Raw genomic sequence first — 272,171 nt, 5'->3', positions numbered from 1 at the left:
GGTTTTTAGTCAATCAACACAGACCGTCTTTAAAACTTGATTGTTGTATAATGAATGAAAAAGATGTGCTCCGTCTGAAATTCAATGGGCCTAGTATCACGGAGGTCTCTTAGTTAATGATAAAAAAAATGTTTAAGATTGTCACGTGTCGCTGTCCGAATATCATGTCTCTTCAAAATCATGCCCTTTTGTATCTTTATATTCTTTTGCTATCGTCTTTTTTCACTAAATTACAAAAATACCCCTGAAGCCGGAAGTCTATTTACCAGGATTTTTGGACTAAAAACATAAACTCTAACCCGTGTAGCAATTATCATAAGTTACAAATAATGCACTTGCTCTGAAAATAAAGCATTTTGACCCGATTTCATGGTTGGGATCGAAAAATGCAATCACATGCAACATGAAGCATGACATTCCTTTTTAGCGGAACCTAAAACCATGAGCATAGGTTCTAGTTTTTGTTTCTCGGGATGTGTACTTCTTTCATACCAAAAAAACCCACCATGCTCATATCAAGTTTGTAATCCTCGAGCCTTGTCGTGACCACGTTCACGTGTAACTGATATCACTTTCGTCCACCTCGACCCTATACTAAATGCTTTAATGCAAGCAAGGACCACAAAAGAGTTACATAAAAAAGGGACAATGAATATCATACACGATCATTCTATACCTTTCATTTCATACATATATATGAATCATACACATACATGAAAGTCTTACGAGAATAAAACATTAGTTTACATCGTTAATATTCCTTCCATAAACATTCTCAGACTGTTCAGAATTTGGTCGGTTAATTCAATCTATAAAATTTTCATTTATTAACTCAGAATTGGGGTGGGGTGAAGCTGATTCTGTGTTTGGAAATAGCGAGTGGTGTGTTATCCGCCCGGACAACAAGTCAAGGTAAGCTTCCCTCCCTCCTACCCGCTGATTGGCCACGTTACTGAGAACCTAGGAACAGCTGATTTTAAGCCACAACTATTTATTATAGTTGGCAAGGCTTCTTCGGGGACTAGCCCGCTTCCCATTACTCAACGAAGGCTTTCCATTGTCCAGTTCTTTCTGGAATGTGGGATCGTTTTAGATCGTACTCGAGCAGTCCACTCCCAACCTTCACTCGGTTAATTCAATTGATCGAGTTTTTTTAATTATTTTCTTTTTGTCCCTTTACTTTATGGTGAGCGTGCAATTATTAATTGTGGGGTATCCACTAAATTATTGAAGTGAAAACCTATAATACAATAAGTTGTAGAAACATCACATCACAACTTCAAAGCCCAAAAGAAAAAAAAAAAAGAAAAAAAAGTAAAACTATGTGTAGTGCTTTATGATGTTCTAATGACTAAAGCATTTTTTTGTTTTGTTTTTTTTTTTCTATGAAAAGAATATAAAATTAAAAGTTTGGACCGAAATTGCAACTTACCTGATCGGGAATCATGAGTGCTGTAGAGCTTTTCATAACAATACAAAAACGTATAGTCCGTTTTCTACCGTCTGACTTGGACCTTTGGGTAAGTTTTACAGAATAGTAAAATTCTCTGGTACGGTTTTTGTTGAGTATTGTTGGGAGGGAGTCCGATCATGCGTTTATAAGTGAGGAATACATCTTCATTGGTATAAGACATTTTGGGGAAGCCCAAAGTAAAGTCACGAGGTCACGAGGGCTTAACACCTATTTACCGAGTTAACTTTGTCTGCGTCTTTCGGTATGTATTCCGAACACTTTCATTTGTAGCAAGGAATAGAGATTCAGGTGAAAGAGAAAGAACCAAGCCGTTTAGAGTCATGGGCTAGGCTAGAAGAGTTGCCACCAATTCACACTCCTTTCAATACGCATTCCGAACACTTTCATTTTTAACTAATAACAAAATAGAACGGAAGAGAATAGAAGTTGAAGAAAGAGAAAGAATCAAGCCTTTTAGAGCAGTGGGCTAAGCTAGGAGAGTTGTCGCCTCTTCACTCTCCCTAAGCCGCAGCGGGGCCTTCAAGCATCCGAAATATGCCGAGACGTGATTGCTTGGGATTATGTTGAAGTTAGCCATGAGTGTTGAACCTTTAGAAGTTCTTCAAAACCATATTTACATAAAAATTTAACACTGCAGACTTATATATTGGATATTTGAATATAGAACACAAGTATTACTGAAACACATACAATAAACTCACAGAACTATAAGCAAAACTCCATACAAATTCAGGTCCTAAGCTCCTACGAGATCAGGAAAGCCAACTTTTGGTGGTGAAAATATGGTATGTTTGCTACAAAAACAGAGCTAAACCACCACATGTTCACTGCAGCTGCTAGAAAGAAAGACAGAAAGAAAGGAGGAACAAAATACCAGCCAAATTCAAGTCCTGTGTAAAGCTTGTTTCTTTAAAGAATCAGTATACTGGCAATTTCTTTTCTTTACATTCCTCAGTAATAGAATCGGCTAGTAATCAAACTGTATGAAGTTCGAGTTCGAGTTCGAGCCAAATTCTACAATGGAGAACAGTTCAAAATGTATCAAATGATTCTGTCCTGAAGATCTGTAATTAATGTGGATGCCAAAGAGCTAAGCTTCTTCCCTGTTTCTCCTGCGATGTTCTTGAGAGAAGAAAGATCCTGCTGCGCCTGCCAAAGTAAATGGATGGTGGTATGTAAAATGAAGTGCTAAGAGAGTTGAGAAAGTGAAACACTAACTTAATAAATAAGGATGATGTAGAACCTGAATGGAAATCCGGTTAATAAACTCGGTTGCAGAAACATCGACAGAAGGATTATCTCGCTGGTGACCGAATAGATCGGCGCTAGAGATGGAAGCCGAACCCTGCGAATAGAAGGATGGAGAGTAAGAGGAATACAAGCACTATAAAGCCATTTCACAAAATGTATAGATTCAGAGATCTACTCTGTACGACAAAACGACTTCGATCGAATCCGTGGAATGCATCAACTTCTAAAAGAAGTAGGTCATGACACAGGTGTTTTTCCTTCTTTTTTTTCTTTTTTCAACTATATTTAGTGTGTTTTAAGGAGCTTTCAGCTACCTTTGTTTTCCCGTGGGTTCGTGCCTTAGTGGCATCTTTATCTAGAGAATGATTTTTCTTTCATAAACATGTACCAAATGTGAGGAAATTACGAGACCCGTTGGTTACGTGTCAAGTGCGTATCAAACGCCAAAATTTTATCAGAAATAGAGTATCCTTGCTTCCCAGAATGAGTTTATATCATAACCATATGTTCACTGATTATAATCCTTACTTCATTCTAAACTAGAACTTAACTGATATACATACACACTAACCTAGTCAGTAAACGAAAGAAACAGAATATAGAGAACATACAGACGCAATTCTTGCCCCATCATGAAGGATTGAAGGGTCAAAACGGTAAGAGTTTCTATATAAATACGTACGACATGAAAAAATGCGGACAACAAATTCCACGACATTAACGATAAAGATACATACTGAGAACTTTTGCAGGGAGTTCTGAGCTTCAGCATCAGCTCTGTTCTGATCACCAAAATATTGGGCTGACGAAATAGATTTCGCATTGGAGAATTTCTTCCTAGCTTCATCACTTTCTTCAATCTAACATCATCATAATGTGAGAATGGAGAACAAATGAAGAGACATATCGTGGACCAATGCGCTCAACCAGCATGATACTTATTATGATGTCACTACTGAGGATTTTATTTTTCATAGGAATCTCAATGGGTACCGTTTTACTAGCAATAGATCGCTTCTTATCCATACATGAACACGGTCTTGTATATAAAGAGAATAACATGTAGAAAATGCTCCAAAGAAGTATAGAACTATCGGTACAGAAATACACCATTGGTCCACTGCTATGCCTAATTGTAAAGGGATGTTCACAATACTTATCCAAAAAATAGTTCTCCAGGAAACCCATTTCAATCACTACAACAAGTAACGGACATTGTTAAGAAAATTTCATCACATGGAATTAAGAAAAAGATGTATGCATGTTCAGAATAACTCATTTTCTGAATAAAACTCCAATAAAGAGCACCTCGTTCTCAGACATCAAAAAAGCCTAATTGCATTTAACTAGAAACACAAGATACAGAAAGCTAGTTACTGATGCTGATGTATATGCAAGACTAAGAACAAACATGATTCATGAATAATGAAGGATGACAAAAGAAAAATGTTTCTAGATTTATGGCCTACATTAGACAATTCCTCGTTTTTTTTTTTTATTGCTGATTTAGTGAAGCATGCCAAATTCATTATAAACTCGGGAAAACAATGCCTAACCTGCACTTTTGAGGAACTGGAACTAGCTTTCTGTGAAAAACCACCATCCATTCCGAACTCAGCAAAGAAGCCCGTTGCCTTTGGAGGAGCTACATGGCCAACCACATGAGAGCCACTAGAATTCACATCAGATGATTGGACAATTTCTACATATTCAAAGCGAGAAGCAAAAGATGAACCAGCTGCAGGACTTTTGGCTGTCGTTGGAGATGAAACTGGAATCGTGGGTTCTTCAGGTTTCTGGTCATATAAATTTTCACTTGGCTGCACGAAATACAAATCATACAGTCAAGCAAAATGCATTTAAAAATCAATATAGAGACTTTATTTAAAAGACCAATAAAAGCTCTATTCATGGAGGTAGATGCACTATTTTTATTACCTTTGTAGTAAGTTTTCGGGCACCAAGTCCCCCTGTCTTCCCAGGCTTCTTCCCGCCGATGGGCTTCTTCACAGTGCTTGAGAATACTGTCTGAGAAGCTTTCGGTGAAGCAGAAATTTCTGGTGCCTCTTGCTTTCTTGAGACATTGTCTTTCATAATTTCATTAGTCTTGACAACAGGAGGTCCATTTGTTGCTTGTGCTGACTGAGAAGCAACTGGGGAAGATGGCCGCCCTGTCTCTTCTACCATACTCTTAGCAACCTCTTTTGTAAGTAATTGCCTATACAATTCAGCAGCTCTTGACGTATATTTGGCCTCAATTTTGCCTCCATCACTCCATCCATGCTGCTTAAAGAAAACCTGAGCTCGATTATTCCCTCCAAAGCTCATTGCTTTAAGCTGCTCTTGAGTCCAAGAATCTAAATTTGTTGACCTAAATAAATTGAAGAAGTTAATTTACATAAAAATATCATAAGCGGACAAAATGCTTGTACCCTCAGACACAATAATCATAAGTCATAACCTTGGATACTTCATTCCATTTCAAATCCTGAGTAGCAAGTTATGCAAGTCAGGTGTATTTAATACCAACATAGGCATCAGAGACGTACAGTTTCTGTTGGCTCAGTACATGTAGTGTTTCCTTTGAGGCCACTAATGTTATCTTATTGGTGCTTATAGACTCGAATTTATAACAGTGCAGAATTCCACCAGACTGAAAAAATTTAAGATCCAAAATGACAAGCAAGAAGCTTAGGGCCTTTTTGGTAGGCAATCTGAAAACAGAATTTTAAAAACAATGGATTCGATGAAAATCAGAGTGGTATTTCATTTTTTTAGACGTGTTTAGCAGCAGATTTAGAAATTGGATCCAATTGTTCAAAATGTGTTCTATAATTTATAATAGACCATGAAACTAGTTGTAGTTGCAAAACTAAATACTAGGTTGAATATAAACCATTATTAATAAATTTAAGAACCTATTTTATGTTATAAATTTTGTATAATTATTATTTTATAATATAATATATTATAAACATTTGATATAAAAGCCCAAGCCCACCGCTAGCAGATATTGTTCTCTTTGAGCTTTCCCTTTCGGGCTTCTCCTCGAGATTTTTAAAACGCATATGCTAGGGAGAGGTTTCCACACCCTTATAAAGAATGCTTCGTTTCCCTCTCCAACCGATGTGAGATCTCACAATCCACCACCCTTCAAAGCTCAGCGTCCTCGCGGGTACTCGTTCCACTCTCCAATTGATGTAAAATCTCACAATCCACCCCCCCCACCCCCTTCGGGGCTAGCATCCTCACTAGCACTCGTTCCTCTCTTCAATCAATGTGGAATCTCACATTTTAATTGCAGGAAAGGGTCAATCTTAAACACTTTCCTTTAGGTTTAGTCAGAAGGAATGGGGTACCTTCTCACAAGTAATTTCCTAAATTTTGGTACATTGTACTTCTTTCTCAACTAATATATCAGTATTGATATAACCTACTTTAAGGTTTACAGGAAAGACTCAAACCCACATAAAAACAAACTCCCAGCAAAACTCTAATCTAAAGGTTTGAGTTTCATGAAACGATCTTTCTTGTGTATTTGTCTATGGCCATCAATTGAGATACAAGGTTAAATGAATTTACATGGTCCCATCTCAAAGAACATTCTGAACAAGACACTAAAACATAAATGCAGGGCGATTAAGTAGGAGGACAGAGTTTAACGTAGAAGAGGCATCAGAATAAGACACAAGTAATGCACTTCTAATACCTACACATAATCTATGAGCAAAACAAGCACATAGAAACGGTTCAAGGAAGGTCAATTCAAAGCCAATAATCAAAGCAGTGGACGTTGCAATCAAAACCCAAACAGAAAAATCACCTGACAAAGCTAACATGGACGCCAAGGCTACGATGAACGGCGGAGCAATCAATACAAAGGAAGATCCCATAGGTAACAGAAGCCCAAGTCGGATTCTTAGCATTGCAATCAAAACAAATCTGAAAAAAGAAAAAAAAAACACACACACACACACACGAAATTTCGTTTCAACGCAGAATCAGAGATCTCGATATGAAACATACAGATCGGAAGGAGGAAATTCAATACGCAAACGAAAGAGAAAGGAATTCAAATAAGCAATGGAAATAAGTCGTGAATAAAGAAATACCTTGTTTTCAGACTTGGCTTTGAGTTTTCTGAATACAACGTTCTTGTCGGAGAAGCCATCGGACGCCATTGAAGAGGAACACGCAGAGCAAGATTCCCAAGGGGGTGTGCTTGAACGAACACCTCCTTCGGGAAATTGAAGAAGATGAGGAAGAAGAAGAAGAAGAAGAAGAAGAAGAAGACGATCGGACTGAAAGTCTGAAACTGCAGAAATCGCTTTCTCTGTTTTTCTTTTTTCTAATTCTGAAGGAAACTCTGAACGGAATTACCAAAATAGCCTTTGGAGAGTGCACCTTGAGGGGCTAAAAGAAGAGTCCAAGTTTGCACGATATAAGGGTATCTTCGTCATTTCACAATTAAATTTTATAATTTTAAAAGTTTTTTTGAGATTAAATAAATACAAACCTAAAAGTTGAAATATTTAAATTATATAAAATTAATTAATACTTTATTATTATTATAGGAAGTCTCGTAATTAGTATTTTATTATTTCATTATTTTTTAATTACAATTTATATATTATATATTATTCAATCTATGAAAAATTAAGATTATTAGTATAATATTGAATAGTATATAGTTGACGGATTTTGTATATGGATAAGGTTTGGTGTCTTATTCGAATAACATTATTGATATAACTTACTTTATAATAGCTACATTTGATTTTATTCGAATTATTTATATGAAAAAATGTGAATCGGAATATCATAATACTGTAAAAAAAAAATTAATTAGAGGATCAATGGTACTAAAAAAGTATAAGATATAATTACAGAGGTAAACGAACTTTAATTCTAACTATAATTACGAACACCTCATAAAGAATCAACTTGCATTTAGCGATTCTATTCATATTTCAATATCTGCTAGCGGTGGATCTGGGCCGTCATAAATGGTATCAGAGCCAAACACTGGACAATGTGTCAGCCTTCTCGCTGTTCCCTAAAGGGGTAGACACGAGCCGGTGTGCCAATAGATTGGAGAAAGAAACGAGTGCCAACGAGGACGTTGGGCCCTGAAGAGGGGTGGATTGTGATGTCTCACATTGGTTGGGGAGGAGAACAAACCACCCTTTATAAGGGCCTGATGCATTTTAAAGCCTTGAGGGAAAGTCCGAAAGGGTAAGCCCAAAGAGGACAATATCTGTTAGCGGTAGATCTGGACCGTTGTCTTATAGTGTCCAAGAGTGCATCTTAGAAATCTCCCTACTAGACATGTTTTAAAATCGTGAGGTTGATAGCGATATATAAAATGTCAAAGCAGACAATATCTACTAGCAGTGAGATTGAGCTATTACAAATGGTATCAGAGCTAGACACGAGGCAGTGTGTCAATGAGGATGTTATAGGAGTCAATGGGAACCCTAGGCTCCCAAAAGAGGTGGATTGTGAGATCCTTGTCGGTTCGAGATGAGAACGGATAATTTCTTATAGGGGTGTGGGAATAAACAGAACATTTGGGTTGAGCCAAAGACATACACAAACCTCTAGCGCTACAAAACTATGATCAAGCAATCAGTGATAACTATTGATCTCCGGTAACCTTTACTGACTACCACTACAATGATCAATGACAACCCGTAACAATTAGCGAGAACTATTAGCAGCCATCTTTGACTCAGATTCATTCAAGTCAAAGTCGTGACTAAAACGTTTTTACATCAAATTCACCTTTAACTTAATGTAAATAAAAAAATTTAAAAAAAAAAAAAGAAAGAGATTTTGTAGGGTTTAGGGTTTGATCTTGGGCTTCTGAATCAAATTGGGCTTGGGCTTTGTCTAATTTTAGTTTCTATATTATTTTTTTAATAAATCTTAAATAGAATTAGTTTTTATAGTTTAAATTTTTTTTATTCAAACTAATAAAATATTAATAATAATTTCAATTCATTTATATATTATATATATAATTTTAAAGATGTTTAATGATGCATTTATTTATATTTCAATTTCATCCCTCTAAATTGTGAGGCTGAGATTTATCTAAAATTAATAAAAAGTGGTCCACCTTATTATATAATTTAATTTTAATATTATTAATTCATTTTATTTGATAATTAAAAAAATGACATTTATAACAAAAAAATAATAATTAAAATTTGTGACCACTAGCAATATTATCTAGTAATTAATTTGAAGCTTTAATCAAATTTAATTTTATTAAATATAATGACTTTATAGATATTTTTATATTTTTATTTATTATTTGGTTAAAATTTCAATCATTTATACAATGAAAAATTTCCTGAATAAAGTAAAACACAGACAAAATCAGAGAAGAACAAAAAAAAAAGACGTGGAAAAGTGAGAAATATTCATAAAATAAAAAATAAATTATTATTATTAATTATTTAAAAAAAAAAAAAAAAAAAAAGTCCTTTTCAAGTCACGTTTTCACAAAAAAACGTGCGGGAATTATGTAATTAACCAACTCGAAATCTCAGCCGTTGGTTTCTCTATCAAACTTCTGGTCCCCACTCTGCCTTAAATCAACGGCTACCGTTCACTCTCTCCACTAAACTTGGATTTTTGTTATTTTTTTAATGTTTTGTTTGATTTTAGAGCATCAGAAGCCGTGTGGTTATTATAATGGGGTCCACGTGGCAGCCCACGTTGGAGACGATTTTTTGGCTGCCGAGTTCTGCTTTTTTTTTTTTTTTTTTTCTTAATATATATTTTTTATTTATAGTTTTAAATGTTTAATTTATCATTATTTCAAATTTTAAATAATATAATTAAAAAAAAAAATTAGTCAAGCCGTCCAAATATTTAACTTTAGTTAATATATTTTTAATAAAATAAATAAATCCGTCATGAATATTATTTTGAAATTATGAGACGAGACTCATTATTCCACTGGTCATAAATAAAATTGGACTCATTATTTTATTACTTTATTTTGTTTCAATAACGAGATTAAGTTTATATGAAGAATTTGCTACCTTTCGAAAAAAGTAGTCGTTCTTATCGTCTTTTTTTTTTACGATAAAATATTCAAACTTCTTATAATTGCTCGGTTTTTATAATTATAATTGTGTAATATTTAAATCCAAAATTTAATTAAAAAATAATAAATAAAAAAAAGATAGGAATTATTTGTCCTTTTTAGAAAAAGGAAATTAAAGATCAAAATTATATTCTAAGTCAAAATATTTGTAATATTTGCTTTAGAAACTTTTTATTTATATAATTTTTAAAAAAATATTCTCTATTAATCTTCAAATTTTAAAAAGTTTATTTATTAAATATATTTTAATTAGTCAGACACGTGTCGAATTATAATATGCCAAATGGCAGACGACGTGGCAACAAAGGGATCGGTCAAAAGTCTGAGAAAACGGTTACCCCCCAAAGCTCTCAAACCAAACGCCACGATCCTGATTCCACCCAATCACTTCTCACGTGGCACTCACGTGCTAATAAAACCAAACCGAACCGGACCGAACTGAACCCGTGGCAGCTACTCAAGTTATTGTATAGTACTAAGCGACGAGTTGAATAAAGATGCCGAGTTTTTGAACGATTAAATCGGCGATCCAAAAAAGAAGCCTCCTCCTCCCTTCTTGTTGTTGTTCTTCTTCTTCCTCCCTTTCCTTTTTGCTACTCGTCGCGAATAAATCCCAATCCAATCGCTACAAATCGGAGACCCAAATTTTTAAAATCAAAATCAAAATCAAAATCCAAATAATTCCGGTTTCAATTTCAGTTTCCGATCATAATCTCGCATGACGGATTACCGGTTTTCCACCATGAATCTCTGGACCGACGAGAACGCGTCGGCCATGGATGCTTTCACGAACTCCGATCTGTCCTCTTACTGGGCTCCGTCGGCGGCGTCGTCTCAATCTCTCCACCACCCACCTCCGACGCAATCCTCCGCCTCCACCACTACTCCACCGTCCGTCCCTTCCAAGTCTATCGCTGTCTTGAACCAGGAGACTCTGCAGCAGCGTCTCCAGGCGCTCATCGACGGTGCTAGAGAGAGTTGGACGTACGCGATTTTCTGGCAGTCGTCGTATGATTATTCCGGCGGGTCGGTTTTGGGGTGGGGAGATGGGTATTATAAAGGCGAGGAGAATAAAGGGAGAGGAAAAACGAAAATGGTTTCCTCTGCGGCGGAGCAGGCTCACCGGAAGAAGGTGCTCCGGGAGCTTAACTCGTTGATTTCCGGCTCCGCTACCGGACTGGACGATGTGGTGGATGAAGAGGTTACCGACACCGAATGGTTCTTTTTGGTTTCGATGACTCAGTCGTTTGTTAATGGAGTTGGGTTACCGAGTCAGGCGCTTTTAAGCTCCCGGCCGATTTGGATATCCGGCGCCGACCGACTGTCGGCGTCGGCATGTGATCGCGCTAGACAGGGGAGGATCTTCGGGTTGCAGACGATGGTGTGTATTCCATTACCAAACGGCGTCGTCGAAATGGGTTCGACGGAAGCGATTTACATAACGACGGATTTGATGAACAAGGTCAAGACTCTGTTTAATTTCAACAATCTGGAAACGGGTTCTTGGCAATCGGGAACCACCGGCGTCACCGTCGCCGACGAAGGGGAAAACGACCCATCGTCGTTATGGATCAGTGAGCCGTCGAGCACCATTGAAATGAAGGATTCGATTACCACCACCGTACTTTCCGGCGGCGCGTCGGCGAAGCCAATCCATTCAGAAAATCCCAGTTCGAGCAGCTTAACGGAAAATGCCAGCAGGAAACAGACCCCAAGCTTGAATTTCCCCGATTACGCCGCCGCGGCCGCCACCACGAACCCATCATTCAAGTCGGAATCCGGTGGGATGTTGAGCTTCGGCAACAAAAGCCTCTTCTCCGGTAACTCACAGAATGAGAAAAAGAAATCTCCGAGTAGTCGGAGAACCACCGACGAAGGGATCCTCTGTTTCACCTCCGACGCGATCTTACCCTTTTTCGGGAAGGTAAAATCCGGCGACTCCGACCACTCAGATCCAGAAGCTTCAGCGATTCCAGAAGTGGATAGTTGTATAAAACCATCAGAACCCGAAAAACGACCGAGAAAACGCGGCAGAAAACCGGCGAACGGAAGAGAAGAGCCATTGAATCACGTGGAAGCAGAGAGACAACGCCGGGAAAAACTTAACCAGAAATTCTACGCTCTCCGGGCAGTAGTACCAAACGTATCAAAAATGGACAAAGCCTCATTGCTCGGCGACGCCGTCTCCTACATTAATGAACTGAAATTGAAGCTAGAAATGGCGGAATCAAAGAAGACGGAGATCGAAAAACAGCTAGAATTCATGAAAAAAGACGGCGGAACAGGACGGAAAGACATCGGAAACTACACGAATACAGTAAATGAAGATCTGAAAATGGAGATTCAGGTGAAAATCATGGGATCGGACGCGATGATCCGAGTTGAATGCAGTAAAAAGAATCATCCGGCGGCGAGATTGATGGCGGCGTTGAAGGATTTGGATTTGGAAATGATTCACGCGAGTGTTTCTGTAGTGAATGATTTGATGATTCAACAGGCGGCGGTGAAGATGGAGAGCAGAGTATATACGACGGAGCAGCTGAAAATGGTGCTGATGGCGGAAGTTCGACGGTGCCGGCGTTGAATGTTGTAGAGAAGAGAAGGGGGTGTGTAATTACAACATTTTTTAGGGTCCCAAATAGAGATTTAGAGAAGAGGTTTAGGGGATTGTGACAAGTGAGATAGATATCTATTAGGTGGTTGTATGTTGCAACTATCCTCCTTTCGTATATGGTTTTTAGGTATTGTTATAACAATAATGTATTCCGATCATCATCGTTTACGTGTTTATGCTCGATTCTCGATTCGATATCCTTATAAAATTTGTTGCACGTTTTTGGGATGTTACAAGGGGGTGGGCTTGAGCTGTTGCAAATGGCATCAAAGCTACACACCGGGTGATGTTGTAGAGGTCACACATGTTGTGATGGGCCAGTGAGACGCTTGGAGGTGGGCTCCAAAGGAGTGGGTTGTGACACATCAGCCTTAAAGGGGTGGACAGTGAGATCCCACGTTGATTGGAGAGGCGGCCTCCAAAGAGGGGGAGGGACTCTCAGAGCCTCAAAGGGGTGGATAGTGAGATCCCACGTTGATTGGAAAGGCGGCCTCCAAAGGGGCCAAAGGGGTGGAGGGACTCTCAGAGCCTCAAATGGATGGATAGTGAGATCCCACATTGTTTGGAGAGGCGGCCTCCAAAGGGGTGGACGGAGTCTGAGATCCCACATCTGGGGTAGATGGACTGTGACTGTGAGATCCCACGTCTGGGGTGGATGGACTGTGAGATCCCACATCTGGGGTAGATGGACTGTGACTGTGAGATCCCACGTCTGGGGTGGATGGACTGTGAGATCCCACATTTGGGTGAACGGATTGTGAGATCCTACGTCGATTGGAATTGAGAATGAAACATTTCTGGGTGTAGGATAACATGCAACGGGGCGAAGCGGACAATATCTGCTAATGACGGGTTATTATAAATTCGGTCACCTTAAGTGGTGGGTTATAAATTCGTGTCACCTTTGGACGAACATATACCCGTATCTATTTGATGCATTTGAAATCTATGGGGGTGAGAGACATTATTTTACCAAAAATGTGAATACCAAATCTATGCCAAAATTATTCATGTATCTTATTTAGCCGACAGTTTTATAGGGTCGGCATTCAATTCAGCTAGATTTTTATTTTGGCCATTTATTTATTAATTATTTTTATTTTAAAAGCAATTAAATACATTAATATTTATATACTTGTAGGTTAAAGTACTATTTTGTATTATTTTGTTTATTTAAATTATTATTTTTAAATTATTGAAATTAGATTATAAAAGTTTGGTTTTATTTTTTTCTATGTCCCATTAATTTCATGTGAAATTATTATTATTATTATTTTTGTTAAAAATATTTAATAATTTAATTTTAAAACGAGTTACGAAAAGTTAAACTTTTATTTTTGTTAGGAGCATACATCGAATTTGGTTCGTGTTGGGCTGTTGAATTTTTTTATTATTATTATTTTAAAAATCATACTTATCCATAACGAAGATCTTATAAAATTAAGATATGAAATATTCACAAGTCAGAATGTATCACTAAATTTTATGGTTTGGATTAGATAATCAAGATTGGTAGGGTTATCAGTGTTGGATGATGAAAGTCCCACCTCGGTTAATTTATGGAATCATCGTGGATTTATAAACAAAAAATATTCTCCCTATTGGTGTGAGGTCTTTCGGGGAGGCCCAAAGCAAACCCATGAGAGCTTATGCTCAAAGTGGACAATATCATACTATTGTGGAGAGTCGTTCATTTAACATGGTATCAGAGTCATGCCCTAAACTTAGTCGTGCCAATAGATGAGTAAATCCTCAAATGTCGAACAAAGGACTCCAAAAGAAAAGGAAAAAATGACTAAGACTCCAAACGAGTCGAGCCTCGATTAAGGGGAGGCGTACTTTAGTACGAGGGAAGGTGTTGTATGATGAAAGTCTCACATTGGCTAATTTAGTGAATGATCATGAAGTTTATAATCAAGTAATACTATTTCCATTGGTCTGAGGCTTTTTGGACAAGCCCAAAGTAAAACCACGAGAGCTTATGCTCAAAGTGGACAATATCATATATTGTGGAGAGTCGTGTTCATCTAACATGGTATCAAAACCATGCTCGGGGGTCGAAGAGAGGACTCGAAGAAGGCAGTTTAATTTTTGTATTTAATAAGTTACCAAAATTTAAAAATATTTAATACCCAAAATCTATAATCTTTCAAAATTAGAATCGTGAGCCTCATCCATTTAAAAACCCTAAAATTGGGAGGAATAAGGCTAAAATTAGAGGCTGGTTAAGCTGTAATTACGGATTTCGTGAAATTCCCAATTTAAAACCCTAAATTCGGCTCTTTCAATCGAATCCCCAATTCCAAAACCCTCTCCTCTCCGTCGTCTTGTTCTTCCTCTGAATCTGTAATCATGAGTCTGAATTGCCTCTCGTGTCAACTCTTCTTGCAGAGATCGGACTCCGACAAAGACCTCGAGCAGCATGAATACTTCACCGATCAGGCCAAGTCGCCGGACAGAAGCTGGTCGGGAAACCTCTCGTTTCGCCCTCCCACTCGCCAAAACAGCGACGGGTTTCGGGTCCGGACGGAGAATAAGGTGGCGCCGACGGGCCACCGCCGTCTTCACAGCACTGGCGCCGTCGCTTTCGGCGGCCCTGGTAAGGAGCCGAGGCTGATTAGAAGCGCGGGGATGAGGAGGGATTGGAGCTTTGAGGATCTTCGAGCCATCCGAGAGGAAAAGGAATCATCTCCCAATTCCTAAACCCTAAAATTATTCTCTCTCTCTCGCTTTTTAAATATATATATATATTTTTTAATTTGAAATTTGTTTAGGAATGGGATGATTTGAACTTATGATGAAAATATTATTTATTTATTTATTTACATTTTATCACTTGATTTTATTTGAATTTTAACTCATAACTATAAATGTATCACTTAAATTATAAATAATTTTATTTGGATCAAAATTAAAAAAAAAAAAAAAAAACTATTTTAAAATACAAACTAGATAGTATTAGATCTTTCTCGCCTTCCCTTAAATATTCACCTACACGTTCAACACTATTTAGACACAATTCCTCTTCTTTGAAGTATCACAATCTTCACCACGGTTCGGTTGGAGCGGTTGAGGCGCGGGTTCGGTTGGAGCGGCCGAGGCGCGGGTTCGGTTGGAGCGGCCGAGGCGCGGGTTCGGTTGGAGCGGCCGAGGCGCGGGTTCGGTTGGAGCCGTCGAGGCGCGGGTTCGGTTGGAGCCGTCGAGGCGCGGGTTCGGTTGGAGCGGCCGAGGCGCGGGTTCTGTCGACATGCTCTTGGATGTAAGAAGTCCATAATCAAGCAATACTATCTTCATTGGTATGATGCCTTTAAGTTCGGTTGGAGCGGCCAAGGCGCGGGTTTTGTCGACATGCTCTTGGATGTAAGAAGTCCATAATCAAGCAATACTATCTTAATTGGTATGATGCCTTTAAGAGTCTAAAACAAAGTCATCAACAATATCATATCACTATGGTTGGACAACATCAGACAGAGCTTATGAGCTTATAAGCTCAAAATGGACAACATCAGACAGAGCTTATGAGCTTATAAGCTCAAAATGGACAACATCAGACAGAGCTTATGAGCTTATAAGCTCAAAATGGACAACATCAGACAGAGCTTATGAGCTTATAAGCTCAAAATGGACAACATCAGACAGAGCTTATGAGCTTATAAGCTCAAAATGGACAACATCAGACAGAGCTTATGAGCTTATAAGCTCAAAATGGACAACATCAGACAGAGCTTATGAGCTTATAAGCTCAAAATGGACAACATCAGACAGAGCTTATGAGCTTATAAGCTCAAAATGGACAACATCAGACAGAGCTTATGAGCTTATAAGCTCAAAATGGACAACATCAGACAGAGCTTATGAGCTTATAAGCTCAAAATGGACAACATCAGACAGAGCTTATGAGCTTATAAGCTCAAAATGGACAACATCAGACAGAGCTTATGAGCTTATAAGCTCAAAATGGACAACATCAGACAGAGCTTATGAGCTTATAAGCTCAAAATGGACAACATCATCAGCTCAGAATGGACAACATCATCGGCCAGGGCTTATGACCTTATGCTCAGAATGGACAACATCATCGGCCAGGGCTTATGACCTTATGCTCAGAATGGACAACATCATCGGCCAGGGCTTATGAGCTTATGCTCAGAATGGACAACATCACATCATCAGCCCGGGCTTATGAGCTTATGCTCAGAATGGACAACATCACATCATCAGCCCGGGCTTATGAGCTTATGCTCAGAATGGACAACATCACATCATCAGCCCGGGCTTATGAGCTTATGCTCAGAATGGACAACATCACATCATCAGCCAGGGCTTATGAGCTTGACAGGGCTTATGAGCTTATGCTCAAAATGGACAACATCAAACCATTGTGGACATTAGGGATTGGTTGGATTGGTAGCATTTCTATATATTTTTTATTGATAAAATATCTAGAGAAATATTTAAGTGAGTGATTAAAGATCCAAACCTCTATTTTCAATGTCAATAAATATCATGCATTATTTTATTCCTAACTACTTTTATAGAGATATAGAGAAATCAATGGGGTTAAAGAAAAAAAAAAATCTAAATATTATTTAAAAAATGTAAATATAATAAATTAACAACCTATTTAATTTAATATTTATTAAAATTTACTAATTAGTTTATTATTAATATTAGACTCTTCTAAAATTGAACTAATTTGTAGAATATAAAATTTAGGTATGATTTGTTAATTTTGATTAATAAAAAAAAAAAAAAAAAAAAAAAATCCAAATTATGAGTTGTGGAATATTGGAATTAATGTCGTATAATTTGATCGAGGGTCTCTCAAAAGCCCAAAATACTTCCAAGTTGGGGCTCGTTCTTCGTTTCCAGCCATCCATCGCCGACTGATTTCAGGGAACAAATTTCTGACCACCGCATTCAAAATCATTCCATTTCTTCAATTTTCCCGTTGACTTTCAAATCAATTGTTCCTTTGTTTTTTGATCCCATCCTTACCTTTTTCTTCGCACCTTTGATCTCTTCCTTCTTAGGGTTTGGACCTCTTCTCCGTCGTCTCAGATCCTCAATTTCACCGCCTGTTCTTCTTATTTTTAAGACCTCACACACAATCTTTGTTCGTTGGAGCCCTGTTTAATTCAGTTCGCGACAGCGCTTCGTTTGCTGTACTTCAGACTATTTCGTCCTTTTTTTGGTTTCTGAGATGTTTGAACTGCGGAGGATCGGAAGGACGGTATGATTCTGTTCTTGTTTTCGATTTCTTCGGTTTTGTGGTTGAATTTATCTTCCTGTTCATTCGACTGTTCTTGCTGTTCGTTCTGGCCGGAATCTTCAAATTTCTGCTGTGATTGGATTTAGAAGAAGAAGAATCTTCAAATTTCTGCTGTTCATTCGACTGTTCTTGCTGTTCGTTCTGGCTGGAATTTTCAAATTTCTGCTGAGATTGTATTTAGAAGAATAAGAATCTTCAAATTTCTGCTGAGATTGGATTTAGAAGAAGAAGAATCTTCAAATTTCTGCTGTTCATTCGACTGTTCTTGCTGTTCTTGTGGATTTGTTTGTGGTGGAGATGGATAGGAACAGGCAGAATGAGAATTTGGGAGTGAATAAAATGGGGAAGAACATTAGGAAGAGTCCAATACATCAGCCTAGTTTTGGTAATACTGCTGCTAGGCCTCAACCCCAGCCACAAATTTACAATATAAGTAAGAATGATTTTCGGAATATTGTGCAGCAGCTTACAGGCTCACCATCTCAGGAACCTCCTCCTCCTTCTCCTCCTCCTAGAGCTCCACAAAATCCTCCAAGACCCCAAAGTATGCGTTTGCAGAGAATTAGACCTCCTCCGTTAACGCCGATGAATCGACCGAACATGCCTGCTCCTCCTGTTCCTGGCTATGTTCCTGTGCCTCCACCGCAGGGTTTAGTCAATAACAATATGCATAGGCCTGCTGCACAGTTTGCTCAGCCACCACCTCCATTGGCACCGGGAGGAAACTCGCATTGGCCGAACCCGGCTGCCGAGTCTCCTATTTCGGCATACATGCGGTACCTTCAAAATTCTATGATGAATCCATCTCCAGTAGCACAGCCACAGATTCCTGGTCAAATGCATCCTCAAGCACCTCCATCTGGTTTATTGCCTAATCCTAATCCTAATCCTAATCCGCCTGTTCCTGCTCTTCCATCCCCAAGATTCAATGGTCCTCCTCCACCCCCTATGCCGAACTTGCCTTCACCGCACTGGAACGGTCCTGCCCTTTTACCGTCCCCGACTTCGCAGTTTCTATTGCCTTCTCCAACTGGTTACTACAATTTGTTGTCCCCTAAATCACCCTATCCATTACTCTCACCAGGGATACAGTTTTCTCCGCCATTGACTCCTAATTTTGCATTTCCAGCCATGCCTCAATCCGGGATCTTAGGTCCAGGGCCTCATCCACCACCTTCCCCGGGTGTTATGTTTCCATTGTCTCCTTCAGGGTTTTTTCCTATCATGAGTCCAAGATGGAGAGATCAGTAAGGCACGCACGCACCCTCGTCGTCGTGTTAATAGCTCCATGTCTGCTGACATTTTCAAGATGGATACCAAACTCATGGTGTCAGCTAAGTAGCTCTACCCTTTTGCTGTTTCATATCTTTCTATTAGTTCAATTTTTTAACACTTTAAATTGTAAAATCCTTTTGCTTCTCATTTTCGGTTTCCAAAAATCTAATTCTGTAACTTCTGTAATGTTTTCTTTTTTCCTTTTAGGCAAATTTGTATTACTATATATAACAGGAAGAACAGAGCTGTAGCATTAGACATAGGATCATAGATGTCAAGTCGATAGCTTGGTCGGTTGGGTCGGTCTAGTTGAATAATTGTCCAATTCTCTGTAAGATGATGGAATCAACATTATTTGGTATCTGAGTTATTTTTTTAGCTGGTTTATAGAAGGAAATGTGGTAATACATTTTTATTGTTCTTTCCAAATTAAGAACACCATTTCGTGGCTTCATATTTCGTTTTATGGAGATCTGTTCTTTTGTTGCCATTGTTTCATTTATAGCTGCCTGCTTTTGTTATGCTGCGTTCATTTCAACTGTGGAACCTTTATCCATCTAACGCTCATGAAGTCATAGTAAACTTTGTGTGTTTTTTTCTTCGGGTTGAGAAAGTAAGCTCTAGATTTTGTCTGTATAGGGAAAATAAAGCTTTATAGAGTTGTATGCTATAGTTGTTGTGGGATTTAATTTCAATTTATATCATATTTTGCAGAATTTTTAGCTCATTTTACGTCAAATTTTCTGTTAAGTGTAAGCTAAATATATGATTTAGTCTCTATGGTCGGTTGGTGTTGGTGTGTTGTAACGGCTCAAGCCCACCGCTAGTAGATATTGTCTTCTTTGAGCTTTTCCTTCCGGGTTTTCCCTCAAGGTTTTTAAAACGCCTCTCCTAAAGAGAGGTTTCCACACCCTTATAAAGATTGTTTTGTTCTCCTCTCCAACCGATGTGGGATCTCTCAATCCACCCCCTTCGGGGTCCAGGGTTGTTGCTGACATTTTGCCTCGTGTCCACCCCGAGGGCTCAGCCTCCTCGTTGGTAAATCGCCCAATGTCTGGCTCTAATACCATTTGTAATAGCCCAAACTCACCGCTAGTAGATACTATTATCCTCTTTGGACTTTCTCGGTTGGGCTTTCTCTCAAGATTTTTAAAATATGTATACTATGGGAGAGATTTTCACACCCTTACAAAGAATGTTTCATTCACCTTTCTAACCGATGTGAGATCTCACATGTGTGTTCTTTTTTCCGTCTTGGTCCCTATTGTTTTAAAAGTTTCAGTTTAAAATAGCGTGGTAGGTACTTAGTAAGTTGGAAGAAATGTTGAGAAGAAATTAGGTCTCTAAAAGTGGAAATTTCCTTATCTATCTCCCCCAAACTACTAAGAATGTATCAAAAGTTTTGACCTTTAGTCTTTTTGGTCCAGGAAGCTCAATTCCTCTAAATGCCTATGATCTGAGATATTTTGGTATTCTCAAGAAATTGAAGAGACTAAAAGATATAAAGAAAAAAAAAATGTTTATTTCAGAATTATTAAATTGATTATGTGATATCAGGTTTGCATTTCTGGGTTCCAGAAATATGTGTATGAAAATTAAGGAAAAAAAGAATCAAATGTGGCTCCTACTCTCATATTAAATTTCTCGCTCACCCCATCTATGTGATCTAAAACATATGAATAGATCGATATCACATATGAAGAGATGAATCGAGCAATCATAAGCAATCATAAGAATATGATAATTAATAAATGCTTAAAGAAATTGATAGTTATTATTTGCACTATCGAAGTGTTAAAAACAGTAAAAATGGACCTCCTATGATTTTTTTTTGGGCAAAACATGCTAAAAGAATTCGTATTCGTTAGTAGAAAGCTACGTGGTCATGTCATATGGGATCTTGACAACGATATTTTACACTAATTAGAAAAGATAATTTCGTTTATGATTTTTTTATGAGTAATTCCATATAAAATCAAATTCTCATCCAATACGTTAAAGAAGAGAGGGAGTGTTGAACTAAAACGACACCGTTTCAGCAGTTCTGTACACTGGCATTACTGAAATGCACTCCACATCCTACGCCATTATTGATTTTGATCACTTGCCTTGTCTCTGTCTGTTGAAATCGAGCAAACCAAAAGAAAACAGTAAGATCCGATGAATTTATCCAAGAAAAAGATCAACAATCAAAAATCAAAGCAGATGAAAATGAAAAGAAACAAAATCTCATCAAGAAAAATTCATTTCCAATCACAAATTTCAATTTCATTTTCAAATTTCACTTATTCTTGCTTCGATTCTCAATCGAAGAGATAGATGTTCGTGATGATTTAGATCGCTGGAAGAAGATCATCGATTACCTCCTCGATTCATCTCTTCAGTGACGGACGCTAATTTCTGCAGATTCAGTTTCACAACCGTATCGGCGAACAGACGAGTATCCTCCTCCGTATTCCCCGGCGGAACATCCACTGCGTACGATTCCAGAACCACGCTCCATACCTGACCATCCCGTTCCAATTGATGCACCGAAGTCACCGATCGGTAATTTCTGAGGCGGTGTTCGCCGCCGATGATGCTGAATCCGATGACTCGACGCTCTTCGTCATGAATATCAAGCCTCTCCGTGCTCGTATCCGCCGGTAGGCCTGAGATTACATTCACCTCTCTTGTGCAACCTATCTCCAATGTGAATCCTTCGCTCACCGTACAGCTCTTGATGAAGTGCTTGTAACTCTGCGGCTTGTCGAATTGCCGTACAACAGACCATACGACCTCCGGCGGTGCCTGTATCCGCTGCCCTAGCAAGGAGGAGCAGCGACCGCTGTTGAGTTTGTAGATGTGGAACTCCGGTACGAAGTCCTTCAACTCGTCAAACTCATCCTCAGTCAGGCCGGACGGCGGAGCAGCGAGGTGGTGAGTGGTGAGGTAAGTTTCATCAGAGTTTGGTTCCTGCTGCTCCGCTGCTAACGAACCGTCGCGATCGCCGCCCTCGCCTTTCTCCATTTTCTCCCGATTTCTTTTTCTATCTTCTCTGTGGGAATTTAATGACGAAGGTGAGGAAATAAAAAAAAAACAGAAGCGTGGGGCCCACACTCTCTGCTTTTGTTTCATTATTTGTCCGTTTGTGATTTGCTAAGTGAAGAGTAAACTCCCATTAGGATAGTACTGGTCTAGTATTCTATGGCTCGGGAGGCTCCTTTCGTGCAAAAAGAGTTGACTCGTGAACTAGAACCATCGTCTCCCGACTCGAGAGTGTAAACATTAATCTTAAAGGTGGTCGTAGATCACGGACCATAACTTGAGATCATCTCTCAAACCAATAGCTTCATACTAAATCTACCAAGAACTTCTGTTCATGTTATCTAAACATCAGTCAAATTGTTTCGTTCTTTCTTCTCATAAACTTAGTAAAACGGCTTTGTTCGTACGCCAGGTCTCAAATTTTGATAAAATCTATGCTTCTTTTACAGTCAAAATTTGAAATTCCGACCTTAAATAAAAATTATATATAGTCATAAAAGTTATTTGATGAGCATAAAAGTAAATTTCTATGTTTGAAATATTTAGATTTATGATTGAATTTGAGTTAAAATTAATTCTCTTGTATTTAATTTTATGATAATAGACTTTATCTATATTTCTATAATGATAATTTAATATTTTACGTAATATGATTGGACATGTTATCTTTTGTTACGGATATTATCTAAAATATTTTATATTTCGTGTTGGTGTATCTTTTCTCTAATAATGAACTAATGGTTCTCCCTTCAAATAAGCATCTGTACACTCACGCTACATCGTATAAAGAGTTATCATCATGTTGTAGGTGAAGCAACCTAAATCATTTTGGATAGGAGTAGAATGAATGACTTAAGCAGGGTCAAGAGTCGTTCTCATGAATTAGATAGCCGTGTGTAAGGTCGCACGATAGGTTCCTGTGGATCTTCTCGCATATCAGCATGTCCACCTGGTTGGACTCGACCTTAGAGAAAGGTTAAATAAATAGATCCCTGTCTGTCTTGTCTCGAGAACAAGGGGGCGGACACTACTAACCAAGCCAAGTCCAGTTCTCGCTGATAGGCACTGGTAGCTTACCTCCAAGCCTTGCCAACTATGACTTATAAGAATTGTACGAGAGTTGTTCTCGGAGATATTCCCCGAATGATCATACTAAACTGGGAGCAACTAGTTTGAAGCTGGTGCGAGGAATAAGCTCCTAATTCATGGATCTCTCGGTTTGAGAAATCAAAGTAAGATGATCAAACTATTTCTTCTAAACTTTTTCCAAATTTGTGTTTTGCTTTCCTAACTCAAACACGACACTTATACTACTTAAGATAACAAAGCGCTCTCTACATATCATCATATACGGTACGATGTTGCCTATTTTGATCTTGAAAGAAACTTTGATATCGAAGAAGGAACGAAACTTAGTATCAGATGGTTTACATCGTTTACCCTGTCTTATTGGTGCCTCTAACCTAAGACATAGCTTCTATGAGTTTAAATGAAAAGATATAACTCAAGAAGGATGCTTAATCATCCCAAGCTTGATCTGGTTACCTCATAAGCCAGGAAACAAGCTGCATTTGCAGGAACACTCCTGGCCATGGCAGGACCAAAACCTTTGTATAGCCCTTTAACTCCTTCCGTGGCTAAGAGCTTTCTAAATGCATTGAGCGACCCCGAGTACTTCGGGTTTTTGTAATCATCGACTTGAATTACACTCTTGACGACGTCGGTTGGGTAGACGGAGAGCCAGAATGAAGCTCCAGCCAATCCTCCAGCCACAATCAGTGAGCCTCTTCCGAGGTTTGAAGTGTCCGGACCACCTGCAAAGCGTTGCTTCAGCAACTCATACGTACCAAACATGGCTGCATTTCCGGGTACTTCACGGGCTAGAGTAGGAACCAGTCCCTTGAAGAGACCCCTTACACCGCCTTCTGACTTGAGGACATGGCGAGCGACATCCATTGGCCCTCCGTACTTCACTGTTAGGCCAGCTGAACTGGATTGTGCCAATGCACTTTGGGCTTGCAATCTGAAATTTGATGGTTACAATCAATTCCTCCAACGAATAACAAAGCTATACATATAGTATTTAGAATCAATGTTTTGACATCAGTACTATCTGATTATCTTTGTGAATCCTCAAGGATATGGAAGATGGGGTGGTAAGACGATTGGAATAGGTTCGAAAAAATGAACCTGCACTTGATTAATTCGGTGGGGCAAGCGAGAAACGACACAGCAACTCCGGCCCCAGCTCCACAAACCACCTGCTGATTGACAGATAAGGGTACACCGGGTTGAGACCTTACCAGCGCTTCCATTTGCCCTCTTACTGAAAAGAGGAGGGCATTGAACGCTGCCACAGTTGCGAGAGGAGCACCCATACCCTTGTACAACCCGGCAGCGCCTTCAGCTGCTATAGTTTGCTTGACAGCATCGATGGCGCCCGAGAATTTGGGAGACTGGCCAGGAAGTGGAATGGCCTGGCTTTGTAACTTGACCTTTATGGTATCAAACGGGTGTCCACATATCAATTGTGATGCCCCTCCGACCGTCCCGGCAGTGAGGTCCTTAGCCACGCCTCCCATCTTCAGATTCAATGTAAGAAATGTGAACTTTTGGGAAAACAAAAGTATATAATACACCGGTATGCTTGAAGAAGGACGAGTCTTTTAAGTCTTCCGAATCGGAGAATCTGAAACGTAAGGTATGTGGGAGGTCCAAGGAAATGAGCAATATGAGAAAAAGATACTTCATCAACAGATGGACCCACATGGCATCCTTTCACCAATACAGGCTTAAATCACACAGCAACCGGACCCAAATACAACAAAGACAGACTAACTACCTCAAACGTGTGTTATGTGCCCGTTCAAAGTTTTTCACTCCCTGTTGGTTGGTTTTCATTTATAATACTCGCGACTTAATCGCATTAATTCTTCTAAACCATAGGGTAGATCAATATCCTGAATGTTGTGCCAAAAAGATGAAAGAACAAGAAAACACACCGAGTGACAGAAAGTTCTGAGTATAGGTCAACTAGAACACATTCTTTGGGCATCTATAAAGCAAACTGACCGAACATATTCCTGCAGGCTGTAGATGCCCAATTTGGTCAACACTCAGCATCTTGGCTGGTAAACTAAGATCACTAATAGTCTAATATAAGCAGTGTTCATACAGCTTGTCACTACAGTAGTACAGTGCATCATTAAGATGAAATTTCATTTTTAAGCTTGACTTTATGATGAATCTTCTTTTAAGTCGATCTTCAAGTGCATGGATCATCCACAAGTAAGAAAAAGGTTAATCCAAAGATAAAGTGAAACCAGATGAATCTCCAAAAGGTGTTTATCATATCAACTGAAAGAGATCTTAAAATGGGAACAACTACAGGTCAATATGAAGCAGTGGTATTGGAGCAAGACCAAAGAAAAGTGTTTAAGGTTAGTATAGACCAGAATATGCTTTGGAAAACGCTATCTGTTGCAAATTATGCCGGCTACTTCCTCTACGGTCTCGAGGTAATTCAATTTATCAAGAATTCCAGGAAAATTTTCAACAGAATATAAATCGATATGGATATTGACTGAAAATGTAGAAAAGTTTCTTCAATTACAGATGTAAGTTTATGAACAATCGTTGAGAAAATGTCAGAGTATTGTATATTTGTAGATAAAAGTGTAAACAAGACAGAGTAGCAAGTACAAGAACAATGCAGCAAACATATGGTAAGAAGGAAAAGAAAGAAAAAGTATAATCCTAGAAAGTTGATGCATATCCTTGATCATTATTCTATCAATTTCCAAAAACGAAGAGATTAGTTCATTACACAACAGAAGTAACCTTACTTAACAAGTCATCCAAGAAGGATTGCTATTGGAAAGAATGATATAGGAAAAGGAGCAATAGGAACCTTTAAAACAGTACAATAGGAATGATATGTTTGACTATTTGTGGGAGAGAGTCCCACCTTGTAATTAAGGGGATGATCATAGGTTTATAAGTAAGAAATACATCTCCATTGGTATGAGGCATTTTGGAGAAACCAAAACAAAGCCGTGAGAGCTTATGCTCAAAGTGGACAATATCATACCCTTGTGGAGGGTCGTGGTTCCTAACATGGTATCAGAGTCATGCCCTTAACTTAGCCATGTCAATAGAATCCTCAAGTGTCGAACAAAGAAGTTGTGAGTCTCAAGTGTGTAATCAAAAGTGACTCAAGTGTCGAATAAAGAGTATACTTTGTTCGAGGGCTCCAAAGGAGTCGAGCCTCAATTAAGGGGAGACTATTCGAGAGCTCCATAAGTCTCAGGGGAGACTCTATGGTGTACTTTGCTCAATGGGAGGATTGTTGGGAGAAAGTCCCACATCGACTAATTAAGGAGATGATCATGAGTTTATAAGTACGGAATACATCTCCATTAGTATGAGGCATTTTCGTTTAACAAAAAACAAAGCCGTGAGAGCTTACGCTCAAAGTGAACAATATCATACCATTGTGGAGATCGTGATACCTAATACGATACAGTGAAAGCACTATTTTGTAAAGAACCACACAATTATGTTCTCGGAAGTAAGTTAGCTTCATTAACTGCTATTCCTTTAAAACAGGACAACCAGAAAATGTTGCCTTTGAAGCTTTGTCTGCTTACTGAGTTTAAAAGATCCAAGGAACTTGGTCTTATAATTACATTTATAACTAGTAACTCGCAAACGAAAATGAGATAACCATTGGTTCATACTGGGCCATGGAATTATGAAAAAAGACATTGGTACAGAATCTCAATAAACACACCAGACAAGCAAGAACAGAGAAGATACTAAATCAGCCAACAAAATTCCCTGTTTTACACATTCTATAAACGTTTAATCTGAATGGTTTTATCATTTGAATCATTCAAATTAAAGATATCAGACAACCAGTCAAAGCTAATCAAATGTGATTAGGAAGGATCAATCAAATCACAGACGAAGGAGGGAAATCTCACCAGAACCAAATTTCATCAACACCAGAAATGGAGCTTGAAATAGAAATCAAAAAGATGCAAGCAGAACGTTGGCTTCTGCAGATTATCCAATCTGATAAACAAACAAACAAACAGCAATTAGGCCCAGAAAAACGGATCAAAAGATAAATATCAGGCAACATAAGAAGAGAATTGGATTACCTTTTTAGCTCAGCCTTTGATTCTTCTCATCCTCCAGCCGATTTGAATCCAACGCATGCATATGGAGGCAGAGACCGAGAAATGTAAGAATTTAATTCGCCATTCTCAACGCTGTATACTGCATTTGTTTTGATGAAGAAAACAATATTTCTTCATGTTCTTTTCCCTCGATTTAAGGGCGTGTTTATGTCAATCGTAATTAATCAATGCTAATTTGTGGGCACATGTATTGATTTAGGGTTAGGGTTTGTTTCATAAATGTCTATAAATTATTAGTAATTAATAATTAAATGCTAAATTTAGATTCTGAATCCTAATTCAAATCCTCGACATCCGACTTTAAAAAAATGTTGGATATTAACGACATCTCATAGGAGAAAATTCATAAAATCCTTCTCTAGAGCATTGTTCTAGCTTCGTGTTTGGCTCCCGGTTCACGCAATTGAGTCGTTTGACACATCTTGTTTGTAACATTAATTGATCTACCCTTTCTGTGCGTCTACACGTTTGTTCGATTTACACTCGTCACATGTTTGTGTTCCTCGACCGTGGTTCTTCTACTTCAGTGACATCACTGTCGTAGGTATGTAACTCTTTGTGTGACTTCATGCTTTTTATTTATTGTGATTCGTGATCATTTTAAATTTGCGAGTGACAAGTGAACCCACGTGAGACAATCCAAACCCACCGTTAACAAATATTGTCCGCTTTGACCCTGGTATGTATCTTCATTAGCCTCACAGTTTTAAAACATGTCTTTTGGGAGAGGTTTCTCCACCTTTATAAGGAATGCTTTGTTCCCCCTCCAATCGATGTGAGATATCACAATCCACCCCTCCTACGGTCTAACATCCGTATTGATACACCGCCTCATGTCTAACTCTAATACCATTTGTAACAGACATGTTTTAAAACCTTGAGAAGAAGCCCAAAGAATACAGTATCGACGTGATTGTTACATGAAGATGTTTAAATATACGAGGAAATATGGGCGAAACATTTAAAAGAAAATTAAAGTACTCAAATAGACGTTTTTATTAATATATATATATATATATATATATATATATATAAAATCAAGTTTGGAGTATATTTTGAATTTAATTTTTATTTGGTCTTCAAATTTCAAAATATTACATTTTTACCCTTGAGTTTTGAATTTATCGGTCAGTCTCTATTTTTATCGATTTTACACATTACTTCCAAAATTTTCATGAACAGTCACATTCGATCATTTATATTAATGTCTATTAATTAATTTAAATAAATTATAAGTAAATTAATTAAATATCACTATTAAAATTAATTAAGAAAAATCCACGTCATAATTTCGTGATAAAAATATAAAATCATAAAATTTTAAGACTAAAAATACTAAATTCAAAACTCCAATATATATATATATATATTATATATATATATATATATATAATATTTCAAAACCTAAAAATTAAATTTAAACACAAAAATTCTATTAAATATATATTTTTTTCTTTTTGATCAGTTGAATTATCTTCGAGTTAGCCATTTAAATACCGACATTAAACTTATATCAATTAGTTTTAACATCATTAACCGAAAAATGGTATATCAAAAATATATACATATATATATATATATATATATATATGTACGTGTGTATATATATATATATATATATATATATATATATATATATATATATATATATATATAAAATAAAAACATACTAAATTAAAATGGTTTAAATAATGAAAAAAAAAGGCTAAAAATGGTATTATTAAAAAAAAAAAAATATAACCAAAAAAAATAGAAAAAATAAATTTAAACCTTTATAAAGGAGAATTTAGGTGAACTACAAAAACAGAAAAAGGAAAAAAAAAAAAAAAAAAAAAAACTAAAACCCTAAAAATCAAAACCCATTTCGCGGTTCTGTTCTCTCTCTTCCATTCTCGCGTCTGTTCACTCGTCACTCACAACTCATCATCACTGATCGAACAAAGCAATTACGCAAATTAGCAACGCGAATCACTGAAACCAACCATTTCCATTTTCTTGTTTCTTGCGAAGAAATCGAAACGAAATACGAAGAAGAAGAAGAGGAAGAAGAAGAAGAAGAAGAAGAAAGCATCATCTTTTCTCGTTTCTACGTTTCTCTCTCACATTCTCCCCCTTTTCTGATCTTGCGCCATGGATTCACGGGAGAGGTCGATGCCTTCTGTTCATCAACCTCAGCCACAATCTACTCCACCCAATAGAATGATGGGAAATGCTTCTTATTCCACCAATTTTCCCAACAACAACAACAATGCTTCCCCATTGATCAACCCCAATTCCACCGCTGCTCAGATGATGTCATCCGCATCGCGATTTCCCTTCAACTCCATGATGGGTTCTGCTTCTAAGCCTTCGGACTCGCCTAATGCCGGTTCTTATGACGGATCGCAGTCCGAATTGCGTGGTGGTGGCTTCAACATTGATTCTGGGAAGAAGAAGAGAGGCCGTCCGAGGAAGTATTCGCCTGATGGCAACATCGCTTTGGGTTTATCGCCAACCCCCGTCACTTCTTCCGCCGCTCCCGGTGATTCTGCTGGCATGCACTCGGCGGATCCTCGCCCGAAGAAGAACAGGGGACGGCCGCCGGGTACTGGGAAGAAGCAGATGGATGCTTTGGGTAGTCTTCTTTATGCCTTTCCTACTTCTTGTTTGTTTTTGTTTAGCTTTAGTGATTGTTTGGTTGCGGTGGACAGGAACTGGCGGTGTTGGCTTTACCCCTCATGTCATTCTGGTGAAGCCCGGTGAGGTAAAGCCACTTGTTTTCCTTTTGTATATATTTTATTACCGTTGAATTTAATTTGATGCTATTCTTCTTTCTTTTTTAATTTTTATTCTCTATTCAGTGACATTCAATTCTAGTTATTTCCTTCGTCGGTTTCTTGGGCTTCCTTTGGGAAAATAATATCAGTTCATTAAATGGAATGTTAATTCTATTGTTGACAAAATCATGGTTAGTAGAAATTAAGATTCTACAAAATCATGGTACTTCTATTGTTAGCTGCTGCACCATAACTCTTTCCCTAGGAATGTGGATGTGTAAATGTGTGTCAGTGTACATATATTCTGTTCTTGGATGTGTAAATGTGTGTAAGTGTACATATATTCTGTTCTTGGATGTTCCTTGGTGCTGTAGGAAATATAATAAAGAAAAAGATGCATTACAACACAGAGTTATGCACCTGTTTTGTGGAAAAACAGATAAGGGAGTTTCCTTGATTTTCTCTCCCCGTGTGTCTTTATTTTTGTGGATAACTTGACAATGGCATGAGACAGGTTTCTTGAATTTTTTGCTGGTTTATATTTTCTCTTACATTCAAGAGTTCAAAGCTTCCCAGATTGTGAGGCCTAAGAATGCTTCAATTTTATGTTTGGATGTAAGGTAAGATAAAATGGGGGAATATGCGGGTCTGATCAGAAATTTTTTTCAGGGTTCTTATGCTTGAAATTGCGCATTAAAATATGTTGCAAGTTCTTTAAACTCTTTTTTGGGTTTTCCTTTTGTATTTTACGTATTTTCTGTGGATGTTTCTTGGTTCTTATAAAAAAATCTAAACTGGAGACCCATTCTAGTTGACAAGTCATATTATTTTATGTATGAGTGGAGAGTTATATGAAAGCGGTCTAACATTTGAATGTCTTCTCCATCCAAAAAAAAAAAAAGTAATAAAAAATTGTGCTAGCAAGTTTCAATGCTAATTGATTCAAATAAATAGCGAACTGTTCTGTGGTTTCTGCAACTGCCCATACTTGCACAGTTGAGAATCTTAAGTATTGCACCTTCTTCTGTGATCATATGGAACTATATAAATAGCTTTGTGCTAACAGACTTGATTCAGAAAACAGAAATGAAAACCAATTGTTCTCACTTCTGAATTCGGGACATCAAATTCCTATCTGGATCTAGCTTTTTCTACATTAACAGTAGTTTTTCTCGAAAAGGAATCCCAATGGAATGAACGGAAGATAGGTGGAAACAGTTTTTTTTTTTTTTACCACTCATTTAAAAGCATAGTTCATGTTCGCCTTTTGGTTCTGTATTGAATTGGATCCAGGATTTGGAAAGTTCAATATTGTAATTTCTTGTCATTTTAAAGCTATAATGTTAATATTTGATTGTCGAAGGTCCAAACAGTTTCCTAAGCCTTGATATTGAGAGCCTGTTGCTTTGATTCCAACTTTTAAATGTTGATGGGAGGTCTGTCTCAATTGAAATTAGGCTCGAGTGATATAGAAGCTGCTTTTGGGAAGACTCTTCATAACTCAACAGCCTCGTAAAGTGGTGTTTACAAGGTTTTTCAACATTGTAGAACTAGAAGTGTAGAATTGTGTGGTGCGAGGGGGGAGACTGGTCTATTAGTTGGAGGAGAGTTGTAACTAGTCTGGAAATAGAAGGATGACTTCTTTGAAGGAGATTTTGAGGAGCTGTATAGTTCAGTCTGATTTGAGTTCTATTTCTTGGTCTTTGGCTAAATCCGGTTTTTCACCCCCGAATTGTTTTTTTTTAACATTTACCGATAGAGATTCCATTCCTTGATATATCAACTAGGATATTTGGCAACCAAAATACCACAAGAAAAAGGAAGTCTTTGTATGGTCTTTGACTCTTCATGGGTTAATCACTATGGATAAAACTCTGAAGTAATCTTTCGCTCGTGTTGTCCTAATTGGTTTGTTTTTGTGGTAGGATGCATTTGAGAATGCTAACCATTTGGTTTTCGTTTTTGTTTTAAATTTTTTATGGAAGAAAAAGTCGAAATGTAGGGAAAAGATTCATATTTCTTTTTAGTTTGATTTGATTGCAAACTCGCCCCTGGTATTATCCTTCAAATTTTTTTATGGTATCCCTTTGAAACAGAAAACTAAAACATTGTGTTTCTATGCGATTAAACCTTTTTTTTGGGCAAAAAGATAAAAGAAAAAAGACTCTTCTTTAGGAGGTTTCGTTGGGCATTTCAAGATAGCAGTGAAAAATGGAAGGATATCTGACTAGAAATTAAAATTTTGAGTTCCTTCTGGTGTACTTCTGCTTTAGATTGTAATCACCTCATTTATTCTTCCAATATTTTAAATCTTTGAGTTCCTTAAAAATCATATTTAGTAGGATCTGGTGGTTGTTCTGTGTGAGTTCTTTCTTCTTTAAACCTGTATAAACCTCGATCTGTTTAGGATAGCAAGAAAGTTAAGCCCTTGAATCCTGTTTTTGTTGAGCAGCTTTATAATTTTTATGATTTTATATATGAAACTTGTTGTGCATGAAGATCCATCTTGTAAAATGTGTTTATTTATTTTTATTATTTTTTCTGTATCTCTATTTGTGTCAGGCTCGCTTGTGTGCACCTTGATGTTGTTTCTGATGTGAAAATTGGAGATCTTGGCTGATATCTTATTCCCCTCATCTTCTTCTTGTTGGAATGAATTTAAAGGTTTCCTCTTTAAAAGAACTCTATAATACCATCAAATAGCCACCAGTTCATTGGAATAAGATGGTGTTTTGCTTCTAAGACTGATAGGATCATCAATAAATAGAGCATTGTCATTGAAGTCTTATATTGAGTTGGTTTTTGAATTCAGTGATTGAACACATTTATTATAATCATCTCTTTGACATGTTTTGCTCTTGACCTTTCTTTTGATGAACAAAATTATATGATTTTAGAGTAGTTTTTCATGGTACAAACTTTTGCTTTATTGAATACGTTTCCTTAGTTTACTTTTTCTCCTTCATGATTATGGATGCATTAATTTGAAGGTTAGTTGATACTTGTTCAAATAAGACATTTTGTCTACGGAATGTACTTTAAGATGGCTTTTCATTGATTTGCAGGACATTGCTTCGAAAGTTGTGGCATTTTCACAGCAGGGTCCTCGGACTGTTTGTGTTCTCTCTGCCCATGGTGCTGTCTGCAATGTTACCCTTCACCAACCCACAATGGCAGCTGGCAGTGTGACATATGAGGCAAGTTTTTAATTTTCCTCAAATGACTTTTGGTCAATTGTAGCCATCAAATTATGTCAGACTTAACATTGATTAACGTACATGCTGACACATCAACTTCCAAAATGTAGAAAGATCCATGCGTGAGTTTTGCATAAGCCTATGAACGCACATGTCATATTCTTGTTTATTGATGCTGAACACCCCTCTACTCTTGATTTTGGTTTTTCTATGAAGCGTGACTCACTTTACATGAAACGCCTGCAGATGGTAATATCACTCAGGCTAGCTATCCTATATTCCTATTTGTACTCTACCTCTTTTAACCTTTTCATTTTACCATCTTTTTCCTTCAGATAGTTGAGGACTTCTTTTAAAAGCTTGTTTTTTTTTCTATGCCTTTGTAAACTCTTTCATTTTTCTCCATGGAAGCTTGGTTTCTTACCAAAAAAAAAAAAAACTCATTTTTCTTCATTTTTTTAAATTTGTTAAAAATCATGTTTGCTTTTACTTTTCAATTTAATTGGTCACCTGTTACACTGTACTCTGGTGATAAAAAGTAAATATCTGACCATTTACAAACATTGCTATTTCCATTGAACTTTATAGAGGAGGTGTATTCCTTCTATCAGTTCTCATCCTGAATTTTTGAATGAGTTAATTCTTTTCAAGTAACGAATGGATCAATGATACTTTAGTTCATCAGTGCCAACCTTGACGCAGCTTGTTCTAGTATATAGTGAATGCACGGTGTTGGTGACTCCTGACTAGCAGTTCACGCTTAGCTACATGTAGGCTATGGTAATTGCCTCTGTTTTTAAATCTGTTGTACTTAGAAGGAAAAGATAGCATTGATTATTGAGGATTTTAACCTTGCGGCGTAAAAAATTAAGCTTCCTTTATTTTCAGCCTGAGGTATTAAGTTTATAGTCGTACAAAGACTGAGCAAAGACTTCTATCTTCTAAGGATTTTAGTACCTAACTGACACTGTCAACTTTATTGGGAGACGGATTGCTCTTGGTGAGAAAATGAAGCTGCAAGAGAAGAGAACAGCATTTCCAAGATTTGCCGATCTAGAATCTGCAGCCTGACTTTGGAAAAAATTACCGACCCTTACAGATACATCAACTCAGAATATCTTTTAATTTATACATCCAAAAGGGGGAGGAGAAAGTCTGCCTCAACAAGGGCTGAGGAAATTATGGAAAAGTTTAGATCACTTGGGTCCAAGTCCTGATATTATCATAGTCGACTTTTATGATCAATCTGGATTCGGGACCTTTTTAGCACCTCATTGTTAAACCATTGAAAGGAGATATCTTGTCTCCTTGCCTTTGCTTTATCTTCTTTGATCTTTTGGAATGAAATTAGTGTGTTTCTTATCCAGGGAAAAGAAAAAAAAAAAGCCCAAAGAGTAGGCAACTCGTACCGAGATAAAGCCACCATATATTCTTCCACGGACCGGAGAATACTATCTTCTACAATGAAAAGCTTCTAGACGAACATCTTGACTTCTTAGGATAAGGATCATTTGAAATCCACTTGCAAAAGTGAAGGACTTGAAATTAACTATTTACCTTGATGCAAGTTAAGGCAAGGGTCAGTAATGAAATCCATGAGGGAGGTCCAGTCTGCAATTTCTCGGTCATTCAAGTTTCTTCTTTGGAGATTTATTTCTTTTATCTATCAAATCTTTAGACAGAAACAGAAATTGAGCGTTACAAAAATGCTCCTTAATTAAAAAAATTACAACAATAAATATTACTCAACTCCATTTTGACATTTTCCGAAGAGAGGTTACAACATTTTTGTTTTGTTTATAAAAACCAATTTTAGTGTTCTTTTGATTAGAAGAAAATCTTCATCCCTTTCAGATCTCCCAGAAAGTTGTCACCATTGGATTCATCCAAATAATCAGATTTAATAGATAATATACCTGACTATTACATGTCAAAGTGATTGCAGAAAATTGGTAATGCAACCATTTAACCGCAGAGATGCTCTTGGTTACCCTTGGGCTGATTCCATCCCCTGAATGAACTTGAGTTCGACGAAATAAGTTATGGTTGGAGCATTCGAGGAATTATGATTACTGCTCTGTTTTACCATTCTCCTTGACTTAAGAAAAATGATGCTTGCATATCTCTCTGAAATTAAGGTCATATTCCATTAGCAGCAGCAAAGAATGCAATGTACAACTAGTGCTCGGTTATTATTTTAAGAGGAAAACTTAGGTGCTTTGGTTGAATGGTAATAGTGTTATGCTTTAGAATATTTGAATATTCTAAATACAAGAAGCAGAGGAATGTTCCGAGTGATTGATATGCCTAGGGATGAGCTTTGAGACTTCATATTCTTGTAGCCTCTTCTGGGTATATTTTCTTTAAACTCTTTTGTAATTATTTTATTTATTTGTTTAATAATTAAATGTGCTTCAAGAGAAAAGGGAGCAGGTGCACCCGATGAACAACCCAACTACTTATCCCTGCAGTTCAATTTTTTTTTTTAATGAACATAAGCATTTGTTTTGGTCAAAGATGCCTGATAATCTACATTTGTTGTGCATCACCAAAAACCTTAAAAAAGGCCTCTTTATTCCTGGAAAAATGGGTGAAAAGAATCCATTCTAGCTGTAGTTTACCCCAAGTATAAAAATATCTCTATTGGTGGTCTTCACTTTTGACTCATTAATCCTGAAAAATAATGGAAAAGAAAAAACCTTTTCTGGCTTTATTATTTCCTTTGAACACAAGGTGTCACCAGTTCTATTGCTTTTTAATCTAATGCAGGGCCGATATGAAATCATCTCTCTATCAGGCAACTTCTTGATTTCTGACAGTAATGGCAATCGAAATCGAACTGGTCGCTTAAGCGTGTCTCTAGCAAGTGCAGATGGACAAGTCCTTGGTGGAATTACGGACATGTTAACAGCAGCATCTACAGTTCAGGTACTAGCCTTCGCCTACTGTCTGCATAAAAGTTATGTGGGCTAGCTTGATGTAGTGTTCATGTTTTCTTTTATGGATGGATTGAATGTTCTTTCCTTGGTTGCATAACTTATCTGCTAATTTAATAAGTTGGTTTTTGTGCCTTAAACCATGTCTTGTTGCAAAATCAGGTTATAGTGGGTAGCTTTCTTGTGGATGGGAAAAAGCTGGACTCAAGTACACAGAAATCTGGGCCATCTTCTACATCACCCAATATGTTAAACTTCAGTGCACCTGCGGCGGCAACAGGCTGCCCCTCTGAAGGTGCATCAAATAATTCATCAGATGACAATGATGGTAGCCCTTTAAGCCGGGCGCCTGGAATCTACACCAATGCCAACCAACCAATTCATAATATGCAGATGTATCAATTGTGGGGTAGTCGAAATCAATAATGAAGCTGCATACCCAACTTAACAGTGTAGTGCATTGGGTGTTGTTGAAGTGGGTTAGTGTTTTGCATCCCGATGTATAGAGGTTAGTCCTGTATTCTGTCCCTAACATGCATTGTTGAAACCGTATCATAACTTTTCTAGAGTAGATTCACTATTCATCTTCTTTTAGCTGCTGGTTGGCTTTATTTCTAGTCAGTTCTAAGTGTTTACTTTAACATTTCTCCATGGATGTAGAACTTCTTCTGAAGATTATGGTAAATCATACCCCATTGGGATGTCATTACGACATTTAATGTAGAGGGTAAATCTTCAACTCCCTTTTTCTCAGGGTAAAAGTCGATCTAATCATGAATTGGATCCGAAGATGCATTGTCGAATCCGTAGTCTGTAGCACTAATATTTCAAGTTTTTTTTACCTCGTGGCTTTTTTTTTATCGTTCTTTCCTGGAAAAGCCACGAAGTTGAGTCGATCTGAGGATTCATGGAACTATATGATATTCAATTAGGTTCATATTAAGATTGGTACGACTTATTATAGTACTTGGCGAGTGATGCCTCCTATTTTCCTCCATCCATCTTAGGCCAAATTTCAGGGTTTTGGGAAATAGACGAGTATTCAAACCTCTGATGTTTTGAACGTGACTTGATCCGTTAGTATTTAAACCTCTAACCTTTAGAACGTGACTTGATCCGTGCTTAGAATATCAGTGAAGTTTTAGCTATATATCAAAGCTTTCTGCCTTGAAAAATAGATTTATTTTAGAAGTTAAATAAAGTATTGAGTTTGACATGGGATATGAACAATGCAGGTAGAGCTCTTGAGGCCACAACTTCATCTGACTATGGTCATCCATTAGATATAATGTGTTGTTTCGTCGTCATCATCATCATTATTTGGTACTGACCCTATTATACTTGTAAAAACTGTATTTGAACTCATTACCATAACAATTTCAGTAGATGGATTCATGATCGTATCCCGAACACAGATGCAACAATTATATGTCAAACGTAAACAATATAGTGACTATATTATACCATATCATTTCTACTATATCTCCATAGTTAAGATATTAAAACATTCGAGGTTCAAGCGTTATGAATTCATGAACTTTGTGCTATTATATTTCCAATGTGAATAATCTCACTTGTAATAGGTAACGATTTTGTCTTATATAGTGTAAAATCGTGTTACATTTTAATAGGATTCACTATCTAGATTGTTAAATTGCTTAAGTAATTATAGTTAGATAATAAGCATGGAACAATACATTGCACGTGTTTTTCTACCATTTTCAAAGTAGATGATTCAAACTTCTGACTTATCGGTCAAGGTAGTAGAAGGTTCAAACTTTTGACTTGTTGTTCTAGGTATAAACTAATTACCGAACTATATGGTAAAAACCATTATTCTTGTTAGACCCGTGAAGAGAACGAAACACCATTATTCTTGTGAGATCTCACATCGAACCACTCACAGGTGAAGCTTGAGTCCCCTTGAAAAAGGGCTTGAGGGGACACACCGAGGGGACACACTATTCTTGTGAGATTTGACATCGATTGGAACCACTCATCGGGAAAGCTTGAAAAAGGGCTTTAGGGGACTTTGGCTGTTACGGTTCTTTTTTCTTTTTTTTTCTAGGGAAAAAATTAGTTTTAATATATAATTAATTTATGTTAATTTTAGATACAAATTTTTTTAAGAAAAAACTTCTCTCAAACATATCCTTTTAGCTTTTAAGAATATTTTTAAAAAACATAGATTATTAAACAAACAAATTGTTCATAAACAATCTTATTTTTTGGAAATATAAAACAAAACACAACCCTTATCCAAAAGAATCCCTAGATTTAGCCATACTATTAAAAAATTAAATAAAGAAATGCCTACTTTATATCTTAACCTAATCGTTAGAACATCGAACCAACCAAACTCATATGGTTTAGAACATATATTATGAAAATATATTTAAGAAAGAAAAATATTATTTTGAGTATATTAAGGTCGTTAATTTAATGTGATGTTAAATTTCTACCAACTTAAAATTACTATCATCTCCGTAACATTATCTCTTATGAGAAAATAAATATTTAAAACATTATTATAAAACATTGTCATGAACTTACATGTTTTAAAAGTATTTAAACCAATATAACAAAATATTAAATAAAACAAAGTAAATATTAAAATTGAAAAAACGCCATATACTAACCTACAATAGGCCGTGCTAATTCAAAACCAGACCATGTAACCTAGGAGTTAGAAAAAGGCAATACAATCCCTTGTCAGTCTTACACTCAAATTCCAAAGCACAAATAAGGACTACCAGCTTGATTCTACAAAAATCCTGGAATCTCCATTTTAATTTCGTAAAGGAGTAAATACTCGACGATGAGTAAGTGAAGGATCGATCCTTGGTACAAGTTGCCCATCACTTACTCGCTTCCTTTTTCTGACCCTTTCTATTCCCGTTCTAGTATGGTTCTTTTGTAACCACACTGAAACGTCCAACACAGAACAATTTGAGACTGGACAATTAGACAACTCCTAGTGCCACATTCGATGTTCTTTAAAAAAAAAACACATTAACTCAATCGAAACTTGCCGAGAAAAACCCTTACGAATACGAAATTACCTACTTTTACAAACACCCATGAGATTATTTCTTCAATAAATTACATTGAGATCCCAAACCCCATAAGAGAAGAAGAAGAAAGAACACTGAATTTAAAGATCCTACAGAGAGAAAGAGAAAATTCAATGGTTGACCTTTGACACCCGTTAGTCAACCCAATCGCCGTAATTTTTTTTTTTTTTTTTTTTTTTTTTTTTTTTTTTTTTTTTTTTTTGATGGGTTGTTCTTGATTTGTTGTTTCAAACACTCAAATTTGTCAGAAAGGTGGAAGCTGAATATTTTGCATATGAAGTGGATAATTCAAAAATGGAACTCCTGAATTTGATGCGTCTTGAAATGGGTTGTCGCCGCCGCCAACTCCGCCGCCTACGACGGGGACTTGCTGCTGCTGATCTTCCTCCTCCACTGGTAATCTCTCATACGCCACATTACTAAACGAAGCTGCAATCAAAATCACTGGTCCTGCCGCTGTTAATTCTCCAGCCACCGTCCCGCCGACCACCTGTCCCTGCCCTCCGGCCAAAAATATAGTCAAACTAGTGGCGCTAGCCGGAGCAGGCGGCGGAAGAAACGATCCAGATAGCGACAAAATCTCGAATCTCCCATGAAGAGTCAGTACGGCTCCGGCCGCTGCTGGTTGGCGGATTCCGACGTTACTGACGTTGCCACTACCGCTCAAAATACAGATCCCACGCTGTCGCCGACGCGCGTAGGCGGCGATGCAATCAAATATGTCACAGCCGCTGTTGACCTCTAAGATGTGGACACGTAGCGTGTTGGCGCTCTCGCGGGTGATGATAACCGGCGGCTTCGGCTTGTTTTTTGAACCTGCTGGTCGGCCGCGAGGGCGGCGGCCAAGGACATCGTCAGCGCCGCCGTGGGATTGGTGGGGATCGTCGTCATCGTGGTGGTCGGCGGCGGAGAAATATCGAGTTCCTAAGTCCAATTCCGCCATCAAAACATCAAAAAAATTGTATTTTTTAAAAAACCCACAAAAAATAAGATCATTTCTCTCACTGCCAAAAGTCTTATGAATATTTATATGAAAAAAAAACAATTAATTGGTCCAAATTTCTATTTAAAACAAGACCACTCTCAGCTCTTGCGCGTGGGCAACACGCGATCATGCTTCAAACTAAATCTCAAATTAGGGTTTAATTTTAAGTCAATGGGAAAAAAAGTTGTGAAAAATTTCTGTCTATCAGGTGTTCATTTAACCCGTGAGATCGGGATCTTGTACGAATCATTCCAGTTTAAATGGGAAATGGAGAGGAAGTAGGGAGAGATTTCTCTCGATTAGCTAAACGGGACCAGAGATGACTAGAGATGACCAAAGATGAGACATTTTCCGACCCTGACCCGAACCCAGTTCCCACCTTGCTTCGTCCATAAATAAATATAAGTATATCTACTCGTGGACATTTCCAACGAGTAGACTTGTTATATATATATATATATATATATATATATATATATATATTTTAATGTTTTTGCTACGAGTACAGTAGTCAATAATTGAGGAGTTTCTTCATTAATTATTAACGTAATGAATTTTTTTCTCTCCTCACGTTATTTTTTTAAAAAATATTTTTCACGCAATTTGTTATTCTTAACTTGTTCGTACTAACAAAGTTAATATTAATTGATTTGTGACTTCTTGTTAATGTCTCGTGACTACCTACTTCAATAGTGTTCGAGCCTTAGGAATAGGCACAATTTCTTTAATTTTCTTGTTTAATGGAATGAAATTTTCACTTTGTTCATCATATTTAATGCAATAAACACATGCATAAGTAAATGAAAGACACACCAAACCATGAGGCAACAACTTAAAGAAGATGATTCGATAAGCATCATTTTTTGACTTGATGTCTTTGTAGGGACAAAGATGGTAATGAAATGAAAGATGTTGTTCTTGTGGGTTGGTTTTTGGTACCGTGAGCAATTAAAAGGCTAAACCCATTGTGAGATTCTATATCGGTTCGAGAGAGGAACGAAACATTCTTTAGAAGTGTGTGGATGTGTTTTAAAACTGTGAGGTTGAAGGCGATACGTAATGGGTCAATGCGGATAATATTTGCTTGCGATGGGTTTTGGCTGTTTATAAATGGTATCAAAGCTAGACATTGGACAGTGTGTCAGTGAGGACGTTGGCCCCTAAGGAGGGTGGATTGTGAGATCCCACATCGGTTGGAGAGGGAAACGAATCATTCCGTATAAGGGTGTGGGAATCTCTCATTAACAGACGTGAAGCTAACAGCGACACGTAACAAACTAAAGTAGATAATATCTGCTAGCAGTGGGCTTGGACTGTTATAAATGGTATAGAGCTAGACACTGGGCGGTATGCTAGCGAGGATGTTGGTTCCCAAAGGGGATGGATTGTGAGATCCCACATCGTTTGGAGAAAGAAACAAAACATTTCTTATAAGGGTGTGGAAACCTCTCCCTAACAGACACGTTTTAAAATCGTGATGTTGACGATAATACGTAACGGGCTAAAACGGAGAATATTTACTAGCGGAAAGCATGGACAGTTACAAATGGTATAGAGTCAGACACTGGAAGGTATGCCAGCGAGGACGTTAGTTTCTAAAGGAAGTGGATTGTGAGATCCCACATCGTTTGGAGAAGGAAACGAAGCATTTCTTATAAGAGTCTGAAAATCTCTCCCTAGTAGACACATTTTAAAATTATGAGGCTAACAATGATACATAATGAGCTGAAACAGACAATATTTACTAGCAGTGAGCTTAAACCGTTGCACCCATTATTTAAAAAAACAAGTTTGACCAAAAACATGACGAAGCGGGTTTTGTTTTTCTTTTAAGAATAAAAAAAACCAAACAAGGGACAGAGATAAAGAAGCAAGTGGGGTTTCTTTTGTCTTGTCTCATCCAATGGTCGTCTAATGGTTCCTTTGGCTATTATTATTATTATTTGCTTAACTAATCTTGTCTTTTAATGATTAATTTTCACCTAACTTCGAAGTGGGTAAGAAAAACATACCGAATATAAAGAGATCGAGCCTACATTCAGAATACGTTTCACCCTACAAACTATATGAACTGAGAGCTATCGTGACGCCCGAGTAAAAAAGACATATTTTACCGAGCGTGATGATCTTGAAGATATGATAATTGAGAGATATTTAAAAAAAATTTATAGTTCGTATCTATACCAACAAAAATCACCTCTTGAAGCAATTATACGTCGGGTTACCTTCTATGAGTTTTTCTAGGAAGCGTGCGAGCGACGATAAACCATACTAAAAAAAACTCGTGTTAGTTTATGAAAATAGTTTTTATTCTTAAAATTATTTTTAATTTTAGCTTTAGAAAAAAAAAATATAAATCATTGCATATTTTGAACTTATATTTATAATTTTATGTAAGCATAGTGTGACATAAATACTATATAATAAAAACTTTCATACACCCAATGAATAAATATATGAAGCAAAACTAGGGAAAATGATTGAAAAATACTATTTAATATAAATGTATACTTAAATAACTTTAATTTAGTACTATAAAGTATATGTCCGTACCATATTGATTTATTTTATTTTATTATGCTTTGGAATAATATTAATAGAAAAAATATATATTATATTCTTTTTTTTAACTTATAATAATGCTTTAAAATATATTTATGTCTTGAGAGCTTATAATATTATTAAATTAAAAAAGCGGGTTTTGTTTTATTTTGATACGTTAAAATTTTAAAATATTTTATGGGTTAAAATATAATTTTTTTCGGTTATTTTAGGATGATTTGTCATCGCTCAGAGGCGCTATATCGAGTAAAGCTCAGCTCTACTGCATCAATTGGAGTAAAATTTTAGAATTGATACTGTTTAAGAGAATGAGTCATCTACCATATATAATCATTTTCTACGTCATTGTAAAGCAATGCATGAAGCTCTGGAAGGGAGAGAGAGTCACGTGCGGGGTAAAATGGAGAACATATACAACGTGTTGCCTATGGCTGCATGACAGATGTTTCGATTATGCTTGTCTCAAATGGGACCCAATACTCGAGCATACGCCAACGTTGTTCACAAAGTCTCAATATAATGTTGTCTCTCTCTTCAAATCTTACCTAATTCGATATATATGTGTTAGTGTCGGAGCCTGGCGCATCTTTTTAACTTTGTGGTACCCATACCCTTAACGATTGATAGATAGATTGATAGATGGGTGAGCCATTAGTTCGATGATGTCCTAAAAGACAAGGCCACGAGGGAACCCTAAAGGGTAGCTTTTTGGTGGAGTTGGTGAGTTAAGAGTGGCTGAAGCTGCCATTGTAAGCTCACCAACTTTCATGTCTACATCACTTGTCAACTCCCCTATTGACATTTTGAGTAATCAATCATTACGTAGGTTTGTTTGTTTTAGGGTTATGAATCGTTGATTTCCTCGATTATACGTATTCGTGCTCAAATTTTCATTCTGGGTATGCGTCGATATAGACTCAATCGAACGTACTTCTGTCGACCAAATCCGTGACAACTCGACAACAAAGACTGAGGCTGGAGATCGATTGAAAAGGCAGTCCAGCTACCACACTAGATTGAGTTCTTTTAAATAATCGTTGTAGTTGAACAACAAAATCGAGTTTAGTGGGGTTGAAAGAGTTAGAATTTCGTAAGTGCAATAACCCGTTAGCTTAAATGTGAGATCCCACGAAGCATTTCTTGTAAGGGTGTGGAAACTTATCTCTAGTAGACGCGTTTTAAAATCGTGAGGTTGATAATGATACGTAACGGGTCAAAACGGACAATATCTACTAGCGGTGGATTTAGACTGTTACATTAAAGATATGCAAAAGGTTCATTTTCGCTCGAGAATTATGTTTAGTTAAAAACAAGAGAGGTACAGAAGCGATCGAGATTGAAATCATTTTTGTATGCATTAATAAAATAATTGGTATTTTTTAATCTCAATATGACCTAATTGTATAGCATAAGAACTAATATAATATTTGGTATCTTGAATAGACTGCAACTTTGTTTTCCAAGTGGACCTACGTAATACAACTTGTAAAGATTATGGCTAATAAATTTAATAAAAAAATATTATTTTCTGAATAAAATACAGACTTACGTGACACCCGAGTAAAAGAGGGATATTGTGAGATCCCACGTCAATTGGAGAGAGGAACGAAGCATTTCTTATAAGAGTGAAAATCTCTCTCTAGTAGACGCGTTTTAAAACTGTGAGACTGTGACGATGATATGTAAGGGTCAAAGCAGACAATATTTGTTAGTGGTGGGTTGGACTGTTACAAATGGTATCAGAGCCAGTCATCGGGAGGTATGCCAGTGAGAACGCTTGGCTTCCAAGGGGGTGGATTGTGAGGTCGCACATCGGTTGGAGAGGAGAACAAAACATTATTTATAAGGGTGTGACAACCTCTCCCTAGTAGATACATTTTAAAACCGTGAGGCTGATGGTGATATATAATGGACCAAAACGGTTAATATTTACTAGAAGTGAGCTTGAGCTATTACAGGTACGTGAATGAACCAAGACCATAATTGAATGAACGAAAGCGACCCTGAAAATAGAATGACTAAGAAAAACTTATAATAATTGAAATGTCTACTTCGTTTTCAATATTTAAATGAAAAAAACTTCTAGAAACTTCTAGAAACGACAATTTGGTCTTGTCCCTTACTAATTTTTAAAATTTTTAAAATTGTAAAATAAAAACGACCAAATAATCTTAATTACCCTAATTAATTATTTTTTGAAGAAAAAAAAATTATATTTGACTTATTGAAGTGCCAAATATTTATTATTTCCATATATTGATAATGATAATTAATTTAAAAAATTATCATATCACTACTGTGATTTTCTTTTTAAATTTTAAATCTTTTATTAAATATATCAATTTATTTTATATGTTTAAAAAATTGATTTAAATATAAGGAAAAGACATTAAATTATTTAAATTATTTAAATTATTTTATAATATGATTGAATTGAGAGGAATAAATAGATTATTATAAAATATTTAATATATGGTCAAATATATATTTAATTTGTGCCATATAATAAATCATAGAAGTCATTATATTATAATTTTGATTCATATTGTTAAATAATATGGTTGGCCTTAAGATATTCTTTTATATTAAACTAGACTATAGACTATAATTTAAATGTAAAAAGGTACCCATTAATTAATTAATATTTGAAAATTAAACCGAAATTTGATAACTAGTCACATCTCCCTGTAATACATTTTGAAACAATTTTTTTAATGGGTGTAGACATCGAAAGTAATGAGGAGTCGAGAACGGTGCTCTAATTCTCTGAATCAGGTACCAATGAGTATCATTCCTTCTAGAACAACGTTCTCTTTCAGACCTCTCAACCAATTGATACGATGTCGGAGGACGGTTTTTGCTAAAACTCGAACAGTTTCTTGAAAACTTGCTTCCGATATGAAACTTTGAGTATTTAGATACGGTTTTGTTATTCCCAATAATACGACTCGGTAACAGATCGCTTCTTCTAAAATACGCCCTGTTCGTTCTGCTCGCAACAATCCAATGAGTTCTCCAGGTAAAAAAAAAAAACATTAGACATTCCATTTTCTGAAACCAACACTTTTGATGTTATTTGACATACAATAATTTCGATATGTCTATTATGGATCTCCACCCCGATCAGTAGTGAGGAGTCACAAATGTCGTCTTGTGGTAGCAGAACAGCAATTATGTGACACTTGTCCTAACCCAGAGAACAAGTGAGTCATATAAAAATCGTAAGTCGATAACAATTTAGATGAATGATCGAAGTTCAATCACGTTTGAAGTGTTTTAAAAACGTGAGCGAGAAAATGAGTTGAAAATAAGCAACAACCACAGCTTTGATAGCGTATAACCCGAGTAGGAATAATTGACGATTAGTCACGTCCTAGTATAGTACATTTTGGAACGTTTTAGCCTTGTTAGGTGCAATGATGACTCGGGTAGACAAGTTTTGTGTCGTCGTTATTATTATTATTATTATTATTTTGAATGTGTTGATTGACGTGGAAGAGTGGTGGTTGACTTTAAATTAAATTATTTGGAAAATAAATCCACTTGTAAACTTGAAGCAGCCAAAATTGTCTCATTTTTCAAATTTCAAAGCCATTTTAAATTCTAAATTACAAAATGATCATTTTAAAATGCTATTTTCTCATATTTGGCCTCCATTTTCAACAAATTTGAAAACATGCCCTTTTTAGAAATTATATTTGGAAATTAATATATTTTAGTTGATTGCTTATTAATCCATATTTTTTCAAATTTTCAAATTTAATAAATATTAATTAAAAATATATATTATTCTCGTACAAATTGAATCAATTCTAGCCATAAATTTATTTTATCAAATTAAAATTAAAATGAACTAATTACTCAGAACAGTTTGTAAATAGTATCATATTTAAATGAAAGTAACTATGTTATCCTATGATTGGTTGGAGAGAGGAACGAAACATTTCTTATAAAGATATGGAAACATCTTGTCAGTAGACACGTTTTAAAACCATGAGACTGATAGTAATATGTATTAGACCAAAATAGACAATATTTGTTAGTAGTGAGCTTGGACTGTTACAAATGATATCAGACACAGTCACCGGACAGTCTGCCAGCGAGAGCGTTTTTTTCAAATTTTTGACCATTCAAATTAGAATTATTCAAACAAGCAAGTAGGAGATAACATTTATTTTACGTTAAGTGTGTGTTATTAAGTTGACATAAAGTTTCAACTTTCATCATTAAATTAAATTATGAGCGTATATAAACCTCTCATTAGTGTACCTGTTTTAAAATCGTGAGACTGACGGCGGTATATAACGAGTCAAAATAGATAATATCTGCTAGCAATGGGCTTGGGCTGTTACACTATAGAGTTAAGTAGAGTTTACATTTATGACGTTTTTTTTTTTCGTCCTAATAAGTTTGTTAACGACGCACATTACATAAATTTAAACTTACCAAACTTACATAACACTCACGGGTCTGAAAAACTTGATCAACCTAATCTAATTTGTACGATTTAGGTTGGATTATGCTTATTTTGATTAGACTGAGTTCAAATAAATTGAATTGGTTCATGAATTCCTCGAAAAAACTAGGTTGAATTGAATCGAACCAACTTAAATTTATTATTAATTTTATAATTTTTAACTATTTTTTATACTGTTAATATACATTCTTTTCTCGGTTTTGAAATAAAATTTTAAAATATATATTAAAATGGAACATGGTATTTTTAGTAACTTAAATAATTAAACCGAGTTTAAAAAATGTCTCAACTCGACCTGCCTCGTATAAATACTCTGTGTTTTAATTTACATTATACACTAATCATTATAAATTATGACTATATATTATATAATCTCTCGAGTACTTCAAGTCTAAGCTTAACCGATTAAGGTCTATATTTAATTATATAATCGAGAAATTTGAGTGTTTAAAATCTTAATTAATAAAAAATTATTATTTTATTATTATTAAGTAACCCACGTGGCAGATAACCATCGACTTGTCGTTTTTATCCATCACGTGTAACAGCCTGTAATTTTTTTTTTTTCACCATGTTCGCCATCTCTAATAATTATTATTAAACTTATGTCGGTAAAATATTTTGAAAATCTATTTGTTTAACTTGTGATTCAGGTAAAAATAACGAAGATTTTTGTGTATAATTGAAAGCAAAATATATATATTTTTTTTTCGGGGTAAAAAAGTTGTCAAACATAAAATAGGGTTCGTGCAAATCAATCTCGAGAATATAGCATGCGACACGGGATCTTATGAGACTTTTTCAAGGTAAAAAAGTTACTTCTTCAAGGTAAAAATGTTAAACTACACGAGATTTTATGACACTTTTTCAGGATAAAAAAGTTAAACGACACGAGATCTTGTGAGATTTCTTCAGGGTATAAAAGTTAGACGGCACGAGATCTTGTGTTACTTTTTCAGGGTAACAAAGTTAGACTACGCAAGATCTTGTGACTTTTTTTTTTTTTCTTCAAATTATAGCATTTATTTTAAAATGCTATATCAAAAAGCTATAAAAAGCCCTATTTGTTGTAGTATTGTACGAGATCTTTTAACGTTTCGTCTCGGTAAAAAAAAAAAAATTGCTCGTTGCAATGAGGTTTTTAAAAGAAAGGAATATATTCGATGAGTTAAGAAAGTTAGATATAAAACAACATTAATGTATTCGAGGAGTTGAGAGTCTTATCTTCCTTGTACTGTTTTGTACGTAAAACCCGAGAATTTTAGGTTAGAAGATAAATGAAAGAATTAATGTAAAAAAAAAAAAAAAAAAAAAATTAGTTTTCAATTTTTTAAAACAATAGATAATAAAATAAGTAGTAGGATAAATGAAAATAGTATTTATAGGGATAATTTTTATAAATAAAAATTCAAATGATCAAATGATTATAGTAAGAACTTAAATTTTTAAATTTTAAATTTAAAAATATTAATTATGAAATTTAATTTTTTTTTAAATTGTGTGTAAATTAAAATGATATATATATATGTTTTTTTTAAGCAATAAAACAAGACGGAAACAATTATGGAATTCCCCTTCGACGGATTAATGGTTATTGGACCGTTTTAGGTGAAATGTCTATTTTGTCCTTGTCTCTCATCTGATATTCCCAAAAATTTGGAGTTGGATTGGCCCGACCCCAATGTACGAACAATCTTGAGAACCCAGCCAACTCAGATTATACCATTTGAATTAGGTTTCTTTTGCATTTGAGTTCGGTTGAATTTTTCGAAAATCGAAAATTCAAGTCGGTCAGTTCACGAGTTGACGTGTTTTTTGGTCGGATCAATCCAACAAACTCGAAAATAGAGTTATAACCTATCACAACTCTATCTTATTGTTAAGATTATTACTAATATTATGACCTTAGTGATACATATTACATTAATAACTGAAATATAATTTTAAAAATAACAACTCGACAACCCAATCCAACTCAAATTGGGTTGGATCGTGAATCCATTTGGGTTCAACCAATTTGAAATTTCGGGTTGGTTTAAAAAAATTTCTCCAACCCGAGTCGTATATATCATTAATTTTAAATTTCAATAACTGAATTAAATTATTGAATTATTTTACAATTAGATTTAATTAATTTTATTATTTTTCCATTCCGAAAAAAAAAAAAAAAAGTGTAGGGGCATTTTCGTCATTTTAATTCAGCAATTCAAATTGTTTTCAGTTTATAACGGTCAGTTCATAATCATTTGCTTTCTTCTTCTTCAAAGTTCTTCGCTTCCATTTCAAAATTTGAACTCTGTTTCTTTTCCCTCCCCTTCTCTCTCTCTCTCGCAGTATTTGATCAATCTCACTCTCTTTTGAAGCTTCAATTTGTTCAGAATCAGAAACAATGAAGTCAAATGCAGCAGCAGAATCAATGGAGACTGGTTTCTTGGGAAGTATATCCGCTTCTTCCTTCCGCAACCTCCTTCCTCGATCCATGTCTTCTAAGAAAAAACACAATTCCTCCCTTACCATGAAAATCCCCAAATCAAGCTCTGAAAATACGCCTCCTTCTCACCCAAACATTCCGCCCAAGGACAACGAAATCTCCACTTCCGTTTCCAAGTCCGAATTCCGAGATTCCCACAACCATGCCTCCGCTCTAGATTCCAATCTCGATCAATCTGCATCTCAGCCGCTTAATTTCAAGGTACGCCTAATTTTCTTCTCTAAATCTCACTTCAATTGAAATATCTCCACTGATTTTTTTTTTTTTTCATGATGAACTCTTAGGATGAAATCGTTCAATCGGACAGCCAGCATGAAATGCACGCTACTCTTGATCCACCGATTAAGGTATAATGAAGTTTACAATCAATTCACTCTGTAGATTTATGATTTTTTTTTTTTCTTGTTTTTGAATATGTGGTGAATTTCTTGTTCTTCTTCTTTGGCGGCGGCGGTGGATTTTGAAATAGGTTGTGGTAAGAATTAGACCTAACGATATAGAAGAGGAAGTGGACAGGACGGTGAAGAGGATCTCTTCAAATGAATTGGCATATGGAGACCGTAAACTGTCTTTCGATTCGGTTTTCGATTCAGATTCGAAACAGGTACGGCGGCGCTTGATCATTTCTCTTTATGAATCCGAACAAAGTTAGTTTGCTGTCTTGGTAATTATTAATTTAGGATTTAAGGCAGTCTGTTTGGAAGAACGAATTAAATCTTAGCTTGTTCTACTTGAAGTAAAGATGTGATTTGTAGCAGCTTTGATTCTCAAGGCATTGTTGGTCTTGTTGTAGGAAGATATCTTTCAGAAGATCGGAATTCCACTGGTCAAGGATGCGTTGGCTGGTTATAACACTTCCATCATGTCATATGGTCAGGTAATTGTCGAGGATTGTTGGGAGTGAGTCCCACATTGGCTAATGGAATGTTCATGAGTTTCTAAGTAAAAAATACTATTTCTATTGGTATGAATTCTTTGGAAAAACCAAAAGCAAAGCCACTAGAGTATATGCTTAAAGTAGACAATATCATACCATTGTGGAGGGTCGTGATTCGTAACTATAACAATCGAATCTATGTCTTACACAAATTCTTCCATATCGATATTTACCAGCTACTTGTATTGAATCTTAAACAGACGGGAAGTGGCAAGACATTCACAATATGGGGTCCTCCAAGTGCTATGGTTGAGGATCCTTCACCTTCTAGTAACCAAGGCCTCGCTCCTCGCATCTTCCATCTGCTGTTTTCCGAGATTCAAAAAGTAGGTATCCATTTCCTTTTTATTTAGTCAATTAGATTAGATAACTCTGTTTTTGTTGTGGGTTGTGTTAAGGATTATTTGGAATGAGTCTTTCGCTAATTAAGGAGTTGATCATGGATTTATAAGTAATGAATATATCTTCATTGGTACGAGGCTTTTAGGGAAACCAAAAGTAAAACCATGAGAGCTTATGCTCAAAGTAGACAATATCATACTATTCTGGAGGTCGTGCTTCCTAAGATGTTGTTTATGAATCTTATTATCTGGTTATCCAAATCAGGAACAAGAGAACTCTGAAGGAAAACTGATAAATTATCAGTGTCGCTGTTCTTTTATAGAGGTACTCATTATTTTCTTAACAATGATTGTGTTATTTGTTTTTTTCTAATCTATGTATCTGTCACCTATAAGATCTCAAGACCCTCTTTTGCATTGATTTCCATTCCAGATATTTAATGAACAAATTGGGGATTTGCTTGATCCATCCCAGAGAAACCTTAAGGTTAGTTTCTTCAACATTACTTTGTCATTGGTAATTTATACATCTTCTGAGCAATGATAAATTTGGGGCAATATTTCACCAGATAAGGGATGATGCAAAGAATGGACTGTATGTGGAGAATGTCACAGAGGAATACGTGACAAGCTATGATGATGTAACTCAGATTCTCATCAAGGTTGATAATCGAAACTAAGTTCATATTTTTTGAAGTGTGCTGTTTTATTTTCTACGTTTCTTCCTTTGTTCTTGACCATTTGCTTACTATTTTATCTATGTACAGGGCCTTTCGAGTAGGAAAGTCGGAGCAACCACTATAAATTCTAAGAGCTCTAGGTCTCATATTGTGTTCAGTTTCATCATCGAGTCGTGGTGCAAGGTACCTTGATTCTAGAGTTCAATTATTAGTTATGGAAAAAAGGTGTAATTAATTAGTGTTTTGGTTAGTTCTTCTGTTTCGGTACTCCTATCATTTCATGTGATTTAGCTGGTTGTTGAGACATTCAAATTAGTATCTGCAACATATAATATATAATCATCGGATGCAGGAAACTTCATCCAAGTATTTTGGTAGTTCAAAGACAAGCAGAATCAGCCTTGTTGATCTTGCTGGATTGGATAGAAATGTTAACGATGCCATGGGTAGACCCACAAGAGAAGGAAAGAATTTGAAGAAGTCGATGTCCCGTCTCGGGTATGAGAAATAATGACTGATGGAGTTTCTAGAGTTCATTCTGTACTATTGACAATGGAAACGGCTAATTTCCCTGATTATTATTCCCTGTTGCTTTCATAACGTTGGTGCAGGCACTTGATCGATATGCTAACTAAAGAAAACGAATTAAGAACATCTGATGATCGTTTGTACAGAGGTTCGTGCTTGACCCATTTATTAAGAGAGTCATTGGGGGGCAATGCCAAGCTCACAGTTATTTGTGCCATCTCTCTTCATAGTAGGTACTACACATTTTATAAGTTGCTCTTTTCAGAGAACCATTAAACTTTTAGCATATCTACAAAAAAAAAAAAAAAAAAAAAAAAAAAAAAAAAAAAAAAAAAAATTGTACTCCTACGTTTTCACCAAGACATATCATCAGCAAGTTTACTCTTCTGAATGAAAAGCCTGAGTGGATATTGATTATGTAACATCCCACATCGATTGGAGAGGGAAATGAAACATCCGTTACGAGAATGTGTAAACCTCTCTCTAGCAGATGCGTTTTAAAAATATTGAGGGGAAGCTTAAAAAGGGAAAGCCAAAAAAAAAAGACAATATTTACTAACCGTGAGCTTGGACTGTTACAAATGGTATCAGAGCCAGACACCAGACGGTGTGCCACCGAGGAGACTAGCCCTGAAGGGGGTGGACACTAGACGGTGTGCCAACGAGGACGCTGGGCTCCGAAGGGGGTGGATTTTGGGGGGTCCCACATCAATTAAAGAGGGGAATGAGTGCCAGCGAGGACACTGGTTCTTGAAGGAGTGGATTGTGAGATTCCATATCGATTGGAGAGGAGAACGAAACATTCTTTATAAAGGTGGACTTGACTTGAGCGGTTACAAATTACCTAGATTCACGTAATATAATATGTTTTTTCCTTTGCTCTCACTCAGATAGTGTTCAATATTGTAATAGCTTACATGGAAAATAGGTATCATCTTGAAATATGTACATGAATATTAAAGTAGCTTCAATTATTTAAATGCAGCTATTCAGGTGAAACATTAAGGACGTTAAGATTTGGACAACGTTTGAAGTCCATTAAGAATCAACCTATCATAAATGAAATCAAAGAAGACGAGGTTAATGATCTGAGCGATCAAATTCGTCAACTAAAGGTATTAAGTTCTACATGTACTAGTTCATCCATTCTTGGAATTGACTTGTGAGTTTGAAGTAGTTTGCTAATTCAAACCAAACTCTATGTTTTGGCTGATTGCAGGAAGAACTTATAAGAGCAAATGCCAACTCAGGCGCGTCAGTTCAAAACAGTGGTTGCTTTCAAGGGCCTAATGTACGAGATAGCCTAAATCATTTAAGACTTAGTATCAACCGCTCTCTGATTTTGCCATGCATTGATAATGATACAGACGAAGAGGTTAATTGTGATGAGGAAGATATGAGGGAATTACATCAGGAACTTGATAAGTTCCAGAGATTTTCTGAAGAGAACTCGAATAAAAGAGATTCACTAAAGTTTTCCTCTGTTGGAGAAAGTTTTGATTCATATTCAACGAGTGATGATGAAGTAAGTTCTCCCCAAACAATTGAAGAAATAAACCAAGAGGAGGAACACCAGGATGAAGATTTTCATGAGGACAAGATTATTTTACCAGAAATGGTTCTTGATCCTGTGAATCGAAGGAGTATTACTCTCAGCTCATTCTGTCACCTTCCTAATCTTGAAGATCCACCATTATCTGAGTCGCCAAAAATTAGAAATTCTCAGAGGAAAAGTTTGGCTGTTGCACCGAGTTTTAAAGAAGTACTGAGGCAGTCACTGAATCAGAGTAAGAACTTAAGATCCTCACTGCGATCCAGCAATAAATTTGAGGATCACACTGAGTCCTTAGCAGCTAGTCTTCAAAGAGGTCTGAAGATAATTGATTATCACCAGCAGCAAAGCTCACCATTAAACAAATCTACAGTATCCTTCTCGTTTGAACACTTGGCGCGAAAATCATGTCAACATATTGACAAGCCTATATCTTCTCCCCATCTGCTTTGTGCATCTTGCCAAAGAAAAATTACAGAGAATGACATCAATGAATTCCCGAGTAGCTCGAGTGAAGTTGTAGCAGTAAACCAATCTAGGCTTCTCAATGCTGTTGTAGGATTCAACGACGGAGATGATCTTGAAAAGGTACACACTTCATTAAGCAGATACATGTTGTTACTTACTTTCACCCGCTCCACTAGATTTTCTCTAACAGTTAAAGAGATTCTACAGTTTTTGTAATATAACGCGAACAAAATTATACACAGGAACTCAAATGAAATGTGCATATGGTATACTACAGTAGTTTAGAGGGGAAAAAATCATACACAAACTTATGGTACCATATTGTTGGAGGTGCTATATTTATGGAATAGTGTAGATTATCTGAAGCTTGTTTGGAATTACGAATCTCCACAATTGTATGATATTGTCTCCTTTGAGTATAAGCTCTTATGACTTTGCTTTGAGCTTTCTCAAAGGGCCTCATACCAATAGAGGTGTATTCCTTACTTATAAACCCATGATCATTCCCTAAATTAGCCAATGTGGGACTCCCTCCCAACAATCATCAACAATCCTCCCCTTCAACAAAGTACACTATAGGGCCTCTAAACCCATGATCATTCCCTAAATTAGCCAATGTGGGACTCCCTCCCAACAATCATCAACAATCCTCCCCTTCAACAAAGTACACTATAGGGCCTCCCTGAGGGCTATGTAGCCCTCAAACAGCCTCCCCTTAATTGAGACTCGATTCCTTTCTCTGGAGCTCTCGAACAAAGTACACCATTTGTTCGACATTTGAGTCACTTTTGACTACACCTTTTTGAGGCTCACAACTTCTTTGTTCGACATTTGAGAATTTTATTGACATGACTAAGTTAAGAGCATGACTCTGATACCATGTTAGGAATCACGACTCCCCACAATGGTATAATATTGTCTAGTTTGAGCATAAACTCTCGTGACTTTACTTTGGATTTTCTCATAAGGTCTTATACCCAATAGAGATGTATTCCTTACTTATAACCCATGATCATTCCCTAAATTAGCGAATATGGGACTCCCTTCCAACAATCCTCACTGACATTCAATATTGTGTGGAACTTTGCAGGAGACTGTACAAGAGAAATTTGGAATAAAGGAAGTGCAGGAGGTTCAAGACAAAGGAAATGGTTTCACGGATGTGTCAGAGAAGGAAGAACTTCTTAAAGAAATCCATGCTTTAAAGAGCAAGCTACAGACCTTTGCTGATGTTTCTGGAAGCAAGTCAACTGACAAGCTGAGATCCTCGTTATTGTTATCATCACGCTCCATCCAACTCAGAAAAAGCGGTCAAAGTATCAACGGGGAGGAACTTGAAAAAGAAAGGGAAAGATGGACAGAAATGGAGAGTGAATGGATTTCATTAACTGATGAACTGAGAGTTGATTTGGAATCGATTCGACAGCGCGCGGAGAAGGTCGAGCAGGAACTGAAAATGGAGAAGAACTGCAATGAGGAGTTGGAGGATGACCTTCATAGATCTGTTCTAGGACATGCTAGATTCGTCGAGCATTATGCAGAATTGCAAGAGAAATACAATGAGTTGGCTAGCAAGTACCGTGCCATCATGGGAGGGATAGCCGAGGTGAAAAGGGCAGCACAAAAGGCCGGTTCCAAAGGCCATAGTTCTTCTCGCCTTTATAAATCTCTTGCTGCAGAGCTTTCAGCTCTGAGATTTGAGAGGGACAGAGAGAGAGAATTCTTGAAAAAGGAAAACAAAAGCCTCAAGCTTCAACTTAGAGACATGGCCGAAGCTGTTCATGCTGCTGGGGAGCTTCTTGTTAGGCTTAAAGAAGCAGAACATTCAGCATCAGCTGCAGAGGTAACTGTTCTTATTAATATTTCGTTCATATATGAATCCATGCTTGTTTCTTTTAGAGGTATACATGATGATATTGTGTTTATAAAACATAGGAAAACTTTAGAACAATTAAGGAAGAAAATGAGAAGTTGAAGAAACAAATGGAGAAGCTCAAAAGAAAACACAAGATGGAGATGATCACAATGAAGCAGTATCTTGTAGAGAGTAAGTTGCCTGCTGCTGCTCTCGAACCGCTGTATCACGATCACTCCGACGTCGTAACCGACAAGGGAGCGTCATGTATGGAGGATGATCAAGCCTGGAGATCAGAATTTGGAGCTATATATCAAGAACAGCACTACTAGCTATCTAGTTTGAACCAAATGCTATCAACTTTGGTTTGAAGAAGAGAGAGACCCTACTTGGGTCATGTGAGATTGGTTTTTTATTGTAATGTATGGATGATTCTTTAAGATTGATTAGTGCCATTATTTATCCAAAGTTCCAATTATGTGTGGGCAGTGTTTGCTTGTTTTTTTTGTTAAATAAGGAAAGTCTCGTCGGTCAAAATCGCGCTCTTGTGGTAACGGGAAAGCGATTGTGCGGCATTGTTCTAACTTAACAAACAAGTCAACGGTGAGAAATTTAGACGTCATTGTTAGAATCGATACCAGTTGTTAGCTCTGATATCAATTGTTAAGATCGTCAGTTATTAGCTCTGATACCAATTGTTAAGATCGCTCAACAACGCACACACTTGATCAAAATAAATACAAAGAACAGGAGAGAGAAATACGAGGAGAAATATTGGCCAAACGTTTTATTATTGATGACTTCAGTTTGTACAACAAGAGAGAATAAGAATACTGAGAATGAAGAGAAGTACATCTTGAGAGCACTTAATGGTATATATACTGATGGTGTTAATATAACACATGCGGAAGCAATTTGGATCTTAGGCACTCTTAGAACATCAATTATTGTAAATGACTAGCATGTTCATAAGTATTAAAACTTAATGAGTTTAAATACTAACCTTTTGTAGTTCAAACTCCTTTTGCCTCACGAACCGGTTTCGAACCACCACTAGTGTCTTCTCCACTATTCTCCGGCCTTAGAACGGGATTGTGGAATCCGGTGAGTGACTAAACTTGGGAGGGATTTTTTATACGTGAAAGAGAGTGTTTGTGAGAGGTTTTTCATCAAGATGAAGAATCCCTTCCAAGTATCATGATCACTCTATTTAAAGAGTCAAGTTTGCATGTTTATGCAAACTTGAGATCACCAAATTTTGACACTTAAAATTCCACTGAAATGTTTGGGATTATGTGGCAAGCATGCATGTTTGAGTTAACCAAATTTTGACACTCAAAATTCCACTCAACTTGTGGGGTTTGTTTGGCAAACATGCAAGTTTGGTTAAACCAAATTTTGACACCTCAAAATTCCACTATCATGGATTTTTCCATTAGATGAAAGTCAACATTTTGACTTTCTTCATTTTAATTCAACGATTAATTTGAATAATGAATTTCAAATTAAAATAACATTAAATGATTAATTAAACTATTTAATTAATATTTAATATTAATTCAAATGCCAATCCTAATCAATTCCGACACATAATTGATTAAGATATTTAAATCTTATTTAAATATTTCAGATTCTCTCTTTTCGTTTAATTCGTAAATAAAACAAAATTGCGGTTAAATATATCGTATATATGTAACGCATATTCCCTAATTTGAATTCGAACTCACTCGTCACACTATTCTATGGTTTAGTCCGATATGAGCTAGCAGAGGGACCTAATGGACCTATAGATCATGGGCTCCAACGATTCAAGATTAACCGATTAAACTCATTAACCTGGTTAACCAACATTCGTTAACTACTAGGACACTCTACTATAGCCTAGTAGTTGCACTCCCCTCACTATAGATATATTTCTGTCCATCTGATATAACTATGATTAGTAAGTCGATCCTTCACAGGTTGTTCGTAACTAGAGCTGGGTTAATTTACCGTTTTACCCCTGAAGTTACTTCTTGTTCCTTATGTCTCACTGATCCTCTAATAAACAATTGGTTTGTGGTCCAACCAGTAAACCGAATCCCTCGCAGGCCAATGAGAGGGTGGGGCCCCTTGTTCTAGACTTGGAGTCAGTGCTTAAGGGAACTACCTTTCTTCTATCCCTAAAAGTGGGTAGGAGTGAATTCCGTCTTGCACCCCACGTCCCCAGTCATTCACCCAGTCTTACCCCTGAAATGGGAGGCCTGTTGAGTCGGCGAACTAGAGCCACTCTCACCCATGCAAATCTAAGGATAATTCCGAATAAACAGGAGTTCATGGTTAGCTCAGGATTAAAACCGAGTTACCTAGGTTATCGAATGAAAAGAAAATCAGTCTCAACAGTAAACGACTTTATAAAGTGAGAGTGGTTTTCTTCATGGTCAGATCTTATGCAATACTCATTGCATAGGACGCCCCCACTCACATGTCTCCACATGCACAATTTAGTGATCACATTGTTTATATCATATACAAAAGTGGGCCGCATCCATAGTGTCCCCAGAATAAGGTACTCAGCCTTATCCTTATACTATAGATCATTTTGACTATATACTTGAACTTGATCCACTCTCATGTCTCTACATATAGTTCAAGTAATCATACTATAACCAGAGTGTTCTTAGTTTATTGGATTTAGATTAATGATCGTAAAGTTCACCTTATTCAATAACAATTTTTACTGAATAAACATCAATTTACTAAATATAACTTCCAAGATTTAAACTACCAGATATAATCTAACAAATATATGTCTATAAAATATTTACCAAATATCTACCATATATGTCTATCATATATTTACTAAATATCTTATCTCTACCAGATTTAGGCATTAGGCTCCATATCCTTTGGGTCTCAGATTATGTGTGAGAGAAATGTTTTAGAACACTTGAGCAAGGGGATACATTTGAAAACGTTTTGAAAGAATTGAAAAAAGCAACGTTATACGACTATAAGCAAAAAATGAACGTCACGGCTTAAATAGTTTATAACTAAGGTTACGAAAAAGTGACAACTAGTCATATGCCATATTTTGGGGGAATTTTAGCCCCCGACAAGTGTAGACATGATTTTGGTGAACAGTCATACACTCTATACTGGCCCAACAAGAAATAGTAAAGATCTATCTAAGATGAAAACATGTAAAAAAGGGTTGGAATGAGCATGCGGCCGTGGACAACATGTCCTGGACAAGCATGATCGGATTCCGACATTTTAACAAAAATAAATAAAAAAATTGATAAAAATGAGTATTATCTTAAACAAAATGATACTAAATCACATCAATGAGGAACGATGTCGTATTGAGATTGGGATGTGTTAGTTGTAGCCAATCGGTTAACCGGGAAAGTGATGCACAAACGACAGGTGTGAAAAAAGGCTAAATAATCGCTATCCGTTCGTCAAAGAAGAACAGAGAAAGCTTCGAATTCTGCACTCGGAAGATTGAGATTGAAGAAGGTGTTTAGCAGAGCAGAGTGAGGAAGATAGTGAATCGCGGCCATGGCGGATTCTTCAAAGGACGAGTCATCTGACGCTGAGTTCGAAACTAATCCTTCAGACAGCCCTAATTCCTCCGACGCCATAGTTCCCTCCTCTTTTGGTGGTCCTGCTCTTTGTCTTTTCCGGTTTGCCGGCGACTCCGCTGCCGGAGCCTTCATGGGCTCCATTTTCGGCTACGGTCTCTTTCTTTCTCTTTGTGTTAAGAATGTCTCCTTTGTTTTTCGTTTTACATGTTTGATTGCTGGTTTAGTTTTTGAAATTGGGATTAGCTATGAAAATAAGCGAGTTAGTAACCATTGATAGCTAATGCGGTTTAGTAATCTGCTTTAACAGACTAATTATAGCAATAGATGGAGAACAAACGCCACTAATTTGCTTAACATAGGAAGCCAAGCTGAAGCAGTAAGGGTTTAGTACTCATATTAGCAAGTTGAAACTGGCTCCAAACTGGAAGAAACTTAAGAAAATCATTCAAAGTAAGAGCACTAAAACAGGACGAGATCAAGGTAAGTTAAGATCACCTAGTATTATCAGTATGTGTACGATTGGACTTCCAATCATTGGATTGCAAGACTAGAGCCAATCAACATCCACAAAAGCTTTTATGAACAACCATTAGATGAGTTGTGAGTGGACGAGCAGTAATACAATGAACAGGGGAAGATATATTTGCCACAAATGTGTGCATATGGTTGTTGATTAGAGAATAATGAATTGAAGAATCATCAACACTTAGGATCATCGTTGGGTACATCGAACTTCAAATTTTTATTACTAGGTATAAAAATTGGGTTAGAGTTGCTGGACGAAGCATAACTCAATTGGTTAAGGCATACATTGTTTGCTAACAGGTCATAGGTTTGAAGCGTTGAGACACAAGGAAAAACAAAAGGGAAAAAGATTGACTTAAGTTGAAGAAGCCAATATTCTCCAATAGTTGCAAACAGTAGTTTCCTCAAAGAAAGGAAGACGTGACGAGTCTTAAACAACTCCGAGCTGAGAAAATAACCAAAAAAACCGATATCTTTAAGCTGAAACTAACTATGGAGCAAAAGTTTAACCATATAATAGTATCTTGACGAGGACCGCTTATGGTAATATCATCAATGTACACCGACAATGCTACATAGGAGCAAACTGAACCATGAGTAAGCTAGGACTAATTGGCCGTGGACTAATAAGAAACAAGGGAAAGGAGTACATGAGAAAGAGGCGTATATACCTCCTCAAACATGAATAACTTGGAGTTGTCCAGGTTTCTTCAACGAAATTGATTGGAAAACGTGTTCAGGAAGAAGAACTAACCATATCTTCATTATTGAAGGAACATAATGATAGATGAGTCTGAAACGGGTGAGTTCCAGTTTATCGAATAGGAAATATGAGCAAATCGGGGAAGATTTGCCAGCTTCCTTCTCTCCCGAGACTCACCCTAGTCCAATACTACCAAAAAAAAATGTACTAATGGTGTTTCCTACTCCTAATATGTCAGCTATCTAACTAACTCACATTCCATGGGACTCACACTACATTATGCATAATACTAGTCAGTAGGGTCACCCCTCACTTCATTACTGAAAAACATTTTCAGCACTGGGGTCTATCAGAAACATGCTTATTAGCTGATTATCTTGAATAAGAGTAAGACTACAAAAAAACTGAAGCTCTGGATTCTTTTCAGGAGCCATCCCGATCACATGATTAGCGTAAACCCTTTTAAGTATTTAGTAGATTAGGTGAATAAGAGTTTTGTTTATGGTTATCACCTGATAGATAACTGTGAATCTTGTTACAATGGTCTACTTGAAAACCTTTGATCCCATAATTTGTACATTTCAGTCTTCTTTCTTAGGTGGTTTATCAAAATTAGAAGGTTGCTGTTTCTTAATAATCTAAAAATTAAGAAAGCAAGGGGCTCTAAATTGATCGTTTAACGAATAACTTGTTGTTGCTTCTCTTGTGTAACCAGCAAAAAAGCCTTAGTTGTTGGCAGTCCGATTGTTAGCATAGGTATTATCGAATCATAAGAAAAATTATGATACCAATTTTTATTTTCAGTTTTTCTAGTTAGCCATGTACTAATAAAATTTAATGCATTCTGAGTATCCTTTAGGTTCGGGATTGATTAAGAAGAAGGGCTTCAAAGGATCATTTGCAGAGGCTGGATCTTGTGCCAAGGTGTGATTATTGAAAAAGAATACTGCAGTGTTTCACGATGAATAAATTTAATTACTGGTTACTGCTCTTTGAGGCTTTTTAAGGACTAATTTTGTTCGCTAATCTTTTGTTAATTTCAATTTATGAATCAGACATTTGCAGTTTTGTCTGGGGTGCACAGTTTGGTTGTTTGCATGTTAAAGAGATTGAGAGGAAAGGATGATGGTGTGGTAACTTCGCTTCGGAAATATTCGTATTTGGCTGTTTCGATCCCCTTTCTAATGATGTTAACTCATTTTTGTAGTTATTAATGCTGGGGTAGCCGGATGCTGCACTGGTTTAGCTCTAAGTTTTCCAGGTAGTAACCTTTTCAACTGGCATCTCACTTCATTCTGTGATTACGTTTTTGGTGGCATCTGTCCTCTTTGATGTTTTAATTCCATTCGAACACCTAAAGAAGTAGATAACACCTTATATGCCTCAGTTTCCACCATGGTAGCTCGTTGGCTCGTGCAACTCTTCAATTAATTCATTACGACTTGATTGACATTGCGTTACTCTGAATATTGCTTTGAGTTAAAGAAGTTGAGTGTGAGTTCCCATATTGGTTGAAGAGGGGACGAAACATTCCTTATAATGACGTGGAAACCTCTTCCTAGTGGACGCATTTTAAAACCTTGAGAGGAAGTCCAGAAGGGAAAATCTAAAGAGGACAGTATTTGCTAGCGGTGGACTTGGGCTGTTACATTGAGACATACTATCACTCCTCCTTTGAACTTCTGTATGTAAATAGAGGCTTTTGTTTCACAGGCGCTCCACAGGCTCTTCTTCAGAGTTGCATCACTTTTGGAGCGTTTTCGTTTATACTCGAGGGCCTTAACAAGCAGCAGCCAGCATTAGCTCATCCCGCTTTCTCGAGAAAGAGAAGTAATATGGAGAGAAATCGTCCTCCCTTAGTTTTGCCGCTTCAATTTGCGCTTCCAGTTGAACTTAAAGGTGCATTTTCTGCATTCTGCAAGTCCTTGGAGAAGAGCAGGAGGAGCAGCTGGTAAGACCTCATCCAGCTTTCTTTTAACATCTTTTGCACAAGACAGTCGTATTAATGCAAATTTGTAGCTAATGTTTGAAAGAGTTCGTTGCAATTTGAATGTAATTGTGCACTTTTGGATGGCTTATTTGAAGCAATGTTTTGCTATCTTCTTGTTCGTCAATGCGGTCTAGTTTCTGGCTAAGTTACAGATACTTGTTATGCGTTCATACTTTTATATATATATATATATATTGTGTGTATACACATATATGTTTGGATGTATGTTATGTTATGTATGATGTATAATATGTACATACATGAATAGACATTTTGGCGACTTCGTGCATATGTTACAAACAAAGCTAGTTCGACTGGAGTTTCGATTACTTTTGGATATGTTTCAAACATTGTTGTTAATATTAATTGTCTATGTGAGTTTCCGGGAAAGGAGAACAAAACACTTTTTCTAAAGGGGTGGAAACCTCTCCCTACCAAACGTGCTTTAAAAATATTGAGGAGAAGCCTGGAAGGAAAAGCCCAAAGAGGATAATATCGGCTAGCGGTGGGCTTGGGACGTACAAATGGTATTAGAGTCAGACACTGGGCGATGTGCCAGCGAAGAAGCTGAGCCTCGAAGGGGAGTGGACACGAGGCGGTGTTCTAATAAGGACGCTGGGCTTTTAAGAGATTTAACTAGGAGGTCCCACATCGAGCCAGACACTAGGTATCAAAACCAGACACTAGATGATGTCCCATATTTTGGTCGTACAAATGGTATCAGAGCCAGACACCAGGCGATGTGCCAGCTAAGAAGCTAAGCCTCAAAAGGGGTGGACACGAGGCGGTGTGCCAGTAAGGACGCTGGAATTTTAAGGGGGTAAACTAGGAGGTCCTACATCGATTGGAGAAGGGAACGAATGCTAGCGAGGACATTAAGCCTTGAAAGAGGGTAGATTATGAGATCTCAGGATGGGAAAAAGTATCTACAAACGGCAGACAATTAATTTTGGTGCCGTAAAATTTTAACAATTATTTATTTATTTATTAGAATCCAAAATTTAAGGAAAAAACTTTTAATAATAGGCTATGATTATATCTCAATCACTTTATAGGATTTGTCTTTATCAATTAGGCCATCAAGCATTTAGCAAAAAAAAAAAAAAAAAAAAAAAAAAAAAAAAATCGTTATATACTTTGTGGATAACTATTTTTTAAAATTTTTCTTAAAAAAAAAAAACAATTAAATTTATAGTCAAATGCAAAAAATAAAAATAAAAATTTAATATTATTGCCTTACTTTTTAAAAAAATTAATTATTAGAATATATATGTTATTGTTTTAATTATTTAGGAAAAAATAAATTCATCTTAAAAAAATGAAAAAACTAAATATTTATTGGAGCACAAAAAAAAAAAAAAAAAAAGAAATTTAAAAAAAAAAAAAGAAAAAAAGAAAAAGAGGAAAGGCTCATCAAAGTCTGTAACAGTCACAGTCTTCCACTTTCTCTCTCTTTTTCTCTGTGTTTTCTGCTTCTCTCTCTCTCTCTGTTGCAGAACTGTTCGCCCTAAATGCTCTGAATCCAAAATTCCAGAGCTTCAATTCACACCCCAACTCTGCCGGAGCTCCGACAAATGACCTTTCTGCACTCATCTTCTTCCTCCCTCCTCCTCCATCTCTTTTGACTTTCTTTCTTCTTTCTTCTCTCCGCTCATGGACCCCACTGATGCCGACCTCGCCGATCCTTCTCATGTCCGCCTTTCCGTTTCCTCTGAACCTTCCTCCGCCTCCGCTGCTGGCGCCAAGTACAAGCTACTGTCTCCGGCTAAGCTCCCGATCTCCAGGTCCCCTTGCATTACCATCCCTCCCGGTCTCAGTCCCACTTCCTTTCTCGAGTCTCCCGTTTTGCTCACCAACTTAAAGGTAGGTCTGCTTCCTTTTCTTTCTCTTTGATTGTGTTCATTTCGTTTCCAATTTCTGGGATTTGGGGTGTTAGAACAAGGGTTATGGAATTTGGGAAACGAGGGTTTCGATCGGATTTTGTTACTTTTTGTTCATTATTTAGTAACAGTGTGAGCGATACTTTAGGGTAAACGAGGTTTTGAAACTTGGTGGAGTCTCTGTGTTTCTTTTGATTTCCTAGGCGTTGATGGGTTTGTGAAGATAACCGCAAACATGCTTGAAATTATGTTCTCTTTGAAATAGCTTTCAATTTTCAACGGTCTTCTCTTCGTTCCCTTCTTCAAATTTCTCTCAACTTGTATAGAATTGCTTTGCTTTGTGTTGTTGTTTGTGGTAACGATTGACGAATTCCAGATGAACAATTGATAATTTATGATTTCCTATCACTGCTCCGTCCCCTTCTGGTTGAACAGAGGGTAGCTAGGGGTTGTTTGACGTCATATAGCTCTTATTTGAGCATTTGGTTCGTGGTATATGCTCAATTAGGGAATTTTAAAGAACATGACTGATGTGATTTAACACTATTGTTTAGTTGTCCAAACCAAAATTCCTCTAACTATCTTTGTTGGTGCGCTTGTAGCTGTTATACTTGCGAGCTCATGGCCATTAGATATTTTATTTGGGTGCTTGAGTGTCTGGGACCTGTTGATTCTGATTCCTGCTCTTAGAGCAGTCCACTGCATTGGGTGGTTCCTTTATGCCCGTGTGGGTTATTCCATAAAATTGCTTTAGGGAATAATGCTGTTGTAAGTTTGAGGGAATAATTGTGTTCTCTTTCTAACTCTCAACCCTTATACTCTCATTTGCGTCAGTGTGGGTTTCTCACAAAATGAATCCACCTTTTCAGTGTTGCTTCAGCTTTTTATTCATCTTTGTTTCTCTTGTCACGATTCATGTACGAACCCGAACTTTTTCTATTTGTCTATATATATGGAATGAGTAAATGAATCTGGTTAGAGAAGCGTGTTGCTTTTGTGTAATATGCTTCCATGGCATATAAAAGAGACTGACATGGTGAAGAATACAGATGGGCATAGACAGAGACACTTAGTTGACAGATAATATCTTTGATCACTTGGAGCTTATGGGTCTCTTTTATGCCGTTGTCTTTACGAGTCCACTTTGCTATGTATTTGCTCTGTTGAGATCGAAGAATGTCCTGCCTCCACCCTAGTGTTATATTCGATTAACATATGCGGTTAAGTTAGAGATCATCATTTTTGTTATGTTAGATGGTTGAGTTATATTGAAATAATTTTATGTCGAACAGTTTTCATAATAAAGAATCTATATTAGAATTGTCACCACTGCTGCAAGTTTAATGGCTTTTGTATTTTCAATGATACGAGGAAAGAAACTTTTATGTTTCTTTTGGTTATGAATAATATTATCACTTCATGTTTTTTTGCTTAACTTGCTTGCATAAATTAGCCATCGTTAACAAGGCTTTTTGAAATAATGGTCATGTGCAGGTAGAGCCTTCTCCGACTACCGGGTCCTTTACTAAGCTTCCAATGGCACACGACTCTTCTAGCTCAGCTATTTATTCAATGACCACCATGGCTTTCTCAAATACGCATGCCTCAGACGAAGGAAGATCCAGCTATTTCGAGTTCAAACCTTATGCTGGACCGAATATGGTACTTCCATACTAAATTTTCAGTTTGTTAATTATTAGGGTAAATATATCAATGGTCACTAGGTAACTCTCAATATAGTTATTAATCTTTTTAATTTCACCCTCAATCTGCTCAAATTTCTCAATTAGGTCCTGTAGAGAAAGAAATTGTTAAAATTTGTTAACCATCAGCTTATGTATCCCTAAATTATGGTTTTAACTTGTCTAGACGCATGAACATGCCACTCAGATCTTACTTGACACATGAACCCAACTCACTCATTAGCTAAATCAAAATTTTCAAGTGGTGTAGCTAAATGTCATGCTCATGAGTGCAAATATGTTAACAAAACAATAATTTAATGACATTCAACTTTCTATATGAAAATATTTTTTTTGCTAACGTATTTAGCGTAATTATTATTACATTAGTCGAGAGGGATCGATATGTCTAGGTTATGGAAAAAATGTCAGAAAAGTTGAAGTTTTGTCATGTCAGCTTTCACATGTACTTGGTAGAGCCTGGAATTATAGTTTAACCTAGTAATAAATTAGTGGTATTCTATCAATTTAGATGCTTTTTTCCTAATATTTTCATTTACTTTAAGGTTCCTGCAGATTTGAGTCATCGGAAAGGCGAACAATCCAGAGAAGTTCAAGTTCAGGGCCAACCTCAACCATTTACTGCTCCGCCCATGACTAAAAGTGAGATCAACGTCAATTCTAATGATTTGAGTCGGTCGATTCAGATGGATACAGTTGCCTCGAGGGCTAGTGTTCCTGAAGTTGATGGAGACGATTTCAACCATAGTTTGAACACAAATACCAGGGTTCAGCCCCAACAATCTGATCCAAAAGCCAGTGGCATTCAAGTAGTTTCTGATAGGTTATCTGATGATGGATATAACTGGCGTAAGTATGGACAGAAGCATGTTAAAGGGAGTGAATTTCCGCGTAGCTATTATAAATGTACCCATCCTAACTGTGAAGTGAAAAAACTCTTCGAACGCTCTCACGATGGACAGATAGTCGATATTATCTATAAGGGTACCCATGATCATCCTAAACCTCAGCCAAGTCGGCGATATTCTGCCAGTGCTTCGATGAATGTTCAAGAAGATGGGCCTGATAAGCCTTCACCTTTAACTGGTCAAGATGGTAGGGAACCAAACTTGTTTACTTAGTTTCAGTTTTTAGTATTCAAAAAGTCTAATCCTTCTACAGAGTAAGTATGGTTGTTTTATCTATTATATTCTCATTTCAGACAGGTCCTGCGTAATATATGCTCGGGCGGTGCGTACCATTGAGCCAAATGGAACTCCAGAACCATCCCATGCTGCTAACGATAGCATGGCCGAAGGCGTAGGAACAACTCTGCCACCCAGGAGTCATGATGAGGTTGACGATGATGACATATTCTCGAAGCGGAGGTATACTCATTTACAAGTTGAAATGTTCTCAAGTATTGTACAAAATCGAAAATAGAACGTAGTGTTTTGTAGTACTGTTTATGAGTTAACTGTTAAAAATTCATCAGGAAAATGGAACTTGGAGGTTTTGATGTCTGCCCAATGGTTAAGCCGATCAGGGAACCACGTGTTGTGGTTCAAACTCTAAGCGAGGTTGATATACTGGATGATGGGTATCGCTGGCGTAAATACGGCCAGAAGGTAGTGAGAGGAAACCCGAACCCAAGGTATGTTTACTATCACACTCGTTATAGTAATATAGATTCAAGTCATAACGTTGTCATATATATCGCTCTGATGATATTATTTGATAAAATCCATTAGAGCTTGCATGCATAAAGATGTTCGAAAAAAATGATATGTTAGTACGTAGCTCAATTCTTTTGCATTTGTATCTAAATTTTAGCTACAATAATACCATATAAATCAGTTAAAAACTATCAAGAAGTCGCACGAGGTGGAGTTTCCCAAGTTTCGTAGAAAATCGTTGTTATTAGTCATCCCTTATCTGTTGCGCCCTTCTAACTTGGAGGTTCTGTGTTCTGAATCTCTGATATGCAGGAGTTATTACAAGTGCACAAATGTTGGATGCCCTGTTAGAAAACATGTTGAAAGAGCATCCCATGACCCAAAAGCTGTTATAACTACATACGAGGGGAAACATAATCACGACGTTCCCACAGCAAAAACGAGTAGCCATGAGGTCCAAGGCTCATTGACAATTGCACCATCAAGGTACAGACTTGAAGAGAGTGACACCATAAGCCTTGATCTTGGCGTTGGCATTGGCGCCGGTGGTGAGAATAGATCGAACGAATACAGGCAGGCATTTCATTCTCAACTTGCTGAAAACCAAAATCCAAATGGCAATTTCAACTTCGAAATAGTTCAAGAAAACTCACCCCCAGCCTATTTCGGTGTTCTCGATCGGGGTATAAGCCAGCACGGATCAAGAGAGAGTTTAAGCGAAAGCCGCACCATGTCGCTAAACCATTCGTCTCACCCATATCCTCCTAGCATTGAGAGAATACTAACAGGGCCATAAGTTTCAAGCTGTGAAAACAAAGATGCTGCTGTTTTTTTATCTCCTATATTGCTTTCTTTTCATGTGGATGATCTAGGACAGGACAAAAAGTGAATATGTGGAATATTAGAGTTCTCTTATGTTGGGGCTAAGCCTTAGTTCTCAGTCAATACATGTAAAAATATGATATGAACCACCTGGTTTTATTTGTTTACACAGAAGATGTATCTTTACAATGTAATTCTAATACTGAAAATTCAAGTATTAGCCAAGAACCCTTCTTGTTTTGCGTTATGATAGTATGCATATCAGTAACTATAGCAATCAGATTCTATAAACTCATAGAAAAGATCATCAATATTGCATATTTTCATAGGTTGAAGTGGAAACTTACATTTTACAACTAAGAAGGTGTCATATCCAAGCACTAGAGGTAACCAGGTTTTGATTCAACCAGCCAAGATATAGGGCCCCATCCCTTTCTTCTAGCGTGTACTTGTCACAGTAGTTCTTTAGCAGTGCTTCAATTGTAGAGTTGACAAAAGGGCTTAAAGGGTGTGGCTCAAACCCTGCCATGAGGAACCGTGATCTCCACTTTCCAAGAAGTTCATGACGTTCGACTCTTTCGGCTCCCTCACATGCTACTATATTAACGATGTCCCGAGCTAAACAGTGCTGTTCGACATTGATCCGTTCCTTGTGCTCTCTTGGAAGAGTCATATCTATGGACTCGAAAATGGCAGTATAATAGTTCAATGTTTGGAGAAAACGGGGAAAAAAGGGAGCTGTATTGTTGTTCGACTCTTGCTCGACAACGGTCACAACTTTTGGAGACAGGCTCTTGACGAGTCGCAGGATTCGATCTCGATGATTCGGACTGCCAACACTTTCATCTGTCATATGGTGTAGCACCAAGGCAAAATTCACAGCAATGGCCTCACCTGGTTGAACTTTTAGATCTTCTAGTTGAATTTCGGAAGCAGAGCCTGCAATTCCATGGAACTCAAAGGGTACCATCAATGACTCTGCCAAATTCGACAACCTTTTCGCTACAATCTCGACGCCCCCTCCTCGAGAAAATGCTGAAGTAGAATCATCTATCCCTGTGATAGTAATCTTTGGGGGCCCTCCAGGCCGATTCGCAAGAGCTTGCATCAATGTCATCCACTGATTTCCCTGACCTATCTGGAAATCAATTATGTGAACTCTATTTTCACCTTTTATGGCTTCAGCAATTGCCCCATTTGCTGATAGGTACCCGAACTTGAAATAAGGGCAAACTTCATAGAGAATGTTCATGTATGAGAGCAATTCAGAGCCTATAGGCTCTTTACATCTTAGTGCTTTATAGATAGTACTACCTGAAGAGGCTGTCCTTGCAACAAGTGCCTCTAACAAGTAAGCTCCTAAACGTTGGATTGGCTCACCCGAAACCGAGACCATTCCACGTAACTCAGATATCAACCATTCTCCAGCCAACATATCATTTTCTCCTATTGCTCGAGCACAAGCACAAAGCATCTCTTTCAAATCCCTTCTAGAGATTATCTCAGCCACATCTTTCCACCCTGCTTCTTGCTCAGATAACACAGGATTGACTGGATTAGAGACAGAATAGATATCAAACATCTCTGAATCAGGTCCAAGGATTGCAATCTCCAATTCCCTGATCTTGTGCCTCAAGTCATCATCAGCATCATCTGTTAAGCAAGATCTACTGACAGGCGAGCCACGGTTGTGGTCGGGAGAATAATACGGTTCTAACGGGTATGAATGGCACTCTTGGTGTGAAGGGCTTCCATTAGATGTGAAGCTAACAGTAGAAGAAGAATTTTGAGGTGGGTAACTGCTAGTTCCCAAGGACGACTCAAGGTTGCAATATGGGTTGAAAGCCTCAGATGGTAAGTGATTTTGGTTGATAGGAGGCCAGTAATAGGATCCAGGTTCTTGCTGTGGCTGTTCATAGAACCTGTGAGATTGATCTGAAACCTTCTTTCTTGAAGCTTCTTGCATTGAAGGTTATATTTCTAGCACAAGATTCACCCCAGAGCAATAACAGGACACTTTCGTGAAAAGAAAAATGATCTAAAACTTATTACAGGCTCTCTTCTTTTGTCACCAAAATGTCTCTGTTACTTCAATACTCCAAGAACAATAGTTCCGTTTCAAAATTCTGAAGAAATGTGGCCTAAGACGCCCTATGTAACCTAACCAGAAAATAGAGAATGAAGGTAAGATATCATGGAAGAAGAACGTATAAGATTGAATTTCTGTGCTACCACAAAAGATTCTGAAGCATTGAAGATCCTTAAGCTATGTATTGTGATCAGATGTTAAAAGACATAACAGATATTGAAGATATTCCTTATTAAGCTCACCGCAGATTCAAACAAGCAACCTCTAGGCGATTATGACGCCGGAGTCTTAGCCAACAAGGCAGCCCTTAGGAGAAAGAAAAACTCGTTCTGTCTCCCATTGATACACAAAATTTTGAACCCATCGACTTCATTCGAAGTAGAAAATGCATGGAAATGAGGGAAAATCTAGGTCTAACCAGCCAAAATCATGAAATGGCGTAAAAGCAGTCGAAAGCAAGACAAGATCTGAATATTTTCAAGCAAAAGCAACTAAAAAAAGAAGGAAAATATCGAAAAGTGAATACCAATTGAATCAAAAAGGGGAAATCAGCAATCTGAGCTCAAAAATTCAATCCACAACTAAGATTTCAGTTGAGAAACAAGAGAAAGACAAAAAGTTGAGAGAAGGAAGTAAAGAAGAAATACAATACCCAGAATCCATGGCCGGAGAGAAAGGTAATTGAGTTCATGAACTGGGACGAACCTTCACTTATCAACAATGGCGATCGAACCTATTTATTCTTTTTTTAAAAAATAATAAACCATTGTTCACATTTATTCATTTATTTATTTTGCTCTATAAAATTTTAAATATTTATATGTTATATATATATATATATATATATTATTAAATAATTTATTAAAATAGATAATAATGTTAAAAGTAACTTTTTATATTACAAAAATAGTGAAAAGGTTTAGACATTTAACTTAAATAACAATAATAATAAAATATCTAATTAATACCATTATAAATTTTTAAATAATATTAAAATTATTTATTATTATTGTTATATTACAAATACAAAAAATTGGGTAAATTAAAATGTCTTAAACATTGTGAATATTTATTAAGTAAATAATAATAATAATAATAATCTCACCCATTAAAATTTTAAAACTATTTTTATATTTTTATTAAATCCAAATTTTGGATTTTAAGTTTTAAAAAAATTATATTAAAATATTTTAAATTATAGTCATAATAATTATACAAAACTTATAATAAAATATGTTGATAAATTAATTGAAAATAATTTATTCTTAATTTTTTGTTGATTTATAAATATATGATAAAGTATTATTAGAATTGAAAATAATAATTGTAGATTTAATACAAAATTGAAAAATGGATTAATATATTGTTTTAATTAAAAATTTAATGCAAAAAAAAAAAAAAAGCGTTCCCACGTGGGAAGTTGGTCCACACGTTTATTTTGTCTTTGCAGCAATAAAATTAATAGCGTACCAATCTTTTTTTATTTTCTCTATCTTCAACTTGTTATATTTTATCGTATTATTTTATTTTGAAAGATGTTTGGACTATTCTCGTGAAATTTCTTATTTATTTTTGTAGGATCGGGACATAAATTTCCGGTAAAGAAGTTATGGGGATCGAGTTTATCACGGATAATACGATCTTTCGTTTAAGCAGGACGAGGACAGTGTAAAGCGGGAAATTGGGTAGGGACGGAAAATATAATCTCGTCTCCGACCCCATTTATTTAACGAAAAAAAATATTCTTTACTCCCTCCCCATTTCTCATTTAAACGGGGAATCTTCTCCCTACTCGGGGCAGGTCCCCATAGGATCTTGCCCCTCTCCCGAATAATATGGACAGCTTTAATTTGGTCATCTATTTGTCTCCCTCGAGCTTTTTTTTTTCTTTTTTTCGTTCGTTCGTTCGTTCGTTCTCGCTTAAAAGTGTTATAAAGTAGATGAATTATTGAAGGTAAATAAGTGACTTATTAGTTAGTGGTCGTAGCTACAGCAAAAAAATCATTAACTATGTCTCTTGTTGTACTATGTTGTCCCAACGACGTGTTCTTTCCTAGGACGGGAATATCATACTTATATGTTAACCTACTTAATTATTTGAGACTATAGCGGAATGGAAGTACATAAAATTAAATTCACGCTTTAAGGCCAGTACATGTGTTGTCTCAATAATCGAGACGTTGTGAACTCATTTTTTGTGTATGAACAATAAAAACGTTAACGTGTGTTATTTGTATGCCTTATTTAATGTTAGCTTTGCTAGTTTTACTGGTTTGTTCGTCTATTTTTGTAGGCATCGAGCAATTTGGAGCTATCTTAAATAGAAGAATTAAGAAAATTAAAGGAGTTATTTGGATACAAATCGAGCAATTGTTTTAAGAGGAGAAATAGCTAAATAAAAAAAAAACGAGATGATAGCGTTAGGATGTTGTTGTAGTCAACCATAAAGTCCTTGTTGTTTCAAATAACGAGTCTTCTTTAGTGGAGATGCGTCGACCTACTGCTTCGCTTTCTAGACCTTAGCGATTTCAAGGTCATTCTCATCCTTCAAAGATTGTATTGATCTCTGATACACGAGAATAATATAGACCAATCAATGGGCACAAGTGAGTAGAGGCAAATCTCGTATCGATCAATAGAAGTTGCGCAATAGGTGGCACACGAAGTCAAATCTTGTAAGGGAATATGTGGCCACATACTAACCGCCTAAGAAGAGGGTTCTCGATCGATTCCTACGGTTCGATAGTCATAGCTCAATGGATAGGAGAATGCAATAACTCATTCTCAACTCAACTAAGCCACCTACCACAACCAGGATGACTCGACCATACCTAGTGACTTCTTCAAAACGTCAATACTACCAAGTTAGAATTGGTCAGGAATCGACCGTGACATATTGAGAGATGGACTAAGAAAAACAATACAAGAACGGAAAATACTCTCAAACATTTGACCACATAACTCTATAATCAATGAAACTGTACCCGATACTTAAAGAGTCGTGACAATTGGATCTAAGGGTCACCTCCCACCCTCCATCGGACTATCAACCAAGGTGCGAAGGGCAAGCGACAATCCATACAACGAGAAGTGGCTACATCATGATAACGATGACATCACCATCGCTGCACCAATTAACAAACATATCACCCTAACAAATGCACATATCAATTCATTGACAGGGTCAATCATGGGCTAACCCAAGACTCGTCCAATAGTCTTAGACCCACCTAATGTTATCAAACACTTAAGCTTTGAACAATCCAGCCCTATGCCAAGCAGCATACACGAAATACATTGACCGTTCACTCATTGAGCTTTAATGACAACCGAAGACTACACACAGTTGGTACCAGTTCCATAACAAGGATACAATACGATACCCAAACCTTGTAAAAGAGTTATAAATATCGGAAGTCCACCTTCACGAAAAGGTATGAAAGACCTTACCGCTGATCACCTATTGACAAATCTAACCACATCAGAATATGTTGCACATAACACGAGGTCAATGCTCGAATTATCCTCTTGCACGTTTACAGGTTAGTTCCAAACCAACTACTTTTCTTTCATTTATTAACACGATATTATTTGGAAGAGCTAATACCGACCATTGGTGACATAACCATTACGTCTCGAAGAGGAACTAATTTTGTTAATTTATATCAATCATTACCATAAACATTTTGGTCCATTATTCAAAAACCTACTTCTTTTGACTTTAATTATTCCAATATTTAATTTATTTTGACCAAATTTCCACGTGTTTTCAATGCTATTTTTCTTTTTTCTTTTGTCTCATAAAATATTCAACCATGTCTCATCTAACTAATATGCTTTAATTAAAATAATAATAATAATAAAGTTTCAAACTTTTCCATTTTAATATTTTAATCTCTAAAACCAATTATATAATTAAAAATATAGTTTTTATATTTATCATTTAAAATTATTGAAAAATCTACAATTGCTATAAATTAGGAATAAGTTATGATTTTTTTTTCTTTGATTAACCAAATTAAACAAGTATATAAATTGAAGGATGAAAATATAATTCAAACGTAAATTTATTATTATTATTTTTTATCTTTTGTGATTATCCACGTGTGAAGCTATTTTCAGAATCTACGTGGTAGAATTAAGCCAGTAATATGTTTCCACGTGGCATTAGTTCTTTTGGTTGGAAGAATGGCTGAAAATGGTCAAAGTCAAACATTGTAATCACATTTGTCGTTGCTCTGTTACAAATTCACATTGCTTCTAAGAGTCGGTGGATTAATGACGTAAGCAGATATGTCATGCTGTTGTAATTAATTTTTTTTTTTTGTCTCAATTCTTGTTCGGGTTGAGCTTTTAAATATTTAAAAATTTAAATATTAGCTCATTTGATCGAAAATTTTCTTTGAAAAAAAATTACGATATTTTCATAACGAACGAAGTCGATAAAAAGAAAAAAGCAATATAGATGGAGAGTATCATTTCAATTACCCTTTTATTTTTCAAGCCAACAGACCTCTTTAATTGAGGATGACGAGAAGGGTATCAATATTCAACTCCATTTGACTTAAATAGCCCAAACACTCGTACAAATCTCGATTGGTCTTAAAGTTCACACAATTCTCAATAGAATCCTCAAATATCGAACAAATGGTGTACTTTGTTCGATGGCTCCAGAGAAAGGAGTCGAGCCTCAACAATCCTCCCTTCGAACAAAGTACATTATAAGCCTCCCTGGAGGGTTATGGAGCTCTCGAACAACCTAGCCTCTTGGGGAAACCCAAAACAAAGCCATGAGAGCTTAGTGCATGTACTTTCATTTGTGGAGAAAATAAAAAATTTAGTTCGTTTATTTTGATTTAAAATAGTTTAGTATTTATAACAATTTAGAATTAAACTTTAATATGTAACCACTCCTGATATTTTCCAAATTTATTTTTAGGACGACATTTACAATAACAACATCTAAATTCAAACTTAATATTTTCATATTGTGTAATGCTAGGAGGTTCTCTAGCCCACCTACCCATGTATATGGATGATGAGACTATCAGCTACATGTACATGTGAGATACCATTTAGTTGGAGAGGGGGACAAAACATTCATTTCTAAGGGGTGGAAACCTCTCCCTAGCGTTTAAAACTGTGAGGCAAATGATATTTAATGAGCCAAAACAGACAAGACAATATCTATTCTGTATATGAATCAGCTCATTGCTAGATAAAAATCCAAGTGTTAGATGAACACGACTCTCCACAATAGTATGATATTGTCCACTTTGAGCATAAAGCTCTCCTGACTTTGCTTTGGGCTTTCCCAAAAACCCTAATGAAGATAGTATTCATTGATTATAAACTCATGATCATTCTCTAAATTAGCATACGTCAAACTTTCATCATCCAACACCAAGAACAACAAAAACATTTAGAAAAATCCAACACGAGCAAGAGGAGAAATGCATAATTGTCTAGAACTTCCTAACCAAGACTCCATTAGTTCTATACAAGTGCGTAAATACCAAAATAGATGTGTAATCATTGAATCAAGTAGGAAAACCTAATTCATTAATTCAAATAATTTCACAAAAACTATGTGATCGCTAAAATAGAATCATACATTTGTGAATGCTTTATCATACATAATGCTAATGGAAATCAGTCAGAGATTACAAATTCTGTTTCCCAACATCCCCCTTAATCCTAATCAAACATGCTTCAGTCTGCATATCTCATGTGACAAAGAGCAAAAGGGCCTAATATAAAGAGATTTTACAGCTTTCTTGTAAAAATAGGCTGATGGTAAAATTTAATCCTGAAACTTATGCACTTGGATTCAACATTAATAAGCATGCAAGTAATAATTAAGAAACTTGGTGAACTTGTAAATAGCTTTTTATACCACAAATACATACAATTACCGAACGGATTGCTTCTTTTGTTCCTCGCCTCGCCATCAACGATGAAGATCCTGAACCTCTTTCTTTGAAATCTGTAGAATTACAGGGTTTTAAAAGAGACATAATAATGACTGTCTTCTTTAGCCCGAAAAGAATCGCCTCCACGACTGCCATGGCAAAAAACCACCTGCCAAACCTATAAATGTCAAGAGGGGAGAAGAAGAAGTTTACTGACATACTACTCTGTTAGGAACCACGACTCTCTACAATGGTATGATATTGTCCACTTTGAGAATAAACTCTCTTGGCTTTACTTTTGGTTTTCTCAATATGCCTCATACCAATGAAGATGATATTCCTTTACTTACAAACCCATAATCAATCCCTTAATTAGTCGGGGTGGGACTCCTCTCCTAACAATCCTCAACATACTCTACTTGTTAAAGACCTACGCCCCAACCTAGAGTAGCTAGGTGGGGAAGTAAAATTAATCCTTGTTCATACATGGGCTTCTCACGTATGAAATGAACCACTTCGAATAGGTTCATTGCTCCAGCCCAGAATACGATTAATCCGGCATGGCCTACATGAGCCCCAGTAGTTTACCGGCATTCTAGCTTAAAATTTGGTTGTTATTGTTTATTTCCCCATAAAATTTAGTCTATTTGTGTTTTTTTCCCCCATAAATTTGGTTGTTCTTGTTTAAACATTTTCAATCTAGTTTAAAATTGGTTCATGATAAGCTTGCTATATTCCATTAGGCCAATAAATAAGATAAGAAAAACCAAAATTTCTGCCAAAAGTTTAGGGGAATTTTGATAAAACCGAGCCAAATTTGTTCGAGGTGGCTTACTATCAAACAATATTAACATTCTCTCAAGCAAATGATAGAGTTAAAAGATATTAAAGTCTAAGAGACTAAATTCAGCAACAGAATTATCACTATATCCTGAAAATGTTCATAGAAACACTTCAAAAACATCGAACAAAAATACTCAGATATGGAAGAACAAATACCGCATTCAGGGCAACGGAAGTAGTCTTTGTCCATCAAAACAAGCCCCGAACCACCACATTCTTTACATCTCTTCTGAGCCACCTGCCATTTTCATTCCCAAAGCTAAGAAAAAGAACCAAAAAAACAAGACAAAACACAAGTAATTCCAAATCCCTAAACTCACAATCCTCTTGCTGAACTCGATTCCGGCCACGACGAACGGGGTCACTCCAGCTACAACCAAAATCGCCATCCATCAACCAGATTTAGATAAAAACAATCAAACATGAAAATCATTGATTCATATTACCAATCGCTCCCACGACAATCTGCCAAGTGATTTCAACCTGAGTGGGATCGGCTGCTGCTGCTGCAAGCGAAGCGCCATCAATGGCCGCAAACGTGGGCGTTCGTCTCCGCTTATTGAGCGAATTTGAACGCAGATTGAGGGGGAAAGGAGAAACAGGACGAGGGCTGGTATTGGCTGTGGGAGGGAATCGGAAGGGAGAGGTAGAAATTGGGAGCAAGGCTTCCATGGTTCGGTTGGAGAAAGGAGGGAAAATTAAGGGAATAAAAGAGGAAATAGTTTGTTGATTTGTTTGGGACACGTTGCATTTACCAGACAACCACCAACTTCACCTGTGGTGTCAAGCCCGCCCTCCTATTACCCGACACTTATCAAAAATTATTTATTCACGAAGGGGTTTGCTACCTCATCCATTCACAAAGGGGTTCGTCATCGATCTCCGCAACATATTGCGAGATTATGAGATCAAGCACGGGCAGCAATCACAGGCTACTCGACTTCTGCGTTCAACATAGACTTCACAAAAGGGTTCGACATTAATCATCACAACATATTTCCAGATCATGAGAAAGAATATTATTGTCTATTTCCAACCTCTTTCACAACAAAACAATGGGATGTAAACACGGGCAACAACTACAGGCTGCACGACTTCTAGAGGTTTAGGGTCCTGATCTACCTCATCCATTCACCAAAGGGTTCGACATCGATCTTTTCAACATATTTCCAGATTATGAGAAAGAATATTAGTCTATTTCCGACCTTTATCACAAGGAAACAATGGGAGCAATGGGATGCAAACATAGGCAGCAATTACCTCATCCATTCACAAGGGGTCCGAAATCCATTTCCACAACATATTTTCAGATCATAAGAAAGAATATCCATTTCCACACATTTTGAACGCAGTTCCATTCAACAAATAAGATTAGAAACAATAAATATTAACTCATCGACTTATTCATTGCATGAAGATTCCAATAACATTTCACAATCTTTTCAAAAGACGTGGTTTCTTACACCTACCAAAAAAAAAAAAAAAAAAAAAACACTTCAAAATCCTATCTTTCTATCCCTAAGCACCAAAATTGGTTCTTTTGTAACCTGAAATTATTCTGAGAAATAAGAAACCTTAGAATCTTCATGCGTGATAACTATGTTCATACATAAGCTGTCATGATTGAACTGGTAGCGAAGAAGATTACTGTCGTGAATGAATGAAACGAATGAATGAAACGAATGAATGAATGAATGAAATGAAATGAATGAGAAACAGCAGTTCTTTTTATGCTTCCTTCCTTCCTTCCTTCTGTAAGTAAAGCTGGTTTGATAATCCTACGTGAGTGTGTGAATGTGTCACTTCCATCCTACATGCTACTTCCTGTTGGAGATTCAAATGGGCTCTCTGGTAGATTATATCCTTCACTGCCATCATCAACAACAACAAACAAACCTCAAGATTCTTAGCCACTTCCCATGAAAATCTATGCTTTTTTTGTTCTTTTTTTGTACCTTTCAAGGTCGATGACAAGGTGATTCCAGTCGGCCTCGGCTGGCTTATTATTATGACCACTAGAGCCGGCACCGGCACCAGCACTGGCACTGGCACTGGCAACAGCACCAGCACCGGCACTGCCGGCGCCAGTTTTCAGAGCATCCAACAGATTGTCTAACCTTTCTGCAATTGGGAAACTGAAATGATCTGCACATGTGAAACTGAAATGTTAACGAGAGGAATTCGAAGGAGTTGGTTTCAAACAGAAAGCTAACCAACCTTCTGGAACATCGAGTTGCTTCATCTGATAGCTGAAGTATGGCTGATTCATTACAGATTTAACCATTAAATTCATCTCTGAAAGCCTCCTTTCAACTTCGTATGCCTGCTGTTGCTGTTGTTGTTGCTGCTGCTGCTGTTGTTGCTGCTGTTGTTCGATCCTGAGGCTGAACATTCTGGAGTCCTCATAGCCTGAATCATTGAATATAAACCAGACATCCAACAAATAGGAAATGAGAACGTGGGTATCCGATTCGGTTCTGAACACTTACTTGAGTGAAGCTGCTCAGTTTCGAGACTGTTGTTATAGTGTGAAGCATAATATAGCTTTTGCTGTTCTATTTTCTCTTGGTTCCTCCTGAATCAAAATAAGAATCAAAACAAGTAGTTCAAGCCAATCTGGTCGGACTAAACAAACAAAGTATTAACCTGTCCAGCTTCGACTTTTCTCTGTAAGGCTTCACGAGAACCCGAGCCCCGCAAATTAAATGCTCATTGTCCTGTGACAAGATTAGATTCACAGTTTCGATATTGTAAAAGGTCACAAACCCAAACATCCTTTTTTGTTGGCATGGGATCCTTACATCTTCAACCAATCCATACTGGTCACTACACACAAGATATGTGCAACAGTTAGAAGCCAAGAGAATGCCAATAAATTGTATCAAGGGAAGGTCTAAACCAGGCATTTACCTGAAGTAATCAGAAACATCATCTTCAGTGAAGTTGCTGTCAGCTGGAAATGTCAGATATATCTGTCGTGCGCTGCTAACGATTGGACCATGTGGACCATGGTCATTCTTCTCAGCTCGATGATCTATGAATCTTGGAGCATCTTCTGCCAAAATGACTGCATGCTGCCCATGAGGCCTGAATGACATTCAAACCAAAGTTCAGCATATAGATACCTCACTAAAATCAGAAGCTTGATTTGGTATCTTAAAACTAAAACTGATACCGACCTGTCGATCACCTGAATGCTTTTCAATCGAGTGAGAAGCTTCGTCAAGCTAAAGCCTGATTTACCATGCCTCTGACTCTCAGTCAGGTATCCTTCTGCTTGAAGAACTTTTCCATAATTTTCATAGTAAATCATTGGCAGTGAAGCAATTGAAATAGGATTACCCCTCCTTGATTTAAGAAGCTCAACGATTTCAAACTCCAACTTCTCAAGTGAACCAGGCCGAAAAACATGATCTTCATTGACAGAATTTCCATTATACACCTGAGAAACGCTCTCGAATATGGGGTTAGTATGGAGATACCTACAACCATATCCATGCTTGCAATATCCTTTGTTGTAGTAGTGGCATATCTTCGGATGATACTCAGGCATAGTCGAGTAATGGCGGGCAGTAGTCCTAGTACTCAAGTTGTTGACAAGTCCAGCATGATCAACATAGCTACAATCATAGCCAGAGAGGCCAGAGTTTGGTGGTTCAACATGATCATCTAAACTATAGAACTGAGCTGGATTTTGGAGTTCATACATAGAATCAGTGTAGCTCAATGTTATGAAATCGGGAGTAGGTTTGTCAGTCAGCTGTTGGGGAGTTGAAGGGGAAGATGGAAAGAGCCTGTTTCGGGACAAGGCAAAAGGAACGAAACCCCCCGTGGGAAGGGACGTGGACTGGGGCGGGGATGGGGGCGGGGGCGAGGGCAAGGCCAGGGGCGTCTCTGCAGTCAACATAGAGAGTGGCATCGATCTAAGAGCTATTAAATGCAGCTCAGTCTTGACTAAGTGAACAACTTGAAGCATATAGTGGTCAGGCCCTAACGCCAAACGAGCCATTTCTTGATCACCATGATCATGAAGAAGTAAAAAACCAATGATCTTCCTAACATTCTCAGGATCTATTCTACTGATCCGATTGTGTACGATTCTCGTGCACTCGGAAAACTCCGAAAATTCCATATGCATTTGGACACTATAATCAAACATAACAATGCAAGTGAATTCATCATACTTCAACCAAACATAACAACATGAAGGAATCCAAGAACCCTAACTTATCAAAATCAAGAAAAAAGAACAACCATTACAAATTCAGAGAAAAAACAAATTCCACTTGTTCTTCTTCTTCATCTTCATCAATGCACTATTCTCTCAACAAAACCTTCAGTTTTTGAAGAAAAAAAAAACGAAAAATAGAAAGAATTTTAAGAAATCCATTTCAAGAAACACGTAGATTACGAATTTAAGCAAAAATGAACTCAGGTTTAGATGAAGAAATCTTCAAAGATGATCATATTTCTTTCAGACTAACAAATTTTCTAGAATCAAGGCAAGAAAAAACAGAAGAAAATCCACGAAACAAACCAAACCAATCAATAAATTCATGAAAAAGAACAGAAATCAAATGATCGAAATCCACTTACAGCTTTTTTTGCATTTTCTTTCGAATGAAGCCAGCTTGAATCTGGAAATTTCATCGTGCTTTGCTTTCGTTTTATACTCGGAACTACAGCCAGGTCTTCCAAATTCAGTGAATTCAGCCAACAACTTTTGCTTGAATGTCGAACTGCAGAGTAACTGAAATGAGATTTTTTCTTTTTTTACAAAGAAGACTCAATTACAGATATACCCTTTAAACAAAAATCTGAAATCAATAATTTAAAAAATAAATAAATTCGGAAAAATTAAGAAACTCCAACAAAACCACACATTATTGTTCGTGGTCTCATGTTTTTTCTTTTTTTAAATAAAAAAATTAAGTTTAAATTAGAGGGGTAAAATGGGGATAATGAAAATGTTGAAGTTAGAGGGAGAGAAAGAGTAGGAAGGTGGGCTATTCAAAAGGCTTGAAGGGAGGGAATTTTGAAGTCTAAAATCTTTTAGAAATAAAATATCTTTTTTATTTATTTATTTATGAATAATTATTAAATTTTTTTTTTTTTTTCTTTTACTAGCCATGGCTTGACCAAACTTTTGACTCTAATACCGAGCCGTCAAGTCCGGGACCCACAAATCAAATCTCATATTTCATTAAGACAATCATTTATATAATCTTAATTGACAAACTAATGAGTGAATTGGCCCTAATAACTTTAGAGTCCGAGAATTTATGTGTATTTGAATTATAGGGGCTAGTAACCGATGATATGGTCGTATTAGTAATCAAGAAAGTTGTTCCAAAGGCATCTCTAGAAAGATTAGAAGTGATCACTGAATCGAGAGAATGGTGTGATGGGTCGAAACATCAAAGGCCCAAACATAAAAGAAAAATAAAACAAAATTCGACCTTTGGAATGGGAGGAAATATATCCGTTGGGGGATCACAAAGATCACTCATCAGTCATCAACAAACCATTTAAATCTCACTCCAAGAACATCCCTTCAAACGCTCTAACAAAATCCTAATCTCGACTTCTCCGATCGTCACTGATGGCCGAAGCCAAAGATTCGGGTGCCTACGTAGTCGAAATCCTAGACGAACAAGATAACCAAAATCGGAATCAAAACCTTATGATCTCTGTAATCCAAGAGCATCCATTGAGCCAAATTTCAGAAAGCTCAGGCCATCTATTGCTCTTAAAACTCTGGCAGCGAGACGAGCATTTGTTCGGCCTCCGAATCGGTCAACGAGAGACCAAATTGGAGTGTCTCAAGCAACAAATCTTCCAACTTTGCTGCTACTTCTTCCTCTTCAATGTCCTGTCTCTGACCCTGATGTTCACTTCCTATAATCCCAATGTGTGTCACAAATGGTGGGGTCCGGCGGTGTCGGTGGCGGCGACGTCGGTCGTGTTTGTGATGGCGGTGCAGGTGAAATTGTGGGGGTATTGGAAGGCAGCAGGGGAGTTGCAGAGGGAGAGGATGAAAGGGTGTTGTTTTAATTTGTGTAAAGAGCCTCAGAGTGTGGGGAAGAGGATGAAGAGCTCGAGTGTGGAGATTAAATGGCGGCCTCTTACTTGCCTCTCAAGGAATTTCATTACTATTTCTCTTCTTTGCTTTTCAGGCCTTGTTTTTGCTGCTTCCAAGTTCATTCTTTGTGGCTTTTAGTAAGGGAAACGCTCCGTTTTTGCATAATAATCGTTGCTCGTCGTATGTACGGCTTGGAGGGAGATCTTTCATGGGGTATTTCTGTTTAGGTGCAGGTCGTCCGCATCTTCTCACAGACATGTCTATTTCACCCGGCCACTCTCTAAGATAGTGCCCAGATCGTTACACCTTTCGTGCGGATTGAAACTTAGATGACAAGAAGTTTCGATACCTTAGAACCGTTAATTACAAATTATGAGTCTGAAGAGTGTGTTGTAAATTAACACTTGATCGTTGGAATTGCCCATATGCAACTTTGTTGCTAATGATGTTTTTTTTCTCAAATTTACACCGTTTATTTTACCATAAAAAGTCAACATTGAGCGTTAAGCACGTACTCTCGATAAAGATTGAATTCCTAGCTTTATAAAGTAGAAAAAAAAACACATTAATGGCAAACATTATTGAACTTGGATAAGATAGATGTTCCTAGGAGGCTTTCTTTTATGTAGTTTAGATAGAGTCAAAACTCACCGCTAGTAAATGTTGTCTTCTTCGGGCTTTTCTTTTCGAGTTTCACTCAAGGTTTTTAAAACGCACACTAGGAAGTGTTTTCCACACTATTCTTATAAACAATGTTTTGTTTCATTCTCCAACCAATGTGAGGTCTTACAATTCACTCCCTTCAGAACATAGTGTTCTCGCTAGCACTCATTCCCCTCTCCAGTCGATGTGGGATCTCACAATCCACCCCCCTACGAGCCCCAGCATCCTTGCGGTGTCCACCCAAGGCTCAGCATCCTTGTTGGCACACCACCTAGTGTCCACCCAAGGCTCAGCATCTTTGCTGGCACACCGCCTGATGTCTGGCTCTGATACCATTTGTAACAACTCAAACCCACCACTAGCAATTGTCCTCTTTGAGCTTTCCCTTTCAAACGTTTATAAAACGTGTCTATTAGGTAAAGGTTTCCACATCCTTCTAAAGAATGTTTCGTTCCCCTCTCCAACCGACGTGGGATCTCATCTAGAGTCAATCTCCAATCAATAATAATAAGGTAGATAAAAGACCCCAATGCAAGTAAGCATCATTTTCAGATCACAAAAGTACTTTGAACCTTTCATCGCTAGCTCAAATGATTGTTTTTCAGATCACAAAAACAAAAGTACTTTGAACCTTCCAAGCGAAAAGAAGGAAAATCCTGAGTAACATAGCATACAAATGGAATTCAATACTAATACTAACCAGAAAAGAAGGAAATAAAGATAAGTTGATCCATGGTAGAATTCTATGGAGAATCTTAGTCGATCCATTTCTCATGCACTTTCAAACCCAAAGATCCTAAAAATACCTGCAATAACAAAATAAAGATAACACTTGTGAAGTCTTGAAACTAAAACCTAGGAGGAATGCATTGAATTAAAAAGATCAGTGGGGTATATCGACGCATAGATAACTTGCCTTCATCAGCCTGGTACTTATTCTTGTCATCCCCAGCATATGCAAGCAAATTGTGCTTTGGATTCCACTCCACACTATTCATAGCAGCCCGACAAGGAATCTGATGAACCGTTCGTCCCGATTGAACACTCGACTGTACGCAAAAGAAAAACACCGTTTCATGAACCAGTTTTGCCACTAATCCTCAAGGAAGGGGGGATTCTACGCCTTCATAGAACGGATATTTAAAGAAAGGAGAGGCGCTAGAATGCTTACTATATCAATGAACAAGTCCTCACTAGCAGAAGCAATGTATTCTCCTGTGTGGTTGAAACTTATAGTTCGGACAGGCCATCTAAGGAAGTAAAAGAAGTGACATGAAAATACATTCTTCAGTGTTCAAAAAAGTCGCTACATAATGCAGTGTCGTAACCCAAGCCACAAAGCTCCCGATGTGTTTCGATTGACAGGATAGAAATGGATTGAGACAAGAAGAAAACAAAATCATTGTATAAACCAAACAAAAAACTTACTCGAGTTTTGTAAATGTTCGCACGCAGAGCATCTGAGAGATATCCCATAGGCTAACTAATGAATCAGCACTTCCAACTGCAAAATACCTATGATGCAACAAGGAATTAATTTATCTTTCCCCATGGCTAATTGCAGAAGCAATTTTCTAAACGATCGAAACAAGCAATTGAAAGAATGAAACCGACGATCTTTCTAATAGAAGAAATCATGACTGCATATTGCATGTGAAAGTTGTACACAGTTCTTTTATCGTGGAAGATACGCTTAAGGTCAACTTTGAATCTCACCCTCCAACCGGGTCAATTGCGATGCAGTAACAACCAGCTGTGTGAGCCATAAGAGTTTCAATAGGTCGAAGTGACGGGTATGCTAGTACTTCAACGGTACCTGAGCACAAGAAGTAGACATGAAAATTTATTCAATAGAGTGAAATTAACAAAATCTCCTCAGTCGTGGCATGAAAAGAAAGGGTCATAGCTGCAGATCATCACCATTTCCAGTTGTCAGGAAAAACATTTCCCCAGTCATGTTCCAAGCAATTTCGTTCACCTGGAAAAGATAATAGAAAATTATGTCAATATAGATAATCAAAGTAAAACAAACATGTCTGCCAATAGCAAAAGAGAAGGAAAAAAAAAACGAACTGAAACTGGAAAGAAAGGCGGTAGATACGAAAGGGTTGATATAATTAGAATCTACTACATTTCAAGAGTATTGAGAAAGCTTAAGGGTTATTTAGAAAGCTCCCTATACGCACTAGGATATCAAACTCAAGCTAGGCACGTCTTCTCCCTTCACATAAGACTTGGCATATACTACTATAAATTCCCACCTGTACTAGTTACTAATTAACCCGACAAATGGTCCATATTACATCACACTATTACAAGAACAGAGCAAAAACAGCCTCTAATACAATTGGACTTACAATTTTAAAGGTAAGAAGACGATCATCAACATGTCAAAGCAGTCATATGCATGCTATTATGTCCTGTTGTGATTTGTTCAATTTCTTAATACACAATCCTCTTTTTAAGTTGTCATAAATGACCAATGCTCGAGTCATTGTTGTTGATTGTAACATAAACGTTACCTCGTAATTGAACTTGCGCTTGTGAACTGGCTTAAACTTCCTAACATCCAGTATAGTGAGTTCATCATCCTGCAAAATGACAAATCTAAATTAGTCAAGTAGTTGCACAGGGATATAAACACCTTGCAGTGTACATTAAAGCAATAACAAATCTAAATTGGTTTTATGATGCACAAATTTCACTCTAGAACATACCCTATTCCCAACAGCTATGTGCGTCCCATCAGGCTTGTAGGTGATGTTTATATTCTCCCCACTCAGCTCAGCTTGCTGTGAGCATTTCCCATCTATGGAACAGAATCAGAAATTATGAGCCATATTCTAAACATCAATTACATCAGTTACTTCACAAATCTCAGTTTCAAACACTTACTACGAGCATCCCATAGTCGAACAGTCTTGTCACCAGAGGCGGTTGCTATAAGATCAGAATGTTTAGGATCCCAACATAGCTGATCTACACTATCAGTATGCCCTTTCAACTCGACATCCTTAACCTTACCCTGAAGCAAACATCATCTGACATGATTGAAATGATTTGTTCAGGGTTGAAAGTAAATAGATACAAACAAGACAACACTAAACCCTGTGGTGGAACAGCACCATAGCAAAATCATAGAATTCATTCAAAACAGGTCTTGGGAGGTAGCAAACGCAACACACTCTCACGAGTATACACGACGAGAGAACTAAGCAAATTGCACTCCGCTTTTTCCAGAACTTAAAAATAAGGAAAATGAAAGAGCTTATGAAACACTAATTAGTCTACTAATACAATTACTATCGAAGCTTTCCCAAACTTAACTAGTCTACTAATACAATTCGGAGCCAAGAAGGATCATTCTCTCTCCTTTTTATAGAACTCAAGGATACGGTCGAACAACATATAGAACATATCCCGTTCCACGAAGATCATTAGCTTATTCTATTTCCTTAATAACTAAATATCTTGTTATCCCTCGAAATTGGCCTTGTAGTGGGCAAAACCTCGAAGGTAGGCCATGAGCATGGAGCTCACATACCCAGTTTATGTGCATATATCTATATACACACAAATATATACAAATATTAATGTTCTTTCCATAACTTCATTCACACAATCAACTATAGGAAATGCAGCTAAACTTTATCAGCCTAGAAAAGTTGAGCAAGAGATAGGAAATGTTAGCATTCGTGCTAGGTAGTAGAAACTCCAAAACATTACCTGGGAAACAGATAAATGTGTATATGTTCATCATATCAGGCGTAGGAAAAGAAAACCCATAAGGAGAACAGAATAGAAGAATTCAATATAACACTTAAGCTCGAAACAACTCGAATCAACTACTTACAGTACCCAAAACAAAAAAAGGAAGGGGAAAAAAACCCTATCCAATCAATTTGAGAACAAGATTCAAGATTCCACAACAGAAACAATGAATTGGGAAGACCCTAGAACAAAAAAAAAAAAAACAAGTGTGATAGAAGGCATACATGTCCATGAGGCTCAATATGCCAAACTCGAGCAGTTTGATCGACAGAACCGGAAGCAAGCTTCATACCAGTGCAATTCCATGCCACAGAATGTACCTTTCGCAGTTACAAGAAAAGATGAATTTAAGATCAAAACGAAAAATGAAATCGCCACAGAGAAGAACAGCACGAAGGAAGAGATTTGATAAAAAAAAAAACCTTCTTCTTGTGACCTTGATACTCTCGGCTGTAAAGATTCTTAAAAGCCGGCGTCGATTCCTCCATGTCCGCCTGGAATTCAACGAGTTCCAATCCGGCGATTATAGGGATTTTTGTTCCATGCGAACATCCACTTTTTATGTGGGGGATTAATTCAAGAATTCAATACTCAATTTTAATATTAAAAAAATAATAATTAGAACTCTTAAGAAATCATAAATAATTATATCAATTAAAAAAAATTTATCCGATCATTTCTTCTATAAATTTCAATCGAAAGTTATAGACGTGTAATGCTCGTAACATAAAAAATAGACGTTAGTAATTGCGTTTGATCAGTAAAGAACGAAATGAAATAATTGATTTGGAAGTTGAGTAAATTAGGTTAGCACGTGCTGACGTTGAGCACGAGTATACACCAAAAACAAGCCAAGTAGTATTTTTTAGTGCTCCAAGGTACATTGACGGGATTTTTTTTTTTCAAAAAACCGTGAAAAAACATGTTCATATATTAAAAGTTGAAGGAATAATCAAATGAAATAATATAACAAGACAAATTCAAGAGCGTTCAAATGAAACACTGTGAAAAGTGTATACAAATGTAAAGATAAAGCTGCATAGGAATGCAATAGCGGTATTATAAACTACGGCGTCAATTTGTCGTTCGTTAAAGGAAGAAGACAAGGTTATTAGGCTCGACCCCCTTCTAAAAAAACCCGATATTTTTACTACGGTGAGGTTCTTCTAGTTACGACTGTTATGCTTGATGAATTATGAGCGGTGTTCTTGGGAATTGTCAGATAGCTCAAATCACATCAATTTATCTCTTTTTATGCAACCAAATATAAAATATATACTAAAATAAATAAATAAATAAATAAACATTTTAAAACAAATGACAATTTTTAAAATTAAATTAAAATTTTGGTTCTCAAATATTAAGTTGGAGTAAAAAAAAATTATGAATTTTAAAAATAAGTTTTTAAACTTTTAATTATAATTTTTAAATTAAAAAAAAAAAAAAAAAAATCTTGAATACACGTGGATCATGTCGCACATTGTTCCGATTTTCTCCCAAAGATTGGGAATATAATATACAATAATCTCCGAAAGGCCATTTTATCTGTCAAGGTTTCTCATCTGGTGGCGTTCACTTCTCACGTGTCAACCGACGCCTCCGCCACCGCCACCGCCACCGCCACCGCCCACATCCGAAGTCATCTCTGGCCGATTGAGCTAAGTATCAATCCCATCCAAATACCCGAAACCCCCAAATCATTTCCCCCATTTATGCAATGGAATATCATAATTTGACGAATTTGGCTCTCAACCCTCTTCACTGCCTTTAGCATAGACTCCAAATTTGTTCTTATTTTTCAATTTGCCGATGGCTACGTTGCTGAAGAAAGTATGGGAATCGGTGTCCACCCGCTCCGTATTGAGCTTGGAGATGTCGTCTAGTGATCATCGGGGATTTGATGAGTCGTCGTTGGGTGAATTCGATCGGATTCCGATGGATATTCTGATGAACATACTTAAATTAAGTGGCCCCAAAAGCGCGGCAAAGATGGGTATGCTTTGTAAGTCTTGGAGATCTCTTGTTTCTGATAATGGGCTTTGGGTTTTTTTCCTTCAAAACCAGTTGGTGGAGCCTTGGGATTCTATTTTGTTTGGAGAAACTAAGTTGGCTTTGGGGTACCCTCTTGAGTAAGTTTGGATATCTCTTCTCCCCTTGTGTCTTGTGGTTGTTCTTGGTGTAATTACCTTGTTTTTGATGATTATGAGTATGATTCTACTGGGAAAATGAATGTAATGTTGGTTGTTGTGGTATGTTATTAGAAGGTGTCACCATGTGTTTGTGTTTGCAGATCATTCTCTAGTCAGATGATGCCATTGTCATTAATGGAAGTATATAGCAAACGGGTTGCGGTACCGGGCTCTGTTATAATCGATGGTGAGTTTTCTGTTCTTGACAAGGTATTCTATCTTCAGATGGGTTTATTATAGTGCACCGTAATTGATTCGTTTTCTTAAGAAAGTTCGGTTTATTTTCATGATATTGTGAGATCTCATATTGATTGGAGGGGGAATGAGTGTCAGTCAGGACGTTGGGCCCTAAAGGGGGTGGATTATGAGATCCCACGTTCGTTGGAGAGGGGAACGAGGGCCAGTGAAGATGTTGGGCCCTGAAGGGGGTGAATTGTGAGATCCCACATCGATTGGAGAGGGGAACGAGTGCCAACGAGGATGCTGAGCCCTGAATGGGGTGGATTGTGAGGTCCCACATCGATTGGAGAGGGAAACGAGTGCCAGCGAGGATGCTAGTCCTGAAGGGGGTGGATTGTGAGATCAATGTATCCCACCTCGATTGGAGAAAGGAATGAGTTCCAGCGATGACACTGGGCCCTGAAGGGGGTGGATTGTGAGATCCCACATCGATTGGAGAGAGGAACGAGTGCTAGTGAGGACGCTGGGCCCTGAAGGGGGTGAATTGTGAGATCCCACATCGATTGGAGAGGGGAACGAGTGCCAGCGAGGATGCTGGGCCCTGAAGGGGGTGGGTTATGAGATCCCACATCGGTTGGAGAGGGGAACAAGTGCCAGCGAGGATTCTGGGCCTTAAAGGGGGTGGATTGTGAGATCCCATATCGGTTGGAGAGGGGAATGAAGCATTCTTTATAAGGCTCTGGAAACCTCTTCCTGACGTGTTTTAAAAACCTTGAGGAAAAGCCCGAAAGGGAAAGCCCAAACATGACAATATCTGTTAGCAAAAAAAAAGAAAAACGTGATTTCTATGGATATGTTGCCTTCCACATAGCCTTAATCAAAGATTTCTCCAACATACTATTACTGTAAGATAAACATACGAACATACACTAATTGTTCGTAAAGGTTGACGTCTTCTTGATGTCCTCTTCAAATTTTGAAGTTGTAGAATTGGATGTTAAGCCACTCTTACTATCTCGTGTTTGTTCTTGAGAAGGTGGCTCTGGCTATTGCAAGTTCGGTTGGAGCAAATACGATTGTCCCTCGGGGCGTTCTGCAACATTTTTGGTATGTCGTCGGTCTTGTTTATTTCAAAGCCCGACCATTTCGAATATCGCCCATAGCTGCTAAACATGTTTAATTGCTAGCCTTCTATTAAGTCCAATAATCATTGGAATCTTTTGTTTTGTCTACAGGAATTTGGGAACATCGAATCTCCCTTGTATTCTCGACTTCGACACTTTTTTGCTACTATTTACGGCAGGCCTGTCCTTCTCTTTTTCTTTTCTTTAGCTAATAATTTACACACTCCCTCTCACTGACACGCCCGTTGCATCTAATCTTAGGATGCGAGTTAAAACGTCTCTCCATCCAGTCGTAGTGTCGGTGCCTCTCTGCCATTATGACGGTCAGCTTCTTATTCTAACTAAGCAATTGTTATGGTGCTTTTCGAGATACACGTCCATGATTCTTTTCTTCTTCAGATACCGAATCTGCCAAAGCTTCAAGACAGCAGCTCAAAGAGGCCATCCATTCAGTGTTATTTGACATGAACGTCCCTTATGTTTGTGCCGTTAATCAGGTTTTTTGCTTCGGATATATCCTTTTCTTTACTCTTTTCCTTCTCGCCTTTTCGCTTTTTTAACGACTGTTATGAGTACAAGTCAATATAAAAAGTCCTTCATATCTATTTATATGTACTTTTCTTTCGTTCTCCACTCCGTCTCCCTAGTGGATTGCTTAGGTTTGAAGGAAAGAGATCGAGAACTTTCGTAACTGTCATTTTTTATAATTACATGCACTTTCTACTTTTTCATGTGTAGGCAACACTAGCTTTGTATGCTGCAAGAAGAACTTCGGGAATTGTTGTTAATATCGGGTTCCAGGTTACTTCAATCGTCCCAAGTAAGCTAACGTATTTTTTATGATCTTTCAACTTTAAGCTAACGTGTATTAATCAAGCGGTTTGAAGAAGCTAATCTTAATGGCTCACATATATTCGAACCCCTCTTTGTAGGCTTAGGGACTTCTCGTCACTAAGGCCTCGAGGCTATTCCTTCCTTTTTTGATGAATATATTGACTAAGTTTCTTGTAGAAAGAAAAACGTCATATCATTATGACGTCCCTAAATTAATAAGGAACTAAAAAGACCGAGTGTGCGAAAACCAGCTCTTGAATCTACCCAACTAAAACCGCTGCCACCATTGGGATGTTGTTGGCTTGTAGATTAGGCCATGCTATTGCAAGGAACGAAACCGCTTGTGCCGTTGCTTTGTTCAAAAAAGCGCTGGCGTATAGGCTTGTTTGTATGTTGACTGGAAGGTGGAACGGCTAAAGGAAATGTTGGGATCACACACATGGGTCGTTAAAACAGAGAGGAAATTGTGTGGACTGGAGCCTGTCGGAGACGAAGGAGACATCGTGGAAGCTTGTCGGCGACAGGGTAAGCCATTGGCGACGTGAAAACGAAGAACGAGGATGATGGTGTTGTGGGTGTGTGGGCAGCGAGGTTAACGGACAGAGAGGAAAAGAGTGAGGTTGAAGAGCACCAATAGGCAGCTGAAGCACATTATTGTTGTCTGAATCGGGAAACGCCTTATGATACTAACTGGACCGAGCCTCAAGAAACGAACGGAAAACTAGTTTTAGGAATTTTTACTTTCTGATAAATTATGCAACTAATCGACCTGCTGCATCGAAACAAAATTTTCATGTTTTCTTATTCTTTTCGTAAACTTTTGTAGTTTTACATGGAAAAGTAATGCGGAAAGTTGGGGTCGAAGTCGTGGGACTTGGAGCTTTAAAGCTTACAGGCCACCTTCGAGAGCTGATGCAACAGAATAATATACGTTTCGAATCAATGTACACCGTTCGAGCATTGAAAGAGGTACGTTAAAGCTTTCGTTTCTGAGATTTATGTCGATTAACCATTTCAATTTTCACGAAATAGATGTACAAAAAACATCTCCAATGGGACATGAGAGTAGTTAAAATAGGATTTTAAGCTAGAAAACGTATCCCGATGGGAACATTGTTCGTGTCTACGAAATATATCCTTTCTAAGTGTTCGATTATACGTTGCATCACATCATTCTTTTAAAGAAAAAATATGGGAATATGGAGTGAGAGATCACGGGCAAAGGCACGAGGATGGTATCTAATGTTCGTTAATTTTTAACGCAGAATCTGTGTTATGTTGCTCAAGACTACGAAGCCGAGTTCTCTAAAGATACTCGAGCATCCTATGAAGCTAATGGGGAAGGTTGGTTTACTCTTTCCAAAGAGCGGTTTCAAACCGGAGAGCTCTTATTTCGACCGAGTATGGCAGGAGTGTAAGTCCGACCTCAGCCTTTTAGACAACATTCTTTGTTAAATGTTGTGTTTTTTTACTTTTGTACCTATCCGTTTGCGACTTTTTTACTTGAAAAGTCCACAATCGTTCAACGGCATTGGACGCCATTTTCTTTAAAAAGATTACACATTTAAACGCTCGAATTTAGTTAACGAAATTTTAGCAGATCTTTAACCCAAAACATTTTCGTTCGAAACACTGATATGTTATTCGTTCGTGTCAGGCGAGCAATGGGGCTGCACGAGGCTGTGGCACTTTGTGTGGACCATTGCCATGCTGCAGAACTAACATGTGATGATTCATGGTTCAAGACTGTGGTTTTGTCGGGCGGCAGTGCTTGTCTTCCAGGACTCGCAGGTTCGAATGGGCCGACTCTATTAGCTACGTGTCTTATTTTTCATCATCGTCTCCGAACTTTTAAAAGTGTCTCTGAACTAACTCTCCTACATGTCATACAACTGTTCTGGTTCAGAAAGGTTGCAGAAGGACCTGTATGGGCTTCTTCCTTCATCCATATCCAATGGTCTCAGAGTCATTCCTCCACCATATGGTGCAGACACAGCTTGGTTTGGAGCGAGGCTTATTAGCAATGTAAGTTTATCGGTCTCGTTTTTTCATTACGAAGAATCTTTAAGGTCGTTTCCCGTTTTTCTTTCCGAAGACTGCTTGTTTATGTCTCTGAAAACGTTTCGATCGTTTTCTACTTCAAATCACTATTCACGAATCTATGCCAACTTCACAAACCACGGTAGTTTGATAATCAAATGTAGTATGGTCAAATGGTTGTTCGATAAGCATAATCGAGATGGGATACAAGCTTTGGTCATTATAGAAGTGTAGGACACTCATTCAACCAAACTAGAGGGAATTGGAGAAAACCTCTTAAAATAGTAATGAAACATTGTCCGTCGTGGCCATCGACTTCACGATAATCCTCTCCCCGGTAAGGAATACTTCATTTCCCTCTCCAACTGATGTGGAATCTCCGGGTCCAACATCCTCGTGGGCGGTAGTGTCTAGCTCTGATACCATTGTAATAGCTCAAGCCCATTACTAGCAAATATTATCCTCTTTGGCCCTCGGCCTCACGGTTTTAAAATGCGTCTTACTAGGAGAGGTTTCCATACCCTTATAAGGAATACTCCATTCCACTCTCGAACTGATGTGAGATCTCACAATCCACCCTCTTAGGGTTCAATGTCCTTGTTGGCACACCACCTAGTGTCTAGCTCTGATACCGTTTGTAACAGCCCAAGTCCACCGTTAGCAGATATTGTCCGCTTTAGCCTTCGACTTCACGATTTTTATACGTGTCTACTAGGGAGAGGTTTTCACATCTGAATTTCACACACATTTCACTGTGTGCTGTATTTTGCTCATGATGATGAACAAAATATATTGTAAAAAGAGAATTATAAGGACGAAGAGCTTAACAAAAATGATGTTTTAACCCTGTTTTTATAAGATTCTTTAACGGTTCATGTTGTTACACAGCTAAGTACCTTCCCCGATCATTGGTGCATTACCAAGAAGCAATTCCGAAGGTCCAAACTCAACCTCATCTGGTGATTACTCTTCATCTCGGCTTGGTTGTTCGATACTGAACGTAGATGCCATCAATCGAGTCTTGAGCTTACTCGAGATATCTCAAAAATAAAAAGGTAGCATCCTTGAATATAAATTACTTCGTCAATACCTAAAATATATTATGCTAATAAATTAAATACGAACTAGGAGTATAGTAAAATATCGCTTAGTTTACGTGACGTTACCATATTATCGGGTTACAAAGGATAGCTTCAAAATAAACATTATATAGACATTCTTCATCACTTGTATCATTCATTTTCTTTTTATCCATATATTCTCTCTTGTACTTTAAAATAATAGTGAAAAAGAAAAATTTACATTTTTTTTTAATCATGAATGATTCAAATACACAAACTAACGTTCGTGATTGAACTTATTACGCGTAAGTTTGGACTTATCTCGGGTTACTCTCCTCAAACCAAGATCAACCACGATCAATCGACCGTCGAGGATCACTCTAAACTTAACGACGAGGTTTGGTAAGTGGGTTTAGGTGAGAATATTTTTCCTCGAGTAGGAAAGAAAAAACTTTTAGTAAGATTGAATGCATAGTACTTCTCTACCTACGGTTTGCACATAGGCATGCATGAAACAACTAGGTGTGAGCTTGTTAATGTACCCGTAGGTGCATGAAACAACTAGGTGTGAGCTTGTTAACGTACCCGTAGGTGCATGAAACCACTAGGTGTGAGCTTGTTAACGTACTCGTGCGCGTGCATGAAACAACTAGGTGTGAGCTTGTTAACGGACTTGTGGGCGCGCATGAAACTACTAGGTGTGATCTTGTTAACATACTCCTAAGCTTGACTATAAGAGCTAGTGCACACTCATGCAGGAATGCGAACCGTATTCAAGGAATCCATGATTATATGACGTATAACATGCATGAAATTCGACATTAAAATACTTATCATGATATAAATCCCTTACGATAGATACTTACATATTCATGGTATTTCGTTAATGTTCATCACACATACTACATCATGACGTCTTACTGGGGATAAACATAGTCATAATCAAACGTAAATGAAAGTTCAAATCGTAATTAAAGCCATATAGTACGTGTTATTCATACATACATCAAATAATTTCATTCGACTTGACTCATTTAGGTCTAATTCAGTGCTTCGTGATTGAATTTCATCTACGAGCCAACTTACGGAAAGTAATAGATATGTAGATCTTTTCTAGCCTTCAATACATTGAGAACGGATTCGAAGCTAAAGAACAATAATCTGTGTGGAAGGGGCGAACGTTTCCGTTCAGTATTAAATACAAATATAAATAATTTATTTATAGTAATCAAAATGAAATCTAATAATATAATTAAAATATTAATTGGATCTAATCAACTATTTTAATAAATAAATGTAATTTGATTAACATAATCTTACACTAACGTGTCATTAGATATTTTATCTTCCACGATATTAAATAATTATTTATAAAGTAATAGATAAAATTTTGTCATTATATATATATATATATATATATATATAATGTTTATACGTGGATGTATGTAGGCCACGATCAAAGCAAAAATGGACAAATGGCGCGGATGAAGATGAAGGGGAGTGATGTTCATGTAATATTATAGAGAAAGTCAAATCCGAAGCTTGGGGTTTAGAAATCAAGGTAAGATTTGTTGTTTTGTTCATTGAATTATTTGATTTTCCTTTTGTTCCTATTTTTTTGGGGGAAATCGTGGAATTTTGAGCCAATTCTGAAACATGGTGGGTCAGCCACAGAAATCGGTATGAGAATCCAATGAAGCAGCAAAGAATCCTCCATTTTCATCCCACCAACAGCTAATCTCTTCCAATTTTGTTTCCTTTTTCTTCATTCATCGACAATAGTGTCCGAAGAATGAAGGCAAAAATCTCTGAACGCCTTTCGATTTCTCTTTCTCGTCGTTGTTGATCCTTCGAGATTCGTGAAGAAGGAGAAGAAGAACAGCGACAAACAAGAGAAGCTTAGTTTCCGTTTCTTCGGATTTCCTTTCCAAAAGTGATTTTCGAGCCGTCCACTGCCTTGATCACGAAGAGGTTCTCATTTTTTTTGAATTTTTTTTGGTCTCGACGATTAGGGTTTATCTAATGGTTCGTAAGTTTTTGATTTCTTGATTTGTTCTTCCAAGTTTTGAAATGACAACTAATGCTAAAATATGGCCTCGATTAACAGTGTAACAATCTTCTTTTTGCTTGTTGATTCATGTTTAGAGAGATCCTTTTCTTGTTTTGAATCATCTGTTGTTCTGATTAAACTTGCTTAGGTATTTCTGTCAATAATCTGCAAACATTATCCATGCTGAACACGCAAGGAAGAAAAAACTCTCTGTTAGGTTTCATAAGAACAGGGCAATCTTCTTTTTATACAAAATTTAAAAGTTGAGATACTAGAACAGGATAGGCCTTTTTCTTTTTGCTTTTGCTTTATGGATTGATCCTTTATCCCCTGTTTTTTGCGGTGTTGACTGATTATTTGTTTCATGGCCATGAACAGAGGCATTGTTAAGTAGTTGGTTGATTCCAAAGCATCATTGCTCTTGTGTTGTAAATTGGCAATGGGGAGTGTGGTGGGAAAGTTGGAATCTCACAGCGAGTGTGTACCAGAAACAAAACTTGAAGCCAAGATGGTTGAGGCAATGAGACAAAGGGCATCTAAAGGAAGCATCATTAGGTCTTTTGATTGCATAATCTTGAAATTCCCCAAAATTGATGGTAGCCTCAGGAAATGCAAAACTATTTTTGAAAAGTTTGGTGAGTACTCTATTTGGGTTCTTTAAATGGCCACTTTTAAGTCACTCGTCATCAAATCCTACATTGGTTGGAGAGGAAAACGAAGCATTCTTTATATGAGTGTGGAAACCTCTCCCTAGCAGATGCGTTCTAAAACCTTGAGGGGAAGCTTGGAAAGGAAATCCCGGAGAGGACAGTGGTTGCTCACGGTGAGCTTGGGCGGTTACAAATGGTATTAGAGCTAGACACCGGACGGTGTGCCAGCCAGGACACTTGAACCCCCAAGGGGGTGGATTGTGAGATCCTACGTGGGTTGGAGAGGAGAACGAAACATTCTTTATATGAGTGTGGAAACCTCTCCCAGCATATACGTTCTAAAACCATGAGGGAAAGCCTGAAAAGGAAAGCCCGTAGAGGACAATATCTACTAGCGGTGGGCTTGGGTGGTTACGAATGGTATTAGAGCCAGATACCAGACGCTGGGCCCCAAGGAGGGTGGGTTGTGAGATCCCACATTGGTTGGAGAGGAGAAAGAAGCATTCTTTATGAGTGTGGAAACCTCTCCCTAGCAAACGTGTTTTAAAACCTCAAGGGGAATCTTGGAAAGGAAAGTCCGAAGAGGACAATATCTGCTAGCGGTAGCCTTGGACGGTTACATTTGAACCTCTGCTTAAAGGTCATTGAAAAATTATTCAATCAGGATGTATGGCGGATTGTTATGAATTGTTGATGGTAATACTTTGAAGTTGTCCTATTTGTAGATGAGGATTCGAACGGGATAATAGATCGTCGGGAGCTTAAGGAATGCTTCGATGGGCTGGAAATTTCGCTCACCCAGGAGGAAATCGACGATCTCTTTGATGCTTGTGATATGAGTACAGCTATGGGAATAAAGTTCAATGAGTTCATTGTACTTCTCTGCCTTGTGTATCTTCTCAAGGATGATCCTAATCACGTATTTACCCTATCCGAAAGCTTTGTTTTATACATTCCCTTTAGTTCATAAAGCTTCTTGCATTAATTCTTGTTTCTTTATGCTCGTCTTCTATATTCCCTGACTTCAACAGAAATCTCAATTCGGAATGCCTAAACTAGAGGAGACATTTGAATCTTTGGTCGATGCATTTGTGTTCTTGGACGCGAACAAGGACGGATATGTAAGCAAGAGCGAGATGATATCTGCTATAAACGAGACCACATCAGGCGAACGTTCTTCGGGACGAATCGGGATGAGGAGATTTGGTAATGCTCATCAATCCTTTGGTCTTTAGATTTGTATATTGATTGCTGCATCAACGAATGAATTAATGGATGAACTGGGATAAAAATGCAGAGGAGATGGATTGGGATAAAAATGGAATGGTAAACTTCAAGGAGTTTCTTTTCGCGTTCACCCGTTGGGTCGGTATCGATGAGAACGAGGATGGAGAGGAGGAGGAGGAATGAAGCGCAGGATCCCGAACATAATTCTTCTTTTTTCCAGCTGTTCTTCGTTCGATGATGGCGAATCGGTACACACATTCTCACCTCTGATCTGCTGGCAATCTCAAACAAAATTCAACTGGAAGATCACAATGGTTTAAACGCTTTGGTTGTGAATATTCATGTGTACTGTGAAGAGGAGCCATATAGTTTAAAACGATGTTGTAAAAGCCAAGCCTGAGCCCTTCTACATATGAGAATTGTCTTTGTTTATTGTTCTTCTCCATAACACCTTTGATTGAACTTCATTGAATGTCTGGGAAAAAGCTGAAATTTCTTCACTTGCACTTGACACAATCTTTTTTGTTGCCTTTAAATTATAAATGTTGTATTTGATTTTCATCGATGAATTGCGAACCGCTAAATCTTTTTTTTGAATTCTTACGCTTCTTAAAATGAAAGTATATATCGGTTCTTAAATTTGTAGATTGACGTGCTAAAATGATGGGTGTTACGCTGGTAGATTTTAGGACGATAGTTGAGGCCTCAAGAGAGATTGAGAGATAGCCGTTTGTAAAATGAGGATGTACTAAAATTAAGAATCAAAACGAGCTCACAGATCAACCAATAGAGAAGAAATTAGCGATCACTTTCTTGTCTAGTCTTATATACGTTCATTTTATATGATACCCGCTAACGTGATCTTAAATGAACGGTTTGGATCAAATCATTTATAATAATTATAAAATAAGTTGTACAAACTTATTGTATATGATTCTCGCACCGAGAGAGATTAAATAATTTGAATATAATCATTTGTGACAATTATAAAGTAAGTCGTTTTAATAAAGTTACTAGGATAATGACATCCAACCTTATCCATATATTATAGACATTTTACCGTATTTCATGTTAAGGATTTTTTTGTATATAAACCACACATTGTTTAAGATTACACAAGTAAGTCAAGTCTTAAGGCTCAACCTTGTCACTGCTCTAGGTCAAGGTCCTTCAAACACAACGTTGCATTTTATTTCATCATTTCGATTCTCGGAACACGACCTCCATGGTTCTCAATTTTTAGACTCCATCAAAATGAGTTAGAACCTTGAATCAAACCCGGCTTCTAACATTTTCTAAAGCTCACTGGGTGATTTGAGCACTTAATACAACAACAAGAGCAGTATCGTGCTAATTAGAAACTATCGAGTCCCTCGAGTACTTCATGATGCCACCACAAACATTGAAATGTTATATATCTTCGTAGCTTGTTTGGACACATTTATCAAGAACTAACTCCATCCATCTAGGCACTATTGAGACATGAATTCTTCCCAGCAAAGACTTTGATGCACTATTATTATTACCAAACTTAAAGCCCTAAGCCACTTTCTACTATCTTAGGTCAACACAAAAACTCGACGACCTACCATGAACATAGTTTACGCTTACTTTTGTATCAACGTCGTTTTCAAAACTTATTTCAAATACAAAATTAAATTTTTTTACGGTTAAAAACAATATAATAATGGGAAGAAATTAAAAAATAAGAACACAAAAGGTACAAATAATTTTCTCTACTTTTGGAGATCTTGAAGAGATTTTTCGTTGTCCCATTAAATTATTGGACCGAATTGAGTTCAGAAATAAGAAATGAATGGTAACTGATGGAGTTGATGGATTAATGGAAACGCTCACCCACGTGGATTTCGGCCCCCTGTAATGGTCGCTGCTGAGGAAAATATGGGGAGAAATTTACAGGTATAAATACGATCCGGTCTTCAATTTTTCCTTCTCTTTTCTTTTATCTCTCCATTTCTCTCGACCCCATCTCATATTATCCTAATTTGGACTATTTTTTTTAATCAAATTCAACAAATTGATTGTTTTCCCCATCTGGGTCTCTCTCTTTTCCTCCATATTCATCTGTTTCTGTCTTGGATTTCACAGATCGTCTTGGATCGTTGCAGCTTTCTTTGTTTTTTCCCACCTCCAAGGTACAAACCTTGTGATTCTTCTTCTTTTTTCATTTTCGGTTTCGTGTTGCATTTTTGGGCTTTGTTTATATGTTGATCGTTCACCTAATAGTTGTTAATTTGGTTTTTTTTGCTATCTCTTTGGTGATTAGTTGAGTTCTATATGGTCTGTGGGATCGGAGGTTTGAGTTTCTTAGATTAATTTGAGATTCTTACCTTGTTGGAAGATTTTAGTTGCGCTACGAACAGATTTAGGGCTTTTTTTTAACCCTAATGACCGATTTTCTGCTTTGTTTGGGGCGGGTTTAGTTGAGGAAGGTATTGGAACTATGAATTATCTTATGTGTTCTTCAATTTCAATGGGGGTGTTCATGTTTTCTTTGTATGCAGCTTCGGTAAACTGGAAGGTTCTCATGAACTCTGCTTTTGATTGATTGTTTTGGGGGTAGGGATAGTGCTGAAGTGTTTGGATTTTGTAAGGAATCTTGACCATGTTCATACAGATTTGTTTTCTAGAACTGTTGCTTAATCTTACAGAGAATCGAGTAATTTGTGTCGTGGAACGTGGAGGTGTTCGCACGTTGGATGAATATCGAATGCTTTGTGATTGATTTCTTTTCTTAGAGATAGTTTTTGAGATCTTTGATTATAATAAGTAAAGATGATTGGATGTTCTTTCTAATGCTTCGTGTTGTATGCGAATTTATGTGGAAGTAATTACTTGAACTTTTGTAGGTAGAGGTGTAAATTTCTGTTCGTAATATGTCCCATTACCACGGGGACGATACTGATTACATGGCTGATGAATACGAAATGGAGGACATTGATGATGATATGGATGACGAGTATCACGGTAGAGAAATGGAAGGCTCGGATTCTGATGCTGATGAATTCAACTCGGTTTGATCTCTTTATAATCTCGAAATTTTTGCGTTCATTTATAATTTCTTGTACGTTATGTCTTCTATATCGGCTTATTGAAGATTTGATTTCGAAATGGCATTATATACAGAGTAGCAAAATAGTTGATACCACTGCTGCTCAGGCAAGAAGAGGAGTAGATATTCAAGGTATTCCTTGGGAGAGACTTAGTATTACTAGAGAGAAGTACCGGAAAACTAGACTCGAGCAGTACAAGAACTATGAAAACATTCCTAATTCAGGAGAGGGGTCGGAGAAGGTAAATGATCCCTCCAAACCCATGTTCATCCACCCCCGAGTCGTGAGCTATGTTTTTTTATTGTTTATTCTAATGTTTTGTTTATGGTTTTTTAATGTGATATGAACAGGATTGTAAAGCTACTGAGAAAGGATGTTCATACTATGAATTTTGTCGAAATTCAAGATCTGTAAAATCAACCATTCTTCATTTTCAGGTTTGCTTAATTGGCTTCTGTGAAATTACCTGATTTTTGTTTACTTCGAAGTGGATTTCATTTTTTATTTGTGTAACGGCCCAAGCCCACTACTAGCCGATATTGTCCTCTTTGGGCTTTCCCTTTCGGGCTTCTCCTCAAGGTTTTTGAAACACGTCTGCTAGGGAGAGGTTTCCACACCCTTATAAAGGATGCTTTGTTCTCCTTCCCAACCGATGTGGGATCTCACAATCCACCTCCCTTCGAGGTCCAGCGTCCTCGCTGGCACTCATTTCCTTCTCCAATCGATGTGGGACCCCCTAATCCACCCTCTTTCGGAGCCTAGCGTCCTTGCTGTTACACCGCCTCATGTCTACCCCCCTTCGGGGCTCAGCCTCCTCGCTGGCACATCGACCAATATCTGACTCTAATACCATTTGTAACAACCCTAGCTCACCGCTAGCAGATATTGTCCTCTTTGAGCTTCCCCTTTCGAGCTTCCCCTCAAGGTTTTTAAGATGTGTCTGCTAGGGAGAGGTTTCCACACCCTTATAAAGGATGCTTTGTTCTCCTTCCCAACCGATGTGGGATCTCACCATCCACCTCCCTTCGACGTCCAGCGTCCTCGCTGACACTCATTCCCTTCTCCAATCGATGTGGGACTCCCTAATCCACCCTCCTTCGGGGCCCAGCGTCCTTGCTGGCACCACCTCATGTCCACTCCCATTCGGGGCTCAGCCTCCTCGCTGGCACATCGGTTGGTGTCTAACTCTGATACCATTTGTAATGACCCTAGCTCACCGCTAGCAGATATTGTTCTCTTTGAGCTTTTCCTTTCGGACTTCTCCTCAAGGTTTTTAAGACGCGTCTACTAGGGAGAGGTTTCCACACCCTTATAAAGGATGCTTTGTTCTCCTCCCCAACCGACGTAGGTTCTCACATTTTGTTTGCATAGTATGACCGTTGAAACCAACATTTCTTGTGTTTGACAATGTTTGCAGTGTTTACTTCAATATTTATGGAATAATCCATTGGTGTAAGCCATGGCATAATCTTCTTCATTTCTATGCTGTACATTTTAATGTTTATTTGAATTTGATACTTATGGCTGAGTCGAACTTTTTGTTGTTCGATAATAGTTGAGGAACTTAGTATGGGCGACATCGAAGCATGATGCCTACCTTTTATCACATTTTTCTGTAATTCATTGGTCATCACTATCGTGCACCAAGTCTGAAGTTCTCAATGTTTCGGGACATGTGGCACCTACAGAGGTTAGTGTCTTGACTACACGACAAGCTCGCCATATTATTAATATTTACTCGTGTTGCTTTAAAGTTTAAAATTACGAGTCTGATGTAATTCAGAAGCACCCTGGGAGCTTATTGGAGGGATTTACACAGACACAAGTCAGTACACTTGCAGTAAAAGATAAGCTGCTTGTTGCTGGAGGATTTCAGGGAGAGCTTATTTGCAAGGTAAAGTTGTTTATCAATTTTTATTTTCACTATCTGCATAGTCATAAGATTTTTCCCTAAATCTTTCTTAATAACAACCCCGACTCGTCAACAATTTGCTTGATCGTGATAAAAACACCTTGAGACTCCGGAACAACATTTGAGGGCACTTGCTGAAGTCTATTGTAACAGCCCAAGCCCACCGCTAGTAGACATTGTCCTCTTTGGGATTTCCCTTTTGGGCTTCCTCTCAAGATTTTTAAAATGCGTCTACTAGAGAGAGGTTTCCACACCCTTATGAAGAATGCTCGTTCTCCTCAAATGTGAGATCTCACAATCCACCCCCCTTCGGGGCCCAGCGTCCTCACTAGCACTCGTTCCCTTCTCCAATCGATGTGGGACGTCACAATCCACCTCCCTTTCGGGTCCAGCGTCCTCGCTGTCCCTCGATCCTCTCTCCAATTGATGTGGGATCTCACATCTATTAACCTCATGCTTTAAAAAACTAAAGACCGTTCTTTTCGAGCTTGGATGAATTAGAGTTATTATTGTCATTACTTGTATCAATTATCATATTGTTTTTACCTTGCTTTATTGCAGCATCTAGACCGCCCGGGTGTTAGTTTTTGTTCCAGAACAACTTACGATGATAATGCTATAACTAATGCTGTGGAGATATATACCAGCGCTAGGTACATTTTTCTTCTCTCTTGGTTAAGCAGGTACTTATACATTTCTTTCCTTCTGTGGAAGTTATTGAACGTATTCCAAAATTTTCAGTGGTGCAGTTCATTTCACTGCTTCTAATAATGATTCTGGGGTCAGAGATTTTGATATGGAGAAATTTCAGCTTTCTAGGCACTTCCGCTTTCCTTGGCCAGTTAATGTGAGTCCTCTGAATTCTACTTTTCTGTTTTATAAGCAAGTAAATGGAACACATCGGTTGGTTGGAGAGGGAAACTGCTTGGCTCAAGCCTACCGCTAGCAGATATTGTTCTCTTTGAGCTTTCTCTTTCGGACTTCCTCTCAATGTTTTTAAAACGCATTTGCTAGGGAGAGGTTTCCACACCCCTATGAAGAATGTTTCGTTATCTTCCCCAACTGATGTGGGATCTCACAATCCACCTCCTTCGGGGCCCAGCGTCCTCACTGGCACTCGTTCCCTTCTCCAATCAATGTGGGACCCCCCAATCCACCCCCACTTGGGACCCAACGTCCTTGCTGGCACACCGCCTGGTGTCCACCCCCCTTCGGGGCTCAGCCTCATTGCTAACACATCGCCCGGTGTCTAAATACCTCAAGCTCACCCCTAGTAGATGTTGTCCTCTTTGGGCTTTCCCTTTCGGGCTTCCCCTCAAAGTTTTTAAAACGCATCTGGTAGGGAGAGGTTTTCACACCCCTATAAAACATGTTTTATTCTTCTCTCCAATTGATGTGGAATCTCACCGGAACAAAACATTTCTTATAATGGTATGAAACTTTTTCCCTATTAGATGCGTTTTAAAACCTTGAGGGAAAATCCTTTGAAGGGATAGCCTAAAGAGGACAATATCTGTTAGTGGTGGGCTTGGGTTGTTACATTTGTGTTTAAAGAACCTAATGGGAATGTGGTGGAATCATAGACTGTTAATGTTTTTTTTTGGTGGTGCTGAAAGCCACACACAGTTTAGTGAGTAGAAAAATAATGTGCTGTGGTTGCTTGTATGACCCATCAAGATCCTCAGTTACCATTTTAGATTGTTTGTCTCTGTGCGTATGTTTGTACGCTATCGTACTTGAGTCACGTATTCGGATCTAATGGGTCGTATAAATATTTCAGCATGGCGCCTTGAACCCAGACGGTAAACTTCTCGTGATAGTTGGTGACAATCCTGACGGTTTATTGGTGGACTCACAAACTGGAAAGGTACTCGTAATAGCAACAGCATGATGATTGTCTTCGTAAATCATTTATCGACTTATTAAGTACATGATCTTTGCAGACAGTTGCATCTCTACGTGGGCACTTGGATTTTTCATTTGCATCAGCATGGCATCCCGATGGCATTACCTTTGCCACTGGGAACCAAGACAAAACTTGCAGGATTTGGGATGTAAGAAATTTGTCTAAGTCAGTTGCTGCTCTAAAAGGCAACCTCGGAGCCATTAGGTCCATCCGTTATTCCTCTGATGGTCAGTACATGGCAATGGCTGAACCAGCCGACTTCCTGCACGTGTTCGACGTGAAAACCGGATACGAGAAGGAGCAAGAAATCGACTTCTTTGGAGAGATCTCTGGTGTTTCGTTCAGTCCAGACACAGAATCACTTTTCATCGGAGTTTGGGATCGAACTTACGGTAGCCTTCTCGAGTACCACAGACGCAGAAATTATAGTTACCTCGATTCGCTGTTCTGAGTTTGAAAGTTTGTTTTTGGAGAAAAAAAAAAAAAAACACAAAAACAAACCTGAGAATAAGTAGCAGCATGCAGTGGGTATGTTGTAAGTGTATATTTAGTATTTTGTGAAACAAGTAGTGTTGTGTTTTCTGGTTTGATGACACTTTGGTTTTGAAGAGACAGTTTGAGTGTATGCAGAAGGGAGTGTAAAGAAAGGCTTGTGGGGATAATATAATGAATAGATGGCCAGGGTGTCACCTCTTTGCTAATCAGTCCTCATAAATTTCTGTTATTGCAATTGTTGCCCTTTTATTTTGTGCCGCCTCAACATTCCCGTGCATCCCTCACAACACGTTTCCAAGAGTGAAAACTATCTCCACGTTCCGCTCTAGAGTTCTTATGATTGAGCTACTGAAAAAGGATGTGCACCTTGTTTGTATAGATAGTAACTTTCAATTCTTTTAAGTCTTTCTTAGTCATCATATTCTTATGATCGTTATGTGGTCTCAGTTCATTGATATAGCCCGGAGTACTCGAGAATTGGATAGAAAAATCTTTAAACTAAAAAAAGTAGCCAATCAAACGCTTCCATGTCACCTCCAAAAATCCTCTTCCTTCCATCTCATCCTCACAAGCTATATCTCTCATCTCAACCACCTCTATTACTTCAAATATATGATCCTCATCCTCCCTCAATTATCCACTCCTAATCTCAACACAACAGCTAATCTCAACACAACAGCAATGGCAGCCGCCGCCTCGTCCTCCTCTGTTTTCGCCGCCTCGTCCTTCTCCGCCGCTGTCGGGAGGCAGCAGCCGAACCCCTCCACCATATCATACCAAGGCCTCCGCCCACTCCCGGGGATCAAATCCAGCCGTAGCCTTGCAGGCGTCAAGAGCCCAAGATCCGTGGTGGTGAAGGCAGAGCTGAACCCATCAGTGGTGATAAGCCTGAGCACAGGGCTGTCCCTGTTCCTGGGGAGGTTCGTGTTCTTCAACTTCCAAAGGGAGAATGTGAGCAAGCAAGTGCCGGAGCAAAATGGGGTGACCCATTTCGAGGCAGGCGATGTGAGGGCGAAGGAGTATGTTAGCTTGTTGAAATCTAATGATCCTGTTGGGTTTAATATTGTTGATGTTCTTGCTTGGGGCTCTATTGGCCATATCGTTGCTTATTACATCTTGGCCACTTCTAGCAATGGCTATGATCCCAAGTTCTTCTAATTGTGGTTTGTATAGCTATATGTATATCATCAAATCAATCTCTAATGGGGTTTTGTGGGATGATTGGGGAAAAAGAAGGTGGGGTATGTGACTTGTTTGAGTATCATTATGGCAATGATTTCTTTCGATAAGCATCTCGAGTAGATATCATTCTCATTTCGGGTGTTATTATCTTATTATTACATGGATTTCTTTTGATTATTATTGCACAAACGACATGTACAAGTGACACGAGACAAATGAATGGATAGGTAAATGTACGTTTGAGAAGGCATTAGAGATAGTTTAAGGGCTAGAGAGCATCCGTGCAGGGTATATTCTCGTAGGGTTGGATATTAGGTATTACTATACTAGATGAAAGTTGATTGTGATTTCTATGATGCAAATAAAATAGTGGCGACAAACAATTGTTGCAATCGAGCCATGTTAAGGGTCGAGGGAGAAGTGTCATGATATAAAAAGAGGATGAATCATGTAACGACCCAAACCCACCACTAGTATATTGTAACGACCCATGCCCACCGCCAGTAGATATTATATTATTTGGGCTTTCCCTTTCACGTTTCCATTCAAGATTTTAAATACGCGTCTTCTAGGAAGAAGTTTCTATACTTTATAAAGAATGTTTCGTTCTCCTTTCTAACCGACGTGTGATCTCACACAAATATTGTTCTCTTTGGGCTTTTCTTTTTTAGCTTCCCCTAAAAATTTTTAAAACGTGTCTATTAGGTGGAGATTCCACTACTTACAAAAAAAAATGTTTCGTTCTTTCTCCAATCGATGTGAGATCTTATAATCTACCTCCTTCGCGACTTAGCATCCTCGCTGATACTCGTTCCTCGCTCCAATCATGTGGAGTCTCACGAAATGTTTTTGTGTCCTTGAAATTCGAAAATGTATAATTATATTAAAAAAAGCGTTTAATAAATATATGAACTAAATTTATTTTTGATATTTAAATATAAAAAAACAATAAATTTATAAATAAAAATTCAATTTTTAAATCGATTATTTCTTCTCTTTCAAAGCCATCGATCCTCTGCCTTCCACATTCTTGCACCCATCGACAAGAATTACAGAGGGGATCTCTGAGGTAAATCAAGTTCTATCCCTTTTCATTTTCCAGATTCAAACACTTTCAAGTTTTCTTTCTTGTTAATTCGATTCGATTCAATTCGATTTAGGTTTATCGAGCTAGGGTTTTCTCTGGTTTGTGTGACTGCTTTTTCGTTCTTGTTTTACGAATCTAAAGAACCGTTTTCCATTTTCTTTGCGTTTGAAGGGCCGAGGAGACGAGGAAAAAGTCTAGAGATGACTACTGCAGCTCGACCCACATGGGCACCGGCTAAAGGTGGAAATGAACAAGGTGGAACTCGAATTTTTGGCCCATCACAGAAATATTCCTCCAGAGATATCGCTTCTCATACGACCTTGAAGCCCAGGTGCGTGTATTTAAGAAATGTAATTGTTAGTTGTATGTGGCTGAGGGTGCACTTACTATAGTTTGTTGATTGCGTTTGTTCATTAAATTTTCGTAATGTTGTGTTCTTTGTACAAAGTCTGTCGTTCTTGGTTTTGTTTAATCGTCTATGTGTTGCGACTTCTGAGGGATAATGATTGTACATCCATAATGAACTCGTTGGGGTCTTTGTTTATGATGTGCACTGAGTTTTCTAGTGAGTGTAATGTTCTTAAACTGGAATTCTGAGAACTAAATTGGTTTAATGTGGATGTGATTTGTTGGACAGAATCTTCATTCATTTTACTTGATCTTTGCGAAGGTGAACTTTTTTTGGATTGTTGGATATTGATGTTTCCACTTCTTGGATTATGTTAATGGCCCGTACCCACCAATTCTCAAGGAACTTTGCTTACTCTTAGGTTTAACTCCTGGAGACAACAAGGGTTTTTGTACATTAAAGTTTCGCCTTATGGTTGAACTAAACTTTTGGGAGAGTCTCTCTAACGTCCCGAGTCCTTACCTCTAGGATCACCGTGGGTGTTAAGCCAAGGTGAAACTTAGAATGATTTTAATTAATTGGCTTTCATTGCTGGTTATCCCCATTTATTTTTCTTCACTAAGCAGGGTAATGACCAATTTAATACATAGTATAATTCCTCTAACTCTGTAGATGAATTTCTATTGGTATGAACGAAATTATAGAAGGGGATTTAAGGGAGTTACAAAAAAATAAAACGTTTTCATTGGTGTGTATGGAAGTTAAAGGAAAGAATTGAAGGTAAGATTTGACTTAGTATTCCATGAGGTGTTTGAAGGGACAATTGAATCCAAGATTTGAGAAATGGTTCTTTTTTTTGAAGTTATAGATTCTTCTTTTACATTCCAACCATATATGTCATAGACTTCCAGGATAAATGTCAGCATTCAGTCATAGAATTTCTCTTTAGTGATCATATAGAAAATTGATGAACATTTAATGAATCAAGTGAGAAAAGGGAAAATTGAATTGGAAAAGGTTGAAGATGAAGCCCCCAAAGCTTGACCATGTATTCCACCACTATTCTTGCAAAAACAGCTATAGCTGGAGCTGCTGGAATTGAAATTGGCAGAGTCATTGGAGTGTCTCTTTTGGGATCTTGTTATTTTGGCTTAAACCTCCAAGCCGAAGGCGCTGTTTACCGTCCAGGAAGGAAGGACTTCCATAACATTATACTAAAGGCAAGGAGGAGCTCTGGTTTGCCCTCAGTGAGATGATCGAAGAAAGATTTAATTTTTTCCCTCCACAAACTTTGCAATAAGTTACATTCTTGCCTATCCCTTCTATCTAACCATTCAATGAATCCTTCACAAACGTCATGAGCAGCTTTAAAGTCTCTGTATTGGAGAAGAGACTGCCATCAAAAAGCTCACACAATCATAGTTAATCTGTTACTTTAACCTATTATTACAAATGAGACATATCAGCCATGTCTCAAAATGAGAATTGACTAATCGATTTATTATCGGCTAATGGCTATTCTTTGTTTTATGTTTCCTTGGATATGGTGTTGTTACTTTTCTTCCATGATTTTAAGTCTCTAATCACTTGTCATTAATGATGCATGTAGGAAGGAAGGACAAGATACCCATGATGAGTTGCAAAGGAGGAATCTCAGGGACGAGTTAGAAGATCGTGAAAGGAGGCATTTCTCATCAAAGAATAAATCATATGGTAAAGACATCCATTCTTTAGAAAAATATAGAATAATTTTTTTTGTTTGTTTTCGTATCATTTCTTATGGTTTTGTTCAAATATCCTTTTTCCATACTGTTGTATGACATGTTTGCAACGAGTTGATCATGTTTCACTTGCATAATTTGCAGATGATAGAGATCATAGAAAAGGAAGCCAACTTCTGTTAGAAGGTTAATTCATCAGTTTCTGTATGCTTACATTTAATAACACATTCACTAATTGTTTACTTAACCAGTTGTTATATATGTTTATTAGGCGGAAAGAGAGATATTGAAGATCGTATTATTCCACGAAGTTTAGATGCTGACGATTCTGATGTGGACGTCAAAAGTGACAACGAGAGGTTGGCTGGTTTGCTGGTTGGCTGGCTTTCCATTTTATTAATATACTAATAAAACTATTTTCCTAGCCTTTTTTCTCTATACTTATTAGAGATAGCTTTAATTGCTTCGGCTTTTTATAATATGAATCCTTGGTCCAAGATCTGGTAGTCTAGTTTGTTTTGGGGTTGAGTATTGAAGTATCTCTAATGTTGAATAGCAGTGATGATGATGAGGATGACGACGACGAGGATGATACTGAAGCTCTTTTGGCTGAGCTGGAACAAATAAAGAAGGAAAGAGCGGAGGAGAAGCTTCGGAAGGTGAGCCTTTTGTCTATCTAGATAGTGTCATGATCTGAAGTTGTGCTTGTAGAACCTTTATTTTTCTCCAAGATTTAAAAAGAATGCACCATGAGTCGAGTGATTAGTAACTGGTATCACTTCGAGTGGTCGAATCTTTTAAGACTAACGAGCTCGGAAATGCAGAGTTTAAATTTGGCTTCATCAGTTGCTTAAATCTTCGTTACGATGTATAGGAAAGACAAGAGCGGGAGGAAGAGCTTAAAGTCAAGGAAGCGGAGTTACTCCGAGGAAATCCACTGCTTAACGAGCAACCCGCCTCTTTTAGTGTCAAAAGAAGGTCAGTTGGTCTAATTTAACCATTTTTTCACAACTACTATGAACATCTATTCTGATGATGCAACTTCCTGTTGGCTTTTGGGTTAGATGGGACGACGATGTTGTGTTCAAGAATCAGGCCCGTGGCGAAACAAAGACTCCTAAGCGCTTTATAAACGATACCATCAGGAACGACTTCCACCGAAAATTCTTGCACAAGTACATGAAGTAACATGGTTATCAAAATCTACTGGCGCTAAAGGATTCAAGTAAGTTCGTGTGGACACTAAAACTGTATATTTGTTTTATCCGCATTACATAATTCGTAGTGTGACCTTCAGGTACCAGCCTCTATGAAATATGCATTGAATATTTTCAGTTTGCCTTCTGAATTAGATGAACTATAAGGATCCAAAACTATGTCAAACGAATGATTATTAAAATGCTTTCATGAGTGTCTTAGCTCATACTTTAATAGCAATAATGATGATTGGTCTCCCAAATATTGGATTGGCTAGGACCCTGTACTTCAAATACTGTAGCCGAGGACCCTGGCTAGGAGAATCCAGACTTCTTGTAAGCCACAGTTCTTTCACCAAATAGAGCTTTTCGAGTTGAAACATGTATACCGCTCTAAAGATCGATGAAAATGTTCAAAATATGTGAATATAGAAGAGTAACCCGATTCGAATAGAAGTCGAGAGATGTTTGCTTAAACTTTTAGGTTTAGTGGAACTTCACCAAATGATTTCAACGATGTAAAATACCGAAACAAAGACCTGGTCTCAGGTTCGGTATCGATTTTGGACTTCGACCAAAGAAATCTCGACCATACTGCAACTTCAACTGCTTGAAATAGCCTTAGCTTGTTAAAGTACTTTGAAGCAATACTCAATTGTATTCACCAGTGTTTTGTCCAATCCTTCCCAACTTGGACAACTAGTTGTAGATGTTCTGGTGACTTTCCAGCTTGGTTCGAGAGAGTCGAAATGGCGATGGATCTTCGGGAAGACTTGTGTTGCGACAGCTTAATGACTCCATTGGGGAATTTAGAGAGTCAAAACACTTGAAATTTTACGAGCTAAATTTTCTTATGAATTTCAAACCGGTAGATGCTTGTAAAGAACGAGTTAGCTTACTAAAACTCTCTTACTCGGTTGCCCACAATGTGTTATTCATCTTTTTACTAAATTATGAACTTAAAATTACCACGTTTGTTCTTTAGAAAATTATTATAAGGATGGCTGAGAATGCTCGATATATATTTTTTTCTACCTAAAGAAATATTTTAAAATGATATATTATTTCATTATAATTTGAGTTTTTATAACATTTTTATATTAAATTATTTAATCTTAAATTTATAGGTTATTTTATAAAATGAGTTAGTTTATATTGATAAAAAAAATTAGATTGAAATATTATTTTTCATTTTAACTTGAAATACTAGGGTTAATAATTAAATTATTCCAATAATAAATTTTATAATTAATAGCGTTGTTTAGTGAATTATATATACATTATCAAAATAGAGAAAATATTAATTTAAAAAATTGAATTTAATAGACCAAATTGATAAATTAATTTTAAATAAAATTTACCGAAGATAATATTAATCTTCTTTTATACTTTTAAATTCTCAACTAAATACCATTTTCGAATTTTAAAATTGAATTAAATATAAAAAATAAAAAGATTTGTTCTTATTTTCTACAAAATTCTTTGTTTTTAAAAACAAAATTTTGAAACATTAATTGGAGTATTTGGTGTAATTTGTTAATTTTTTAAAAATTATATTAAAAATATTATAATAATATATTTTATTCACAGTTTAAACCCTAGCCAATTCCACTTCAGATACCTCGTGCCGCTTAAACCTTCCCTCTCCCGCCTAAACCCTCCTCAGCCGTGCCGTTCACAGCCGCCGCCGTCGTCGTCATTCTCGATTTTGCTTCTCCGCCGTGCTGCGTCATCTTCGTCGATCTTCGTCGATCTTCTTCCTTCTCTTGGTCTCAGGTATTCTATCTGTTCCCTTCTTTTCCCTACAAACTCTCTCTTTCGGGTATCTACGAGTTTCTTAAGCCCTAAATAAAACCTTCTCTATCTGATTTTTTTCACGTAACCTTGTTTAAAGTTACAGCCGAGCCCGACGACCAGATAACTGTGTGCAAATTGAGTCGAAGGTTTATAATGTCCGGTAAAGATAAGAACTTGCATAATATGTCGGAGTCGGATTCCGAACATGAAGATGTTGGCAAAGAAGGCATTGAATGGATAATGAACCTTCCAGATGTGCCCATGAAGCTCCCACCACATGTAGAATTGCAGAGGACTCGCGTCGAATGCAAAGCCGATGCTCCCATTCATGTACCCTTCTCTTCCTTCTCCCATGTTTTGTTTGTTTTATCATCTTACTCTTTTTTTATTCGAATTCTAAGAATGATGTTCAATTCAATGGAGTATATGTTTTGTTTTTGTTTTAGTCTTTTTGTTTTCTTTTTGATGCGGAAGCTATGTAGAATCTTGTTCAAGTCTTTGCTCCTAAGCTTGAGGAAATATTCTTTTTAAGACGTTTAATTTAGTTATGTAGTAGGTTGAAATGCATGAATAATATCAACCTATTAAATTAAGTTTCATGTTTTTGGAGAGAAGCGAATTTAATGGTTATGACTTTGTATGTCTATATTGTTTTTCCATCTCTGTGCTTGATTTTTATTCATGGAACGTGTCTGGCTATGTTTGATACTGTAATAGGGTTGTTTAAATTTTCTTCTCATGGTCCTTGTGGAAAATGTTGTCTTTTGTAGACGGATACGATACAGTATTCTGGAGCATATGCTTCGTTGGGTATTGATAACAGCTTACGACTGGATTCTTTTCGCAAGAACTTTAAAATTGAAGTGATTGATCTCAAAGAGGATGACATGGAATTCGACATGATCGGCATTGACCCATCCCTTGCTAATGCATTTAGGAGAATCCTGATAGCTGAGGTAGGTAATCAAGCTCATTGAATTAAAAGTAAACTACTTGTTCTTTTTAGATAAGATTTTTTCTGGACTTTTGGTGTATGCCTCCTTGTCACCAATTCTGGTGCGCTACTGTGATTAATATATCAAAAAGCTCTTGAGATTTAGCTTGAAGGCCCGATTTAAATTTTTATTCCCATGATTGCACATTTTCTTTATCTGAAGCCTGTGTTTTGTATGGAAGAGACATATGCTCATATGATAATGTATGGAAGTTTGGAGTCTCCGTGCCTTCTGTAATGGTTAGAAGAATAACTTTGGAATATCGTCTATTCTTCAAAATAAGAAAGTTTGTTCATGCTATTGAAATTGAACTTCAGAATTTTCATTTAAAGAAGTGAGACTTTTTGTTTTATAATAAAATAGTAACTATCATAACACAGTTTTGCCTTTTTTCTTCCCTCAATATTTTTTGATTAAATTAAGGCTTATGCTTTGTCTCTCCTGTTGAAAAGCCTTTAGGAATGCTTTTAGATCCTGTTTGGGATTAATTTTACAGGCATTTAAAGTGACTATGGTGAAATTTTAACCCTTTTATTCTCTGGTAAATCTGCTTATTAAATTAAATAACCTAAAGAAAACCACTTCTAAAATTACCTTGATCTGTGTAAGATCTGTTTTCTGTAGCTTTTAGGATTGACTTCCCAAAAAATATGATAGCTCTTCTTACTAACTTTCCATAATTTCCATTTTATCCCATATTAGTCTAGTATTTCACATTTAAGTTTGAAATTTATCCAACGCTTATTTACTAAATATTACAACTAATTTTTCTGAAAGCACAGTTGACAATTATTTTAAAAGTTGTAGCTATGCCAAACTAGCCTTAGTCTGTTAGAACGTTCCGTATTAGGGATGTTTATTAATGAATGGAATGTATGTATTTTTTTCTGTTTGCATTTTTCATATGCAATTTCCTTCTATTTAAACAATTACAATATTTACATTCTTGCTATGCTGATATGGGTTTGATCTACCTTTTTATGCAGGTTCCCACTATGGCTATTGAAAAAGTATTGGTTGCTAACAATACATCAATAGTCCAAGATGAAGTGCTTGCCCATAGGTTAGGTCTCATCCCGATTCGTGTTGATCCAAGGCTTTTTGAGTACTCAGGTATTTGTGTGTATGTATCTGTACATCTAATGTGCTTATGTGTGCTGATAATGGAAACTTTTATATGCATGTTAAGAAATAATTTCTATTTGGCTGACCCTAATACTTTCTGAAGACGCTTAACTAATAACTTCTGTTCAAAATTAGATAAAGACACGCCAAATGAGAAGAATACAATTGTTTTTAGACTCCATGTTCGCTGTGAACGTGGAAAACCTCGTCTTACCGGTATTTTTTCTGTTTCCTTTATAATATAGGCTAAAATTTCATAATTATAAACTTTTTTCAATATTTTCTTGTTTCACTACTAATGCTGAATGTATGATGGGTGATTCAGCGACGTCAAAAGCATTGACATGGCTACCAAATGGTAGTGAATTTCCTTTGGTATCTGATAAATCAGTTTCAAACACAAAGCCCAAAACATATACTTCTTTTAGTTGCAGCCAAGACACGCTGCCAGAATTTGCCAACAATCCAATTGGTCCAAAGGACGGTGATATTATACTTGCTAGACTCAGCTCGGGTCAGGTAACTGACCCGAAAACTTTATCTATTTTCTGTTGAAATATTGGGAAGAAGTGGTGTGCATGGGTAGGTGATCAAAGCTGATGAGTTATGCTGTAATGTAACATGTCTTAAATTTAAATTGTGTTTTGTTTGCAAATAATCGTGGAGCTCTGTAGGTATTTTAGGTTAATTGAAGAAGCAAATTTGGTACAATGTGTATAAAAATCATTACATATGAATATGAATTGGCATATATAATTTATAACTGGAGTTTATATCACTTCGTGTATGTGGTGCTTGTGCTACCAGACTAATTATTTATACTGCAAGTACCTTTACTTCCAATTGAAATCCATTTTGATAGTTCCAGTTCCGGTATTTTTAATTTCTTTGTACCTTAATATATTGTAGTTTTCATATTAGCAAGAAAATATTATAATGGAATTACTCTCGAAGCAATTGGATGTTTGTAATGCTATGATTTTGGGTACATTTCAGTGCTTCATGTGTCTGAGTGGTTAGCAGGTGTAAGTTTCTTAATTTTTGTTTCAATATTTATAGGAAATTGAACTTGAAGCTCATGCTGTTAAAGGTATGGGTAAAACACATGCTAAGTGGTCTCCAGTGGCCACTGCTTGGTACAGAATGCTTCCTGAGGTAAGAAAATATGTTAATTTGTTACTCAAAGATACATAGATGTTTTGAAGCCCTAACGAAAGTTGTGATATTAGGTTGTACTTCTGGAAGAGATAGAGGATGAGTTGGCAGAAGAACTCAAAAACAAATGTCCTGTTAATGTCTTTGACATTGAAGATATAGCTAATGGTTAGTTTGCTTCATACATATTCTATTAATTTATGTTTATACTCGGAACATTACGGTGGTAATGTTTCGGTGATGGGAAGGATTCTTTAAGATTGAAGTTCTTGTTATGTATGGGCCTCTTTGATGATGTTCCCATTGCTTGTTTCCTGTTCCCATTTCTCATATTTTAAGAAACAAGTTTGTTTTTGATAATCATTCTCATTTCTTGTTTCTAAAATTTAAAAAATGTATCTAAAGTTGGTGCCAAATTTCAGAAGCTACAAGAAGTAGTTTCGATGTGTTCCGTTTCTTTCCTCCCATCTTCTATTCCTTTTCCTCAGTTTTCTAGGGCTCTTTCTTCAAGCTTTCTCCTCTCTCAAGCATAGGCACATACACCTGAGGAGTAAAATTTTTGCTCGATATCTATTTGATTTCTCGTCTTCTGTTTCCTCTTTGATTTCTGCTCTGTTTTCCGCTTTCTTCTTGTTCATTTAATTCTTTGAAAGAGTATTTTGAAATTTCCTCGAGTGTTTGATTCTCCAGCATTCTCTTTAATTTTGTGCTCTCATTAATTAAATTTCTGCTGATGTTGTGCTGGGTTTTAGTATGCGTTTTGTGAGTTTGATGTGTTTTGTATATTTTATGGTATTCTGTGGCCGACTATGGAAAAATATGTTTTTCTGTGTATTTTTTGTTCTGGTGTATGCCCTTCTTTTATTTTCTCCTGGATTTTTCATGCTTCTATACTGTCCTGGTATGAATCACTAGTGGACCTTGTTTTTCTTCATTTGGTTGGTTCCAATCATTCTTGTCGCTTGGATCCCCATTGTTGTGCTGGTTTACTTCTTTGGGAAGTCTAACAGGGAGTCTAACAGGGAGGGGAGGAAGATTAATGGAGACTTTTGGAGTTGTAGCTAAGATTTGTTCAAGGAAGTGAATTTGGTGGCTGTTGTTTTTGCTGTTTTGGGATGCTTCGCTTTGTGTAGGAAGACTAAGGAGTGTTAGAGTTGCTTAATCCAGGCTGACTTTTGGATTCTGATGGCTAATTTGGGTGGGGTAGAGGAAGGATTTGAGGTTTTGGATCAAAAGGATATTTGGGATTTCTGATGAGGGTTAGATTTGGTAATTGTTTTTGTTCCTCTATGTTGGTTTTCTGACATCTGTGGGTGCGATGGTTCCTCTGATTTGAGGCATTAATGGGTTATTTAAGCTTTATTGAAAAGAAGAAACAAGAAAAAGTTACCCAAGCTTTTGTTTCTTGTTTTTTCGTTTTCAAGAAAGAAGAAACATAAATAGTTTTGAAACATATTCTCGTTTCAAGTTCTAAAAAAAACAGGAAACAAGAATCAATAATGTTATCAACTGGGGCTTATATAACTAATTTCCCTACTTCTTGGGAGTCTTATTTATATCCTCTTGGAGTTTTAGCCTTGAAACTTTTCAAATACTGATAGAAAGTTGTCTTTCAATGAAAAACCAAAAGAGAGTCGAGTTTTTATCCTCTCCCTCGGAATGCTATATCTCCTGCATCCCTTTCATTTCTGATGAAAAGATGATGAGTTATTTGGTTCTTTCTTATACTGCAAAGATGGATTTCAAATGGTCGCATGTTATTGGTCTATTTTTTCCTAATTCAAATTGATTCCTTTTTCTCCCACACTTAATTATTGTCAATGATTTGTAGGTAAGAAAAGGGCAACTGTTGCACGTCCACGAGCTTGCACATTGTGCAGAGAATGCATAAGAGGAGAAGCATGGGAGAAACGTGTCTCATTGCGTCGAGTGAAGGATCATTTCATTTGTAAGTTATGGATTTTTATGCACAACTTAGATGGTAGAACTAGACAGTTCAGCACCATTATTTATCAAGTGACTTTTTTCAAAATCACTTTTAACTGGGTAAAAACATACTCCCAAATAAACACCCATAGTTATCTTTTGTTAATGGTTCCAAGAAACTTATTCCTCATTGATTAAGTTCATTTTCGTCTTTCCTTTCTTCTGCAGTTAAGATTGAATCAACAGGAGCTTTACCTCCAGAGGTGCTGTTCACTGAAGCTGTAAAGATTTTGGAAGATAAGTGTGAACGTTTAATTGCTGAGCTCTCTTGATTCTTCCTGTCCAAAAGAGATGAACGTGTATATTATTTCATTTTATTCAGCAGCCATCAATTTTTGTAATATAGGAGGTTTCATTTTCTATTTTTCTTTTTAATTGACAGTAGAATAGTAAGTTTTGCTGATCTCTCTTGATTCCTCCTAGATCTTATGAATGCCAACTTGGAGGTGATCGAATAAGAGAATAGACAAAGATAATGTTATTTCTTCAATGGAATTCAAGTCTGTTTACTTACTAAGGAATTCAAGTATCTAAGATCTTTGGGTACTTCAATTTATAGAAATGTAAGCTTGTTATACTTTCTGTTATGTAGCTTATTAAGATATGCTGGAATGTTTAGATGTTCATGTTTACTTGATGAGATTTGTTGATGACAGTCTCTATTATAATAGATGATGTTGTAAAGAGCAACAATTATTTGAAGCAAATGGCTCCATTTTGGTCTCCCTTTTCTTTTCCTTTTTAGGAAAGGCGGTTCCATGATTGAGTTGGAGAGTTGAATGAAACATTTTTCATTGGAAACCTCATTCTTTGTAAGGGTTTGGAAACTTCTCTTTAGCAGACGCGTTTAAGAAAATCTTGAGAAGAAGCTTAAAAAGGATGAGGTTAAGTTCTAAAGGGGGTGGATATGAGGCAATGTGCTATCAAGGACACGGAGGTGGATTTGGGGGTCCCACGTAGATTGGAGAAGAGAACGAGTGCTAGCGATGACGTTGGAGTGGGTTGTGAAATCCCACATTGGACATTTATTATAAGAGTGTAGAATCCTCTTCTAGCAGGTGTGTTGAGGAGAAGTCTGAAAGGAAAAACTCAAATAGGACAATATTGGGTTTAGATTGTCACACCTTCGCTCTATTTTCCTTTTTTTTATGCTACAATATAGTCTCGAGTTGTTGATCCTTGAGTGCTCGATCCTTGAATTAGCTGTTAGCTGCACAGATTTCTCCAACTTTCCACGTTTTGCTCTTTGTTTCACTTAAATCCATGAGTATTTTGCTCTTTGTATTTATATCTTTTCCAGTTCTTAACTCATTGTATATAGAGCGTTCTGATTGCTGTAAATTGCATTATTTGATCCTTAAAAGGTATATCATCTGTTCATGTGCCATTCCCATCTGACTTAATTTTGTGCATGCCTTTCAATTTTGGAGCATAGCATTCATTTTTATTCACGAACTAGCTTGGGTCAATCCAATCTTGAAAAACACGGGGATCTCGGGAAGAGTAGAAGATGTCGAGTTTGAGCTGGCAAATCGAAGTTACTTTCAAAACCATACGTTCCTATTATTTACACGTGTACAGTGGAACACCACTCAGTTGCTTGCAATTTAGAAGAGAACAGAAGGGAATACCTATTAGCAACAATGATTTTGTATATCATCTATTGTTATTTCACCAACGTTCATCTAATTCCTGAAAAATGTTAATCATTTATATAATTCTTGAAATATATAATAATTTACCTAGGTCAATATTTCTCCATTTTTAGTACATAAGCATATAAGATTCTTAAATTAAAAATTAAAATATAATCGATAATTCAATATTTAAGAACCAAATCATTCAACCCGCTCATATAACTTGAAAACTTAAGAACCGAACCACTTAAATTTGACATATAAGTTAGGAATCTAAATCGTGCGAGAATGGTAGAATATAAAAGCTTTCTTGAATTGATAACGACTGACCACAAAAGATAAAGTTTCTATTCTTCGATTTTTTTTTTATTTTAATTTCTTCCAATAATTATTATTATTTAAAAAATAATAATTCATATTCCTCCTAGATACCCATTGACAAATTGGAATGCATTTGATGATGGCATCACATTTGATTCTTTACCAACATTATTAGAATCTTTTATGAGTTGAGTCTTACCGAATCCGATGTCGATTGGGTAGGGACGTAGATGACTTTTCCATGTCTATTCCCGCTACCTAATTTAATCATTTTAATCAACAACTAGTATAATTTCTAAAAATTTAAATTTCAATATTACAATATTACAATATAGCTAATAATAATAATAATAATAATAATAAATCTATCAATCAATAATTGAGGTGAAAGAAGGAAAAGACGTTGGACGGGAGAATATAATTTTGTCTTCATCCTCGTCTAATCTCCCAATATTAATATATTTTTTAAACAAATTAAAAAGTTCAAAGATGTTAAAAATTCATTAGAGTTTGAGATTTAAATATCAAATCTTTCGTATAAATATTTTAATAAAATACTCAAAACTTATTAATATATAATTGTAACTAATAACGACCTAAAAAAATCATTTTAAATATATATATATATATATATATATATCTTTATTCGATCATTTATGTGAAAACGTAACGAACGAATATTAAAACATAAAAATGAAAAAGAAAAAAAAAAGGAAATATTCTACAAACTAAATAGTGAAGGGCTTCCCATGTCTTTATAATTCAAAAGAGAATATTATTATTATTATTATTTATTTATTTATTTTATTAGGAATGTATTCTCCATTCACACCGCCCCATCTCCAAAATTGGTCATTTTTTTTTAATTTTATATTAATAAATTATTAAACTTTAATTAATAAATAAAAATACGAGTGTATTATAAACTTTAAAAAGTTTCATTAATACGTTATAATTTTTTAAGAAATTTAAAAATACTTATATTTAAAAAAATACCTATGAAATTTTAAAAATAGGAGCGGAGACCTTTTACTTTATAAATATTTCATAATAATTATTATTGAACGGTCTATTAACACCTTATAGATTATCTCTAAACTTTTTATTATTAATTTTTTAAAGTTTATGAGTATTTTTTAAACTTGGTGCTGCTGATGGTAAGAATAATTTTGCACGTTTTAAAAAAAAAAATTTAAGGTGTTTTAAGGTTTTAAAAATGTTTAAACTTTAACCGAAGTTTATAAAAAAGTTTAAGGGTATTAATGAAACTGTTGAAAACGTACGAGTATTTTTTACACACTTTTGAAAGCTAAAAGTTAAAAGGATATGTTAGGGTGTACTTTGTTCGAGGGATCTAGAGAAATGAGTTAAGTCTCGATTAAGGGGAAGCTGCTCGAGAGCTCCATAAGCCTCAGGGGAGGCTTATAATGGACTTTGTTCGAGGGGAGGATTATTATTGGGAGTGAGTCCCACATTGACTAATTTAGTGGAAGATCATGGGTTTTATAAGTCAAGAATACTATCTTCATTGGTAAGTCACGAGAGTTTATACTCAAAGTGGACAATATTATACCATTGTGGAGATCAACCCTTTATAAGGTTCAGTATTTATGAGATAAAGTATAAAATTCCCGACATCATCGTCTTGTGTTGCCCACCTAAGTATAAATACTCGTCGACAACACTATAATCTCACGAGACTCTTTAAAACCAGACTGAAGAGCAACTGATACCTTATCAAATTCGACATCACCGTCTTGTCTTGCCCACCTAAGTATAAATACGGGTGGAAAACACTATAATCTCACGAGACTCTTAGAACCAGATTGAAGGGCAACCGATACCGAGTTGAACGATAAAAAAAGGACGAAGTTAAGTGGACGTTGAACGTGAAAGGGCATGATAGTGTCCTTGGCCCTATTGAAATATAATATGTGATGGTTATTGTTAGTATTGCATGTGGGGATTAGATTAGAGCATTATAAACCCACTTCACATGCCTAAAAATAATTTCCCAATATAATTCCAAATAATCATCTATTTCACAATCATTTTCATTTTTCTTCAAATTTTTAAATATTAAAGTTTTATTGTAAATCTAAATTAAAAAATAAATTTTAATTTTAATCTTCTTAATTAACAAATTTATTAAAAAAAATTTAAATATTTTGTCGTGTCTTATTCAAACTTATTGTATAGGATAACCTCACATACATTCACCACATAATATGAACCCTTTCGGTGTAGCACTTGAACCCGAACGAGAAATTTAAAACTTGATTTTTTCCTTTAAAGTTGAACTTGTGGGACTTTATTGAAAGTGTTAGACACTGAATTTCAAGATGATTTAGAAGAGAATAATCCCGAAATTTATGAAGAATATAAAAATAAATAGTGAAAAATTAAAAAAATTGTTCAGGGATAAATTGGTCATTTTGACACTCAATTTCTAATTAGGAGTTTGAATTAGCCCTAATTAAATAATTAATTAATCAGGGTGGTGTAGCGAAAGCGTTGTGGGCCCATAAACCACAGGTCCCAAGATCAAAACTTGGCTCTAATATAGAGATGACTTTTTGTTCTCTAGAATCTAATTTTTTAAAGATTGACCCAAGTTCCGTGATCGGTCTCATATGGGGCAAGGACCTAGTGTTTCCCGGGTGATTCTGGTTAAGCCCAATCCAAACTTATTTTGACCTAACCCACCTTGAAGAAAGCATACTCTTCCTAATCCTAATCTCTAAAATTCTCGTTACTCCTAGCTTACGTACACATCATAGCATGTACAGTAATCACTTTTTTTCTCCACAAACAAATGAAACGTTGTTATCACGTGAAGATCAGATCAGATCAGGACCCAGTTGAAAATATAGAAATGAATTTAATTATAAGAAAATAAAAGCATAATGAATATGGATATGGAGATTGGAATATTAATGGACTTCACATTTCCATTAAGGTCATTCTTTCTTGGATTCCAATTGCAATATCAAATCAACATATCAAATAATTCCACAAAAAATACATTCCAACAATTTGGTAAAAGAATAAACCCATTCTTATAAACAATATTTAATATATAAATATAATTTTAAATTTTCAAAATAAAAACTAATTTTAATATTTAAATTAATATATTTTAAAAATTGAAAAAAATGAAAAAAAAAAAAACAAAAAAAGATTTTATTTATTTATTTTTTCTAAATTTTTTAAAATTTAAAAATTATTTCCTCAAAAAATGGAAAATAATAAACCTTGAAACAAATGCATATATTTCCCAAAAATAAGAATTAAAAAAAATCCAGAATTAAATAATTGATTAATTAACTTTGTTTTTATTTCTTTTCCTTTTTTTTTTTTAAAAATCAAATTACAATTATTAATATATATATATATATATATTTGTTTTAGAATCTAATGAATTATTAACTTTGTGTTTTTTTTTGGTAAAATTAAAAATAAAATCACTTATTATTATTATTATTAGTTTATCATGTTCTTCCATTATTATTTATAGAATTTAAATTACAAATTTGATATTTAAAATTATAAAATAATAAATTTTAACATTTTATAGAATTTTAAATTCTTTTATCTTAATTTTGAAAAAAAAAGGGGAATTAAAAAGTTTTATTTTTTTTAATGAAAAAATTATATTTAAAATGTTGTTTTCTTGTAGCTGTTCTTTTCAGCAAATAGTATTTGATTGACAGAGGATTTTGCTCTTCAATTTAGATTTGAAATCGCGTTTCTTCAGATTTCAATTTTTGTAAAGCGATTTCCCTCTCGTTTTCACTCTCTTCTTCAAATCAAAATGTTGTTTTCACTCTGATTCTCCCTCCCATCACATGTCCAGATTCGGGTGAACTGTGAATCATTACTAATTTTTCACTTGGAGTTCAAATCCGAGGGAGAGAGAGAGAGGATCATCTTTGAATTTGAAGCTAACCATTTCTTTTTTGTTTTCATATCTTTGAGATTCCTTCTCACTTTCTGTCCAAGTTTCTGGAAAAGGAAGGTGAAGGAAGAAATGGGTATCGCTAATCAGGATGCTATGAAGCAGTTTCAACTGCTAATCAATGAAGGTGATCTCTAGAAACTTAGTTTCGTCTTGTTCTGTGATGTGTATTTGCTAACATTTTCTTTTCTTCATCGCCTAACAGTCGATGGATCACTGAAGAACTCGTTTGAGGTTTGTTCTTTGATTTTTTATCTTTATCTACTGCGATCTGTTTTTCGATTAGATTATGGGAATAAAACAAAATGTAATGCGACATTGGAGGTTTTCGATCTTAAACTACTGTTTAGTGTTAATTTCTCGATAGCAGCTTGAGTTGTTCATTCGTAAAATTCTGTGTGACTTAGATCTGTTTCTGTGATGGCACTGCGTTTATTAATAAGAACGACATTCATTCTTGGTACGAAATGGCGCTGCCTTGTAGTTGAAGCTAGAACAAATTTAACCAGTCCAGAGAAATCAATTGATTCTTGTTTATTTTCTATTGTTTTAATCAAGATCATGATTTAGTTGATCTGGGATGTTCACTTACTTGCTTTTACACAAAAAATGTTCCATCTCAGATCAAATTTTATGAGTTCTATGAGAAGAAGATCAAATTGTTGTTTGACTGAACCAGTGGTGATTGGTTGGTTTCTGGGTGAAGTAATTGAAGTTTTGGATTGGTGAAAGTGTTGGAAGGGTTAGATTTCTGGGTGTAAAACGAATGCAGCTTCCTTCTTGAAAAGAATTTGAGCTTGAATTTTAATAACAGTAATAATGAGAAAGAAACTTGTGTGGGATAATTATAGACTACTTCCTCACGTATGAACTGGGACTGTCTTATTATCTCCAGAATATGCATCAAGGACATCCAGAAGAAACTTTGGAACGCTTTCTCAAGGCAAGGGACTGGAATGTAGCCAAAGCCCACAAAATGGTTAGATAAGTCAGTCAGCTTAGGAGTTAAGTATTTTGTTTGTTCCTCACTCACTTTTGGTTTGTTTTTTTTCTCCCTCTTTTGCCTCCAAATCTTCAGTTAATAGATTGTCTACATTGGAGGATACAAAATGAGATTGACAACATATTGTCAGTGAGTTCTTTTTCTTCTGTTATTGTTAAATAAGTGTGTGATATTTGCTATAATTATAATACCTTTTATTCCCCCAACTGATGCATATTGTTATACATTTTTATTTCATCAGTAGCAGAAGATTAAAAGAATATAAATGTAGAAACAGCCACTACTACCACCAGCAATGGCTGGAACGTGAGAAGTCTAAGCATCTTGTTTGTGGTTCAATGCCTCATTTGAAGTCTTCAGTAATGAAAAAATGGCAAACGTAGCAATTGCCATAATATTATGTCTTCGTTATTTCTACAGTTACCATGCTAGAATCTAAATTTCAATTGATATTTTGAAAATTTTGATGCCCTAGGCTTTTAGTATAGCTATATCTCTCTGTGAATCTTTTTTGTAATGAGAATCTCTCTGTAGTTGGTTTTTGGGCTCCATCTTGCTATCTTTGTTTTTGGTGGGCTGTCTTTTTTATATGCCCTTGTTTTTCTTTCATTTTTCTCACTGGAAACCCAGTTTCTTACCCAAACATAATAACTATATTGACAATAGCAAGCAGAGATGGTACCATACGTCTCATTATTATTATGTGTTGAAGTCTAAGGTTCCTTTTGGCTTTACATACTTGTACAACATTTAGTTTATACCTCGTGTTATTACAGAAACCAATCATTCCCCCTGAGCTATACAGAGCAGTACGAGACTCTCAGTTGGTAGGATTATCTGGATACTCAAAAGAGGTACATAAATAGAATCATGTTGTTCTTCAATATTTGATCTTTAACACATTTTCTAGATACCCACACGCAACATGAATTATATTTTGCTACTAGAAATTAAATCGACTTTTCTTCCCTCATTAAAGCTGTGACCTTGTTCCTCATTTATTTGCTCCTCTTTTCCTCTATGCATTATGTTTTCAGGGTCTTCCTGTCATAGCTGTTGGTGTTGGTCAAAGCACATTTGACAAGGCATCTGTAAGGATTTGCTTTCCTCTATGTTACCATGTCTGGGTAGCCTTTTCTGTAAGCTGAGAGACTAGAAAACTAATTTTGAACTTTTGAGACATGATCAAATAATATGCTCAGATAAAATACATCACATTAACTAAATATCTGACAAAATTCATTACATTGGGTATATAATATTCTCAGATAAGGGTAATTTACATGGGTTCTTTCTTCTAGGTTCATTATTATGTGCAGTCACACATCCAAATGAATGAATATAGGGATCGCGTTGTGTTGGTAAGTATTTAAGATCATTCAATCACCTTTCTGGCTTGTAATTGTTATTTAATATAAAATGCTCGGTTTGTTGTAGCCTGCTGCGACAAAGAAGCAGGGACGACATATAAGCACCTGCCTCAAGGTGTTGGATATGACTGGTTTAAAGCTTTCAGCATTGAATCAAATAAAGGTACTTCTTAATTCTTTCTACGTCACAACTACAACATTTCCTTACCTTCAGCTCTATTTTTGAATCAAATATGCACAAGTTTGAGAAAGCCAAAATTAGTCAAACTTTAGTTGATAGAATGAATTTTCCACTTTTCCATTGATGGGAAGCCCAAAACATGGTTGCTTGTTTACTCTTTGATCGTTTTCTCCTTCCGCGTATGCAGCTGTTGCTTCCTTCTACATACAGATTTCGTATTGTTAATGCTCTTTTCATTTTTGGTTAATGCAGCTTCTGACTGTCATATCTACCATTGACGACTTGAACTATCCCGAGAAGACTGATACTTACTACATCGTAAATGTTCCATATGTATTTTCTGCTTGCTGGAAGGTTTGTGGCTATATTAATTCATATTGGAGAAATGTTCTCAATATACCTGAATATACCAGAAAGAAAAAAGAAAAAAGAAAAAAATACTGGGACTGTGGGTCATCTTTAAGGGAATATGCACATGATTTATTGTGTCCTTGCTGACAGGTCGTAAAACCTCTTTTGCAAGAGAGGACAAGGAGAAAAATCCAAGTGCTACAAAACTGTGGGCGAGATGAACTGCTAAAGGCAAGCTTGCCTCTCTCTCTCTCCCCCCTCCCCCCTCCCCCCTCCCCCCTCCTTCTAGAGAAGTAAAGGTCTCTCATATTAGTGGAAAAGATATAACACCACTTTTCATTGAAAGTTGTTCCACTAGGGTGGCACTGACAGGTGGTACACTGCATCACATATCATATCCTTCTATCCCAGAAGATATGGAAGATATTGCATCACATATCATATCTGGAAGATATTGTCTTTCTTTTGAGTTTTTTCTTTCGGACTTTTCCTTAAAATTTCTACACTCTTATAAACAATGTTTTGTTCTCCCCTCCAACCAATGTGAGATCTCACCGTTGTCATTGTATTTCTTCCTGATATATTGTATTTCTTCCTGATATATGCTAATGCTTGTGAAGAATCCAAACCATCAATTGCAGATAGCTGCTTTTTTAGCAGCTCTACTGCGGAATCCAGTTTGATATCCATGTGGTTCTATACCATGTTGATTAGGTTCATCCTTTAATTTCTGAACTACATAAAGTTGCAGGGCTTAAGTGATTCACCGCTTTAAAGTTCTAGTTTCAGCTGAATGTAGTATATTTTTTCTGATCAGATTTGACCTGTAGCTTGTTCATTCCTCTGATGCTTTAACAGCTTTATATCCAGCCATGGTAGAGAATTGAAAGAACAATGTGGCATCATATGCACAAATTTCATCTTCAACATGATGTTTTATTGTTTCTGATGTCTGGAACTCATCTGTAGGTAATGGATTATGCATCACTACCACATTTTTGTCGGAAAGAAAGATCAGGATCATCTCGGCACTCTGAGAATGGAACTACAGAAAACTGTTTCTCCTACGACAGTGCATTCCATCAACAGCTCTACAATTACATTCATCAGCAAGGTGCAGTCAGAGAGCCCATTGTTCCAATCAAACAGGGATCATTTCATGTAGACTTCCCAGAACCAGATCCAAGAGACGTCGAAATCGCCAAAACAATCGAAACAGAGTTCCATAAGATGGAAAACCACAACAATGCTCTCAGCTATTCCATGAATGGCCTTAAAGTCAATGGAGACTGATGAATGAAGAACACTAATCATGTCTAGTAAGCTACACGCCTAGTGTGTTATTACTACATAGAAAGCTTATATACAGTATCTACTACTGCCATTGGTTCCAGGACAAAGCAATTTTTGTATACATTGGCTTCTCTAAACTATGCTTTAAGCTAGTCTCGTTCGAGATGCCATCAAAAGAAATGGTTCGATCCTCTTATTTTGAATTCTCAAACAAAACTAAAAGATCAATAGGAACAAGAAGTTTTAAGAACCCTTCTCAGTTCAGAGATCAAATCAAGCTTTGATAAGCAAACAAATCTCAATACAAAATGTTTCAATCAATAATCTAACAAGCCATCGCATATACAAAATCACTCATCCAGATGTTGCTTACAATTTCTGGTTACCTGAACACAAATTTACAGGCAACAAATGTACATACAATGATTATATATATCTCACCTGAATATTTCGAGTAACACGAACGTCGAGCAAAAGAATGTCACATAGACTTCTCACCAGGCAGGTAGGAGGGAGATCCACCCTCGACCTTGTTCTTTTTCCTAATAAATAACCCGCTAAGGTTCGGAAAAAGTACCTTCTTAAAGGTTTTATCTTTCTCCAACTTTTTCGAATCGACTCGTTTCACTGTCGTGTTCAGCTTTTGAAACATGTTGTGGCTCGTCTCGACTGTTTTCACTGTCGTGTTCTGCTTTTGAAGCCTATGGTGGCTTGAAGATGATTCCAAAGACAACAACTCTGTTTCAGCCAAAATTCTCGATGCAGCTTCTTCCGCTTTCTTCTGCTCTCGTTCACGCCATCTTCTGAGTTCGCCTTCCACGGCCTTCTTAGCTGCTTCTGCCATCTCGGCTCTCTTTAAAGCTTCCCCAGTTGCAGTCTTCATATCCTCAATTTCCTTCTGGGATGCTTCTAACTTCTTTATAATTTCATTTTCACTAGCCTTCACAGCTTCAACCTGAGCCAATGCAGCAGCCACTTTCATTTCTGCTAATGTGTCCGACTCCTCGACTTTCCGGCTTAACGACTCGAATTCTTCCTTAGAGATAGTGATGTTAGCCCCAAAATCAGAAGTCGAAGCTCGTGCCGCATCGGTTCTCTCAGACAGTTCCTTAATCTGATTAAGGGCTCTTGCTTCAGCTGCTTTTGCTTCTTCAGCTTCCTCCACTGCAATTCTCAGCTGCTTCTCAGCTGCTTCCATTGCAATTTTGGTGGCTTCTGCTTCCTTCCTCAATTCTTCTGCTTTCTTTTTCATCTCTTCTTCTCCTCGTCTAGCGTTCTGAGTTTCCGACGACAGCTGGTTGAGAGTCGATAGCATATATTCACAAGCACCTCTTGCTTTAGATTCTTCTGCGAGGTATGCTTCGAGTTCAGATTTGCTCTTCCGAAGCTGGACGTGCAAATTACCAGCAAGAGATTCCGCTTCGGCTTCTCTCTCCTTGAGCTCTGAATGTTCTTTCCTCACATTCTCAAGTTCCAACTTCAGAGCTTCAACCAGGCTATGGAGGGATCTTTCTTCTTCAGCTACTTTTTGTAGGGACCCTTTTGCATCATCGAGCTCCGAGGTGACATTCTTCACGGAACCTAAATCCGAAGCTTTTTTATCTTCCATTTGTTTCTGCAGTTCCCCGATTTCATTCATCGTCTCGCTCAGCTGCGATTCAAGATTCCTACTGATATCAGGATCAATTTCCTTCTGCAAAGAAAACAGTTTTTTCGCCGACTCTTCAAGAGCCGCTTTATACGACCGTCTCTGAATGTCCTTCTCCGCATATATCTTCTTTTGCTCTTGCTGTGCTTGCAGGGATGCCAGCTTGAGCTTTTCAATAGATTCTTGGGCAGCCAAAATTTCCTTAGAAAGCTCATTTTCTTTCACCTTGTGTGTTTTGAACGATTCCCCAGCAGCCGTCACCTGTTTCAACGCAGCAATTTTCGCTTCCAAAGATGCATCGGAATGTTGACGATTTTTTCTCAATTCGTGCTTTGCAGCATCTAGCTCTCTAATCGCTATCATGTACTGAGCTCGAGTTGTTTCCAAGTCTTGTTTCCAACCCGGATCATTTCCAGAATGATTGCTTCCATTTGCCTCCTCAAGCTGCTTAGCTCGAGCCTTGGCAACTTCCGAATCCTTCATGGCAGATTCTTTCGATTCCCTCAGCAACTGCAGCTTCTTGTTCAGCTCATCAACAGCTCGTTTATTGTTTTCTAGTTCAACAAGCGCTTCGGATTTCGTAATTTCAGCATTCTTAAGCTGATCCTTTAATTTTTTCAGCTCTTTTTCTGTCAAGTGGAGTTGAGTCTCCTTTGCAAACACTCTCTGTCGACACGAGAACCAAAAACATCAGCAACATCATAAACCGTTTTCTTTTACGTTTTTTAAAGAACCTAAAACAACAAATAAAGAGCTTCCATAAGAACCTCTGCAGAACGAGGTTGCTTCGTCTTCCTCACAACCGGTTGTTCACCTGAGAAAGCACCCTCACCAAACAAGTTGACAGCGTCTTTGACAGACTGGAACGGTGAACTAGTGTCGATCTCGCCTACTACTTTGGCATTCGGCGAGTGAGTTGCGATTTGATGATCCTTCACACCCATTTTACTTTTCATTTCCTACGTATTACGCAAATTCTACCTGTTCGAACAAACCGACATCAGGCGAAAGGAGTATACACAAACAACTTACAGCTACAAGAACATCAAATCTAATATAATCCTCAGATTTCTTCCTAAACTGTATCATCAATGAGAACATAGATGGTTGTACATGTTCAAAAGACCATTATTCATTTCGACAAAGCTCAGACGCTCAACATTCGATATCGATCAATATAAGTTCAAAGGATCACGAAACTAAAATCCAGATTTCACAGGGCAGTAACAGAGGAACATAAATTGCATAGGACGCAAGACGAGAAAGCAGAGCTGTCGTATAAACGGTAGCTTCCCCTAACCTAAGGTCAATGATCCACAACAATTCTTACAATTCTTCATGAAAATATTAAGAACAAGAACAAGTATCAACAAAAGTTTCCTATCCCATCAGACAAGTAACAATCAATCAGAGATGATTCTCGAGTCAAACAAACCCATAACAGCCCAACATTTCATAGCAAAGTGTGAAAGCTTCCATGGCAGCCATTTCAAGCACCAAATGACTAAAAACTTACAGCGAAACTAAATTAATTGAGAGATATTCAATGAGCAATCATGAACACAAAGAAAACCCAGAAGAACAGATGAGAAATGAAACCTGAAAATGACTCCACCAAAGCCAAGAAAACGACAAACCCTAGAAACGATCAAAAAGCGGGAAATGAAGAAGAATCACTTCATCATCATAAAATCAAACAACAACCCGAATCGTCGGCCTTGTCCACGAAGAAGCTCCATCGAACCCACAAGCCGAAATCCAAACCCCAGAAGAACAAACTCAAAAGATCGAGAAAAAAAGGAAAGAAGCCCAGAAAAAAAGAACAAAAAACCAGTACCCAAGGATCGTATGTGTCTAGAAAGCGCAAAAGGGTATTTCTCAAAACGATATAATACGCTAAGACGCAGTATCGAATTGAGAGATGGTTTTTGTTGTTCAAAAGAGTTGGGAATTGAAATGGGTGTTTGAGACAAAGTTGGAATCAGAGAGAAAGGAAGGAGAAGAAGAGGCAACATCCTCTGCAATGTTCCTCCATGCTGGCGCCTGATCCGTCCAATTTTTCCGCAATATAATGGAGAATCACGACCCACATCATTGACCCATCGCACCATTCTCAACATTCACACAGGAAAGGCTCACAAACAATGGGCTGGACTCGCTTCCACACGATCTTGCCTCCCCCAATTTTTTCAAACCTGGAGCCTCTCACTTCACTTTATACGTCGATGCAACAAACTTCCCTTTTGGAACATCGTTACTTTTTATTTGTTTCTTTCCGATATAATAATATTTGGAGGATATATTAGTGATCGTATATATTCTAGATATCATATCTTAATATTATATTCTGTTATATATATATTTAAATTTTGATTTATCTCTTTTAAACTAATAATTACATAAAATTAAACTTTTCTAAGATTTTTTTAACCATAAAACCAACCATTTAACTAATTTGTTGTTATTTGAAAAACAATTTTCATTTATTTATAGTTATATACTGATCGCAAAATCCCTAATAATTTTGAAAAAAAAAAATCTCAAATTTTTCGGGGATAAAAAAAAATAGCATAAATTATTATTATTTTTTATTTTTTTATTTATTTTTTTTTTTGTATAAACAACCCATTCCTTGAATTCATTCGATTCTGTTTATTTGTGAAGTTTAAGAAAAAAAAAAATGGAGATGGGAAGTGGGAAGTCAAAATACAGGTTTTTTATTTTCATGGCGGCTTTGTTCATATCATCACACCCAGTTTTGGGGATTAGATTTGTGATTGACAAAGAAGAATGCTTCTCTCACAACGTTGAATTCATTAGAGATACCATTTATCTCTCTTTTGTCGTCGTTAGCGTTCATACCTGGCGACATCATGCTCACAATGGCGTTGATCTTTTGGTGACCACTTTTATCAATTACTCTTCTTTCTTTTTCTCTCTTAGATTCGTCTAGATTGTTTGTATTCATTTGCATGTTTATGAGATGTTTGGCTCGTGAATTAGGGTTAAGACATTGAATCTGATTGTATATACGTGTTGCTGTTGCATACGTTATAGAGATTAAGGACTGAGCCTTTTGTTTTGCACGTATGTATGGGTGAATGAGATTCAAATTAGAGTTCTATGCATTAGGGTTCAAAAATAAGTTTTTTCAATATGTTTGTATTCATTTTTGAATAGACAGTTCTATAAAACTGGCATTTTAGTAACATTTACAGATCATAGATCTGTGATGTGATCTGTTCATCACAGTGACACAAACCTAAATATAATACAAATCAGGCTTTCCCAACTCCAATTTTATAAATTCGAGCATCGTTTTAAGACTCTCAATGTCGAAACTAAGTCATCCGTTCATGTTTTAGTCTTGTTATGATTAAATGTGATTTGCAAAGTACAGGTGAAAGGGCCTTTAGGGGAGAGAATTGAAGAAATTAGAGGGAAAACAAGTGAGAAATTTGAGTTTATTTCTCTTAGAAAAGGGCGATATCACTTCTGCTTCATCAACAACTCACCTCACCAAGAGACCATAGAATTTGATATCCATATCAATCATTACTATGAGTTCTATGATGATGATGAACAGCATGTAAAAGATGGTATTAATTCCTTTGATGAACCCTAAAGTTTTTACTTTGAAATTCATACTCCCCATTACTTTTCTGCTCATCTCATTTGGGTTTGAAATGAAATTTACAGAGCATTTGAGCCCTTTATTGGCTCAAATAAAGAAGTTGGGAGAAACCTTAGGCGTTATTGAGTTTGAACAGCAATGGTTAGAGGCACAGACAGAGCGACAAGCCAAAGGTATTGTTCATCTATTAACCCATTTGATATACAATCTATTCCTTTGTATTAATTGAAATATCAGATCTAACCAACAACTTCTAGCATTTAGTAAGTGAAGTACCTTTTTCGCAGTGAATGACGCAATGAGCACAATGGCGATTCTGAAGGCTGTTCTCGAATCAGCAGCGCTCATCGGTGCAAGCAGTCTTCAAGTTTTCCTTCTACGTCGCCTGTTCGAGAAAAAAGTTGGAAGCCTGTATTCGAGCACCTACAGAATATAATCTCATATCCATGGCAGATTCAAACTCCAGCAGACATACAACAACAAGCATGGCAGAACAAGTGCTGGAAAGGTTGAGTTTTTTTTTGTTTCTCTGTTTTTAATGAAACTAAAAGAAATCATCAAATTTGGTTTAGAGCTAAAACTATTCATCCTTATAAGATTATCAGCTTCAGATGGTTGAATAATTACTTTCTCAACGTCTAATACGCCATTATGAATCGTTGTAACGAGTATCTATGTTCGTATTATTCTTTCTTCTAATGTTTGCCAACATTTTCAACATAAATATTATGCTCCATGCTTAGAAAGCAAGAGAATATTATGCTCCATGAGGCATGGACTTTCTCTAAAGGGTTGTTTCCGAGTAATCGAAAATCTTCTACAGGGGAAAATGAAAATGGAAAGAGACAAAGAAACCATTTAACAAACAATATTAGAGATTCAATATCAGATCTAAGCAGCAACATGCGTTCTTAAAAAAACCACAAAAAAGAAGTAAAAACAAATTAGATAGCACAGGTCAGCTTATACCAACACTTCACAGCACCACAAACGAAGCACGTAAAATTCTTCACAACTTTTTTCCTCCATGAATGAAGACTAAGAAGCGAATAGTATAGCAGGCTGACTGCAATCGAAAACCAGTGGAGACGATCACAGAGCAACACGGTTACGGGCTCTGAATGCAGCAGAACCATTTCTTCTGGAACAGCAGAAAAATCATCAACGTGAGGGGAAGGTGTAACAGCTCATAAAGAAATGGTACCAATGAGATATCGCCAAATAAATCCATATCTTCCCATTTTTAAGTCATTGTTAGTTGATTAGGATAAATAAATATATAGGACTTGAGCTTCATTCCATAGTCCAAAATCTATTGCATTTCAATGAAAAATGAACACATTTAGATCATTATTGCATTTTGAAGACTAAACAAGCACAAAACTCTAGTTAATTGGAGATATCAATTATAAGATAATTCTTAGAACAGAAGTATGTATTTTAATGGAAAGCAAAGCAAACTGAAATGACAATGAAATATAAAAGGTAGGAAACTACAAAAAACGACTGTAACAACTCAAGCCCACCGCTAGTAGATATTGTCCGCTTTGGCCCGTTACGTATCGCCGTCAACCTCACGTTTTAAAACGCATCTATTAGGGAGAGGTTTGTACATCATTAGAAGGAATGTTTTGTCCCCTCTCCAACCGATGTGGGATCTCACCATGACTCCCCAAGTGTCAGTGATACTAAGAACCTCCTCTCATGAGCAATCTCACTCAAGTCTAAACCAACTACACAGTGCCTCCATCTCTTCCCATTATCTCTACTCATATCTAATTCTTAGCTAGTGACCATTATATCTTTGTCATTCTAATAATATATATTACCATAATGGCACATTGAAGTGCATGAACAAGCGGTAAATCGCGCAACAAACAATTATACATAAAGATGCGTTCAAAACATCTTACAGCTTGAGATTTGGCAGGATCTGCTGCAGGTTTTGCCTTGGGCGCGTTTCCAGGTGATTCAGGTTGGCCACCGGATTTCTTCTCATCTCTTGCCTTATTAAAGATCACAGTGAAGCCCTCTGCTGAAGCAGGATTATTAACATCCCATTCACCAAACTTAGGTAGTGGCTGACCCTTCTCCTGTTAAAATAAGCATACATGTGTCTATAACCCATCATTAATAGCAACAATCAAAAGTTAGGGTTCAAAACATTGATTATCAATCAGAACAGAGTCGAGTAATATACATAGTCGATCAAGTTCCATCAATCAATTGATAAGAAAAAACCCGATGAACATGATAATATAGAGTCCACCAGATGATAAGATCAGGCAAGAGAAACAAATTCAATTCAAAGAAAAAACATGATGGGGAAGAAAAGGTAGGCATGAGAAGCATCGCGAAATCTCCAAGAATAAAAAATGGGAAAAATCAAGAAGGCAATCCAAGACAGATAAGTAAATTGAAGAAGGGGAAGTAAATCGGATGGAATAAAATGGAATCGTGATCAATGGAGAAGGGAAAGAGGAATGATCGTACCGACATGAATTCAAGAAAGTGGGGAAAAGGAGAAGACCAAAAGATCGGACGTTTTAGGAAAGGTAGTAAGCTCTTTATATGTTCAGAGTTATGATTGTATTGATATTTATTTATTTATTTTTATTGGGATAATAAAATACTTTTTTTTTAATTCTTTTGCCTTTTAATTTATAAATTTAAAATAGTCCTTATATTGGTTTATAATTAACTTTTTTGTTAGAAGAATGGTCTCAACTATTTTTTCATAAATTAAAATTATTATTATTATTATTATTATTATTATTATTATGATTACCAATAATCCATAAACCTCTTCTAACAAAATTACTATGCACTCTTAAATCTAATAAACTTAGAACAAAATTACTATGCACTCTTAAATCTAATAAATCTTTTTTACAAAAGCAATCCATCGACAGACAAAGTAGCAACATGCAACTATCTAGCCAAATGAAGCCAAATGAAGGACGATACATCAACCAACACATCAAAAAGTATGCATTAAAGCCAAGTTGAAGCATAACGAAGATTGGGGGCAAGAGGTTGTTATGAGTGCCAGGGACACTTGAAAAGGATAGACCATAATCTCAAAAGTCGGGGTTTTGCATGAGTTTCAATATCGACTTTGGAGTTAGTTCTATCTATATGAAAGATAAAAACTTGTCAAATTTCGGTCGATCAAACAATTGACAGATGCTCCAAAAGGCCGTATGATTACTCGCCAAAATCATGTCTACTTCAACCAAACTCAAAATGTACCGAAAGGATAATAGGAGAACCTAAAATGTACCAAATGGATAATAGGAGTTATGCGGAGCGAAAGGATTTTTCATGAGATGAGAAATTAAAACTATTAGTCTCACACGTGTTTTGTGAATAAGTGATTGTCTAGCATTGAAGGATGAGCATCTTGGGAATCTTCCTTTGGAAATGGAATTCCGAGAACAATGTCTGATAACATTGGTGCGCCGTCATTGCACGCTTGCCCTTGAACCAATGGTTAGTATATGAGGCTGTTCTCCTACACGATATCTAGAAATGACTGGGCATGAGCAAAAGAAAGTTCATGCTTCGATAGTACCTAAATAGATGGATGTCTGAATGTCCTAACAATAAAGTTGACTCATGAATCAATTCTCGAACCGAGCAAACAACAAATGTCAATGGCATCCTAAGACTTGAAATGTTAGTTGAAATTAAAACATGGAGATGCAAGATTACATTTAAAAGACATTGGCCTAAGTAGAGACAAGTCAAATAAAGTTGTAAGCAAGTGAACATGCACACAACACAAGCAACATATATTGAGTTATGTTCGACAAACAAAGAAAAATCTTGCCTATAGTCCAACAAAGCTGCAAATTTGGACAAGAAATAGTAATGGAACTTAAATTCTCCTCAAGACTTGTTATGATCGTGTTCAAACCACGACCCATCAAACATAACCTATATGGTTGTTTCAACCTCACCTTCACAGTTTGATTGGAATTAAGAAACTCACTGTCCAGAATCAGACGCAAGATTCGAGTACCAAATTACTCAAACAATGCCACCCAACAAATAGAGGAAAATACGCTTGAAATATTAAATAATCATAAGAATAAGAATAATAAGAATAAAACCAGAATATGAAAAATCCATTCAGTGTTTTATTACCAACCTCAAAGTTAATTACAGAAACATAAAACACAGACTCCTTAAACGCAGATTGTTGGCTGCAAAAGGAGTGAGTGAACTGAATTGAACTACCAAGGCCAACGAAAAGACTCATTATAGACAATGGAATTTGGCTCATTTTTGTGTCAACTTCTTCTGTATTCATTCTCTAACCCATAGAACTCCTTTCAATGCTCTGAGCATTCTAACCAAAAGAATTACCTTTTTTCTCAAACCAATTGGTTACCTTTGAAGGAGCACATCACAGTCTTCAAAAACACAGTAATCTGCTCCCTCAAAGGTCATCGTCTTAATAAAAAGTAGCTTCATTTTTCATTTTTATTTTTCAGTACCCACTCCTCGTCCCCACCCTTCTTCGATCTTGTATTTGCAGCTTCTGTCTTCATCTGGTGGAGTCAAATACCAAACGTCAGTAGTATTACAACAGATAAAACCAGACATATAACGAAAACAAACCTTTGAGAGTGGGGATTTAGAACTAACATGTACATGGAAATTTCAGAGCATTTCTTGATTTGCAAATCAAAATCTGGCTCAACCAAAGCCGAATCCTTCACTGGCTTCATGAATGGCAAGCAGCAAGCGTTCTTGAAGCTGCTCCTTTGATGAGTACTCAGGAAGATCTAGTTGATTAAAGCTGAAAGAAAAGATGTGAGAATCATATTCGTTCAAGCTGGAAGAAAGGAATAGTTCCCAGAAGGTTATATACCCAGAAAGAAAAAAAAAATAGTTATACTTGATTCTAGGCTTTCTGCTCATAACAATAATGTAAGATAAAAATTAAGATAGAACGGCATTTAGATTCCCAACCATGTATGTGCTGATGGCAGCCTGTCAGGAGCTCCATACGCCTTGTGAATCTGAAACCTCTGAGGTCCAGAGATACCTTGCAAAGCTTTAAAACCCTCCAGTGGGACCTGAAAATCACAAATGAATGGTGACTCGAAGAAAACCGTAGAGACTTCGTATTCCTACTTCAGGATTACACAAAATTCCTTGGATCAGCGTGTTGCGGAAATATTTGTGTCTGTGCATGTGCCAACCCACCACGTGAATTAAGTTAAAAACACAAAAATATATCTAGTCTTGTCAATCATTTCAAACATCCAAGGAAAGGGTAATATCTCAAGCATACATTCGACGGGAGCAAGAACACGAAGGACTCACTAAAAATGTTGATGACATCATATAAACGATAAATAATAGATGCAAACAGGCGTATGCAACATTCTATTTTCTTACTACCTTTGATGTTCCAGTCACAAACTGCAGCAATCTTGCCATGTCCTCCTTACTAAAAGATTTAACCACCTCCCAAAACCACTGCACAACACTTGATGCAGCTGTGTATCCAGTATACTCGGTGTTCACCTTCAAATCATCCACTGGAAAGACAATAAGAAGTTAAAACCTCAGAAAATAACCCAAAGCACCAGATACCACGATTATTTTGCGTGAGAGAACTCACAATCAATTTCTGGAAGTCCACTGATGAGTAGCTCAAGCTCTTTGTCGTTAAAAATAGAAATAAGCTCTCGAGGCACCAGTTCGTTGAAACCATCTAGAAATGAGTTAATTTGGGGGCGGATAGCATTGGTTAAAATATGATCAGCAACCAGGTCTACATATTCATGCTTAGTTTCTTCAGTAACCCTTATATTTCTTCCCCCAGGCTTAAGCTCAAAATCAGTGACCTGTAAAATGGAAAGAAGATCATGAAGACTACAAAAATAGCAGAAGAGTTCATTCGCAAAAGCTTTTACTACACACAAAAACAGGCTTGACAGATGCCCAAATTTTGGATAATGACCTCATTTTTCTCATAAAGAATGTGCTTCTCCTCATCTGCATCCATGCTAAATGAAAGATCAGGAATGTCACTCACATCGTTCTGACAGAGAGATCCAAAAGTTAGGATATAAAATTTGAAATATAAAATTAATTTAATCATATTAAATACAGAAAATCACTAACCTCCAACATCCACTTCAAGTTTTTATAATAATCAGGATCGACAGCTTCTATATCATGGTAAGTCACCTTAACCCCAAGTATGTGCTTGTAAAACGATCTTGTGAAATAAACATCCAAAAGTTGTCCATCATACAGAGCCTTGGCAACCTATATAGAATTCAAAATATAATAAATCAGATTGAAACATCTAGCGAATCCTTAGCAATGATCAGAACACCAGTTTTAGTTAATTACCACGCGGCCAACAAACTTAAAGTAGGAAAGGTGTTCTGTTTGGTAGACAGAATTTGGATTTGGCTGAAAAGTTGCATTATTTCCAACTGTGGTGAATAGCAAGGCTCCCTTGTCAAATATGACCCTCGAGAGTAACTGATACCATTCTCTTGTCAGGCCACCAGCATCAATACCTTCTTCACCTTGAAACTGCACATTCAATCGTCCTCTCAAGTCTTGAGTTGGCCGCATACGCAATTGATTGTATGAATCCTCCAAAACATAGGCCCGACGAACACTAATCCGCAATTGACCAGAAATATGTTGCTCATTCTGTTGCCTGATTCTTGAACGGAAATAAGCTCTCTTATTATCAAAATCAATAAGCCTAGGAGCTTTCAACAATATTGAAAGTGATTTCTCCAATAACCCAGGGTTTTGTCTGATGAAAGCATTCAAAAGACGGCGATGCCTCTCAGCAAACCTTGTAAACATAACAACGCCATCAGACTTTTTCTGATAATCAGTACCCTTGGTGCTTAATGTGTCTGAACTGCCAGCAGACTCTTTGACCTCTCTAGCAGTAATACTGGCATGATCTTGTTGCAAAATAGACAGATTTTCCTGAAGCTTTTCGGACAAAACAAAGAATGCCTCAATAAATGGCAGGAGTCTCTGACCTCCAGGAGGTAGAGGAGAGGAAGAGATGGTGCCCTGAAGTTGCTCCCCAACATTAATTGGTGCACTGGAAGAGGAGCTCTGCGATAGTTGAGTCTCAGTCACACTTATACAATCACTTAGTGCTTGCCACAATGGCTCTAGTGCCACATTCAAGCTCCACATGATAGCTTGCTCCTCTAATTCACTATTGCACTCTGAACTTTTGGCTTCCCCCGCACTAGGGGAAATTAGTGAACTAAGAGCCTGCAAAACACGTACAATTGCTGCCCCAGCCATTGAGCTAGCACTTAAACCTAACATGTTAGTATTCTTCAAGGTAACAAGCTCGCTGATAGCAGAGCTACTCAATCCATTAGCTAATTCTGAGAGGTTTGACATGAAGAATTTTCGATGGGGTGCTGCAACCGAGGACAACTTCTTCAGTACCTCACCAGCTAGCGCATATACTTTATCAGAGAGCCTAAACACCAGTTAATGAACAATTTTAGTTTCTTCAAGTGAAAGAAAAAGTATATATGTAGGAGAAGAAAAAGAGCCTTTAAATAGGTTAAGGGTGAGTTTGACATGACTTTTGGGGGAGTGAAAAGTGCTTCTTGATGATTAAAACCATTTTCAAATTTGTATGGAGTTAAAGTTGCATAAATAATTACTTTTCAAAATACTAAACACACTTAAAATGATTTTAAAAATCACTTATTTAGTGCTTCTTTCTAACGTTCTTGTAGAAGAACTATTTCAATTAAAAACACTTTCTCAAAAGTTATTCCAACCTGAAGTCACTGCATAAGGCAAAAAGGAACCAACAACTAATTTGCTATCATCATAAAGCCAATAGGATAAAGCAGACAACTTAAAAGACGTCAAATTAGAAGAAGAATACCCCTCACAGCCAAGAAGTGCGCATAAATTGCACAAAACAGACTCTGGCAGTTGCAAGAAGATATTACGTATGTCATGACTCCTTTTTCCACCTGATGTTGACCCAGCAGCATCACTATTTTCTTGTTTTGAGTCTGCCTCAGGCAAAGCAGGATCCTTTGAAACACCACCACTACCTTCATTAACAGGCAAAATGAGGGGATTTCCTGTTCCCTGTTCAGAACGGGACTGATGCTCCAGTTTTGATGATGCAGTATATACAACTACTTGAAGAAGGCTCATGACCTGTAACATACAGATTTTTTTATTAAAAAATGGGGAAAATGAAAAGGATAAATGTTAACCATAATAATACCCAAAATCTGCAGAGACACATGCACCATTACACTAAGAAAAATATTGAGTTCAAGCGATTGCCACCACGGCTGTTCTCTTTTCAAACAGCTATATATACCTGTTCAAGATGCACAACACTACGCAAAAAGAGTGGCCGATTCAAAAGCTTCAAAAACAGAACTAAAGGAACATTTCCGGCCTGACAGTTTTTCATGTTGCTTGATGGAAGCCCTTCCACAACTTTCTCCTTGCCCTTCTTATTTTCCATGCATGTAGAACTCAAATCCTCAGGGACATTCTCCAAGTCGAAGTAGAACAACATATTGGCAACAGCAGAATGATTTGTGGCCAAATAAGTTAGAATCTCAAGAATACGATGCAACACCAGAGGAGGAAGACCTGTTAAGATACATAAAAAGAGTAAATATGGTAATGACAAAATGAGACAAAACTTGAGTGAAGAAAGTACTACCATCCAGCAACTGCGATCTTCCGTAAACAACATTTGACTGACAACCATAGAGCCTATGAGAATTGATTGTTGCAACTCCACCCGCGGAACCTTCAGCCTCCGACTTGATCATATCTAGTAAGAGATAAACTAGAATAGCCCTTGTAACACTATGTGCACAAAGGTTAAACAAAAGCCTCTGCAATAGACCTTTTCCAAGGGGCTGGACAGCATAGAAAAGAAGAAATACCACATTAGGTGGAGAACATAAGCAGAAAACTTTAATTTCACTTCTCCGCATACTTGAAGGTACAATTTTAAACATGGCTACCTCATTGAAAGGTAAAGATCCCCTTCCTTCAAGTGAGAGGTCTTATCCAATAGGAAACATAACCAAATATTTTTTTAATGGAAAATCATTTAAATTTATCATATAAAAAGAACCCAATGGTAAGAGAAAATTTCTAATTAATTAATCATATAAAAGGAAACTGAAACTACTTACATAATTTTATAACAATACAACATCAATTTGTATTTTTCTCTCAGTTCATTAAAAAAGAACCGATGAAATATTTAAATCCAAGGATCAGCCTCTTGTATACACTAAAATTATATTTGCAGATATCAGATTGGGCTCAGATAAGAGAACACTCATAACTGCATATATCTGCCAGTAACTATAAAATGTAATTCCAGTTCTCAAATCATCCAATGGGTAAAAATCACTCAATTCATCATAACATATGTATTGAATTACCTGAGCTAATCTTAGGAGTCTTATTAAAGCTTTTAATGATTTTCCATCCAGGAGTGGTTCGCCTTCAATTTCTTTAATCTTCAGGCTATCTGCAATGGCAGAAGCTGCTCTACGACCAATTGTAACTCCAACACCCCTATCCATCACTGTCTGCCTATCAAAACCCAGGCCATTCCTTCGATTGCCCAGTCTATGGCTGTTACCAAAGAGACTACGAGCCTGATAGTGACTCATTGCTCGATCTCTAAGCATTTGAGCTTCAGCTAGCAATGAAGAAGGGAGTGCCGACAAAACTGCCTCTGAGGAAGTCAACAGAACCTGAACACGAGAAAAAAAGGTCAAACTTCAAAACAGAAACAGATTGAGAAATGAACACCGAGATAAAGTTCGAGATGCAAACTTCTTCACGCAAATCAGCAGGAAATGTAGCAATGATCGAAGCATTATCCATATCAACTGGTTGCCCTTCTGCCTGCAGAGCAACCCTCTGTGCTCTCTGCTGGGCCAAAACTTCTGCTTGGATATCAGGAGGAAGTGCAGCTAAGAATTCAGGATCAATATCATCTGCTGAGGGTGGTGCATATGTAGGAGGTTGGATGGGCTGAGCTTGCTGTGAGGCAAGAACTTCTGCACGTAAATCCTCAGGCAGTGCCTCCAAAAATGTAGGATCTATAGCATTAGCACCAGAGGCTTCATTACTCATACTACTTTGATCAGCCTGATTAACATCAGGAGCAACCAGGACATTTTGCTCTGAAGTTAACCCACCTCTACCATCCTCAGATGTCAGAATAGGTTGCTCAGTTAGAATTTCTTCAGCGTCATTATCATTCATCTCAACATCAACACTTGCACCAGCAGAAGAGACCTGGCAATCACCAAGATTGGGCGTTTCTAATCCAAAATTGGACACTGCATGATTCCCAGCCTCAGCATCCATTTCAGAAGATCCAGGACAGTTTACAGCTTGAGATGGCATTTCATCTGCAGGCACTTCAGAAGTTCCATCACAATGCAGGTTGTCAAACTGAGGTAATGTCTCAATCTGCCCACCAGGAGCACCATTTTGTTCTCCCATATCCATCCTATCATGTTCAGTCAATGTAATATCCAGTGCATGAGGTTGAATAGACATAGGTTCATGCTCCTGCACGTTTTCCACAGCTTCTTCAGTAACAGATACTGAATTGACTTGTTGAGAGATGGCACTATCAATAGTTACATTAGTTTCATGGTGGGAGGCTTCAACAGAGTTATCTTGATTCTGGTTTTCGTTCTGTTGACTGCTAGCATTACCAGATTCCGCTACCACTTGATTGTCATTGGATGCAAGGGTATCCAGTGGTTTATCCTGCACTCCCGAATCTTGATGTGGTACTTCAGCAGGTTGAAGGCCATGCATATGAGATATAAACAGTTCCTCTACAGCCTGAGCAACTGCAGAAGCCTGTGTACCTCCTTGAGGTTGACCATCATCAGTCCAACGACCATCACCTGGCCCTCTTCTTCCAGCTAACGGTAATGAGTCTATACCAATAGGATAGTCAGCCAAGGGAGGTGGAGCTGTACCACCAAATCGGTCACCAAATAAATTATTTGCCATATGGTCGTATGGAAAAACAGGAGCATCAAACACATAAAAGTTGGCTGTATCATAGCTCCCAGCTGATAAAGTATCCAAATCCCGAGATGAATTACCAGTAGATGACCATATTGAGACCATATCTCCTGACTGGGATGGCCTAAGAAGAAGGGGATGCTGAAAACCATTTACTTCAACAACAGAACGCTCAAAGGAGGACCTACCAGTCTGACGGCGGCGCTCAAAGCCTAAAGGTCTCCGAAGGCCGAAAAGGTCATCAACATTAACACCTTCAAAAGGTTCAGCAGCAACATCAACAAGCCCACTCGCACCTCCTGGCTGCCCAAGTACCTGCAGATGATCCAATCCATCAAGAGCCTCTCTCCATCTGACCTCAATGACTCTATTCTCATGAAAATCATCATCCTCTTCATCTACCATTTCATCATTGTAGTCATCTCCCAATCCAGTATCATCATGGTCTTCCACATCAGTATCTGCGAGGGACATCATTCCACCACCATCATCAGCTATATCCTCATCCTCATCCTCCCCATCATCGTCATCGTCATCATCGTCTTCTGCATCATCGCCCACATCATCATCTTCATCGCCCATCTCCTCATCTGCTCTATTCTCTACACGGAAGGTCATCTCAATTTGGTCAGAATTGTGCAAGACACCAGCTTCTTCCATCTCCTCACGCATAAACTCCATCCCTAGCTCCATATGTGGGTTTGCAGCCATTGTCCCTTCCACTTCTAATCTCATTTCCTGCTCAATGGATTGATTTGGTTGCGTGTGAACATTGCTATCATTTTGAGTAGTAGTAAATTCTTGCTGATTATTGCCAGCTGCCTCTCTGACTAACTGTTGACTGCCAGCATTCTGATTTTGCCCAACAGTCTCATCTGTTGAGACTGCATTTGTCTGATCATCTAGCCTTTCATTTAACCCTGAAGATTTCTTTTTCACCAACCCATCAGACTTCATTACTTGCTCACTAACATTGGCAGCCCTCGTCAGGCTTTCTAGAGCCTTCAATATGAGGTTAACAATTTTAGGAGCATCAGGGTGGTCCAGATCAATCACTTGTAAAATATTAGTCAGACATTGAACCAGTCCACCATCTATCATGCTTTTTGCAATGTCGGGTGAGCAGCCTGAACCTGGCAAGTTACTCGAAGACGAATTTTTGGATAGTATAGAATATGCCAAATTTGAAAAAGCAAAAATCCTCTTATCCGGCAAGATAGAGTTCTTATTTGAGTTGCTCTCTGAATTGAAAAACAAAGACAATGCTTTCACAAGCTCATTAATTACTCGTCTACGCCCTTCACTAGAACGGCCACAAAGAACCACCAGAAAATAAGAAGCTTTTTCAGAAAACTTGTCTCTCCATTCATCAGGCCCGGCAGATTTATCAATTGAAAGAGGAAGCAATCGTTGCAAAATATGATAAACAATCCCACCTTGCCCAACACTATCTAAATGATTACAGCCTCGAGGTTGACTCATTTCAGAATCACGTCTAAGAATGACCCCTACAGCATGTACATACATCAGAAGGATGTCACTCAATAATTTGAGAACAAAAGTCACTTTAGCCAGTCCAGTAGATTTTTCAGATTCATCCTCTATATTTTTTTTATCCACAACTTTTGATTTACCCTTTACCTTGGTATTAGGCTCATCTACCTCCATGGAACAAAAATTACTAACAGAATCCACTTTATTTTGCGTCAATGGGTACTTGAGAACAATTTCAATAAGTTGGTCAATCACTTGAGTAAGATTTGTCGGAATCTTCTTGTGATTTTTGGAGCATTTCCCAGATCCATCATGTATCTTATTTTCCGATATCTTTACACTTTCATTTGAAGGCAATCCAACTTCCATTCCAGATACTTTGGATCTCTCCTTCTCCTTTTCTTTCTCCTTTTCCTTTGATAACACAACAAAAGTACGGCCACCTGAGGTATCCAACTGACAAACTGCAGCTGAGGCTTTCATGAAAACCACAGGATCTCTAGAAATAACAGCTGCCATTGAAGTTAAGAAATTGCGAGCAGATGTACGCCCACCATGTCGGCTTCCACTCAATGTTTGTCGTATTTCCAATTCCATTGCTGTCTGAAGAGTCTGTGGGTCTTCAAGAAGATGTCGGACAATAGCAGAAGCCACAGTGTCATAACCAGGAAAGAAACAACATCTCGGAAGATTAAAGAGTTCAACCAAACCACCATTTTCAAGAAACTGCAAAGCAAGAGCGTGAATTTTTGTCAAGCGTGCACATAACTGTAGGACAGCCTGCATGATCACTCCGGGAACACGCTGTTTTATCAAGTCGCACACAAGTAACATTGCCTCATTACATTCCTCGGCAGTTAAATAACCTGTAGGCTTTCCCAATACATTGTCAAATGCTGATCCAGATTCTTTTTTGTCAACATTTAAAGAAGTTTTATCATCTTCTCCGATGGACATAGGTGCTGACACAGGTGCTTGCCCACCTGATGCGTCAGGTGGAGACCCCACTGGAGAACCATCAGTATTTTCAGAAAGAAATTTGGGTCTGCACTGTAACATGCTGTCCAAGATTAGCAATAAAGCACTTACACATTTTGGCAACAAAACCTCAGCTGCAGTGGCATCTCTAGACTTGAAATTTGTCAGGATATCTATAACAGCACAAACGATACCATCTTGTGCAGCAATTTTACGAGCATTTCCATCCTCAAAAAGAAGCAATGCAATAATATGCGACAACATGCCTAAAGCTCCATTATCCTTTGTAAAATCCAAGGGGCAACACTTTAACTGCTGAATAAGATAAGACAACACTCTAGGGCGATCTTCACCCTTGTTCCGGTTGCAGAGAGTCACAAGCAAATCTGTCAATGTGAATGCCATTGTGTCACTACTCTGAAATAATCTCATTGATGCAGTCAGAATATCATCAACAGGAGGTGCCTTTGCATGCCCCTCATCTGATAATACATCCATAGACTTGTCACCATTATCCACTTTAGATGATTCTGATGAATTCCCCAGTGATAGTGCAAGTGCACGAGCAAGTTCATCATCCTCCTGGACAGGATCCTCAGCATGACTAAATAGCCACTCCATTGCCATCTCAACGCTATTTGTTTCCACCCTTCTCAATGCCTCCTCTGCTCTTGCCCTTGTAAAACCCATCTCAACAATAGTAGCAATAGTAGCTTCATCAGGTGGTGGGGGAACGAATCGTGGATTAGTTGTCCTAGCATTTACATTGCGATTTCGTTTAACATCTCCAACACCAGAATATATGTGTGTAACAAGAGAAACAATGGAAGCAACAAATGACGGATGACACTTCGGAAAATTGGGATGATTCCATACAGGAAGTAAAACATCAAGAACTTGGGCCTGCAGCATTCGAACAAAAACTTCAGGGTCCCTTGGCACAGGAAACAATCCAATCGACAGACCAACAGCCACTGGTTGAATGAGCTGTTGCACTTGGGATGCAGAATTTGGAGATAGAAGCAGCGTAGAATTAACAAAATACTCAAGCTCACGACAGTAACTCTGTATTGTATCAAATAGCCATGGACTATGAGACAAGTTGCTTTCTTCATTTGTCTTCTCATGATCAACTGCCGAATTTTGAACAGAATATGGTAGTGACCATAACAATTGACTCGTAGCCTCAAATGTTGTAATTAGCTCCTTGAAGGTACCATGTACATAGAAGTTATTGACCATAGCTGAATAACAAGTCCGCTTTCTGCCATCAAATGTAAGTGCTGCCATATCATCCACAACCTTTCCTAGATATCGGCACTTCACCGGCAAGGAAACATCAAGCCCTAATGAAGTAGAATGCCCAGAGAAACTAAGAGCATCAAGAAATATTTTGGATAGAGCAGTTCCAAGAGATTTTGAAGCAGAACTCAATGATCCAGAGTCAACTCTACGACGGTTGGATGATGTAAATCCCTTGACAAGCGCTGTGAAGAAAGCACGCATGGTAGGAGCAAGCTTGTTCAAAATTTCAGAGACGAGAACCTCGGGGCTTTTCTTTTTCAACTCTGGAGCAGAGGATGTCTCAGAAATTCCAGCAGAAGCTTCTGAATCAATATTAAAAGGCTCTAGGTGTCGTCCAGTTCTTCCACCTCGTAATCGCGTCAATCCATGTCGACTACGGCGGTGGAGACTTTCACTAGAGCGAACAACAGAGAGAAACTCACGCTCCCCACCCCACAAAGACTGAGAACCATTTCTAAGGGAAACTGGATTCATGTATCTCACCACTGGCATGTTTGCATCATCATCACTCTCTCTTCCAGCAGTATTTGAAGGAGTTGCATCCGAACTTTCTGGCTCTTGATCAGCACTTTTTTTATCATCTGTCTTCAAATGATTATCCAAAGAAATTTGCCAAATTATTTCCCTGTAAGTGCGTCCAAGATCTTTCAATATATCAGCATCTGCAGTTCCCAGTTCAGAAACCAAAGTTGTAGTCCCCTTCAACAAAAAGTTGCACAAACACAGAATACTTTCAAGACAGGAAAGATGTTTCAAACCCCTAGTTTGTTTCGAAGATTCTACAAGAGTAAACTGAGATCCTTCAACAGAAACCAAGAACTCATTTGTTGATTTCAGGTGCTCTCTCAAAAATGCACATACTGCACGAGCAAGTGAAGCAGAGTGCTGAGGAGAGAAGTTTTTGAAGGCAACAGAGATGCTCTGACCAACTGACACAGATGGGGGCATCAAAGGCAAAGTAAATAACTGCAATACAGCTTCAATGCCCTTCTTCTCAACAAATATGCGACATGTGTCAGCATTTTGGAGAACTGTTTCAAGAAGACGAGCAGCATTGCTCACATAATCTGGAAGAAATGACTCTGGATTTGTCATAGATTGATCTAGAGATGGCTCAACACCACTCTGCTCCAAGTTTCCTACCTTGGCAATTCCCTTGTCATCTGAAAGGACAGATTTTCCTTCTTCGACATCAGTCTCCATGGGAACTGCAGTAGAAGAGCTTGACGGGTCAGTTGTTATACAGGAAGCATCAATGGAGGATCCAATTTTTACAATAGAATTCAAGATTTCTATCAGCATATCCACTCCAGGACTACGCAGAGATGAAGCATGACGCATAAGTTCATCAAGCCCACTAGATAACGATCCTGAAGCATCACTTGTAAGGGCACGCAAGTAAGTCCTCGAAGTAAATATTTTCACAAAGCACCTTAAAGCATTGCGATCTCTGACAGCTTGAAGGCCATTGTTATTTAGGCATAAAGCATCAAGACACTGAGGAATGCATGTTATCGCTTCTGCAGAGCAGACAACGCCATCCATTACAGCATCAAGGAAGGCAGCAGGAAGACCAGTAGCATCTAAGACAGAAAAACAAGTAGGATCTTTGTGGATTAAATCACTCATAACAGTGGCTGCAAGTGAAAACACCCCTCCACCAAAATCTTTGGCCCTTCTAAATATTATGCACAAACAATGAGGCAACAAGTTCTCCTCAGAACCATAAAAGCGGGAAATGTTTCCAGGGGCATAAGTTCCAAGGGATATAGCACGAAGTAAAGCTTTCATCAGCAATCGTCGATGGTATGATAGCAAAGCTTCTGAATAGAAAGGCTGCAAGTCATCTAAGTCTGAGGAAGCAGCAATGGCAACTTGCCAATTCCTCCCACCATATTCAGAATAATCCCCCTGTTGCTTAGAACCATTCTCAACATGTGATACCTCAACCTTAAGGCGAGAAATAGTATCATCCAATCCCCCCAAGTCTCTAAATAATGCAGCAGCTGGATTGCTATAGTCCATAAAAACTTCTAAGATGTGCACAGCAGTGCTGACTAAATGCAAATGTTGAGGATTTGTATCTTTAAGGAGAGGTAGAAGAGTAGGAATAAATCCAGCTTCACGCATAGCTGAGCAACTTGATGATGATGAGACCAAAACAGTAACAAGTGACAACAGGGCCTCAGCAAAAAGTATTGACCACTTCGTAGTATCTGTAATCACTGAATCAACAGCCTTCTGCATGAGGCTGGACAGGATGCCACGATGCCCACCGGAAGTCACTGCAGACAACACAGTTGGTTGGCGTGACCGGTCTTGACATAGTGCAACTAATGATAATAGACAAAGGATTCGTATTTTCACAGGAACCTCATCCTCATAGCTCAATAAGGCCACTAACTCATTTACAAACTCAGGCTCAGAGTTAAAAAAGGTAACTAAATCATCAGCATCACCACTTGCTTGAACAAGAACGATGAAGGCATACAAACGAATGCAGGTATACTGCTGCCGAGCAGATAGAGAATGAAATGCTCTTGCAAATCGCATCCTTGTCAGAAGAGAAAATCTCAAACTACTTGGCACATTGAACTCTGCAATTAGCTTACTTAGAAGTTCTAAATCAGTTTCTAGGCAGGAGCTCACATTTGGTAAATGAATGATTTGCAGACCTTTGGGGGACTTTTCCGTGATTTCACTTTCAGATTCATTTAAAGCATAGAACTCAAAATGAAGAGTGCAACCCAACTCATGGGTAACCTGGCTGCAACCATTCTGTAAAGCGCATGCAATCAGTCCAAGACCTTCTTCCTTTCCTCCCCATCCTTGTGCAAGAGCAAATAACTTTGAGTTCAATGAAGCATCCCTAATGGAGTACTTCCCAACAGATTTCTTCAAAAAAGCAGCCAAAGTCTGGAGGCAGGCCTCAACTATATCAGCATCAATTGACGCTAGAAGACATGACAAATGCTGCTGCAATTAAAATGAACCAAAAACATTAATTTGTGAAATGCTAATAGAAAATAATGCTAACGTGAAGCTAATTGTAGACTATAAATCACTAGTTTTGCAGATGAACATGACGTGCCACACCTGAAGAATGAAATTATAAAAGTAAATTCAAAATACTAAGCAACTACCATCAATGGCCTATGAGTACCAGGGGGTGTGAATATGGGAAAATACTACTGCAATAAAAACAAACCTCATAGGAGCTATAGAAATGCTTATTAGTGCAATTCTCTAGAATTATTCTTATGACACGCAGAATCTGAAGAACAGCTTCTCTTGGAAATGGAGGATCGGAGCCCAAAAAGTTATCTTCAACCTGCAAATCCTTCCTTGACTTGATGTGCTTCTCAAAAAATGAATCAAAATGGTTAAAGAGGTCAACCCAATGATGGAAATCTCCCTGCATATAAAAAAAACTCATATATATAACTCTGTCTGGAATGATCAAAGCAAAATGATGATTCAGTTTCAGAGGCACCTTATCAAATTCCCAAACGAAACCTTTTAGAGGTTCTTCGATATTCTCAAGCGGAACACATGTGACATTATTGATGAACGATCTAATTTTTGGAGGCTGACAGACAAAAAAATAAATAATAAGAAAAAAGAATATGTATGAGTTGCAATTCTCTTCCAAAGTTGAGAAACTAAATTTTGATTAAGAAAACAATTAAACAGTATATAATAAAAAAAAATGTTCAAAAGAAATCAAAACAAGTAAGAAATACATAAAAGAAAATTAAAATTTGGACCAATGGTAAACACCCAAACAATACCTAAAACTTACATTAGCAAGCAACTAATACAGCATAAGCTGACTTCATTCATGGTCCCCAAATCAATACTAGGACAAGGGTTATAAATCAGTCGGAAAATTTTGACAAACAATGCCATGAATAATGAGCTTATTATATTCATATAATCTATTAGAAACCTAGAGCTTTAATATAATAGCTGTCACAGGGCTCTTCAGAACCTCAGATATCCACTGATAACTAAACTTACAAGGATTGGATTAATAGCTTTTCACAATAAATCCCATGCAAATATTTTTTAACTAAATTTTTTTTTTTTCTCTCTTCATAAGAAACTTCACAAAAATCATTGAAAAGGGAAAAGAACATCCTAAGGGCCCCAACCAGGAAACTACTTAACAAGCACCTTCAATCTTTGATCATCAAGGTCGTAGTTACAAAAGAATTTAGAATGTAAGGTCCACCAAGAAGCCGTATTATGTAGAAACAGAAATTTGATGACTTGTTCTACCATTTTTAAAAAATGATAATACTACATGGATTCGAAAACGAAACCAACAGATAGTTCATTCTGAAATTTCAAAGTCATAGATAGCAACTGTCGAGCCAATAACTCCACTAATCTTTGCCACAAAGTTCTAGACAATAATGGCCATCCCATCTCCTATAGACACGCTAATAAAATTTCATCTGTTGTTTCATGTCATACTCCATAGCCATTCATGATATCTAGAAATTTTCCTTTTTTTTTCCTTTTATCCCTTCATTCCTGGGGCCTCGGAAATAAAACAATAAAAAATGAGAAATGAATCCATTAAGAATCATATTCCCGTGTAAACTCTTATTCAGCATGAAAAGACAAAAATTAACATGAGATAGACATCAAAGTTAACCTGCATGTGATATCCTTATATAATCGAAGACACCCATGATTATGAGAGCTTTTTCTTCCATATGTACTAAAAAACTCGATCATTTTTACATCTTGTCTATATTTTTTTTCCCCTATTTTCCTTCTCTTCTTGACTCAATGTGCTTGAGAAGGTACTTCAAATAAAAATAAAAACGCATGCACACGCTCAGACATACAGGTATTAAAAAGGAGCGGAATATCCATTAGGAACCATGACCAGAAGCAAGCAAAACTGATATGCAGTGTGACGTCCCGAATAATAACACGAGACAGGCATATGTGATACCCTTAATCCATCCTAAATCAGGACGACGGTAGCTAACAAAAAGTGGCAACAGAGTTCCCAAAAACCGTAGGAGCAAAGAAGAGATTTACAAATTCAGTAGACTTGTGTACAAGAAAAACTGAAAAAGCCAATCCGGAAATCAGCTACTATAAGAGCAATTAAAAAACAAGCCATTCGAATTATGATAATGACCAAAAAGACACTCAACAAATTCAATCCAAATCATGTCTCTTCTTAGCACTCCAACCTAGCGAAAGTCGTATTACCAACTTAAAAGAAGCATGAAATCATTCACCAAAAGACAATCAAAACAAACACAATAAAGAAAATTTAATAAAAATAACGAAAACCCTAGACCGATAAGTCTCATATTCGTGGAAAAGAAAAGAGTATATAACAAAGCCATATGCGCGAGGATTCAATATTTCTATATACCACTTCCAGCGCCCTCCTCCTCTTCATCTTCATGTTGGCACTGAGAGCATTGCAGAAATTAAAAACCGCCTAAGATGACCGATCACTTCCCAGTAACCGAGAACTGATCGAACAACAAAAATCGAAATTAGAGTTTTGAAGGGAAAAATTGAGATAATCGAAGTGAATAGAATAAAATACTGAAGTAAAACGAGGAGTTTGAATCTAATTTCGCAATGATCAGATCGTAAAAACAATCAATTTGTGAAATAGAGAAGAATATATAAGGAATCTCCACCGGCAGAGTGAACAAATTCCAATCGCCTGCGACCACGATCAAGACCGACGGAGATCGGAGATAGAAAAAGGAGATAAAAAAGAGAGGAGGATGAGACGAAGAAGAAGAAGAAGAAGAAGAATGAGAAATTCCAACTCAGAGGAAACTTGAGGAGTGTTGATATATTAACAAGTAAGAGGTAGAGAAGAATTTTGCATCAAAAAAAGGGTAAAAAAATCAATTTTATTTATTTCTTTTTTTTTATTTTTATTTCTCTTAAATTAGATTTTCCTTTCTTTTCTTTTCTTTTTTTTTCGGTTTGGGTTAATTAATTTTTAGAAAAAACCAAAATTCGGTTCGGTTCGGTTCGGTTCGTGAGTTGATTTTTTTTTTTTTTTTTTTTTGCAAGGTCAATTCGATAAACACTAAAATAGAGTTTCATCCCAACTTTATCCTATACTATTTTTAATTATTACGAAGATTAAAAATATTTTACGTTTTTAACTAATATTAGTGATATGTTGTGACTTGTGAATATTTGATATTTCAATTATTAACGTACGGTAAATAAGTATAAATTTTTAAACTATCAGATAATCACTCAACCTAACCTGAAAATAAAGGGTTTGTATTAAATTACATTGTCGTGAACTCTATTCAATTGGTCTAGTCACTAACCCAACCATTGTCACAGTTCAGTCTGTGTACATCTCTAATAAAACTCTCCAAGATTTCATTATAGAGGAAAAATTGTCGTGTTTTTTAATTGTTTTTTGGAATTTCTTTTTATTTAAAATCAAATAAAATGAGCAAAATCGTGATCGAAACTATAAGTTGTTGCAATGACACTCTTGAACGTCCAAAATTGATCGATCTCATATAGGTTATGAATTTCACAACCACTCGTTAAGTTATGGTTTTTATAATTATTCATTTAAAAATAACCATATAGATAGTTTGTAATGTATAATAGATGAAAAACGTCAGTACTCACTCGAATTTGACGTATGATATAGGTTTAATAGCTAGGCACTCAAAACTAGCACACGTTCCTCGAATTCTTGGCTCTTTGACAATATTGCAATGCTTCTACTCATAACGTTGTGCACCAAAATCTAAAATGTCAACATGAACAAATGCATCATTAAAATCGAGCGTAATACTCGTCGTCTCGAGCAAATTTCTTCACCAGTTATGTCATTGGCAAGAACAACTCGATCACCACATACATTAGTTTAATTCGATATGTCGAAGCCTAAGTTCACACCCTCACCCTCAGTAAAAGGGTCGAGGGTGAGGTCGACCTCTCAAGGGGGCACGTCATGCGCATCTTGACTCGTGGTCTTCAAAAAAAAAAAAAAAAAACTTGTTAAATACAACAATGTGTGATATACATTGAATATATTTTTTAAAAAAATAAATATATTTTAATTTGAAGGTATAATATAAATTGATTTTTTTTAATAAAAAAACAATTACTTGGAAATCGGGAGTACAGTAATTGGTCCACGTGGATAAAACGGCAGCGTTAAAGATCGCAAAGTCCGGGTATTGGAGGTTAAAGAAATGTGAACCGCCCAAAAAAAGTGCAACTTTCCGGTTTTTTTTTTTTTTTTTTTTTTTTTTTATATAATTTATAATTTTTTTAAATTCGGAATTTAAAGTTTATCCTGTGTGAAGGTTTTTGGGGGTTTCTTAATGGTGAAGTTTACAGGGAAGAATATAATTATAAATATTAATAAAATTTAAAAAAAAAATTAAAAAATATGAATTATACGGAATTAAAAAGAAAAAATTAAAAAATATGAATTATACGGAATTAAAAAGAAGTATGTAAGCAATATGAAAAAATAATGAGGCTTTATATAAATAAATAAATAAATAAAATTCAAGAAAATCATGACTTATGTGCTTTTTTTTTTTTTTTTTCGATTTTGTTAATGAAAATTAAAAATAATTTTAAGAGTATTGTTCGAAGAAGCAACCTTATAGTTCAAGCAAACCAAATAGAAGAAGCAACCACCCAACATAACGAGACAAGACACAAAAACAAATATTAGCTGCATTCATAGTGTAATAGCTTAAACTCACTGCTAATGGATATTGTCTTATTTGAGCCTTCTCCACTCGACGTGGGCCCCCCACTCCACTTCCCTTCACGGTTTAGTGTCTCCACTGGTATTCGTTCTTCTCCAATTGATGTGGAATCTCACAATACTCTCTCCTTCGAAACCCAGCGTTCTCGCTGACACTCGTTTCTCTCTCTAATCAATGTGGGATCTCACAATTCACCCCCTTTCGAGACCCAACATCCTCATGTTGGCACTTGTTCCTTTCTTCAATCGATGTGGTATCTCACAATCCACTCTCTTTCGAGGCTAGCGTCCTCGATGCATACTGTTGAGGAAATGATATGAAACTTTTTTAATGTATTGATTAGCTGTGTAGCTCGAGAGATGCTATGGAACTTTGAACAAATAATAATTATTTATACCATTTAAAAATCAATTTAAATTAGAGATTAAATTAATAAAAATATATTCCAATATTACTTTTTATCTCAAACATATTTTTTTCAATAATACCTTAAGATTAGTTTTAAATTTTTTAAAAATATTTAAAAAAAAATCTACATAGAAAGGTTTGAAGGAAATTAAATCAACAACATATGTTGTACACTTTATTTCCCCGAAATAAATGACCAAAAGCCACCTAAGCTCGCCTACTCGCCTAGTCACATGTCTCTAATATAAACAATTCTTAATTATTGGATTTACAGACAAAAAGATTAAATAGTATAAATTAGTATATGATACCTTACTACCTCACTTCCATGTCTCTACATGAACGATTGAGATCAAATCATATTTATAAGAAACCATTGGGATCAAATCATTTATAACAATTACAAGATGGATCATAGTTACTTAGACACGAATCTAAAAATTTAGTTTAAACTTTTTAAAAATCAAGAACAAAATTAAAAATAAAATAAAATAAGACATTACACAATTATTTACGATAATTTTAATGAGATTAGTTTAATTTTTTTAACACTTTTAATCTTAAACTATCTATTCACCCCTTTTTATAACCACAAACTATTTGCCTTTAGGTACTTTTTATATTTTAAAAATTATTTAAGGCAACCAAAAAGTGTTTTTTTTTTTTAATTTTTAATTTTTAATTTTAAACTTTTAATAACAGTAAAACAAGAAGAAGAAGAACAAAAAAAAAAAAAAAAAAAAAAAAACTTCTTTTTCCCCACATTTCTTCACAAGAAAGTTATTTTTTTCTCAATAATAATAATAAAATGAGGAAAAAAAAAGTGAAAATAAAGTCGATTATTCCTTTCTTCGTATTTAATTCATACTTGATCTAATTTTTAAAACAAAATGAAAAAAAAAAAAAAATCTTTTTTGTCTCTCAAATGGATATCTACCTTTAAGTATGTTTTCAATTCTGATAGTTTAGTTGAATGAGAATAAAATACTTGTTCGGGAGCAGGTCCTATCTTATATTTAAACATTCTCCATCTTGTTCGGGAGCAGGTTCTCATGAACCTTAGCGTCATGAATTAAGCGGTAGCTCCATGAATTAAGTGGACATCTATACTTTTGAATCCGCTCGGTACGACTTTTTCATTGAAAACATTTGAATGTAGGTATCAAGAGTGGGGTGGTAGAACCATTCTCTCAATCAATGCAAAATATTCAACAGTTGAGTCATGTTTTTATACTTGCACAATTTACAAAGTCATAACCAAATTGATTCCTACTCTATTAGCTCTATTCTCAACGTAAAAATATAACAACTTTTGACTCTATGTGGGACTTTTACATCATGTAGTATTAATTAGGGTTAAAACTAACGCGTAATCTAAAACTCGAGCAAATAGTATTAATCATCTTGCAAGATGTTGTCCTATTTGAGCTTTTCGTTTCGGGCTTTCTCTCAAGATTTTAAAACGCGTTTGCTAGAGAGAGGTTTCCACACCCTTATAAAGGGTGTTTCGTTCTCCTCCCCAACCGATGTGGAATCTCACAATCCACCTCCCTTCGGGGTCTAGCGTCCTACTGAGTCTCGTTCCTTTCTCTAATCGATGTGGGACCTCCACCAAATCCACCCCCTTCGAGGTCCAGAGTCTTTGTTGGCACATCGACTCATGTCCACCCCCTTCGAGGCTCAGCCTCCTCGCTGGCACATCGTCCGATGTCTAGCTCTGAAATCATTTGTAACAGCTCAAGCCCATCGCTAGCAGATATTGTCCTCTTTGGACTTTCCCTTTCGGGGTTTCCCTCGATGTTTTTAAAACGTGTCGTTGAATCAAAAACAGAAATCAATTTGAACCATGTTCGTTATCAAAGTCGAGAGAGAAGTTTTTTATTCACGACGCAACCAAACCACCATATAAAAGAGAATTATTGCGGTCGTAGCCTAATAAGTGTGACTTAAGTTTAAAATTTGGATCATATTCAAAACTTATATATGTATAAAATGATAAATTAAAAAAGAAAGTAAGGGAGGGAAGTCGGGGCCAAATATGGGAGGTTGGCCAATAACGTAACTTTGTGTTATAAAGTGATTTAGATTTTTGTTAATAAATTCTTCACTCTCCTTCCTTTTATAATTTCATCGGTTAATAAAAATTTAAAATTTACTTTTAAGTAATAATAGTTTGATTATAGTAATTATTTATCCACGGTGAAAAATTACAAACATGGAGTTTAGAGTCGGAGCAAGATGGATATAAAATGAGGAAGGTTCAGTTTACAATGATTCTGGTTTTCTATATTCAAAGATGCATCAACTACTTAACTTACAGAGATAATAGAAAGTATTGTCCTAGCTCTAATCTTATTAAGAGTTTGAATTGCTCTGTAGTCTCGTAGGGCAAGTGAATTACATTAGCGCGATTTGGCTAGCTAAATCCCCTAAGAACAAATCGTTTCCTTGCTATCTTCAAAAAGAAAAGAGAAAACTCGCACGATTCGTCAAGCCTTTGAGCACTTTTGCCAGGCACATTATTTTCTTTATCGACTTACGATAGGTTCTGACTATTTATACATCCACGTGTTCTGTTAACCGTATATGGTGCGCATATGCATGTCGTTCTTGTAAGACCAAATACTACTAGAGATCGATTAGTAACCCGTTAGGAGAACCCAACATTTCATAGCGAGAAAAAAAATGAGAGTAAAGTAATATGATTAGTTGAAAATAAATAGTACAAATAGAAAAAATTCAGGGAATCAAAGCTATGTGATATTGTGCATGCAAAGAAAAATAAGAAATTAATAAATAATATAATTAGAGAGAAAAGACCAATTAAATTGGTGTTGTGATTACCAATGTCCTTCCCCTAAAAAATTTATAGGCAAACAAAATGGCAGGGATTTGACTGGACAGCCGCTCAATGTGGATCAACTTAAAAATGCCTATAAATCTCTCTCATGCTTCCTATCGACTCCTCTCAACTTCACCCTACCTAGTCTTAGAGCGAGAAACAAAGAGGGGCAATTATGGAATGTGGTGGTTCAGCTGCATAGGAGGTGGAGATGGCTTCCATAGCTACAGGAGGCAACAACTTAAGCCAACCTCTCGTATTTTCATCTCCAAAATTCCCCTTTTACCCTTCGCATACGCCTTCTCTCTCTAAATATATTATGTTTTGGTTCCTATTTGTTGCATGCATCAAGATCTCTTCATCTCCATCATCTTTGCTTAGTCTCTATTGATTTAGATTTGCATGTATGAAAAAGCTTCGATCTGCCTTTTCTTTCCAATATCTTAATATTTTCGTACAAAACTCAAGCTCGGACTAGAATTTCAATGAAAGGATCAGAACTAAAACCCTAATTTGGAAACATTGGTTCTGGTTGATTGGTTAAACGTTTGAAAAAAAACTGAGTCACGGTCGATAATTTTTAGACCATAGTAGAGGGTTACATGTCATGGCTCCGTGGAGCCAAATTTTTTTTGTAAATAAATTTAAATTTATAGTGTTTTTTTTTTTTTTTTTTTTTTTTTTTTACACATCATTGATATATTTTCTTGGTCAGATGTGTGAGTTGGCAGTGCTGGTGACGTGGCTAATTAACAAATAGACTAAAACATTAAGAATTGAATTAAAACTTTGTAATTATTGAGATTATCTTGAAATAAATAAAAATTTGTCTAAATCTTTTTTTTTTATTTGTTGTATAAATAAATTATTTAATTATTTTAATTTACGACCTCCATCAATTAAAATTTTAAACTATTGTTAAACGAAATTGATTTATTATTTGTTTGATGAATCTAACGCATTTGGTTTCAGTTTTGAATGTATTGTTAACTACAAACAAGTCATCCTATGCCAACAACAACTACCAGCAATCAAATGGTAGAAACGTTGCGGCTAACTCCCCCGTGACTGGCTCTACCCCTGCCTCAATCGCTGCCACCAACAATGAGCAGAGTCAACAATGTATTGTGCGGGAGCAGGACCAATACATGCCAATCACTAATGTGATACGCATCATGTGACGAATCTTACCCTCTCATGCAAAGATATCTGATGATGCAAAGGAAACCATCCAAGAATGCGTCTGAGTATATCAGCTTCATTACTGGCGAGGTCAACGAGCGATGCCAAAGGGAGCAGCGTAAGACAGTGATAGCAGAGGATGTCCTTTGGGTCATGGGGAAGCTAGGGTTTGACGATTACATTGAGCCATTAATTATCTTTGATGGATCATCTCTACTCGAGTGAAATCAGTCTAGGAGAAGCTCGGAAGGAATTTATTGAATTTGCATTTCCAAATCTCAACTCAGTGATGGATAAGCTTAATCGTCGAGAGGAAAAAAAGCTCAACCAAATTGAGTCATGACCCGTGCATAGAAATTTCATCTTCGCATACCTCGTTTCATTATTTCAAATCACAAAATTTTTCCACGCTACTTTTTCAATCAATCAAATTCTTGGGATGCATCGGCCACAAAATTTAGAACGATAAACACTTTATAAAAAATCGCAAAACTCTTCTCTCTCTATTGAAATTTTTCTTTTTTTCAATTCCATAAAACTGACCTCATATGACAAATGAAATCAAATTATTTCTTTGATTTAACTGTTGTGTTTGATGAATGGATCTTGAAATGAAATTAAAATTAATTTTATTTATTAAGAGAATAATCTAATTAGAATAATTTGAGAAGAAAAAACAAATGTTAACATGAAAATGCATCATGTCCTCATGTCCTGTTCCAAAACCAAGTGAGTGATATGGAAACATATTGTTTTTTTGTACGGAAGGATATGTATTGTCTAAGAAAAAATAGTAATGCTGCATTTACGTATTTACCATTTGATCATTGTTTGTGCTGCGTAAATAAGACAGTTAATTATAGACAAAGGTAACAAAAAGAATCATTTTAGACATCTGTACTAATAAAAATATAGTTAATTATATAGACAATTGTCACACAAAAAATCTTATTTTAGACCGAATACAGTTAATTATATACAAATGTCACCAAAAAAATCTCATTTTAGACATCTGTACTAATAAGAATACAGATAATTATAGACAATTGTCATAAAAAGAATATTATTTTTAACATATGAACTAATAAGAATATAGTTAATTATATACAAAGGTAACAAAAGAAAAAATCTTATTTTAGACATATGTACTAATAAGAATACAGTTAATTATACCATTGTCACAAAAAGAATCCTATTTTAGACATGTGTACTAATAAGAATACAGTTAATTATAGACCATTGTCACAAAAAGAATCCTATTTTAGACATGTGTACTAATAAGAATACAGACAATTGTCACAAAAAAGAATCCTATTTTAAACATCTGTACTGATAAGAATACAGTTAATTATAGACTATTGTCACACTAATAATTTTATTTTAGACATCTGTACTAATAAGAATACAGTTAATTACAGACAAATGTTACAAGAAAAAATCTTATTTTAGACATCTGTAAGTGTGAAGACGCTTCTATATTTTCTTTCTAATTTAAAGAAGAGAAAATAGAGGAGAGTGATATATTGATTAGAACGAGTGAAAAAATAGATTTTATTATGATATTTTTCTTCATTTATCATTTCAAATAAATTAATAATTAAAGAAATAAAACAATAATAATTAAATTTACTTATTTACTACCTATTATTTTACGTCTACCATTTTAATGTGATTATTATTTGATCCTATTTATTATTTCACGTAAAAATATTAATTTCATTACATTACATAATTGTAAATTTTTTTTCTTCCAATATTTGTACATAGTTACTTAAAATCTATTTTAAACTTCTTAAAAATCATAAACAAAATTTTAAAAATAAATAAATAAAATAAAACATAGGACAATTATTTAAAATAATTTTAATTAAGTTAATTTAATTTTTTTTAACATTAAAATACGGTTTATTCTTAGAACTACAGTGGAGTTACCTTAATACTAAGAAACCTCTTTTTCCACTATATTTCTTGGCAACAAAGTTTTTTTTATTTTTATTTTTTAATAATAATAATAAAATGAGGAAAAAAGGTATTTAATTCATACACCAATTCATACTTCAACCGTTACCATCCAATTGAAAAAAAAAATTGTTTTTTTTTCTCTAAAATGAATATCTACCTCTGAGGTATTTTTAATTGAAAATTTTATTAAAAATGCATGAGAATAAAATACTTGTTCGGGAGCAAGTTCATATCGTCGGTTGATCTATGCCTTTGTGGCTCCCTTTTGGTATGAGTTTTTCATTGAAAACATTTAAATGTAGATATCAAGATGTGGTGATAGAACCATTCTCTCGATCAATGCAAAATATTCAACGATTAAGTATGTTTTTATAGTTACCCAATTTACAATATCATAACCAAACTGATTCCTTCTCAATGTAAAAAAATAACAACTTTTGACTCCATTTTGTACTTTTACATCATGTAGTCTTAATTAGGTTAAAAAAACTTCAGCAAATAGTATTAATCATCTTGTAAGATGTTGTCGTATTTGGGTTTTTCCTTTCGGGATTCCTCTTAAGACTTCAAAATGGGTTTGATAGAGAGAGGTTTCCACACCCTTACCTTATAAAGGGTGTTTCGTCCTCCTCCCCAACCAATGTGGAATCTCACAATCCACCCACCCTTCAGGGTCTAGTTTCCTGCTGAGTATCGTTCCTTTCTCCAATCGACGTGGGACCTCCACCAAATCCACTCCCTTCGGGGTCCAGAGTCTTTGTTGGCACATCAACTCATGTCCACCCCCTTTGAGGCTCAGCCTCATCGCTGGCACATCGTCCGATGTCTAGCTCTGAAACCATTTGTAATAGCTCAAGCCCATCGCTAGCAGATACTGTCCTCTTTGGACTTTTCCTTTCTGGCTTTCCCTCAATGTTTTTAAAACGTGTCGTTGAATCAAAAACAAAAATCAATTTAAACCATGTTCGTTATCAAAGTCGAGAGAGAAATTTTTTATTCGCAACGCAACCAAACCACCATATAAAAGGGAATTATTGCGATCGTAAACTAATAAGTGACTTAATTTTAAAATTTGGATCATATTCAAAACTTATATACGTATAAATGATAAATTAAAAAAGAAAATAAGGGAGGAAAGTCGGGGCCAAATATGGGAGGTTGGCCAATTTGTTAATAAATCCTTCACTCTCCTTCCTTTTATAATTTCATCCATTAATAAAAATTCAAAATCTAATTTTCATATTATAAAATTTCACATTTTTTCTTTATTTTATTATTTCAAAAATTTTAAAATATCTATTTTAATTTCCATTGTTCTAACAATAATAATTTAATTTAATTATTGTAATTATTTCTTTCATTAATTATCTACGCAATTCAACGATTATTATAATTAAACCTTTAAGTGATTTGACATGTCTTTGAAAGTAGACGCTTCAACTATCTGATTCAGAGAGAATAGAAAAATAATACCCTATCTCTAATCTTACTTAGAGTTTGAATTACTCTGTAGTCTTATGGGACAATTGAATTACATTAGTGCGATTTAGCTAGCCAAATCCGCCAACAAACAAATCGCTTCTTTTCTATCTTCAACAAGAAAAGAGCAAACGCGTACGATTCGACAAGCCTTTGAGCACTCTAGCCAAGCACTTTATGTTCTTTATCGACTTACGATAGGTCCTGACTATTTATACATCAACGTGTTCCATTAATCGTATATGGTGTCTATATGCATGTCGTTCTCGTAAGACGAAATACTACTAGAGATCGGTTAGTAACCCGTTACAAGAATCCAACATTTCATAGGGAGAAAAAAAAAAGAGAATGAAGTGATATGATTGGTTGAAAATAAGTAGAACAAATAGGAGAAATATAGGGAATCAAAGCTATGTGCTGTTATGCATGCAAAGAAAATAAGAAATTAATAAATAATATAATTAGAGGGAAAGACCAATTAAATTGGTGTCGTGATTACCAATGCCCTTTCCCTCAAAAGTTTATAGGCAAACAAAATGGCAGGGATTTGACCGTACACCTGCTCAATTTTAAGCTTAAAAGTGCCTATAAATCCCTCTCTTGCATCTCATCCACTACTCTCAACCTCACCCTACCCTGTTTTAGAGAGAGAAACAAAGAGGGGCAATTATGGAATGTGGTGGTTCTGCAACCGGAGGTGGAGATGGCTTCCATAGCTACATAAGGCAACAACCTAAGCCAACCTCGGGTATTTTCATCTCCAAAATTTCCCTTTTACCCTTCGCTTGTACCTTCTATCTCTACATATATTACGTTTTGGTTTTCATTTGTTGCATGCATATCAAGATCTCTTCATATTCATCATTTTGGCTTAGTTTCTGTTTATTTAAATTTGCATGTATCAAAAAGCTTCAATTTACCTTCTCTTTCTAATATCTTAATATTTTCATACAAAGCTCAACTCGGACTTGAATTTCAATGAAAGAGAGTCATTAGCACGGTACGTACAGGACCAGAACTGAAACCCTAATTTGAAAACACCGGTTGGTTGATTGAACATTTGAAAAAAAACTGAGTTATGGTGGATAATTTTTAGACCATAGTGGAGGATTACATGCCATGGCTCCGTGGAGCCATAAATTTTTCGTAAATAAATTTAAATTTATAGTTTTTTTTGGTACACGTCATTAATATATTTTCTTGTCAGATGTGTGAGTTGGCCGTGTTGGTGACATGGCTAATTAACAAATACAAAGAAGAAAAAGATAATAATAAATAAATGTTAATATCTGTTGTCTTTTTGTCCATACAAACAGTCCAAAACCTCTTGCCCTAATTCAGCCTTTTGTATTCTTCACAAGAGAACTAACTAACCTACTTCTGTTTCTTACTCCACTGGTGACTAATGAATGACACTTAAATTATATATTTTAATATTTATTAAAGGAAAATGAAACAATTATAAAGAATTAAATTAAAACTTTGTAAATATTGAGATTATGTTGAAATAAATCGAAATTTGTGTAAATCTTTTTTTTTTTTTTTTTTTTGTAGAAATAAATTATTTAATTGTTTTAATTTATGGCGTCTGTCTATTTAATCGAAATTGATTTACTTATGAAAATTTAAGATTTTTAATTCATAAAGTTCGGTTTGATATTTTTTTTTCATTATTTGTTTGATGAATCTAAATGAAGCATTTGATTACAGCTTTGAATGTATTGTTAACGGCAAACAAGTCATCCTCTGCCAACAATACTCACAACACCAACCATCAGCAAGTAAATGGTCGTAACCTTGCGACCAACTCCCCTGTGACTGGCTCTACCCCTGCCTCGATCGCTGCCACCAACAATGAGCAGAGCCAACAATGCATTGTGCGGGAGCAGGACCAATACATGCCGATCGCTAATGTGATACGCATCATGCGACGAATCTTACCCTCTCATGCAAAGATATCTGATGATGCAAAGGAAACCATCCAAGAATGCGTGTCTGAGTACATCAGCTTCATTACTGGCGAGGCCAACGAGCGATGCCAAAGGGAGCAGCGTAAGACAGTGACAGCAGAAGATGTCCTTTGGGCCATGGGGAAGCTAGGGTTTGACGATTACATTGAGCCATTAACTGTCTTTCTCAACCGCTACCGCGAGTCAGAGAGTGATCGAATCCGTACGGAACCAATCCTGAGGCGCAATGTGGATTATGGACCACAAGTAGGGATGGTACCACCGTATGGCCAGACGTTTCAAATAAGGCACGTCCCAACAGGAATGTTTGATGCAATGGGCGGGTACTACGATGGAGGTGGCAATGGCGGGGCGAGCTCGGGCAATGGTAATCAACTTTGATATGAGTTCGAAGTAAAATATGACTATATATATAATGAATAAGTATCAAAAGTAACAAATAATTATAACCCATTTCATTTGTTCTAATATGAAGGCAATGGGTGTTTGATGCTTTGGTTTGCATAAACTTATCTTTCTTAACTTTTTAAGATCATGGGAAATTATGGTAAAAAAAATGATTAAATCAATTTTAATTTTGTTTAGTGTTTTTTTTTTCTTTTTCTTTTTGAGTTTTCTATATTAAAAAATGAATAATAATAACATTTATTTTGTTTAATGTTACAAAATAATATATATATTTTGTTCTTGGTTCTATATTTAGTCTGGAAATTACATATACATATTTAATTAAATAATTAAGGAAACAATTATGTTGAACTTATTTTTAACACAGGTTGTCTAAATGATTTTATTAGTGCTTGTTTTATCGAGTGAAATGAGTCTAGGAGAAGCTCGGAAGGAATTTATTGAATTTGCATTTTCGAATCTCAACTCAATGATGGATAAGCTTCATCGTCGAGGGGAAAAAAAGCTCAACCAAATTGAGTCATGATCCGTGCATAAAAATTTCATCTTCGCATACTTCGTCTCATTATTTCAAATCACAAAACTTTTCCACGCTACTTTTTCAATCAATCAAATTATCGGGATGTATCGGCCATAAAATTTAGAACGATGACACTTTGTAAAAAATCACAAAACTCTCCTCTCTCCATTGAAATTTTTCTTTCTTTCTTTCAATGCCCTACAACCGACCTCTCATGATACTGAAATACAGTTATTCTCTTGATTTAGCTGTTGTGTTAGATGAAAACATCATGAAATCAAATTAAAATTGATTTTATTTATTAAGAGTATAATCTAATTTGAATAAAAATAAAAAAAAAAGGGTAATGTTAACAGAAAAATACATCATGTCGGGTTCCGGAATTAAGTGGGTGATATGGAAACATGAAGTGTTTTTTTGTTTGACTGAAGGATATATACTTGTCTAAGAAAAATTAATGCTAGAGTGCATTTACGTATTTACCCTTTGATCATTGTTTCTGCTGCTTAAATAAGACAGTTAATTATAAACTATTGTCAAAAAACCCTTTGATCCTTGTTTGTGTTGCGTAATCATTCACACAAAAAAATCTTATATGTCTCAAAAAAATCTTATTTTAGACATATGTACTAATACTAATACTGTTAATTAATGTAACAATTTTTTTTTTTAATTTTAGACATATGTACTAATAAAAATATAGTCAATTAGATTTGTCACACAAAAAAATCTTATTTTAGACATCTGTATTAATAAAAATACAATTAATTATATCAACAATTGTCACACAAATAATCTTATTTTAGACATCTATATTAATAAGAATACAGTTAATTATATATACAATTGTCACACAAAAAAAAAATCTTATTATAGAGATATTTACTAATAAGAATACAGTTAATTATAAGCTTAAATCACACAAAAAAAAAAAAAAAATATCTTACAACTAATTACAGACAATTTTCATAAAAACAAACGTATTTTAGATATGTGTACTAATGAGAATACAGTTAATTATAGACTAATTTTATTTTAGATATTTGTATGAATAAGAATACAGTTAATTATAGACAAATGTCACAAAAAAAAATATAGTTAATTATAGAGAATTGTCATTAAAAAAAATCTTATTTTAGACATTTGTACTTAACTATTAACAAGTGTGAATAAACGCATTTGTGTTTTTCTTTCTTTCGAGATTTGAAGAAATAAAACAGCTGAAAGTTATATATTGATTAAAAGAAGTGAAAAAATAGTTTATTATGATATTTCTCTTTATTTATCTTTTCAAATAAATTAATAATTAAATATGTAAAACAATAATAATTAAATTTGTTTATTACCTACCTATTATTTTACCGGTACCATTTGAACGTGATCATTTGATCATATTTATTAGGTCTCATATAAGAGTTTATTTTTTTTATTTTTATTTTTATTTTTTTTTAAATAATAAAAATATAAATATTACTCTATTATCTATCTGTAAATTTTCTCCTCTCTATTGTAAATTTTTTTCCTTCTAATGTCATCCGAAATCGTAGTTACTTAAAATCTATTTTAAACTTCTTAAAAATCAAGAACAAAATTTAAAAAAAAAAAAAAATAATAAAATAAAACATTAAACAACTATTTAAATTAATTTTAATTAGGTTAGTTTAATTTTTTAAAATTAAAATAAAAGTTTTGAATCACAATGGATTCACCTCATTTAGTTACTATTTGTTCTTAGAACCACAATGAATTTACAACACTAACGAACATGCTACTTTGAACACTTTTGCCAAGCACATCATTTTCGACTTACGATAGGTCCTGACTATTTATACATCAACGTGTTCCGTTAATCGTATATGATGCGCATATGCATGTCGTTCTCATAAAACTAAATACTACTAGAGATTGGTTAGTACCCCGTTACCAGAATTCAACCATTCACGGCAAGAAAAAAAATGAGAGTGAAGTGATATGATTGGTTGAAAATAAATAGTACAAATAGAAGAAATACAGGGTATTGAAGTTATGTGTTATTATGCATGCAAAGAAAAAATAAGATATTAATAAATAATATAATAAGATTGAAAGACCAATTAAATTGGTGTTAGTGATTACCAATGTCCTCTCCTAAAAAAATTTATAGGCAAACAAAATGGCAGTGATTTGACCGGTACACCTGCTCAATCTTGAACTTAAAAATGCCTATAAATCCATCTCTTGCTTCCCATCCACTACTCTCTACCTGGTTTTAAGAGGGAGAAACAAAGAGGGGCAATTATGGAATGTGGTGGTTCAGCGCGTAGGAGGTGGAGATGGCTTCCATAGCTACAGAAGGCAACAACCTAAGCCAATCTCTCGTATTTTCATTTCAAAATTCCCCTTTTACCCTTCGCATGCACCTTATATCTCTACATATATTAGGTTTTGGTTTCCATTTGTTGCATGCATCAAGATCTCTTTTGCTTAGTTTCTATTGATTTAGATTTGCATGTATCAAAAAGCTTCAATCTGCCTTCTCTTTCAATATCTTAATATTTTCGTACAAAGCTCAATCTCATACCTGAATTTCAATGAAAGAGAGCCATTAGCACGGCACGTAATTAAAACTAAAACCCTAATTTGAAAACACTGGTTCTGGTTGGTTGATTGAACGTTCGAAAAAAAACTGAGTCACGGTCGATGATTTTTAGATCATAGTGGAGGGTTACATGTCGTGGCTCTGTGGAACTATAATTCTTTTTTTTGTAAATAAATTTAAATAAAAAAAATTTTGGTACACATCATTAATGTATTTTCTTGGTCAGATGTGTGAGTGGGCTGGTGACATGGATAATAAACAAATAAAAAGAAGGAAAAGAATAATAATAAATAAATGTTAATATTTAGTGAGTTTTTGCCAATACAGATAATCCAAAACCTCTAGCCCTAATTCAGTTTTTTTTGTTTTATTCTTTATAACTGAACTAATTAACCTACTTCTCTTCTTTGTCTCACTCTCCTTTACTTACAGGTGGGCGTTGATTATTGGCACTTAATGTTATGCTAATATATTTTAATATTTATTAAATAAAAATGAAATAATTATAAAAGATTAAAACGTTAAGAATAAAAGTAAAATGAGATTATCTTGAAATAAATAAAAATTTGTCTAAATCATTTTTTTATTTTTTTGTACAAATAAATTATTTAATTGTTTTAATTTACCGTCTCTCAATTAAAATCTTAAACTATCGTTAAGGTAAATTGATTTATTTATGAAAATTTAAGCTTTTCATTATTTGTTTGATGAATCTACACCATTTGGTTTCAGCTTTGAATGTATTGTTAACCACAAACAAGTCATTCTCCGCTCACAGCAATTACCAACAATCAAATGGTCGAAACGTTGCGGCCAACTCCCTTGTGACTGGCTGACCCTTGCCTCGATCACTGCCACCAACAATGAGCAGAGCCAACAATGCATTGTGCGGGAGGAGGACTAATACATGCCAATCGCTAATGTGATACGCATCATGCGACGAATCTTACCCTCTCATGCAAAGATATCTGCTGATGCAAAGGAAACCATCAAAGAATGCGTGTCTGAGTACATCAGCATCATTACTGGCGAGACCAACGAGCGATGCCAAAGGGAGCAGCGTAAGACAGTGACAGCAGAGGATGTCCTTTGGGCCATGGGAAAGCTAGGGTTTGACGATTACATTGAGCCATTAACTGTCTTTCTCAATCGCTACTGCGAGTCGGAAAGTGATTGAATCCGTACGGAACCGATCCTAAGACGCAATGTGGATTATGGACCATAAGTAGGGATGATACCACCGTATGGCCGGACATTTCAGATAGGACACATCCCGACAGAAATGTTTGATGCAATGGGCGGGTACTACGATAGAGGTGACAATGGCGGGTCGAGCTCGGGCAATGATAGTCAACTTTGATATAAGTTTGAAGTAAAATATGGCTACATATATAATGAATAAATATCAAAAGTAAAAAATGATTATAACCCATTTCATTTGTTCTAATTTATCATGAAAATATCATGAAATTGAATCTCAAAATGTTGATCGGAGAAAGATTTAGAAGGTAAAGATGTTGAAGTCACAATAGATTACACATATCAACCAGTGTCCTATGTGTAGACTAATGTGTACAGAAGTACAGATATTTGTGCTACTCAAATATAAAATTAATAGACAATTGACGTAGAAATTTGATTCAAAACTTATTTAAAAATTAATTAATTATTTTTTGTTGAGCTTAATTGATTCAAATTATAAGTTCATCTTACATTTTTATTTATGCTAATAAGAGAAGTGTAAAATTAATTATTAATAATTTACACATAATTATCTATTTGGCGGGACAACAGTGTGAGTTTTAATATTATTATTTTTATTAAAATTATAAATCTAATATCTAAAAAAAAATGAGTATAATATTTTTTTAAACATTTGTTCTCTATTTAGAAATGATACACTGACTCTCCGTCTACAACCTTACAAATCGTTTCATAGTTTTATTTGTATAAATTCTCAAAGTAAAATAATTTTTTAAAAAATGGGTTAAACTAATATTTCTTCATTTTTCAAAAATAAATATTTACTAAGCCGTATTTGTGAACCAAGTGGTTAACATGAATATCTGTTTTAATCGCTTTTCAAATAAGTGTAATTACCCTATTTTAGGTAATGAATATCTGTTTTGATTGCTTTTCAAACAAGTGTAATTACTGTGTGAGAAGTGTTTAAAAATAAATCTATCTTTCTCATTGGTTCACCGTTAACATATATACCTACAAAAATAAAATTTAATCTACAAAATTTTCAACAAAAGAGTGATATATTGATTGAAAGAAAATAATTTACTTATTTTCGAAAAGATTTGACCCAATTATTATATTTGTTCATTCAGATCATGGAATTTATTTAAAAGTAGTTGAAGTAAAAGAAATTTATTAGACTTACATTGAAATATGAGCGTTGAAAAACTGATTTACATTTATAAACCAAGTGGATGACATGCATACTCAAAATCGTTGACATAATTTATTGTTTATTTAAAAAGCAATGAATATTCGTTTTAATCGTTCTGTTTTAAAACAAATATAATGAGTCGTTGACAAGTGTTGAACAATAACTCTAAATATAGTAGGATCGGAAATATAAATCTAACCGTTGCAACTTTTATTGAGTCGTTGATAAGTGTTCAAGAATAAATTTAAATATAATTTGAAACAACAATCAAATCTCATCCATTTATTTCTTACTTCCTTTCTTATCTTTAGACTAACATATCTTTAGACTAACAAACGAGTAAAGAGTAAATAAAATATATTTTAATAAGATATTCAAATAAATTAATAATTAAAGAAATTAAATAAATACAATTAACTTGTTTATTAATTTACGTGCAAAAATCAAATCACATTTACATAAAAGTTATTTAATTGATAAAAAAAACGAACTTCAACTATATCCGATTAGAGTTTTAATGTGTAAATGCTTTATAGTTAACCCAATAAATATTTTTTTTTTTTTATTCTTTAGCCCAACTCATTGCCCAATACCAAATTATTGGCCCCAAAATTGGGCCCAAATCCAACCCTATTTAGTTAGTCTCAGCTTTCGAGGCAGATTGCAGTATACATGTACGATATGCAATGCATATTGCAGTCATGCAGTGTACATCTATAGCCTTTAACAGCAAGTTACAGCCCTGCAGTGTACCTGCAGACTGCCACGATGCAGTATGTACATGTAGATTACAGTCATGCGTGTACATGAACAAACTCAAGGAGATTGCAGCATGCAGTTTACATGTAGACAGATTGGAACCATGCAAGTGTACATGTACAACTAAATGGGTAGATTGTAGCCATACGGTACATATACAACCTTTGTGTGCCTTCAAGAAAGATTGCAACATGTATGTTTTTTTTTCGTTTAATTTATTTGTTGAAAATATAAATTCAAATTTTCGGCAAAATATGATAATCATACTTTTCTTACTTTTATTTATTTATTTTTAGTTAATTATAATGTGTTATTTTAAGAGTTCTCGTATTAATAAACAATTTTCTTCTATGAACTAATAATAAAATTTGTTTACACACTATTGATAGAATTTTTACTCTTTTTAAAAAGGAAGTAATATTAAATTATATTTATCTAAATAATTTTTAATTAGTTAAATGTCTGTTTAAATTTAATTTAGGTTAAATATTATAATTTTTGTTAGTGAACTCAAAAATAATCTTTTAAATTTAATATTATAAATATTAATCTTATTATGGGTTGATTTGAAATTTAAATTAGTTTTAAAATGATTTTTAACCCTGTCTCTCTTTCTAATACAGTAAAGATTAATATATATATATATATATATTAATTTTATGTCATCATTAAAGTTAATTATAGATAACGAATTTAATATTTTATTAAAAAAAATTCTTAATCATTTCATTTGTTTGATGATTATAAATCATGAATAATTAATAAAATGGGTCTATATTCCAGTTAAAAACAATTTTAATTTATTAATTACATTTTCAAAAAACTTTCATTACACGGAAATTTGAGTATTGACATTGTGTTACTATTAGTCATAATTAATTAAAAAAAATTTATTTTTTAAAAATACTTTTATTATGTTCGTGTAAGGTAGTAATTACATTTAAGTTTTGAACAAACAAAAAAAAAATATTAAATTAAAAAAAAAAAACTATTATTTAAAAGGTATTTTAAATATTCTATAAAAAGAAAATATATCGAGCAAATACACACCTACTATGTATAGGTATATTTATAAATTTCCGAATAAATTTCTTAGGATGTAAAAGTTATTATTTATTAGAAATTATAAAATTTAACATAAAGATTTAAAATTTAGCTTAACTGATGTGTGAATAAAGATTTACACCGAGTGAAATGAAGACAAGAAAGACTTTCTCCGTTTTCATTATCACTTCCTATTTCAATTCTTATTTTGCAAAATATTTATGATTAGAAAAGGAATTCAAGAATTCAGAGGATCAAGGATCTAGTTGTCTGGAATAAATTTTATTTCCATCATTTTATATACTTTTTAAAAAATATTGTTTTTAATGAATAATTTTTACTATATTAAAATAAGAATTCTAATAAATTTAATAATAATATCCAAAAATATTATAGAACAGTTCAATACTAAAACACATTATCCCATATTTAATTATATATATATATGTATATAAAAATAAATATAGAGGGATGGAAGTTTTAAAAATGTATTAAAAATTGAAATTTGGACGACATTTTCGTAAAATTTAAGACATAAATCTTCCTCGTTTTGATTGCAGTAAATAAATAAATAAACAATTACAGCGGTAAAAATCCCATCCAAGTAGTCAAAACTACAGCCGCCAGATAAAACTCCCCACCATCAACTCTAACGGCAGAGTTTCCATCGCCGTCGCCGTCATGATCCGCCGGAGAGTAATCAGGAGATTCCGCGGACGGCGGAGACGACCCCATATCCGATCGACTCTTGACCTTGGCCGACGCCGGCGCCACCGCATGGACAGTAAACAACTCATCCGGTTCCAAAACAGAATCAACCAAGAAAATAGCCAACGGAGCTTCATCGAAACCAGTCCCACCGACCTTAGCCGTCACAACGCTGGTCAAAATCGTTACATCCTGGCCGTCATTCTGCACCGTGAAATCAAATTTATCGGCGCCGTCGGTGGCCAAGGTGTTGGTGACGCCGTTATTGGACTTGAGAACCGGCAACGGCATGTAAATCGGAACGGCGTGGAATTCGAGAAGCGAGGTTTTGGCGGGAAGAGTCAGGTTTTTGAATTTGGATGAAAAGTTGTCCCAAACGACGTCGCTTGGGCAGAAGACCGTCAAGCCGCCTTGTACGACGTCGTTAAAGGCCTTTTGGGCAGTGGAATTGGCGAGTGATTGGGCGAAGGCTGTGCAGCCGGCAGTGGAAAGCAAGCGCGTGAGGTTGAATTGGGTCGGGTCGTGGGTAGTCGGAGCCGGAGCCGGAGCCGGAGGGAGGATTGAACTTGTGGGTTGGGAGTTGAAGAGAGAAGGGAATAAGAGGAGGAAGATAATGAAGGGATACATTTTTGGGTGTGTGAGGAAATTAGTGGGAAATTTGTGGGTTTTTTTATGGGATTTGAAATGAGTGATCGTAGACTTGAAGCAATAATAATGAAGTAGATCTTAATCAATGGATCCTCATGCATACAATTCCACGCCAAATTATTATGGGTATTATTATTTAACAAATTTTTTATATATATTACACGAACACGACTCTCCACAGTGCTATGATATTGTCCACTTTCAGTATAAGCAATCATAACTTTGGTTTGGGCTCCCCAAAAAAGACCTCGTACCAATGGAGATAATATTCTTTGATTATAAACCCACGATCATTCCCTAAATTAGCCGATGTGTAACTTTCATCCAACACCTCCCCTAAAGTACGTCTCCCCTTAATCGAGGCTCGACTCATTTTTTCTTTTGGAGTCTTAGTCATTTTTTACTATGCCTTCGACTTTGTCTTTTGGAGTCCTTTGTTCGACGTTAGAGGATTCTATTGGCATGACTCTGATACCATGTTAGATGAACATGACTCTCCACAATGGTATGATATTGTCCACAATGGTACGATATGAGACTTTCATCATCCAATAATTTAAATCATGTTTGAAAATTATAAGGGATTCGAAAGAGACCCTTTTTACAAGTCTCTAACTATTTGATATATTATATAATTTCATTTAATTTTTGATGAGTTTATATATTAAAAAAAGAAGTATAAGACCATAAGTAAGTTTAAAACTCTATTATTTACTATATTATTTTATTGATATAAAGGATAAGTTGGTAAATGTAATTGTAAATAAAGAAAGGGCAAAGTCAAAGGATGGGATGGAAAATATTGATTACTTCAAAGAAGGATAAACCAATGGAAAATAAATAAATAAATAAAAACTTAAAAAATTTTAAATTTTCATTAATACCCTTAATCCGTCTAAAAAAATTAATTTTTTTTTTTTAACCGATGGAAAGCTCTAAACTCGAATGGCAGAATCAAGGGCTGAATAAGAACCTGAAAGAAGGGGTAGGAGTAGACGATGGTAGAGATCAAACAGTCAACGTCATCAAAGAAACTGTTGTTGTTGACGATTCATCGTCGGGTTTTATTTTATTTTAATTTTTTCTTTAATAAAAAAAAAATCATAAATTATGTTCTGAGAGTGGCAATGAATTGGTGTAGAAAACAAGTGCTACAATGAACATCCAAATGAATATTAATAGTGATGAACAATTGTTGTTGTGTTTACAGTAAGTAAAGGGGTTAAAACTATGTCACAGGTCAGTGGTCAGTGCTCATCATTCTAATGAAAGGGAGAAAGTTATTCCAGTTTTCTAACCTAAAAATCTTGTCATTCATTCTGAAAAACGTGAAGGATTTAACAACTGCTGCTAGTGGACGGCAACAATTGTAATGAATTTGCCAGAATCCATCCTGCAACCAACACAAAATTCATCAAAACACACAATTTTGAACACAAGGGAACCACAACACTCCCTGCATTTACCTTGTCGAACCGCTCGTTCGTGTTCCTCCCGGTCAAATGAATGACGTTTTGCTCTGAAGTTCCCACAATCTGTTTGAGTAATCTTTCTGGACTGCAGAAACAGGATGCTGGTGTTTCACTGTCCGCCATTTCTAAGCAGCTGCAAATAAAAACTCAGCTACATGAACCATCTAAGAGGAATGTGTATAACAATTTTGAGGGCAGAATCTTACGGAATGTGTAACGCTGCACCATGTCGGGACAGCATCGAGGTAACAGGATCGTAACCGTCCCTGCTTTCGGTATTGTAGTAACCAGCAGTAAGTTCTGCGGGATGAGATACTGTGTTGTACCACCAGTATATACCACCAAGCTTAGCCACTAATATAACAGAAGGCAGATTGTTTTTCTTATACTTTTTCAACAATTGAGCTGCCTTCTCAAGAATAGCATCTGCATGATGAATCAATCTACCACTATACCATTCCTACAAACAACTTTCTGCTATGTAAGCTACGAATAACAGATTGAATTTCGTGCGTTCGAAAAAACATTCGTTCGTTAATACGTACAAGGAAAAAGTGTCCGTAATCAGAGAGAAAGTTTTCGTCTCCCTCTTTGAAGAAAGGAGCAGCAGAGAGGGAGCTATTGTAGCCACCAGCATTCTGCGGTCCTCGCTCGCCCCATTGAGGCTTGCCTACTCGGCATGCGGCCATCTTCAAGTCGTCCATCCTAAATGAAAATTGAAAGTGAGGATTGAAAGAAAGCCATGATTATAATGAAAAGCTTCTGACTTACATGTATTTGTCATAGCATTGAAACTCGCCAATGCCGGGAAATCTCCATCTACCATCTTCAAAAGGATGTGCAGGGTACCTGTAAAAGGTTAAGCTCTCAAGCAAAACCATTGAAATTCTAGTTCAGATATCAATAAAAGTACCTAAGCTCTCCAGATGGGCCAAGACCAATGCTTATTTCCTCTATCAAATCTCCAATTAAGTGATCAAATTTGTTAACAAAGCTTAATATGAAGTCACCATAGCACTCGAGTGCAGTTCGGCCAGAAAAGAGAGGAAAATTATCCACTCCTAGAGTAAGGTAATCATCATTGGACATTCCCTTTTGATCTTGATAGTATATATCTCTGTTGTGAGCACCAATCTAAGCCACCAATGAATAGTATGATATCATTTGATCTTCATAGCATTGAGATTGTAAAAGTTCATTCAACAATCTAAGCCGTTTCAATTCAAACTAACCTCCAGAATCCACTGTGGAAGACTCACACCTTCTTGTCCTCTAAATGTCGAGCGCATGTTCGAATGAAACGACAAGGCAGCATGCAATTTCAATCCACAGTCGGATATCAATTTGAAAAGGTGTTCATAAAGAAACCAATCGTACGACAAAGGAGAGAAACGCTCTACGACTCCCCACCAAACCTCAACTGCTACTCCATGTACACCAGCTACCTTGAGTGCATTCAGAGATGCTCTTATGGCCTTGAATCTGAAGCAACAAGTTTGGAATAAAAATTTGAAGATCGGCCCATGAAACTCAAGAACAGATCATAATATATTCATGTTTTTCTTCATATTGTTTTGCAAATCAACATAACAGCATAACAGATGAGATAGTGAGTATCAAGGGGCTTACCTAGGAATCCTCATTTTCCCAGAAGGACCCGTTTCAAAAACATCGACAGGCAGCATCATAAACACTGGGACTTTGTTGCGTCTTGATGAATTCACTATTTTTGATCTTGATTTCTCCCGGGCTTCCATTCTGAAAAAACACCATCGATAATGTGACAGGAATTGAGATACCCATTGAAGTACAGGATCCCAACTAAAAATTACTTATACAGCTATCCTAGTTTCTACGAGCTGATCGCAATGTTCTTAGCAACAATGTTCTTAGCTTCAATGTTCTTAGCTTCAATGTTCTTAGCTTCAATGTTCTTAGCTTCAATGTTCTTAGCAACAATGTTCTTACCAACAATGTTCTTACCAACAATGTTCTTACCAACAATGTTCTTAACTTCAATGTTCTTAGCTTCAATGTTCTTAGCTTCAATGTTCTTAGCTTCAATGTTCTTAGCTTCAATGTTCTTAACTTCAATGTTCTTAACTTCAATGTTCTTAGCTTCAATGTTCTTAGCTTCAATGTTCTTAGCTTCAATGTTCTTAACTTCAATGTTCTTAACTTCAATGTTCTTAAGTTCAATGTTCTTAATTTCAATGTTCTTAATTTCAATGTTCTTAGCAACAATGTCACTTATCATAAAAAATTATTGTTCATTCTAGTCAAGCAACCACTAACATAATGGAACCTACTTGAACTATGAAGCAAAACATAAAAAAACTTACAGTATCAAGAAATAAAACATGCAAATGTCTAAATAGTGCACAATCTTGTATATCCTCTAGAATCAGTAACAAAAGAGAGAGTTTGAGATGGCTTATGATTATCTAACACAAGATCTTGAAAATTTTGAAAAGAACTTTGAATTGAATAAAGAACTTTTCACACTCATACGAATTTCAATCCCTGTCTTCAAGAAAGACAAAACGCGAAGCACAAATTCTACATCTGTAATGAAACTGAGACAAACAGCAGCAACGAAGAACTAATCGATCTCAAGACTCGCAAAGAAAGAATTCAAGTGATGAACACAAGAACTTCAAGCTTTCCGTAATTAAATTTGAAAGAATCCCCCATTTATCATCATAACAGCAAGAAACTTCTAATCTTCCCCTCAACCCCTCCAAATCAACTGGAAGGGCTTCTTAATAAGAATTCCCCTCATTATGAAACGAACACAACAAAATCACCAAAGAAAAAATTATACCGGATAATGCGATTGTTGCGCGCAGTCAATCCCCGTCTATCGACAAAACTATTCCTAAAGAATGGAATAGTCGAAAAACTCGAAAGATTCTTCTTGATTATCTGCTTCCCCTGAAACCTAGCTTCTCCAGGAAAACAGCTTCCCATTTCTCGGCACCTGCAAACCACTCCCCCACTCTCCACCGTAGCCATCACAAGAGAGAGGAAAGAAGAGAAACGCGAGAATTCTTCGACTGATCTGCAGAAATGGAGTAATGGATTGAGGCTTTGAAATCATATGATACTGATGGTGGGGAGTGGAACTAATATAGTCGCATTTTTCAGTGAAAGATCAAGAACGAGACCGATTTTCCGTTGCGGTTGTAACAATTTGAACATGGGAATTCGAGATGAAGAACACGAACCGATTACAAAAATCTAACGAACAGAAGTAACTCTGAACGATCTTTTATTGGGAAATCGGATTAAGACTTCAAATTTTGGTTTTGTGATTCTATATACGATCTTTTATTACCCTCCACTTGTCAATAAAAATCAAGAAAAAGTAATTCTCAGAAAAAAGAAAAAAAAAAATTAATAAAACGATCAAATCGAAATGTGATTTTTATGAAGCGTTCTTAGAGGAGAAAATAATTTATGTTATGTTTTTTTTAAAAAAAAGAATTTAATTCAAAATTTGAAAATTAAAAATAAAGTAGTTTTCAAAATCTTATTTTTGTTTTTAAAATTTAACTAAAAGTTTAAATGTATTCTTCAGAAAATAAAAATTATTATAAAAAAGATTTTTATGAATAAAAATTACCAAAATATACTAGGGGTGTACGTAAAACCTAAAAGTTCGAGTTGGTTGGATGGGTAACTCGATCTAACCTTGTTTCACAACTCAACCCTCTCTTTTCAAGTTGAGTTAGGGTTGGGTTGTTGGTTAACTTCAAAGATCAATAACAGATCAAAGAGATCATAAAATGGTTTCATTCAATAACTCATTGTTTAATTACCGCGCGTTATTGCCACTGCGACAAATGCTTTAGAGGAGTGACCATGTTTGGTACGAGATAAATCCAGGCAAAGTTAGAAGCCGAGTGTTGTTCCTCACGAGTGGACAACTAGACAATTGGCGTGGCAATTGGCATGGATGACAATGGATAGAGGTTGGACGACCATGCAATGATGCCAACATGGACGATGACGGATGAGACGAATAGATGCTAGCTATACGACAACACTGATAATGATGAGGCTAGCATTAGAAAACAAATAAAGGCCAGCAACTAACTAACGTGGAATCAGATCACTATACATGGATGGAGGCTAGTGACCAGTGAGCGACGAGTGTGGTGTCGAATCACGAGACACGAATGGATGTCATTAGATGGAGGTATGCAGTTGGTGGGTTAGGCCTGGGCGTATGTACTTTAGAAGTGTTGGGTCAAGTTGGGTTAACCCGACTAGACGCCCCTTAAACCTAGAACCCACCTGAACTCATCTGTTCGTAAAACTAAACTCAACCCAACTCTTATAATTCGGACGGGTCTTCTCATTATAATTTGATTTAGTTTAAGCATTAATTAATCATATTAATAAAGTTGTAATTAAGAGTATGAAATTTCCAACCTGGCATGAGTTATCCCAAAATGGATAAGAGAACTATCTACCAACGTGGCAGCGTCACCCATGATTGGCTGCGTCTCCATCAATCAACCCCTTCCCCTTTACTCATTTCTCACTTTTATTAAAATAAATAAATAAATAAATAATCCGACAAATAAGATTTTAAATATAGACGACAATCAAATATTAAATTCTCGACTTTAACAAATATCTATATATTTTATCATACTTTTTATAATATAAAGAAAGATCGAGACATTAAATCTATGACATAGTTTAAATTAATATAATTGTATAAAAAAAATTAATTAAATGAAAATTTTAATATTTAAATAAGTCTCTAATTATGGATGGATAGCTACCAAATTGGCCTCTAAGAAAAATATAAACAAGCCATAATAATAATTTAAGTTTATTTAAATTCTATAATTATGAATTTAAATACATTTTATGAAATACTTTACCTCATATTATTTGTCTAAGTCAAATATATTTGGATGGCTGAGATGCAGTCGCCTGGATGGTGATGGTGGCCCATGTACTATTTATTGGGCCGGGCCCAATCAAATCCAATGGGCTAAGCTAGCCATCTAGTTGGGCCGACCCGTAGAATTAAACGCAGGCCCATCCCAACGCGGCCCATTAGAACCATAAACATTTGGAGGCATATTCATCGTCATCATCGTTCCCATCCCACCACCAAATTCAGCGCCGCCGTCAAAATACGCACTATTCGCAGCTGTAGAAGCGGCAGCGCTACCACTACCGCCGTCGCGCGAGGCGAGCGTAGTCTTCTCGCCTTCAATTTCTCGAAAGCGCTGGAGGTAAACCTTGAGAGGATCGACGTAATCTTCGAACCCTAACGTCGCCATGGCCCAAAGTAAATCGTCGCCGTTGATCGTCTTTCGCTTCTCCTTATGGCACTTGTCGGAGGCCTCGCCTGTGATGAAACTGATAAACTCCGAGACGCATTCTTGGACGGTCTCTTTGGCTTCCTTCGAGATTTTCGCGTTCCCTGGGAGGGCCTTTTTCATAATCCGGCCGACGTTCGCGATCGGGAGGAGTCTGTCGTGCTCCCGCGGAGACGGTGATTTGTGGTTGCCGCCGGCAGAGTCGTTGTCGGAGTCCGCCATGGAAGGAGATTTGGGATTTTGATGCGTTCTTGGTGATGAAGGAATATGGGAAATCGAAATCTGATTTTTGTAGAAGTTGGATAGTTGTAAAGTTTCAACCAATTAGGCCGTAAACACTCCATGATTAGAATCGAAATTTGTTTTGAAATTTCTAAGCAATAATTTTAATTTCTCATAAAAAAATTAATACATATTTTTAATTTAGTATTTCTTTTTAATTTTTATACTTTATAAACATATTTGCTCCCGAATAAATTGTTCGAGCCCACAATTATGTACCGAATTCTTTGAGGGTCTTCTTTTATCCATTTACGCAGTGAGTGGAGTTAGGCACAAAATTGTTCCTCTCGAAAAAGAACATTAATTGTACTTTGTTAGGTCAACATCGACACTAAGTGACGAAGTTAGGAGAACGAACTTTGTTAGGTCGACATCGACACTGAGAGACGAAGCTAGGAGAACGAACTTTGTTGGGTCGACATTGACACTGAGAGACGAAGCTAGGGGAACGAACTTTGTTGGGTCGACATCGACACTGAGAGACGAAGCTAGGAGAACGAACTTTGTTGGGTCGACATCGACACTGAGAGACGAAGCTAGGAGAACGAACTTTGTTGGGTCGACATCGACACTGAGAGATGAAGCTAGGGGAACGAACTTTGTTGGGTCAGCATCGACACTGAGAAACGAAGCTAGGGGAACGAACTTTGTTGGGTCAGCATCAACACTGAGAAACGAAGCTAGGGGAACGAACTCGTTATTTTATTATCATGAATGTTCGTTAATTGATTTCTCATTAATATACTTTTAATATCTTATTTATTTAAATTGAAAGTATATGAATTTTGTTACCAATAAAGTTGGCATATTTTTTATATTTTGATATTTTTATATTACAGAAAAAACATATTAATTTATATTTAAATAAAGCTACAAATATATATATATATATATATATATATATATATATATATATATATATATATATATATATATATTTGTTTTATTAATATTAATTTTTTAAAGATATGGGTGGTCCCCACCACCACTTTCAATATTTTTTCTTTTTGCTGTCCTCCCTTCAATTGGTCACAAATGAAGTGCTCCATTACCTTTTAAGTGGGTATTTTTGTCTTTTTCACTCCTTTTATCATTCCTTTTTAAATATTTTTAAAAATGTTATTTGAACAAATTAATAATATTAAATGGGGTTCAACTTTTAGTCTCATTAATTTAATATTAGATTTTAATATGAACCGTCGAATACATTTTATTGAGTACAGGTATCCTATAACTTTATTGACCGTTATTCTTTACATTATGATATATGAATTAACTATGTGATGCAAGTACTTACTTCTATGTTGATATGATCTTGTTAGAGACACCATGATGTACTATATATGATAAACACGAGCGAAATACCATTGTCTTGTGAAAAATTTACGACATAATAAGCATTATGTACATCATCTCATTATCCCATAATTTTTAATGCCGCTGTATGATCATGGATGTTGAAGTGCGTACACCTTGACATTATTTGCTATCCTTCTTTTCCATTGATTTTCAGCCGCATGAGCGTGCACCAATCTAAAATCAGGTCTAAAGGTACGTTAATAAGCTCACCTAATGAGTTCATGTGTGCATGCATGAACCGTTGACATACTATGCATCCAGCCTAATAGTAGATACTATGTATATAGTATATATATAATGTCACAAGGTCTAAACCTGAAGTCGAAAAATTCCTTAATGGTCAGTGAATATATCCATGGAATTATTCCCAACAGTATTTATAAGTCAGTATAAAGAAACTGCAATATTTGCAACTATGAGCAACAGCTAATCTCGTTTCTAATTAAAATACTAATCTCTCATTAGAAGTAAACATGGTTGACACGGACAAATAAATTACATCCACCTTTACAACAGACTCACTGATTTTGAGGGCGTTCATATATGTTGTTAGACAAATCCCAGGGCCAACTCTTGGCAACTCAAGTTTCCACCTCTTGAGCGGCCTGTTTTACATCCTTCTCGGCATCGGCATCGCCTTCGCCGTCCTCTTCGTCTTCTGCTTCATCTGCTAGTTTCGTGAGCTCTTCTTGGATCATAAGTTTTATCGATGACTTTTGTGCGGTGAGATCCATCTTGAATTGCCCAGCTGAGAAATCACAAGCAGATCAGAAGGGACATGTTTGAAAATGGTGTTCAATATGGAATACTCTATAAGAACACTTGATAGGTGTTCTATTTTCTTTCTTCCAAATTGTACTACGTTGAAAAGGGTAAATCTCAAACAAGTTATAAAATCAGATCAATTGATTCAATGATCTCTATATTTTTCATGAATCAATGGAACATACAACAATTTCTTCTGTTTATTTGAAGATATCTCAAATGGTGGTGATCAAGAAATACAATACTCAAGACATCTTGTATAAAGGATAAGTTCAACAAACCACAAAATATCCAAGTAGATAAGAAACATACCAAGTTGCTTTAGAATGTCGGTGAAGGTGGCCTGCATAATCGAAAAACGAGCTACGCGTTATTTTGTGATTACAGAATGTGGCTAACATTTACTATCAGAACCAAGCACAAAACATAATATTCCTTAGACACGGAGATTTTTAGAAACTAAGGCTAGCGAAAACAGAAACTCTTATGTTAATCCATCCTCAGTTTATTTGTCTTTCTCCGTAACTCTAAATCATTCATCCTTCAAAGCCAACAATTTCTAGAACCGCAACCATTGCCTTACCAACCATCTTTTGTATTGGCTTTACACTTGAACCAGTGAACAGGCAGCTGTTAAAAGTCATAATATTTTGCACTAACACAAGAAAGAATCTAATAGCTCAGATATGCATTTATTTAATCACAAATGTCCACATGAGAAGGGAAGATCAAGTGACAGTTAATGCTTGTAAACGCATGATAGCAGTTCTAAAAACCACCAGAAACGCATGAATCTCCAACAGCCAGAAAATCATGCTCAATTACAGCTAAAATATCAAGTATTGAAGTAAGCTTGCCAACTAAACTTTAAGTAGCCAGTATGAATACAGTGACACTTACCGTAGTGAAGTCGACTACTTTAAGAATTTCACATATTGCATCCCTAAGCACATCATCGCTTGGCCTTGTTTTCTCTTCCTTGGTCTTGTCCTTCCCTTTCGTAATCTTCTTCCCTAAAACATACACCAATGGCGTAAATAACGCAGAAAAAGAACACAGTGTCCGTCATCCCTTAGGGTCCCAAACAGATTAAAGTAATACCAGAAAATTGGAGCTCAGAAGATTAATAATGAAAAGCACACAAATTTTTATTTTTATGTCCCAAGCAAGAAAAGAATAGAACAAGAAGACGAACAAAACATAACAAACAAGTTGAAAGAGATATGACAGGTACCAGGCTTCTCCTTGGCAGCAGATTTTGGTGGAGTTGAGGCCTTGCTTACTTTTTCGCTATTCTTCTTCCTAGAGAATACCTTAGGACTATCACTGTCATCAATCTTAGCACGACTTGCTGATGACCTCTTCGATGTTGATTTTGCTGAATCGGATTTATTGGAACTTGTAACTTTCTTGCTTCTTGCTTTTCCTACAGATCCCCTCTTTCTAGATGAACGTTTTGAACTTGCTCTGGGTTTTTCCTCCTCAGACTCATCAGTTGGGTCATTGATATCTTCACTTTCTGGCTGCTCGGACATTTCATCATCAGATTTTTCTGTGGTTCCATTCTCATTTTCCTTGTCATTTTCTTCTTCTGCTTCCTTCTCTTCTTCTGACTCACCATCTTCATCACTTGTATCTCTTGTCATCTCAGATCTTGCAGTATTTCCTCTTTTTCTACGACTCTAGAGTCAACCCAGAAATAAAATGAAATAAGTAGTTAATATAAACAATAGATTAAAATACAGCACTCCAAGCACTACAAGAGACCAAGTACTCTCCCCTGTTTTTCTTCAGAGGTGCACTCTTTATTCATTCAGAGAGACCCATTGTATGCCCATCTACTTTTTATGCTAATACAAAGTGAGACCCACACCCCCATAAAACTAGCTCGACTTGATCCACTTGCCAGACTTCCTTCTAGCACGTGTAGAACGCACTGGAGGCAAGGAATCCTTATCATTAAGTCTTAAGAAGGATAAATAACAAGAGGAAGTGACATCCAAAGAAAAGTAATAACATTGAATTCTCCACAGAGAGAAATGAGGGAACTAATACGTGGATAGGTAAAGTTAAAGGGATGCCACAGTAAGTAAATAACTGTTGTTTCTCCCCAAGGTATAGCCACAGAAACAGTATTCTAAAGAAAAAAATACCTTTATTGACAAATCCTTTGAGCACATCAAATAGGCAAGGTTAAAAAGATGCCAAATCATCAAAAAAAAAAAAAAAAAAAAAAAAAAATCAAAGAGAAGTGAGAAACCAATATGTGGATATAGCTTCAAATCAAGGCCAGCCACAAGGACCATGACAACAGACAAGGTCGGGCTAGAGAATTGATACCACTTGATTGACTATCCTGTTATTGCTTCAATTCCGAACCAGAATCTAAAACAAGCTTGAATGATCTATAAATCTTTAACTTTGGAACTTATACTATGAAAGTACATAACTATAGTTACAACAAGGTGGCAACTCCACATAAGAGCTAAAGGGTAGTGGATTCAAAGATGTCAAAATTTTGGATCTTATTTCTCGAAGATCAGAGCATTCTGATCCTTCAAAGTGGTCACAAGAAAGCCCGAGCAGTGTTGGTCCAAAGAATCCTTTTGTCCTTGAACAGGTGGCCCAATAAGGGAGAAGAAAATTAATTCAAAACTTCATCTAAAAGCACTATAGATAAAGTTTTTGTTTCTGTTACTAGAATTTCTCAAACTATTTTAATTATTGAAAATTTTAAATTGGTTAAATGAATTCTTTAAAATTTTACCAACACTACCCATTTTTATCCAACGAAACTGTTCCCTATCCAAAAAGAAAAAAGTAGTCGAACGCTACCAAGCATTAAAAATACGCTTTTGTCTTCCTTAAGCACTTTAAAAGGCATGTCAAACACACAAAATCCTTTTCTCCGAATCATGAAGACAAGGGCGTCACTGGCAGGAAGTGATAAAGAGGGCTCAATTCAAAGGCTTTCCAATAAATGCATCAAACACTTCCTAAAATACAGAATTTCAAACATTCATTTTTTTTCTTTGATGAAAAACTGAAATTACAAAAGGGAATTAACAAGGGGCTCCCCCCAATCCAAGAGAATCAAACCAAGGGAAGAATTTCAAGCATTCGTGACCAGATACTACATTAACGGAAATAATTTTCCTAAATTTTGAGATACAGGGCGAGTAGGGTAAGTATTCAAAACAAATGATTTTCTTTCAAAAATCAAAAGAAAAGAAATAAGAAAATATCTTATCATGAAGACCAACATAACTCAGCAACTTCCTCAGGCATCTGAAGGCTGAAAACAGAAGATACCATCTCATTTATACTTGAGCTACCTAACTAGTACGGAACATAAAGACATAACAGGAGAATTCAAAGATAAAAAAACATTCAAGGTGTGAATTAAGATGGGTATAAACAAGGCCTAGAATTCACCAATTATACTCCCAGAGAGAAAAGAGTGCCACCTTTGCCGACTGTTTTGAACTATTGTCTCCAGGAGTTGATATTCCTCCTTTTACAGTCCGTTTACGCTTTTTACCCTTGCTTGACTGTAATTAACAACATCAAAATTTAAGAAACTAGATCCAGATTTTGGGTAAATATAAAGGAAGCATTTGATTGGGAAGATTGAGCTTGTTTGCAATCAGGAGGGGTAAAATAACCTTTTCTATTTCTGCAAGGAGAACAGTACTTGTAGCATGAGGAGCCATTAAAAATTCTATGAGCTTGCCAATAACATCTTCCTGAATCAAGACAAAGAAATAACATCAAACTCGAGCAATGAAAAACTATATATATGTTCTTAATAAAAACCCAAGTTTTCAATGAGAAAAAAATAAAAGGAAAAATAAGGGTATACAAAAAGAAAAACAGGCTCACAAAAGGAGTCTTCAACAAATTACAAGAATGGATTCCAATCCAAAAGAATAATCCTAAACTGATGATTACAAAAAAGAACGATTCATAGATGGTCTATCATAAGGACACATTAACTCACAACCTCACACACTCGAAGATTCTCCAACCCACTAAATTTTCTACAATTCATCCAGAGAGGCACTTCCCATAAAATAGAAAAAAAGCAAGCATGCCACAAGACTCTTCCTTTATCACGAAAGGGAGTTCATCAAAATCTCCAACATAGAGGGTGAAATCCTTGTTACGCACCATATCCACCCCAAACACCCAGACAATATATATGTTTTCTTTTGGAAAAAGAAAAACCAAACCTTCAAGTTTCAATGTTAAAATCTCCCCAACATCCCCTTCTTATCAAAATACCATTTCTAAGAACCATGCTAACATAATCTTTCCTTCTAACAACGACACAAGAAAATACTTACTTTTATTAATTCTAGAATATACACATTGGAAAAAGAATCCATGAAAGCATTGTTGGGTTAGCTAAAAGTCATTCCTCTTCCTCATCCACTTTCTTTTTCTTCTATTTATTTTCATGGACAGCGTATGTTCAAAACAACACTGTTCTTTCTTATTAAATAAATTACGGACAAGTTACTATTATTTTTTTTAATAAGAGATTGAGCTTCCACTGATAGTGAAAGAATACAAGGGCAAACAAAAAACAGCAGAACATGAATAATCTAACAATACAAAACAGGCTTCCATTACATGACAATAAGACCTAATGGATAATTACAAAAGTCCTAGGCCACCATGCCTAAGTATAGACATGCGATCACAAAGCACAGGTCTCTTAAGATTAATTTTTAACATCCCCCACCACACACACACACAAAAAGGGAAAAAGAACTATGAATGCCGTCTTAAACAACTAATTACTCCTATAACATTATATTCAATATCAACGTTGGTGGATATCACTTTTTCTTAAAGACAATCGTCTTTTACAGCATGAATCTTACAGGAAAAAAAATCCTAGCATAGCAGATAAATTATTAAAAGGCTACTTATGGAAAGAAAGTTCAGTGCATGAACAATAAGGATATGATATTGGCAAACAATGGACCCAATTTGAAATCAGTCCTCGTTATAAGGATGCAAAATTTGATAAAAGTCCCAATGATTGATTGTTACAATTAGAGGAAATATAAGATCAACTTTTTCAGCGAAATAAAATATAATTTAGATGTGAACCTTTCACTTTCATTATCAATGCACTTTTAAGAATGATCTGTCCCAAATGCAGACCTAGGAATGCCAGTACAGCAAAATAGAGTATCAAACAGACCTTTCTTGTGGTAGCCTTCACATCAGGAATGTCAAGCACATCACACAATTCCAATAATTTCTCTTTATGACACTTGTCAAATTTTTCTTTGACTTTATTCTTTTGTTTTTCCTGCAAAGAATGGAACTTGCATGATAAAATCTCAGCAAGATAGTGCCTTCACTACCATATGATAGACAGGCTACATGTGAAACAACAAAGTCTGAGAAATTGAAACTTCTGCTAAAAATTTGTAATCCTCCCGATAATTACTAATTACTTCCAGATAGAAACATTTCATATTGGTAGGCACCACATACAATATTTTACCTCATCTCCATGCCACACAAAACCTGAAAACCTGGATATGTTGCTCTTAATCTGAAATGCCTGGAGGAAAGGGTAGACAAAAGAAAGAAACAGATGTTAGATGCAAATACTCCATGACTACATTCCAAGTCATAAACCAGAACATCAGAAACACCAAACGGTACTGCTTGTTATCACTTCGCAATATGGATGTGTAAATTCAGGAATCATTCATCAAAGGACAAGATGATTAACCTACGAGAAAACCACTTAGTCATAAGTACCTTTCCTCTCCTTCCAAATAGAATTGAATGAAGCAGCCTGAAGATGTCATCAGCCTTCTTCCTTGAGAGTTTGAATGCCACTAAAACAAAAGCCCTCCTTTTTCAGAGTTCATTTATCATATATACATATATATATATATATTATTAGGCTATGCATAACTCAGAAGTATATGTGGGAAACAAAATAAAAAATGGCTTGAAACAGGAAATTTTATACTACTTCATTACTTCAGCTGCTATGTCAGAAAACAATCCAAGGCATGAAAAATGAAATTATGCACATACTTTAAAATGGTAGATTAAAGGATAATGAATATATTAAAGACAACACATTAACAAATTATTCTTCGAAGGAATCTGAGCAACAAATAAAGGACATGTCAAAACCATAGTATACAATAATCCACCATAAACGTGTAGGAGGGAATAATATAAAAGAAAAATGGGATGCACAACAACAAACTGTAAGATGATTATAGGATGCATATCATACCATTGGGTATATCTTTAAGTGGAGTACCACGGCCCTGAAATTTTCAACAAAAAGAAATAGAATCAATGCCCTAAAAATATACCAAACTCTCCAGGAAGGCCAAATGAAATATAATACCTTTTCGATATGGAATTCCTTCACAACACATCTTTCTATAGATGCCACCAACCTTTCAACTGATTTTCGCTCACGAACAGGGCGATCAATAATGGGAGTCTTTATCTCTACCTCATCCTTTTCATCCTCTTCATTCTTTCCTTTTGATTTAACCGCACCCCTTCTCTTTCTTGCTTTCTTTGTTTTCCCTTCCTTGGGATCTTCATCCTTCAATTCCTTGTCATCCTCTTCCATATGGCTGTCAACCTTCTCTACCTTATCTTTAGCATCCTCTTTTTCTTCTTCATTTTCCTCATCTTTGGCATCCTCAATTTCTTTGTCCTTGGCATCCTCAATTTCTTCTTCCTTGGCATCCTCAATTTCTTCGTCCTTGGCTTCCTCAATTTCTTCATCTTTAGCATCCTCAACTTCTTCGTCCTTGGCATCCTCAACTTCTTCATCCTTGGCATCCTCAATTTCTTCATCCTTGGCATCCTCAATTTCTTCATCCTTGGCATCCTCAATTTCTTCATCCTTGGCATCCTCAATTTCTTCATCCTTGGCATCCTCGAAGACCTCGACCTCTTCATCCTTGGCATCCTCAATTTCTTCGTCCTTGGCCTCAATTTCTTCATCCTTGGCATCCTCTACATCTTTGACATCCACATTTTCTTCATCTTTGATATCCACATTTTCTTCAATCTTCTTGTCATTTGGAAGCACATCTTCCTCCTTTTCCTCCTTCACAGTTTCTTCATTGCTTTCCTCATCTTCCTTGATCTTAGGTTTCTCTTCCATTTTAGTGGCCTCTGCCTTCTCATCAGTACACTGCTCAATTTCCGGTTCTTTCACTCCATTCTCCAACCCATTAGGCACAGTCTCGTTGATTTTTTCCAGTTCACTGATTCCATTTGTCACAGTTTCAGTGGTATTTGTCATTTTATCTTCTTCAGTGGTTTCATTGTCCACTGTCTCAACGTTATTTTTCATTTTATCTCCTTTATTGTTTCCATTTTCCACGGTCTCAATGGTATTTGTTTTTAAATCTCCACCACTGGCTTCATTTTTTGTATTCTCAAAGGTATTATTTGTTGCATCTTCTTGACCCATGATTGATATACCTCAAATTAATCTACAGAAAACCGCAATCTCCTCACGTGCACATCTTTGTCTAGTCACATGAATAAAACTACACAAAATATAAAAGTACACAACCATTCAATATGAATGTTAAATACACACATTATATGGAAAGTAAACTAAATTATAAATCCGTACTAATGCTACTACTCTAGTGATTTGGAGTAACAATAAATAGCATATCAGTATTTTTGTTTGTAGGGGGACTACTTCAAAAGAAAGTGTTCAAATTTATTGGCTCTGCAGGAGAATATCACAATCCTTAAGGTACTCAATGCCTCAACTGTACATACTGATAAAAAATGAACATTTGCTGTGGGGAATGCTTGACGATAGATGAGGATGCTAAGTTATGATGTTCACAAATTCTAAACCATGAATAATTTAAGATTCAAATTTCCTTTGGAATGAGACAGTTTGCTATGAATGAAATGAAAACTTCTTGGAAATAAAAGCATTTTACTACAATACTCTTACAGTAATTGATAACTTCCTAAGGGTTAATGCGACAATAGATTTCTTTTTGGGCTGATGCGACAATAGATTTCTTTTTCTCTTATAAAAAACAATAGAATTTTTTAAGTTGAATCTAACCAACCCTTTTTGGAAAAAAATTACGGTTAAATTGCTAAATTTGGTCCCTACTGTTTTAAAGTTTTCAATGCTTTTAGGTTTCAATTTGGTAACAATAATTCGATCAAATCTCATAAATCATTCTCCTTGTAAGTCGTAATCATAATGGAAATGATGACACATTCTCTATTTTCTATTTTATGACAATGAGCTGGTGTCAAATGGAGTTACTAGACTGTATTAGGATGTATTAGGATTTAGAACCTGAGTAAGAAAACAGAGGAAAAATGGTGGGCTTATAGATGAATAAAATATGGTTAAAGAATGACTTGTGAGGTAGTAGAACCAAACCTTAAAGGGTTTGTTTGAAATATTATCTGGATTCAAGTTTCTTGATTTTAGATTCACTAAATCAAATGAATTCAATGGACTTCTATGCAGTGAGTTTATTTATGAAAAACAATATTAGACTGTATTTGAATTCTGTGACTGACAAAGTGATAAGTTAGAATATAGCAATTACATACTTCCAATGTTTCAAGATTCTACTTGGATCACCACCCTAAACTTTTAGAACCATAGGAATAAAATTGGTAATTTAACCTAAATTTTTTTGTGGATGAAAACAAGATCTGGATTCATCTTTACTTCCATACAACTTTAACTTAAGCACAACAAAGAATTCACTTCAAATCTGAACATAAAAATTAAAGGTATCAGTTCAAATCAATTGCCATTCGGAATCCTTTGAAATCCTTCAGAAAAGCAAAATTTAAGAAAAGACAGTAACACAAACTCGAAGCAAATAAATAAAAACAATATCATTCAGAAGGATCGCTAGAAAAGAGAACACCATAAGCGGCAATAGCATCACTACTTAAAATCCTCAATTCAACAAAGAATTATCAACAGTGGAAGTATATAAGATGCATCATGCATGACATTCAACCCACAAAAAAAACTCTGCATTTGAACCTGAGAAAAACCAATTAAAATGAACACAAAGAATTCGGCCATAATTTCATAATAGATCAGTAGTAAAACGAGCACTCCCGCACAGAGAGCTAAAAGAGATTAACAAAAACAGCTCCGAAGAAACAAAACACACTAAATTCACCCAAAAAAAACAAAAAGAAAGAACAAAATCAGCACAGGACCATCCGAAACCCTAATCCTACAAATCCAGAGCATTCCACAGCAACAAACCCCCAAAATTGCGGAATTGCAAGAAATGGAAAAGCCCTATAAGAGAAGAGTACAAGTCTAAGGAGCTAAAACTCACTGAATTTCAGAGCTTCGGTAATCGATTCGAGCGTCGAACAGAAAGTCGTCGGAGTTCTACTGTCTCACTGTCGCCTCTCAGCTCCGTAGATAACTCTTTTTTTTTTTTTTTTTTCGACTTCGTTTCGTATTCCTTTCACTTTTTTCTTAATATTTAAATTTGTAATAAAATAAACTTAAGTCCTTCTCCGAGTATTTATACTTCGGACGTCAAATCCGGAATTTAAAACCAGTTAAAAGCCACGTAGGAGACTTTTGTCAGCTGACGTGGAAGCAGTTTTTTGCGAGGAGGAAATCGACGGTAGGATGGAGTTTAAATGGCATATGGATATTGGACGGTTTGGATGTGAAGTTCGTTTCTTCTTCGAGGATCACAGGGCCCACACACAACATAGGCCACTTTGGCGTGAATTTTTGGCGCCGCCATACATTTGTGAGTTGTGACGTGGCGTACAAACTTAAAATGGAAAATTATATTTAATAAATCAATTATTTTTTAAGACCTATCAATATCAAATTAAAAGTTTAAAGAGACGAAAATTCAGAAACAGTTATTCAACCATTAGCAGATATTGTCCTGAGTTTTCTCTTTTTGTCTTCTGCTCAAAGCCTTTACAACACATTGTTAGGAGAAGGTTTCCACACCCTTATAAACAGTGGTTTGTTCTCCTCCCAACCAATGTGGGATATCCCATTATAAGTTCAAATGATACACCATTAATTAATTAAATTATTTAATCAATCATTGTTTATTCATTTACGATAGCTCACTGCACGGTAAATTATATTAAAAGTTGCACGCTTATGTGTTGTCAAGTTTTGTCCATAAATATAATCATTATAAATCGATGCTTTACAAGTTGTTGGTAATTAAAATTACGTGGAGTCTATTTTACCTTTGTAATTACATCTTATATCTTACTTACAACTTACTCTAAATCAGCTCCCTCTCTCGCCAATGAGAGAATGCAGACTCCATTATTTTACTCTTGAATCAACAAATCAAACCACAATCTTTCACATGATTACGATTCAATAAAATATATATATATATATATATATATATATATATATATATATATATATAATAATAATAATAATAATAATAATAATAATAATAATAATAATAATAATAATAATAATAATAAAATAAATAAATAAATATTTTGTGATCCAGTCTTACATAAGCTCATAGATGAGAACACCCTCCCTAATATTCTAAATTAACAAATCTAAAAAATAAATAAATAAATAAAATTAATAATAATAATAATAATAAATAAATAAATATTTTGTGATACAGTCTCATTGTATAGAACACCCTCACTCACTTGCATGTACATGAATAATTTCGATCAAATCATTTGTAACAATTGTCAAGTGGGCCATATCAACATTGTTACAAGAATAAGACACTCACAACCATCCGTATAGTATGTACTCTTCACGCTATTCTTTGAACGTGATCATTTGTATATAAAAAATTAGTGGATAATATTAAAAGTATAAAAAAAAACAAAAAACTTATTATTAAAAATTAACTCATAAAATTCACTCGTTCCCAAAACATTAATTATTTTTATTATTATAATACAATATTAATTTTGCGATTAATTTCCTTCGTAAATTTTAATTATTAATTAGACATGTACGGTAGACCGGTAGAGTTCTTAAAATAATTAAAAAAAATGACCCAACACAACTTTGAGACAAACGCAAATTACAAGAGAATCTAAAAGCGAAATAAAGTAAAAAAAAATATCCGATATAAGACAAAATCAGACTAATATACAAAAAAAATAAAAAAAAAATCAGATCATCGAATAATTTTGTGTATAATAAAATCAATTGTTTACTTTATCATAAAGTTTTTTTTTAGTCTATCTAGGCATAAGGACTAAAATAATTTCATAATAAAAAACTTAGGAACTAAGATATATAATTAAAGTTGAGGGACTATAGACTAAAATAATTATATAAAAAAGTAAAGTACAAATTAAATAGAAAAAGACAATATATATATATATATATATAATAAGGTCAAAATTATTGATTATTTAAATATAGATTGAGAGCTTATTGTGAGTAAAAGGTACAATAAAAGAATTTTGCGCACATGGTTTTAATTAAATACAATAATTCATTTTTCAATGTATTAATTTCGTGATGTCCTAAATATTATTAGTAATTTAAATACATGATTTTTTAAAAATTATTATTTCTAGTAAATATTAAAAAGTTATGGGAAATAAATAATAATTTGTGGAGGAAAAGGGGGTGTGGTGTAAATAATGAGTTTTATAAGGGCAAAAGAAGTAAATAAAAGAAAATTGCCCATTTCTTCGTTACCAAACATTTTAGTCTCGCTCGCAGGGAATCTCTGCACAGTGCGCAGAGAAAGAGAGAGAAAGAAGAGAGAGAATTCCATTTCCATTTCTTTGATTGCTATCTCTTTGAACGAAGATTCGTTCATTTACAGTTCGAATTCCATTTGTTCTGCGTCTTCCTCAAGCTTCATCCATGGAGATCCCTAGCAAAGTGTGGAAGTTCAGATTCCATTTCTTGGCTGCTCTAACTCTATGCCTTACACTCTTCTCCCTCGTCCTCCTCGCTCCTAGATTGCTCTCTCTTGTCGCCTACTTTTGGCCTCTCCTCCTCTCCACCGCGCTCTTCCTCCTCGCTGTCCTTCTCTTCGCCAACGCCTCTCTCCCGCCGCCGGATAAAACCGGCGAAGGCCTTCTCAACTATGTCGCCGGACACCTCGACCTTGACGCCTCGCTCAAGACTGATTAAACTACGGTTCTATCTCTGACTTTTACTTCTCTGTTTTTTGATCTGTACTCGAATCTGATTTCTCCGATCCATTGTTTCTCTAATTTATGTACTCAATAACGGTTATGTAATGAAATCTCCCTTTCTTGACGCTGATCTGATGTGTTAATTGATGAGGATGCCTCTGATTTCTGTTTTTGAGATTGGTTACTGGTTGTGTTTAGATCGAAGATTTTGTGGTTTTCCTTTCTGTTTCTTGTGAATTTCAGTTGTTGATCCGATGGATTTGAGCTTGAATCGAGTGGGAGATCTCTTTTTCTGTGCTGTTCTTTTGATTTTTGAATTGTGTTGATTTCAATTTGTTTTGTTTTTAATTTTTGAGGAGATATGATGATTATGATGGGGACGAAATGAGATTCGGATGCTCCGTCAATGAATATCGTCGTTGAGATTTGTCGGACGTTATAATAGGGTTCTTTGTGGGTCCAAAATTTCGAACGTTACTCTTATTGAATGAAGACTTTCTAAGAATTTATGGAGAATTTGAAAGAATCTTGATTTTCATTTATTTAGAATCAAATAAAATAATGGAAATGCGGAACAATTCATAGCCATCAAATATACAAGTTCATCTTTGAGTAAAAAATTTATTTTATCTCTATAATAAATTCATTTCTTAATAAATAATTTGTTTATAATTCAATTATAATCGAAATCCTTCCTAAGCCACGAAGAGTTAACTTAATGTTTAGTATTTAGTGTATAAGAAGAATTAAGTTAAGTTCAAGTTTTGTATGTTTAAGAAGATTTACGGTGACATTCAAGTAAACGAGGGGTATATGAATATGTCGAGACCATATCTAAATGAGAGTGATCCTTATAAGATAGGATGACTAAGAAAAATTTAAAAGAATTGAAAGTCATTACTTATACCAACAATGTATACCTTTCTTTTAAGGGGCTCAATCATAAGAACTTCATGGTCAACGATGCTTTACTTGGAGAAAATTTGTGTCCAATGACCTCCTAAGAATTTGCATAGGATGCATGTGAGTGAGAACCAATCATGCTGGAAGTACTCGTGTTGGTCATGGAAGCGAGGAGTAAGTAACTTGACCACGTCAGAGGAAATGTAGGAGAATGTCATGATCGTCATGTGTCGAATCCAAATTCAAATCCTAGACCTGAATCGTTTCAATTTAAGTTAACTTCAGCTATTTAATCTTCATGAAGAGTTAAAAGTTAACTTTAGGTCTCGAGCGATCATGAAAAGTTAAAGTTTAATATACCTCGTGAAATTAATACAAAGAATGTCAAACCCTATTTTCGATTTGGTCGAATTGATCTTACAAAAAAAAAAAAAAAAGATTTAATCAAGTTTTCAACAACAAAATGATAAATTACACCACCATAACCTTCAAGAAAGTTGTCAAGTCCTACAACGGCTTTGCATATACAAAAATTCTTTGTCTCGCTCTTACATTATGATGAAAAGTGTCACGATCGTGCTTGTCCAAAACATGTTATTTGTGACCGCGCATCGAATGTTCTGGTCATGCTTATTTAGAATGTGTTGTCCATGACCGCATGCCTATTCCAAACCCCTTTCATTTGAGTTAGATAAGCCTTTAATGTTCTTATTGTGTCAATACCGGGGTGTATGACCGGTCACCAAAATTATATCTACACTTGGTAGAGCTAAAATGCCCCAAAATGTACAACAAAGGGATGTGACTAGTTATCAATTCTTTCTACCCGAGTTACATGCTATCAAAATTGTAGTTGTTGTCTATTCACTTTTAGCTCATAACATTGATTTCTTTAAACGCATTTTCTCGCTCACATTTTCTAAAACATTTCTCTTAAACGTAACTCGAGACTTGATTTTACGTCAAGATTGTCTGCAAAGTTCGATTTCCAAATGACTCGAGACTCGATTTTACATCAGGTTAGAATAGATGCCGCACAATCGTTGTCTCGCTACCATGAGAGTGCGATTGCGATACATAACATGTGGTGGTCAGGTGTTTGTTGCTCAACTATAGAGACACTTAACGCTTACGACCTAAGCAAAGTATATAAAACTCAAAACTTTGGGATCCAATACCAACTATAGCTAACAAACTTCTTAAACAAAATACAATGATTCGCTACAACACGCTTGCTATGGATAAGGAATATAATCTCTATTGATACGATATTTTTTTGGGAAACAAAAAGTAAAGTAACGAGAGTTTACGCTCAGGTGGACAGTATTATACCAATGTGGAGGGTCGTTGTTTCTGTAAGTGGTATAAGAGTTATACACGGGTATCAGAGTCATGCACTTATCTTAAAAAAGAACGTAAACACGTGCAACTCATGTCGTTACAATTTGTGGACCCCAATATGTTGTTTGAGAATTTGTCTTTTATTTTCTTTGGGCATAACAACCCATCCTCAACGTGCACACATTGACCTGAAGTTTTTCTAACGTGAAATTAGTTTCCAATGCGTAATTGGTTAATTGGTTAATGCAAGTCGTCCATTTGTCGTCTTAATCTCCTCGTTTACTTTCTCGTACAAAAAGTTAGCTTCGGGTTTAGTATGTGTGTTAGGTTTATTTGAAATGACCGTTCAATAAACTTCTGATTGGTCGAATTGGCTACTCAAATGAATCGAATAGAGTTCAGAAGCTAAACCGACCGAACGTTCTCCTTTTAGGTTAAGTTGAGTTAGGTCATCGGTTTATCCACGTGATATTAATAATTAACAAAAATATATTTTCTTTTTATAAAAGGCGACAAAAGAAACCTCACATGCTCATTGCACACCACCAACCTTCAAGCTTCATCTTCTCATCACAGAGCTCCGGCAATGGCTTCCACGGCGAAGGAACAATCCACCATAGCTTCCTCCAACTCCGACGACGGCCAAGAACAACAACACTACGCTTATGCTGCGCAATTGGTTACCTCAACGGTTCTGCCGATGACACTCCAAGCAGCCTTCGAGCTCGGCTTGTTTGAGATCTTGGCCAAGGCCGGCGATGGGGCCGAGCTGTCTCCGATCGAGATAGCCTCTAAGATAACCATGTCGAACCTGGATGCAGCGTCGATGATCGATCGGATCCTGAGGCTTCTGGCGGCCCACTCCGTGGTGGGGTGCTCGGTGATCATTGATGAATATAGGAATCATCAAAGATTGTATAGCCTCACGCCCGTGGCTAAGTATTTTGTTCTTAACGAACATGGCGTATCGTTGGGTGCTATTTTATCGTTGATCCAAGACAAAGTCTCGCTCCAAAGCTGGTTTGCTCTTTATTTTGATCTTTTGATTGATGATATATTACGAGCATTTAATCACAACACAAAATTGCAGGAGTGAGCTCAAAAACGCTGTGATCGAAGGAGGAGTTCCATTCAATAGGGCTCATGGGGGACTTCATGCCTTTGAATACCCTCGCTTGGATCAAAGATTTAATCAAGTTTTCAACAACGCAATGATAAATAACACTGCCACGACCATCAAGACAGCCGTCAAATGTTACAACGGCTTTGCAAACCTCAAGCAACTAGTTGATGTTGGTGGCGGCCTTGGGTTCACCCTTAAAATCATCACGTCTGCATACCCTTCAATCAAAGGCATCAACTTCGACTTGCCTTATGTCATTAAAGATGCACCGTCCTATCCATGTAAATAATTTCTTCCAAAACTTTATTTTTAATTTTGATTTCTATAATTTCAAAAAAAAAACAATTCACTATTATTCATGTAGCTTAATTATATTCGAGAAAAAACGTTGACAGGTGTGGAACATGTTGGAGGAGACATGTTTAAGAAAGTTCCAAATGGAGATGCTATTTTCATGAAGGTTAGTTTTCCATATGTATATGTATTTATTTATATATATATGTAGATGTATATGTATATATATGTGTATATATATATATATGTATATGTATATATATGTATATAATCATTTAAATTTATATATATATCTATATATCTATACACATAAATATATATATATATCTATATATGTATACACATAAATAAATATATATATATATATATATATATATATATATATATATATACATAAATATACATATATATCTATACATATACATATACATATATCTATACATATACATATACATATATATATATACATATACATATATATATATATACATATACATATATATACATATACATATATATATATACATATATATATACATATATATATACATATATATATACATATATATATACATATACATATATATATATACATATATATACATATACATATACATCTATATATATATATACATATATATACATATGTATATATATATATATAGATATAACCTTTTAAAGATTATCTCTAGTTTTAATGAAAAAGCATTTAAATTTAGGTAATTGATAATGATAAAATATTTATGTAAGCTTATAGTGTGTAATTCATGATTGGAGTGACGAGCAATGCGTGAAGCTATTGAAAAATTGCTACGCTGCGATCCCAGATGACGGGAAGGTAATCGTGATGGAAGGAGTGGTTTCGACGGTGTCGGAGACCACGGACGCAGCCAAAGCCGTCATCCAATGCGATATTCTTATGATGACTCAAAGCATAGGAGGAAAGGAGCGAACTCGCGATGAATTTAAAGCCCTTGCAACCAAAGCTGGCTTTAAACACATCAAATTCGTCTGTTTCGTAAGCAATCATTGGATCATAGAGTTCTTGAAATGAACGTATTTTGATATTTAAGATGGTGTTTAGTTCAATACTTTGTTTAGAATGTCTGAAAAAATAATACCCGATAATCAAATAATTGTATTTGGTGTTCGCATTAAAAATATTTTATTAAATAAAACTTTACTATTCTTGTTGTGTCAATATCACCGTGTATGACTCGTCATCAAAATCATGTCTACATGGCTAAATGGTTCAAAATGGATTGACTAGTTGTCAATTCTTTCTACCCCGAGTTATATGCTATCAAAACTATAATTGTTGCTTATTTGCTTTTAGCTTATAACATTGATTTCTTTCAACGCATTTCGTCGCTCAAGTTTTCTATAACATTTCTCTCAAACGTGACCCAAGGCTCGATTTTACGTCACGATTGTCTGCAAAGTTCAACTTCCATATGACTAACTTGTTCACCGAATTAGAATAAGTGTTGCACAATCGTTGTTCTGCTGCTACAAGAGTGCAATTGCAACACAAAACATATGGTGATCAGGTGTTTATTGCTCAACTATAGAGACATCTAACGCTTACGATGTAAGCAAAGTATATAGAACTCAAAACTTTCATACCCACAACTCTAATGCTTAGGCCTCCATCCGTTTTAGCCCATATTCACCATTTACCAGAAGATTCAACCTATATTCACCATTTAACAGAAGCAATGATTATTAGTACTATCCTACGTAACGATCCATAATGGTAAGGACCTGAACAAGTGTAGACTGAAATAGAAATGATAGTATGCAATTTGATGCGTGATTACGTCGAGACCGAGAAAAAAAAAAGACCTAAAATTATGTGGACTAAGAATAGCTGAGCGAACGATCGAGATGGAAAGAAACATAATTAGAAATTGATAGGGATCGAGAACAAACGAAAGTACATACACGAGATGTAACATGCGAATGTTTTCGCATGTTTTTCAGGTTAGGCGGTTACACGATTGATTGTTTAAAGTGATATCTCAAACTAATAATTTTTATTTTCTATATGTTTAGATATAAAAAGTATGTTTTTGTATGATTTTATTTTCTTTGCACCTAACAATCCATCCTCTCACGTGTACGCATCACCCAACCACCCAATCACATGAAGTTTTTTTAATTAGGCTGGTTGTTCATTTTTTTTAAAATTATTTTTTAAAAAATCATATTTATTCGATATTAATTACTAAAATTTTAACGTTCCGATATCAAATATTCACAAAGAAATCTAAATTAGAAAAATATCTAACCCAATTTAACTCTTATTTTTTAGGTTACTCTTACTCCCGTCCGGATAAATCTGACCCCTTCCCCTATTCCCGCCTACGTATATGGAATATTTTAAGAAGTAAACATCTTTCTTAGTGGCACGGTCTGTGAAAAGAATAGGAAAGGTGACTTCACTATATTTCTTACCAGGAACGAGCCCTATCACAAGAATATTTCTTTTAGTGGGACTATAGTTCTGAAAAAAGACAGATTGCCCATCTTTTCTTTAATATCGGGAGAAATACTATCGGGGGCTAACTCAAACCCTTTGGGTAAAATAAGAACAGCCCCCACATTCAAACCGCCCCTTTTGGTAGTATAAATTATTTAAATTATTAAATTATATGAAAACACCTTTCGCTAACCCATATGTTTGTTGGATGAATGTCTCACGTCAGTATTTAGGGAATGATCATGGGTTTATAACGAAGAAATACTATCTCCATTGTTATGGAGTCTTTTTGGGAAGCCCAAATTTAACCAATTTATGCTCAGAATGGATAATATTATAGGAGGGTAGAGAGTTGTGTTCTTCTAAGGATCTGATCTTTAGCTAAATATAAAATAATAATTAAAAAAAAAATGTTTTTTTTTCTTATTATAAAAAGCTAAAGTGAGTTAACAAAAAAACCTCACTTGTATATTGCACCAACCAGTACAAAAGTTGCTGCTGCAGCCTCGGCTTCCCCTCCGGCGAAGGAACAGTCAACCATGGCTTCCTCCAACTCCGACGACGGCCAAGAACAACAACACTACGCTTACGCTGCGCAATTGGTTACCTCAACGGTTCTGCCGATGACACTCCAAGCAGCCTTCGAGCTCGGCTTGTTTGAGATCTTGGCCAAGGCTGGCGATGGGGCCGAGCTGTCTCCGACTGAGATAGCCGCTAAGATAACCACCTCGAACCCGGATGCAGCGTCGTTGATCGATCGGATCCTGAGGCTTCTGGCGGCCCACTCGGTGGTGGGATGCTCGGTGATCATTGATGAAAATGGGAATCAGCAGAGATTGTATAGTCTTACGCCGGTGGCTAAGTATTTTGTTCTTAACGAAGATGGCCTGTCGTTGGGTCCTATTTTATCGATGATTCAAGATAAAGTCATTCTCCATAGCTGGTTTGTTCTGATCTTTTGATCGATGATATAATATGAGCATTTTCCTGAAAAGAAAATTGTATATACTAAATAATTTCAAAACTCGATTTAATTCGTAAATCAAATGTACTAAATTCAAAATTATATTTACAGGAGTGAGCTGAAAAATGTTGTGATTGAAGGAGGAGTTCCATTCAATAGGGCTCATGATGGACTTCATCTCTTTGAATACAATGGTTTGGATCAAAGATTTAATCAAGTTTTCAACAATGGGATGATAAATCACACCACCATGGTTATCAAGATAGCTGTTGAGTCCTATAACGGCTTTGCAAACCTCAAGCAACTAGTTGATGTTGGTGGTGGTCTCGGGGTCACCCTTAAAATCATCACGTCTGCATATCCTTCAATCAAAGGCATCAACTTTGACTTGCCTCATGTCATTCAAGATGCACCATCCTATCCACGTAAACAATTTCTTCTACAACTTTATTTTCAATTTGATTTTTATAGTTTCAAAAAAATTCAGTATTATTCGAGTAGCTCGATTATATTCTAGAAAAAATGTTGGCAGGTGTAGAACATGTAGGAGGAGACATGTTTGAGAAAATTCCAAACGGAGATGCTATTTTCGTGAAGGTTGGATTTCTAAATAATGACATTTTTCTCGTCGCTTAAAATCATAAAACTTAGATAGATTTACGTAGTTAATGATAAAGTATTAATGTAACTTTATAGTGGATACTTCACGATTGGAGTGACGACCATTGTGTGAAGCTGTTGAAAAATTGCTATGTCGCCATCCCGGACGACGGGAAGGTCATTGTGATGGAGGGAGTGGCTCCAACGGTGCCGGAGACCACAGCCGCAGCGAAAGTCGTCATCCAAGGCGATGTGCTTATGATGACTCAAAGCATAGAAGGAAAGGAGCGAACTCGGGATGAATTTAAAGCCCTCGCAACCAAAGCTGGCTTTAAACACATCAAATTCGTTTGTTTCCTAAGCAATTATTGGATCATAGAGTTCTCGAAATGAACCTATTTTGATATTTAAGGTGCCCTTCTGCTGTGTCAATAAGGGATGTATAACTAGTCATCCAAAATAATATCTACATCCGTCACGGCTAAAATTGTTGGGTTTTATGTCCTAAAACTCATAGTTTGGAAACAAAAACATATTCTATTTTCAATAAAGTTATTATTGTTGTTTATTCAGTAAAGATTGTTATTGAATAAAGTGAACTTTAAGATCATTATCTAAATCCAATAAACTAAGAACACTCTGGTTATAGTATGATTACTTGAACTATATGTAGAGATATACGAGTGGATCAAGTTCAAGTATATAGTCAAAATGATCTATAGTATAAGGATAAGGCTGAGTATCTTAATGGGGACACTATGAATGCGGCCCACTTTTGTATATGATATAAACAATGTGATCACTAAATTGTACATGTGGAGACATGTAAGTGGAGGCGTCCTATGCAATGATTATTGCATAAGATCGAACCATGAAGAAAACGACCACTCTCACTTTATAATGTGGTTTATTGTTGAGACTGATTTTCTTTTCATTCGATGACCTAGGTAACTCGAGCTAACCATGAACTCGTGTTTATTCGGAATTATCCTTAGATATGCATGGGTGAGAGTGGCTCGAGTTTGCCGACTCAATAGGCCTCCCATTTTAGGGGTAAGACTGGGTGAATAGCTGGGGACGTGGGGTGCAAGATGGAATTCACTCCTACCCACTTTTAGGGATAGAAGAGAGGTAGGTCAGCCTCCCATTTTAGGGGTAAGACTGGGTGAATAGCTGGGGACGTGGGGTGCAAGATGGAATTCACTCCTACCCACTTTTAGGGATAGAAGAGAGGTAGGTCAGCCTCCCATTTTAGGGGTAAGACTGGGTGAATAGCTGGGGACGTGGGGTGCAAGATGGAATTCACTCCTACCCACTTTTAGGGATAGAAGAGAGGTAGGTCAGCCTCCCATTTTAGGGGTAAGACTGGGTGAATAGCTGGGGACGTGGGGTGCAAGATGGAATTCACTCCTACCCACTTTTAGGGATAGAAGAGAGGTAGTTCCCTTAAGTACTGACTCCAGGTCTTGAATAAGGGGCCCCACCCACTCATTGGCGTGAGAGAGATTCGGTTTACTGGTTGGACCACAAACCAATTGTTCATGAGAGGATCAGTGGGACATAAGGAACAAGAAGCAACTTTAGGGGTAAAACGGCTAATTGACCCAGCTTTAGCTACGAACAACCTGTGAAGGATCAACTTACTAATCATGGTTATATCAAATGGACAGAAATATATCTATAGTGAGGGGAGTGCAACTACTAGGCTATAGTGGAGTGTCATAGTAGTTAACGAGTGTTGTTGATTAACAAGATTAATGAGTTTAACCGGTTAATCTTAGGTCATTGGAGCCCATGATCTATAGGTTCATTAGGTCCCTCTGCTAGCTCATATCAGACTAAACAATAGAACAGTGTGACGAGTGAGTTCGAAGTGTTCGAATTCAAATTAGGGAATATGCGCTACATATATACGATATATTTAACCTCATTTTTGTTTTATTTACAAATTAAACAAAAAGAGAGAATTTGAGATATTTAAATAAGTTTTAAATATTTTAATCAAATATTTAAAAAGAGAGAATTTGAGTTAATATTAAATATTAATTAAATAGTTTAATTAATTATTTAATATTACTTTAGTTTGAAATTAATTATTCAAATTAATTGTTGAATTAAAATGAAGAAAGTCAAAATGTTGACTTTATTTAATGGAAAAATCCATGAGGTGTCAAAATTTGGTGATCTCAAATTTGCATCAACATGCAAACATGACTCTATAAATAGAGTGATCATGGTGCATGAAAGGTCTTCTTGGTGGAAAACCTTGAGACAAACACTCTCTTCATATATACAAAATCTCTCCCAAGTTTAGTCACTCGCCGGATTCCACAATCCCGTTCTAAAGTCGGAGGATAGTGGAGAAGACACTAGTGGTGGTTCGAAGCTGGTTCGGGAGGAAAAAGGAATTTGAACTACAAAATGTTAGTATTCAAACTCATTAAGTTTTAATACTTATGAACATGCTAGTTATTTACTATAATTGATGTTCTAAAAGTGCCTAAGATCCAAATTGCTTCCGCGTGTGTTATATTAACACCATAAAAAATGACACAATATGTACTATAAGGGATGTGACTAGTTGTAAATTATTTGTACTCGAGTTATATGCTATCAAAACTATTGTTGTTGCTTATTTGCTTTTAGCTTGTAACATTAATTCTTTCAATGCATTTTCTCGCTCACGTTTTCTATTACATTTATCTCAAACGTGAACCGAGACTCAATTTTACATCAAGATTGTCTACAAAGTCCAACTTTCATACGGCTAACTTGTTCACCAAGTCAGAATAAGTATTGCACAATCGTTGTAATGCTACTACAAAAGTGCAATTGCGACATAGAACGTGGTGATCAGTTGTTTGTTGCTCGACTATAGAGACACTTAACACTTACAATGTATGAGCTCTAATACGAACTATAACAATCAAAACTTCCTAAAAAAAATATAGTAGATTCATTGCAACATGCTTGTTATACAACGGTTGTTGAGAATCGTTTCAGTCTCCCATTAACGATACAAGAGACACTATTTCCATTGTTAATACAACCATTCGAGTAAACCAAAAGTAAATTCAGGAGAGCTTATACTCAAAATAGACAATGTCATACCAATGCACAGCGTCATGATTCCTATAAATAGCATCAGAGTCATACACTTATCTTAGCTTAGTCATATCAACAAAAGTGTCAAAGGGAGAAGTTACGAGCCTTAGACTTTACTTTGTTTGAAGATTCCATAAAAGGAATTGTGAACGACCGCTTAGAATAAATGACAATATCAATGAGAGAAATTTAAATTGAATTCAAAAACCTAAAATTGATTGAAATGTCATTCACGTGAAGCTGGACTCTTTCATATCAGAACAACTCTGAACAATTTCACTAGTTCGACATAATTCATTGCCGCCGAGCGCCACCACCACAGCCGTCGTCGCAATCTAAATTATCGGTTTGATTGATTCATTTTTTTTTTTAGAATTATATAAATTATTTTTATCTTAAAAAAAAAAAACTCAATTATCACGTGTAAACACGTGCAAGTAATGCAATTACGTATTACCCAAGTACAAAGGTGGCTTCAGAATTCAAAAATTTGTGGGCCCCAGTGATTTGTTATGAAAATTTGACTTCTCTTAAGACTCCTCTCATATGTACACGTCAACCAACCACTTGTCAATGCTGACGTGTCATTAAAAATTATGTGGACAAAGGACAGTTTAATTCATGCAAATATAAAAAAAATTATTATTTCTTATTTTTTTCTTATTTCTGGTCAAAACACGTGTAACGCACGTAAAGACATTTCCGCGTAGTATAGTATAAAAGGCGGCTACACAATTCAACAATATGTGGGCCCCCACCACTTTGGGCCTAACAACTCTCATATGTGCACTTCACCCAACCACACAACGACATCAAGTTTTTCAAAGGTCATATAATTAAAAGTGATTTTCGACCTAATCCTCTTATCGTTTACTTACTTATACAAAGACTTAGTTTCGAGTTTCGAGTTTAGTATGTGTATTAGGTTCATGGTTGGTCGGGTTGACTACCGTAAACAAATTCAATAGAGTTCATTAGCTAAACTAACCCAAGTATTGTTCATCGTTCTTTAAAAATTATATTTACCCATTATCCATATCATATTAATAACTAAAATTTTAACATTCACATATAAAATACACACGCCAGAACCCATTACGTTACAGACGTGAAATGATCTTAATCTTAAATTTGGGTCGGAACCCTATTTTGTGTTTGGTCAAATTCAATCTTAAAAAAAAAAAAAACCTTAAAATTTTAAGTTGATATAATAATAATTAATATATATATATATATATATATATATATTGGTATAAAAGGACCTCACATGTTCATTGCACACCACTAGCCTTCTATCTTCTACACCAACCATTAAAAAAGTTGCTGCTGCAGCCTCAGCTTCTCCTCCTCATCACAGAGCTCCGGCGATGGCTTCCACGGCGAAGGAACGCTCAACTGTGGCTTCCTCCAACTCCGACGACGGCCAAGAACAACAACACTACTCTTACGCTGCGCAATTGGTTACCTCATCAGTTCTGCCGATGACACTCCAAGCAGCCTTCGAGCTTGGCTTGTTTGAGATCTTGGCCAAGGCTGGCGATGGGGCCGAGCTGTCTCCGACTGAGATAGCCACTAAGATAACCACCTCGAACCCGGATGCTGCGTCGATGATCGATCGGATCCTGAGGCTTATGGCGGCCCACGCGGTGGTGGGGTGCTCTGTGATCATTGATGAAAATGGGAATCAGCAGAGATTGTATAGCCTTGCGCCGGTGGCTAAGTATTTTGTTCCGAATGAAGATGGCGTGTCGTTGGGTCCTATTGTATCGATGATCCAAGATAAAGTCTTTCTTCATAGCTGGTTCGTTCTAATCTTTTAATCAATGATATATTAGGAGCATTTTATCGTAATTTTGTACATACTAAACAAAACTCGATCTAACTCGTAAACCAAATGTCCTAAATTTGAAATTATATTCACAGGAGTGAGCTCAAGAATGCTGTGATTGAAGGGGGAGTTCCATTCAATAGAGCTCATGGGGGAGTTCATGCCTTTGAGTACCCTCGCTTGGATCAAAGATTTAATCAAGTTTTCAACAACGCAATGATAAACTACTCCACTACGGCCATCAAGGCCGTTGTCAAGTGCTACAACGGTTTTGCAAACCTCAAGCAACTGGTTGATGTTGGTGGTGGCCTCGGGGTCACCCTTAAAATCATCACGTCTGCATACCCTTCAATCAAAGGCATCAACTTCGATTTGCCTCATGTTATTCAAGATGCACCTTCCTATCCAGGTAAACAATTTCTTCCCGAACTTTATCTCTATACTTTTAAAAATTTTCGAGTGGCTTGATTATATTAAATTTGGAGGATAATTTGTAAACCAAAAATGTTGTCAGGTGTGGAACACGTAGGAGGAGACATGTTCGAGAAAGTTCCCGAGGGAGATGCTATTTTCATAAAGGTTAGTTTTCTATATATCTTTATTTCAATATGTTAATATCACGTAGCATTAACACTCGTAAGCTTTATAAAAAAAGTTTATAAATTATCTCTTTTTGAAAATTTATTAATATTTTTGAAACGTAATCGATAATGATAAAGTATTTATGTAACTTTATACAGTGGATACTTCACGATTGGAGTGACGAACATTGCGTGAAGCTACTGAAAAATTGCTACGCTGCGATCCCGGACGATGGAAAGGTAATCGTGATGGAGGGAGTGCTTCCAACGGTGCCTGAGACCTCAGAAGCAGCTAAAGGCATCATCCAAGGCGATGTGCTTATGATGACTCAAAACCCAGGAGGAAAGGAGCGAACTCGTGATGAGTTTGAAGCCCTCGCAACCAAGGCTGGGTTTAAACACGTCAAATTCGTCTGTTTCCTAAGCAATCACTGGATCATAGAGTTCTTGAAATGAACCTATGTTTACTTTTTTTTAAATAATGTCGGTGCTTATTTATTTTAGTACTTAAAAAGAGCCGTTTGGTTCGATGTTTTGTTTAAGATGCTGGAAAAAATTGCAAGGTTTTGACAAAAAATGAGCAGAAATATAAACGGAGTTTGGAGTGATGATATTATTGAATACTAAACTTGACTTTTATAGCCTTACATATAAATAAGTAGAGAGATATAAACTAACCATAAAAATAATGTCCGAGAAAATAAGGACCCGTGGTGGTGTAGGTTAGGAAGCTAGAATTATTAAGGAAACTAAGTGAACGTTCAAAAAGAAAATATCACGACGACACTTGGAATAAGCTTCAAAGGACAAACCCAAGTACTTATTTTAGGGAGAACGTCGGCCAACCAAGTAAGTGGTCTTACTATCCGTATGGTTAGAAATTGATGTTTTGTATGATGACACATATCTCGTGGTTCTTATCTCGTGGTTCTGCACGTGTCATATGCTTGATATGTGTGATATGTTTAGGAAATGATATGACTATGAAATGTTGGTGGTGTGTTATGTTAAAGTTTGACACGTGTTATGATGTGACGTACTGGGGACCTCGTGCATCATTGTGTGTTCATGCATCAGGGAGCACCACTCTTTTTATGATGGTACGGACGCTACGAGGCAGGAAAATGATCATTATATTTATTATAATGCTGCGATGGTTGCTATTCCTAATGAGTGTCCGACAACAATAGCTCTAAAGAATGCTAGCCCAACCAAGAAAGGGGTTCAGAATGTGTGTGAACCGACTAGTGAGTCCATACTCGCACGTGTGAGTCATGTATAGAACAATAAATACACATTCAATTACCCGTTTATGACAGTGGCCTAAGGGAATATAGATCGAAAGGATAGGTCTCATTCATGATGACGTGTGTTTGCATTGAACTCAATATTGGGTCACTCACTGTTATTTCTATTTCAGATAAAGGTAAGACACCCTTGTGCAGTTTACGACGGTATCGCAAGTCCAGACCATGACACATGCATAGGATATTGCATTCATCTTTTAGACTTAGGTTAGAATATAGTGTTTTTAAAGACGTTTTTGAACATGTAAGTTCACGACAGTGTTTTATGTTGAAGTTTTAAATGATTATTTCCCCATAAATGAGTACGTTAGGTATACTAACTACTTTAGACTACAAAATTTATAGGTTCGTTACACGAACTCCGTTTTCGGTTTTGTCAAATTGACCTATCAAAAATGTTTTAACTTGCAAATTAAACCGAATTTCTTTTTTAGTTGATAAAGTAATAATTAAAAAATATATTTTTTCTTTTTATAAAAAGCTAAAGTGAGTAGCCAAAAAAACCCCATATCCTCATTGCACACCACTAACCTTCTATCTTTAACTCCAACCATTAAAAAAGTTGCTGCTGCAACCTCAGCTTCCCCTCCTCATCACACAGCTCCGGCGATGGGTTCCACGGCGGAGGAACAGTCAACCATAGTTTCCTCCATCTCCGACGACGGCCAACAACACCAACATTTCGCTTACGCTATGCAATTGGTTACCTCATCAGTTCTGCCGATGACACTCCAAGCAGCCTTCGAGCTCGGCTTGTTTGAGATCTTGGCCAAGGCCGGCAATGGGGCCGAGCTGTCTCCGACTGAGATAACCGCTAAGTTAACCACCTCAAACCCGGATGCAGCGTCGATGATCGATCGGATCCTGAGGCTTCTGGCGGCCCACTCGGTGGTGGGATGCTCGGTGATCATTGATGAAAATGGGAATCAGCAGAGATTGTATAGCCTTACGCCGGTGGCTAAGTATTTTCTTCTCGATGAAGATGGCGTGTCATTGGGTGCTTTGTTATCGATGATTCAAGATAAAGTCTTTCTCGAGAGCTGGTTTGCTCTTTTCTTTACATTTTCTTTTCTTTTGATCGATGATATATTATGAACATTTTAAATAACACTTTGTTTATCAAAACCGTAATTTCAAAACTCGATCTAATTTGTAAACCAAATATCTTAAAATCGAAATTATATTTGTAGGAGTGAGCTGAAGAATGGTGTGATCGAAGGAGGAATTCCATTCAATAGAACCCATGGAGGAGTTCATGCCTTTGAATACCCTCGCTTGGATCAAAGATTCAATCAAGTTTTCAACAACGGAATGATAAATCACACCACCATGGTCATCAAGGTAGTTGTCGAGTCCTACAACGGCTTTGCAAACCTCAAGCAACTAGTTGATGTTGGTGGTGGCCTCGGAGTCACCCTTAAAATCATCACGTCTGCATACCCTTCAATCAAAGGTATCAACTTCGACTTGCCTCATGTCATTCAAGATGCACCATCCTATCCAGGTAAATAATTTCTTCTCGAACTTTATTTTCAGTTTTGATTTCTATATTTTAAATTTTTTTTACTATTATTCGAGAATTTGAGGGATATTTGTAAAGCAAAAATGTTAGCAGGTGTAGAACACGTTGGAGGAGACATGTTTGAGAAAGTTCCAAAAGGAAATGCTATTTTCATGAAGGTTATTTTTCTAAATACATTCTTATTTTATAATATTCTGATCTCGAGAATGGTACGATATTACCCAATTTGAGCATAACTTCTCATAGCTTTACTTTGAGCTTCCCAAAAGGCCTTACCGTAACATTTTTATATAGTGGATACTTCATGATTGGAGTGACGAGCATTGCGTGAAGCTGTTGAAAAATTGCTACGCTGCCATCCCGGACGACGGTATGGTAATCGTGATGGAGGGAGTGGTTCCAACAATGCCTGAGACAACAGCCGCAGCGAAAGCCATCGGCCAAGGCGATATGCTTATGATGACTCAAAACCCAGGAGGAAAGGAGCGAACTCGCGATGAGTTTAAAGCCCTTGCAACCAAAGCAGGGTTTAAACACGTCAAATTCGTTTGTTTCATATGCAATTTCTGGATCATAGAGTTCTTGAAATGAACTTATATGTCTACTTCCTCACACTTGTACCGTTTTCAATGTTTTGTTTAGAATGTCGGGAAAAATAATATTCGAGAATCAAATAATTGTATTTGGTGACGCATTAAAAATTTATCAAACTTTGATGACTATGATCTCTACAACGATGATCTACGTAAGTAGTCCATCAAGATCCAACATTTCTGCCATACGAATGAAATGTTCATATTTTTCCTAGACTAGACCTGGACCGAACTTGTGCCTTCACTTTTTAAGGTTGGGTTGGGTCATATCGTGTTAGGCCAACCCAATGATAAGGGTGATCAGTGTTTTTAACAAAATCTAATATGCAGACTAAATACAGGTTTGTACAAACTCAAATACTAATCCTTAGATTCTATCTCGGGTAAGCTTTAAATCTTTAGACGTGGATATGCTGGTATTGACCTTCTAATTTATGGATCTGTTTCTAGTCGGGTTAATCTAATTTATGGATCTGTTTCTAGTCGGGTTAGATTAACCTTAAATTGTCGATCCTTCAAATTCTTGAAGTGTCGTGCACTTTAAATATTTCAACTTGCCTTCAAAGCATTTTCAAATTAAATTTTCTTTGTTACCCGAATTTTGACTCCTGAAAATAATAATAAAAAAATTATATTAATTGTAAAAAAATTTAAGAGTATTAATCAAAAAATTAAATATTTTGAGGTATTTTTTAAATTAAAGAAATATTTATTTATTATTATTATTATTATTTTTTAAGTTGGAAGGATATTATTCAAATATTTACAAATATATATATATATATATATATATATTTTTTATAGATAAAAGTATAATTTTTTTTTAATTTATTAATTTAGTATTTAAACGGAGGCTGCCGTAATTATTTCAAAATGGAGAGTGGCAATGGCTACCGACTTTGGAAGACAGACGTGAAAAGCACACAGAGACAGTCGTCGGAAGAACGCCAACGCTTCAAATTTCGAAGCAATTCGGTGTTCCATCTCTTCTCTGTCGAGTGAATAGCGCACTATCATCATAAAGCTTCATCGGATTTCTTTACACGTCGTAGCATTTTTGCGCTCTGGAACGTACAAAATTTGTCACTCTTCTGTTGGTTCTGGGTTAGTCGATCAACGACAATCGAACCTTGTCTTTTGGTTTCTTCGTATTCAGGTTGATTCTTCACGAGATTCTTGCTAACCTGAGTTCGCTTCAACTCTTTTCAATCTCTTTTTGTTTCGCTTATCCACTAATTACGGTAAATCACAACGAACTTTGTCTTCTTCTAAATTTGAGTTGGATAGTGTATGCTTGAAGTAGAACAATTTGAATGTTAGCTGTTTCTTTCTTCGGCCTCGAATTTCGGTTCGTATTTGTTTTCTTTTGCTTGGATCGAGAGCAGAGGACTGGTGAATTCGAGGATTAGGTTCTGAACTTTTCATTCTAGTCCATGTGGATTCAGCTGTTGGTGTTTAATTTGGATTACCTCATATTTAACCTTGATTCAGTAGTTGATCCTTTTGTACAGTTTTGAATTTAGAACAAATATGATTCTCTATAGGTTGATACATGTGCATGGATGTATTTGAAGTTTTCTGGATTTGTATTAATAGGATATTCAAACTAATCAGCTGCATAAATACTTTTATATTTGGAAATCTATATTAATCTCAACACAAATATATTGGCAATTCATGTTTTGTTCTCTGTTCCTCTGTTATATGGCTATTGATTTTGAAGGATTCTTGTTTTTACGTATGGCTTCCTTGTATGGTAATAATATAAGGGTTGGATGAGGAGAACCTTTATAAGGGGTTCAGTAACTGAGATTTTAAGGGTGCAGCCTTTTTGTTTTTTTTTTTTTTTTTTTTTGTTTTCCTTAAAAGAATGAAGGATGCTGTCTATTAATGCTGTCGTATATGAAACAGTTCTGGAAGGTTTCAAGTTGGTACGAGAATGTCGGAGAGTTTTGCTTACAAGAGCGTGAAGATTGTAATCTTCTCAAATAAACTCAACTTCCTTATGTCTTTTGGGCCGCTAGCAATTCTTGTGGATAAGTTGACTGGACACAATGTAAGTTAAAGACGTCACTGTTGGGTATGAATTAATATCAGTTATGGATTATGTGTTTGTTGAGGTCTTTATGTGGATTACAGAGTTGGGTCTTCTTCCTGAGTCTATTGGGTATCATACCGTTCGCTGAGCGGTTAGGTTATGCGACAGAGTAAGGACTTCGGGATCTCACATTTAATGCTAAATTTCTACTGGTTTTTTTTTTTTTTTTTTTTAATCTAAAATGCTTTTTGCAGCTCATCTAATTTTTCGTTTGAAACAGGCAGCTGGCTTTTTACACTGGGCCTACAGGTTGAGTCTCGATCTCAATTTCACACGACTATGATATTCTGAGTTCTTTTGATATTTGGAGTTAAGAAACCTGTTCATGGGATGTTTATGAGTTTATATAGCTTTTCTTTTTGACACTGGGATAACTCATGATGATTGTATGTTCAATGATATGCCTTAGGTGTTGTAAAATATCTGCAACTGCAAAAATGCTCTTTTTGCACTGTAACTCCTGGTGCTGATTCATCTGTTGCCATTAGTCTACTGAACGAGTACAATCCTCAGAAGGGGAGGGAGAGGGGGAGGGAGGGTGCTGTCGTAGTGTACTATATACAAATTATCGTAGTTGTGAAAATCTCAAGTGTATTTGGTAGGAAAAACATTAGTGTGCACATACGCACATCAAAGAAAAAGTAATTACAAAGGTATAAGGGGATCAAGCGTCCCCTTAACCGTGTAAAAAAGTGGTAAACCTTTCGTATTCTGATTAGGCGAAGTTTTCTTTTTCAATTAACTATTCTTCCATATGCACAGCTGTTTCATGCCTATTCTGTTTTCTTTTGGATTTGGTTATAATGATCCATTATTTGTTAAATTTTCTCTACTCACTTGACGATTGAATCTGCAGTTGGCGGTCTACTAAATGCTACTTTTGGAAATGCAACAGAACTCATCATATCAATTTTTGCACTGAAAAATCAAATGATACGTGTTGTTCAGCTATCCTTGCTAGGCTCAATTCTGTCGAACATGTTGCTGGTGCTTGGTTGTGCGTTCTTCTGTGGTGGGCTTGTTTTCAACAAAAAGGAACAGACTTTTAACAAGGTATAAAGGTTTCAGTTTCACCCCAACCCAGGAATGGCTTTTCCTTTTACCTATTAGTTTTTAAGCTACTTTTTGTGCTAAAGCTGAAATTTCATGTAGGCAGCTGCTGGTGTCAACTCAGGATTGTTGTTAATGGCTGTCATGGGCCTTCTTTTTCCTGTTCTTCTCAACTACACCCACAGCGAAGCCCATTTTGGGAAGTCGGAATTGGCACTTTCTAGATTCAGCAGTTGCATTATGCTTCTGGCTTATGCTGCTTTTCTTTTCTTTCAGTTAAAAAGTCAGAGGAATAATTATTCTTCCGTTTATGAGGTTGATTATGTTATTTTTGTTCTTTCTTTGAAGTTATGCATCATCATGGAAGATAATTTGTGCTGTCTTCTGCATAAAATTTATTCTTTGTGGGGCTTATAGGATCTCAGGCAGTAGGGTGTTCCAGTTGTCCTAAAAGACCCTCATAAAAGTTTGGAATGGGTGCAATGGTCTTAGTCATATATTAGTTTAAATCCTGATAAAAAAAATCCCCAAAATATAGTCATAGTTTTTGTTTTGATTGGTTAAATGATGGCAGACCAGAATGAAAGATAGGAGGGTTACCATGAGTCGAATTGGATGCTCTTTTGTTGACCAGCCTCATATGTTTTTCCCCCATTTTACTTGATATTTTTGTTTACTTAGTAATCCACGTTCTATTGAGCTGCAAGTTCAGGAAGAAACTCGGAGTGAAGAAATCTCAGATGAAGATGAAGCTCCTGAGATCACCAAGTGGGAATCAGTTATCTGGCTATCAATTTTGACTGCCTGTATCTCTGTTCTATCAGAATACTTGGTCGATGCAATCGAAGTATTACTTTTTATTTCATCGCCTTCTTGATCATCTGAGTAAAGGCTTCAACTTTTGTCAAGAAGCTTAGCTTATTAATTGATTCTTTTACAGGTTGCATCTGAATCATTGAAAATCCCAGTGTCGTTTATTAGTGTTATACTGCTTCCGATTGTAGGGAATGCTGCTGAGCATGCAAGCGCTGTTATGTTTGCTATGAAAGATAAGCTTGTAAGCTTTAGAACATATTATCCATCCAAATTCCTTGTGATGTAAAAACGGACTGATGCGATCTCTAGTTTCTTGGCAGGATATTTCTCTGGGTGTAGCTATCGGATCATCAACCCAGATATCTATGTTCGGGGTAAGTAATTGTATCCATTTGAACATGATGCTGCAGAGTCCTTATTTCTTCTACTTGCTGTACTCTACAAATTCAACTTTTAGTGTCCTTCTGTCACTTTGTCATTGCGAGCCTGTGATGTTTCTCTGAATTTGAATCTGCATCGCGATGGCCTTCAGCTGATTTGTTCTTACTTGTGTCCCATAGCTAATGAATGAAGTATTGAAGATTGTTTTCTACCGTCGGTTATGAGTATTTTTTATTTCTTCTTTTTAATTACATTTACTTTTTCAACTTAATGTTGTTAGTTTAAACTTTTAAATTTAATGTTTTAATTTTCTTTCTTAAAAGTTAGATCTTGTTTTATTCTCGACATTTGAATTTCTCAAGTCATCTCGTTTTGAAAGTCGATGCAGATTCCCTTCTGTGTGGTAACTGGGTGGATTATGGGTCAACCAATGGACTTGAACTTTAAACTCTTCGAGACAGCTACACTTTTTATAACTGTGATAGTAGTAGCTTTCTTGCTGCAGGTATGTAATCAAAATCTGTTCTTCATATCTTGGAATATAAATTCTTCTTTTACTTCCCATTTCAGAATAATCAAAGACTTGAGTTTATTCATCATCCATGTAAAAGTTACGTTTTTCTACAGGAAGGAACTTCAAATTACTTCAAGGGACTTATGCTTATCCTTTGTTATCTGATAGTGGCAGCTAGTTTTTTCGTGCACGTTGATCCTCCATTACCCGGTGAGTAAACGTGATAGCTCTATATTTTCACCATTTGAAGTTGGCTGAAATGTTCAAGTTTTTATTTGTTTTAGAGGGCAAACTGGAGAGTTTGAAAGCGTAGCTGAGGAGGAACCTTCAGTGAAATTTAGAAGGGTTCTCTCCATGAAAACTTAGCTCAAAGGTTGTGTTACAATGCAAGAGGTGCTGTGAGTGCCTAAGCATACTGGTCTATCTTAGGCTTTTTTTAACGAGGAAACATGATTCGGTGTAATTTTACTGTAAATATTGTTCATTTCCAGATGCTAGACCTGCAACTTTTGTGAATAAAAATGTGTTTTGAAGAAATACTGAGGTGATCTTTTAGGTGGCTATATTCTGTGAGAGAAAAAAAGACCTGAAAGCCACGTGTCCCCACAGCATATGATTAACCTTACATAAAAGTCAACGAGTGGAGGAGAGAGAAAGTTAGGGTGAGAGAGAGGGGGTTGACCAGGTGTCTGAAGAGTGAGCTACCGACCCATCTCTCACACGCTCAATGGCGTTGAATTCTTTAATAAAATCATGCAGCTTTGATGCCTCTCTCTCTCTCTCTCTCTCTCTCTCTTTTACCATATAACCAACCCCATGCAATCACTTCTCGTTTCCTACTGTCCATTATATATAACAATGCCAATCTTCTCTCTTCCCATAATAGAAAAAACCCACCTCCCTTGTTCTTTTTCTTTATTTGGAACCAAAAAATAAAAGAGTATTGAGCAAAGCAGATAGTGAAGCAACAAAGCATTCTCTTTTAACATTGTACTGTTCTTTGCCTTGCCATCTCTGTTCTTTGGCTTTTTGTTTCTTTTTGTTATTGTTTTGCTTTTGGTTAAGAAAAGAAAAGGAAAGAAAAATGGGGAGAATTCCATGCTGTGAGAAGGAAAATGTTAAGAGAGGACAGTGGACGCCTGAAGAAGATAACAAGCTCTCTTCCTACATTTCTCAGCATGGCACTCGCAACTGGCGCCTTATACCCAAGAATGCTGGTATAACTCTCTCCCTTTAGAACATTTGAAATCATTTTAATTACTCAATGCCTAATGCTGCGATGACATTCAGGTCTCCAAAGATGTGGGAAGAGCTGCAGGCTACGTTGGACGAATTACCTGCGCCCCGACCTCAAGCATGGCCAATTTTCGGATATGGAAGAGCAAACTATTGTCAAGCTACATTCTGTTGTTGGCAACAGGTTCACCACCTTCTTCATATCAACATTGCTTGTCAATCATCAAAATGAATTTGTACTAAGTAAGATGACTGATCTCGACCCCGCAGGTGGTCTCTGATTGCAGCTCAGTTAACTGGCCGCACCGACAATGATGTCAAGAATCACTGGAACACTAAGCTGAAGAAGAAGCTATCAGGTATGGGCATTGATCCAGTTACTCACAAACCATTTTCCCATCTAATGGCTGAAATCGCCACCACTTTAGCCCCTCCACAAGTTGCCCATCTTGCTGAGGCTGCGCTTGGCTGCTTCAAAGACGAAATGCTTCACCTTCTTACTAAGAAGTGTGTTGACTTCCAGCTCCAACAGGCCAATGTACCGCCGGGAAGTTCCTCAGGAACTTATAATCACAACAATCAAAATGAGAAAGATGGTACTGTCGAGAATATCAAACTTGGTTTGTCAAGAGCCATTCAACAGTCTGATCTGATCACTCCATATAAGCCTTGGAATTCTACTGATGCAACAACAACGAACTTGGAGGGGACAAGCAATTGCTTCCCAGCATCAACGTCAGGATTTCAATACCCGCCGCCCTCGTTCGGCAATGAAGGGGATGTGCCGTCATGGAGCCAGAGCATGTGTACGGGGAGTACGTGCACTGGAGGAGAACAACAGGGGCAACTGCATGAAATCCTTGAAGAACACAGAGAGGAGCTATCAGAGGGTGGAAAAGAGATGAGAAATGGGACAAGTATATTCAGTTCAGACTCTGTGTTGTGGGATTTGCCATGTGATGATCTGATGAATCCAATAGTATGAAGAAATTGGCACCAAAATCCCAAATAAATTCTATCATCAAATGATACAATTGTGAATAGAGGTTTCTCCAGTGGCCCTTCATTGTATGAATCGGAGTACTTCACAGAATCTGTTTAGTCCGAAGAATAAGGAAGCAACTGAATTAGCTCAGCATAATTTGTAGAACTCCCCCTTTCTATTTACAACAACATTACAACAATTCCTACACATGGCAAATATGGTTTAAGATAATAGAACCTAACAAACTACTGGTTGAGGTATGAGTTTCTTCTCTTAAATTCATTTAATTTAAGTCTTTTATCCTTCCAAGGTTTTATTCTGAGTTTCTATTTTTAATGTTTTTCAAATGGCAAGTTTGTATAGTTTGTTTTACACTCGAAACGATTCCATTAATGTCAAATCAGTACATTAAGTTTGTAGGGAGAAACTGGAGCAGTTGCTTGCAATGGTTGTTCGAGTTATCGTTGTAGATGGTTGATAGAAGTGGTCGTCGATAGTGAGTAGTGGTCACCGGAGATGGTTACTAGAAGTGGACGCTGGAGATGAGGAGCCATTTTGAAAGTGGATGTTGTATTATTTGTTCATTTAATTTTGGGGGGGAAAAGAAAATACTCCCCCTTGAGTCGTTACAAAATGTTCGCTTAGGAAGCGAGCATACGTGAGCATACGTAAACAATCTTAGTAGTGTCCTAGGAAGTGAGCATATGTAAACAATCTTAGTAGTGTCCTAGATTGGTTCGAACTAGACATGGTCAAAACATAAACATTATTACATGCAACTTCTTTTGCGCAATAATATTTTCTCCTACAAATAATTGTTATCAAGTTTGAGTGCATTCAAGAGTGCATTCAATCATTTTGAAGAGACAATCATTTTGAAGAGACAATCATTTTGAAGAGAAAGTAGATGGATCAAATATCCGTAACATACATGACTTATATAGCCTCAAAATGAATAACATACATGACTTATATAGCCTCAAAATGAAAACCGTGATACTGACTATAATAGGCTCTCGTACATAGACATAAAGTTCATAAGTGATATCAAAGCTCTGATAGACATAAATAAAGGAACAAAAAGATTCAAACGAAAGGATGAATATATTGAAGGGCAAAAATAAAAAGAAAGACACTAAGTTTTAAAAAGTTTCGAAATTTGGCCATAAAATAATAATGATAATAGTAATAATTATAATAATTGGGGAAGCGAAACTATTGTTTCTACTGCTTCGAGCACACATCCAAACCCCGCCCCCCCCCCCCCCCCCACCCCCCCCCCCAGGGTGTTGCTGAAAAAGCACACTTCCTCTCTCAGCACTTGATGAAACAAACAAATAAAATGATCAGTGCCTACAAAACCTTTCTTCCCCACAAGCTTGTTGTGGGGAAGCAGAAAAAAGAAAATAAGAATGCACAACATATTCCAACAAATTTCATCTGGCAGATCTCTAAGCACGACGACAACAAAAATCACTCGTAAAATGACGAATGGAAAGAAGAGAAAAGAAGAGAAATGAGGGCAGCGAGCCTAACGCTACACCTATTTCACAGATTCGACAATAACGGATCTACATGTTTCCGGTTCCTTTTACAGAAATAAACATGATGAACGAGGAGATGTGTATCTATGCTCCATGCTCTATATCTGCACATTAGGGTGTTGAAAAGCCAGAACAAAATTACATGCGAAAAAGAAGGAAGAATCATTTACAAGTTACCAGCATGGAGTTGACAACATGCATGATAACACGAATGCCAGAGAGCTCAACAGGAGAGATCGTTTGCGAGCTCCGTTGGTGGTTCAATATCTGGTACACCTGTTCAAAGATGGGTCTTATGTGCATCGCTATCATCGGGTCCGTGGGGTTTATGGCAGCAGCCACATCGGTCATCCATGCAATTTTCAGGGATCTATCGTTGTTGATATCACAAGCTAGCTGTTGCAAGAGAGACAGCAGTACTCCATGACTTAAAGCAAGGGGATTTGACAAAATGGCTCTAAGATCAACCTGCCAAACAATTCAAAAGGAGGATAATATCATAACCCTTCCTAATTTAGAATCAGTAATTACAGACCACAGATCTGTTATGGACAAATTATCAGAACTAGTAAAGAAACAGATGCAGCCACAGCAGTTCTAATATATAAGCCAACTTTGATCATTTTAACAACGAGCATGTATAACCATGCAAAAAGATGGTAAATACCAGAATATGTAATAATCTTTTATTGTGGGAAAAAAAAATTCATGCATAATTTTATCAGTATGCTATCAATTTGAGAACATCCAAAAATTTTAGAAGGTATTAATGGCAGAAGTTTTGCCAGTACCATAGCCAAATATTCAGCTTAAAGCTTCAATATAGGAAATGACTTAGTACAGGAATAACTCAACTTACAGGCTATCTTCTGTGCTGAAACGGAACTAGAAATTTTCTTGAGGGACAGTTTTAAATTTCAACTTTTAAATTAAATGATCTTTTTTTTTTTTTTTTTTTTTTTTGGGTAGTATATCTGCATCTATCAAGGAGCAGATTGGTGAGAACTTTAATTTAACTATTTTATGATATGATGGATTTGTGATGAACTAAATGTTCGCTCCTTAATTCCACCCCTGCTTCTAAGAGTCAAGGTACAAAATATACCCAAAATTATGAATCTGCACTCCAAGCATCATGTCATATGCTACAGTTTGCATATTAAATATATGAATGTTCATACTGGATTAAAGATTAAATTACAATTTATCTAATACGTCCTTGAACTTCAAAAAGTATCTAATAAATCCTTAAAACTTTCAATTTTGTTTCCAATCGAACCCTAAACTTTTATGTCAAATAGGTGCTTCAACTTTCAAATTATATCCAACATATTTAACATCTTTTATATTAACAAGTCTCTTAGGCCTAAAATTGAATTTTATGTCGAATAGAATATTAAACTTTAGATATACGAAGTTTAAAAATGTTAAGTTAGACACAACATTCAAAGTTTGTTATTAGAAACCTTTTAAAGTTCGAGCACCTACAAAATACAAAATTAAATATTCAACCCCGTTTTGACATAAATTTAAAAATTCAAAAACTAAATTTATAATTTAGACACGGTAATAAATATGGAAGTCAACTAATTAAGGGATAGCAAGAAAAAGGATTCATCCTTCATAAAGCTTGAAAGGCCTATACAGTCCTAAAACTGCATTTCCAGATCAGAAGAGGGTGGCCGTTCAACATTGTACTGAAGATCGATGTGATAGCAAAGGAAGATAAATAAATCTTCGAAGATAACACTAGAAGAATGAAGGACAAACACAAGAAAAGTTGGAAAATGAAGAAAAATATATTATCACAACCACCAAGTTCACTTGTGCATGGACATGAAAACACATGCATGCAAAAATCAGTCATACCATAAATTACCTGAGAACATAACCAAGAGACAATGTTCACATCACTTCTCTGTAAAGCAGTGGTGAATGCTTCCTCATATTTCCTTTCTGATAACATTCTTGACAGTTCTTTTGTAGGATCCAAAGGAACCTCGACCTACAGAATATGTTGAGAATACATCAGATCAGGAGTAGGGGAAATACAGAGAAGAAAAGAGAAGAATGTAAACCTTCTCATGGTGAGCACCCAATGGTCCATTGCTTAGCTGGGTAACCAATGGATTTATTGAACTAGCATTTGCTCCTGCAGTTGCAAGGGCTATCAGTTTTCTTTGGCCTTCAGCCAATTCTCCACTCAAGGTCTGTGCCATTGTTGATGCTGAATTTATAGAATCCTGTATTCCATGCTTTAATTAATTAGTAGGTGGAAAACAACAAAGAATGATTAATAAAATTACCAGACGCTATGGTGAATATAGGTGTCAAATCATGCTAATCAAATACCATCACCTTCAACCTTCAAATATGCCTAATAATTTAATTTAGCTCAAGCAAGATACAAGAAATTCTAAAGAATCTAAAAGAAATCCACCATCCAGATATGCAAGAAAATTTAAAATCAAGGTGTGGCCTCGTCTAAATTCCAAAATGCAACCGCTTTTACGTTCAGCGTGAACCTACAAAAACAGGCTTAAATCTAAAATAATCACAAATCGAGAACAGATCCTGCAAGCAAAGCAAAAGAATATTTAAGGCTAGACATGAAACTCGGAAATTTACTCTCTAAAATCCATCCATCCTTTGGAAACTAAATACCAATTAATTTACAGAACAAAACCATATAAGGAAGACAACTATGTCACACTGCTCCAAAGTTTTAAAAGCATCGTGACATAACTTGATCACCACATTTTAAGAAAGAAGGCAGTAAGATGAAAGATGAGCTTCACCCCAATAAGAAGGTGAAACAAAGAATAATAACTGGGAGTAAATCTAATATATTCTATCAAGAGTTTCAGCACAGCAATTGTACCCTCAAAGTGAGTGCCAATGGAGAATGTGAAGAGTCAAAGTGCTGCTGAGCTACAGCTGAATGTTCAACCAGTCCTTTCTGAAAAGTAGAATCTACTTGCTCAAACATGGTTTTGCACGACATTTCGAAGGCAGGAATTACCGATGCTTCAAAACTAGATTTTAATGCATCCTGCATAAGAAGATTGTTACTCAAACCAAAACTCTCAACATCCAAGAGGTGCCAAGAAATCTTATCAATCAGTTCTAATAGATGCAGAACAACTAAAGAAAAAGTGACGTCGAAAATAAGTAAACCTGCAGAGCTTGCTTGCCAGAGGTTTGAAACTGCGCTTGAATTTGCCTAGCAACGGTAGCTTCAAGTTTTGAATTAACAGATTTCTCTAGTTGATTCACTGCCTTATCACCTACTCCTCTCTACATCACATAAGGCATGAATAAGGTCCATGATGAAAATGACAGGAGACGAAGAGAAGACATGCTAACAAATTCAAACCTGGAATGAATCAGTGATGGCAGAAGAAATTGTTTTCTCAATAGCTGGTGTTAATGTGCGAACCATAGCAGGTCCAATGGCAGCCATTTCCTTCTTCAAAGCTTTCTCTAAAAAGGCAGGCAAGTCCTTGTTCACAAAATTTGCAACTAGACTTGTTATCTTTTGTGTACTATCTCTCATCAATTTCTCATTTTTAGCATTTTCTTCCTGAATCCGAGCCCACAATGCATCATTATTCGCTTTCAAGGCCTTCTCCATGCTTCTACTAAGAGCTGCCTCCAGCCGTTTACCTTCTTTGGTCACTGGAACTGCAAGCGTCATCTGCATTTGCTTTTGCATTTCTTTCTGAGTGTTCATTATCTACACAAAATAACAAGAAATAATTAATAGAATAAAATTAGACAGGCAAAGAGGCATGCAAAATGCAATCAACCATCTCAAATAGTGATAAAATGATCAGAAAGGAATTACTCCCTCAGCAAGTATCATGAAATTTCTAAATTTAAGTCGATCATAGAATCAAACATTTTCTTTTATAGAGATGAAAAGATAAAATTGACAACTTCATTCTAAAAAATCTACCAACAATAACCTGATTCAACGTATCTTGGATGGCCAGAAAAGGAGACATCGCAGCTTCAGGTGGGGGAAGGCTTGAACTACCACAAGGTTCAGTGGAAGATTCATTAGAATTGAAAGCACTTGGAGATGGGGAAACCAAGCCTAAGCCTTGCGAGTTCTTCCCCTTGTTCTTTTTCCCCTTTGTATTAGGTGTTGTGATTTGCGGAGTCATTGATATAGATGAATCAGAAACCTTATCAGACACATCTTTGGCTGATGTTCTATCTCCCTCACCAGCTTGGGAACCTACCTCTGTGACCATTATATTAGCATCAATTTGTAGGGCTTCCTCAATGATATAACTTTCAGATGATAGTGCACAACACTCTCGGGCCACTTCCATACCAAGATCTGAAGCTTGAGAGCAGAAGTATTTTTCCTTGTTATGCATAGAAAGGTTCTGAGGCTCACCTCTACTACAATATTCACCATTCTGAGAAGATTTCATTTCACCTACCTCTTTAACCTCAAGCTCAGTATCTTCAACATCATCGTTAATAACTACATCCTGTATATTTGTCTCTACCTCACTCTTACCTTCAATGACATTAGGGGTTTCAGAGGAAGAAACAGCCATCAGTATCTCAGAGGGGGTAATCAGATGAGTCGGATGCTTAAACACAGTAGGAGGATTAAGGACATTAGACAAATCTTCCCGTGCAATTTTCTCCTCATTGTTTCTGGACTCATCATCCAAGGAAGACACTTCAGATAAATTTGTGTGTAATCCATCCATTTTTCGGTTGACTGGATAGTCATTACCACGTCGGTCACCAGCATGATCACTAACTGCAGTAATAGCCTCAAAGGCACCCACTGGACTTCTAAAACCAGACAGATTTCTAGACAAGCGAGGGCTCAAAGGAACAGGAGGTGCTGCAGCAGAGACAATGTCTGTGTTACTAGCTACAGGCGACAGTGTAACAGGTTTACATTCTGTATTTGCAATGGACGCTGCATCTTGAGAAGTGGTGGTTGCAGGATATCTTTCTGCACAGGCACTTTCAGAGCCATTGACTAGCACTGAAACCCTGGGAGTAGAACTGGTAAAGGGTGTCTCAGTTGGTTTGCTCCCAGAAGGAAACAATGCAGCCAGTCCTTCAATACCAGCAGAATCCTGTGAAACATTAGAATCTGCCTTCTCCAACCCCACATTGTCCAACGGTGGGGGTAAGCACTGAGATAAATCTAAAGCATACTGTTGTATAGCCTGTGTTTGTACGCAATAAACCTGGACAATATGTGTTAGACGGTCTAATATTTCACTTGTTCCAGTAAAACTTAAAATGGGCATTGTGACAGTGAACTCTGCTATGTAATCCATCCGTGTCATAGCTGGATTAAGACCATAATCCAAGTGAATTGCATATATAGCATTCTTCTTAGCATTAGCAAGTAAAAGAAGGCCCGCTTGAGATAATGCTACAATTTGATTAAAGAAAGCCTCTTCAACTTGACTTTCAGCTGAACTCTTCAACTCCAGGGTCTGGGTGCATTTCCATGATTCAGCATCGCTAGGAAGCAGCCAACCTTCCTCGCTAGCAGATGACCATATTTTCACTTCCCGGTTTAGAGGCCCCTATCAAGAGTTTTAAATGAGAGAGAATGCATTAGGGCAAAAAGGTTTACAGAAAATACATCAAACCAGTCAAATACTGCGAACATGCACAAATAGTGAGTAGAGATAAAGACTTATAATTTTATATTTTCTTCCTTTGTTTAGATAGAAAGTGATTATTCAGCCTTTCACAAACAGTTAGACATCAGGTGCCTATGACTTAGCCTGCCAGACCTCGTGTAAGCACGGAGAACTTTTTCAACTGAATTGAAGGGAGAAGTGCTTATACTACTTACAGCTGTTATGAGTATAATGTGATCGGGTCTGTTTGGAGCAGTCAAGAAAGTAGCCGCATTAACTGGTTGGCCATCATGCGGCCTCAAAACCAGCAAGGGTGATGCCTTGCGATCTTCCCAGATTTTGATCTATAATGTATGTATACACACAATCAGAAAAGAAGGAAGAAGCCATAAACAACAAGTTTTTTTTGCCAGTAAACATACATGACCATTGTCTTCAATACATGGATGATATAACATATTAATTTCCACCACATGACAGTAAAATATAATACAGAAGAAACTTTGAGCCAAGAAAAGAGAACCGCCTTCCAAAGCATCTACTTGATAGGAAATAAATGCATAGCTAGTAAACTAAAAAGAAAAGGACGATCTTTTTCTTCAGTTATTTATTGCAAATACTTGCTAGTTCCTGCAGGTATTTGCAAAATGAAAACATCACAAAGGTACCCGTCAGTAACCATCTTCAGAAATTCATAAGGATTAATACTAACCGTTCCATCCATAGATGCAGAAACCAATCGAGAAGTCATCCACTGGCACATGGATAACTCAGTCACTTCTCCATCATGCTTACCAACAAGCTGAACGCCATCAATCAACTTGTCGAGAGAAAATTTGAGAGGAGCTTCGGCAGAAAAGCTTTCACCCTTCCCAACTTTGGTTGTGTCAATTCTCAGAACAGACTTCCCAAATCCAACTACCAAAACTTCCTATACAAATTCACAACATTCACACATGGAGGTTTGAGCAACTGTACAGCGATAATTATAAACCATAACTAAAACTAATTATGAATCCACAGCTCTACATATGGATGTTAGCATTAAAATAATTATTGCCTGTTTATGACAATGCCAGCAAACTCGTGGATGCACAATTTCCTCCTCTCCTTCCATATGAAGGGAGATGACAACTTTCCCAGTGATTTGTGGTTTAGCTTCTTCATCAGGTCCCTCAGAAATCTTCCAAACATAAACTCGCCCACCTACATCAACACTGTATACAAGAAATATGCCATAACCCAGTAAAAAATCAGAAAAGGAATTCTTGGGGGGTTGAACCCCCTTCCAAGAAGAGAGTTTATAAAAAATAAAATTAAAAAATAAAAATAAAAAAAGAACATGGAGAGGGCAAAATAAGAAGGTCAGGCAGAAAAAACAGTTAAATTAGGAGGCAGTGAATAATTACCTAGCCAAAAGATGAACATCTTCTGCGAAGAATGCCATGTCAGTGACCCTCTGCATGAATAAGACATCATTGAAAAATTAAGAGGGAAGGAAGGCGAGTCAAAAAGAGGATATTACTAGTCGAGATTAACCAGAACCCATATAAATGGTAAGAATGCACACAAATGTAAAATGTAAGAACCATAACAATAATTTCAAAACCGCCCTAGGTTGGCTTGGTGGTCAATAAGGATATAAGTTAGGGACAGACAATTGTCACCTGAAAATAGTCAATGTGGCATGCATGCTAGCCCGGACACTCATGGATGTAAGAATTTATTTTTGAAAAAAAAAAACCAATAGTTTCAAAAAATACCAAACCAAGGAATAATTATCACCTTATACTACATTGAAATGCGATTCTAAGAGAATGCTAGAGAGACATTTTAATCATACGTGGACTATAGTATAAAATAGACTGCACTTATATGAAGCCAAAGGAAGATAATTGGTACACATACTAAGTATCAAGCATTGCTGTTTAAGACTCTCAAAAATGCTATGCCATAATAGATGGTGAATTGTAGATTCACTAGCTCTCCAATACCATTGTTGGACCACTTAAAGGTTCTATTCTTCATTTTACAAAGGACAAGATAGTGTACAGATCACCGAGAAGGGACTTCATGGGAGTTGTGGTTGATGTAGGCTTGTGGCTTAAAAGTTAACAGCGAAAGGGGGTTGTAATTAGGAATGGGAGAGGAAAAATGTTTAACGGCTAAACAATAATCGCACAAGTTAGTTCAAAAAAACTATGGAGGGTGGAGTGTTGTGGCCTGCTAATAAGCAAAAATTCTGATGGATCATTCTAGGCAAGTGAGGCCAAATGATGGGTTACTAGATTACATAGAGAAAGCAGCTTGAATATGGATAACAGTCACAAGGAACAGTATAGTGAACCTTTTCACTAGTTGCATTAAAAAAACACAAAGAAAACTAGTGAGCAAAACAAAGGAAACCAGTGGTCCCAAAAGAAACTAAAGAAAGCCAAAGAAAACTAATCCCAATGCTATAATCAGCCAAACAAAACCGCACAGAAAACTGAAAATAAAAAGCGAGAACAACTGAACTTCGAGCAGCAACAAGGAACCAAAGAACAAGAATATCAAGAAGCCGAACTTCAAAATCGAAAACAACCAAGAGGCAAACAAAGAGCCTGAAGCCGCAAGACAAGAAAAAAAAACTTTTCAGCGAGCACAAAAGCACTGATCCAAAGACCTTGAGAAAGAAACAACTTTGCAACAAACCAATGATAGGAAACTGCAATAAATAATATTAAGCCCGACAACGAATGTCATTCACAAAAGTAGGAATTTCATGCAACTCAAGGCCACAAGCTGCAATAAGAGAATCAAATTTGCTTGGAACTAAGGAAAGATGAAGAACAGACTCGTTATCACAACCCTGAAATGAAGAAACTAAAGCTTCTGAAATAAAGAAGACTTGTTATTAATGATGGGCAAGACAGACTCCACACTACTCACATTGACCTCTGAATTGGCTTACAAAACCTCAATATCAAAAGGAGAATTAAAAAAAATTAAAGGATCTTTTGCAGAATGAATGACACCTTTGGTGAATAAAAGATTAGAAAAATCTGTAAAGATGACTTGATGGCTGCCAAAGTTGAGACTAGAGACCCGAGGAGGAGATGATTTTTTACCAGAGGAAACCACAAGACCTATAACCCTTTTCTTCAAGAATATCTGAGTCGTCATTAGGGAACACAACACGCTTTTTCCAAGAAGAATAACTTAGGAAAAGCCTCAATATCCCCCTCACTGGTTGGCAATGCAGATACGCAAAGAGAGATGGATAGGTAACCCAATCCATCGACTTCCAAAACACAAACCCTAAATATCAAAGCAATCAAAATGGGCTCAATAAATGCCCCATCTCCTGACTCAACAAATTCTACCACACCATCAACAGGAAGCACATCAGAAAATGGAACAGTACCATCACCAGAAAAAGGCAAAGGAGCTTGCCAAGGTGACCTTCCATCTTCAGTTACCATATTAATACAAAAGGGGTTCAAAAAATCACTAAAGTTCAAAATTCTTCCAAAAGATTGCAAAAGGGAAGAGGGATCAATAGATGTTATAACTCCAAACCTAGGAAAAGTGGTACCTAAAGAATGTGAATGTCAAGTGTCAATTATCTCCAATTTGCAAATGAAACTCTTCTTTATCACTCCCTTCTATAAACATAAGATTTGTAATTTATTCAAGATTGTAAAGAACTTCAAGGAAGCCACTAGTTTGAGAATCAATTTATAGAAATCAACTTCTTGGAGAATTAATATGAGCATAGGCCGCTAGATTGAAAGGTTTTCAACGGTGTTCTCTTTATAAACTATTTTATAATCTCTTTGAAAGTTATTTGTATGAACTGGGAAGTCTTTTATATTTCATAATTCTGCCTTTTATTTTCTTTTTATCTCCCTTGGGAGTTTGTATCATTGAACACTCTCTTTTCATGGATACAATGACAATTTTGTTTCTTACTAAAAACAGTGGGCAAAGAAGGTTGCTATGGTGTCTAACTATTCTTCCTACTTTTAGGTGCATGGTCTCTCAACTGGGACTACCTTTGAGGGAAATCAACAAACAAGAAATTTTTTTTTACCTTAGTTGTTGAAAAAAAACTAAAAGAATCATTTTAAACTAGATGAAAATTCTCACATCTAAAGAAGAAAGACTTACATCAATCAGAGTCACCCTTACTAGCTTTCCGACTTATTACTTATCCGTTTTTGAGGTTCCTAGCTGCATCACTAAAGAGATTGATAAGATTTTTAAAAATCTCATCAAGCAAGGGGCAAATTTGGGGCTATTATTGCCTTGACAAGTTGAATATTGTTGCTCTCATTGCTCTTCCTCTAAAATCAGCCTACAAAAGGTTCCACATAGGAAATATGACTAGAAGAAAATGACCATATTCCCACAAATGCCTTTGAGGCACTCCTTGAAGGTTGACTCCCAATGGCATGAAATGATAAAAAGTGAAAGTTCGGTAAATATTTTGGATCATTGGTTGCCAAGAGAAACAGGGCTAGAAGCTCCAATCCTCAGATGCAAATATCAAAATTCCTTGTCAATTTAGCAAACAATGTCACTTTCAACGGTAAAGGAGATATAGTTACGTTTGAGGTAGAGTGAAGATAATAGGATCCTGGTGAGGTCTCAAGTGACAACTCCCCCACAGATGTGTGATATTATAAGCCTATAACAGAAAATCAAATCACATTTGCTGGACAAGTGTTGGGATCAATATTCAAACGCTTGGTATCTAATAGTGAGGAAACTTAGAAGAAGAGGAGGCTGAGGATTGTACAGCAACAGTTCTTGTAGAGATGAAGGTAAATGCTATATCGAGTAGTGATGAAGATAAAATCATCTGGAAGTTGGAACCTTCACGAAGCTTTTTCCTGAAAATCTCCTCCAGAAGTTTGCTATGACTAATACCTCTCCTAAGAAATGGAGAAGGCTCTTCGATAATACAAATTTCCAAGGAAGATAAAGAGCCCTCCTTCAGACCACTTTGGCTTACTGCCTCTAGAGCTATTCTGTGAGTGGTAAGCTCGAAAGAAATAGGATGTTATTTACAAAGATTATGAAGATACTTCAAACGTTATGAAAAATATAGCTTCTGCAGCTTCTTTTGGAGCTCTTGGTCAAACCATTTTGTATCTATGTATTCTATTTAACTCCAATTGGAGCCCTTCTCGTGAGCTCCTGCAGGATGCCTTTTGGTAAAACTCCATACATCAAATGAAATTCTTGTTTCCACAGCAAAAATTAACAAGTAACTATTATAATGAGCCAAGTATTAGGATGCAAAACAATGACTAATAAAAAAAACAACAAAAAGATACCCAACTAAGCAGACAAAAAAAAAAAAGAAATTCATTCAAATTAAAAGAAGAAAAAAAAGTTGTAAGCCAAACCTTCTCATGGCCACGAAACAATGATCTTAGCGCAGTATTGATATTAAGAACTCGAATGTTCCCTTGTTTCAAACCATAGCATATATATGTCTTGTTGACCGCAATTTGACGCCCCAACACAAGCTGAGGATCTGAACCATACTTGGTTATTGGCGTGACTTCGAGCTGTGGCTGGATCTCTCCTTGCAACCGAACGTTCACATCATACACCACATGATCACCAACCAAATGCCGTCCTTTAGGAAGCTTACTGCTGGGCATTCGAACCGGCCCAGTAGGAGAAATGCCAGGATTGACCCCCTGCATCATTGGAATGGTAGTCATGATGGGAACGTTAGGAGGTGCTGGAGATTCAGGAACGCCCGATGAAGAAGACAACATCGGAGCAGAAGGCTGAGGAAGTTGATCAAGATTAGAGCCAGGGGCTCTAATCATCGCCATTATCCGAGCACCGGAGCTCTGAGCCGGATTGCTCTGAGGAACAACCATATTGACGGGAGGAGGAGAAGGCTGAAGCGGCGGAGTGGGGTAGGAAAGAGACCGCTGATGGTGAAGATTAGAGAACTGGTCCTGCGAGTACGGAACTTGATTGGGATGGTGAGGAGAATGGTAAGGGTGATGAAATGGGGCGTTCTGAAGTGGGTAAGAGAAAGGGCCAGTAGGGGGCGGAAAAGAGGAAGAAGGAGGCGGAAATTGAGGTGAATTCATGAGGGTAGGGTTTTGTGACGTCGGCGTAGGGTTTGTAATGGTGGGTTTAAAGAATTTCTGCACATCAAATGGCGGATTCGCTGGATTTGGGTTTGGATTCCCAGGGGAAGCCATGAAGAATCAGCTCAATTCGGCACAACCCAGATCTGCAACTCGTGAATTTCAGATCAATCAGGATGATTTTGGGATCAATTTTCGGAGTGGAAAGAATCTGGAAAACAGAAACAGAGAACGATCTGAAAAAGAGAGAAAAAAAAAAAAACAAGAAACAAATGGGAGAAATAGAGATATCGAATCCGGTAATCTTAAGAAACCCAGACAAAAACCAGAAAAAAAAAAAAGTGAAGAGCGAAGCACCGGCGAGACCCGATTTATATACCTGATGAAGATGGACATGAAAAAATGATAATGAAAATCCCTTACAAATTTATTTATTTTTTAATTATCTAAAAACATTTAATTTTCTAAGTTATATTAAATTTAATTAATCATTTGATTTTTTAAAATTAAATTTATTACATACAAAATTAAAAACTTCTTAAATACTTATTATTTTATTTTGCCCCCAAATAATATTAAAAAAATCGATTCCATTGCTCTTTGGAATCAAAACGGCTCTTCTATAATTAATTATTTTCTCCAAATTAAAATAATATTTATTGACGTATCAACTTTTTTCTATATATATTTATGAGCAAATATCAAAATCATGCATGAATTAAGACGTTGGAATTAATTTAATAAGTGGATATTTCCACGTTAGTTATAATTTTTTAAAAAATTATTATCAAGTACGGGAGTTTTTGGATTATGAATATGATCCCGATAAATATTTTAATGATATTAATCAGTCGAAATTTTTTGCTCTCGATAACGTATTATAAATAAAAGACTTCCGTTCTTAATTTAAGATTAATAGTTGAAAATTATTTTTTTTAAGGAACATTTTATCCAAATAGATAATTTATAAATAAATTTTTGGATAGATTTTAATTTATTTAGATTTAAATAAAATAATTAAAAGTGAAGTAATAATTACTCGAGGAATTTATTGAGATAGTATATGATGGTTTTTTATTTAAAGTATTTCTTGTTATGACTCGAACATCTTCCTTGAACGAGGAATACAAAAATCTAAAAGAAATTTATGATTTAGTTTTATATAAACTCGTTGTATGAAATACCGTCACACATATATCTCCACATAAAAAATTTGGATCAAATTATTTGTAACTATTATAAAATGGATTGTATCAGTAATGTTATAAGGCACCCAACATTATGAATCATATATTATAGATTCTTTAGGTTATTACTCGAATATAATTTTACTTTATGTCAACTACATATAGCTTAAGATTACACCAATAAATTTAAATTATTATAAATAAAATTATCAAAATTATTATTAAAAAGTTGAATAATTAATGCTGAGAGCTTAGGGTATAATTCAAATAATTTATTAAAAAGTATTTAAGTTGAAACCTCTGACCTATCAAAGTAACTAAAATATCCTTACATACCATCTCTATCGTTGACAATCATCACTCATCAATAGCGACCATTGATATCATCCGTCAATTTCTCTGATGATCATCTCTAGCGACCATCACATACGCACAGATGAAGACCATAGTGTACCCTTCGGTAGTGACCATCTCTAATAACCATAATTGCAATATTCATCGGCTGCCACCGTGCACCCACTACTAACGGTCGTCTGTGGAGATAATTCTAGTGACAACCACGCTCCCATCATTGACCATGGCAACCACAATTGTTAGACAATCGTACACCCATTGCTAATGACCATATTTGACAACCACTACGGGTGACCATCACATACCCACTATTAGTGTGTTGAACACAACTCTACGTGGGAAACACTCGCCCACTCTACTAAGACCAATTGAGAAAAGATTTACAAAACTGGGTAGAAACTACTACTTTGTATTGGTTTGAACGATGAATAAGTAGGCTGGAGGGGTATTTACTCGTCAATTTATTCCTAAAATTTAAGTTTTTTTTTTTTTTTTTTTTTTTTTTTCTAAAATAACTGAATCATTTTCCTGAATTTATTCCTAAAATTCTAAATCATTTTTTTAACATAATTATAGTATGAGGGCTTAACCCTATTGATATTTTAACATAGTGCACATTTCGAACGACTACTAAGCTGAGAAATTCAATGACATGGTCGACAACTCTTGTTACCATCTCCAGTGAGTATCATCGCTAGGGATAACACCAACCATTATCACGGGTGGTGGGCAATCGTAATAGTTAATTATAGAGTTTTAAATGCAAATGTAAACGCTCATAGATTTAGAGATGATTTATGAGATAATAGACGATTTTCATAAATATATTAACGCTAAAACTCTTTTTTAAACATGAAACTAACGGATAAAAATATTTTTAAATATTTAAAAATTTTGGAAGGATATTAATAAAACTTTACTTTTTATAAAATAAAATACTAATTATTTTCATGTAAAATTAATTATAAATAATATAAATTATAAAAATTTAAAGATATTATTGAGTGATTTTGGGTATTTTTATTAATTATTAAAAGAAAAAATTGTAATTTTAATTTAAGCAAATAAAAAAAAAAAGAATTTAATTAGAAGAGTCTTTTGTTTTAGAGAGCAATGGGGGGAGTTGAATCTGATGGTACGCTCCCACCAAACGGCTCCACCTAATCCAACTGCCACGTCTTCCTCACCCATCCTCCCCTCCTCCTCCTCCCGAAAGCACAACTCCTTTTCCCCTTTTTCTTCCCCAACCAAAACCAAATCCCTAATGCTTTCCGGAAACTGTTGCCTTCATTTCAAGCCTCTCCACAGCCGCCATCGCCTTCAAAAACACCTCCATCTTCCTTCCTTCCTTCCTTCCTCCCTCCCTTCCTCCCTCCTCTTTCTCTCCCTCGCCATTTCCAGCCACAAATTCACAGCAACGAGCAAGATCCGGCCTCTGCGACGATGTGCTGCTTTGGAAAGGTGTGCATGTTCTGCTCTTGCCTAGTTCTGGTGGCCGTCGCCATCGGATTGCTCTTCGGTTTCGGAGTTTTCAAAGACGGATTCCATAAGATTAAGGATAAGGTCGATTTCTGCCATGGAGATCTCTGCGGCCATGGAAGACCTTTCTTCGCTGCGCCTCCTCGTCGCTTCTAGGTTTTTGCTTCTGTGGATCTTCGCTTCCTTTTTTTTTTATTTTTTATTTTTATTTTTCCTCTCCTTAATGCTTTGATATTGCTTCATTATGCATATAGTTTCTCGTAATTTTTTTGCTTTTTTCTTCTAATTAGAACAGGCATTTTGATTGTTCTTTCTCCCCCGTTAATATGATACATTTTCTCTGCTTTTGAATTAACATATGAATTCGGTTGAAATACATTTTGACAAATTGTTTAGTTTGTAATCTTCATAAACGCATAGGCTAATTTGATAAGAGATTAGGATAGATTCAACAAACTTTCCATTCTTTTAGTTCGATCATTGTAAGAGAGATTTGAGTTTGATTGAACTGTTTCTAGGTTCAATTACTCTGATTAATGATCTTTTTGTATAAGCCATTGACAGAAATTCAATTAATGCAAAATACAAGATAGATAAATGGTAGCTTAAATTAGTTCTTTCAAGCTCAATGAGAAAAAATTACGGAAGATAACATCTTAATACTTCCATTTTTTAAAATTGCATTTATTTTTTTCTTCCCTCTTTCATTTTAAATATTTAAATTTTTAGTCAAATTCTAAAAATAATGATAAATTATTTTTAAATTATTTTTTAAAATTTTAAAACTTAGCTTTAATTTGATTTTTAAAAACGTATCCAAGAAGTAGACATCCACTCACTCATGAATGGAAGTATTTTTCAAAAAAAAAAAAAAAAAAAAAGAAGTCAGAAATTAAATATGCATAAACTTTTTAAGTTATATTAATTTTCATCTTTAACCTTAAATTTCAAATAAATATTGTAATTTTAATCTAATATTTAGTTCCAGCTAATTTATCCACCAATCTTAACAAAAAAAAAAAAAAAAAATATATATATATATATATCGAGTAATTTCAACAAAATTAAATTTTACACAAAATGTCCAAATTTACCATTGAATAATCTTGTCAAAATGAAAAAACTTGAATTAAATTAAGCTTTAATATGATTTAAAAAATTCTTAAAATCGAGGATATTTTTAAAAACTTATTCTAATTTCTAGAACAAAAATTGATATAATATAATAAATAAGAGGTAAAAACTGGTTTTTTTTTATGTAAAAAATTAATATTTTTAAAAATAAAAAATGAAAAATTAAGATAATTATTATCATCGAACTTCTTTAGGCGTGGGGGAGTTGCTGCACATCGCTTTCCGTACCTATTTGACTCTTTTAGTTTTTATAAGCAAGCGTGTAAATTTCAAAGCTCAGCAAATTTGTAGGACTCTTCCAACTTTGCATATTCAAATCATGATAATGTAAGCCAACTACGTGCTTTAAAATAGATCGTTGAAATGTTGAACGGAAAAATACCTTTTCAGTAATAGTGGTCTTAGTAGCTCAACAAAGATACTGTTTTTTCTTACGTTCAACGCCGCCATAAAACTGGACACGAGTCAATCGAATAACAGTTCATCCCCTCTAGTTGGACCTGAATAGCAGTTCAACTTGACCATGCCCAACATGATGCAAAGCCCACTTTAAAACAGGAGAACATGAACCAAACATATTGGGTTAATCTTCGGACATCTCAAACGAACAAAACTGGATCGACGTGACTCACCTAAGCCTAAGGACCATCCTGGATGGGATCGTACTAAAATCGAACTAAACTTCATGAGCCAAGGTTGATTTTCATAAAGAATAAGATGGGTTGGATCAAATGAACCCAAGCTCGAGATGGGGTCAAGCCTAAATTGAACTAGACTTCGGGTAAGACTCGGGTTTTATGCTTTTAGGTATGATTTTTGTTTTTGAGAATTCTTTAATAGAAAATAGAAAAGATTATTAAATAGGCCTAAAAATACCATCCTTTATTTTCAAAGCTTTTTTTAAACTGTTTTTTTTTTTTTACCTTAAATTTTGGTTGGATGACACTTTTAATTATTTACTTTTATTACCCAATTTGTAAAAAAGGAAATTACTTTTTTTAACAAAGCAAAAGAAAATTATTGTGATTAGCTTAACCACTGGTATAATTAGGGATTACAATGCTATATTATGGAAGGAAGAATGTTGAAATGAATCAAACCAAACAAGAGCCATGAATGCCTTCCATCCTTCTCCATTGCTTTTCATACTCTTTCTTCTCATGCTCTTCCAAACATGCATCATTGCCACCAAGAAGGTAAACAATCTCTTCGTTCTATCATTATCGTTCGATTCTCGTTTGGAATACTCACTTTTTGATTCATCGGGTTTTCTTTTTTTACTCGTCTAGCCTTACATTGTGTATCTGGGATCACTTTCTCATGGTTCGAGTACCTCTTCGTTGCATCATCAACGTGTAACAGAGTCTCATTATAGTTTATTGAAATCAGTGTCGGGAAGGTAATCATCTCTAACATTCTAAAGATAATTTAACGTTGTTTTAGCTAATTATTTATATCGTTGTTCATGTAGCAAGAACATAGCGGAAGAAGCAATTTCTCACTCATACAATAGACACATCAATGGCTTTGCTGCCATGCTTGATGAAAACCAAGCATCGGAACTTGCAAGTAAATTGTTCATACATTTCTAAACTAAGTCAATATGTTTTCCTTGTTCAAAGAAAGAAACTCAAAGCTGATGTTTTTAAAAAACGTGGCAGAATTTTCAGATGTCGTTTCAGTTTTTGAATGTCAAGCAAGAACATTGCACACGACAAGATCATGGAACTTTCTCGGAATGGAAAAACATGAAGGAATTCCTTTGAACTCCATTTGGAACGCCGCACGATTTGGTGATGATACAATCATAGCTAACTTTGATTCAGGTTTCTTCTATTCTTCTCCTTCAAACCACTCTAAATTTTTAAAATGCATTTGCTAGGGAGAGATTTCCACACCTTTATAATTCTCCTCCCTAACCGACACAATCCACCCCTTTGGGACCAGCGTTCTCGCTTGCACTCATTCCCTTCTTCAATCAATGTGAGACCCCCAATCCACCCCCTTTGGGACCTAGTGTCCTTGCTGGCATACTGCCTCGTGTCTCCCCTTCGGGGCTCAGCTTCCTTGCTGGCACATCGTCTGGTGTCTAGTTCTGATACCATTTGTAACGACCCAAATTCACGGCTAACAGTTATTGTCCTATTTGGGTTTTCCTTTTTCGGCTTCCCCTCAAGGTTTTTAACCACACCCTTATAAAAAAATATTTCGTTTTCCTCCCCAACTGATATAGGATCTCATAGTTATGTTCTTTTTTTCATACTTTTCAATGGATTGGGATACAGGTGTTTGGCCGGAAGCTAAGAGCTTTAGTGACGAAGGGTATGGTCCTATCCCCTCGAGGTGGAAGGGAACTTGTCAAAGTGATTCAGACCCCAACTTCCACTGCAACAAGAAGTTGATTGGAGCAAGATTCTTCAACAAAGGCTATGGTATCCTCAATGCTACCTTCAATTCTCCCAGAGACCAAGAAGGCCATGGAACCCACACTTTATCCATAGCTGGAGGCAATTTTGTATCTGGAGCTAATGTCTTTGCCATGGCCAATGGCACTGCCAAAGGCGGTTCACCTCGAGCCCGCATCGCTTCCTACAAGGTATGTTGGCCAGTAGAAGATCGTCAGTGTTTGGATCCAAATGCCTTAGCTGCCTATGATGCTGCAATCAGCGATGGCGTCGACGTTATCTCGGTTTCCATCGGTGGAGAACCGAAAGAGTTTCTTAGAGATGCACTCTCTGTAGGAGCCTTCCATGCAGTTCAACATGGCATTGTTGTTGTCTGCTCTGCTGGGAACTTCGGACCGACTCCGGCAACCGTATCAAACGTATCGCCATGGGTTCTAACCGTTGGAGCTAGTACGATCGATCGTGATTTCACAAACTTCGTCGTCCTAGGAAACAAGAAGAAACTCAAAGGAACAAGCTTTTCTTCTAAAGCATTGGCATTCAACAAGTTCTATCCTTTAATCAATGCTGTGGATGCCAAAGCCAACAATGCCTCTAGCAGTGATGCGTGAGTATATGTAATGCATACCCATTTCTAATGAACACTTAAAACAATGCATGAGTTATTGCAGGGAGGTTTGTAATGAGAGATCGCTTGATCCCACAAAGCTGGCAGGGAAAATTGTGGTTTGCCTTCGAGGGGTCATTTCAAGAGTGTCAAAGGGCTATGTAGTGGCCCAAGCAGGGGCTGCTGGCATGATTTTGGTTAACGATAAGGACAATGGGGATGCCATTGCCACTGATCTGCACCTCCTCCCAGCTTCCCATGTAACCTTCAACGACGGCATATCCATCTTCCAATACATCAAATCTACGAAGTATTGTTGCTCAAGATTGTTCATTAAATGTATTGTTTTTACTGCAAGTTTTGAAGCATATTGACATGAACTTTGATCAGGACACCAATGGCTTGCATCAGTTCTGTGAAGACAGAATTAGATGTCAATCCATCGCCAGTGATGGCAGATTTCTCATCAAGAGGCCCCAGTACAATCGAGGGGTCAATCCTTAAGGTTGGTTTTTTTAGTTTTTTTCGAAGAGTTTTTTTAGGTTAAGTTTATGCAAACTTAGAGTTTTTTTTTTCAGCCTGATATTACAGCACCAGGTGTTAATATAATAGCGGCTTACCCAGATGAAATACCACTGATAGAATTACAGGTTGACGATCGTCGTGCTCCTTTTAAGGTAGATTCTGGCACATCCATGGCTTGCCCCCATGTTGCTGGCATTGTAGGCCTTCTCAAATCTCGATATCCTAAATGGAGTCCAGCCGCCATTAAATCTGCAATTATGACCACAGGTTCTATCGCATAATCAAATAGAAAAACATGTATGTATCCTATATGGTTGTTTTTTTTATTTAAATGACTTTTCATAAACTTCTAACTGTACAGCCAAAACAAACGCCAACAACTTCAATCCAATCCTAGACTTTACCGGACTCAAAGCGACTCCGTTGGCATACGGCAACGGACATGTTGACCCAAACAATGTGATGGATCCTGGCCTCGTTTACGACATTTCAATAGACGATTACCTCAATTTCTTGTGTGCTCGAGGCGAGAATGCAATACAAATCAATAAATTATCCCACAAGTTATTTGTTTGCGATCAATCATTCAAAGTGACGGATTTGAATTACCCTTCGATCTCAGTCACAGATATAAAAACAGGCCCTGTGACGGTCAATCGAAAGTTGAAGAACGTGGGAAGTCTAGGGACGTATGTTGCTCAAGTGAAGGCGCCTTTGGAAGTCTCTATCGCGGTTGAGCCAAGTACATTGCAATTTACAGCCATGGATGAAGAGAAGAGCTTCAAGATCGTGTTGCAGAGAAGTGGAAAGGGAAGTCAAGAGGGCTATGCGTTTGGGGAATTAGCATGGTCTGATGGCAAACACAATGTTAGGAGCTCCATTGCTGTAAATTTAGGGAAATAGTTCTAATTTTCAAACAGTTACTCAAGCAATGTAAATAGGGTATCATTTTAATTTGTTGGATAAATGCAAATTATATAGTGTTTGTCCACAAATAGCTATTTGCTGCATCCACCTTAATTGCGACATAGACCCAAAGGGATATCAATATCATTTCAATCAATCAGCATAGCTATTAAATATGAACCTCTCGACAAGCAAAACGTCCATCACTTGATACCCGTTTTAAGATTGATTCATAATCGGATCACATTCAATCAACATAGCTATTACATATGAAACTCGATCAACAAGATAAATGTCAATCACCTGATGCCCATTTTCAGATGGATTCATAATCAGATCACAATCAATAAGCTCAGCTATTACATATGAACCTCAATCGCTATTCACCTGATACCATTTTTAGATTGATTCTCATAATCGGATCACAATCAATCAGCATAGCTATTAACGTCAATCACCTGATACCCATTTTCAGAGTGATTCATAACTTCAATGCACAAGCTTTTCAATAATCAATAAACTCTTCCCAGTGAGCAAAAATCAGTAATCAATAGAAACTTCTCATGAAAACTACAATGATCATGAAAGATCAAAACCTTTCAGCCAATCTGGCTGTGACTGCTCTCAGTTTTGAATAAACTTTTCCAGCAGGGGACCCTAAAATGAGGCTGCAAAGAGAATCCCTTGCAATCTTGATATTTGCGAAGGATCCTAATATGTGAATCTTGGTGTCTGCAATAACTATCCTCGTCTTTGTGGCGTTTTCGATGGCAAACTTTGTCTTACCAGCTTTACCAGACAATCTGCCTATGGCACGAGACAAGTGCTCGCCTCGAAGCGTCTTAACATCTTTAATCTCAAAAGACTCCACATAGAGTTCATCCACCCGTAGGAGTGCAATGGCATCGATCACATCAAAACCGAGCATGAAAGCATGGACAAAATCTGCACATTTCTGTAAGTTACTGATATCAGGCGTGTCTGCTCTGGTTTTAAGTTCGACTTTTCGTGCCTTGAGATTCATTCGGAGGTCAATTTTCATCTGCTCATAAATTGGGGTGTAAATCTCCATCCATGCTTTCTTGAGCGGAGAATATCGATGCGGAGGAACAGAGACCTTTCGGAACTGAACTCGACCATCATTCATCTCATGGGGCTTTAGAGGATCAAAGTGAGGTTTTGGGGGTAATGTGCTAACTACTGGTTTCGGTTGAGTTGAAACTGCTTCTACTTCCATGGAAGTGGAGGCTTCGGTTGACTGCATTATGAAATGGTTCTGAGTCTCCACACTGTAAACAGCCAATGAACTAGTGTTAAACGACGAAGTAATAGATCAAATATAAACAAAACCCCATCAATCAACATGATAAGCAACAAAAATTGAAAATAAATCTGATAAACTTCATTCTTACCCTCCCGAGAAGAGAAATTGCAGAAACAAAAATTCCTTTTCTCATGTAAAAGATGCATTGATTCTAACACTACAACCCAATATAACAATTAACTAATAACAAGCAAGTAGGATTCAACTACAAACAGTGCCGGATTCTAAAATACTATAATCCAATATCAATTTTAGGTAACACGAGAATAGAATGCGTCGGCCTCGGATCGTACGAATGAGCAACCAAACCAATGAAACTTCGGCAAAACAGAAATTCAAATCAGTTCCCATTGGGATGTCATCCACTGCAACGGAATGAAACTTGAAAGAGAAAGATAGGGGGTAAATAGGGAGAATACCTGAGATCAAGAAAGGTAGACAAATATGTGAAGAAGGGGTACGGCGTCGACGGTGGCACAGAGAACGACGGAGGAGACGGCGGGAAGGTGCTAAGTTAACTGCTAAGAGGAAGAGGAGAAAGTGCGAAGAAATGAGTCGGCTCTTAGGGTTTAACGATCCTTTCTTCGCTCTATTTTGTTTTCATCTTTGTTTCTTAAATTAAAATCAAATGGGATTGGGCCATTGGGCCATTGGGCCGTTGGGGCCCATTATTTTTATTTTATTTTTGTGTCTATTTTTTCACTAAAAAATATATTTTTTAATAGACTTTAAAAGATTTGTTGTTTAAATAAGCTTCTCTCTTACCCGAATGGAATAAAAAAATAATAAATAAACAATTTTTTTTTTTTAAAATAATGTATAGAAGAAGAGCTGGGAAGATTAGAAAAAGAATCAAATATTTCACTCCACCAAAATTTGGACTCGACCTCCGATTCTCTAATTGAATTAATAAAAGCCCATATTCCAAATGAATGAAATGTGACTGAATTGGTCTGGGATCACTCGACCGAGTGGAATAGGAGAGAGAAGATTTTCGGACAAGGAAAGACTTCGAAAGAATTGATTAGGTGAAAAAGTACACTAATTTGGAGTGACAATTGTTATGGATTATTGGGAGTGAGTTCAACGTTGGTTATAATTTAGTGAAATATCACGTTTACAAGTGAGAAATAGTATCTCCATTGGATGAGGCCTTCTGAAAAACCCAAAACAGCATAGGCTTGAGAGAGATTAGGCTCAAAGTGGACAATATGGGTGACTCATCCACAAAAAACTAAACTAGACATAAAATTGCTAAAATCTTACCAAATTATACTCGAGTATTGCACTGAGATACCAAAAACCTCACCAAATCGGGGTTTCAGGCTTGTGTATTTCATGCCAATAAGATTACCTTGACTTTCACCCAAACCCCTTTAAAATATGTTTTTTGTTTTAAAAGAGAGACACGATTCACACCCGAAAGGAATTAAACAATAAATTGAAGATTACATATCTAAATTTTAAGAAACAAATTGAACATATTTCACAAAAAATATATAAAATCCAAACAAAGTGGAATCAATCAAACTTGGAACGGCCAAGGCCAGTCCTTCAAATCCTCATCCTGTTCAACCTTAGCACTCCTCATCGCCGCCGCCCCATTCCCACTCCCTCCACCGCCTTCAACAAACGCATAATACTTCAAGAAAAACGCCAAAGTAAGAACAACCCACTCCAAAACAAACATAACCACACTCAACCCTCCGGCCAATTTCAAGATCACGGCTCCATCCTCCTCCCTCACGTACGATTTCAACTCCCCAAGAAAGTCCCCTGTTCTGGTGTACACCAGGACAGCAACAGAGCCTTGGAAGATGGCGGTGAGGACGGTGAACACCATGTGGATGCCGAACCAACGACCCGAGGCGGTGGAGGCCATGGCGCAGCCGGAGACGGCGGCGGCGATGGTGAGGATGTGGAGGAAGATGAGGGAGAGACCGCAGAGAGAGGGGAGGAGGCGGAGGGAAAGAGTGAGGAAAATGCAGCTGGAGGCGGCGCCGAGGAGGATGTAATTGGTGTAGAGGAAGAGCTTGTGGGTGTGGTAATGGGAACGGCTCATTGAGGTTGATGATTGTGGGTGGCCGCTTATGGAGAAACCCATTTTTAATCGGAGATGGAGAATTTGATGAATTAAATTTGAGAAAGAATTGATGAAATTCTTTGAGCTTTTGCAGGAAGAAGGATTGGTAATGGCGGATGTTGAAAGAAGGTGTGGAATGAAGAGGAAGATATATAGGGGCGGGATCTTGCCCAACGGCTACATTTCTAGCCGTTGGAGACAATCTGAAAAACTCCAACGTTACTCTGCTGTGTGTAATTGACAATCTAACGGCTACTTTTCTTTTTCCCGTTATATAATATATATTTAGGGAAATAGAGATTTTTACAAAAAAAAAAAAAAAAAAAAAAGAGGGTAATTTAATTTTTTTTTTTAATTCTAGTTAATGTAATTTATATAAGATTTTTCGCTTCCCCTGCCCTGAAAACCTAAGGATTCCTCTTTTCGTTACAGGGGTGAATCAGAGCCTAAGATCAATTCGAAAGGTGTAATCGATAGACAATAAGTGAATATATTCTTGTAATACCTCTTGTTGGTCCCGAGGGACGGAGGAGGCTAGGTTAGTCGAAAGATGATTATCGGTTCAAGGACGCAAGGTGCCCTTGTTTTTTCAAGGTAAGAAAGGGTAGAGAAAATACCTCATGCCATAGTCACAGGAAAAGTTACGCCTAACATATACCATTTAGACCAATTAGATAAAAATTTGAATTATTCTTCGTATAAATGCATGAATTTTTTAAATGCGTAATATGACATATCGATAACATCCATCCATTCAATAATCACGTTTCTTATTTCTATCTTATTATTAAGACTTAAGAACGTGCCGTATTACCTTATGGTAAAAATAAAAATACATTTTGAATAAATAGAGATCTTGAAATTAAGAATAATGTATTTTAGCAAATTAAATTAACCTTTCAAATTTTCCTTTTCCAAGTATTTTCATGTTTGAACCTCATCAAGTAAGTATAAAGGGAGTGAAGAAGGTCATTCCAAAGGTCATAATTTGCTTAGAAATCAAAACCTTCTCAATTAGCTTACACACTAAACAAAAACATTTAGAATTCAACAAAATACTTCCAACAATAACATTAGGAGATCATTAAGGCTGACCATCATCATAAAGCCATGGAGAAATGCAAAAGCAAGAGACCATGAGTTTATACAATCTCCAGAGGGCTACCCTCGACCGATCGACCGACCCATCAACCTCTAATTGAATGAAACGACAACATGGTTCATCGTAGAGCATTAAATTTACAGCAGTCTCAGCCAGATTTCGGTTTACTTCGTGAAAATGATGGTCTTGATGAGAAAGGGAAAATAACCTCATGAATGTTGTGTAAAAATCCGTGATCGTAAGTATTATTCTTGACAACCTGCACTTGTTCGAGTCGAGATCTACGAAAAATGGTTCTCCATTTGCTTTCTGGAGGCTTTCTTTCGGAACTCAGACCATCCATGCTTGCTCTTAAGGCTGCTGCACTTGCCTTGGCTTCACTTGTCTTCCTCTGCCAGCTGATGTACTCTTGCCACTTAAATGTCTAGCAGTACCCAAAACAAATCACCCAATAAGTCAAATTGACAGATGAAATATTCTAGTTGTTTGACAACCATTTTTAAAAGGAAAAAAAAAAAAAAAAACATTTTTGGTCCCTTAATTTCTCTTTCGACCTAATTTTAAAAACTAAACTCGGTAACAAAATGCTCCGACATGACTAGAAGAGTAGTTGCAAAAAAATCCTCAACTTAATAAAAATTACATCTCACATCACTAGAACTATAAATCACAAAAAATAGCCATAAAAATGTTGGAAGCTAACCCATTTCTAAGACTATTACGTTCCAAATGAACTTAGGTTAGTTGTAATTGACATGTACTTCTGTGAGATCCCACGTTGGTCAGGGAAGAGAATGAAACGTTCTTTATAAGGGCGTTGAAACCTGTCCTTAACAGACGTATTTTAAAGCCATGGCCATTACCGAGTTTACCCACCACACAAAGAAAATAACTAAACGCAAAAAAGAGACACACCTCATTTGTTGTGGTATTTGTGATACAGAGTTTAGCATGGTAACCAAAGAAACCTCCCAATAGCAGACAAACTATCGAAAGAAACACCATGATTAGCAGTTGAGTATTGTAGGAGCCCAAAATCCACTGTTGCAAGCCAAACAACAAGCCAACAGTAATTATCCAGAATGCACAATTTAAGCAAACAAACAGAGGGACAAGGAATCAATTTAAATAACTTACCTGTATAACATAAGGTGCTAGACCGAAGAAAGAATTTTCAACGCCATAATAAACTGCATCCGATAAATGGGAAAGAATTGCCATGTATCAGATTTACATGAACGAAAGAGACACAATAAAGGAGCGAAAGTAATTTCATGTACCCGTCAAGATATAAACAACTTTTAATTCTTTTAATTGTCCAGCAAGAACAAGTCCAATTGCAACCGCCCCGTATACACAAAGAAAGAAATGCCTGTGAAAACATAACAAATTAAAGAATGTATATGATCTGAGGACTCGATAACACTAATATAGCAGAAATATGTGGTTGCGAGTATGTTAACACAGTTGGGTATCTAATCTTAAATTCCCTGTAAACAGGCAGAAAAACACACAACACAAGCAAATAGGAAAAACCAACATTATTCTATCAGAATTCTTCAATGAACAGTAGGTTATGCAGCGATGATTTTGCATTCAACAAGGAAAAACCAACACTACAATACCCAAACACTCCAGCTATTCGAGAGAGCTGGAGATTTCTCTCAAGACCCAAATTGTCCACAAAATTTCACATAGCAACCAACATCCCCAAAAGTCCTACAAAAAACCCTCCCACCAAGACCGTAAAGTAGAAGCACGATCCCAAACCGGTCTCACAAAACCATTGCACTCAGTTTCCCGATTCCCTTTGATAAGTATGCATAATAGGGGTCTCACAATTTCAGATACAAAATGACCATAAGGTTCAACTTCAAAAAATTAAAGACTGCATAATCCAGTACAACAAATTTCTTTTCATCTTCATTCACTTGGAAGAAAATACTCTTTTTAACATCGACCTTCATGAAAACATCTAAGCACCAGGTTCAAAATTGGAGTACATACAATTACGATGTTAATGCAACTTAAATGATTTCGAATCACCTAGCACGTACCACAAAAGGAAGGCCATAAAATATCGGGTATTCCTCTCCCCTATACAGTTATTCTGCAAAGTTGAAAACCCTTGGAAATATCAAAAATCCAACATTCAATGACTTTGACAATACAAAAGATGTCTATCAACGAGATAGCAGAAAATAGGGAAATGGAGGTAATTCACACCATCCATCCACAGTGATGGTCAAAACGTGCAACACAACGATCACATATGCTGCAATGTTTGGATCTAGCAGGTCTGAGACAATGAGGAAGTAAAAAATAATTATTGTAATTAGAAGCCAGAGAAAACTGTAAAATTAATAAGTGTACAGGATAAGAAAATGTTTACTTTAGAATTTTGCAAGTTGAACATTCCTTTTCAGAGTAAATAATGTTGTCATACGGATAAGCAGACAGATAACGATGTACATTATCAGCATTCACCGTCCCTGGATCAGAAAAGCTGGTTAATAGAAAGAGGAGAACACCAACTGTAACAGCCAAAAAGCTTGTATACCTGCAAGAACACAAAACGCCTAAGGAGTTCAAGATGAAACTCTGACTGCAAAGTAGTACAACTATAGCACAAAATACACAGATTTTAGGATAGTTACCTATGAATTCCACTTAAGTAATAACCAGGGACGTATTTGAATGTAGATATTGTAATAATGTAATAGGTAATCCCAATAATAGCAAGATAAATGACCTGCAAGAAAGAAAAACATTGAATGACTGGAGAATAAAGAACAAGAGCCCAATTATATCTCTTTGTTAAACAGGAAGACTTCATGTTACACCATCATTAGAGCCTCTTGAAAACCATTAGCATAGCTATAGGGCTCAGTATGAATCTAATGGCATTGAAAATTGGAAGCAGAGCAACTTCTTCATTTTAATTGCTACTGTGCCAATGATAAAAAATTAGCGCAAGTATAGGAACAGGGGTGACGTAGTTTTATGCAGTTAGTGATCTAACTACTAAACAGTGCTAACAGAAAATGGAATTAAGTACATCTTGCAGTAGGACAGACACATTGAACGTACTTGAAATGTGTGGATAAGTAGATAGGCTCTGTAAACTAGGTATTAGGCATAATTCATTCAGTACTCTGCAGGATCAAACTTCTATTAAAGCTTGTTACCAATCCCAGCTGGAGACTGAATTGTCCTAAAGGGCTCAAGAGGTATCTTTCATTAAACCCCTTCATTCACCTATGCTTTTAAGCATCTACAGAATATCTTACTAGCCTTATTTAAAATGCAAACAAATTCAAATTGTAATCATGCAATGATTCAGGCTACTCCTTAGCTTCTATGTTCATCAACACCATTTGGGGGTTTCGCTAAAGTCACTTTTAAGCAAGGACCTTTTGTGTAAGCAACTACGAGAGAAGATTTATTTGGATCAGTTCTTCCTGTTCCTAAATGCAAATTCTTCCTGTACTATATAGACCCCATCATTTATATTAGATATGTCAGCATTCAAACAACAAATTAAATAACCCAAACCTCTATGTGTTACCTCAATTTGACCATCATCCATCACATTAAGGGATGAGTTGGAAAACAAGCAGTACAAAACTTCAAACTAGTAAATTTCTTCATAAAACATTTCCAAATATGACAAGAACTTGGAGCCACTAGCCACTATCACTTGTTATGTACTTGGAAGTACCATGCAGCATCACAAATTCCTTACAAAAATAGGTTAGGTATGTGTAAAGCATTATTGGTCAGTTAGTAAGAAATAAAATGACTTGTTATCCTAAAGCAATCAACAACCAATGTAGAACATGGTGTTATTCTGTTTGTGAAAGTCCAAGGATGAAACAACGAATGATCCTTTCTATATATATTCAGGAATCAGTGGAAATGAATTCATAATCAAGCTTTAGAAACCTCGACTATAAGATAGTGCCTGAATATGAATATTCCACACCCCTTTTCTGATTCACAGAAAATGATCATCAATGGCCCCAGATGCCATATGGGAATTTTAAAATCACCAAAAGTAACCATCTAATCATAATTCATCAGTAATCTAATTGGGCCAATTTATACCAAGGATACGTTGTAAGCACGGCGGACATACTAATGCCACAACTAGTACTCTGTAACAGGAGAAAATATTTTAGAATATGAAATCAAAACACATAAGCATAAATATAAACATGAAACACAATCATATATAAGTTCCAATTATTCAAACTTAACTTCACAAGAGCACAGCAGTTTGTGTATTAAAACCCAGTTCTTTCATATTATCAAACAGTACATAATTTATCAACCTGAAGGATTGGATTAGGTCTGTCACAGCAGAAACTTTCGATCGCTAGAACCGTATTAGTTCCCTTTGACCCAAATACATATCCTATAAGTCGTCTGCATTTAAACCAAAAATAAAAAAGAAATATGACATAATGCTACATAGTTGGCAAAATAGAAGTACAAAAGGTTAAATTATCAATCTAGTTCATGAAATTTGTTGCTGTATTTATCCCATCCCTAGACTTTAAAAAGTCTCAACTACATCTCTAGATTTGAATTGTGATGTGTGTAGCCCTTGTCGTGAATATTGTTAACTAAATGATTACATGATGTGTCTACTTAACAAAAATGGACTCATTGGACATGAGATGAACATGATAGAAAAATGGCAAAAGGAGTTGAACAACTAGACAAACAGAAGTATAGCTTAGATAACATACTCTTCTTTTAAATCAATATATTAAATTCCTCTCTAGACCATGTCACTCCATTTCATCTAACTATCCTCTTCTTTCTCTCAGTTGTCTATCATGTCAAAGTAGACCATACCTGTGCATTATACATTTAACATTCATTCTTTAGTTGACAACATTAACAACACTACATATAATCAAAATTCAAAGTTCAATGACATGCTTAAAACTTACTAAAGTTTAGGGATTGAATAAATACACATTTGGGAACTAAGTTTATACTTTAACCTTAAGAAGACAAGGAAAAGAAAAGAGGAGAGAAAATTACAAGAAATAATCGTAGGCGCCAAAAGTGAGGAAACGGTGAATACGTTGAATGGGAGTGCCATCGAAGATCGGCCACTGGCCGCAAAGGAAAGAGACCACCACCAGAAGTGTAACCAAGCCATGGCATAACAGTAACCACTGTACAGCCATCACACTGGAAATTGAAAGAAAAAGGGAGAGAGAGCTAGTTTTGTTCCCCTTCGCGGTTCAATTACTCGAGACTCCTGGACCAGAAAGCACACATCTAAACAAATTACGAATTATCAAATAGAATCCGTTCCAAAAGGAGATAATGGGTTTTTTTTTTTTTTTTTTTTTTCCGAACTTCAAGGCATCCCCACATGTGAGCCAGAGAACTTAAAAACTGAATATAAAATTTAATATGGGAAACAAAAATCAAGCGACGAATTGACAGAGGTAAGAGCATGTGCAATAGCTAAAGAAATCTAAAAAGATAAAACCAATCTGATTCTTACGTGGTGGGATAGAAAGGGGCCCAAATCACACAACCAACAGCTCAAACGTTCAGCAAATCTACCATCTCATAGAACGAGCTTAAAAAGAGGAAGAAGATAGAGAGAGTTTGAGAAGCTTAAAAAATTGAGAACTGGAAGAATTAAGGGCATCAACAGCGAAGCGGCAAGAGAGGGAGCTCAGAGAAGGGTGAAAGAGACACACCAACTGGTGAAACAATGATCAAGGCAGCGGCGGCATCCAGCGGGTCGAGATCTTGAATTTGATGCAGAAATCAATCTTCAAGCTTCGTTTCTGCTGGATTTTTGGGTTTGGAAAATGAAGCCCCCAGATGGAGAAGATGGAGAAGAAGGAGAAGGTTGAATCCGGAAAAATAAATTCATTTTTTCATTAAAAATATACTTTCTCTTGGGGATTCAATAGAATGGTATCCAAATAAATAAATAAAATATTTGTTAAATTATTGTTTAAATTAATAAAAATATTTTTAAATTATTGTCTAAATTAGTAAACTTAAATAATAATAATAATAATATCATTACTCATGTAAATTATTTATATTTTATCTCAAAAAAATATTTTAAACTTTCTAAATTTTTTATCAGAAACTTTTTAAAAGGTTTGACTTAATTTTTAAAATTTCCATTAATACTTTAATTTTTTTTTTGAAAAAACTCAAAATATATACTTATTATTAATATATGAAGGTTAGTATTTTTAATCTTTGAAAAAAATTTAAAAAGTTTTGTGGTTAATATATTGATTAAAATTATTGAAATTTTTAAAATTTAAAGATATTTTTCATTAGTTCATACTTATTTTTATTAATTTAGTCAAAATTATTTTATAATGCAAAAAAGTAATTGAATTTAGTATGGTTTAAAGTTTTATAGATTTTGTAGATGAAGGATGTCATGTAATAAAAGAATCAAAATTAAGTAAGAAACTCCAATAATAAAGTAATCATTTTAGTTGGATAATTAATTATAATTACTACTTAATTTAACTAATACTAAAATTATAAATTTATACTTTTGATATATATCCTTAATTACATTAGTTTAATATATTTTATCAATAAAAATAGAAGATTAATTATTTATTTCAAATAATATTAATTTTAATTAGTTATAGTTTAGTATTATTAATTATGAATTTAGTTTGAATCAATTAATTCTAATTAAATAATAAAAAGAACCATATTTTAATAAAAACTCTGAACGTTATCAATAGACATCTTTTGTTAAGTTTACGCACGTGGGAGCTTATAATTGTGGGAATTAAACTATTAAACTGATAATAATACAATAAATTTAAACCCTCCATTTGTAAATAATGATTATAATCCGTAAAAAAAATACCCAGAATAATTAAAAATAATATAATAAAAATTAGGAAAGGGTAACAATAAAATTTTCTCAAATATAACTATTTTATAACATAAACATTGTTGTTCTCTAGAAATCTTACCAAAATAGTAAAAAATACATAATTCTTTTAAATTTGTAGAGAAAATGCTTTAATGCATTTATTTAAGCATTTAAATTACAATTACTCTGATCATCATCCGCCCATCATCAGCCCATTCTAATGAATTTCGATGGTCAATATGCATCAATAATATGTGAGGTACCACATCGGTTAGAGAGGAGAACAAAATATTCTAAGGATATAGAAACCTCTTCTTAATAGACACATTTTAAAATTTTAAAACAGTGCGACTGACGGTAATGAGGCAAAACGGACAATATTTGCTAGTGGTGGACTTGAACGGTTAAAAATAATATAATCAGACACCAGACGATGTGCGAGAGAAAACGTGAAATTCCTTAAACCAACGCTCACTAAAAAGGTTTGGGCCTTGGATCTCTCTGTCGACTGCTTAAATAAAAACGATGTGCACACTCTTACCTGTCAAATCTAATCTGGGGTTTGACCCTCTTTCTGAAACGAAGAATATTGTGGAACAAAGTGACAAAGAAGTAGAGCTATTGACTGTGGTTTCTTTCTCGAATTGTTCTACAGATATGACAACATGGTTTTGGCCAGTCGTCGTCCTCAATTTAGAAGGATATCCTGCTTTTTGTATTTGGGTGCTGTCAACGAGGAGGATTTTTAAGTGTGAGATTCTACCTCCAATGGGGAGGAGGACAAAACAAGGGTGTGGAAACCTCTCCCTAATAGACGTGTTTTATAAACTTTGAGGAAAAGTCCGAGAGAGAAAACTTAAAGAAGGCAATTTCTGCTAGCGGTAGAAATCTGAATAGTTTCATTTAGATCAAATTTTTTTTAAAAAAGGAAATATTATAGCGAAGGCAGGAATCCAAATCTACAACCTATGCAAGGAAGGTTCTTAATCCGTTAGCTAAACAGGATAACAAAGGTGAGTTCTGAGGAAGCGACGGGAGATCTAAGGTCAGCTAGATAGGAAGGCGAAAAAGGAAAAGTAAAAGAGCAGCTAAACCACAAGGGACATGACAGAAAATAAAGCATGAAGGGAAAGGAGAAGCCAACATTGATAATCCTCAACTGCAGCACATACAAGAAACAACTAAACTTTCCAAGGAACTCACAAAGAACCACATCCCTGATACAGAAGTACTGAGAACTGTGACAATAATAATATAGAAATTCTGCAAAGTTACAAGGAAGGAAGAAATTCAGAACCTATTTGTCATTTCAATGCCAAGAATCCACTGAGCAAGGTGAGTCAAGTATGGCTCAGCCTGGGAGCTTTTACACAAAATTGGTCCCAAACTCTGAAGCTCAGAGTTGAATTCTTTCTCAAATTTACTGCAACATGTTCAAAGTGGAGGTAAGAACAAGGAATTATAAGCGTAAACAGACACTCAATATGAACTTACAGGATCGACTCGGTGACTGCTAAGTTGGAGGTGGTTAGCTTTGCTCCCTTGGCCGTTTTTCCATAACACTGCTTGGATTTTTTGGAACCAATCAAGCTATCGGATGATTCCTCCGACTTACATGGATCAATGGAGGATGAAATCAACCACTGAGCAGCTGCTGCATATTGCAGACATAACAATTTCAACTTCTCCACTTTCTGCACGTAGAGAATATATTAGTAGAAGAAGATCCCAACAACAAAGATTATAATACACATCTCAATCACGGATACAGTCTAGCCATCCCAGCAAGAACCTTTTGTCCATTACTCAATTTACAGAAAATAAGAGATTTGTAAACATTGCTGTGATTTATGTAGTTTGATAGTTGGGGGGGGGGGGGGGGGGGAAGCATACATCATAAACTGACCTTAAGCAACTGTGGCAACAGAAGCAAACATTCTCGGAGACACTTGTCGAGGAAGAAATCGTGATGTTGGATAACCTGATAGAAGGAGCTTATCAAATATACTTAGAATAGGTACTTTAGCGATGGATGATAAAAATCTTAACCCTCCAACATAAGTTAGAAGGGAATGTACCTCATCAATGCTCTTTGCTGTCTGAATCCGGTTGTGCATTATATGCCAATTGGGTTCAAGAACCTACAATCAAAAAACTTGTCAAGAAACCAAAGGCATATTCCATTACTATCAAGGAAAAGCATAATGACATGTTAAGGTCATCCATCAATAAAAAAACATATAGAATACGATTTTATCTCAATTCTCAAAAGCATGCATCATTTTCAAACAAATGAAAATTAACTTTATCAAAGAGAAAACCTGCCTCAAAGGTCAAGTAGTGTAGAAGGCTATTAATAAATTTAAGCATCGCACGACAAAGTAGGGATGATCTTGAGATGGATGTACCACGGATGTTCAGCGAACGAACCCCCTGCCATAGATCATTATTTAAGCGTGAAAAATGTATGTAGTAAATGACCATCTACCAATGAAAAGAGAACCAAGCCCATACTTGATGCACTTGCCATGCCCCACAAAGCTGACGTTCCACATGCTTACAGTGGAAAAGAAAGCGGAAAATCAGCTGGTACTTCGACAGAGATTTCCATGATATAACTATAGACAATGGCCATCTAACCTGAAAATTAAGCCCCCATTAAATATATACAAAAAATATAATTCAAATGATACAACAGAAAAGGGAAGCCTTGGCCCTTAGTTAATGCCAAATATTTGTTTAACTATGCTCTAGTGTGGTTTGACATGAATCAGAAAAGATAGAAACCAATTTCAAATCATACAATGCCTTAGGGTTAATTGTTACTGGTTTAATTAATATACATCATCCAGTGAATCGTATTTGTCATTTTTTTAAGATAGATTTTTGTTAATTCTTTTTAAGATGAGCTTCACCACTTCAACAAACTAAAGCCGAACCTAAAAGCTTGGTACAATAACTGATCCAAAACTTCAAACTGGAAATTAACGGAAGGAATTGGCTCTTGGATAAGGCCACAGGCCTTCAGGCTTGATAACGTGAACCACGGCCTAGGATAAATATTAACAAGTTCGGTCGGCCAGGTGAATGTTCAAGTCATCTAAGCCATAGACCAATATTATTCAAGAAAAGAAATGGTAGCAAATTTGGTGTACAAATAAGACTCAGACTCGTATGTCTTGTGAAGGAATTAGTCATGAAGCAACAATGTGAACGAAAAACAAGTGCCAAAATAACTTACCTTGTAACTTAAAGAAAATGCCTCGAGGCCAGTAATACCCATGGGTTCTTCCTGATCATTGATGTCAGTAAGAGTCCTACTGTCAACTAAATCCTTAAGTGCACGCAAGCTTTTAGGCAATGACATTCTTTCCTGTAATAAATTTAAAACTGAAGAAATCACGCAGATTTTTGGTACTTTTTGCATCATACAAAGAACAAACTGCAATCAGCTTACCACACAACATGTTAAATCCTCGTGACAAGGATCTGCTGCAGCTGCTGTGGTGCGTAAGGCAACATCAAGTAGGGACTAGATGGCCATGAAGGCATATATGATATTGATGCACAAACATTATTAGTTAGGCAATAAACAGTAAAAGTCAGGCCCAAAAGCCACTAAATGGAGGTTAGGATCAAACCTGTAACTTCTCTACCGAAATCTCATCAAGCTTTTTTGAAAGTTCATCTCGAGCAATGTCCATAAAATGAACCAAGAAATCACCCTGCGGTCATGTAATATGATTTTCCAACCAACAATGAATTAGAAAAAATATAATGGGAAATCTTTAAGACAGCTCCATCAGGAGAACCCTGAGATTAGCTTTCATCGTAAAAATTTTCCTTCCACAATAATATGGCCACTACTGTCACAAAAGGGAATATTGATTTGATGGACTAGTTCCTCAGACCAACAGAAAAATTGATCCTACTGCTTCAATTTATTCACTGATGAAATTAATTAAATTAGAGAAGGATATTTTTTATGGATTTATGACAAACAATACCCGAAAACATAGAAGCTTACTATCTCTAAGGAATAAAATGACATTGATGGAATAAAATGTAAAATTCATATCGGTTCTACATTTAAGGAGGACAGCATAAGGTTCATACGTTCATAGAGCACAGCATAAGTTTACCAATCAAAGATCGTATACCTGATCAAGCAAAAGGTAATGCTTAATTGACCTCAGCTTCCCCATCAGGTCATACTACAGGGACAATACAAAAATTTGTCACTATTGTAAAGAAATTTACATGGATGACATCTAGAAAAGTATTTAAAAGAAAAGAAAGATGAAACTAAGGAAAAGAACCAGAAAAGAAGGATTGAATGCTACCTTTTCTAAAACAAGTTTCAATAGTTCACTGCTGGAAAAATCATAAGCAGCTTTTATACTCTCCAAATACTGATGATTTGAGCCAAAGCTCATTAACTTCAAAGTTTCTGAAACAGGTAGCTGAAATAGCAATGAAATCAGATATTACAATAAGCATATTTATTATTATTGTTTTGTGAAGTAACCAAATAATATAGTAATGACAAGCATGCAGAAAATTAAAAAGTGTATAAAAAAACCTGAACATTATGCCCGCACTCTCTCATGACATTTAAATATTTTCCTGTGGTCAATATCATCCCTGCTATATTTGCAAGAAATGTAGGAATTCCCTCCTTGAGACTATAGCGTTGCCTCCAATACTTTGTGTCATAATCTTGATTGAGGCTCTCCTAGAAAAACATGATTCATAACCATGAGAAATACACTTCAACATACACTAAAATATCACAGAAAGCTCCATACCTTCCGCAGAGATTTGTTTTCCGCAATGAAAAATTCACCATAAGGATCATCAATTACTCCCTCGTAAATCCATCTGAATTAAAATTTATGTATATTTAGCAATCTGATCAAATCAATAACAGAATGGAAAAATATAACCACAAAATAGTGGCAAGGGGAGAATGGGCAATTGGGCATTTTGAAAACTATTTTCCAGAAAAAGTGAATTCTCGTGAACCCGTATGTGTTGACACGTTTGAATTATGGATCATAAATTATTTGTGGGAATAAGCAACCATGTTGTGATAGAAATTGGAGATTTAGGGATGGTAACTGACCAAAATAATAGCGCAGTCCTAACTCTAATGAGATTCAGCAATGTCATAAAAAAGGCATGAGAACTTTGGATGCTAATAAGCTATCTCCTCGTAGGATGCATACTATACAGTAATTTATGAAGCTTTCCAACTTTTCTATACAAACTGCACATAAATGATTTACCATTTATTTAATTAGAAATAAAGCATAACATGATCTCAACTCACTTACTTTCTGATCTACAAACATTCACCTTGAAACGACTTTACATGACATTACATTCACTGCACGTATATGATATGAAGATTGTTGTCTGGGGGGACAAGAACATTAGCAGCCTATACTTCGACCCATTATTTAAAAATATATGTGTATATGTATATATAAAGACTTCCAGTATATGCTCCATTCACAAGAACATTCATCTTCTATGTATAATTATTTTAATCCCATAAATCAAATAAAACCATCAACAAGCAATGAAATTTTCACTTAAAAAAATTAAGTCCAAGTGCATTAATAGGTACTTGATAAAGTAACCAAATGGATTCTTTCTCTGCCATTTTTCAGGCTTTGGACATGTCTGTGTGCGTTGGGGAAGAAAGTTGACAAACTATTATTAATAGCAAAAATTTTGTAGCAGCTTCCAGAACCAACCTTTCTAATATACCAAGGTAAGCATTGCTTGCACACTGTGTCATCTTCTCCAGCAAAGACCTCACTGCATTATCACCAGCCATAGCCTTGGCCTAAACAAAAAAAAGTAAGGCTTAGCATCATTAGAGATGATCTACTCATGGTGTTATAAGACTTATTTCGTGAATGTTCCAATGCATCACGCGTGTCTATTTGCCTAATTCCTAAAACATCCGAGGCTTTCAAGATGAGTGAATTAGACTCGTTCACTAGATCAAGATCATATATAAAATTCTTGGTTAAGTTTCTGCAGATAAAGAGATCGGTTCCTTCTAGAGTTTCCAAATTTCAGTTGGCTCCAATTAAAGTCAAACAAATTATTGGCTCCATTATGTTGATGGTAGAGCTTCTAAGATCATGGCTTAGTTTATCAAGATTGATCGTTTGAACTAGAAAAAGCTCGTGATTTCATTGATACGACTCCTCGCAAGCTATAACAGAAGAAAACAGCTTTTCTAATAAGCAGTTGGATTGGATTCAGAAATCCAAATTATATCTCAAAAACCAATTTCTTCGTTTTTATCACTGACAAAGCAAAAGCTGGCATTTTTCCATCAAGGAGTTTGAGGCAAGAATACCCCTTTATCACCTTTCCTCTGTCTGGTGCACATTTAAAACAGGCTTTTTATGAAGAATACCTAGATGAATGTTCTAAAAGGTGTTCAATTGAAGGGCAATGTTACCATTTATCAACTTCAGTTTGCAAATGGCACACTTATTGTCAGGGTTATGAGAAGAATGAACTTATAATATTCTTACGATGTTAAAATTTATTTTAGCTACTTTAGGAATGAGGATTTATTATTGGTTTGGCTCTGCTTGTCACCCGTTGATATAACTTTTTTACTTTGAATGCCCATTATATGTCCTTTCATTCTCCTGTAAATGAAAGTATGGCTTTTCATTAATAAGAATAATAATAAATCAATTGATCTGAACAAAGTTTATGGTCAAGCAAACAAAATTGGGTGTTCTATCAAGACTGGCTGCTTAGTTATCTTGGTATTTGGTCGAGACCTAAGAACACTGGGCTTTTTGAAGCCTATAACAGATGACTTGATCTCTTGGGTAAATATATTTCCAAGAAAGACATATCTACGTAATAAGGGATGTTCTGTTATAAAAAAAGATATTCATTGCTTACAGAAACAATCTTAACAACAAATTTCTATTTCAACACATTGGAGAACTTTTAATTACATGATCTCAAACTAGTGTTTAGTTTTGAATTCTAATCATGTATCCCCCTTGTACATCCTTTTTTCATTATTATGCATGTCTTCAAGAAAGAACAAAGGGGGGAAAAGGAAAAATGAAAGAAGAGGCAGTAGATGAACAAGTGCCCAACAATCTACATCTACTCACAGAACGCAGTACCTTAAATATAAACGTCCAAAGTTTTTTCTATAAACAAGCCAAACCCCTAAGAGATACAAAACTTGCTGAGAAATTCTGATGATTTCTAAGCACCTTGACTGTAAATACAAGTTTGTACCTGGCTCTGCAAGAGGTTAAGAACTGCAGAACCTGCAATATCATTAGCTGAAACCTTCCATGTCACAGCAGATAATGCTTGCATGGAACCCATCATAGGCTGCAATGTGCAGTAGCATAAAACGTGAGAAGGCATACTTGAAATGAATTTGTATAGATTAAGAGAAGCTCAAACCTGACAGTAAAACCACAATCCTTGGATGGAAAGTCTACCCAGTCGAAACTGATGCTCAAGCTGGGCTACCATTGCTTGGTAATCCTATGGGTCAACAGCAGAATTAAATTAGTATTCAAATCAACATATTTTGAGACCATTAACGTATAATATAGTTTTCAGACTCTAAACATAATCCAGTGGGATACTTCCAAGCTTCTCCTTGATGTATTTTATCTTTTCCTTTTAGAAATTATTATGTTACTGATATAAGCTATAACCTTCAAAAGGTTCCCTAGACAAAATATCAATCTCCAAAAAACAGAGATTATAGCCATCAATGCTAGCACAAATATTATTGAAGATTTTGTAAATTTTTGTTTCTTTTTACTTTTTGTTCTTTTTTTGGTTAAAAAGAAAGAAAAGAAAAGAAATAGATAAAGGAATTGTGGTTCTAATGCGTTGGTTCCACAAATTGTCTCCCATTAGGCCATTACTTTGTGCTGCTCGTTATTTCTTTTCATTAAAAGAATGTGCCAATAGAATGAAAAGAATAAGAAGGCATTTTTTTCAGTTTTACTCAAAAGAATACAATTTTTACATTAGGGTTAAAAACAAAGCACTTACTAGAAGGAGAGCTCTAAGCGCAGCAGCAAAGGCGTGATTAACTAAGCCCTTCTTGAACTGAGATCTTGATTCAACAAACTGATTAATGAACAGAAAGCTCTCACACAGAGGAAATATTCTTTTTGCCAATTCCTGCAATATTAGCCTTAATTAGCGTTAGAACAGTTTAGTGTCAACAGCATAATCAGGTAAAATGTTAATAATCCATAATGGGGGTGATTGTATTAGTCAGAATTCTAACAGTTTTCGCATATCTAGAAAGTTATCACAAATTCCATTGTGCAGAAAATCTTAAAATTTCCATATAGAATTATAATGGTTGACACGTCCCCCCAGGAAGAACAAAAGGATTGATGCTTTACCAGAACTCATGAAACTACTGCTCAAAAAACCTTCGGGATTATAATCATACGGTGTCTACAAATCCCCTACACTTGGTCGATGAAAAGTACAAATAATTACAAAGAAGTTATCATGTGATATTAAAACTTGTATATATTTACAAAATCTACTAGCTAATTCTGTTCCAAGCATATAACAAAATCTGACAATTATGTCCACTACTCCACAAAAGTAGACATAAATATTCTTCTAATAAGGATCGAAGAACCATATAATAAAAAAGAGAGAGAGACAACATAAAGGCCTTAGAGATGAAAAGTGGAGGAACCAAATAGAGGCCTCCAGTTTACAAAGATAAGAAGAGAAGGGCTGTTTCAGTCCAATTCGAGGTTGTCAACAGTATGTTTGGAAAGAACTTAACAATCCAAGATATCCAATAGATTGAGGTCTCATTCAAAATCTTCTTTTTCTAAATCAACACCAGCTAAAAATAAGTTAATTATCACTGGAAAGCAAATTAGCAAGGTAATTAGATGCTTGAGAACAAAATTTGATTCAATAAACATGCTAACCACACCTACAAATGCAAAGGTTTTACAATAATAATGAATAAACAAACAACAGTTGTAGTAAACTTTATGCCTCCAAAGCTGCTACCTGAAGAGCCAAATCCATAGATGCATCAACCTGGAAAGAAACCTCATCCTCTTTGCCATGAACCCTCTTAATCGAAATATAGCGTCCCTCAATTCCAAGCAGGGCGGAGAGGAGATCATCAATTACAATAAGTTCCTACATATAAGTGTGACAGAAGACAAGTACTATTGTCAGAAACCGCGATGAAAAATTCATAGATAAAAATAATATGAACAACCAAATTCATAACAGGACAAGGAATTCAGGAACAACAAATTGCCGAACTATAATACCTTCCTCAAGTTTGAAACGGCGTATTTAACATATAATCATAATTTGTGTATAAAAAAAAAAAGAACATATAATAATAATTGGAAATCATACCTGAATTGCAGCATCATAACAGCCTATGGCCTTTTCCTGCCACCCACTGCTGAGATATTCGAATTTTAAAGTGTACGATAAGTACTGTTTTAAGTAAGATAAAAATGTATTTATTGATATTGTCAGTTACCTGAGAGAATCCAACTTTAAATCAGCAAAACGGGAAGTGGTTTTTGCTTCCTGGAGTATAATTTTCAAAACAAAAAGAGAAAATCACAGAGTCAGAACTCATTTTCTATACGAGAGACCAATGGAAGAATTAAATCTACAATGATAATAATTCATAAGTGAACAAGGAATTCAGGAACAACAAAAATACATGCCATGAGTGAAAAATGATACTATTCCGACTCCAGAAGCTCCGATTAATGCTATAGCTTACACACTATTCTTCACAAAACAAACACACATTCCTATTCGATATGGAAGAAAATAAATGTGAATAATAAGGGAGGAGAAATAGAAACCTGATGAAAACGCCCAGTGAGAAAGGGCCTCTCGAGGTTCCAAGGGGGCGTTGAGGGACTAGAAATCGATGTTGAAGCCGGATTTTCCATAGTTTTTCAACCGCAATCGAGTTGCATCCAAATTTCCTTCAACCCCAACAAGAACGACAGTATCTGAGAGTTCACAGCAATTAAAGTGTCACAAAATCTCCCCCCTCCCGAAATCTAAGAAGAAAAGCGTGCAGCCTGAAAATGATTCAAAATGGCGATTTCCAATGAACATCCCGAAAACCCATGTGAAAAACGTTATAGCTGAAAGAGTGAGAGCTGAAACACTGAACAACGCAGGCTCGTCTCTCCCACCCAGAAAACGCCAATTTCTCAAATTCTCAATGGTGCAACTCCAACATCATAGGATCAGAGTCAAACAAAGAAGGAAACAAGGAAAAGCCTCTTTGGGAGTGTGTTTTGCAAGTTAATCAGAAACCAGAGCGAAATCAAGAATGAGGGAGCGAGGGAGAGTGGTTGAGAGCTTGGGGGAGTATGGCGAGAGGAAATGGCTGAAAGACAGAGAAGATGAAGATCGAGAGAGGGGGAGCCGGAATCAAGTTAGAGAAGGGGGGTTCTTGAGATTTTTGTACGGATGCCCAATTCCTTGGGCCTTGTATTATCCCGCGCTTTCAAATTAAAGAGTAATATATAACCTTTTATCACCAACTCGATATTAAGATAGTCAAAAAAATGTGTTCAAATTATGTCACGCTACAAAAATGAAATTTCATTCAACTCAAATGTTTTTATTTTGAACATATACAAAATCTATGTTTGTTGTTATTGTAAAACGTACTTTAAATAATTCGTAGTAAAAACAAGATACACTCCGACAAAAAAACCCATGGTCGAAAATGATATATATATATATACATATATATATATATATATATATTATTTATTTATTTATTTTCGAGCAAAGTTTTTGTTGGTAAAAAAGAAATCAAATGGTTCAAGGGGGTTTTTCGAGAATGTATTAATAAGCTAGACCCATGCTTCAAGTGACAGGGACGTCAACCAATTAGGTGGGGGAGGATGTCACGGTCATACTCATCCAAGGCGTGTTGCCCATGGTCGCATGCCCATGACAAACTCAACCCTTTATGTCTTTTCATATTCTAGTGTTTTACTTTTGTATTGTATTTATTTCTAGGAAGTACGACGTTTCAGAAATATCATGTCTAGACCTGTCAGACATGAAAGAAAATGCCTCAGTACTATAGGGAGGCTAGACCTGTCAGACATGAAAGAAATGCCTCACTAGACCTGTCAGACATGAAAGAAATGCCTCAGTACTATAGGGAGGTCTAGTACTATAGGGAGGTCTAGGTCTGTCAGACATGAAATGCCTCGTACTATATATATAGGGAGGTCTGTCAGACAAGAAATTAGGCCTATTAATTAGGCCTCACTGAAATAGGCCTAGGGAGGCCTGTCATGCCTCCGAATGTACTATAGGGAGGCGTGTCAGACATGAAATTAGGCCTTCTGAAATAGGCCAAGGGAGGCCTGTCAGACATTGAAATGCGAATGTACTATAGCGAGAAGACAGGGAGATTCACATCTACAACCAACACAGTCTTCTGTTCTTGGAGCCGAAGCTATTTGCTTAGCTTTCATCCGCTCCAAGGTATCATTTCTAATACATCTATGGGGCAAGCTCGAACATATTAAGTGGATCTAGAATTATTTTCTAAGACTACAGTTTGAAAGGTGGAGTGTCATTAAATAAAAAGTTGGATTTTGTTAAGAATGGAGTATTGTCATGAACAACATGATTTTCAATGTCAAATTACATCATGTCAATCGCATCGTAGATTTCATTGAGATGGGACTTCCTACTGAATGCTTTCCGTCGGACCATATCAATTTCCCGAACACATAACCTTCATGTTTCAATTCTCCCGTGTTTTGCACTACAACCCTGAATGCTTTCTCTTCACCCACACTGCTAAACTGCAACGTACTTGGCTCAACCGATGCTGCAACCCCCTCTGGTACCTCGACTCGGGCCACGTATGTCCCTGGATATCCCACATTCTTAACTCTTCTATTGATTGTCACCGGAGCATTCACGTTTAGATTTGGAATTGAGATGGATGGGTAGTTGAGATCTATGGCTTTGAATGATTTCTCACAAACAAATGGCTGCTTACTGAATCTCCTAAGTTGAATTGCATCGTAGCCTCGAGCACACAAGAAATTCAAGTACTCATCGGCAGTAATATCATATACAAGGCCAGGATCCATTGCATCATTTGGACGAACATGTCCTGCACCAAGAGCGAATGGGGTGGCATTGAGCAGCAAGTCGTTGTTGTTGTTGTCGTCGCTTGTTTTGGCTGCGAAAGGGGAGAGCAGACATGTTGAATTATGTGATTGATTAAACATAGGAGGGAAGCAGAAGCAGTGGATCAGCAAAAGAAGCCTTACCCGTGGTCATAAGGGCAGACTTAATTGCAGCAGGGCTCCATTCGGGATGAATGGACTTGAGAAGGGCGGCGATGGCAGAGACGTGAGGGCAGGCCATGGAGGTACCGGAGAATACATTGAAGGGGGTGCGCCGTTGGTCGAAGCCTGAACGGGTTGGGGCTATTGTGGTGGGGTAAGACGCTAATATGGTAAAACCCGGAGCTGTTATGTCGGGCTGCAAAGGACAGAGGAAACGGAGTTCATGTTTGAAAGGCCTGAAGAAACGAGTAGCGTTAAAGAATTAGGAAGCAGACCTTGAGGATGGCCTTCTCGAACGGATTGGGACCTCTGGATGAGAATGCAGCAACGACCGGAGATGGATTTAGTTCCACCTCTGTTCTTACGTTCATTATCTGAGCCACTGGTGTACTGGATTGGAAGGTGCAAAACCAACCACTTTTTGTTAGGAGAAAAAACAGAAACAATCGTAAAGCAAGAGAACAGATACGGAATGGAAACATTTGAAGGTTGAATGAATCATATTGGGGAAATGTTGAGAAGAACCAGAAAGATTATTATGTTACCTGGTGGAGTTGATGTAATCGTCAAGCAATTCGCCATCGGAATAGGTTATACCCGAAGCTGGAAGGAAATACAACTCAGGTTTGATTTCGTCCAGATTGTCAATGTTGGTAGCCAAAATCATCCCCACAGCACCTGCTTCCGCAGCATTGTAACCCTTCTCAACTCCTGTAATCTTCCCTGCAGTGCAAATCAAGATCTTCCCCTTTACCTTCTTCGGATTAAGCGTTCCCTCGCCGCAAAATTTCCTGCAATTAACGCCAATTTCAATTTCATAATATCGAAGCAGCAGTTATGAACAATGGAAAATCTCAACACTCACGCTTGGAACTCGTTGACGTTGCTGAATTTCGCATCCACAGAATCGATTAATGGATAGAACTGTGGTAATGCGGAAACTGACGAAAGGCTCGAGCCCTAGCAGTGGTCGTTTTAGTTAATTAGGGCAGAAACTCGTTCAGTATTTGTCTAGATTTTAGATCTTGGTAAGACGAGTACCTTTAGGATTTTGTTATTTCCAAGGACGACGTTACTGACGAAATTCCTCCCGGTGGTGCTCGCAGCGACGGTGATCTCCCACGGCGCAACGTTGCCGACGGTTTCCGGTTTAGGACCGTCATTACCAGCGGAGAAGACGACGATGATGCCTTGTTGAGCGGCGTGGAAGGCAGCCATAGCAACAGGATCTCTGAAGAATTCTTGGTCGCCTCCACCGAGGGAAGCGGATATGACGTCGACTCCGTCGTTGATGGCGGCTTCGAAGGCGGCGAGGACATCGGCATCGAAGCACTCTCCTTCGGGTATGAGAGGCCAGCAGGCCTTGTAGGCGGCGACGCGGGCTTTTGGAGCGCCGCCTTTGGCCGTGCCGTTACCATGGCCGAAAATGTTGGCTCCGGGGACGAAGTTGCCGGCGGCAGTGGAGAGTGTGTGGGTCCCATGTCCATTGTGGTCGCGTATGGAATCAAAAGTGGCGTTGAGAACGCCTCCGGCGAATTTATATCCTTTGTAGAAATACCTTCCTCCAATCAGCTTCCTGATTTTCCCACCCCTCAATTTAGATCAAATATTTCATGCTTCATAAAAGTATTATTTGTTTTTTTTTTTTTCATATATATATAATATGTATTATTAGGATGCTATATTTTATCAATATTTTATTGAAAATAATAGAGAGACCTATTGCAACGGAAGCTCGGGTCATCTGGACACGTGCCTTGCCACTTTGATGGGACGGGTCCATACCCTTCGTCGCTAAAACTCTTTGATTCTGGCCAAACGCCTATACGAACCCAAAATTTCAATTTTTATGTGAAAGAAATTATTAGAGATTAAATCACAAAACTAAATATTTAAAAAAAAAAACATTAAATTTTGTTTCTCATGCTTATTTAAAACTTCTTAATATCTCATTTAACATTTCATAAACGTTTAAAAACAATTATAGAATAGAAATCAATTCAAGTTTGTTGGATGATGAAAGTAATTTAGGGAATAATCAAATAATACTTTCTCCATTCGGCTGAGACCCCCTGGAAACACAAAGCAAAGCCATGAGAACTTATGCTCAAAGTGGACAACATCATATCTTTGTGGAGAGTCATGTTTGTCTAACATGGTATTAGAGCTATGCCCTTAACTTAATTATGCCAATAGATTGGTAAATTTTCAAATGTCGAACAAAGGAGTCGAGCCTCCTCGAAGGCATAGTAAAAAATGACTAAGACTCCAAAAAAAAAGAAGTAAGGAGTCGAGCCTCGATTAAGGGGATGCGTACTTTGTACGAATAATGACTAAGACTCCAAAAGAAGAAGGAGTAAAGAGTCGAGCCTCGATTAAGGGGAGACGTACTTTGTACGAATACTCTCGTGTTCGTCTAACCAAATCAAAAGTTTAAAAGATTTATTAGGTATATTTTTAAAAAAAATTGAAGAACTTATTAAATTTAAAAAATTGTTGATGATTAAATTTATAATTGAACAAAAAAAAAAAAAAAAAATTATGATATAAATAAAACCTGTGTCAATGTTGGCTATGATCATATCTCGACCAAACTGTGCAGCATTCCAAATGGAATTGGAAGGGATTCCTTCATCATCTTCCACCCCAAGAAAACGCCATGAGTTTGTTGTATGCAATTTTCTCCCTCTGTTTTCCAACACTGATATCACTTGTGGGCTTCCTGCCATGTTTTAAACAATATTGATATCAATTTCAAAATGGGTTGATATCTATTTGGTCTTACGAACACTATTAAGAAAGCAAATGAAATTTTCATAAACGAAATCATATTATGAATGGGTGTCTTAATGTGTGTAACATGTGTTTTGACTATATAATCTTAGGTGTTCTTACTCGCTAAATCTGCTGCTTCTTTCTCGTTGAGTATGGCTGCAAAACCGTTGAAAGATCTCGTATAGGAGTACAAAATTGATTCCTTTGCTGCTTCTTGACTATCAATTACACAAACCCATCAAACAAAATTAAGTATAGAAACTAAAATAATATATCACATTACCGTTCAAGCCTACTGTACTGGCCGAAATTATTCACTTTGGCCCGTTATGCATTACTATCAGTTTTACGGTTCTAAAACGCATCTACTAACGAGAGGTTTCCACCCTTACCAAGAATGTTTCGTTCCTCTCTCCATAGATGGGATCTCACAAATTCACCCATTTGGGGGCCCAACGTCTTCGCTGGCACATCGTTCAGTGTTTTGCTCTAATACCATTTGTAACAATCCAAGCCCACTACTAGCTGTTAGACGAATACGATCCTCTACAACGGTATGATATTGTCCACTTTGAGCATAAGCTCTTATGGCTTTGCTTTGGGCTTACCAAAAGGTCTCGTTCCAATGAAGAGAGTATTCTCTGATTATAAACCCATGAACATTCCCTAAATTAGGGGATGGAGGACTTTCATCGTCCAACACTAGCAAATATTGTTCATTTAGCCTATTAAAAAGCGTCTACTAGGAAAAAGTTTTCACGCCCTTATATGAAATGTTTCATTCCCTCCTATAAAATTGTGAGATCTCACCACGGGTATAGAGGGTAACTAAACATTCCTTATAAGGGTATGGAAACCTCTCCATCATTTTAAAACTGTGAGGCTGACGATGATATATAATAAGTCAAAGCGAACTATATCTAATAATAGTGGACTATGGCTCTTACAATTATATACGCTAAGATAGACCTATTTAATCGTCGTAACCTAGCTAAGATAATCAAAATCATGTATCAAACACAAACTCAGTTCTTACCTACATAACATTACATAAGCATAAACGTCATTTAGAGTCATACGAAGATTGTTACCTTCCCAACAAAGATCCCAATAGATTATAGTGGGATACTTGTGCTTGTTGAATAGAACAATGTTTTGAATCAGCATAGCCCAATTGTGATTCTAAATAAACAATGTAAGGCTGCAACCACCGTAAAAAAAACAAAGAACGAATCAACAAAAACACGACGATTCGAGCAAATACGTACGTACGTACGTATGTATATATAACGAAAAATTGTTCATACCTTTTTTGAGGCAATGGTGGAAGTTTGCAGCAAAGAGAAGAGGAAAAAGAACAAAAGAATTGAAGGAATTAGAATGGAAGCATCCATTGCTTTGGCTATGAACATGGTCTTCGGGTTTCAAAGGATTTTATATTAGGACATAATTATTATATTTTTTAAAACAGTTTTTGTTCTAACATACTCAATTGCCTTAAATTAGAAGGAATTAAAATATGTTACTTCATTTATAAATGAATAACAGTTAGAATACGTTAAATAAACAGTTTTCATCCATATACTAACGGTAAGATCAGTTTTTTTTTTTTTTCAATAATTAGATGGATGAGCTTAATTTACGAGGGAAGATTAAAGGGAACCATTGATTTGTGTTTGAGTTTGGGTATATAAACAAGCCAATTGGGAATGAGAAAAGCACAATAGAACTTCAAAAACAAAAGCAATGGAGAAATCTTATTATATTTCTTATGTTATTTCTCCATTACTTTTGTTTTTCTTTATGCTCCAAACAGTGGCTGTTCCTACCAAGAAGTCCTACATTGTCTATTTGGGATCACACTCCTTCGGCCCAAATCCAAGCATCTACGACGTCCAACTTGCAACCGAGTCTCAATATCATATATTAGGATCCGTCAAGGGAAGGTAATTCATTCTCCTCTTCTTCTCCTTCTTTATATCAATCGCTTAACAATTCTCCTTTTGATTCATAGCAAAGTAGCAGCCAAAGACTCAATTCTCTACTCCTACAACCGATACATTAATGGCTTT

The 272,171-nt window shown here is 36.3% G+C and overlaps 43 protein-coding genes, 1 long non-coding RNA gene and 6 pseudogenes across 76 annotated transcripts in view; 29 read left to right on the top strand and 21 right to left on the bottom strand.

Moving 5' to 3' along the window:
* Positions 1-2,086: 2,086 nt before the first annotated feature.
* AGD8 (ARF-GAP domain 8) lies at positions 2,087-7,039 on the bottom strand. The gene is made up of 7 exons (XM_023684738.2): positions 6,838-7,039; positions 6,549-6,667; positions 4,664-5,096; positions 4,282-4,545; positions 3,463-3,585; positions 2,718-2,819; positions 2,087-2,623 (listed from the first exon to the last, which is right to left on the bottom strand). The coding sequence occupies exons 1-7, from the start codon at positions 6,904-6,906 to the stop codon at positions 2,516-2,518; spliced, it is 1,218 nt and encodes a 405-aa protein (XP_023540506.1). The 5' UTR covers positions 6,907-7,039; the 3' UTR covers positions 2,087-2,515.
* A 3,206-nt stretch (positions 7,040-10,245) lies between these two features.
* On the top strand, positions 10,246-12,617 carry LOC111800813 (transcription factor MYC2 pseudogene; annotated as a pseudogene).
* Positions 12,618-14,763: 2,146 nt separating this feature from the next.
* LOC111800149 (uncharacterized) lies at positions 14,764-15,294 on the top strand. The gene has a single exon (XM_023683738.2). It carries the CDS (start codon positions 14,812-14,814, stop codon positions 15,160-15,162), a length of 351 nt encoding a protein of 116 aa, XP_023539506.1. The 5' UTR covers positions 14,764-14,811; the 3' UTR covers positions 15,163-15,294.
* A 2,039-nt stretch (positions 15,295-17,333) lies between these two features.
* LOC111800846 (protein HAIKU1) lies at positions 17,334-19,496 on the top strand. The gene has a single exon (XM_023684726.2). The coding sequence runs from the start codon at positions 18,029-18,031 to the stop codon at positions 18,980-18,982; it is 954 nt and encodes a 317-aa protein (XP_023540494.1). The 5' UTR covers positions 17,334-18,028; the 3' UTR covers positions 18,983-19,496.
* A 1,433-nt stretch (positions 19,497-20,929) lies between these two features.
* LOC111800856 (abscisic acid receptor PYR1-like) lies at positions 20,930-22,066 on the bottom strand. The gene is made up of 2 exons (XM_023684739.2): positions 21,370-22,066; positions 20,930-21,125 (listed from the first exon to the last, which is right to left on the bottom strand). Exons 1-2 carry the CDS (start codon positions 22,013-22,015, stop codon positions 21,094-21,096), a joined length of 678 nt encoding a protein of 225 aa, XP_023540507.1. The 5' UTR covers positions 22,016-22,066; the 3' UTR covers positions 20,930-21,093.
* Positions 22,067-23,368: 1,302 nt separating this feature from the next.
* Positions 23,369-27,412, bottom strand: LOC111800849 (mitochondrial carnitine/acylcarnitine carrier-like protein). Of its 2 annotated transcripts, none has more exons than XM_087125855.1 (4): positions 27,199-27,412; positions 27,019-27,109; positions 24,224-24,615; positions 23,369-24,056 (listed from the first exon to the last, which is right to left on the bottom strand). In XM_087125855.1, the coding sequence occupies exons 3-4, from the start codon at positions 24,613-24,615 to the stop codon at positions 23,555-23,557; spliced, it is 894 nt and encodes a 297-aa protein (XP_086981981.1). In that variant the 5' UTR covers positions 27,019-27,109; positions 27,199-27,412; the 3' UTR covers positions 23,369-23,554. The 2 variants fall into 2 exon arrangements, with proteins under 2 accessions (XP_086981981.1, XP_023540497.1); XM_023684729.2 differs by having other exon boundaries at positions 24,224-24,722; positions 27,199-27,411.
* Positions 27,413-29,068: 1,656 nt separating this feature from the next.
* Positions 29,069-37,592, top strand: LOC111800842 (AT-hook motif nuclear-localized protein 8). 2 transcript variants are annotated; one of them, XR_002816034.2, is made up of 6 exons: positions 29,070-29,851; positions 29,928-29,980; positions 33,059-33,190; positions 35,960-36,118; positions 36,289-36,634; positions 37,362-37,592. XR_002816034.2 is itself a non-coding variant. In XM_023684719.2 (5 exons), exons 1-5 carry the CDS (start codon positions 29,368-29,370, stop codon positions 36,550-36,552), a joined length of 1,092 nt encoding a protein of 363 aa, XP_023540487.1. In that variant the 5' UTR covers positions 29,069-29,367; the 3' UTR covers positions 36,553-36,868. The 2 variants fall into 2 exon arrangements, 1 of the variants encoding a protein (XP_023540487.1); XM_023684719.2 differs by lacking the exon at positions 37,362-37,592 and having other exon boundaries at positions 29,069-29,851; positions 36,289-36,868.
* Positions 37,593-39,089: 1,497 nt separating this feature from the next.
* LOC111800148 (AT-hook motif nuclear-localized protein 23-like) lies at positions 39,090-40,197 on the bottom strand. Its single transcript, XM_023683737.2, has one exon. The coding sequence runs from the start codon at positions 40,141-40,143 to the stop codon at positions 39,445-39,447; it is 699 nt and encodes a 232-aa protein (XP_023539505.1). The 5' UTR covers positions 40,144-40,197; the 3' UTR covers positions 39,090-39,444.
* A 9,307-nt stretch (positions 40,198-49,504) lies between these two features.
* LOC111800791 (kinesin-like protein KIN-12F) lies at positions 49,505-56,554 on the top strand. The gene is made up of 15 exons (XM_023684644.2): positions 49,505-49,916; positions 50,000-50,062; positions 50,185-50,319; positions 50,509-50,592; positions 50,853-50,978; positions 51,259-51,318; positions 51,427-51,480; positions 51,563-51,655; positions 51,761-51,856; positions 52,026-52,171; positions 52,285-52,434; positions 53,187-53,316; positions 53,421-54,341; positions 55,312-56,064; positions 56,157-56,554. The coding sequence occupies exons 1-15, from the start codon at positions 49,614-49,616 to the stop codon at positions 56,406-56,408; spliced, it is 3,366 nt and encodes a 1,121-aa protein (XP_023540412.2). The 5' UTR covers positions 49,505-49,613; the 3' UTR covers positions 56,409-56,554.
* Positions 56,555-59,460: 2,906 nt separating this feature from the next.
* On the top strand, positions 59,461-62,987 carry LOC111800865 (chloroplastic import inner membrane translocase subunit TIM22-2). The gene is made up of 5 exons (XM_023684760.2): positions 59,461-59,797; positions 61,733-61,797; positions 61,929-62,001; positions 62,081-62,134; positions 62,587-62,987. Exons 1-5 carry the CDS (start codon positions 59,620-59,622, stop codon positions 62,826-62,828), a joined length of 612 nt encoding a protein of 203 aa, XP_023540528.1. The 5' UTR covers positions 59,461-59,619; the 3' UTR covers positions 62,829-62,987.
* A 1,311-nt stretch (positions 62,988-64,298) lies between these two features.
* Positions 64,299-69,151, top strand: LOC111800816 (putative WRKY transcription factor 20). 2 transcript variants are annotated; one of them, XM_087126187.1, is made up of 6 exons: positions 64,299-64,730; positions 66,242-66,405; positions 66,992-67,541; positions 67,648-67,813; positions 67,921-68,079; positions 68,414-69,151. In XM_087126187.1, the coding sequence occupies exons 1-6, from the start codon at positions 64,517-64,519 to the stop codon at positions 68,895-68,897; spliced, it is 1,737 nt and encodes a 578-aa protein (XP_086982313.1). In that variant the 5' UTR covers positions 64,299-64,516; the 3' UTR covers positions 68,898-69,151. The 2 variants fall into 2 exon arrangements, with proteins under 2 accessions (XP_086982313.1, XP_023540445.1); XM_023684677.2 differs by lacking the exon at positions 64,299-64,730 and adding an exon at positions 65,788-65,963 and having other exon boundaries at positions 66,238-66,405.
* A 74-nt stretch (positions 69,152-69,225) lies between these two features.
* Positions 69,226-71,802, bottom strand: LOC111800818 (scarecrow-like transcription factor PAT1 pseudogene; annotated as a pseudogene). Of its 2 annotated transcripts, none has more exons than XR_015422191.1 (2): positions 71,665-71,802; positions 69,226-71,083 (listed from the first exon to the last, which is right to left on the bottom strand). The product of XR_015422191.1 is annotated as a scarecrow-like transcription factor PAT1 pseudogene, transcript variant X1 (transcript). The 2 variants fall into 2 exon arrangements; XR_015422192.1 differs by lacking the exon at positions 71,665-71,802 and adding an exon at positions 71,255-71,648.
* Positions 71,803-76,552: 4,750 nt separating this feature from the next.
* LOC111800877 (uncharacterized) lies at positions 76,553-78,439 on the bottom strand. 2 transcript variants are annotated; one of them, XM_023684779.2, is made up of 4 exons: positions 78,214-78,439; positions 78,088-78,137; positions 77,924-78,005; positions 76,553-77,102 (listed from the first exon to the last, which is right to left on the bottom strand). In XM_023684779.2, the coding sequence occupies exons 1-4, from the start codon at positions 78,437-78,439 to the stop codon at positions 77,047-77,049; spliced, it is 414 nt and encodes a 137-aa protein (XP_023540547.1). In that variant the 3' UTR covers positions 76,553-77,046. The 2 variants fall into 2 exon arrangements, with proteins under 2 accessions (XP_023540547.1, XP_023540549.1); XM_023684781.2 differs by having other exon boundaries at positions 76,553-77,093.
* Positions 78,440-78,602: 163 nt separating this feature from the next.
* On the bottom strand, positions 78,603-82,533 carry LOC111800812 (zinc finger CCCH domain-containing protein 18). 2 transcript variants are annotated; one of them, XM_087126450.1, is made up of 8 exons: positions 82,364-82,533; positions 80,947-81,912; positions 80,678-80,854; positions 80,414-80,593; positions 80,257-80,342; positions 79,985-80,176; positions 79,723-79,912; positions 78,603-78,726 (listed from the first exon to the last, which is right to left on the bottom strand). In XM_087126450.1, the coding sequence occupies exons 1-8, from the start codon at positions 82,375-82,377 to the stop codon at positions 78,717-78,719; spliced, it is 1,815 nt and encodes a 604-aa protein (XP_086982576.1). In that variant the 5' UTR covers positions 82,378-82,533; the 3' UTR covers positions 78,603-78,716. The 2 variants fall into 2 exon arrangements, with proteins under 2 accessions (XP_086982576.1, XP_023540435.2); XM_023684667.2 differs by lacking the exon at positions 78,603-78,726 and adding an exon at positions 79,149-79,635 and having other exon boundaries at positions 82,364-82,532.
* A 588-nt stretch (positions 82,534-83,121) lies between these two features.
* On the top strand, positions 83,122-85,058 carry LOC111800147 (uncharacterized). Its single transcript, XM_087125914.1, has one exon. It carries the CDS (start codon positions 83,370-83,372, stop codon positions 83,985-83,987), a length of 618 nt encoding a protein of 205 aa, XP_086982040.1. The 5' UTR covers positions 83,122-83,369; the 3' UTR covers positions 83,988-85,058.
* Positions 85,058-88,865, bottom strand: TEX1 (Transducin/WD40 repeat-like superfamily protein). Its single transcript, XM_023684727.2, has 11 exons — positions 88,706-88,865; positions 88,508-88,603; positions 87,408-87,537; positions 87,230-87,321; positions 87,035-87,103; positions 86,433-86,490; positions 86,229-86,328; positions 85,941-86,027; positions 85,684-85,762; positions 85,429-85,561; positions 85,058-85,318 (listed from the first exon to the last, which is right to left on the bottom strand). The coding sequence occupies exons 1-11, from the start codon at positions 88,769-88,771 to the stop codon at positions 85,284-85,286; spliced, it is 945 nt and encodes a 314-aa protein (XP_023540495.1). The 5' UTR covers positions 88,772-88,865; the 3' UTR covers positions 85,058-85,283.
* A 964-nt stretch (positions 88,866-89,829) lies between these two features.
* Positions 89,830-95,961, top strand: LOC111800824 (actin-related protein 8). 2 transcript variants are annotated; one of them, XM_023684693.2, is made up of 12 exons: positions 89,830-90,412; positions 90,574-90,659; positions 91,689-91,759; positions 91,888-91,955; positions 92,038-92,099; positions 92,176-92,273; positions 92,515-92,596; positions 93,437-93,579; positions 93,876-94,024; positions 94,268-94,401; positions 94,521-94,635; positions 95,539-95,961. In XM_023684693.2, exons 1-12 carry the CDS (start codon positions 90,093-90,095, stop codon positions 95,540-95,542), a joined length of 1,332 nt encoding a protein of 443 aa, XP_023540461.2. In that variant the 5' UTR covers positions 89,830-90,092; the 3' UTR covers positions 95,543-95,961. The 2 variants fall into 2 exon arrangements, with proteins under 2 accessions (XP_023540461.2, XP_023540460.2); XM_023684692.2 differs by having other exon boundaries at positions 94,517-94,635.
* A 1,178-nt stretch (positions 95,962-97,139) lies between these two features.
* Positions 97,140-100,138, top strand: LOC111800862 (Calcium-binding EF-hand family protein). Of its 4 annotated transcripts, none has more exons than XM_023684752.2 (6): positions 97,141-97,272; positions 97,494-97,682; positions 98,140-98,396; positions 99,137-99,330; positions 99,443-99,617; positions 99,709-100,138. In XM_023684752.2, exons 3-6 carry the CDS (start codon positions 98,201-98,203, stop codon positions 99,819-99,821), a joined length of 678 nt encoding a protein of 225 aa, XP_023540520.1. In that variant the 5' UTR covers positions 97,141-97,272; positions 97,494-97,682; positions 98,140-98,200; the 3' UTR covers positions 99,822-100,138. The 4 variants fall into 4 exon arrangements, with proteins under 4 accessions (XP_023540522.1, XP_023540520.1, XP_023540519.1 ...); XM_023684751.2 differs by having other exon boundaries at positions 97,386-97,682; XM_023684753.2 differs by having other exon boundaries at positions 97,164-97,391.
* Positions 100,139-101,555: 1,417 nt separating this feature from the next.
* On the top strand, positions 101,556-107,231 carry LOC111800827 (putative WD repeat-containing protein C2A9.03). 2 transcript variants are annotated; one of them, XM_087126070.1, is made up of 11 exons: positions 101,556-101,574; positions 101,748-101,794; positions 102,509-102,673; positions 102,786-102,953; positions 103,063-103,149; positions 104,268-104,402; positions 104,496-104,606; positions 105,186-105,277; positions 105,366-105,471; positions 106,405-106,491; positions 106,568-107,231. In XM_087126070.1, the coding sequence occupies exons 3-11, from the start codon at positions 102,536-102,538 to the stop codon at positions 106,979-106,981; spliced, it is 1,338 nt and encodes a 445-aa protein (XP_086982196.1). In that variant the 5' UTR covers positions 101,556-101,574; positions 101,748-101,794; positions 102,509-102,535; the 3' UTR covers positions 106,982-107,231. The 2 variants fall into 2 exon arrangements, with proteins under 2 accessions (XP_086982196.1, XP_023540466.2); XM_023684698.2 differs by lacking the exon at positions 101,556-101,574 and having other exon boundaries at positions 101,598-101,794.
* Positions 107,232-107,642: 411 nt separating this feature from the next.
* Positions 107,643-108,314, top strand: LOC111800867 (photosystem I reaction center subunit V, chloroplastic-like). The gene has a single exon (XM_023684762.2). The coding sequence runs from the start codon at positions 107,707-107,709 to the stop codon at positions 108,181-108,183; it is 477 nt and encodes a 158-aa protein (XP_023540530.1). The 5' UTR covers positions 107,643-107,706; the 3' UTR covers positions 108,184-108,314.
* Positions 108,315-109,128: 814 nt separating this feature from the next.
* Positions 109,129-112,823, top strand: LOC111800859 (uncharacterized). 2 transcript variants are annotated; one of them, XM_023684745.2, is made up of 8 exons: positions 109,129-109,276; positions 109,466-109,625; positions 111,253-111,356; positions 111,509-111,550; positions 111,636-111,723; positions 111,924-112,023; positions 112,239-112,342; positions 112,429-112,823. In XM_023684745.2, the coding sequence occupies exons 2-8, from the start codon at positions 109,495-109,497 to the stop codon at positions 112,550-112,552; spliced, it is 693 nt and encodes a 230-aa protein (XP_023540513.1). In that variant the 5' UTR covers positions 109,129-109,276; positions 109,466-109,494; the 3' UTR covers positions 112,553-112,823. The 2 variants fall into 2 exon arrangements, with proteins under 2 accessions (XP_023540513.1, XP_023540512.1); XM_023684744.2 differs by having other exon boundaries at positions 111,921-112,023.
* Positions 112,824-114,157: 1,334 nt separating this feature from the next.
* On the top strand, positions 114,158-120,195 carry LOC111800833 (uncharacterized). Of its 2 annotated transcripts, none has more exons than XM_023684706.2 (10): positions 114,158-114,336; positions 114,461-114,687; positions 115,128-115,313; positions 116,339-116,465; positions 116,613-116,693; positions 116,803-116,996; positions 117,537-117,632; positions 117,707-117,800; positions 119,464-119,580; positions 119,787-120,195. In XM_023684706.2, the coding sequence occupies exons 2-10, from the start codon at positions 114,511-114,513 to the stop codon at positions 119,888-119,890; spliced, it is 1,176 nt and encodes a 391-aa protein (XP_023540474.1). In that variant the 5' UTR covers positions 114,158-114,336; positions 114,461-114,510; the 3' UTR covers positions 119,891-120,195. The 2 variants fall into 2 exon arrangements, with proteins under 2 accessions (XP_023540474.1, XP_023540473.1); XM_023684705.2 differs by having other exon boundaries at positions 114,159-114,336; positions 114,455-114,687.
* A 5,071-nt stretch (positions 120,196-125,266) lies between these two features.
* LOC111800844 (phosphatidylinositol/phosphatidylcholine transfer protein SFH1) lies at positions 125,267-129,935 on the top strand. Of its 2 annotated transcripts, XM_023684721.2 has the most exons (11): positions 125,268-125,661; positions 125,740-125,768; positions 126,430-126,513; positions 126,613-126,666; positions 127,314-127,391; positions 127,575-127,628; positions 127,839-127,898; positions 127,975-128,070; positions 128,341-128,442; positions 128,590-128,670; positions 129,409-129,935. In XM_023684721.2, the coding sequence occupies exons 1-11, from the start codon at positions 125,607-125,609 to the stop codon at positions 129,730-129,732; spliced, it is 1,017 nt and encodes a 338-aa protein (XP_023540489.1). In that variant the 5' UTR covers positions 125,268-125,606; the 3' UTR covers positions 129,733-129,935. The 2 variants fall into 2 exon arrangements, with proteins under 2 accessions (XP_023540490.1, XP_023540489.1); XM_023684722.2 differs by lacking the exons at positions 126,430-126,513; positions 126,613-126,666 and having other exon boundaries at positions 125,267-125,661.
* Positions 129,936-129,992: 57 nt separating this feature from the next.
* Positions 129,993-133,482, bottom strand: LOC111800809 (WEB family protein At5g55860-like). Its single transcript, XM_023684663.2, has 3 exons — positions 132,980-133,482; positions 132,148-132,361; positions 129,993-132,046 (listed from the first exon to the last, which is right to left on the bottom strand). The coding sequence occupies exons 2-3, from the start codon at positions 132,334-132,336 to the stop codon at positions 130,214-130,216; spliced, it is 2,022 nt and encodes a 673-aa protein (XP_023540431.2). The 5' UTR covers positions 132,337-132,361; positions 132,980-133,482; the 3' UTR covers positions 129,993-130,213.
* Positions 133,483-134,035: 553 nt separating this feature from the next.
* Positions 134,036-135,713, top strand: LOC111800146 (transmembrane emp24 domain-containing protein p24beta2-like). The gene is made up of 4 exons (XM_087126322.1): positions 134,036-134,279; positions 134,781-134,979; positions 135,080-135,187; positions 135,302-135,713. Exons 1-4 carry the CDS (start codon positions 134,061-134,063, stop codon positions 135,448-135,450), a joined length of 675 nt encoding a protein of 224 aa, XP_086982448.1. The 5' UTR covers positions 134,036-134,060; the 3' UTR covers positions 135,451-135,713.
* A 1,214-nt stretch (positions 135,714-136,927) lies between these two features.
* On the bottom strand, positions 136,928-137,587 carry LOC111800885 (uncharacterized). Its single transcript, XR_015422253.1, has 2 exons — positions 137,512-137,587; positions 136,928-137,107 (listed from the first exon to the last, which is right to left on the bottom strand). It is a non-coding gene; the product is annotated as an uncharacterized LOC111800885 (long non-coding RNA).
* Positions 137,588-139,136: 1,549 nt separating this feature from the next.
* Positions 139,137-155,719, bottom strand: LOC111800788 (E3 ubiquitin-protein ligase UPL1). Of its 3 annotated transcripts, none has more exons than XM_023684637.2 (17): positions 155,555-155,719; positions 155,278-155,380; positions 153,367-153,462; positions 153,082-153,288; positions 144,879-152,849; positions 144,479-144,796; positions 143,740-143,941; positions 143,386-143,666; positions 142,933-143,216; positions 141,393-142,512; positions 141,159-141,305; positions 140,995-141,075; positions 140,653-140,878; positions 140,430-140,569; positions 139,995-140,101; positions 139,641-139,821; positions 139,137-139,570 (listed from the first exon to the last, which is right to left on the bottom strand). In XM_023684637.2, exons 2-16 carry the CDS (start codon positions 155,308-155,310, stop codon positions 139,719-139,721), a joined length of 11,316 nt encoding a protein of 3,771 aa, XP_023540405.2. In that variant the 5' UTR covers positions 155,311-155,380; positions 155,555-155,719; the 3' UTR covers positions 139,137-139,570; positions 139,641-139,718. The 3 variants fall into 3 exon arrangements, with proteins under 3 accessions (XP_023540405.2, XP_023540404.2, XP_023540406.2); XM_023684636.2 differs by having other exon boundaries at positions 139,668-139,821; XM_023684638.2 differs by having other exon boundaries at positions 139,668-139,821; positions 144,879-152,846.
* A 5,336-nt stretch (positions 155,720-161,055) lies between these two features.
* On the top strand, positions 161,056-162,287 carry LOC147791531 (nuclear transcription factor Y subunit B-6-like; annotated as a pseudogene).
* A 3,846-nt stretch (positions 162,288-166,133) lies between these two features.
* LOC111800858 (nuclear transcription factor Y subunit B-9-like) lies at positions 166,134-168,021 on the top strand. Of its 3 annotated transcripts, none has more exons than XM_023684743.2 (2): positions 166,134-166,251; positions 167,214-168,021. In XM_023684743.2, the coding sequence occupies exons 1-2, from the start codon at positions 166,173-166,175 to the stop codon at positions 167,852-167,854; spliced, it is 720 nt and encodes a 239-aa protein (XP_023540511.2). In that variant the 5' UTR covers positions 166,134-166,172; the 3' UTR covers positions 167,855-168,021. The 3 variants fall into 3 exon arrangements, 2 of the variants coding, with proteins under 2 accessions (XP_023540511.2, XP_023540510.2); XM_023684742.2 differs by having other exon boundaries at positions 166,134-166,290; XR_015422262.1 differs by having other exon boundaries at positions 166,153-166,503; positions 167,214-167,348.
* Positions 168,022-170,678: 2,657 nt separating this feature from the next.
* On the top strand, positions 170,679-172,339 carry LOC147791530 (nuclear transcription factor Y subunit B-9-like; annotated as a pseudogene).
* Positions 172,340-175,759: 3,420 nt separating this feature from the next.
* On the bottom strand, positions 175,760-176,515 carry LOC111800145 (fasciclin-like arabinogalactan protein 2). The gene has a single exon (XM_023683733.2). The coding sequence runs from the start codon at positions 176,513-176,515 to the stop codon at positions 175,760-175,762; it is 756 nt and encodes a 251-aa protein (XP_023539501.1).
* Positions 176,516-177,685: 1,170 nt separating this feature from the next.
* Positions 177,686-183,048, bottom strand: BAM4 (beta-amylase 4). The gene is made up of 10 exons (XM_023684678.2): positions 182,907-183,048; positions 180,833-181,069; positions 179,638-179,766; positions 179,241-179,490; positions 178,922-179,142; positions 178,780-178,857; positions 178,554-178,713; positions 178,215-178,468; positions 178,003-178,141; positions 177,686-177,929 (listed from the first exon to the last, which is right to left on the bottom strand). The coding sequence occupies exons 1-10, from the start codon at positions 182,909-182,911 to the stop codon at positions 177,777-177,779; spliced, it is 1,626 nt and encodes a 541-aa protein (XP_023540446.1). The 5' UTR covers positions 182,912-183,048; the 3' UTR covers positions 177,686-177,776.
* Positions 183,033-183,679, bottom strand: LOC111800868 (nuclear transcription factor Y subunit B-3 pseudogene; annotated as a pseudogene).
* A 1,625-nt stretch (positions 183,680-185,304) lies between these two features.
* Positions 185,305-195,288, bottom strand: LOC111800804 (DEK domain-containing chromatin-associated protein 3). The gene is made up of 12 exons (XM_023684656.2): positions 195,131-195,288; positions 192,157-193,324; positions 192,040-192,073; positions 191,547-191,626; positions 191,284-191,343; positions 190,975-191,085; positions 189,425-189,505; positions 189,227-189,310; positions 186,994-187,441; positions 186,660-186,772; positions 186,072-186,102; positions 185,305-185,742 (listed from the first exon to the last, which is right to left on the bottom strand). Exons 2-12 carry the CDS (start codon positions 193,243-193,245, stop codon positions 185,576-185,578), a joined length of 2,298 nt encoding a protein of 765 aa, XP_023540424.2. The 5' UTR covers positions 193,246-193,324; positions 195,131-195,288; the 3' UTR covers positions 185,305-185,575.
* A 2,193-nt stretch (positions 195,289-197,481) lies between these two features.
* On the top strand, positions 197,482-198,099 carry LOC147791529 (uncharacterized). The gene has a single exon (XM_087126184.1). The coding sequence runs from the start codon at positions 197,650-197,652 to the stop codon at positions 197,920-197,922; it is 273 nt and encodes a 90-aa protein (XP_086982310.1). The 5' UTR covers positions 197,482-197,649; the 3' UTR covers positions 197,923-198,099.
* A 2,588-nt stretch (positions 198,100-200,687) lies between these two features.
* LOC147791528 (O-methyltransferase 16-like) lies at positions 200,688-202,789 on the top strand. The gene is made up of 4 exons (XM_087126183.1): positions 200,688-201,191; positions 201,262-201,575; positions 201,690-201,754; positions 202,346-202,789. Exons 1-4 carry the CDS (start codon positions 200,758-200,760, stop codon positions 202,640-202,642), a joined length of 1,110 nt encoding a protein of 369 aa, XP_086982309.1. The 5' UTR covers positions 200,688-200,757; the 3' UTR covers positions 202,643-202,789.
* Positions 202,790-204,524: 1,735 nt separating this feature from the next.
* Positions 204,525-206,244, top strand: LOC111800838 (cathecol O-methyltransferase 1-like). The gene is made up of 4 exons (XM_023684713.2): positions 204,525-205,013; positions 205,146-205,459; positions 205,567-205,631; positions 205,731-206,244. Exons 1-4 carry the CDS (start codon positions 204,610-204,612, stop codon positions 206,025-206,027), a joined length of 1,080 nt encoding a protein of 359 aa, XP_023540481.2. The 5' UTR covers positions 204,525-204,609; the 3' UTR covers positions 206,028-206,244.
* Positions 206,245-210,023: 3,779 nt separating this feature from the next.
* LOC111800840 (cathecol O-methyltransferase 1) lies at positions 210,024-211,759 on the top strand. Its single transcript, XM_023684716.2, has 4 exons — positions 210,024-210,540; positions 210,663-210,976; positions 211,082-211,146; positions 211,308-211,759. Exons 1-4 carry the CDS (start codon positions 210,107-210,109, stop codon positions 211,602-211,604), a joined length of 1,110 nt encoding a protein of 369 aa, XP_023540484.1. The 5' UTR covers positions 210,024-210,106; the 3' UTR covers positions 211,605-211,759.
* Positions 211,760-212,971: 1,212 nt separating this feature from the next.
* On the top strand, positions 212,972-214,699 carry LOC111800841 (cathecol O-methyltransferase 1-like). Of its 6 annotated transcripts, none has more exons than XM_023684718.2 (4): positions 212,972-213,498; positions 213,646-213,959; positions 214,071-214,135; positions 214,272-214,699. In XM_023684718.2, exons 1-4 carry the CDS (start codon positions 213,065-213,067, stop codon positions 214,566-214,568), a joined length of 1,110 nt encoding a protein of 369 aa, XP_023540486.2. In that variant the 5' UTR covers positions 212,972-213,064; the 3' UTR covers positions 214,569-214,699. The 6 variants fall into 6 exon arrangements, with proteins under 6 accessions (XP_023540486.2, XP_086982306.1, XP_086982308.1 ...); XM_087126180.1 differs by having other exon boundaries at positions 214,071-214,186; XM_087126182.1 differs by having other exon boundaries at positions 214,068-214,135.
* A 736-nt stretch (positions 214,700-215,435) lies between these two features.
* On the top strand, positions 215,436-219,958 carry LOC111800829 (vacuolar cation/proton exchanger 5-like). Its single transcript, XM_087126423.1, has 12 exons — positions 215,436-215,726; positions 216,482-216,626; positions 216,710-216,777; positions 216,889-216,917; positions 217,525-217,721; positions 217,821-218,033; positions 218,431-218,565; positions 218,659-218,775; positions 218,855-218,908; positions 219,295-219,420; positions 219,543-219,639; positions 219,714-219,958. The coding sequence occupies exons 2-12, from the start codon at positions 216,510-216,512 to the stop codon at positions 219,740-219,742; spliced, it is 1,182 nt and encodes a 393-aa protein (XP_086982549.1). The 5' UTR covers positions 215,436-215,726; positions 216,482-216,509; the 3' UTR covers positions 219,743-219,958.
* Positions 219,959-220,476: 518 nt separating this feature from the next.
* Positions 220,477-221,800, top strand: LOC111800845 (transcription factor MYB80-like). 2 transcript variants are annotated; one of them, XM_023684724.2, is made up of 4 exons: positions 220,500-220,646; positions 220,720-220,849; positions 220,936-221,024; positions 221,094-221,800. In XM_023684724.2, the coding sequence occupies exons 1-4, from the start codon at positions 220,514-220,516 to the stop codon at positions 221,648-221,650; spliced, it is 909 nt and encodes a 302-aa protein (XP_023540492.1). In that variant the 5' UTR covers positions 220,500-220,513; the 3' UTR covers positions 221,651-221,800. The 2 variants fall into 2 exon arrangements, with proteins under 2 accessions (XP_023540491.1, XP_023540492.1); XM_023684723.2 differs by having other exon boundaries at positions 220,477-220,646; positions 220,936-221,800.
* A 1,358-nt stretch (positions 221,801-223,158) lies between these two features.
* LOC111800789 (enhancer of mRNA-decapping protein 4) lies at positions 223,159-235,290 on the bottom strand. The gene is made up of 12 exons (XM_023684641.2): positions 234,227-235,290; positions 230,240-230,289; positions 229,891-230,047; positions 229,543-229,761; positions 229,046-229,174; positions 227,163-228,770; positions 226,571-226,930; positions 226,372-226,491; positions 226,076-226,246; positions 225,273-225,437; positions 225,074-225,199; positions 223,159-223,662 (listed from the first exon to the last, which is right to left on the bottom strand). Exons 1-12 carry the CDS (start codon positions 235,046-235,048, stop codon positions 223,357-223,359), a joined length of 4,233 nt encoding a protein of 1,410 aa, XP_023540409.2. The 5' UTR covers positions 235,049-235,290; the 3' UTR covers positions 223,159-223,356.
* A 2,372-nt stretch (positions 235,291-237,662) lies between these two features.
* On the top strand, positions 237,663-238,342 carry LOC147791527 (uncharacterized). Its single transcript, XM_087126424.1, has one exon. It carries the CDS (start codon positions 237,919-237,921, stop codon positions 238,108-238,110), a length of 192 nt encoding a protein of 63 aa, XP_086982550.1. The 5' UTR covers positions 237,663-237,918; the 3' UTR covers positions 238,111-238,342.
* A 3,031-nt stretch (positions 238,343-241,373) lies between these two features.
* Positions 241,374-243,620, top strand: LOC111800822 (subtilisin-like protease SBT5.3; annotated as a pseudogene). Its single transcript, XR_015422174.1, has 5 exons — positions 241,374-242,100; positions 242,165-242,410; positions 242,491-242,605; positions 242,679-242,892; positions 242,987-243,620. The product of XR_015422174.1 is annotated as a subtilisin-like protease SBT5.3 (transcript).
* A 102-nt stretch (positions 243,621-243,722) lies between these two features.
* Positions 243,723-246,130, bottom strand: LOC111800863 (uncharacterized). 3 transcript variants are annotated; one of them, XM_023684755.2, is made up of 2 exons: positions 245,275-246,130; positions 243,723-244,820 (listed from the first exon to the last, which is right to left on the bottom strand). In XM_023684755.2, exon 2 carries the CDS (start codon positions 244,793-244,795, stop codon positions 244,121-244,123), a length of 675 nt encoding a protein of 224 aa, XP_023540523.1. In that variant the 5' UTR covers positions 244,796-244,820; positions 245,275-246,130; the 3' UTR covers positions 243,723-244,120. The 3 variants fall into 3 exon arrangements, with proteins under 3 accessions (XP_023540523.1, XP_023540524.1, XP_023540525.1); XM_023684756.2 differs by having other exon boundaries at positions 243,723-244,807; XM_023684757.2 differs by having other exon boundaries at positions 243,723-244,789.
* Positions 246,131-246,267: 137 nt separating this feature from the next.
* On the bottom strand, positions 246,268-247,077 carry LOC111800866 (uncharacterized). Its single transcript, XM_023684761.2, has one exon. It carries the CDS (start codon positions 246,957-246,959, stop codon positions 246,381-246,383), a length of 579 nt encoding a protein of 192 aa, XP_023540529.1. The 5' UTR covers positions 246,960-247,077; the 3' UTR covers positions 246,268-246,380.
* Positions 247,078-247,905: 828 nt separating this feature from the next.
* LOC111800831 (DHHC-type zinc finger family protein) lies at positions 247,906-253,971 on the bottom strand. 2 transcript variants are annotated; one of them, XM_023684704.2, is made up of 12 exons: positions 253,773-253,970; positions 253,571-253,648; positions 253,096-253,318; positions 252,375-252,468; positions 250,698-250,792; positions 250,433-250,600; positions 250,267-250,339; positions 250,098-250,150; positions 249,321-249,412; positions 249,178-249,230; positions 248,956-249,081; positions 247,906-248,464 (listed from the first exon to the last, which is right to left on the bottom strand). In XM_023684704.2, the coding sequence occupies exons 3-12, from the start codon at positions 253,242-253,244 to the stop codon at positions 248,189-248,191; spliced, it is 1,179 nt and encodes a 392-aa protein (XP_023540472.1). In that variant the 5' UTR covers positions 253,245-253,318; positions 253,571-253,648; positions 253,773-253,970; the 3' UTR covers positions 247,906-248,188. The 2 variants fall into 2 exon arrangements, with proteins under 2 accessions (XP_023540472.1, XP_086982261.1); XM_087126135.1 differs by lacking the exon at positions 253,571-253,648 and having other exon boundaries at positions 253,773-253,971.
* Positions 253,972-256,060: 2,089 nt separating this feature from the next.
* On the bottom strand, positions 256,061-265,493 carry LOC111800807 (Spc97 / Spc98 family of spindle pole body (SBP) component). 3 transcript variants are annotated; one of them, XM_023684660.2, is made up of 22 exons: positions 265,069-265,493; positions 264,844-264,996; positions 264,507-264,556; positions 264,377-264,425; positions 264,014-264,148; positions 263,015-263,146; positions 262,409-262,492; positions 262,235-262,333; positions 260,701-260,792; positions 259,747-259,819; positions 259,521-259,673; positions 259,282-259,401; positions 259,099-259,152; positions 258,580-258,663; positions 258,396-258,470; positions 258,180-258,311; positions 257,453-257,578; positions 257,264-257,371; positions 257,017-257,079; positions 256,845-256,919; positions 256,433-256,632; positions 256,061-256,361 (listed from the first exon to the last, which is right to left on the bottom strand). In XM_023684660.2, exons 2-22 carry the CDS (start codon positions 264,931-264,933, stop codon positions 256,229-256,231), a joined length of 2,127 nt encoding a protein of 708 aa, XP_023540428.1. In that variant the 5' UTR covers positions 264,934-264,996; positions 265,069-265,493; the 3' UTR covers positions 256,061-256,228. The 3 variants fall into 3 exon arrangements, with proteins under 3 accessions (XP_023540428.1, XP_086982674.1, XP_086982675.1); XM_087126548.1 differs by having other exon boundaries at positions 264,844-265,493; XM_087126549.1 differs by having other exon boundaries at positions 264,377-264,422; positions 264,844-265,493.
* A 1,104-nt stretch (positions 265,494-266,597) lies between these two features.
* The window catches only part of LOC111800798 (subtilisin-like protease SBT5.3), an 11,817-nt gene continuing 6,243 nt past the window's right edge, over positions 266,598-272,171 (bottom strand). For both annotated transcript variants that reach the window (XM_087125976.1, XM_087125975.1), the window contains 10 exons: positions 271,191-271,300; positions 270,220-270,317; positions 269,882-270,046; positions 269,044-269,146; positions 268,366-268,900; positions 268,190-268,284; positions 267,870-268,115; positions 267,600-267,714; positions 267,307-267,520; positions 266,598-267,215 (listed from right to left, as the gene is read on the bottom strand). In XM_087125976.1, the coding sequence (XP_086982102.1) occupies positions 266,671-267,215; positions 267,307-267,520; positions 267,600-267,714; positions 267,870-268,115; positions 268,190-268,284; positions 268,366-268,900; positions 269,044-269,146; positions 269,882-270,046; positions 270,220-270,317; positions 271,191-271,300 (2,226 nt within the window). In that variant the 3' untranslated portion in view covers positions 266,598-266,670. The remainder of the gene's footprint in view (positions 267,216-267,306; positions 267,521-267,599; positions 267,715-267,869; positions 268,116-268,189; positions 268,285-268,365; positions 268,901-269,043; positions 269,147-269,881; positions 270,047-270,219; positions 270,318-271,190; positions 271,301-272,171) is intronic.
* The window catches only part of LOC111800800 (subtilisin-like protease SBT5.3), a 3,064-nt gene continuing 2,699 nt past the window's right edge, over positions 271,807-272,171 (top strand). Inside the window, exons 1-2 of the mRNA XM_023684654.2 lie at positions 271,807-272,045; positions 272,114-272,171. The exon at positions 272,114-272,171 is cut by the window's right edge and continues 40 nt beyond it. Coding sequence (XP_023540422.1) covers positions 271,846-272,045; positions 272,114-272,171 — 258 coding nt within the window. The 5' untranslated portion in view covers positions 271,807-271,845. The remainder of the gene's footprint in view (positions 272,046-272,113) is intronic.

Source organism: Cucurbita pepo, chromosome 8, assembly GCF_057944985.1.
Source record: "Cucurbita pepo subsp. pepo isolate OVF chromosome 8, ASM5794498v1, whole genome shotgun sequence".
Taxonomy (NCBI): Eukaryota; Viridiplantae; Streptophyta; class Magnoliopsida; order Cucurbitales; family Cucurbitaceae; genus Cucurbita; species Cucurbita pepo.
The sequence above is the reverse complement of the archived record's forward strand: the minus strand, read 5'-3'. Positions and strand labels throughout refer to the sequence as shown.

Excerpts from the sequence above, each read along its gene's own strand:
- LOC111800841 (XM_087126178.1), top strand. The coding sequence starts at position 213,065 with ATGGGTTCCACGGCGGAGGAACAGTCAACCATAGTTTCCTCCATCTCC. Across the intron at positions 213,960-214,055 it reads AGATGCACCATCCTATCCAG|CAAAAATGTTAGCAGGTGTA; the intron begins GTAAATAATTTC and ends ATATTTGTAAAG. Across the intron at positions 214,187-214,271 it reads ATATTCTGATCTCGAGAATG|TGGATACTTCATGATTGGAG; the intron begins GTACGATATTAC and ends ATTTTTATATAG.
- TEX1 (XM_023684727.2), bottom strand. The coding sequence starts at position 88,771 with ATGGAGGAATCGACGCCGGCTTTTAAGAATCTTTACAGCCGAGAGTAT. Across the intron at positions 86,329-86,432 it reads TTTCCTGACAACTGGAAATG|GTACCGTTGAAGTACTAGCA; the intron begins GTGATGATCTGC and ends TCTTGTGCTCAG. Across the intron at positions 85,763-85,940 it reads CGAACATTTACAAAACTCGA|ATGGCCTGTCCGAACTATAA; the intron begins GTAAGTTTTTTG and ends TTACTTCCTTAG.
- LOC147791529 (XM_087126184.1), top strand. The coding sequence starts at position 197,650 with ATGGAGATCCCTAGCAAAGTGTGGAAGTTCAGATTCCATTTCTTGGCT.
- LOC111800846 (XM_023684726.2), top strand. The coding sequence starts at position 18,029 with ATGGATAGGAACAGGCAGAATGAGAATTTGGGAGTGAATAAAATGGGG.
- LOC111800824 (XM_023684692.2), top strand. The coding sequence starts at position 90,093 with ATGGCTACGTTGCTGAAGAAAGTATGGGAATCGGTGTCCACCCGCTCC. Across the intron at positions 92,100-92,175 it reads GCCTCTCTGCCATTATGACG|ATACCGAATCTGCCAAAGCT; the intron begins GTCAGCTTCTTA and ends TTTCTTCTTCAG. Across the intron at positions 92,274-92,514 it reads ATGTTTGTGCCGTTAATCAG|GCAACACTAGCTTTGTATGC; the intron begins GTTTTTTGCTTC and ends TTTCATGTGTAG.
- LOC111800838 (XM_023684713.2), top strand. The coding sequence starts at position 204,610 with ATGGCTTCCTCCAACTCCGACGACGGCCAAGAACAACAACACTACGCT. Across the intron at positions 205,460-205,566 it reads AGATGCACCATCCTATCCAC|GTGTAGAACATGTAGGAGGA; the intron begins GTAAACAATTTC and ends AAATGTTGGCAG. Across the intron at positions 205,632-205,730 it reads GAGATGCTATTTTCGTGAAG|TGGATACTTCACGATTGGAG; the intron begins GTTGGATTTCTA and ends GTAACTTTATAG.
- LOC111800147 (XM_087125914.1), top strand. The coding sequence starts at position 83,370 with ATGGCCGAAGCCAAAGATTCGGGTGCCTACGTAGTCGAAATCCTAGAC.
- LOC111800807 (XM_087126548.1), bottom strand. The coding sequence starts at position 264,933 with ATGGAAAATCCGGCTTCAACATCGATTTCTAGTCCCTCAACGCCCCCT. Across the intron at positions 257,080-257,263 it reads TACACTACTTGACCTTTGAG|GTTCTTGAACCCAATTGGCA; the intron begins GCAGGTTTTCTC and ends TTTTGATTGTAG. Across the intron at positions 256,920-257,016 it reads CAGCAAAGAGCATTGATGAG|GTTATCCAACATCACGATTT; the intron begins GTACATTCCCTT and ends TCCTTCTATCAG.
- LOC111800148 (XM_023683737.2), bottom strand. The coding sequence starts at position 40,143 with ATGGCGGAATTGGACTTAGGAACTCGATATTTCTCCGCCGCCGACCAC.
- LOC111800863 (XM_023684755.2), bottom strand. The coding sequence starts at position 244,795 with ATGCAGTCAACCGAAGCCTCCACTTCCATGGAAGTAGAAGCAGTTTCA.
- LOC111800789 (XM_023684641.2), bottom strand. The coding sequence starts at position 235,048 with ATGGCTTCCCCTGGGAATCCAAACCCAAATCCAGCGAATCCGCCATTT. Across the intron at positions 226,492-226,570 it reads CCATCACTGATTCATTCCAG|AGAGGAGTAGGTGATAAGGC; the intron begins GTTTGAATTTGT and ends TATGTGATGTAG. Across the intron at positions 226,247-226,371 it reads CTGGCAAGCAAGCTCTGCAG|GATGCATTAAAATCTAGTTT; the intron begins GTTTACTTATTT and ends CTTCTTATGCAG.
- LOC111800844 (XM_023684721.2), top strand. The coding sequence starts at position 125,607 with ATGGGTATCGCTAATCAGGATGCTATGAAGCAGTTTCAACTGCTAATC. Across the intron at positions 125,769-126,429 it reads CACTGAAGAACTCGTTTGAG|AATATGCATCAAGGACATCC; the intron begins GTTTGTTCTTTG and ends TATTATCTCCAG. Across the intron at positions 128,443-128,589 it reads TATTTTCTGCTTGCTGGAAG|GTCGTAAAACCTCTTTTGCA; the intron begins GTTTGTGGCTAT and ends CCTTGCTGACAG.
- LOC147791527 (XM_087126424.1), top strand. The coding sequence starts at position 237,919 with ATGTGCTGCTTTGGAAAGGTGTGCATGTTCTGCTCTTGCCTAGTTCTG.
- LOC111800866 (XM_023684761.2), bottom strand. The coding sequence starts at position 246,959 with ATGGGTTTCTCCATAAGCGGCCACCCACAATCATCAACCTCAATGAGC.
- LOC111800833 (XM_023684706.2), top strand. The coding sequence starts at position 114,511 with ATGTCCGGTAAAGATAAGAACTTGCATAATATGTCGGAGTCGGATTCC. Across the intron at positions 114,688-115,127 it reads AAGCCGATGCTCCCATTCAT|ACGGATACGATACAGTATTC; the intron begins GTACCCTTCTCT and ends TGTCTTTTGTAG. Across the intron at positions 116,694-116,802 it reads TGGAAAACCTCGTCTTACCG|CGACGTCAAAAGCATTGACA; the intron begins GTATTTTTTCTG and ends TGGGTGATTCAG.
- LOC111800827 (XM_087126070.1), top strand. The coding sequence starts at position 102,536 with ATGTCCCATTACCACGGGGACGATACTGATTACATGGCTGATGAATAC. Across the intron at positions 103,150-104,267 it reads CAACCATTCTTCATTTTCAG|TTGAGGAACTTAGTATGGGC; the intron begins GTTTGCTTAATT and ends GTTCGATAATAG. Across the intron at positions 105,278-105,365 it reads GAGATATATACCAGCGCTAG|TGGTGCAGTTCATTTCACTG; the intron begins GTACATTTTTCT and ends CAAAATTTTCAG.
- LOC111800859 (XM_023684744.2), top strand. The coding sequence starts at position 109,495 with ATGACTACTGCAGCTCGACCCACATGGGCACCGGCTAAAGGTGGAAAT. Across the intron at positions 111,551-111,635 it reads AAGCCAACTTCTGTTAGAAG|GCGGAAAGAGAGATATTGAA; the intron begins GTTAATTCATCA and ends TATGTTTATTAG. Across the intron at positions 112,343-112,428 it reads TCTTTTAGTGTCAAAAGAAG|ATGGGACGACGATGTTGTGT; the intron begins GTCAGTTGGTCT and ends CTTTTGGGTTAG.
- LOC111800856 (XM_023684739.2), bottom strand. The coding sequence starts at position 22,015 with ATGGAGAAAGGCGAGGGCGGCGATCGCGACGGTTCGTTAGCAGCGGAG. Across the intron at positions 21,126-21,369 it reads TGAAGAGATGAATCGAGGAG|ACAGAGACAAGGCAAGTGAT; the intron begins GTAATCGATGAT and ends CGATTTCAACAG.
- LOC111800840 (XM_023684716.2), top strand. The coding sequence starts at position 210,107 with ATGGCTTCCACGGCGAAGGAACGCTCAACTGTGGCTTCCTCCAACTCC. Across the intron at positions 210,541-210,662 it reads AAAGTCTTTCTTCATAGCTG|GAGTGAGCTCAAGAATGCTG; the intron begins GTTCGTTCTAAT and ends TTATATTCACAG. Across the intron at positions 211,147-211,307 it reads GAGATGCTATTTTCATAAAG|TGGATACTTCACGATTGGAG; the intron begins GTTAGTTTTCTA and ends AACTTTATACAG.
- LOC111800831 (XM_087126135.1), bottom strand. The coding sequence starts at position 253,244 with ATGGCTGTACAGTGGTTACTGTTATGCCATGGCTTGGTTACACTTCTG. Across the intron at positions 250,340-250,432 it reads TCAACTTGCAAAATTCTAAA|ACCTGCTAGATCCAAACATT; the intron begins GTAAACATTTTC and ends TCATTGTCTCAG. Across the intron at positions 248,465-248,955 it reads CAAATACCACAACAAATGAG|ACATTTAAGTGGCAAGAGTA; the intron begins GTGTGTCTCTTT and ends GGGTACTGCTAG.
- LOC147791528 (XM_087126183.1), top strand. The coding sequence starts at position 200,758 with ATGGCTTCCACGGCGAAGGAACAATCCACCATAGCTTCCTCCAACTCC. Across the intron at positions 201,192-201,261 it reads AAAGTCTCGCTCCAAAGCTG|GAGTGAGCTCAAAAACGCTG; the intron begins GTTTGCTCTTTA and ends ACAAAATTGCAG. Across the intron at positions 201,576-201,689 it reads AGATGCACCGTCCTATCCAT|GTGTGGAACATGTTGGAGGA; the intron begins GTAAATAATTTC and ends AAACGTTGACAG.
- LOC111800788 (XM_023684637.2), bottom strand. The coding sequence starts at position 155,310 with ATGAAGATGAAGAGGAGGAGGGCGCTGGAAGTG. Across the intron at positions 153,289-153,366 it reads TCGTTTGGGAATTTGATAAG|GGAGATTTCCATCATTGGGT; the intron begins GTGCCTCTGAAA and ends TTTTATATGCAG. Across the intron at positions 140,570-140,652 it reads TGGACTTCCAGAAATTGATT|TGGATGATTTGAAGGTGAAC; the intron begins GTGAGTTCTCTC and ends TTGTCTTTCCAG.
- LOC111800812 (XM_023684667.2), bottom strand. Across the intron at positions 80,177-80,256 it reads AACTGAGCAGCTTCACTCAA|GCTATGAGGACTCCAGAATG; the intron begins GTAAGTGTTCAG and ends TCAATGATTCAG. Across the intron at positions 79,636-79,722 it reads CTTGTCATCGACCTTGAAAG|TGAAGGATATAATCTACCAG; the intron begins GTACAAAAAAAG and ends TGATGATGGCAG.
- LOC111800791 (XM_023684644.2), top strand. The coding sequence starts at position 49,614 with ATGAAGTCAAATGCAGCAGCAGAATCAATGGAGACTGGTTTCTTGGGA. Across the intron at positions 50,979-51,258 it reads TGTTTTCCGAGATTCAAAAA|GAACAAGAGAACTCTGAAGG; the intron begins GTAGGTATCCAT and ends TATCCAAATCAG. Across the intron at positions 56,065-56,156 it reads ATTCAGCATCAGCTGCAGAG|GAAAACTTTAGAACAATTAA; the intron begins GTAACTGTTCTT and ends TATAAAACATAG.
- LOC111800867 (XM_023684762.2), top strand. The coding sequence starts at position 107,707 with ATGGCAGCCGCCGCCTCGTCCTCCTCTGTTTTCGCCGCCTCGTCCTTC.
- LOC111800149 (XM_023683738.2), top strand. The coding sequence starts at position 14,812 with ATGAGTCTGAATTGCCTCTCGTGTCAACTCTTCTTGCAGAGATCGGAC.
- LOC111800877 (XM_023684779.2), bottom strand. The coding sequence starts at position 78,439 with ATGGAAGCCTTGCTCCCAATTTCTACCTCTCCCTTCCGATTCCCTCCC. Across the intron at positions 78,138-78,213 it reads GATTGTCGTGGGAGCGATTG|CTGGAGTGACCCCGTTCGTC; the intron begins GTAATATGAATC and ends TTTTGGTTGTAG. Across the intron at positions 78,006-78,087 it reads TCGAGTTCAGCAAGAGGATT|GTGGCTCAGAAGAGATGTAA; the intron begins GTGAGTTTAGGG and ends TGAAAATGGCAG.
- LOC111800146 (XM_087126322.1), top strand. The coding sequence starts at position 134,061 with ATGGAGATGGGAAGTGGGAAGTCAAAATACAGGTTTTTTATTTTCATG. Across the intron at positions 134,280-134,780 it reads ACAATGGCGTTGATCTTTTG|GTGAAAGGGCCTTTAGGGGA; the intron begins GTGACCACTTTT and ends TGCAAAGTACAG. Across the intron at positions 135,188-135,301 it reads GACAGAGCGACAAGCCAAAG|TGAATGACGCAATGAGCACA; the intron begins GTATTGTTCATC and ends CCTTTTTCGCAG.
- BAM4 (XM_023684678.2), bottom strand. Across the intron at positions 179,143-179,240 it reads TTCCACAGTGGATTCTGGAG|ATTGGTGCTCACAACAGAGA; the intron begins GTTAGTTTGAAT and ends TTGGTGGCTTAG. Across the intron at positions 177,930-178,002 it reads CGAACGAGCGGTTCGACAAG|GATGGATTCTGGCAAATTCA; the intron begins GTAAATGCAGGG and ends TGTTGGTTGCAG.
- LOC111800809 (XM_023684663.2), bottom strand. The coding sequence starts at position 132,336 with ATGAAAAGTAAAATGGGTGTGAAGGATCATCAAATCGCAACTCACTCG. Across the intron at positions 132,047-132,147 it reads AGCAACCTCGTTCTGCAGAG|AGAGTGTTTGCAAAGGAGAC; the intron begins GTTCTTATGGAA and ends TCGTGTCGACAG.
- LOC111800145 (XM_023683733.2), bottom strand. The coding sequence starts at position 176,515 with ATGTATCCCTTCATTATCTTCCTCCTCTTATTCCCTTCTCTCTTCAAC.
- LOC111800849 (XM_087125855.1), bottom strand. The coding sequence starts at position 24,615 with ATGGGAGGCGTGGCTAAGGACCTCACTGCCGGGACGGTCGGAGGGGCA. Across the intron at positions 24,057-24,223 it reads ACCGAATTAATCAAGTGCAG|ATTGCAAGCCCAAAGTGCAT; the intron begins GTTCATTTTTTC and ends ATCAAATTTCAG.
- LOC111800842 (XM_023684719.2), top strand. The coding sequence starts at position 29,368 with ATGGATTCACGGGAGAGGTCGATGCCTTCTGTTCATCAACCTCAGCCA. Across the intron at positions 29,852-29,927 it reads GAAGCAGATGGATGCTTTGG|GAACTGGCGGTGTTGGCTTT; the intron begins GTAGTCTTCTTT and ends TGCGGTGGACAG. Across the intron at positions 36,119-36,288 it reads CAGCAGCATCTACAGTTCAG|GTTATAGTGGGTAGCTTTCT; the intron begins GTACTAGCCTTC and ends TTGCAAAATCAG.
- LOC111800862 (XM_023684754.2), top strand. The coding sequence starts at position 98,201 with ATGGGGAGTGTGGTGGGAAAGTTGGAATCTCACAGCGAGTGTGTACCA. Across the intron at positions 98,397-99,136 it reads AACTATTTTTGAAAAGTTTG|ATGAGGATTCGAACGGGATA; the intron begins GTGAGTACTCTA and ends TCCTATTTGTAG. Across the intron at positions 99,618-99,708 it reads AATCGGGATGAGGAGATTTG|AGGAGATGGATTGGGATAAA; the intron begins GTAATGCTCATC and ends ATAAAAATGCAG.
- AGD8 (XM_023684738.2), bottom strand. The coding sequence starts at position 6,906 with ATGGCGTCCGATGGCTTCTCCGACAAGAACGTTGTATTCAGAAAACTC. Across the intron at positions 6,668-6,837 it reads AAGCCAAGTCTGAAAACAAG|ATTTGTTTTGATTGCAATGC; the intron begins GTATTTCTTTAT and ends TTCTTTTTTCAG. Across the intron at positions 5,097-6,548 it reads GTCCATGTTAGCTTTGTCAG|GTCAACAAATTTAGATTCTT; the intron begins GTGATTTTTCTG and ends CAATTTATTTAG.
- LOC111800829 (XM_087126423.1), top strand. The coding sequence starts at position 216,510 with ATGTCGGAGAGTTTTGCTTACAAGAGCGTGAAGATTGTAATCTTCTCA. Across the intron at positions 218,909-219,294 it reads CCCAGATATCTATGTTCGGG|TCGATGCAGATTCCCTTCTG; the intron begins GTAAGTAATTGT and ends TCGTTTTGAAAG. Across the intron at positions 219,640-219,713 it reads CGTTGATCCTCCATTACCCG|AGGGCAAACTGGAGAGTTTG; the intron begins GTGAGTAAACGT and ends TATTTGTTTTAG.
- LOC111800865 (XM_023684760.2), top strand. The coding sequence starts at position 59,620 with ATGGCGGATTCTTCAAAGGACGAGTCATCTGACGCTGAGTTCGAAACT. Across the intron at positions 59,798-61,732 it reads GGGCTCCATTTTCGGCTACG|GTTCGGGATTGATTAAGAAG; the intron begins GTCTCTTTCTTT and ends AGTATCCTTTAG. Across the intron at positions 61,798-61,928 it reads AGGCTGGATCTTGTGCCAAG|ACATTTGCAGTTTTGTCTGG; the intron begins GTGTGATTATTG and ends TTTATGAATCAG.
- LOC111800816 (XM_087126187.1), top strand. The coding sequence starts at position 64,517 with ATGGACCCCACTGATGCCGACCTCGCCGATCCTTCTCATGTCCGCCTT. Across the intron at positions 67,814-67,920 it reads GACATATTCTCGAAGCGGAG|GAAAATGGAACTTGGAGGTT; the intron begins GTATACTCATTT and ends AAAATTCATCAG. Across the intron at positions 68,080-68,413 it reads AGAGGAAACCCGAACCCAAG|GAGTTATTACAAGTGCACAA; the intron begins GTATGTTTACTA and ends TCTGATATGCAG.
- LOC111800804 (XM_023684656.2), bottom strand. The coding sequence starts at position 193,245 with ATGGGTCAAGAAGATGCAACAAATAATACCTTTGAGAATACAAAAAAT. Across the intron at positions 191,086-191,283 it reads TTGTGTGGCATGGAGATGAG|GAAAAACAAAAGAATAAAGT; the intron begins GTAAAATATTGT and ends CATTCTTTGCAG. Across the intron at positions 189,506-190,974 it reads TGAAGGCTACCACAAGAAAG|GAAGATGTTATTGGCAAGCT; the intron begins GTCTGTTTGATA and ends GTCTTGATTCAG.
- LOC111800845 (XM_023684723.2), top strand. The coding sequence starts at position 220,514 with ATGGGGAGAATTCCATGCTGTGAGAAGGAAAATGTTAAGAGAGGACAG. Across the intron at positions 220,647-220,719 it reads CCTTATACCCAAGAATGCTG|GTCTCCAAAGATGTGGGAAG; the intron begins GTATAACTCTCT and ends GATGACATTCAG. Across the intron at positions 220,850-220,935 it reads CATTCTGTTGTTGGCAACAG|GTGGTCTCTGATTGCAGCTC; the intron begins GTTCACCACCTT and ends TCGACCCCGCAG.
- LOC111800858 (XM_023684742.2), top strand. The coding sequence starts at position 166,173 with ATGGAATGTGGTGGTTCTGCAACCGGAGGTGGAGATGGCTTCCATAGC. Across the intron at positions 166,291-167,213 it reads TTCCCTTTTACCCTTCGCTT|CTTTGAATGTATTGTTAACG; the intron begins GTACCTTCTATC and ends ATTTGATTACAG.